This window comes from Cervus canadensis, chromosome 22 (assembly GCF_019320065.1).
Source record: "Cervus canadensis isolate Bull #8, Minnesota chromosome 22, ASM1932006v1, whole genome shotgun sequence".
Taxonomy (NCBI): Eukaryota; Metazoa; Chordata; class Mammalia; order Artiodactyla; family Cervidae; genus Cervus; species Cervus canadensis.
The window spans coordinates 11,290,062-11,573,039 of NC_057407.1; the positions used below are offsets into that span (position 1 = coordinate 11,290,062).

General features: G+C 46.2%; 11 protein-coding genes and 1 pseudogene across 23 annotated transcripts; 7 read left to right on the forward strand and 5 right to left on the reverse strand.

Moving 5' to 3' along the window:
* Nucleotides 1–17,400: 17,400 nt before the first annotated feature.
* Nucleotides 17,401–107,679, forward strand: RAD54L2 (RAD54 like 2). The gene is made up of 22 exons (XM_043441909.1): nucleotides 17,401–17,615; nucleotides 54,421–54,616; nucleotides 78,724–78,925; nucleotides 79,875–80,014; nucleotides 80,491–80,607; nucleotides 80,934–81,160; nucleotides 81,951–82,133; nucleotides 82,273–82,406; nucleotides 83,866–84,062; nucleotides 85,119–85,461; nucleotides 86,176–86,353; nucleotides 87,480–87,731; nucleotides 87,947–88,065; nucleotides 89,312–89,430; nucleotides 91,629–91,728; nucleotides 92,455–92,660; nucleotides 93,067–93,239; nucleotides 93,736–93,932; nucleotides 96,254–96,453; nucleotides 97,992–98,081; nucleotides 100,321–100,413; nucleotides 101,854–107,679. Exons 2-22 carry the CDS (start codon nucleotides 54,475–54,477, stop codon nucleotides 102,846–102,848), a joined length of 4,407 nt encoding a protein of 1,468 aa, XP_043297844.1. The 5' UTR covers nucleotides 17,401–17,615; nucleotides 54,421–54,474; the 3' UTR covers nucleotides 102,849–107,679.
* A 2,518-nt stretch (nucleotides 107,680–110,197) lies between these two features.
* TEX264 (testis expressed 264, ER-phagy receptor) lies at nucleotides 110,198–140,447 on the forward strand. 6 transcript variants are annotated; one of them, XM_043441910.1, is made up of 6 exons: nucleotides 110,198–110,281; nucleotides 111,258–111,330; nucleotides 113,477–113,768; nucleotides 123,507–123,728; nucleotides 136,296–136,464; nucleotides 139,857–140,447. In XM_043441910.1, exons 3-6 carry the CDS (start codon nucleotides 113,511–113,513, stop codon nucleotides 140,147–140,149), a joined length of 942 nt encoding a protein of 313 aa, XP_043297845.1. In that variant the 5' UTR covers nucleotides 110,198–110,281; nucleotides 111,258–111,330; nucleotides 113,477–113,510; the 3' UTR covers nucleotides 140,150–140,447. The 6 variants fall into 6 exon arrangements, with proteins under 6 accessions (XP_043297845.1, XP_043297848.1, XP_043297846.1 ...); XM_043441913.1 differs by lacking the exon at nucleotides 110,198–110,281 and adding an exon at nucleotides 110,288–110,683; XM_043441911.1 differs by lacking the exon at nucleotides 110,198–110,281 and adding an exon at nucleotides 110,288–110,670.
* Nucleotides 140,448–143,059: 2,612 nt separating this feature from the next.
* GRM2 (glutamate metabotropic receptor 2) lies at nucleotides 143,060–154,010 on the forward strand. Its single transcript, XM_043443442.1, has 6 exons — nucleotides 143,060–143,168; nucleotides 144,883–145,465; nucleotides 147,925–148,762; nucleotides 150,246–151,321; nucleotides 153,001–153,181; nucleotides 153,406–154,010. Exons 2-6 carry the CDS (start codon nucleotides 145,016–145,018, stop codon nucleotides 153,477–153,479), a joined length of 2,619 nt encoding a protein of 872 aa, XP_043299377.1. The 5' UTR covers nucleotides 143,060–143,168; nucleotides 144,883–145,015; the 3' UTR covers nucleotides 153,480–154,010.
* A 33,404-nt stretch (nucleotides 154,011–187,414) lies between these two features.
* Nucleotides 187,415–188,081, reverse strand: IQCF6 (IQ motif containing F6). Of its 3 annotated transcripts, none has more exons than XM_043443320.1 (2): nucleotides 188,054–188,081; nucleotides 187,415–187,842 (listed from the first exon to the last, which is right to left on the reverse strand). In XM_043443320.1, exons 1-2 carry the CDS (start codon nucleotides 188,066–188,068, stop codon nucleotides 187,474–187,476), a joined length of 384 nt encoding a protein of 127 aa, XP_043299255.1. In that variant the 5' UTR covers nucleotides 188,069–188,081; the 3' UTR covers nucleotides 187,415–187,473. The 3 variants fall into 3 exon arrangements, with proteins under 3 accessions (XP_043299255.1, XP_043299254.1, XP_043299256.1); XM_043443319.1 differs by having other exon boundaries at nucleotides 187,997–188,081; XM_043443321.1 differs by lacking the exon at nucleotides 188,054–188,081 and adding an exon at nucleotides 187,953–187,970 and having other exon boundaries at nucleotides 187,474–187,848.
* A 13,731-nt stretch (nucleotides 188,082–201,812) lies between these two features.
* LOC122425026 (40S ribosomal protein S29-like) lies at nucleotides 201,813–202,073 on the reverse strand. The gene has a single exon (XM_043443322.1). The coding sequence runs from the start codon at nucleotides 202,042–202,044 to the stop codon at nucleotides 201,874–201,876; it is 171 nt and encodes a 56-aa protein (XP_043299257.1). The 5' UTR covers nucleotides 202,045–202,073; the 3' UTR covers nucleotides 201,813–201,873.
* A 7,593-nt stretch (nucleotides 202,074–209,666) lies between these two features.
* On the forward strand, nucleotides 209,667–222,401 carry IQCF3 (IQ motif containing F3). 2 transcript variants are annotated; one of them, XM_043443317.1, is made up of 3 exons: nucleotides 209,667–209,830; nucleotides 210,017–210,112; nucleotides 213,589–214,069. In XM_043443317.1, exons 1-3 carry the CDS (start codon nucleotides 209,813–209,815, stop codon nucleotides 214,054–214,056), a joined length of 582 nt encoding a protein of 193 aa, XP_043299252.1. In that variant the 5' UTR covers nucleotides 209,667–209,812; the 3' UTR covers nucleotides 214,057–214,069. The 2 variants fall into 2 exon arrangements, with proteins under 2 accessions (XP_043299252.1, XP_043299253.1); XM_043443318.1 differs by lacking the exons at nucleotides 209,667–209,830; nucleotides 210,017–210,112; nucleotides 213,589–214,069 and adding exons at nucleotides 220,705–220,770; nucleotides 220,937–220,984; nucleotides 221,946–222,401.
* A 15,577-nt stretch (nucleotides 222,402–237,978) lies between these two features.
* On the forward strand, nucleotides 237,979–239,022 carry LOC122424371 (annotated as a pseudogene).
* Nucleotides 239,023–241,729: 2,707 nt separating this feature from the next.
* On the forward strand, nucleotides 241,730–243,241 carry IQCF2 (IQ motif containing F2). Its single transcript, XM_043443323.1, has 3 exons — nucleotides 241,730–241,773; nucleotides 241,952–242,038; nucleotides 242,797–243,241. The coding sequence occupies exons 1-3, from the start codon at nucleotides 241,756–241,758 to the stop codon at nucleotides 243,178–243,180; spliced, it is 489 nt and encodes a 162-aa protein (XP_043299258.1). The 5' UTR covers nucleotides 241,730–241,755; the 3' UTR covers nucleotides 243,181–243,241.
* A 7,530-nt stretch (nucleotides 243,242–250,771) lies between these two features.
* LOC122424845 (IQ domain-containing protein F5) lies at nucleotides 250,772–252,673 on the reverse strand. The gene is made up of 2 exons (XM_043443076.1): nucleotides 252,613–252,673; nucleotides 250,772–251,229 (listed from the first exon to the last, which is right to left on the reverse strand). Exons 1-2 carry the CDS (start codon nucleotides 252,614–252,616, stop codon nucleotides 250,784–250,786), a joined length of 450 nt encoding a protein of 149 aa, XP_043299011.1. The 5' UTR covers nucleotides 252,617–252,673; the 3' UTR covers nucleotides 250,772–250,783.
* A 5,354-nt stretch (nucleotides 252,674–258,027) lies between these two features.
* On the reverse strand, nucleotides 258,028–261,512 carry LOC122424695 (IQ domain-containing protein F1). Its single transcript, XM_043442780.1, has 4 exons — nucleotides 261,213–261,512; nucleotides 260,637–260,733; nucleotides 260,334–260,450; nucleotides 258,028–258,474 (listed from the first exon to the last, which is right to left on the reverse strand). The coding sequence occupies exons 2-4, from the start codon at nucleotides 260,637–260,639 to the stop codon at nucleotides 258,028–258,030; spliced, it is 567 nt and encodes a 188-aa protein (XP_043298715.1). The 5' UTR covers nucleotides 260,640–260,733; nucleotides 261,213–261,512.
* A 4,405-nt stretch (nucleotides 261,513–265,917) lies between these two features.
* RRP9 (ribosomal RNA processing 9, U3 small nucleolar RNA binding protein) lies at nucleotides 265,918–274,191 on the reverse strand. The gene is made up of 15 exons (XM_043443180.1): nucleotides 273,998–274,191; nucleotides 273,644–273,726; nucleotides 270,465–270,574; nucleotides 270,020–270,087; nucleotides 269,896–269,937; nucleotides 269,128–269,254; nucleotides 268,404–268,528; nucleotides 268,230–268,322; nucleotides 267,724–267,824; nucleotides 267,505–267,639; nucleotides 267,361–267,423; nucleotides 267,004–267,149; nucleotides 266,843–266,922; nucleotides 266,178–266,251; nucleotides 265,918–266,084 (listed from the first exon to the last, which is right to left on the reverse strand). Exons 1-15 carry the CDS (start codon nucleotides 274,082–274,084, stop codon nucleotides 265,991–265,993), a joined length of 1,428 nt encoding a protein of 475 aa, XP_043299115.1. The 5' UTR covers nucleotides 274,085–274,191; the 3' UTR covers nucleotides 265,918–265,990.
* A 337-nt stretch (nucleotides 274,192–274,528) lies between these two features.
* On the forward strand, nucleotides 274,529–282,156 carry PARP3 (poly(ADP-ribose) polymerase family member 3). 5 transcript variants are annotated; one of them, XM_043442785.1, is made up of 11 exons: nucleotides 274,529–274,663; nucleotides 275,547–275,736; nucleotides 276,100–276,225; nucleotides 276,447–276,635; nucleotides 276,795–276,927; nucleotides 277,014–277,240; nucleotides 277,469–277,618; nucleotides 277,826–277,912; nucleotides 278,160–278,337; nucleotides 279,517–279,672; nucleotides 280,107–282,156. In XM_043442785.1, the coding sequence occupies exons 2-11, from the start codon at nucleotides 275,554–275,556 to the stop codon at nucleotides 280,274–280,276; spliced, it is 1,599 nt and encodes a 532-aa protein (XP_043298720.1). In that variant the 5' UTR covers nucleotides 274,529–274,663; nucleotides 275,547–275,553; the 3' UTR covers nucleotides 280,277–282,156. The 5 variants fall into 5 exon arrangements, with proteins under 5 accessions (XP_043298720.1, XP_043298717.1, XP_043298718.1 ...); XM_043442782.1 differs by having other exon boundaries at nucleotides 274,633–274,663; nucleotides 275,552–275,736; XM_043442783.1 differs by lacking the exon at nucleotides 274,529–274,663 and adding an exon at nucleotides 274,753–274,906.
* Nucleotides 282,157–282,978: the final 822 nt, after the last annotated feature.

Consider the following 282,978-nt stretch of genomic DNA (forward strand, 5'->3'; position numbering starts at 1 on the left):
TGTGAGGACTAGGCTGCAAAGGAGGGAAGAGAAATTGAAGGGAACCACAGGAAGAACCCCAAATCAGATTTCCCTTGGCCTCCTTAGACCTGCAAGTGCATCTCCCTCCTGCTGCTCACTTATTTGCTGAGTGTTTCATTGATTCATTGAGCATCATGTGCTGGGCAGGAAACGGGGTTCTGCCTGATGTTCATAGGCTCCTAGGAGAGACAGCCACACAAACAGCTGTACAACATAACAAAGGCTGCAGTGAATGTGTCTGGGACCCCCAAAGGCTGCCTGAGGGGTCAGAGAATCCAGGACAGTTGGCATATAGCTATTGAAAGACCAAATTTATGTTTGTGCTTAGTCGCTCAGTCATGTCAGACTTTTTGCGACCCTTTGGACTGTAGCCCCACCAGGCTCAATAGGATTTTTTCCAAGTCCACAGGATTTTTCAGGCAAGAATACTGGAGTAGGTTGCCATTTCCTTCTCCAGGAGATCTTCCTGACCCAGGGATCAAACATGCATCTCCTGTGTCTGCTGCATTGCAGGCAGATTCTTTACCCACTGAGCCATCGAGAAAACCCAAGTTTATGTTGCTTAACTCCCAAATATACTTACTAAGCAAATTAATCCTTTTTATAGGAAAAAGATGGTACTTTGCTCTTAAACAGTATTGAGTTCCCCAATGTTGTGTTTGTAAGCTCCACATCCAACTATAGAACGTTGTTTCTGGATCCTAGTGACTCTTAGCTTTTTTTTTCCATTTAGAATTGTAATAAAGTACAACATGAAACTGACCATCTTAGCCATTTTAAGGGTACGGTTCAGTGGCATTAAATACATTCATAATGTATAACCATCACCACCGTCTGTCTCCATAATCTTAAGTCTTTTCATCTTGTAAAACTGCAACTCTGTACACATTAAACAAAGCTTCCCTGGTGGCTCAATCGGTAAAGAATCTCTCTGCAATGCAGGAGACCTGGGTTCAATCCCTGTGTCAGGAAGATCCCCTGGAGAAGGAATTGGCAACCCACTCCAGTACTCTTGCCTGGAGAATTCCATAGACAGAGGCACCTAGCAGACTACAGTTATGGGTTCGCAAAGAGGCGGACACGACTGAGCGACTTTCACTTCACTTCACTTCATCCCATTCTCTACTCCCCCCAGCTCCGGGAAACCACTGTTCTACTTTCTGTTCCATGAATTTGACTACTGCAGATGCTTCATGGAAGTGGAATCACACAGTGTTTGTCTTCCTGTGACTGGCTTATTTCATTGGTGTAATGTCCTCAAGGTTCATTCACACTATAACATATGTCAGAATTTCCTTTGTAAAGTTGAATATATTCCATTGTATATTTATATCATATTTTTGTTTATCTGTTTTATCTGTTGATGGACACTTGGTTTGCTTCCACATTTTAGCTATTGTGAATAATGCTGCTACGAACATGGGTATGTAAATATCTGCTTTCTGTTCTTTTGGGTACATACTCAGCAGTGGAATTGCTGGATCATATGATAATTCCATTTAAAATTCTTTGAGCAACTGCCATGCTGTTTTCCATAGCAGCCGTACCATTTTACATTCCCACCAACGGCATTCAAAGATTGAAATTTCTGCACATCCTTGCCAGTGCTTGTTATTCTTGTTTATTTCATTGCTACCACATAGAAATACACAATTGCGTATCCAGTTTGTAATTTTCTGAATTCATTTATTACTTCTGACAGTTTCTTGTGTGGAATCTTTAGTGTTTTATACACATAAGGGCCTACCATCTGCAAACAGAGATTATTTTACTTCTTCCTTTCCAACTTGGATGCCTTTATTTCTTTTTCTTGCCTAATTGCTCTGGTTATCAATTTCAGTTCTGAAATGGCAAAAGCAGGCATCATTGCCCTGTTCCTGATGTTAGAAGAAAAGCCTTCAGATTTTCACCATTGAGTATGATTTTTGCTATGGGTTTTGCGTTTATGTTTTTTTATTATGTTGAAGTAGTTTCCATCTGTTCCTAGTTTGCTGAGTGTTTTTATTTTTAATAATTTTATTGATTTGTTTATTGGCTGTACTGGGTCTTCGTTGCTGCGTGGGCTTTTCTCTAGTTGCAGCGAGCAGGGGCTACTCTCTAATTGCAGCCCAGGCTTCTCGTAGCGGTGGCTTTTCTTGTTGCTGAGCACAGGCTCCAGGGAGTGCAGCCTTCAGTAGCTGTGACTCTTGGGCTCAGTGGTTGTGATGCACAGGCTTAGTTGCTCCTCGGCATGTGTGTCTCCCCAGATCAGGGATTGAACCCGCGTCTCCTGCGTTGGCAGGCGGATTCTTTACCACTGAGCCACCAGGGAAGCCCTGTTGAGCGTTTTAATCATGAAAAGATGTTGAATTTCGTTGAATGCCCTTTCTGCAACAATTGAGATGATCATGTGTTTTTCCCCCTTCATTCCGTTCATGTGGTATGTTACATCGATCCATTTTAGAATGATGAAACACCTTGCATTTCAGGAAGAAATCACACTTGGTTGTGATATATAATCCTCTTAATAGGCTGCTAAATTTAGTTTGCTAGTATTTTGTTGAGGATTTTTATATCAGTAGTCATTTGGGATAGTGGTATGCAGTTTCCTTATAGTGTCTGTATCTGGATTTGCTATCAGGGCCTCATAGAATGAGTTAGCAAGTGTTCCACCTTTTCAATTTTTTGGAAAAGTTTAAGAAGGATTGGTATTAGGTCTTCTTTAAATGTTTGGTAGAATTCACAAGTGAAGCCATCAGGGCCAGGGCTTTTCTTTGTTGGAGACTTTTGATGACTGATTCAATATCCTTACTAGTTATAGGTCTATTCAGATTTTCCATTTCTTATTTCGTCTTGGTAGGTTTTGTGTTTCTAAGGAACTTATCCATCGCATTTAGGTTATCCAAGTTGGCATACAATTATTCATAGTAATTTACTCTGAAAATCTTTTGTATTTCTGTGAAATTGGTAGTAATATTCCCACTTTCATTTCTCATTTTAGTGATTAGAATCTTCTTTTTTTTCCATGGTCAGTGTAGCTAAAGGTTTGTCAGTTTTATTGATCTCTCATAGAACCAACTTTCAGTTTTATTGACTTTCTCTGTTTTTCTGTTCTTTACTTATTTTCTAGGCCCTTACTTTGCTATGGGTCCTCTCCCCAGAAAACTGCCAACACACACCAAAGACTGCATGCACATTCAGTCTCCACAGATCCCTGAAACCCAAGGATCTCCATTTGTAAATTTTGGTGCTAAAGGTCTTAAAATTCCATTGGTCCCTGGAAGATTAAACTGGGTGAAGGGGAAGGCACGAGAAAAGTGAAGGGACCAGCACTGACAACTCATCAGGTGTCCCATCAGTGAGAGCCTCTTGTACTTTATTATGATTGGGTTGAGACCTGAGTATCTGCATTTCTCAAAAACTCCTGAGTGAAGCCAGGCTGTTTGTTCTGGTCACGTCTGCCCCTCTCTAGCTCTGCTTCTCAGGTAAGTTCCCCTCAGCACAAAAGGCATCCTCGGGTAGGCAGATGTCACCCTGCTTCCTCCCTTCTCTTAGCCCCATTTTCAGTTGCCCAGCCCCAACAGAGCCACTTTCTAAACATCTCTGGCTCCGTTTGTCCCCTTTGTGACCCGCACTTGAGTTTAGTTCACCAACGTCCCATGCTTGGACCATTGTCCAAGGTCCCCTTACCCCCAGGTGTGATTCTCCACCACCACCTTTGATGCAATTTCAAAGACAAGTTGTCTTAAACTTGTAATGTGACTTACCAGAGCCTGTGTGACGCTAGCCCTGTTCACATCCCCAGACTTGTTTCTTTGCCTCTTACTCATGCAGTTCCCACCTCTTGGCCTTTACCTATCCTGTTTCCCCTACTCAGAATCCTCTTACCCATTTTTTCACTGAACTCCCACTCCTGCTCCTGACCAGGCTTGCCTGTTCCTTCCCTCCTTTCACTCCAATCTAGGCTGAGAGACTGCCTGGCCAATCCTGTCTGAATTAGAGCTGTTGTGATGATAGCCAAAGCCTCTGATGCTCTTTTAAGCAAAACAAGGACCTGATTATTAGGAGAGAAGGGAGGGGAGTATTTTTTGGACTCCACAGGATGGGACCCTGATTCTTTCTTCCCTTTCTCCTTTGGGACTCTAAGCTCAGTGCTCTTTGACTGGTCACTTCTGCATCTTTGAAACTTGACTCCAAATTTAGGGGGTCACAAAGTCCAATTGGTCTGTCTGTAATTAGGTATTCTCCCTGGGCCAATCAACTACTGCTAGGGAACCGAAAGCCTGCGAACCTGCTCTACAAGCCTCGCTCCTGAGTGGGTAGGCACTATTGGAAAGGAGAGGAAGAGCTAAGTAGACCTTAAAAGTGTCTCCTGCCACCCTTAGGGTATTGACCCTGTGTTTCCCTCTTGTTGTGGAACTGCCTTCTAATGGGCTGCCTCCCCAAGTGGACACAATCTCTTAGGACAGATGCCAAGTTGTATGTCTACGGGGCCAAAACAGAATGTGCCCAATAAATATTTGTGGAATGAAGTGCCAAGAAAGCCCAAAGAAAGCGCTGGCCTTCAGGTTCACGGAGGCATCTCAGAGGAGATGACATTTGGGCCAGGCATGAAGCATAAGTGAGAGCAGACGATTAGCGAGAGGGAATGGTGGCCCTGAGGCCTGAACTGGTCCAGCCACACACCACTGAGCACCCAGTGATGAGCAATATATTGAGTGATGTTGTGAGAGTAGGGTTAGGCCTAGAAACGAGTGAAAAGTAGCTGAAGGAAAGATTAGAATTCTGAAGTGTTTGAACCAAATGTTTCCCCTTCTCGAGCTCCTGCTGCGAGTTGGTTCTCATAGGAGTTAAGACTGTATTATAATTATGTTTGTGTGCCTGTATCCTCTAGGAGCCTCCGGGCCTGTGTGCTTTTCATCTTTCTATAACAAATCTCCAGGGTTTTTTTTTCCCCTAGGGTTTTTTTTTTTTTAATGAAACTGAATACCCTCATGATAAATGGGGGCTGTGGACAACTCTAATATTCTATTCAGTACATACTCATGCAGCCCAGTCATGTGCTAGACTTTGAGGCTACTGAGATGGGCCAGACTGGTCCCATCTGCAAGAGTCAGACACAATCCCAGTAGGAATGAGGTTGGTCCTATAACCAAGATAGTTACAAAAGTGCAGCTGAGTCTGGGGAATCCCAGCCAATCTCACATCTTAGTGAATAAGAGCTTAGAAGTCCTCTAGAAGGAGATGGTGGAATTGATCTAAAACAGTAAAGATGTTAGCCAGATTTTCCCTGAATTAAATAAACCTGAACATACATTTGGCACTTTCAAAGACTGTTGATAGCTATCCGTCCATTTCTTTCTCACCATTGCAAGCATGTTATTCCCATTTTACAAATAAAGAGCCCATCCCAGGGAGGTGAAGCGATTTGTCATACAGCATGTAAGAGGAGCTGCCTCTGCCAGTCTACCTCTGTCCCTGAAGAAGGACCCCTCACTGCCTGGAGGGAGTTTCAGCTCCTCCCAGACTCTCCCAACAAGTTCTCTCCAGACCTTGGAGTCTGTGAGTGGGAACCATTCTTCCTCCTTGACTCAGAAAAACGTGTATTGATCATCTGCTATGTAGAAGACATCATCCTTAGCCCTTTGTTGTAACATGCTCTCAGAAAAGCACCAGCATAACAGTCAACTACCTCTAGTGCATGATTTCATTCATATGAGATATTCAGAACAGGCAAATTCATGGAGACAGAACACAGATTGGCGGTTGCCAGGAGCTGATGGAGGTAGGGGGCGGGGCACAATGGGGAATAAATATCTCTGGATTAGTAAATACTTTGCTCATTGTGTAGCATGACAATGTATATACATTCTTAGATTGGGTTCAGATTCGAACTCCATCAATTACCAGCTGTGTAACTCAACCTCTCTGAGCTTTGGTTTCTTTTAAACTGAAGTAAAATTCCTGTAACATATAATTAACCATTTTCAGTGAACAACTCAAAAAGAATGTATGTATATGTGTGTAACCAAGTCACTTTGCTGTACACAGAAATTAATACAACATTGTAAGTCAACTATACTTCAATAATACTTTGGCCACCTGATGCAAACAGCCAACTCTTTGCATTAGAAAAGACCCTGATGCTGTGAAAGATTGAGGGCAGAAGGGGAAGGGGGCAACAGAGGATGAGATGATTGAATGGCATCACCAACTCAATGGACATGAGTTTGAGCAAACTCTGGGAGATAGTGAAGGACAGGGAAGTCTGGCATGCTGCAGTTCATTGGGTCACAAAGAGTCAGACATGACTTAGTAACTGAACAACAACAACGCTTCAATAAATAAAATGAACAACTCAGTTGCATTTAGAATATTCACGTTATGAAATCACATATCTAATTTCAAAACATTTTAATTGCCCCCAAATGAAACCTCATACCCATTAAATACTTATTCTCCATTGTCTCCCCCTTCCTCACCACTTCCTTCAGCTCTTGGCAACCCCCAGTCTGTTTTCTGTCTCTATGGATTTGCCTATTCTGAATATTTCACATAAATGGAATCATGCAGTATGTGACCTTTTGTGTCTGGCTTCTTTCACTTAGCATATTGTTTTCAATATGTTCCTATATGTTGTAGTTCAGTTCAGTCACTCTGTAGTATGTATCAGTATTTCATTCCTTGTTATGGGTAAATACCATTTCATTCTGTAGATATGACACATTTTTTTAGTCCATTTATCTGTTGATGAACACTTTACCTTTTGGGTATTGTGAATAATGCTACAGTAAATATTGGCATACAAGTATCTGTTTGAGTCCCTTTTTCAGTTATTTTGGGTATATACCTAGAAGTGGTCATGTATGGATGTGAGAGTTGAACTATAAAGAAAGCTGAGCGCCAAAGAATTGATGCTTTTGAACTGTGTTGGAGAAGACCCTTGAGAGTTCCTTGGACTGCAAGGAGATCCAACCAGTCCATCCTAAACGAGATCAGTGCTGGGTGTTCTTTGGAAGGACTGATGTTGAAGCTAAAACTCCATTACTTTGGCCACCTGATGCAAAGAGCTGACTCATTGGAAAAGACCCTGATGCTGGGAAAGATTGAGGGCAGGAGGAGAAGGGGACGACAGAGGATGAGATGGTTGGATGGCATCACCGACTCAATGGACATGGGTTTGGGTAGACTCCGGCAGTTGGTGATGGACAGGGAGGCCTGGCGTGCTGCTGTTCATGAGGTTGCAAAGAGTTGGACACGACTGGGCGACTGAACTGAATGGGTATAAAGTGGTGTATCATTGTGGTGGTTTTGATTTGCATTTTCCAAATGATTAATTAAGCATCTATTAAAATATTTATAGGCTATTTGTATATCTTCTTTGGAAAAATGTCTATTCAATTTCTTTGCCTATTTTTGAATTGGCTTGCTTGGTTTATTTACTTAATTTTTTTTTTAATTTTAGCAATTCTTTATATGTATTCTAGACATCAATTCCTTATCAGATATATGATTTGCAAATCTTTTTTAATTCCATGGGTTGCCTTTTCACTTTGTTGAGAGTGGCTTTTGATGCACGATGGTTTTCATGAAGTCCAATTTGTCTGTTTTTTTCTTCTGTTGTCTGTTCCTCTTATGGTGTCACATTCAAGAAATCATTGCCAAATCCAATGTCCTGAAGCTTTTCTCCTTTGTTTTCTTCTAAGAGTTTTAAGGTTTTAGATTTTACAATAGGTCTTTGATCCACTTTGAGTTAATTTTTGTATGTAGTGTAAGGTAAGGATGTATTTTTATTCCTTTGTGTGTGGATATCAATTTCTCAGTGTTGTCTGTTGAAAAGGCTGTCCTTTCCCCACTGAATGATCTTGACATCCTGTCAAAAATCATTTGATTATATATGTAAGGGTGTGTTTCTTTTTTTCTAAATTAATTTATTTATTTTACTTCACAATATTGTATTGGTTTTGCCATATATTAACTTGAATCCACCATGAGTGTACATGTATTCCCCATCCTGAAACCCCCTTACACCTCCCTCCCCATCCCATCCCTCTGGGGGATCCCAGTGCACCAGCCGCAAGCACCCTGTCTCATGCATCAAATCTGGACTGGCAATTCGTTTCACATGTGATATTTTACATGTTTCAATGCCATTCTCCCATATCATCCCACCCTCATCCTCTCCCACAGAGTCCAAAAGCCTGTTCAATACATCTGTGTCTCTTTTGCTGTCCCGTATACAGGGTTATCGTTACCTTCTTTCTAAATTCCGTATATATGCATTAGTATACTGTATTGGTGTTTTTCTTTCTGGCTTACTTCACTCTGTATAATAGGCTCCAGTTTCATACACCTCATTAGAACTGATTCAAATGTATTCTTTTTAACAACCGAGTAATATTCCATTGTGTATATGTACCACAGCTTCCTTATCCGTTCATCTGCTGATGGGCATCTAGGTTGCTTCCATGTCCTGGCTATTATAAACAGTGCTGCGATGAACATTGGGGTGCATGTGTCTCTTTCAGATCTGGTTTCCTCAGTGTGTATGACCAGAAGTGGGATTGCTGGGTCATATGGCAGTTCTATTTCCAGTTTTTTAAGGAATCTCCACACTGTTCTCCATAGTGGCTGTACTAGTTTGCATTCCCACCAACAGTGTAAGAGGTTCCCTTTTCTCCACAGCCTCTCCAGCATTTATTGCTTGTAGACTTTTGGATAGCAGCCATTCTGACTGGCATGAGATGGTGCCTCATTGTGGTTTTGATTTGCATTTCTCTGATAATGAGTGATGTTGAGCATCTTTTCATGTGTTTGTTAGCCATCTATATGTCTTCTTTGGAGAAATGTCTATTTAGTTCTTTGACCCACTTTTTGATTGGGTCTTTTATTTTTCTGGAATTGAGCTGCAGGAGTTGCTTATATATTTTTGAGATTAATTATTTGTCCATTGCTTTATTTGCCATTATTTTCTCCCATTCTGAAGGCTGTCTTTTCACCTTGCTTAATAGTTTCCTTTGTCGTGCAGAAACTTTTAATTTTAATTAGGTCCCATTTATTTATTTTTGTTTTTATTTCCAATATTCTGGGAGGTGGGTCATAGAGGATCCTGCTGTGGTTTATGTCAGAGAGTGTTTTGCCTGTGTTTTCCTCTAGGAGTTTAATAGTTTCTGGTCTTACATTTAGATCTTTAATCCATTTTGAGTTTATTTTTGTGTATGGTGTTAGAAAGTGTTCTAGTTTCATTCTTTTACAAGTGGTTGACCAGTTTTCCCAGCACCACTTGTTAAAGAGATTGTCTTTTCTCCATTGTATATTCTTGCCTCCTTTGTCAAAGATAAGGTGTCCACAGATGCATGGATTTATCTCCGGGAAGGGTTTGTTTCTGAACTCGATTCTATTCTGTGACTGTCTTTATGCCAGTACCATGCTGTTTTGATTACTATAGCTTTGTGTAGTAAGTTTTGAAATCAGGACATTTTGAAATCAGCTTTATTTGTTTTCAGGTTGATTTTAGCTACTTGGGGTCTCTTGAGACTAAATATGAACTTTGTGAATGGATTTTTCTATTTCTGCAAAGATGTTGGAAGTTGATAGGGATTGCATTAAATTTGAATATTGCTTTGGATAGTATTGTCAATCCATGAGGGCTTCCCCAGTGGCTCAGCAGTAAAGAATCTACCTGCAAAGCAGGAGACTCGGGTTTGATCCCTGGGTCAGAAAGATCCCACTGGAGGAGGGCATGGCAACCCACTCCAGTATTCTTGCCTGGAGAATCCCATGGACAGAGGAGCCTGGCAAGCTACAGTTCATTGGGTTGTAAAGAGTCAGATATGACCGCAGCAACTGAGCATGCATGCACGCATGACAATCCATGAACACAGTGTCTTTCCACTTATATCTTCTCTAACTTCTTTTAGCAACATTTTCCAGTTTTTTTTGGTGTGTGTATACTAGTCTTTTCTCTCTTTGGTTAAGTTTATTTCCAAGTATGTTATTCTTTTTGATGCTAGTATAAATAAAATTTTTTTAAATTTCCTTTTCATGTTGTTCAGTGTTAGTGTATGAATACATAACTGATCTTTTGTATGTGGGTTTTGTATCCTGCAGCTTTGCTGAATTCATTTATTAGTTATAACTCTTTGGGGTGTAAACTTTATAGAGTTTTATGTATATAAGATCATGTCATCTGTGAACAGAAATAATTTTACTTATTTTTCAGTTTGGATGACTTTTCTTTCTTTTTACCGGAGAGAATGGAATTATTCTCTGTAGAAGTTTTTAAAAGTATCTGTTTCTATGACATCTGTCTATTGACTTGGCAGTGTACATGGTCCTTTACCAAGTACTACAGTAATCTCTGCTACTTCCCTAGAAATCTATCAACACTACCTTTCTTATCTTCCCAGGACCAGCCCTGGGAAGATTATGAAATGCGGGAGCAGAGCTACAGGCTACTTTTCCACTCTCCATGGCAGTCATCTGGAGGGTCTTACCCCAACCTATGCTACTCCTGAGCTCTGGTCCTTCTGCCTGGAATTGTCCTTCCTGGAGCCTTCACATGCTTCTCTGTATCATTCCTGACATTCAGATTTCAGCTCACAGGTCACCTCATCAGGGTGGTCTTACCCAATTCCTCCCTCTCCTGACACCCTCTCTCCCATGTAGGTCGCTGGTTTTATGTTCTTTTCAGCACTGATTAGAATTTTTAAAATTTATTTATTTGTTGACTGGCTGCACTGGGTCTTTGTTGCTGCCCTGAGCGCAAGCTTTCTCTAGTTGCGGTGAGAGGGGGTTTCTCTTGCTATGAAGCACGGGCTGTCGGTGCAGGGACTAAATAGTTGCAGCATTCAGGCTCCGTAGTTGCAGTTCCTGGACTTAGTTGCCCCATGACATGTGGGATCTTCTTCCTGGACCAGGGAATGAACTGTTTCCCCTGCACTGGCAGGTGGATTCTTAACCAGTGGACCACGAGGAAAGCCCCAGCACTTACTAGAATTTTAAATTATTTTGTAATATTTGGCTCCCCTGTTTAGAAGGTAAGCTACGTTATGGCAGAGGCCTGTATTCTCTTATTCAGTGCCAGATTAGCATCTGAAATACAGTTTGGGGACAACAAATGTCTGAACAGCCGCATGGTACAGGTTTTTATTAGTTTCACTTTACAGATCAGAATATGCCAAGCTCAACTTTGAGTGTAGTTCTTCATTCACTTCAGTGCATGATTATAAGAGTGGCCTGTACTCAAATTCCACCCCTTTCTTATGTCCCAGCTTCAGTCTTTCCATCTTTGAAGTGGGGAGATACTGTACATACCCCAAAATGTTGATATGAGGATCAAATGCATTAATAGCTGTAAAATGCTTACACTTAGGGTTGGCACATCTTATTGCTATTCCCCAGCATCCAGCACGGTGCTGGTACCAGGTAGGTACCCAGTTAAATAATTGCTGAATGGGGAATTTTATGGTGCAGCAGTTTTGCCAAGTCTTCAATAAACATTGGAGTGGATTTTTTTTTCAAGCATCCTAGACATTATAATGTAGTATAAGAGAAGCCACATATAAGGGAAAAGTTTTTTAAAAATCTCAATAGGCTGGCTGTTGAAGAAAGAGAAACAACTATCACCTTGGAACCTGGTTCAGAATGATCATGTGTTTGGCATCCAGAAGTGGGAGTGGGTTGGAAATGTGGCTGGTGGGAAAGGACTGAGCTGGCTTTCACGGAAAGAAGAGGTAAAACAGGTGAAAGGAAGAGGGTGTTTCTCCAGGTGTGAATTCACAGTGATAAAGGCCTCGTTCTAGTTTTTTATTACAAGTCACTGTTAATCCCAGCAGGAAGACCCCAGATTTTTCAACCTAACTTGAAGGCAGAGCAATCAATAGGCAGCTATGTGAATCCCACTCTAGAGATTCCCCCTTCCTCCCTAATATAACCTATTTTCTTATAGGTGAATTGGGGGGGCAGGCACGTAACATGATCACCAAAGGTGGCTGTAAGGGCATAACATCATCCAACTTGTCAGGGAAGCTCCCAGAGGGCAAGGAAGTAGTGATGTCACAGAAGAGCAATGGGAATCTTCGGGGAGAGAATGAGAGGGGGTTCCATCACCAGGGGAGCCAGCCCTGACCCTTGCTGCTCAACCTCAGCGACAGAGGAGGCAAGTAAGTGTGGGTGTCTTTTTTTTTTTTGGCTGTGCTGGGTGTCAGTTGTGGCATCTAGAATCTTTAGTTGCAGCATGCGAACTCTTAGCTATGGCATGTGGGATCCAGTTCCCCAACCAGGGCTCCAACCCTTGCCCCCTGTGTTGGGAACATACAGTCCCAGGGACTGGACCACCAGGGAAGTCCCAGTGTGGGTGTCTTTGATGCTTATATATTAGGTCTTTTGGGAGAGGGGAGGGAGATAATAAGACTTCTTTCTCAAGTTTCTGCCCCACTTCCCTGGTCCCTTTTTCCTCTGTTTGGTCATTTTTAGGGCTCTCACCTAAACCTACTTCAACACTTGAGACCAAATCTGCTTTATTTATCACACAGGGAGTCTAAGCTAAGAAGCCAACTGGGGAAAATGTAAGGCATGGATCAGGGAGGGGTTGAAATGGTGATGTGACCTTGGGATTCAGAGAAAACTGAACCAGCTTTTGAGACATCTTTTAACCCTTTAAGATCATAGTGTGAAGTCTCCTTACTTGAGTGAGCGGAGAACCTCCAGAGGTTTTGAGCATGCTGCTTTCTGCTTAGAAGCTTGCTATTTTCAGGTGGTTACGAAAATGTCTTTAGGCAGATGAGCCTTTTCCTTCTAGAGGATAATCTAAACGGAAATTCATGTGTATATATGTATGACACAGTGACAAAATTTAATTTAGGTTCATGTAACTGATATCAGATCCTTTCTGGAAAGTCTCTTCAGACAAGGGAGAAGGGTATCAAGGTAAAATTTCCTGAGTCTCAGAAACCAAGGGGTGAGGCGAGAATAGAAAATTTGAGGCCATGCGACAGCTATGATACTTTTGGAGCACCTTCTGCAGATCTAAATTCCCAACAGTAGTTTGGGAACATGAACTCCCAGGTCGGTAGGTGCCCAATATGCTACTGGAGATCAGTGGAGAAATAACTCCAGAAAGAATAAAGAGACAGAGTCAAAGCAAAAACAACACCCAGTTGTGAATGTGACTGGTGATGGAAGCAAGGTCCAATGCTGTAAAGAGCAATATTGCATAGGAACCTGGAATGTTAGGTCCATGAATCAAGGCAAATTGGAAGTGGTCAAACAGGAGATGGCAAGAATGAACGTCGACATTTTAGGAATCAGCGAACTAAAATGGACTGGAATGGGTGAATTTAACTCAGATGACCATTATATCTACTACTGTGGGCAAGAATCCCTTAGAAGAAATGGAGTAGCCATCATAGTCAACAAGAGTCCAAAATGCAGTACTTGGGTGCAATCTCAGAAAAAACAGAATGATCTCTGTTCATTTCCAAGGCAAACTATTCAATGTCACAGTAATCCAAGTCTATGCCCCGACCAGTAATGCTGAAGAAGCTGAAGTTGAACAGTTCTGTGAAGACCTACAAGGCCTTCTAGAACTAACACCCAACAGATGTCCTTTTCATCATAGGGGACTGGAATGCAAAAGTAGGAAGTCAAGAAACACCTGGAGTAACAGGCAAATTTGGCCTTAGAGTAAAGAATGAAGCAAAGGCTAATAATGTTCTGCCAAGAGAACACACTGGTCATAGGAAACACCCTCTTCCAACAACACAAGAGAAGACTCTACACATGGACTTCACCAGATGGTCAGCACCGAAATCAGATTGATTATATTCTTTGCAACCGAAGATGGAGAAGCTCTATACAGTCAGCAAAAACAAGACCAGGAGCTGACTGTGGCTCAGATCATGAACTCCTTATTGCCAAATTCAGACTTAAATTGAAGAATGTAGGGAAAACCACTAGATCATTCAAAGTGAAAGTGAAGTCGCTCAGTCGTGTCCGACTCTTTGCGACCCCATGGACTGTAGCCTACTAGGCTCCTCCCTCCATGGGATTCTCCGGGCAAGAGTACTGGAGTGGGTTGCCATTTCCTTCTCCAGGGGATCTTCCCAACTCAGGGATCGAACCTGGATCTCCCGCATTCCAGGCAGACACTTTAACATCTGAGCCACCAGGGAAGCTTCTAGATAATTCAGATATGACCTAAATCAAATCCCTAACGATTATACAGTGGAAGTGAGGAATAGATTTAAGGGACTAGATCTGATAGACAGAGTGCCTGAAGAACTATGGTTGGAGGTTCGTGACATTGTACAGGAGACAGAGAGCAAGACCATCCCCAAGAGAAAGAAAGGCAAAAAAGCAAAATGGCTGTCTGAGGAGGGCTTACAAATAGCTGTGAAAAGAAGAGATACAAAAAGCAAAGGAGAAAGGGAAAGATATAAGCATCTGAATGCAGAGTTCCAAAGAATAGCAAGGAGAGATAAGAAAGACTTCCTCAGTGATCAGTGCAAAGAAATAGAGGAAAACAATAGAATGGGAAAGACTAGAGATCTCATCAAGAAAATTAGAGATACCAAGGGAACATTTCATGCAAAGATGGGCACAATAAAGGACAGAAATGGTATGGACCTAACAGAAGCAGAAGATATTAAGAAGAGGTGGCAAGAATACACAGAAGAACTGTACAAAAAAGATCTTCATGACCCAGATAATCACGGTGTGATCACTGACCTAGAGCCAGCCATCCTGAAATGTGAAGTCAAGTGAGCCTTAGGAAGCATCACTATGAACAAAGCTAGTGGAGGTGATGGAATTCCAATTGAGCTATTTCAAATCCTAAAAGATGATGCCGTGAAAGTGCTGCACTCAATATGCCAGCAAATTTGGAAAAGAGCAGTGGCCATAGGACTGGAAAAGGTCAGTTTTCATTCCAATCCCAAAGAAAGGCAATGCCAGAGAATGCTCAGACTACCGCACAATTTTACTCATCTCACACACTAGCAAAGTAATGCTCAAAATTCTCCAAGCAAGGCTTCAACAATACATGAACCATAAACTTCCAGATGTTCAAGCTGGATTTAGAAAAGGCAGAGGAACCAAGATCAAATTGCCAACATCCGCTGGATCATCGAAAAAGCAAGGGAGTTCCAGAAAAACATCTATTTCTGCTTTATTGACTATGTCAAAGCTTTTGACTGTGTGGGTCACAATAAACTGTGGAAAATTCTGAAAGAGATAGGAATACCAGACCACCTGACCTGCCTCTTGAGAAATCTGTGTGCAGGTCAGGAAGCAACAGTTAGAACTGGACATGGAACAACAGACTGGTTCCAAATAGGAAAAGGAGTACATCAAGGCTGTGTATTGTCACCCTGCTTACTTAACTTATATGCAGAGCACATCATGAGAAATGCTGGGCTGGAGGAAGCACAAGCTGGAATCAAGATTGCCAGAAGAAGTATCAATAACCTTAGATATGCAGGTAGCACCACCCTTATGGCAGAAAGTGAAGAAGGACCAAAGAGCCTCTTGATGAAAGTGAAAGAGGAGAGTGAAAATGTTGGCTTAAAGCTCAACATTCAGAAAACCAAGATCATGGCATCTGGTCCCATCACTTCATGGCAAATAGATGGAGAAACAGTGGGAACGGTGTCAGACTTTATTTTTTGGGGCTCCAAAATCACCGCAGATGGTAACTGCAGCCATGAAATTAAATTAAGACGCTTGCTCCTTGGAAGAAAAGTTATGACCAACCTAGACAGCATATTGAAAAGCAGAGACGTTACTTTGCCAACAAAGGTCCGTCTAGTCAAGGCTATGGTTTTTCCAGTAGTCATGTATGGATGTGAGAGTTGGACTATAAAGAAAGTTGAGGGCCAAAGAATTGATACTTTTGAACTATGGTGTTGGTGAGGACTCTTGAGAGTCCCTTGGACTTACAAGGAGATCCAACCAGTCAATCCTAAAGAAAATCAGTCCTGAATATTCATTGGAAGGACTGATGTTGAAGCTGAAACTCCAATACTTTGGCCACCTGATGCGAAGAGCTGACACATTTGAAAAGGCCCTGATGCTGGGAAAGATTGAAGGTGGGAGGAGAAGGGGAAGACAGGATGAAATGGTTGGATGGCATCACCGACTCAATGGACATGAGTTTGAGTAAACTCCGGGAGTTGTTTTTTTACAGGGAGGCCTGGCATGTTGCAGTCCATGGGCTTGTAAAGAATCAGACACGACTGAGTGACTGAACTGAACTCAACTGTCTTAATTTGCTCCAAAATTAACTGATTTCTAGAGGTGTGAATGGACTTCCAGGGCTTCCCTGGTGGCTCAGTTGTAAAGAATCTGCCTGCCAAGCAGGAGATAGGGGTTGGATCCCTGAGTCAGGAAGATCCCCTGGAGGAGGAAATGGCTACTCACTCCAGTGTTCCTGTCTGGGAAATCTCATGGACAGAGGAGTCTGGCAGTCTAGAGTCCAAGGTGTTACAAAAGAGTCAGACACGATTTAGCGACTAAACAACAGAGGTGTGAAGGCCTAGAAGAAAAGGGAAGAGGGAAGGAGAAGGGATTTTTTTAATTGTGTTGATTTTATGCGGAAAGCAAAGCCCACTTTCTGAATTTTTTCATCATTTCGTCAATATTCATTTCTTTCTTTTTTTTTTTTTTTTAATATTCATTTCTTGAAAGAGGGAGAAGGAAGGGAACCTGGGCCTGCTGTGCAGCTGACACAATTCACTCTTCCCCTTAAATGGAGCCCACATGGCAATAATTCCCAACTTGAGGGAAGAGAACCTGAATCTTTAACTTCCCTCTCCGGTTCAGTGATCAGGAAAGCCCTTTCTTGTCTCCGCTTTTTTTCCAGCTTCAGTCAACAGGAAACCGGTCGGGAGGGGGAAAAACCTAGTTATATGGTGCACATCAATTTCAAGAGTCCTTGAGATCTGCGCCCAAGCTCTGTAGGAGGCGATAGCAGTAGTAACAATCATCATTGGCAGCGTCAGCAACGACCGAGACCCAATGTTGAGTCGCACATCTCCGCGCCAGGCACTTGCAACATTTCATATAGTCCTAACAAACCTCCAAGGTTATCCCCAAGCGAAAAAGGAGGAGGAACCGAGACTCACTAGAATCACTGACTTTCCAACGTGCCTCTCTGATGGCTAGCGGGGTGCAAACTCATTCTGTTGGACCCACCACTAAAATCATTCTCAGGTTTCCGGTCTGGGATTCCCGTGCTTCATTCACTCCTGAAAAAGTTAGCACAGATGGCTCTGTAGAGGAAGGAGTCGCAATCCATCGGGCGCGAGGGAACAGCGGCCTCCGACAGGCTCTCAGCGGAACTTTCCTGTCCGCGGCGCGTGTTCCCGTCCGGGCGGCCGGGCGCGCGGGCCGGGAGGGGGAAGCTTTCTGGCGCGGACCGCCAGCGGAGGCTGAGAGCGCCGCCGCCGGAGAAGACCGACGCTTAGCCGGAGCCAGCCCGCGGCGCCCGGGCCTGGCCGGCTGCCTCCCTCCATCCCCGCTGCCACTGCCGCAGGCACTGCCAAGGCGGGCGCAGCGGAGCGCTCGGCCCCTCGGCCCTACCCGGCCCGGCGCGGCCGCGAGCCGCGGCGCGGGAGGTGAGTGCGGTTGCCGGCCCCCGACTCCCTGCTCGGGCCGCCAGGACCCGCAACAATGGGGGCCGAGTGGAGAGGCGGCCCGGGCCCCTGGCGCTCAGCGGCCTGGGGCAGCAAGCCGGTCCTGGTGGCCCAGGCCTTGGGGCGCTGGATCCCACCTGGGAAACTCCGGTGGCTGGAGGCTTGGCGGGGGTCTTGGCCTCCACCTGAGGCCTTATTGGCTTGGTATTTAGGACTTTTGTACCCGGGAAAGGGAGTCGTAGGGACACGGAGACTTAACTGTAGTGGCGTGCGCTCTTAGCGCCTGATGCAGACGGCCTGGAGGCTGGCCACAGCGGGTGGGTTGGGGGGAGGGTGCATTTGGAATTCTAGGGGGCCTCAGTGTGCCTTCCTGGTCCGTAAGGCGAATCGAGATGCGTCTCTCCTTGCCCTCCTCCCCACCCGCTCTGGTCCGTGAACTTGGCAGGCCGGGATCTGGCTGAGGAGAAAAGGGTATTGAGTATTTAGCTTCCCTGAGGTAACCGGTCATTAGTTCCTGGAAAGGCAAGGAGCTCAGCTGGGCACAGGGGAGTTGAGCGAAGAGATGGATTCTCCAGGGCCCAGCATCCCAAAGTTGAGTGATTCTCAGATAGAGAACTTGTCACAAGAGTGTCACAGTGAGTCGTGTTGGCTACCTTGGCGTTAGGGGGAAGCCGGAGTTGTGAACTGGAGAGTATAGAGGAGGGTTGGTAGGCTGCTGAGGTTGGAGAATTGGCTTTTTGTGGGCAGTGGTGGTGGCAGCCTGTGAGATAAACAAGGGACCTTTGCAGAGTGGGCTTCCTGATAGAGAGTGACCTCTTTCTGCGGGGGAGGGGTGACTCAGATCTATTAGAATTCCTGCCACTTGCTAGTGGATGTGACTGAGTGTGTTGGTGGCTGGGCAGTGAGGTAGATGGGGCTGGAAGGGGGCGTCTGGGGGCTGAATTGAGTTTGTTCCTGAATAGAAGTGTGGACCATTCCTTTTTACTGCGAGTCAGAATGGTAGCTGTCATTAACCGTGTTTTAAGTAAAAAATTTCTTTGTGGTATTTGGACCCAAAGCATTCCTCTGTTCATTTTTTTTCCTTCTTTGTTTTTGAATTGTAACTCATGCTTTCTTTTCAACACTGTGGCTGTTGTTTATGATGATAGACAAACAGCATAATATATGTAAATTTTAGGGATTTTCACTCCACTTTTTCTAAATGTAAATTAAGAGCCTCTTTTCACTGACTTGTGTGTCATTGTTTAACGTGTGCAACTCTAGAAAGGGATGTGAAAACTCTTAACAGTTTGTCGAAAGTTCATTTTATCCCTAAATCCATGAAACTTCATTTTCTCCTACTGCCATGAAGTCATTACATTAAATCTGCTAAATCTTAGTGACTGTTATTTCAACTCTCCCAGGACATTATCTTCACTAGAAGTGTTGTCTGTCTGGTCTGTACACTGTGTCTCAAGTGTTTCATTGAAAGGCAATATGCAAATTCCGAGTAGCTGAGGCCTGCATCTATTCCATGCACCAGAGTTCTCTATGGAATATTCTCAAAAGTTGGTGTGTTGTCTGTAGGTGAGATATCAAACCTCGTGTGGGAAAAAAAGAAGTGTCAGAGTCATTGTACTTTCAGAGTTTATTTAGTGTTAGGAGCTGTATTGCCTCTTTGGAGTATACTAGAGTATAAATTTTCATATGAGATGTGAGGTAATTCTATTTGTAGTTTGCTGGTGGTTCTGAGGATTTTTTTTCCCTTAATGTTTAAAAAATCATGTATTTCCCTTGAACTATTCTTTTTCTCTTTTTTAAGTTTTCTCTTGTAAGTAGCTCATTCTTCCATAAACAAATATCTATTGAATTATGCCAGGCCCTGTGTTGGGCACCTCCACCATGGTGATGTTATTCTCGTTTTAATAATAGTAATTCATATTTTAGAAGGGGTTATAGGTCTGTGAAGGAAGAAATGATTCACGCATTCAAGCTTTTAATCTGTAAAAGCATTGAGTACAGTTTTTATGAAGTATTGATTCTGACTACTGACAATTGATTATCTTTATATATTTCCATGGGAGAAGTTCACAATGGTATGGGATTGTTTAGGATTATTTTATTTATATACACCTGTTAACCTGAAATATGCCTGTAGACAAACCACCAGGTAAACATTTTGTTGCTGTGTGTATCTTGATGGGCTGTGATTTACAAATACTGTATGTGTGCCTAGGTTCCTTAGGAAGCCATCACACTTTCCTTCCCACTGTGGTTTTGAGAGTGTGAAGGTGTTGCTTATTGCCTTTGTCTGGTTCACTGTATATATAGACTGGGAGTGCCTGCTGATGGTGGGAGTGCTGTCTCCTAAAACAGGAGGAATAAAATTGAGGTAAGGCTCAGCTTATTTGCTATTCCTTGCCTCTTAATTTTTACTTCATAAATTATGTTTGAAAGCTTTTTTGCTGTAATTGTTAATCTCCATTCTGATCTAGTTAAATGAAAGTCTGTCCTTTGCTCTCCTCTCTGTCTTGCTGCATACGTATTTTGGCCAAAAATAAAAGAAGAGATTTAAAATCAAGGCATGTGGATAATAAATTCTTTGAAATATGTCTCACTTTCCATCTGGAATAGTCACTTGATCAAATCAAATAAGAACTGTTTTATTTGTTGCTTTGGAGGTAAACTGCTGAAAAATGTTTTTGACTACCTCTTAGTCAGATGGATCACCTCAGAGACTCTTGGAAAGAAGACTTAGAGCGTTTGATTTCTTTGGAAAAATTCTGAGGTGTCTAGGACGATGGAAAGAGCATGGTCTTTGGAGTCATTCCATCTGTACCCCTTGCTTGCTTTTTAACCTGGGTAAGCTTTAACCTCTTTGTGCCTTGTTTTTTAATTTTTTTTCAGTCTGTGAAATGGGGCTGAATAAAATAAAATAACCTTTCCAGGCTTTAATGAGGACTGGAGATGAGGGCCTAGTGCTTCATGGGTGGGCAGTGTTTGCTGTGGGCAGTAGTTAGTATCTGTCCCCATGTACGGGATACTCTTCTCAGTAGTATTAGTCCTGGGAGAGTGGCTGGGCGCTATACGTGGTTGCGAGGTTCAGTTTCCTTGTGTAGTGAGGAAGGCAATCTTCTGTCTACACCTGTTGGCACCCTGATCAGGTGAGAGAATTGTTGAGTCCACACTATAAAGTCCAAGGTCATTCCTGGCACTGGTAGGTTTTTTTCCTGGCAGTTTGTATGGAGAAGCCTGGAGGTAACTGTTTGGCATGTCCTTGTTTTGGGAACTGTGGGCATTCCCAGTGACAGAGTGCTGGGATATGCTAAGTAGCAACATGTTCTGTGTGGCCCCTGATCGAGGTATTTCTCTAGCTTTCTTCTGTTGGCATCAGATACCTGACTTTGGTCTTTTTGCCTGGAAGGGTCTGGATGCTGGAGAAATTTGTCCAATTTGGGCTAGTTTGATAGAATCTAGCACTCTGTTCAGAAATGTTTTTGATGAACAGAAGGTTCACAGGCTTTGTTATAGAATTGTCCAGTTTTATTTTTTCCCTGTGAGAGGAGAAAAAAAAAAAAGTTGAGAGAAAAATAAGAATGAGCCAGACAGAAATGATTCAAAATAACTGGCCCTAAATCTCTTCCAGTCTTTCTTCATCAAATCCCCCTCCATTCAGAGTCTTTAACTCCAGTTAAAAGTAAATAATATGCCTCTGGCCTTGAATACACGAATATGTAGATCCTGGTATGTCTCTACTTCAGCATCTCGCAAGGACCTTGGTGCCCTGGCCTCTTTGGTGTCTTACTCTGCAGTCCGTCTTCTTCCACAATTCCTCTGTCACTATAGGTTCCGGTCATAGAGAGCTCCTTGAAGGTCCCAGGATTCTCAGGCTATTCCTCTTACTAATTTTCCCTCCCATTCTAGTGCTTGTTTGACCCTTAGGCTTAAATTTACTAGGAATGCAGGCCCCACCATCACTTAAAGCCCTTCCTTGATTCTTTCCAGATTAAGGTGGATGCTTTTCCTTTGTATGGCCATTACAATCTGTGAAAGCTTCTTTCATAACTGGTGTACTGTTAACTTTGGGTATTTTTGTGTATTTTCTGTGCCTACTACTGGAGGGCAGGACCTGGTTTTGTTTGACTTTACATCCCAGTACCTAACCATTCCTGTTACGGAAGTAGCTACTCAGTAAATGTTCAGTGAACAAATGAATGACCTCTGCATGTGAAGTGTCATGAAATTATTCCTTGTGAAGCTGGTGATGTGATGAGAGTTCCAGTTTCATGGGTGCACCTGATCCTGGCTGAAGCAGTGCTGCTGCCTTTGTATTTCCAGGTTGCTAAAAGCAGTGCTTTATTTTGCTTTGAAAATGTGTTGCTTATTCTGAACGTAAATGATTTTGATGCTGGGGAGCTATCACCTTCTCTCTTTGGGTCTTGCCAAAAGTTTCCTTTGGAAGAGAATGTGATAGTTCTTTAGTTTATCCAGATCTTCCATTGGCCATTTACTATTATGAGCACTTTGTCCTAAGGTGGGAAGAGCAGTGACTAGTTTGGGCTGCAATGTATCCATACAACTATTTCCAGCCTGGGAGTGAGTGATGGATGTAACAGCAGGATGTTGTGACTTTTGTCAGCTGACAGACTTTTTGAAGATCCAGCTGAGCTCAGTATCGTCATATTCAGGATATAACATCGTTTGCCCAAATTTTACTGAAGAATTTGAACTCAGTGATTATGAAATTAGCTGTTGCAGTTTTTTTGTTCAGCCTCCCACTGTACTAACACTGAAACTGATATATTAGTTCTTTGTTAGGAAGCTCTGTTGTTCTGAATTACTAACCTGGAAGTAATGGAATTGTGCCAATTCATTTAGTCACCCTCTTGGCTCTTCTTAGTGGTAAAATAACTTGAGAATATACTATCTAAATTACTTTAATTTCCATGGTTGATCAGACCACTTAGGAATCCCACTGGCCAGGTGTAAGGAACTTTATTGAAGCCTACGTAATGCAGTTATTCTTTCATGTAGGTGACATAACAGACTACAGAAAAGGAAAGCATGACAAGTAACTGTAGTTAGATTAAAGATAAAAATTGACATGAGATAAAAAGGAAAGCTGAGACAAAGCATAAGGCACTTTAAATGTGGCAAGCAACTGTTAAATTGAAGAAATTTGTGAGCAGTGTTGAAATCTTGAGAAGAAAATTGTTATGGGTGAAAAGCAATAAAACTATGAACAGTTTCATCCAAATAGGCACATTGAAGGTACTCGCACCCTTTTATGGTTTTATAGCACCATTGATGAAAGTGGTAAATAGGTAGAATTGAAAAATGTTTCCTTTACTATGATAAATATATAGCTTGTGTATGTCGGAGAAGGCAATGGCACCCCACTCCAGTACTCTTGCCTGGAAAATCCCATGGACGGAGGAGCCTGGTAGACTGCAGTCCATGGGGTCAGTACAAGTTGGACACGACTGAGCGACTTCACTTTCACTTTTCACTTTCATGCATTGGAGAGGGAAGTGGCAACCCACTCCAGTGTTCTTGCCTGGAGAATCCCAGGGATGGTGGAGCCTGGTGGGCTGCCGTCTATGGGGTCGCACAGAGTCGGCCACGACTGAAGCGACTTAGCAGCAGCAGCAGCAGCAGCTTGTGTATGTATGGTGTTGTAATTTATAAAACACAGGTGAAGTGGCTTGCTTTCTAGTGCACAAAGCCAGTAAGAAGAAAAGCTGGAGCTTCATGCCAGGTTTTCTAAGCTTAGGGCCCTTCTTATCATGCTCAGGGGATACTGTTAGGGCTTCAGTTAGGGTTGACAGTCCCCCCTTACTCCAGGCTTCTGGCCAGTAGAGGATACACAGTCCACCCAGGGCGTGGAGCCTCTGCTCTGTTAACGGCAGCCTAGTGACTCTGGAAGAGCTGGGTGCTGGGGGAGAGGGGGAGCCCAGAAGGAGCTCCTGCCTTCCTCACAGATCCTTTAGGGGTTATGAGAAACACCCAGAACCAGGCGGAGATGGTTTTGCACTTAAGACCCAGTGAATCAAATCGGGATCTTCCTGCTAACGGGAGGATGTGTAGAAACTGGAAGAAGAATGAAAGTTTGGAGAAGAGTCCTTTAGGTGTAATTCCGGATTGAGCTTAGTGCCCTCCCATCCCACCGTCTCTGCTCCCCTCCCCCGTCTCTCCGGCTTTCTCCTCTCTGCTGTTTCACCCGCCTCCCACCTTACTGTGGATGCTGGCTTGCCGTGGTCCACAGTTTCCGTGCTGCCCTGCCCAGATCTGAGAACATGCCTGAACCTTTGCACTCCGCCTGCTCTGCCAGTTGCCAGCCCTGAATTCTCTCCCCGGGCTTCTTTGGCGGCCCCTCGGCTGCCCAGCGTTTCTGGGCTGCATTGCTTGTCAGCAGCTCCCGCTGCCTCACTGACTTGCGCTGTCTCTGCCCCTGCAGGTGCTGTCCTCTGCGTTCACAGGTCCGGTTCCCACCGCGGCAGCCTGCACAGGTCCCGAGGCTCGTTCCCTCAGGCCCTAGACCTGCTCTCGTCTCCCTCCTTGACCTGTGACCTCACCTTACGGCGCTCTGATTCCCTGCCCACCCCCCCCTTCCTTTCAAATCCTTAACTTTTTCCCTGATTATGCAGGTAAATATATGGGTACAGTTAAAATTTAGGTATTTTTAAATAAGGAAAGGAACCCTTAATCCCGTATCTCAGTGTTAAGTACTCTCATGAATTTGGTTTCTATTTATCCACACTTTTTTCCACTGTGTATATGCTGATATCTCCAGGAAGATCCCCTGGAGAAGGAAATGGCAGCCCATTCCAGTATTCTTGCCTGGAGAATCCCATGGACAGAGGAGCCTGGCAGGCTACAGTCCATGGGGTTGCAAGAGTCGGACACGACTGAGCAACAAAACCACCACCACCATATGCTGATACGGACATATTTGTGCTTCTGTAAATGTGTGACATAAAATAATTCCTTTTTTACGGAAATGGAATCACAATATACCTACTTTTTTATAGTTTGCTTATTCATTTAATGCATTTTTTCTTGTGCATTTTCCTTTGTGTCTGACACATATCTGTTGTATCTTTTAATAGTTTATAGTATTATATATTTTTATCAGTTTTCCTAGTCCCCTGGTGATAGCCATTTGTTTCCTCCTCTTTGAAGTAACATCCTTGAAGTACATCTTCCTATACCTCTTCGTGTGCACTGTGTACATTTTTCTGTGCTCTGTGTACTTCTTGGGATAAATTCCTGCAACTGGAAAAATTCCTAACAAGTCAAAACTTAATGATTGTTTATGATTTTACTAGATATTATCACATAACTTTTGAAAGATTATATCAGTTTATCTTTCTCCTCTAACAGGGAGCATTATAAACAATCTTAATCTTTGACAGTTGAATCCTAGATAACGCACTTTTATTTATATTTCCTTATTGAAGGAGGATGAGCATCTTTTCATGTTTTTGTTTCATATATAGATTGATTGGTTAATTAATTAATTGCTCACTTGTCTTCTTTCTAGCATCTTCCTGTCCTCCCTCTTTCCCCTGTTTGTTTTTACCTACTACAAGGTAGAACCAAAGTAGTTTGGCCTTTCATGCTATCCTAGCCCTCTCCTTATCCTTGGGCATTCTATCTAAGATGCAGTTTTTTGTTTTTTTGTTTTTTCATTTATTTTTATTAGTTGGAGGCTAATTACTTTACAATATTGTAGTGGTTTTTGCCATACATTGACATGAATCAGCCATGGATTTATGTGTGTTCCCCATCCTGAACCCGCCTCCCACCTCCCTCCCCATCCCATCCCTCTGGGTCATCCCAGTGCACCAGCCCTGAGCACTTGTCTCATGCATCCAACCTGGATTGGCGATCTGTTTAAGATGCAGTTTTATAGCCATTTCCTCACTTCTTACTTTAGCTAAACCTCTTAATCCTTTGCGATCTGGCTTCTGGTCCTGTTTTTCTCCTGAATACCAACTCTGAGTGAATTCCTTGTTACCCAGACAAAGATTTTTTTTCTTGATGTTTGTTGTTCTTTATTTTGACTGATTTCCCTTTGCAGGGAGGGAAGCTGTGTGTAAGTGAACTTTTTATTATGGAAAATTTGAAACATACACAGCAGCAGGGAGTCTAGTATAACGAATTCCATGTAGCCGTCACTCATTTTCAGTCATGATTAATATTTCCCCAATTTTTTCTTTCAATTGTCTTTCCCACTTCTTTTTTTTTCCCCCTGATGTTGGCATATTTCAAAGCTAATCTCAGGCTTTGTCATGACATGAATGCATATCTCTGTTGAGAACATTTTATTTCTTAAACATCATCACCTTGCCATTTTCTTTTTTTTTTTTTTTTAAATTATTTCTTACTTTTCTTTTCAGCTGTGCTGGGTCTTCATGTGGACTTTACTGCATGTGGCCTTTCTCTGGTTGTGGCAAAGCGGGGGCTGCTCTTCTCTGCAGTGCACAGACTTACTGAGGTGGCTTGTCTTCTTGCAGAACCCGGGCTCTAGGTGCCCAGGCTTCAGTAGTTGTGGTGCCTGGGCTTAGTTGCTCTGAAACATGTGGGGCCTTCCCAGACCAGGAATCAAACCTGTGTCTCTGCATTGGCACGCAGATTCTTAGCCACAGGACAACCAGGGAAGTCCACCTTGCCATTTTCTATCCTTAATAATGAGGACTTGATATTTAATCCTAGTTCTGATACTGACTATTTAACTTGGACAATTTGTTTTTTCAAGTTTTTATTGGAGTATAGTTGCTTTACAATATTGTATTAGTTTCTGCTGTACTGCAAAGTGAATCAGCCATCCATAAATGTTTCTCTCTTTCTGAATTTCCTTCCCATTTAGGTCACCAGAGAGCCCTGAGTAGCGTTCCCTGTGCAGGGCAGTAGGCTCTCGTTAGTAGCTATGTTATACACAGTAGTGTATGTATTTCTATCCCATCTCCCAGTTCATCCCATCACCCCCTCCCTGCTTGTAGCTGTATGTGCCTTCTCTACATTTGTGTCTCTGTTTTGGCTTTGGAGATAAGTTTCATATGTATCACTTTTCTAGACTCCACATACAATCAATATTATATGATATTTTTCTCTCTTTGATTATGTCATTCTGTGTGACAGTCTCTAGGTCCATCCGCCCACATCTCTACAGATGGCACAAATTTGTTCCTTTTTATGGCTGAATAATAATCCCATGTGTGTGTGTATATATATACCACATCTTTATCCATTCCTCTGCTGATGGACACTTAGGTTGCTTCTGTGACCGGGCTACTGTAAATAGTACTGTAGGGAACATTGGGGTGCATGTATCTTTTTTGAATTATAGTTTTCTCCAGATATGTGCCCGGTAGTGGAATTGCTGGGTCATATGGTAGTTCTATTTTCAGCTTTTTAAGGAACCTCTATACTGTTCTCCACAATGGCTGTATCAGTTTACCTTCCCACCAACAGTGCAGAAGGTTTCTCTTTTCTCCACCTCCTCTCCAGCATTTATTGCTTGTAGATTTTTTGATGATGGCCATTTTGATTGCTGTGAGGTGATACCTCATTGTAGTTCCAGTTTGCGTTTCTCTAATAATTAGTGATATTGAGCGTGTTTTCTTGTGTTTATTGGCCATCTCTATGTCTTTGGAGAAATGACTGTTTAGGTCTTCTGCCCATTTTTTGATTGGGTGGTTTGTTTTTTTTAAATTAAGCTGTGTGAGCTGTTTATGTATTTTGGAGATTAATCCCTTGTCAGTTGCTTCATATGCAAATATTTTCTGCCATTCTCAGGGCTGTTTTTCTGTCTTGTTTATGTTTTCTTTGCTGTGCAAAAGCTTTTAAGTTCAATTAGGTCCCATTTGTTTGTGTTTGTTTTTATTTTCATCCTAACCCAGGTTTGTTGGTTTTCCTCTTCTATTCCCTCTGTGGTCTGACCCTCAGATATCTCTTTCACTCCCACAACTTCAGGCTGTCCAGGTGACTCAGTTGTGTAACCCTGGTTTCTTTACCAAACAACAAACCCACATTTCCTCCTGGCTTTTGGACATGTCTTTCCGGTCGCGTGGGTGAGTGTTCAGTGCCCTGGACGGAGTCTGCCCGCCAGAGCTGCCCTCAGTGTTGCCGCTCGCCCCACGGCTTGGGCAGTTTAGTCGCCTCTCTTGATCTTGGTGTCCTCAGTCAGGATGGTAGGGCTGGGTTAGAGTCTGAAGTCCTGTGCAACTTTATCATCAGCTGTGAGAAGGTGCTTTCAGAAATGTCTTGCTCAGCATATGTGGGACCATATGCATCATTCTGCTCCCCAAACAAGTTTCTGGCTTTTTCCGCCTGGCCTTTCTCAGAAAATCCATGCTTTATCCTATGACTTTTCCCTTGCATTTGTCCTCAACATGGGGCCAGTTATCTTGTGGCTAGTTCTTCAGTTAATCCTGACTTCTGCCTCTTCCTGGAACATACCTTGAGCCCTTTTCAGCTTTGTATCTGTATTCACATTGTTTCCTTTGGCTGTCCTATTCAAGTTGTTTCCTCTACCTATGTTGTGGCCAGTTAAATTTCTGACCATCTTTCTACTAAGTTCAGGTACCAGCTTCACCTGCACTGGAGGTGAGTTCTCCCTCTTTCGGCTCCCATGACTGACAGCGTCTCAGTGGCATTTCACACTGTGCTGGGTGCTTCAGGTATTCGTGTGTACAAGTTTTTCTTGCTTTCTTGTGTAATCTCCTTGAGTATAGGCACCACATTTACACACTGTAATTTTGCATCCTACAGTGTCTTGGCACGATTCTTTGTACTAGTAGTTATTGCAGTTAATTCCAGTCTTGAAAGTCAAAGAATCCTCTGTTTTCCTGTCCTGTCTCAGAGTTGGAAAGATTCTCCAACTTCTGGGCAATACAGTTTAGCTTCTCCAAAGTACAGCTGGTCATACTACATTGTTGTTGTCATTGTCTTTAGTTGCTGAATTGTGTCCGACTCTTTGCGACTCTGTGGCCACTGGTGTCCTCTGTCCATGGGATTTCCCATGGGGGAGTCGGTTGCTCTTTCCTTCTCAGGGGGTCTTCCTGACCCAGGGATCAAACCCGCATCCCCTGCTTGGCAGATGGATTCTTTCCCGCTGGAGCCACTGCGGAAGCCCGCATACTGCATGCTCTCATGGAGTAGCTAAAGGTAGTCATCAGCCTTGATTGGAAGCTAATGTACCATATGCTGGGCAGTGTGCTTGTTAATGTGTTTTTTCACTTTAAAAAATTCTTATACATGTACTGTTATTCTTCTCATTTCATAGATAAAGGCACCTAGATCTAGAGAAATTAAGTAGCTTCTTTAGCATCCCTTAGATAGAAAGTGGCAGTGCTGGGACTCTGACCCAAGCCATCTCATCCCGGAGATGTGATGTATTCTGAACTGGTGTACTGTTCTTTTGTCCGAAGCGCGTTTACTGCCAGTTGGCCCTTACATGTTTTATGTTTATTTTCTAGCACTTATCAAATGTCTTGCATGGTTTTTTTGTTCATTTCTTCCCAGCCACCCAAACCAGCTATCCCTCTATTGTTCTTTCTGATTTTGGTGAAGAGTATGCCAGACTTCAAGCCTCAGAGTCACACGTAATTTTTCCCTTTCCTTCCTGTGAGTTCTCCCTAGTAATGCCTTATCTCTGTTTCATCCTTTCTGGCTTCTTTCTTCTTCACCCAGGCCCTCCAGGTCCAGTCCTGGATTATAATGACTGACCTTCCTTCCTTCCTTCTCTCATTTTTGTATAGTCCTTCTGAAAGGATTGCCTGTCACCCATCTCTCTCCAGGTAAAAATCTGTTTTTCCTGTAGAGGAGGGTTCCTAAAAGCCAGTTTTCAAGCTGTGTCACAGTCAACTGTGGGACCTCTTTTCAAGCATATAAAGTCCTCACTGTAATACTATGAAGCCAGTACTGTTGTTTGCAGTTTACAGATGAGAAAACAGAGGCTCAATGAGATTGTCACTCTCACAAGATCACTGCTGTTGGGGGTCTGTGTATTTTTAACAAACTCCCCAGATTCTGTTGCCCTTGTGGTTTTAGAAAAAACCAGGCAGCCTTCAACCCCTTTTTGGAATGCTTCCCCTACATCTTGTGTTTCTCTGTGGTTCCCCCTCCATCTAATGGATCTGACATTCTGTAGATTTTAATCTTGACCATGCCCACCTTGCTGATGTCTTTCCTGATAGCATCCTCCTGGACTGGTTCTTTCCCTGTCTCTCTGACTCACTGTGCAGACTCCTTTTCAACACTCCCTCATGGTTTGACCTATCCTTGACTTGCTTTCTCCCACGTCATACACTCCCTGAGTATCATCCAAATTTGAGGCCTCAGCTACCTGAATGTGACAGGAACACCCAAATCTGTATCTGTGACCCCAGCCCATTTTCCGGCTGTTTCTGACATTTCACCATTAACACTGATAGCTGCTCCATCGTTTGAGCTGGAACCCTGGATCAAGGACCAGAGCTTGGAGTTAGAAGTCTAGGTTGGAACTGCACTCTCCCACTCTCTCGATAGTATCACAGACTCAGTGGACATGAATTTGAGCAAATTCTGGGAGATGGTGGCTGACAGAAGAACCTGCGTGCTGCAGTCCATGAGGTCACAAAGAGCTGACATGACTCAACGACTCAACAACAACAACTGCTCTCCAGCTGGGTATATTTGGGGCAGGTCACTTAACCTCTGTAAAACTTAGATTCCTTATCTGGAAAGTGGGAATAACATTGCTTTTTTCATGGTGTCATTGTGAAGATTCAGTGAGAGAATGTAGAAAAAACCAATCATTTGATCGCAATCTGTGGAGTCCTTCCCGTGTCTATCAAGTACCGTGATGAATGCTAGGAGATAGTGGTGAGCAAGGCCGCCCTCACGGGGCTCCACTTGGCTACTGCGGTCTTACTGGTTTTGCCTCCTTAGTCTCTAATATTCCCTCTCTTCTCCTTTCATTTTGCCACTACCTTAGTTCAGGGTCTCATCACCTTTTGTCCAGATTGTTGTAACCGTTTCCTACTTAATCTCCTTGCCTCCACATAGCTACCAGTGTTCTTTTTAAATTGGGAATTCAAATGACACTTCCCTGCTTGAGTTCCTTTAATGGGGCTCCCACTGGGGGCACACGAGTCTCCCACACTGTAGGGAGAATTGCATGGAGGTAGATACTGAGTCCACTTCTGAGCTCAACAGAGAAGGGCTCAATGGCATAATAGTTATGTCTGCCAGAGGTGCAGACAGCAAAGTGGTGCCAAGTGCCACATATTTGCCAATCCTTATATAGGACAAGGTTCAGACTCTAAACAAGGTCCTCAGGACACTGCTGGATCAAGATCTGGCCTACTTCTCATCTCTTGCAATTTCCTTATGAGCTCTCCAACTGCTAGTCCTGCAGAACTGTACTCCTGCATGTGTCGTTCCCCCTCTCTGAACGACTTCATCAGTCTTCTTAAGGAAAGCTCTGTTTGTCCTTTGATGTTCAGATCTGTTGCCTCCTCTGGGAAGTCTTCACCACCCTTTCTCAGCAAAATCATTTCCTTCTCTCCCCTATAGAGCCTTTTCCTCCCTCCTTCCCTCCTTCCTTCCTGCCTCCTCTCCCCCTCCTTCCTTCCTCCCTTCCTCCTCCCCCCCTTGCTCCCTCCTTTCCTTCCTTCTTCCTTAATATAATTCACATATTGTAAATTTCCACCATTTTTAAGTGTTTAATTCAGTGATTTTTTTTTACATCACAGGATTATGCACCTATCACTACTATATAATTCCAGAACATTTCTTTTCTACAGAAAGAAACTTGTACTCATTCAGCAGTCACTCCCTCTTCTCCCTCTCCCTATCCCCTGGTAACAGCTAATCTATTTTCTGTTTCAGTGGTTTTGCCTATTCTAGGCATTTCAGATACATGGGCTCATACAATATATGGCCTTCTGTGACTGGTTTGTTTCACTTAGCAGAGTGTTTTCAAAGTTTGCCCATGTTAGTACTTCATTCCCTTTTATTGCTTGATAATATTCCACTCTATGGATATGCTGTATGCATTTTATCTATCTAGTCATCAGTTGTTGGAAGAAAAGCTTTGGTCATACATTGTACTTTGGCTTCCCTAGTGGCTCGGGCAGTAAAGAATCCACCTGCAGTGCAGGAGACCTGGGTTCAATCCCTGGGCCAGGAAGATCCCCTGGAGAAGGCAACGACAAGCCACTCTAATATTCTTGCCTGGAGAATCCCATGGACAGAGGAGCCTGGTGGGCTGCAGTCCGTGGGGTTGCAAAGAGTCGGACACAACTGAGTAGCACTTTCACTTTCTTTCACGCTCATGGTGAGTGTTACATGTCTGTGTCAACTGACTGGACGATTCCTGAGGGCTCCAGTCATCACTCTGTGACCAGGTTCTCTCATCTCTGGAGCTTCAGTACCTGCCAGAACTGGCCAGTAGTAGATGCTTAATGATGAGTCATTTTATCTCCTTTTCCAGAAAACTTAGAAACATTTTCTGCCTTTTCAGCACTTCTCAGATCCAAGTCATGATTCCTGTATGGAGTGTCTTCTCCCCTCCTCACTTACCTAAGTCAGCCTTGCTTCTGGGGTTGTCTCAAGGTCTGCTTCCTCCAGGAAGCCTTCTAACAGCATCTGAACCTCAGTGTGTTGCTTTCTTCTCTGAACTCTGGTATATTTGGGATCGCTGTCGTTCATCAGGCTCTTAAAAATGTACCCCTCCCTGTCTTACCTTAATTAAGTAGGCTGACACTAAGCCCAACAACACTTGCTGCTACTGCTAAGCCAACAACACTTAGGATTCCCTTTTTGCACTCCCAGTACAGAGGTGCTCTAATTAATGTAATGAAATTATGTCTAACGTTTTACCTTGCTTAAATTCAGCCATACACTTTACAAAAGGAAAACAAAGAGAAAGTAACGAATAATGGTTTAAATAATGGGATAATTTATACTCACCATTTTACTCAGTGAGTGAGTACCCAAAGGCAGTGGATGCAGTCAGTGTTGTTACAGTTAAAATGATTGACAAAACCTATAAATGTAAAGAATTCTTGATCACTGTTGAGGTGGTGTATTGCTGAGTTCGAAGTATTCAGTAGTAGGGCGGCAGGGAGGAAGAATTGAGCACCGATGCAGAATTGGTGAACTGGTTCAGGCAGCAAAATACATGAAGGGTTAATTTCTGAATATTATACTTTTTTGGAAATATTTTTGGTGTATACATCTATAGAAATAGACTTCCCTGGTGGCCATATGGTATAGAATCTGCCTGCAGTGGAGGAGGACCCAGGTTTGATCCCTGGGTGAAGAATATCCCCTGGAGAAGGGAATGGCTACCCTCTTCAGTATTCTTGCCTGGAGAATTCCATGGACAGAGGAGCCTGGTGAGCTACAGTCCATGGGGTTGCAAAGAGTCAGACACGACTAAGCAACTAACACTTTCACTTTCTCTGGAAATACATACAGAAGACTATTCATATGGTATTTTTGTGGACAATCGAAAAGGCCTTTCAAGGATGATTCTAACTATGGATGATCTTTTTCACATGCTGCTTTAGGCCCTCATGTGAACCCTAGCGAAGATGGGATCTCTGTAGTAGATAGCTGGTGAACTGTGGTTGGCAGTGTGAGGGCTTGCCCTGTTGGTCACTGGATGTGGCTACCGATAGGAGCAGTCACAGCCTGAAAATACAGTGCTGCTCAGGATGAGGGTGAGGCCAAACGACTTATTCACTGAAGACTTTGTAGAGAGAGAATACATGTACAAAGATGCTGGTCTTACAGTTATAAAGTCATATATCTATTTATTGTAAAACAAAAGAATAAAGAAGAAAATAATAGCTTTTTGGTAAAACTGTCACCCAGAGATAAAAATGTTTAATAACCTTTTGGTGCTTTTCCTTCTTGTCTTTTTTTTTTCTATGCATATATATACTTGCAAATGTGTAATTCTGTTTTTAAAACTGGGATCTAAGCGTTTATTAATTTTTTCCCACTTTTTATACAACATTATATTGTTTAGATGGTCTAGAAAATCTGCCTCTGAAATTTGCTGTGCTGTATCTATTGTATGTTCTCAGAAAGACTTTTCCTCTGCTAGGTCGGAAGATCTTGGGCAGAGCCACGTATTGATGTATTGATAGGTTTGCTTATGAGCTTCACCAGGACTGTCTTGCAAGCTCTGGTGAGGGCAAGCTAGAATTCGCCAATTGACCCGCGCTCTCAGTGCAGATTCCTCTGTCAGAGACTTGTGACCTGATCTCATCTGTCAGCTGCCCCTGTTAGACTTGCCCTTCTTCTAATGACTGCAGTAGATGTTTCAGATTGTTTATAAACTATTTTTTTTTTTGAATGTTTAGAGGAAGGCCTGTGGCGTTTTTTGTTATTGTTATCAAAACCATGTGCTGTGGCAGCATCTTAATGAACAATTCCGTGTCAAGGGCATTTTGGCAAGTTTTTCTCCTTTGAAGATTCTCTTCTCTTCATATTCCATAAGTGAAAGTAGCAAGTAATACCTTGTGACATGTACAATCAATACAGTTCTTATAAGAAACCAAATCTGTAAAACAGTTGGAGCATCAGTAAATTAGCCTGTTGAAGTAGAAACTTACTCTTTTGTATTTAATGTGTTTGAATTTTGTTTCCAATGATAGTCTTCCTTCCCCAGTTTGTGTCTCTCCAGCTGCCTAACCTCTCATAAGGGATCTTGAATCTTAAATGTGAACAGATTATTTAGTTTGTCCTGCTAACGTAAAGCTTATCTTTGGCATAACAGGGAGAAAATCTGTGTTTCAGATAACTTTTCATTTAGTCACTTTGGTGTCTTGGTAAGTTTTGCCTCACCTGCCTGCTCCAGAACTGGTACATTCTAGAGTCTTCCTTGGTTCCCTTCTTGAGCTATGAGTTGGCCTTTTGCTGTGGTTTATTCTGGCTGTCTCCATGTCTTTCCTTCCCTACTATTGTATCCACTCATTGTTTGTGGACTTGGTTTATCCAGTTTTGTCTAGGAGGAATGCCTGTTTTCTGGGCTTGGGGCCAAGTTTTTTTTACTTAACTTTCAGGTAAAACTACAGCATCCCAGCTGCTGTTTCCAGAGTTGAGCTCTCTGAAACCAGTTTTATTTGTTTGGAGACCAGACAGCACATTTTATGGTGGAAGATGTTGCACACATTTTGGAAAATAAAAATAGGCTGTCCCCAAATGGACCATTGGTTGCCTGTATGAGAACCAGCACACTGATGTGTACTGTACAGTCTCAGCTACCAAGGCTTCCAGGTGGGCTGGAGCTGAGAGAAGGCTGTAGTGTTTTCATGAGCAACACTGGAAAAGAAGCTGCACATCTGCATAGGATTTGTGTTGAGTTACTGAGTCCTTGTCATGTTGCTGGGTTGCATGTTGCATGAATGCTTCCAGCACTTGAAGTGTAGGTGTCATTACCCCAAATGAGGGAAAAGTAAATAATTCGCTCCAGTCTGTCTGACGTCTAAGAGTTCCCTCTCCTTGATAGCAGTGCGGACAGTAAAAGCGAGGCTGTGTTGTAGCATCTGGTCTCCAGTCAGGCTGGTGTCCGAGGGGGAGGCGACGGCAGCACCTTAGGCCCTGTTAGGGAAACCTGGAAGAGAAGTCTCACATGTCTTTTACTCTTTCATTGGGGCTTGAAGAACACGACCCTACTGGCCCTTTACCTCCTGAGAGTTCTCAAATCTGGTCTTTGTTTTTTGTTTGTTTGTTTTTTTTTAACTGGCTATTTCCCATCTCTTCATATTCCATTTCTTCTAGCAAATATTTCTTCCAGGCCATGTTTTGAGTGCTTACACTGTACTAAAAACTGAACTGTGTAACTTCACAGTATACTTTACATTTATATTCTTTCACCACCTTTTTCTTTTAATAATCCTTGAAGGTAGGCAGTGCCTCCATTTTAGTTTGGAATCTATGGCCCCGAGAGATGACTTGCCTAGGGTCACACTGAAAAATGAGTGGGATTTCAATTTGAAACTGCATATTCCTATGACTTTTTTTTTTTTTTTTTTAACCTATGCTTTTATATTCTATGGTGCAGAGTGATGTTTATAGTACACAGAGCTGGTCATCTTATTTTGGTCTTCTTGTGGGATAATACCCAGTCTCAACATAGTCAGGGTCTTCAGTGATCTTGATCCTGTTGCTTTTCCGAGTTGAGTTTTTACTCTTCCCCCATACTTCCTGCTTTATGCTCCAGTAATGCAGTCTTCTTGGATTTGTTTGATTTCACATCTGCTTTTGTCTCTCACTTATTGTTCATACAGTTCCCTGTCTTTGAACTCTTCCCTGCTCTTCTCTATTTATCTCCAGCCTCCACGCCCCTCCACGCCCCTCCACGCCCCACTCTGTGTATGCTTCAGCCATGTCTGCTTCTTTGCAACCCTATGGACCGTAGCCCACCAGGCTCCTCTGTCCATGGGATTCTTCAGGCAAGAATGCTGGAGTGGGTTGCCATGCCTTCCTCCAAGGGATCTTCCTGACCTAGGGATTGAATCCACATGGTTGGCAGGTGGTTCTTTACCACTAATGCCACCTGGAAAGCCCTACCTGCCCCACATTACCTAACTCTGTCCAAATCTTTCTTCAGAACTCACTTTGGGCCTCATTCCTCTTAATGCTTGATCTGTCCTGACCTGTGTTTACTCCTTATCTTTGTGTCCCCAGTAGATGATAGTTGTTTAATATGTTTTGGTTGAGCTGAGTAGAATTTTGGAAAGTATCGCTGTCCAGAAAAAGATGTTCAGAGGCCACCAAAGCTTCTTGTTGAGCTGTTTTGTCAACTTTAATAACTTAGTTAAGGGTCAATTTCTGACATGAGGAATGTAACTTATTATTAAAAACAGAGGCTAAAAAACAAAACAAAACAGAGCCTAAAAGGTTTTTCTGAATTTTGACATTTGGATGTATTAGAACTATCTTTGTGGAACCATCTTTTCTCTCCTTTTTAAATTGGACCTCCATTGCTATTCACTGTTTGTTAACTAGTACCCTGACTAGGAGGCTGAATCTTTAGATAATGGACTTGATTTCATATGGTGTATGCACTTTGCAACTATTGGTTCTCAGTCATCATCACTTCTCTTCTTTCTCTGAAGCTTTATAGAACAGCCTGATTCTAGATTTCAGAGCCTCTTTATGTCAGGGTACAGAGAATGTGCATCTTAGTAAAAGAACGTCTTGGTTTCTAAGTCATGGTTTTTGCATATCTCCACCCCCTACCCCCTTGTGTTTATCAGAAATCAATAGTCAGCAGTTTGAATGTAGAATACCATAGTTTTTGCTTCATCATTTTGCTGAGAAGACTTTATTGCTTTTAAGCTCTTTTCTATGCATAAGCATTCAGCAGTATCCTTAGTGAATTTTAACTGATTGTTAAGTCTGCTGATAAAGAAACTACTGACTTTCCCTGATACTGGCAAAGGCCCAGGTGTGGGAGGATTAGTTACTCGGCTTGGTAGAATATCAGCTTGTCCTCTACAGAGATGATCCCTTTTTCTTCACTGAGGTTCCTCTCACGTAATTCTCTAAATATGCTTTTGTTATTTTCAAATCTTCCTTAAGAGTCAATTGCTTCCTGTTGTTTAGAGGCAGCCCAGAGGAAACAACTTTTGAAAAGCAAAACTGACTAATCGATTCACCTACTGATGGGCTTTTTGGGGTTTGTGAGCTGGTTATAGCATCTTTATCCCAGTGTTAATGTGTTGTGTACATACAAGCCTTCTGAAGTGTTTGAAACTGCTGCCAGATCCTGGTAAGAACTCAGGAAATCCACAAATGAGGAGTAGCTTCCCCAAAGCAGTGAAGCAGTCTGTCTGTCTGCCTTACACAGGGCACAGACAGATGCCCACTGTGGGCCACAGTTAGCAGAATGTGGTAGATTTGGGGTCCTCCTTTCGATGTAACTGAGAGTGTGAGATTTGTTACCTAGGATGCCTAATCAAATACAGAGTGAGGAGTTAGAAATAGATGGAGTAGAGCGGAAGTGTAAGAGATGCTCTTGCAGTCCGCCCTTTCCTTTAACCCTGTAAAGAAGAGGCAATTTAATAATATTAGGGTTCAGTAAAGCTAGATATATATGGCTTCTTGGGTAAACCAGATATAACCTGTTGAAGAAACTAGCCCAGATATGATGTTATAAAGAAGGGGGAAAAAAGAGTTAAAAGGGAGCAGTCACAGCTTTGTGGAGCATGTAGTGCATGTTATTTGTATGTTTATAATAGGATGCTGTTAGGAAACATGAGGGCCGTGTGTCTGATCCCTTTTTACAAGTCCTAACAAAGGAAGCTGTATTTCTTCCCATTTTGTTGATGATAATGGAGGGTATGGGACACCTGAAGGCAGTGCCCAGAGAGGAAAAAAAAGAGGACTTTTCCTCCTGTCCAGCATAGTCTCAGATGCTTTGGGAAGTCCACATAACTTGCCAGGAGTGAGCTTCATGAACACGTATAAAGGTTGTGCTTCTCAGGCTCAGGTTCTCCTCTGTTGAGGTTCAGACCTTTTGTCTGTAGGATTGCTTAACACCCAGTGCCCATGGCCCCCACTTCTTTTGTTTTTGAGGAGAAGAGGCTTTGAGGCAACAGTACTGTCAGTTTTCTGGGCAGGTGACTGGCCTACCCCAGGAATGGTCCCCCTGTCTGTCAGGCTGTGGAGCAGAGGGGAGCCTTAGTCCTTCTGTTAAATCCCTGCATGGGTGTTCTCCCTTCACAGTGCAGGTAGAGCTTTAGGAATCTGACCCTCTTGACTCTTGCTTTTGTGAGTAGTCCCTCCTCTGTACTTTTGAATTATGAGCTCATCTTCCATAAGGCTTTATCTTGGTGGTCCTGGTTGAGGTATATCCAAGAGATGTTTTCCATTTACTTCTAGGCAAAGCAGAAGCATCCCTTGCTTGGGACCACTTTAGTTTTGGTTAATTTCTTGGACCATGTAAGTAAGTAAGTAAGTAAGTATGTATGTATTTCAACCTCAAACTGGTTTGAGGGTAGGCTTCTAGTTACAGACTCCCATTGGATATCTTTTTTTCTCCCTCCAGCCTAAATTGACACAAGATTTTGTGTTGTCTTCTGTGTTGGTGGTTAGATTCCGCCCCCCCCCCCCGCCCCCCACCCCAGACCACTCTTTCATGAGAGTATGTATAGAGGTCTCAGTCCCTTCTTTTCAGCTTCTTTGAGCCCAGGGTATTATCTCTGTGTCTCCTTGCTCCCCCTACCCCCCCTACAAGATCGGTACCCTCCTCTTCACCTAGGACTGCTGTAGTGAGAGATCTCATGATTTCTTGTGGTTTCAGGTTGCCTCTCATTGTTGGTTCTTGGGGGTTTCTCTTACTTGTTTTGTGGGAATAGTTGTGCATGTAGAATGGATGCTGATTATAATTTTCTCCATATTTCTAGATGTTTCACAGTGAGAAAATTGCAGGATCTCCCCCACTGCCAAGGGGCCAAGCAGGATGTCCTTGTCCAACTTGGTAGATGTACTTTGCTCATTGTGTTGCACTCTTATTGGTTTCCACCAGATGGTTTCTAGGGCTGTTGACCTGAAATCTTCCTCTGGTGCAGTCCTGCACTCGAGACTCTGGTATACCCAGTAGTCAAGCACTCACTCTCAGTTAATCATTTCTTTTTTCAGATAATTTTATGGGCTTTAGCTGCAAAAGTAGAATCAGCAGGGAAGCTATAAAATGGCACACTTAGTCTTGGTTTGTGTTCTTTCTGAAATTTGAAATGGCGTGCATTTCATAGTTCTTGATCAAGATAACAGCAGCACTAATGGTATTTAAAACTGCGTAGGTTCTTTCCATCCTTCTTTGTGAGTGGCGTCTTTTAGAAGCCAAGTTCAAAATGTATAATTATTTTTAAAAATGTCAACATTTTATTTACTCTAAAGACTAAAATACAGCTTGTATTAATTTAATACTAGTATCAGGTCAAAAATCTAACTAGAGGCCTGCGTACTTTGTCAGATCCACACTGGTACAGAAATAATGACATGGACTTCACTAAGAGCAGAACTATCTTAAACGGGGACTTTTGAATGTGAAGAGGCCCACCTATCAGAAGTGTTTGTTATGGAAGCCAGTGTTTTTATTTTTAGTTAATGGAGAGATGATGAGGAGAGTGTGGAAATGGCTGTGATGTAGGGTGTTCAGTACTTTTCTCTGTTAGCATGGCCAAGTGGCAGCCTCTAACCCTGGGTTTAGAATGTTCTGCAGATGAGCCATTGACTTAGCTGGGCCTTTTGTTCAGCCTCACTGTTATGTAACAATGAGTTGCACTCCTTTTTCTTGTGTTTTGTGGTGAGCAGGAGAGAGGATTAGCTCACTATCCGGTCATTTTTCTGTTAATCACCCCCTTCTCTTTCGGGGGCATTTTCATTTTGGCTGCAGTGTGGGGGCAATGTCCACTTGAGAATAGGTCACAAGAATATTTAATGACCACTTGTTGACTGAGTGACCAGAAGATTGGAACTTTATTCACCTTCTTTCCCAAATGCAGGCCTGGAAACCCTGTCCTTGAGATTTGGCAGTTGGCTCTAGGTGTTCCACTTTTATTCTTGTCTCTCAGTCACCTAGATTGTTCTCGGATGGTGGTGGCCGGCATTCTTCACTCTCGGTCACCTAGATTGTTCTTGAATGGTGGTGGCCAACTATTGTAAGTTGGCAGTTGGCATAGTGAGTGCTGATGAGGCGGAAGTTTGAGGTTTAATTCCAGAGTTCAGCCTCACCCTGGTTTGAGAGAAGCCATGCTGCCCAGACTGTACTGTTAACTGGACGAGGGTAATGAGTGTCCTTGGGTGCTCGATGTGTTTAGGGCAGATGTTTAACCTAATTAGGGGAGAAAAATGTATCGTAAATTTCTTGATGGGACAATAATGTCATTATTCATTTTTGTATTAGGGACGTGATTTTAAATTATGATTAGGTTTGATTAGGTATTTGTTATTTATTCAAATGCTACAGACATCTTTGATGTCCAGCAATGACATTTTTGTTGTTTCTGTTTTGGATTCTTATGGCTTCTTGCTCTACATCTAAATTTACCTTTTAGAGGCATGTATTTATATCACCCCCACTGTGCCTGGCACAGTGTCTTTATCATAGGAGATGCCTAAGCTTTGGCCTGAATGAATTGCTAGCCCTTCTGCTTTTCCCTTTGACCATTCTATCTCCAAATAACTATCGGTCACTTTTTCCTTTTAAATATTTCTTTAAGCTTTTATTTCATTTCAGCCTTTGCCCTTCATCCCCACTATCATGACAATATCTCCTCGCCATAATGTCACTGTGTGAATTATTTTGTTCTCTTCATTATATCACCTCTCATTTGGTAGATTGAAGTTTGGTCTTGTCTCCATGGAATAGCATCTTTATCTGAAGAGTGACCGGAGGCACACGACAGGCATGTGCACTCACACAGGTCAGCTTCCAGTCTCTGACACATGGCCCTTCTTCCCAATGGTTAGTATCCATTGGTTTCTGCTTACAGAAGGGAGGTTTTCCTGTGGGTTCTCTTGTTATTTGCAAAATCTATAGCCTGAATCTGCCCAGACTGCATGTGCTTTTCCCCAGAGACATTATCAGTTCAGTTCAGTTCAGTCACTCAGTCGTGTGTGACTCTTTGCGACCCCATGAATTGCAGCACGCCAGGCCTCCCTGTCCATCACCAACTCTCAGAGTCTACCCAAACCCATGTCCATCGAGTCGGTGATGCCATCCAGCCATCTCATCCTCTGTCGTCCCCTTCTCCTCCTGCCCCCAATCCTTCCCAGCATTAGAGTCTTTTCCAATTGAGTCACCTCTTCGCATAAGGTGGCCAAAGTATTGGAGTTTCAGCTTCAACATCAGTCCTTCCAATGAACACCCAGCACTGATCTCCTTTAGGATGGACTGGTTGGATCTCCTTGCAGTCCAAGGGACTCTCAAGAGTCTTCTCCAACACCACAGTTCAAAAGCATCAATTCTTCTTCACAGTCCAACTCTCACATTCATACATGACTACTGGGAAAACCATAGCCTTGACTAGACGGACCTTTGTTGGCAAAGTAGTTAGAAGAAGCCTTTTTCCTACTTTACTGTACTGGCTTTAGGTCAGATGCACGCTTTCTTTCCCACTTACCTTTGCTAATATTTGGATGTCACTGGTTTCTGCGGTGTTTATGTCCAGTGTTAGACTAGAGACGAGACTTACAGTGCAAATTTATTTAGGTTATCTGTGATTCAGTGGTGTGAATCTTAAACTACATATATTTACAGTGTTGTAGAGAGAGGGAGGGTGTGTGTGTCTGTGTCTGTGTGTCTGTGTGTGTAAGAGCCTAAGAACTGGGCACATAACCTTAGCCATAAAGTACCAGTGAAACACGTAATTCAGATTGATTACATAAGTCTCCTTAGAAATAGTTCTGAACTGGGCCACCTCTACACATAGAGGAAGGGCAAGCTGGCGCATCCAGTTTCTCCCTGCCTGTGGGGTGCTGTTTGTTTATGCCATTGATTAGCCCTAGAGCCTTCCAGGGGGAACCCAAGTGAGATTTGCCTCAGAGATAGTTCCAGTTGTTGGCTAGGCTCAGGGGAAGAGGGAGCGATGCCTGCCCCCCAGCGAGAGGACATACTGTCTGTTCCTGAGGATCCTAGGGGGCTAATTAGTCTTTTTAACCCTAAGTTATTGTGTCTTAAAGGAAAGGAAGTTTGTTACTAATTTTCTAAGGAGAATAGTTAGCTAGGTAATCTTGTCAAATCTGTACTTTGAAATAAGATATTTTTGTATTTGTTAAGTGTTTAAATCTGGAGAACCAGGAATAGACGATTTTATTCTCTTCCTTATTAACTGTCTTTTAAAAGGTTATTTGTTTAGTTTTACCCCTAAATGCTTGATTGTATATTTCCTAAAGACACTTTCTTCTGTAACCACAAAACAGTCCTCACAGTCAGGAAATAAAATACTGATACACTACTGTTATCTAATCCATAGTCCATATTCAGTTGCATCAACTATTGTTCTCAATACTGGCTCTTATAGCTATTTTCTTCCCCAGGTCCAAGACCTAATCCAGGATCCCATGTTGCATGCAGTCTTCTTTAATCTGAGACAGTCCTTAGAGAATTATTTTACATATATGGTGAGATGTACACCGTTAGTCCTAGGATGCTCTCAGTTCTCACATTCCGATCCCGACTTCCCCGTGCACCCTAGAGAAAGGTGGTACCACCTTCAGAGTAAAGGGATTGTGTTTGAGTGCAACTCTTTAGTGTAATTCAATTCTTCCACATTTTCATAGCTGCTGACAGGTTTGGTTGTCTAAGTGGGTATGTTGGCCAAGGGAGGGAGACAGGTGATGATTAGACTCTGTATGTATTTTTGTTTATTTTTCTGTGTGCTTAGTCACTCAGTCGTGTCCAACTTTTTGCGACCCCATGGACTGTAGCCCACCAGGCTCCTCTACCCATGAGGATTCTCCCAGCAAGAATACTGGAGTGGATTGCCATGCCCTCCTGCAGGGGATCTTCCCAACCTAGGGATCGAACCCAGGTCTCCCACATTGCAGGTGGATTCTTCGCCGTCTAAGCTACCAGGGAAGCCCTTATTTTTCTATGCGTATTTTAAATTGCTTAGGTCATTAAATGATCCTCCTTGGTTCCACTCAGTTTTTCCTGATTCTCAGAATCAGTTTTTATTATTCAGTGAAAATGCGGAATGTGGTGTTGATAACAGGTTTGGTTTTATCTATGGTTCTTTTTTTCCTTTGTTCTTTGAGGGGTGAACTCACTATGGATTCCCGTTTACAAATTCGTGTATCATGTAATTACTAATCTAAGTCAACTGGGAAAGTGACATTTAGTTGTTTAAAGATACAGGTTACCTATTGCATTGCAGTAAATGCCACACTTTATTTTTGCACGTGGAAAGTCAAGAAATAATGCATTTTTAAATTTTCTGTTGCTCTTTGCAGATATAAGTTCTTGTGATTTGTCACTTACAAGTCTTTGTGACCCTGAGATGTTTCCCAGCACCAATAACCACTCTCTGATTCATTCTCTGGATCCCAGCTTGGTGTTCAGCAGTTCAGTTTCCATGCTAACTACTCAGAGTTAGTGCAGACTCTACAGGTTGAGGACGCAGTCCCACAGAACTGAGCCTGCTTCACATACCGGTCACAAGTCCTTGACTGACTGACTATAAGTCAGAGGTTCCTATGAGCCCCTCTTTAGGTTCAAAAATTTGCAAGAATGATTCATAACTCAAGAATATACACATGTTTACTGGCTTATTGTAAAGGGTACAACTCAAGAAGAGCTGAACGGAAGCGAAGCGTAGGGCAAGGTGTGGGGGGCGTGTTCCCGTGCTTCAGTGCCCTTTCGAGGTGTCGCCCTTCCCGCCTCGATGTGTTCACTGACCCAGAGGCCCTCTGGCTGTCAGTGTTCAGGGGCTTTTATAGAATTTCATCTCCAGCTCCCTGCCCCCATCTTGGAGTTTGGTGGGTAAGGCTGAAAGTTCCTTCTGGTCGTTTGGTCTTACTGCTGGCCAGTCCCATCCTGAGGCTTTCTAGGGATCCCACTCTAGAAATTCACTTACCTAAATTCAGGTCTGGTCAAAAGGGGCTCGGTATGAATAACAAAAGACACTCCTGTCTTTTTTGGGTTTTGGGAGCTCTGTGCTGGGAACCTGGGGCAAAGACCAAACGTAGTTTTGTATTGTCGCATAGACACCATAAGGTGTCTACCCCTGACTAGTATTACCATTCATTTTAGAACTGTGAGAAGTGGAACCAGAAGAGTTTACCTATGTCATTATGGAGCTAAGTGCACAGAGTGCCCATGTCACTGACAAAGCCAAAGTGGAAAAACTTGAGTAGCTGTAGAAATACAGTTTGTGAGTACATACCGCAAAATAATAGTCATGCATTAGAAATTTTATTTATAGTAGATACCAATGTAGGGAAAACCACAGTATACAGCCTGTATATGAGATAGGTATAACTTTTTAAAAATAAATGATTATTGAAAATCTAAAGTGATCAGCATCAATTCAGAAAATTAGTGGCTATATTATGGAAGGATTCAGGTAAGGGTCCCTGCTGTAGTCTTATTTGTAAAAGCTCTGATTTGTTGAAATGCTGCTTGGATAGAGCTTTTCAGGATTGTGTCTGGTGGGTAGATTGACTAGATACAGAGATGTCTTTACCAGAATTCATGCTGAATGTTTGCAGGCCTGTGAAGGGTGAATGAACCATCCCTCCCTCTGTACAGCTTATGCTTGTCTGGGTTTGAAGCCCCCAGACTGAGCTCTGTGGCTTTGTGATAGATTTCTTAGAAAGGGAAGAGTCTTAGGAGAGGGAGGGGTCTCAGAGGGCTCAGGGAAGAGGCTGGTGAGAGGAGTGGGGTCAGTTGCGGTGGGACATCAAGCATGATTTGGCTTCTCTCCAAGCCTCTTCAGTCTCACCATCCAGTAGATAAACCTCACTTGCTTTTAGGTTGATCTGAACTGGGCTGGCTTAGGCTCCAGGGAGCCTAGGGTAAGTGGGCCATCCATGCCCCTGCCAAGTTGGTCCTTATCTCTGAAATCCCTGTTTTAAGTTAGAGCTATGTGGAAAGAGATAACAGGGCTCACGAGTTGAATGGTAACATATTTAGCCAGAATTGCATTTATTCTTGCCTCATCCCCTGCATTTAGAGATCCAGGGATCTTTTTTTTTTTTTTTTTACCACCCTCAGATTACACAGATCTGATGTTTTAACATATGTGGAGTGCGTGTGTGTGAGAGAGGGACTCTTTTCAGAACCCACACTTCTCTGGGGAGCAGTGTCTGTGTCACACAGGCTTCTCATAGCCAAATCTGTCATCCCTATTTTAGCTCCTGTCTTCCCAGTTCAATTGTTTATTCTCTTTCTCTTTCTCTCTCTCCCCCTCCCTTCCCCCTTCCCTCCTTTCACCACCCCCTCCTTTTTTTTCAGCTGACTCCATGGAGAATGAAATGAATCTTTCATTTGCTCCCCTCAGCAGTGGCCTTCTAGGGCTTAACTCCTACTTATTCAAAACTCCTGGGACTGACTCTTGCAGGGATGTGCTTCTCAGTAACTTCTTGGATGAAGGGCATAAGCCAAGGGGGATTTACGAGGAGGGCAGTGTACCTCAGCCCTTGGCTGTTTTAAAGGGAGTGTGGATAGCAGAGATTCAGTGGTAAAAGTGAAAATTTGACTTTGCAAATGTAGTATTGGTCTTCCCTGGTGGCTCAGCTGTAAAGAATCCGCCTGCTATGCAGGAGACTTGTAGGAGACACAGGTTTGATCCCTGGGTCAGGAACATCCTCATGAGTAGGAAATGGCAGCCCACTCCTGAAGTCTTACCTGAGATATCCTATGGACAGAGGAGCCTGGTGAGCTGCAGTCCGTGGGGCCGCAAACAGTCAGACACAATGAAGTGACTAAGCAACAATGTAGTATTAACTTCAGTTACTGAGGAAATTTGCCCCTTAATGATTAATTATATTTATAAAGTAACCTGTCTGTATAATTTTTATATATCAGATTAATTTTTGTTTTTTATTTAAATATTATGGAAGATTTATAATGTTCATGTAATGTGGTTCTCTGCATGTTATGTTTTTCCTTAAAGCCAGTTTTTCTCTTTGTGATACCTGAAAACGTGGGGGAGAAGACCACGTTTAGAATAGCAGGTATTAGAATAGCAGGTCTCAAACTTTTTGCTCTTAGGATCCTTTTATACTCTTAAAAATTATTAAAGACCTCAGAGTGCTTTACTGGTCAATATTTGTTGTATTAGAAACTAAAGCTGAGAAATAAAATGTATTAATTCATTCTAAAATAATACAATAATTATATATTAACATAAATAACCTTTTAAATGAAAAATAGCTATTTTCCAAAACAAATTAGAAGAGTAGAATTGTTTAACATGTTCAAAAATTTGAAAATGTCTGGTTGAATCAAGACAGCTGGGTTCTCAGATCTGGTTCTGCATTTGTTCTGTTGCGACTTACTGTTTTGTTGTTGACTTTTTATATTATTGAAGTACATGAAGAATGTAGTTAGAAAAGACAGGAGTGTTTTAACATCCTTTTCATATAATTGTGGGTATTTGTTAGTATTATACCAAAACTCTGGTAGTTTCTTCAAGGTTAATTGTTACAGAGAGCTTGAAACCGTATCAAGAAACTTTTTGTGTTGTTTTCATTGAAATCCATTGGTCTGTCTTGCACTTTGAATGGCTGTTTAACCCATGCAGGAATTTGACTTTGTTAAAGGGTCTCGAGGACCCTCAGGGGTTCCAGGACCACCCTTTAAGAACTGCTGTCATAGAATTTGGAAGGGGTCTTAAAGATGAATCAGGCCCATCTCTCTTCTCTCTGGAGTAAGAGGGTTTGTGGAAGACGCTCTGGGAGGATAACGCAGTGCGTTGCCGGCGAGCTGAGGCTGGCCTTCAGGCCTCTTCACACGCGGCTCCAGCGCCTCTGTCATGCTTGGGGCTGGCCTCACTTGCATTGCCTTTTGGGAGAGTTGTCTCCTGTGGCCCGGTTCCTTGGAGGCCTGGGTGTGTTTGTTCATCTTTCTTTCTTTCTTTTGTCTTAATTGCTGAAAGTCTCATTTGAGTTCCAAAAAACATATTTCGATCTCTGTCAGTTTAGCTTCTGTGACTGCTTATGTGTATTAAATATGTTTTAAAGTAACTGAAAGATAAGCAAAAGACATTTGGGCTGCATGGAATTTTGAAGTACACGTTAGATTTTCATCTTGCACAGGAAAGGTGTTTTGAAATAACTTTAAAGATCCACAGTCGATCTCTCACAGCAGATTGAAGAATCTTGTAATAGATATCCAGAAAGTTCTATATGTGAACTGAACTCTCTTCTCCTCTTCTTTGATTCTTTGACTAATAGGTTTCTTTGAAGGGCTGTTGCTTCAAGTTTTGGGCTGAATGTTTGCTTGCTCTGAAAACTTCCCTCCCCTTGTATGTTAGCATAAATGCATGGTTTTGTTTATATTCTTAATGGAGAAAAGATGTGAGTGGCACTTGCTGTTAAATTGCTTTGAGAGCACTTGAGGAAATTTAATATTACCCAAGGTCACCAAAATTAATGAGGATATGGCAGTTGGGAATGGATTATTTTATTCAAAGGCAAGATCAGGATGCTGCTGAGGACCACTAAGATGTCTCTGGAATTTCACCAGCTACCTGGTGAAGCCGTGTGTGTTTGCAGTTTTCAGTGTGAACTCTCCAGGCATGGTCAGCTTTGTGAACAAAGGCTGTGAGTGTGTGTGTGTATGTTTATTTCCTTCTGTGTATCTCCCCGCCAAGGGTGTGTCTGAGGGCTGTGCCCACATGATTAATTCCACTGATTCTTGGTCAGGCAGCACTTTACAGACAGGTGTCTTTGTCTTTGAATTTAGCAGGGCAGAAAACCCTCTTCCTTCACTCTCAAGGTTGCTGAGAGAGGCTCACTGGGATTGACTGTGTGTTTCTTCATAATTAGAGCCTCTTTTTAGCAAACCCAGTATGATGTTGTTCAGTCACTCAGTCATGTCCGACTCTCTGTGACCCCATAGACTGCAGCACGCCAGGCTTCCCTGTCCTTCACTATCTCCTGGAGTTTGCTCAGACTCATGTCCATTGAGTCAGTGATGTCATCCAACCATCTCATCCTCTGCTGCCTTCTTCTTTTGCCTTCAGTCTTTCCAGCATCAGGGTCTTTTCCAGTGAGTCAGTTCTTCACATCAGGTGGCCAAAGTATTGAAGCTTCATCTTCAACATCATTCTGTCCAGTGAATATTCAGGGTTGATATGTTTTAGGTTTGACTGGTTTGATCTCCTTGATGTCCAAGGGACTTTCAGGAGTCTTCTCCAACCCACAGTTTGAAAGCAAACCCAATATATTAAACTATAAAGGTTAACATATTATTTAGGGATTGAATATTTACCTATCAGAGTGGTTCTGTTGGGAGTTCCTTTAAATAGCTCGTTCTCCAGTTTCATTAAAATAGAATTTGATTCCCAGAGTTTGCTTGTAGGAATAACAGGTCATTTTTAAGGTGCAGCAACACCCAAGTCACCCTCCTAGTATGTCTGTGTCTTAGAAGCAGAGCTCCTCTTCACTGAAGATTGAAGCAGTGTGTCTCATGGGATGAGGAGCAAATGGGGAAATGCATTTTTTTCCTTATCAATTTTTTTTATCATGTCTATATTCCACTGTATTTATGTACCACAGCTTCTTTATCCATTCATCTGTCGATGGTCATCTAGGTTGCTTCTATGGTCTAGCTATTGTAAATAGTGCTGCAGTGAACATTGGGGAACATGTGTCTTTTTCAGTTTTGGTTTCCTCAGGGTATATGCCTAGTAGTGGGATTGCTGGGTCATATGGTGGTTTTATTCCTAGTTTTTTAAGGAATATCCATACCATCTTCCATAGTGGCTGTATCAATTTACATCCCCTACCGGCAATGCAAGAAGGTTCCCTTTTCTCCACACCCTCTCCCGCATTTATTGTTTGTAGACTTTTTGATGATCACCTTTCTAACTGGTGTGAGGTGGTATCTCATGGTAGTTTTGATTTGCATTTCTCTGATAATGAGCAATGTTGAGCACTTTTTCATGTGTTTGTTAGCCATCTGTACGTCTTCTTTGGAGAAATGTCTTTTTAGGTCTTTTTCCCACTTTTGCTTGGATTGTTTGTTTTTCTGGTATTGAGTTGTATGAGCTGCTTATATATTTTGGAAATTAATTCTTTGTCAGTTGTTTCACTTGGTATTATTTTCTCCCATTCTGAGGGTTGTCTTTTCACCTTGTTTGTAGTTTCCTTTGCTGTACAAAAGCTTTTAAGTTTAACTAGATCCCACTTATTTATTTTTGTTTTTATTTCCATTACTCTAAGAGGTGGGTCATAGAAGATCTTGATTTGATTTATGTTGAGTGTTCTGCCTATGTTTTCCTCAAGAGTCTTATAGTTTCTGGTCTTACATTTAGGTCTTTAATCCATTTTGAGTTTATCTTTGTGTATGACATTAGGAAGTGTTCTAATTTCATTCTTTTGCACATAGCTTTCCAGTTTTCCTAGCGCCACATATTGAAGAGGCTATCTTTGCCCCATTGTAAACTCTTGCCTCCTTTGTCAAAAATAAGGTACCCATAGGTGTGTGGGTGTATCTTGCCTATCTTGTTCCATTGGTCTGTATTTCTGTTTTTATGCCAGTACCATGCTGTCTTGATGACTGTAGCTTTGTAGTATAGTCTGAGGTCAGGAAGGTTGATTCCTCCAGCTCCATTCTTCTTTCTCAAGACTTCTTTGGCTATTTGGGGTCTTTTGTGTTTCTATATGAATTGTGAAATTTTTTATTCTGAAAAAATGAAAGTGAGTCTTCCCTGGTGGCTCAGAGGGTAAAGCATCTGCCTGCAATACAGGAGACCTTGGTTCGATCCCTGGGTCGGGAAGATCCCCTGGAGAAGGAAATGGCAACCCACTCCAGTATTCTTGCCTGGAGAATCCCATGAATGGAAGAGCCTGCTAGGCTATAGTCCACAGGGTCTCAAAGAGTTGGACACGGCTGAGCGACTTTACTTTCACTTTTCACTTGTGCATTGAATCTGTAGATTACATTTGGTAGTATAGTCATTTTCACAATATTGATTTTCCTGCCCAGGAACATGGACTCTCTCTCGATCTGTTTATGTCGTCTTTGATTTCTTTCATCAATGTCTTATAATTTTTCATATACAGGTCTTTTGTCTCCTTAGGTAGGTTTATTCCTGGATATTTTATTCTTTTTGTTGCATTGGTGAATGGGATTGATTCCTTAATTTCTCTTCGTGGTTTTTCATTGTTAGTATATAGGAATGCAGTGATTTCTGTGTATTGACCTTGTATCCCATAACTTTGCTAAATTCACTGATTAGCTCTAGTAATTTTCTGATAGTTTCTTTTGGGTTTTTGATGTATAGTATCATGTCATCTGCAAACAGAGTTTTACTTTTTCTTTTCCAATTTGGAATTCCTTTTATTTCTTTTTCTTCTCTAGTTGCCATAGCTAGGACTTCCAAAACTATGTTGAATAATAGTGGTGATAATGGACACCCTTGTCTTGTTCCTGAAGTTAGAGGGAATGCTCTTAGTTTTTCACCATTGAGAATAATGTTTTCTGTGGGCTGATCATATATGGCCTTTACTATGTTAAGGTAGGTTCCTTCTGTGCCCATTTTTTGAAGCATTTTTATCACAAATGGGTGTTGAATTTTGTTGAAGGCTTTTTCTGCATCTGTTGAGATCATGTGTTTATTTTTCAATTTGTTAATATGGTGTATCACAGTGATTGATTTGTGTATATTGAAGAATCCTTGCATCCCTGAAATAAACCTGACATGATCATGGTATATGAGCTTTTTAATGTGTTGTTGAATTCTGTTTGCTAGAATTTTGTTGAGGATTTTTGCATCTATATTCATCAGTGATACTGGCCTGTAATTTTCTTTTTTGTGTGTTGTCTTTGCCTAGTTTTGGTATCAGGGTGATTGTGGCCTTGTAGAATGAGTTTGGAATTGTTTGGAAGGCAGATTCTTAACCACAGGCCCAGGCCCACCAGGAAAGTGCCCAAGAGCTAATTTTTAAAATCAGAGCTGCCTTCTCTGTGTTCTGAAAGGCTATGCCACATGGAAGTGTGCGTGTCGGGGCGGAGCCCCTTAGAGACAAAGTGCAGTTGACTGTGCTGCTGCCTGCAGGATCAGCTTTTCCTCTGCCATTTTCCCTTTGTTGCTTTTTTGAAGGTGCTCAGTAACAGCCAAACCTGCCCCTTAAGTAGTTAGTGTGGCTCTGAAGAGCTGAGAAAAGACTTCACTGTGTTGTCTTTGTAAAGAAATTTAGTGGCCTGTAGAAGGGAGGGAAAGAGAAAAACCAAATTTGGTGGGACTTAAGAAAGCCATTACTTTCCAGTTTCTTCTCTGACATGGGCATCTGATGGCCTGGGTACTATTTTAAAAGTGTCCTCTTTTTTAAAACAGTTTTGAGAAGGGGGCTGGACCAATGTCTTTCATAGTCTTAAAAACATATGTGGTGGTTGAATGTTTAATTGATGTTTGCTGCTTGTCTGTCAGGAGCTTGGGGCTGAGGTGGTTTTAAAGATGTTTGTTAACTGTGGGTTTGCAGGAAGCTTTTCATTGTTATTGCTTAACCTCTAAGTGATTGTCATTTTTCCATCACCACACAGTTTCTTTTGTAAAATGCCAGAAATTCAGATTACCTAAAGGTACTTGCTAATTAAAAATTGTTCTCTAAAAGCCACTCCATGATCAGCCAGACACACTGTAAGCAAAACAAGTTGCCTCACGCCGTGTAGAGTGAACTAGGGGTGTATGCTGATTGTGAGCGTGCGCTTCCGAACAGAGCAGTTGCTGATGAATTATCATTATACTGATATTCAGAAATAGATTTCACTTCTAAACCTGCTGATATTTAATTGGTTTACTACTTCCTTTTTCAAACCTAATGAACTAAAGCATAGGTTTCCCTCAGAGACTTGGAATTTGCCTTGTCAGTGAATGGTAGCTCAGCATTAGTTATATTAATGTGTATTTGTGGGTCACTTTTCTTCCCTGTACTTTAATGCCCTTTGTGAATGTTTTTGCAAGTGTGTTATTAATGCAAAAATTTGAATTCTATTACTAAACCATCCACAGCTGCTCTTTGCTTTTGTTGTCTTCGGAGGCTAAGTATGTGACCGGTCAGGATGCACACACTCATTATTCCTGTGCTTTTTAACTGAGCAGTCTTAAATTCTGGTTTTCCAAAATTCTAAAGGATCCAGTTTGCTTTGTTTTGTTTCTGTTTCTATTCGGGGGAGCATAAAAGTTCTGTTTCAAATTGTGTCTGAACTTTAAGAGATTCCAGGTCTAGAATAGTATTTGTGTTGAATAATTAAGATATTTGTGTTTCTTTTTTTTTTTTAATTTTGGGAAATGGGAGGAATTTTAGGATGACCCGATTCTGGATGTGGTTGTCTACAGCTGTTTGTCTTATGAAAACTTATTTATCTTGTGCCCTTCTTCCCCACATGTTGTTATAAAAAATTTGAAATGTACCAAAAACTGGAAAGAACTGGTGAGTCTTCACATTAATATTTTGCTGTATTTGCTGTATCACAAAACAGCTAGCTTTCTCTTTATCCTGTTTCTCTTCTTTTCACTCAAGAAGAAAGGACTTTTGCTAATAGTGAAATGGAGAGAGAGAGGTGGACAAACATGCACAGTGCCTGACACATACTAAATATAATAGAACAAACAGATTGGCATGACAGAGTGAATGTGAATAGGAATGATTTGAATAGGACATGCTTCTAGCTCTAGGATACAAAGAAACCGCTCCCAGCTAAATCCCTGCCACTAGGGGCTTACTGTTGGGTCAGGAGGTGAGAAACCAAAGAAGGCAAACACTTTGCCAAGTAACTCATATGAAGCCTTCAGTGAAGGTCAGCCTGGTCAGCATGGCTACTGGAGTTCAGAAGAGGGAACATGATCCCTGAGGACTGGAGCAGTGGACAAAGGCTTCTTGGAAGAAATGGAGCTGGAACTGGGCCACGAACTAGGGCAGAGCCCAAGAGCTGAACTGTGGGCGCCAGGCCTTCTGAGGCTTCCTACCTCCTCGGGAAGGGACAGTGTGATGAGCAGTCAGTTACCCGTAAGCACTGTATTTAGGTGGTGGGAGAATGGACCATCTTCCTTGTAGTGCTCCAAGATAGGGCCTACTCATTCCCTGAGCACTCCCAGTTACTCCAGGACCTCACCTTTGCTGCTCATTCTGCCTGGACACAGTCCCTGCAGATGTCTGTCCGGCTCTCTGTTTCTTCTGGTCTCTGCTCAGTGAGAACTTTCCTATCCCCGTTCCCTGCCACACTATATAAAATAACAGCTGCTTCTGGCACACACCACCTTCTGACATAGTTTTCTCTCCTTTGTACTGTGTCCCCAAAGCCTGAGTGCTTGCGATTATATACACATGTATATGTATCTACAGAGATGTAAAGAGTAGGTGCTCAGTTCAGTTCAGCTCAGTCGCTCAGTTCGTGTCTGACTCTTTGCGACCCCATGGACTGCAGCACGCCAGGCCTCCCTGTCCATCACCAACTCCCAGAGTTTACTCAAACTCATGTCTATTGAGTTGGTGATGCCATCCAACCATCTCATCCTCTGTCATCCCCATCTCCTGCTCTCAATCTTTCCCAGCATCAGGGTCTTTTCAAATGAGTCAGCTTTTTACATCAGGTGGCCAAAGTTTTGGAGTTTCAGCTTCAGCATCAGTCCTTCCAGTGAACATTCAGAACTGATTTCCTTTAGGATGGACTGGTTGGATCTCCTTGCAGTCCAAGGGACTCTCAAAAGTGTTCTACAACGCCACAGTTCAAAAGCATCAATTCTTCGGTGCTCAGCTTTCTTTATAGTCCAACTCTCACATCCATACATGACTACTGGAAAAACCGTAGCCTTGACTTGAGTTGGTGCTCAGGAAGCAGTTAATGCATGAAGGAATGAACCAGTGGAGATTCTGAAGTGTATAGGGTGTTTGGACAAGAAAGTACCTTACAGGGACCAGACAAGCAGGTAAGAGAGGCTTGAGCCGGGCAGAGTCACCACAGTGTGTCTCAGGGCCAGCGTCCTGTGGGGAAGGTTGAGGTTTTAGGTATGCTTAGCTCCCTACCTAACCAGGGTATTCATCCTTGACATTTTCTCTTTGAAAAATGTGTGTTTCTAAGTGAAACCTTTGGTGATTCTGCTGCCTCTTGTCCTCCTCCCAGGACCCCTGCAGTGGACCATGAGACGGTAATGTCCACTGAGGACCTCTGGGAGCCATGTCAGACGAATCCGCCTCAGGGAGCGACCCAGACCTGGACCCAGACGTGGAGCTGGAGGATGCGGAAGAGGAGGAGGAGGAGGAGGCGGAGGTGGCAGTGGAGGAGCATGGCAGGGATGACGGGGAAGACCTGCTGGATGGTGAGTGCCTCTCGTGAGCGACAGAGGTTGCTTCCCTTTTCTCCGTTAAAATTTTTGCTGAGACAGCTTGGTGTTTGCAGTTGGATTTCTCAGGTCATCCATCGTGAGAAGGCAGAGTCTGAAAAACAGCGACAATGAACCCATATGCTCTTCCCCAGGAAATGAATTGTTCCTCTACATAAGCTTCACTGTGGTGCTGGAGGGACCTTTAGCCCTCACCTCGTCTTTGGCCATGTGCACACATAGGTCCCCACATTTGAGAGTGGAGCGTACTTGTTCAAGTCGTGGAGGGAGTCAGTGGCAGAGTTCCTGTGGTGAGACTTTGTGGTCTGGTGACCACAGACCCATCAGGGGATAACTGTGAGTTACCTGTGAATTTCCTCAGTTATATTCACAATTCTGCTTCTGTGAACATGAGGACGTTATTTGGGGAGAGGTTCCTAGATGGGTTCACAACTCAGAGAGCTTACCCTGTCTCCTGCAGTGCTGGTCTGCCTCTCAGCCACTTCAGGCAACTATAAATTGCTCCAGTGGGGAGAGAACTGCCCCTGTGTAGCTGCTAGACCCCTGCTGGACTCCTCTTTGGTTTGCTTGGCTCACCCTTTCTTTATTCCCAACTTGTTGAAGTGGCATTAGACTTTTTCTTTCATCATTAGTCTAGTGTTAGGTCATCTGACCAGCTTCTCAATTAATTCTAGCCTTTCATGGCACAGGAGTTAGTTGTTTGTAAGCTTCCTGTTATCCTAGGAATAAAATTTGCCTTTTTATAACACAGCAGTATTCATTTATAACACACCAGAAATTGCACTAGATTGTCATTCCTTGGACCTGCTGGAGCCTGGTGAAGATGCACTCCTGTCATTCTCCAGATTCCAGGGGAATAAACATCTTTCCTTTTTCTTTGTTGATGTTAATGTCTTTAGTTCTCACTCATCCTAACAACTGCCATATGGTTCAGGGATCAATTTTCTGTCACGTAAACTGTTGAGAAGTCTCTGCCCCATTTCCAGTTTACTTATGGCAGGCAAATTACCATTTTACTCCCTGCCCTCACCCGGACAGCATCTTTTGCTATCCACTGCTAGCCTGTTCCATTCGAGTCTCCTCACCACTAGTTTTATAGTTCCTGTCCATAAAGTAGTATGAGGAGAAATAACCGAAGATAGTGATGTATGGGTATACCATTAGACTGTTTTGCTTGCCTCTCATGGTTCTTAAGATGGCATTAGAATCCCTAGGTATCTGCATCACTTTTTGCTTTTATATCATTTGGTTTCTCAAAATTATGTTTTCAGGCACCTCTAGAACTCTCATCAGGTTTAGACTGGGTTTTAGATACTGCCAGTGAGTATAATGGATATATACACACTGTTTTCCCTCTTGGCTTCTTGGATTCCTTTTCTCCTGGTCAGATTCTTAATTATTTAAAAATTGTATGGTATGAATTTGAGGACTTTACTATTATTTATTTAAAAGTGGCAAGAATTTAATTGTGATTTGTCTCATAATAATGTACTTATACATATACATAATACATATACATAATACATAATTACTTATAATAATGTACTGTAATTGGAGTTTTTAAAAAAGAAAATGTATTTCTTGATGAAATAACTTTTTAAAATTTTGAAATGATTTCTTTTTATTGCTTATGAATTTCAGAGTGAGTAAGAAAAAGTTTCCATAGGTACTGTCTCCTTCTTTGGCCCCATTAGGGTATCTCACTTCTTGGAATTTGATTCAAGCACAGTTTTTTTTTTTTAACTTTTTGTTTTGTATTGGTGTATAGCCGATTAACCCGATTAACGATGTAATAGTTTCAGGTCAACATGGAAGGAACCCAGCCATACATACACATGTATCCATTTTCCCCCAAACCCCTCTCCCATCCAGGCTGCCACATACAATTGAGCAGAGTTCCTTGCAAGCACCATTTTTACTTTTCAATGTAGTGTTAGAACACTACAACCCTACCCTCCCACCCCCCACCCCTGCTCCCCGGAAATAAAAATGATACTTCTGCTACTTGTGACATCTCTGCCACTGTTTCAGTTCTTACAGCTTTTCTGGTCTTCTCATCTTGAACACTCTGTGCAGTTGTGCTAAAACATCCAAGACCTGCCTATTTTCTTCAGTCTTGCCTTTGCTTCCTTGGCTTGCTGGTTATCCTGCAGTTCTAATGGGCAGAGCAGCCAGTGATTCTAAAATTAGGAATAGCTATGAATAGTCTAGTCTTAGCTGGTGTAGTGTGATGTGGCCCTTTTGTTTTCTTAGAACAGTTTTTCTCAACCTGGGTTGATTTTACCTCCCGGGGGACAGTTTACAGTCTGAAGACATTTTTGGCTGTCACGACTCCTGGGGGTGGGGGAGGAATGCTCCTGGCATATGTGGGTAGAAGTAAGCTGTCCTGCTGACGGCCCTGCACTGCATAGAACAGCTCCCTGCCACACTGTTATCTGGCCCCAGACGTCAACAGTGCTGCAGCTGAGATACCCTTTCAGAAAGGAAACTGTTACTACAGCCCTTTCTATTTGAAGTGTTTCACTTTGACAGTACTTCCTTATAGTTTACACAAACATCTGAACTATCCTACTAACCTTTTCAAAGAACTGCCTTCTGGCTTTGGTGATCCTCTATATTATGTTTGTTTTCTTTGTAATTTCTATTTTGGAATATTCTCCTACATCTTTGGGATTTATTTTGCATTACTTTCAAGCTTCTTAAGATTATGCTTAGCTCATTTCAGCATTTTTTTCCTAGTAGCACTTAAAACTAAATTTCTAAGTACTACTTTAGATCCATCCCCTCAGAAGCATTTTGAAATGTTTTGTCTTATTGGTTATTTTAGTAATCCTGTGTGTTAAGTAGGGTGGGTGCATTTTACAGATGAGAAAACTGAGGCTCAGAAAGGCATTGTGCCTTGCTCAATGTAATTAGTAAGAAAATGGCAAAGCTGGGCCTTTGGTTTCCAAGGTGGTGTGCCTGTTTCAAACCCATGCTGCTTCTGAGACCATAGATTCATATAATTCCCTGCCTGTGATGTGTTGGCTTTCTTTCTTAATGAGTGCTTTGAGGGAGGAAGTTGGTGATATTGTTGATCAGAGATGAGAGGACAATTAGAAATAATGGCATGAATAAAGGGAAAGCATGGCATGTGGTAGAGAATGATGAGCTCTCTTACTTGGTGTAGCACTGAGCACTTTAGGAGGATGACCGGAGTAAGACTGGGGTCATGACCTGTGGTCAGATCATGAAGGAATCTAGATTTGTTTTAGAGGCAACATGGAACTGATGGAGGTTTTTACTGAGGGAGCATTCATTAGACCTTTTATTTTAGGAATGTTATTCCAGCAGTATACAACAGAGATGGTCTGCAGATCAAGAAAACCAGTTAGGTCTATGATGGAGCTTTATGGGAAGGGTCAGTGAGGGTTTGAACTTTTGAGTCAGTTGATCTGCACCTGAGGAATACAAAGTCAGATTTGTTGCAGTGGGATTTATATGACTTGGTGACTTATTGGTTATGTGGGGCAGATTGAAGATGGACTAAGTAAAGCCTGGGAGGATTATGAAACCTTTGCAAAGATGGAAGGAACAGAATAGTGAGTGAATGGGGGAGTTAAGAGATATTTTTAGCTTTGCTACATTTAAGTTGGAGCATTGTCTACCCCTTGATACTGACCTACCAAAGCTGACTCGTGAGACATTAGTCTGAGAACTGGCTGTGATAGAACATGGTGGCTTTGGCTATTGGGGAACAGCTTCATGATTTTGTCTTCAAAAAAGTGGGGAAGAAGATAGTGCTTTCTGTTCACAACAGGTGAGGGGACCTGTGGCATGTTGTGAGACGTTTTGGATTGGCGTGTCATTCCTGTTTTTCTTTTCTATATTCTTTTAGAATGATGGGGAAAGTTAGAGGTCAGCTCTTTTGGGGGTCTGTCATTATTAGAGGCAGAGGTTCAAAACCCGCTCTGTCTGGAAGTTGGCTTTCCTTGTACAATGGTTTTTCTGGCTCAGTATTTTCTTCTAGCTGAGCGTGAGCTCTAATCTCTTGATCCAGATAAGGTGCTTAGAAATATTTAGATGAAGGAAACTCCTAGAATTATCTGGCCTTTACCAAAAGAGATTTGTTTTCAGTTACTACTTAATGTGTGTTGCATTTGATGTGAGAGTGTGGCGTGAGTGATACATGATACATTTTCATTTACCTGTGTTTTGCTGGTTGATTTGCTGGTTCATTTGTCTTTCTCAATGTCACTCTACCCTTTAAGCCTACAGTAGATTCTTCCTTTCATATACTTGACAACTGTAGGTAATAGAGCATCTAGACCAAGGAATAGTTCCAAGGGTCTGTCTGTGCAAATGGTAAAAATCCTAACCTCATTTCCCCTAAGTAGTTTCTTATCTCCTTGCAGTAGGGAGACAGGGAGAAAAATAGCAGGAAACCTGGGCCTAAATGTACAGTAAAGGTTGGGGGGTGGGGGAGATTCTTAGAATTTAATATGTTCATTTAGTAAGAACTTCATGTATTTCTCATTGATATTCATCTGGATTCAATTCTTGGTTTCCCTCCAAATTTTCAGTTGTTCTCCAGGTGTACAACAATCTTAGTTAATAATGAGATTCCCCTCCCCCACCAGTCCATTTAGGTTACCCTTATTCTTATGGAATATTTATTACAAGGAAAAACCAGATGTCCCATTTCTTTTCCTCCGGTACTTTTTTGCTTCATTAGTTGTGCTGGTTTCTCTGCTATTTTCTCAGTTTTCTGGTAGGAGAACTGGGACCTCCACCACCCTTTTCTTCTGAGAGCCCTCTGCTCATCCAAGCTGTTTGGCCTGTGAACAACCTTGTTCAGCTAAGACAAGAGTAGGATTTTTTTTAATAGGAATTTCATTGTAAAACCCAAGGCCCAGTCAAAAACTACAGACTTAAACCATTTACTGGCTATTCTAGGAATGATTGCTTACCAAGGAGTTTTATTTCCAGACTTGGTTCCTTAGGTTGTGGAAGGAATGCTAGGAGTTTGTGGAGCTTCACTATAAACATGACAGACCTTGCTGGAGTGTCAGTTTTATTGGGAAGTTAGTGGAGGAGTGTCAGGGCTTGGGGGTTCAGTACTTTGGTATGGATTGAAAAAAATTTTTTTATATAATGAAAATCTGGGCATAGAAATCAGTATTCACATGAAGTTTTAAGATAAAATTAGATTTTCTTCAAATAAATTTGAGAGTGGAGTTTGAATGCTTTGGATGGTGCCCTAAGGTATAAGAACATTTTCTGTGGGAATTCAGGACTCCTCAGCAGAAAACTTGGAGAAGTCCTAGTTTATTTAAGTGAGTCAGGATCTGGATACAGACTGATTTGATGGGCACATCTCTTTGGAACATAGGCCTTTTTTTTTTTTTTCCCCATTTCATTCTATTCTTGTCTATTTTACATGGCGTATCAGGATACTAGTTTCCTCGAACAGCAGCTAGATGTGTGACATGCTTAGTGCCTTCTGGAACCTGCTTCATAGCCATCTTATTGACAGAAAGCTAGCCTCCCAGATGTCAACTTTGACCCCCTTCACCTTGCACCACAGGGTAAGGAAAACTGATCTCCTTCTCAACCCCTGCGTCTCTTAGTCTCCTGCAGGGAGTTTGACTTGTGCTGTTTCTCTCACCCCCTTCTATTTGTCCTCTTTGCTTGCAGTATAAAGAATCAGGGGTAAAGTATCCTAGGCACAGGGCCAGGGCAAAGGCCCTGGGGTGGGAACAACTCTGCTTGTTTAGACTCAGGAAAGTGGAGGCTTTGGTGGCTAGAGGACAGAGAGCAAAGGGCAGAGTGGTCTGGGGTGAGCTAGGTAGGGGCTTGAGCATGTAAGGCCAGTGGTGGTGGTTCGAGATATACCTGGAACCCTGGGTTTATTTGCTTGAGTACTGACAGCTGCTATTTCAGACTCACGCTGTGAATCCCAAGCATGTCAGTAATCACCAGCAGTCTGCAGGCAGAGTCTTGCAGCTGGAAGTGAAAGAAGTGTAGGGAACCTCGAGAGTTTTAAACTAAGATCAGAGTGGGCGGCTTTTGTGTCATGAAGAATGGCACTTGGGAGGAAGATTCGCAGCAATCTAACGGGAATCCTAGCCAATGTTTTCTCCCTCCCGTGGAAGCCCCCAGGGCCCTTCACAAGGAGCATAGGTTATGGAGGTTGTAGTTTTCACTGTTTATTATGGCCTTTCTGTCACATTAGACATCCCTATTTTGAGCCTAGATTTCTTTCTCTTCTAAGAATAGTTTTAAGTAAATGTTATGAACCCTGTGATTGTCTCATATCCTAGATCCTTCTTCAAAGAGTGTGTCTGGAGTTGGATAATATTTCAAAATCTGTGATGCCCAACTGCTTGTTGACTTTACTGTTTAACAATAAATTTCTGATTATTAGTAATATGAACCTATTAATTAAATTTTGGAAATTTAGGACATTATAAAGAATATAAAAATCACACACAATTCTATCAGCCAGAGATAGTAAGAATATTGATATCTTATTTTTCAGTTATTTTTCTCTTCAGATGTATATTTCTACAAAGCTGGAATCCCATTGCATTTTTTTTTTTTTGCATGTGCCATTCAAAATTTTTCAAAACCAGAATTGTTTCATAATTCCATGGCATTTCATTTTTACTTTTCTAAGTTTTTATTTTAAAAAATAAAAGTAAAAAGATCAGTTGTTACCAGAGGTTTGAAGGCGAGGAGGGATGAATCTGTGGAGCACGGAGGATTTTTCGGGCAGTAAAACTGCTCTGTATGGTCTACCATGGTGGATACATGTCATTACACATTTGTCCAACATCAAGAGTGAACCCTAATGTAAACTGTGGCCTCTGGGTGACACGGATGTGTCAGTATAGGTTCATTGTAGCAGAGGTACTACTGTGTTGGGGAGGATTAGTAATGAGGGAGGCTTATGTGTGGGGCCTTATTCTGTGAGATGGGAGCCATTGCAGGGTTTGAACAGAGGAATGATCACTGGTTGATGTGTAGGGAACAGACTGTTACAGAGATGAGGGCAACATCAGGGAGACCAGTTAGGAAGATATTGCAAAATTCAAGGCAGGAAGGATGATGGCTTGGTGGAGTTGGTAGAAGTAGTTGGATTCTGGGTATGTTTTGAAGATGGAGTCAAGAGAATTGGTTAATGAAATAGATATAGACTGTGTCAGAGTAAGAGGGGAGCTAGGGATGGATTCCAAGTTTTTATTGAACTAGTTGAAGATGCCATTTTCTAAGGTTAGGAAGATCAGGGGCAAGGCACAGATTGAGGACAGACAGGAGTTTGGTTTTGGAGAAACATGTTAAGTTTGACATGTCTTATGCCTCCAAGTTGAAATGTCCACAGGTCAGTTAGACTATTGAGTTGAAATTCAGAGGAGAACTCTATGTTGGATATTAAAAAAAAAAAGTGGGGCATATCTGTATATGAATGGTACCTAAATCACAGGAAAGGATAAGATTATTTCAGGAATAAGAGAAATGATCTGAGCAACTAAGCACTTGACAACAGAAGTGGGGAGGAAATGAGGATGATTGAGAAGAGAAGACTGAAAAGAAATGGCCACTGAAGTAGTAGAAGACCCAAGAGAAAATGTTATGGGATCCAGATAGAAAAAAAAAAATCATTTCAAGGAGGAAGTGATCAATTGTGTTAGATAAGGCAACCAATGGTCCTAGTAGTATGAGGACTAAGAATTGACATTGGATTTAGCATTGTGGGGGTCCTTGTGCCCTAATAATCAATTTCAGTGCAGTGATAGGGGCTCAGACCAGAACAGGAGGAGAACGGGTTTTATCTTTTAAACTTACTTTTTGCCAGTGGGTCTGATCAGGTTGGGAAGGAGAAACTGATGGTGCAGGAGAGACAGGTGGCAGTCCATACTGGCTAAAGCCAAGCTGTCATTGTGGTCTTGGGAAGCCTTTGCCGCAGCACTCTAGTGTGTGATAGAGAGGAGCACCCCACCAGGCAAAGCAGTCTTCATCTACACCTCTGTGATCCTGGGAAAGTCCTTGCTGAGCCTTTAGGTTCTCTTCCAAAAAATGAAAAGTTTGCAACCTGAATTCTAGATCTGTTGTTCTCTTATTCTGGATGAAGACGGGGAAGGGAAGGCATGTTTTTAGGAACAAAGAGGAATCACTGAAATAGAGAAAAGGGCTGTGCATCAGCCTATGGGAGCAGTTAGACCATGCAACTGAGTGCACCAAAACAGACAAGACAGTGTTAATAGAACATTCTATTGCATTTCAGCGTTTTGTTCTCAACATAGATGACGAGCAGCATTCCTTAAATTACAGATTCAAGCCAGATCTTTTTTTTTTTTTTTTAGCTGCAGTACATGACTTGTGGGATTTTAGTTCCCAGATCAGGGGTCAAACCTGCACCCCCTGCAGTGGAAACACCAAGTCCCAACCACTGGACCGCCAGGGAAGTCCCTCAAGCTAGATCTTTGTATTCTGTATTTCTATCTTCCTTTTCTTCCCCAGAAGCGTGTCACTTTTGTCGGAGAAGACTTGGATATCTGTTGTTGGACTGATTTTTCAGCATAGCTTGTGTCAGTATTTAGATGACCTCCGTGTTAGAAATGAAGCAGTGCTGATTTTGGTACTTGTTGCTGTCCTTCCTTTCTGTGTGCTAGGCTTAGGGACACAAAGGGGCAGAGAGCTTGAGCGTGCTGGGGGCGGGGCTGTTTTGTAAACCTGCATTAGGAAAACATGTCAGACCTTGACCCTGTTGTTCAGAGTGATTTTGTAGGGCCTTTAACATTCCTTCCCCTCAATCCAAGGGCTTGGGGGAGGGGGGGCGGTATCTGATTGTGGTTTTAATTTGCATTTTCCTAATTACTTCAGGTGTTGAGCTCTTTTCCACATGCTTACGATCATTTTCACTTTTGTAAAGTGCCTGAACCCATGTTTTCTACCATTTTTCTTTCTTTCACAAATTTCTTAGTTGGTTTATAGGAATTTTTTATATCTGGTTGTCTTTTTGATATATACACATGACACACCTTCCCCGTTTATATTGCCTGGTTTTTCACTCTCTTAGTTGTGTATTTTTTGCAGTCTTATAATCTTTTTTAAATTGTATTTTTGATCTGTAGATGCTTTAATTTTAATGAAGTCAAATTTATCATTTTTTCCCCTTTTTGTTTTGTGCTTTGTATAAGAAATAGTTGTCTGCCCCAAGGTCATGAAGATATTCTCCTGTTGTCTTCTAGACGTTTCATGTTTACCGTCACCTTTAAGTCTCGGATACATCTGGAATTGATTTCTGTGTGGTATGAGTTAGAGCCACGCTTCATTCACCCCATCCCCCACCAATATGGTTAATTGATCTACTCTGCATTAGAGTTTTGTGTTATTCTTTGTTGTAAATCAAGGCACAGTACATATGTGACTCCTTCTGAACTCTGTTTTCTTCTTTTATAACTTTAAGGGGAATGGGAGTACAGGGGGAATTGTGCAGGGTGGTGGCTAAGAGCAGGGACTCTGGAGCCAGATCAGCCACCTGAGTTCAAACTAATAGCTTTGTGAAGGAAGTTTTTTTTCATCTGTACAATGGGAAGATTTGTAGTATCTTGTATTTACCATTTTGAGGACTGAATGAGTAATATTGGTAACATGAATAAATCTAGCCAAAAGATAAGAAGCATTGCAGGTAGGCTGGGCCCCAGTGCTTCTGGGAGCAGAGCTAGTGACCAGCACCGTTTTAGATGGACTTGGGTATGACGGGACATGGGGTGGGGTGCATATCTAGCAGACTCACCACAGACCTGTGCTGGAACTACAGTTATTCCCCAGTTACCGTGCCTGCCCCGACTTCAGAGTTACCCAGTAACCCTCTGGAAGAGAAGGTTTTTCAGTATTTTTTTAATCATCTCGTGAAGTGTTCAAATAATCTTTGGTCCAGTTTAGAATACAGAAGCAGAACGTGCCAGGCTTAAATGAAGTTCCCTGAGCAGCTTACCAAGAGAGACAGCGGCAGCTATTAACTTTCTCTCTGCAGCTATGTTGACAGACACTATAGCTTAGCAGTTGGGCACATGCTGAAATAAAAAGGAAGAAACCTAGAGGGGGCCTTCTGGAGGCTAACCTTTAAGTGGGGACCCAAAAGAGGCTATGGGTTAGAAAGAAGTAAGTCATTAGAATCTAACACAAAACTGTTAGATGAAGAGGTGGGGAAAGAGGGACACAGCCTCAGCCAAGGCCTGAGATCTCGAGAGCACTGTACTTTTGAGGCTAGAGGGTAGGCAGTGGAGGGTGTGTGGGTACAGGTGTTGGAGGAAGCACTTGGTGGTCAGAAGGAAGGCTGGATGCTAGCAATCAGGGAAGACCTTAAGTGTTTTAGACTATATCCTGTGGGTAGAAGGGACAGCTTTAAGGTATTTTAGGAGATCCTGGGTGGGTGGAGACTGTAACATGGTCAGATTCAGAAAGCTCTCTTTTTGTCGTGTGTATGGAAGTGGGAGTAATCAGAGGCAGGGAGACCCTTTGGAGTCTGGTGTCAGAATCCAGACCAGGGAGTACAACGGTATGGAGGGAAGCCAAGTGGGATATTTAGGTAACTTCTTTAGGCACAGAATTTGTGTTTGAAGATGAGGAGAGGAGAGGTTTTATCATCAACAGTGATCATATATGGTAGAGATCTATAGAGTCTTTCCCCTGTGGAGTGAAAGGTCCTGGGAGAGCCACTGCTGAGTGCTCCTCCAGATTAGAGATGTTGTACTTATGTTCCAGCTGGTCTTTTAATCAGGAAGCAAAGATTCAGTGTGCTACCAGATAGATGCATATTGTCTTTGCATTTTCTGTGACCCTAAGGAAATTTTTTTTTTTTTTAAGATTTATCTTATTTTTAATGTGGTCAGAAAGTGCTTTATCTGTCTTTGTCTGAGTTGACTCTCCAGCCTTTTGCATTCATAGGGTTAACATTTAAAGTTTAAGTTAATGAGACAGTCCAGGAGGTCAGTGACATGCAAAATAGTTTATTATTTTGCCAAGGCATGAGTTTAAATGCTGCTCTCTGGGGTGTGGGAACTGATAGTTGAACCCTGACCTCCACAGCATCCGCTCCTCAACCTACCTTGTATTCTGCTCTCAAATCAGAAATTGTTATCATTATTAAGAGTCTGATGGGAATCGTTTAACTGTTTCAATTATATGTGAATGCGTTTTGTGGAGGAAATTCTGTGCTGGAGCAGCATTCTCTAGTTTTGGGAGTTTGTAAAGGTACCTTACTTCTCTCTTGCCTGCTCTGCTTTCCCAGCATGATGTCTGATGCTCTGCTTGTGGAAGACCAGCCCTTTCTCAGCTACTGAATCCTTCTGGGAAATGTGTGTGTGTGTGTGTGTGTGTCCAGCCCTTTCTCAGCTACTGAATCCTTCTGGGAAATGTGTGTGTGTGTGTGCTGTTGTGGTGTGTGTGGTGTATCTGGGAAGTGTTGTGTTGTAGTGTGTCCCAGCCCTTTCTCAGCTATGAAAATCCTTCAGGGAAATGTGTGGTGTGTGTGTGTGTGTGTTTGTTGTGTTGTGTTGTGTGTCCAGCCCTTTTCAGCTACTGATCCTTCCTGGAAATGTGTGTGGTGTGTATGTGTGTGTGTGTGTGTGTGTGGTGTGTGTTGTGTCCAGGGCCCTTCCTCAGCTACTGAAATCCTTTGGAAACGTGTGTGTGTGGGTGTGTGTGTGTGTCCAGCCTTTCTCAAGCTTACTGAATCCTTTCGGGAAATGTGTGGTGTGTTGTGTGTGTGTGTGGTGTGTGTGTGTTATCTGGGAAGTGTGTGTGTGTGTGTGTTGTGTCCAGCCTTTCTCAGCTACTGAATCCTTCTGGGAAACTATGTGGTGGGTGTGTGTGTGGTGTGTGTAGTGTCCAAGCCCTTTCTCACTAACTTGAATCCTCCTGGGAAAATGTGTGTGTGTGTGTGGGTGTTGGTGTGTGTGTGTGTGTGTGTCCAGCCCTTTCTCAGCTACTGAATCCTTCTGGGAAATGTGTGTGTGTGTGTGTGTGTGTGTGTGTGTGTATCTGGGAAGTGTGTGTGTGTGTGTGTCCAGCCCTTTCTCAGCTACTGAATCCTTCTGGGAAATGTGTGTGTGTGTGTGTGTGTGTGTGTGTGTGTGTGTGTGTGTGTCCAGCCCTTTCTCAGCTACTGAATCCTTCTGGGAAATGTGTGTGTGTGTGTGTGTGTGTGTGTGTGTGTGTGTGTGTGTGTCCAGCCCTTTCTCAGCTACTGAATCCTTCTGGGAAATGTGTGTGTGTGTGTGTGTGTGTGTGTGTGTCCAGCCCTTTCTCAGCTACTGAATCCTTCTGGGAAGTGTGTGTGTGTGTGTGTTGGTCATGCCTCAGTACTTCAAAGCATTCATCAGTAGAATGAAAAAATAAACTGAGTTATATGGATTTCACGCCCCCGCCTTTCCACTGTACTCTCACAGGGGAAGCTTTTGTTTGTTCATAGGACCAGTTTTACTGTCTTCTACTGTCTTGGACTTAACAGATACAACAGTAACAGATTTCAGAAGATGATCACCTTAGTGTGTATACCTATGTCCTCTCTCAAATAAAAGTAGCAGAATTTGAGCTGGTGTTACACTTTGCCCATTCCCTCTTAAAAGGAACAGCAGGTATGCCCTGTTTTCCTCTTGTTTGTTGTGGATACTCTTATAGGGGGCCCTAGTGGAGTTTGCACATATAGGAAGATTTGCGTGTTGTTCTGTGCTTCCGTCACCATTCTAAATGGATTTCCAGGAGGAGAATGCGGGGCTTTACCTGCCTGAACTCCAGAGGGAAGGGCTGCAGTCCCCCGAAGTTGCAGGCAGGCTTGTTCTCTTCATTCCTCTCCCTAAATCCTCACTTTGTGGGTGCGAGGTCCTGTTAACTCTCGGCCCTCAGGTTCACTGGAGATGCCAGGAGATTGTCTGCTAGCTTCCCTGAGAGAGACTGCCAGTTGGAGCCCTCCAGAAGAGCAGGGAGCCTGGCTGGCATGGACTGACATGGTTCTTGAACCAACTCTAGCCCTGACACCTATCAAGCAGTTGCAGCATACAGATCCACTTTACTCCCCCATAGTGCTGAATGCAGGTGCAGAAAGGACTGGCCGTTTAGTGATTCTTAAGTTTCCAGGAGTAATTTGCTTGAGTCTTTAATTCTCTTCTTATTTTTCCTGTTTGGATTGCTCATACTTTGGGAAACAAGAAAAAAAAAAAAAAATTATTGCCTCTGTTTTCCCATTTATATCCCTAGCCAATTTCTTTCTTTTTTTTTTTTTTAGACAGAGATGTAGTTGATTTACAATATTATGTTAGTTTCAGGTATATAACATAGTGACTCAAAAATTTTATAGATTGTACTCCATTTATAGTTACAAAACATTGCCTATACTCCCTGTTCTGTACCATATATGTTTGTAGCTTATTTATTTTATACATAGTGACTGGCACCTCCTAATTCCCTACCCCTATCTTGCCCCCCTGCCCCTTCTCTCTCCCCACTAGTAACCACTGGTTTGTTTTCTGTATCTGTGAGTTTCTTTTTTGTTAAATTACTAGTTTGTTTTATTTTTTAGATTCCACATAGTAGTGATAACATACAGTATTAGTCTTTCTCTGTCTGACTTATTTCACTAAGCTTGATACCCTCCGGTCCATGCATGTTGTTGCAAATGGCAGAATTTCATTCTCTTCTTAATGCCTATCCCATTTCTTTTTTTAATTGTTACTAGAGAGTTGAGAGACTCTTGGAGAAAGAGTGACTAGCCTGTTGTCTCTTGAGGCCTTTGGCAGAGTCTGGAAGGAAGGGCTGTCTCCTCAGGAAGCTGGCTGCAGGCTGCCGGCCGCCACAGTCACCAGGTGCCTCGGGTGGTGTGTGGCTCCTCAAGAACGGCAGCCATTTCCAGACAGGAGTTGGCTCTCTCTCCACCTTCTGTTCCTCGGGCAGCAGCAGAGTTTCCCTTCTTAATGTGTGACAGTGGCTGGGTGTGGGGTTGCTGGTGGAATTCTGGGGGATGGAAGGAATGGGGGAAGTCAAGCTGAGTACGTAATTCAGCATTCGTGTTTGGCATAAAGCCATAGAACGTTAGTGGATGTTTTCTTGGAATATGGAATAATGAAGTTGAGTGAGTGCAGAAAGCCAGGGAATAGTTCAAGAGTCAGCTCAGATTTCTGAAGTAATGATGCCAGTTTTGACTGTGGTAATGATGCTTTTCATGTTTAAATGTTTGTGTAAGTATTCTGGATATACTGATTCTTTACTATTTATGTCGTTAATAGCATCTGGTCTGTGACTTATCTCAGTGTTGCTCACAGTGCTCTTTGTTGTTAAAAAAAAATTCTGTAATTTTATTGTAGTTTATTGTAATTTTAAGCAGTCTTTCATATTGTTTGATCGTCTTTTATTTCATGAGTGTAAAAGTGAGAAGACATAGGAGAGGCAAATTTTAAAGATCAGAATGTGGTTTCCATCAGCATCCTTGGGTTTAATTTAGATTTTTAAAATTTGGTTTTGTGAAATTATTCTAGACATTACCTTGTCTGTAAGATATTTAGTAAAGCCGAATATTCACTTTATGTTTTCTCATTAGCTCTCTATATCTTATTCAGAAACTAAACTAGAATTCTTCATGGTTTTCACCTTAGTCTTCTCTCTGCCTTTGCTCAGAAGTACCTGCTTTGTGACCGATTTGCTGAGAATTTGGTAATTCTTGCCTGTGGTTGCAGAGATGGCCTAAAATTTTCATCATCATGCTGAGTAGAGTCAAAATCAAATCTGTCAGCAGCACAGAGCTAGAATTTCAGATGGGTTGGAAAGAGGTGTCATTGTGCTTACAAATAACTGTTTCTTCAGTGATTTGACTTTATGCTAAAAGCAGTGGTTCTCCACAGGGAGTGATTTAGCCTTCTAGGAGACAGTTGGCAATGTTCTGTGGTTGTCACAACTGGGAAGGTGCTACTAGAATCTAGTGGATGGAGGTGGTGGGAATGCTGCTGAGCATTCTAACAATGCACAAGAGAGCCTCCAACAACAAAGGATTATCTATCCCCAGATGTCCACAGTGCTGAGACTGAGAACTGCTGTGCAGTCTTGGTATCTTTTACAACGATGAGCAGTTGTCCTCTTCCCCTATGAGAGCCCAGTGGAAAGACTGGCCATTTCTTTTCTTCATGCCTTAGGTTGTCTCTCATGAGGGAGTGAGAGTGATATTGGTCCTCTTGATCTCAGATGTCACTTTAAAAGATGTTTAATTTGGAATCCTCTAGTTGCTTTTAGCTTCAATGCTGTGAAGATTTATTTCTTCCCAAGGAGCAACTAGGATGAGAATTTTTTTTCCCCCTTAAACTGGCTTCCATGATTATTTTAAAAGTGAATCACATATTGGTGTGTGTTTTTAACTTTTTAACGTTTATTGGCAAATATATTGTCTTTTCTTGACATTTATTGAGTCAGGGAAAGCTTAGTCTATAGAGAACTTCAATGTGTGCTCGTAAATGATGATGTATTGACAATATGGGACATAAACATACTGAATAGGAACTAATGTACTTCAGTGGATTTTTTATTCATGTGTATTTTCCTCTAGTAGTTTTTTTTTTTTTTTTTTTTTAAATAAAAACAGGCTCATTTAAAAAAATTCAGCATACGTTTATTGAGCATCTGTTGGGCAGCTGGCATTTTTATTAGGCTTGAAGGATACATTGGAGAATGAGATGGACAGAATTAATCCCTGCCTTCAAGGAGCAACAGTCTAAAAGGGGAGACAGGTTAAGTGTTGAATGGTTACTAACTTCAGATCTGGGTAAGAATCTTGTAAACAATAAAAAAAGGGAATAAGCCCCAGGGGTAGGCAGGAAGGGTCTGTTTTAGCCAGTGTGGTGGTTGTGGCGATGGTGGCTCTCTGACGAGGTAGCATTTATGCTTCAAAGAATCAACTTTTGGTTTTGCTTTTGCTCTTAAAGTATGTTTTCCTCTGTTCTTCCTGCTACGTTCCTTTAGTCATTATGAATACAGGGCTAGTCTTGTTTCATCTGTTGCTGCCTATCTTGGGTTTTTTGGAAGTATTAGTTCCTCAGTGATCAATGCAAAGAAATAGAGGAAAATAATAGAATAGGAAAGACTAGAGATCTCTTCAAGAAAATTAGAGATACCAAAGGAATATTTCATGGAAAGATGGGCACAATAAAGGACAGAAATGGTATGGACCTAACAGAAGCAGAAGATGCTAAGACGAGGTGGCAAGAATACACAGAAGAACTGTACAAAAAAGATCTTCACGATCCAAATAATCACAATGGTGTGATCACTCACCTAGAGCCAGACATCCTGGAATGCGAAGTCAAGTTGGTCTTAGGAAGCATTACTACGATCAAAGCTAGTGGAGGTGATGAAATTCCAACTGAGCTAATTTCAAGTCCTAAAAGATGATGCTGTGAAACTGAAAGTGCTGCACTCAACAGGCCAGCAAATTTGGAAAACTCAGCAGTGGCCACAGGACTGGAAAAGGTCAGTTTTCATTCCAGTCCCTAAGAAAGGCAATGCCAAAGAATGCTCAAACTGCTGCACAGTTGCACTCATCTCACACGCTAGCAAAGTAATGCTCAAAATTCTCCAAGCCAGGCTGCAACAGTATTGAACTGAACTTTCAGATGTTCAAGCTGGATTTAGAAAAGGCAGAGGAACCAGAGATCAAATTGCCACATCCGTTGTATCATTGAAAAAGCAAGAGGGTTCCAGAAAAACATCTACTTCTGCTTTATTGACTATGCTAAAGCCTTTGACTGTGTGCATCACAACAAACTGTGGAAAAATCTTCAAGAGATGGAAATACCAGACCACCTGACCTGTCTCCTGAGAAATCTGGATGCAGGTCAGGAAGCAACAGTTAGAACTGGACATGGAACAACAGACTGGTTCCAAATCAGGAAAGGAGTATGTCAAGGCTGTATATTGTCTCTCTGCTTATTTAACTTATATGCAGAGTATATCATGAGAAATGCTGGGCTGGAGGAAGCACAAGCTGGAATCAAGATTGCCGGGAGAAATATCAGTGACCTCAGATATGCAGATGACACCACCCTTATGGCAGAAAGTGAAGAAGAACTAAAGAGCCTCTTGATGAAAGTGAAAGAGGACAGTGAAAAAGTTGACTTAAAGCTCAACATTCAGAAAACTAAGATCCATCTGGCCCCATGACCTCATGGTAAATAGATGGGGAAACAGTGGAAACAGTGACAGACTTTATTTTGGGGGCTCCAAAATCACTGCAGGTGGTGACTGCAGCCATGAAATTAAAAGACACTTGCTCCTGGAAGAAAAGTTATGACCAACCTAAACAGCATATTAAAAAGCAGATACATTACCTTGCCAGCAAAGGTCTATCTAGTCAAAGCTATGGTTTTTCCAGTAGTCATGTATGGATGTGAGAGTTGGACTATAAAGAAAGCTGAGCGCCAAAGAATTGATGCTTTTGAACTGTGGTGTTGCAGCAGACTCTTGAGAGTCCCTTGGACTGCAAGGAGATCCAACCAGTCCATCCTAAAGGAAGTCAGTCCTGAATATTCATTGGAAGGACTGATGTTGAAGCTGAAACTCCAATACTTTGGCCACCTGATGCGAAGAGCTGACACATTTGAAAAGACCCTGATGCTGGGAGAGATTGAAGGCATGAGGAGAGGGGGACAACAGAGGATGAGATGGTTGGATGGCATCACCAACTCAATGGACATGAGTTTGAGTAAACTCCTGGAGTTGGTGATGGACAGGGAGGCCTGGCGTGCTGCAGTCCATGGGGTTACAAAGAGTTAGAGCGACTGAACTGAACTGAACTGAAGTTCCTTAACACTGTAAGATTTTATCTATAGAAGATTTTATCTATAAGATAAATAAATAAAAGTAAATAAAAATAAATATTTATCAATAAAATAAAAATTTATTTACTTATAAAATAAATCTATTAAAGATTTTATCTATAAAAACTTCAGAGTATATTTAATCTGTTCTCTAACATATGAAGTCCCTAAGATATGACCTACCTCTTTTGGGTTTTTTTTCCCTTGCAGTTTATTGATGGAAGAAAAGGACTCACTTGTTCTGTACTTTTGCACATTTCTAGACTTTGCTGATTGCATCCATATGGTCTTGTTTATCAAGTTTAACATAGTCCTTTGTTCCCTGTATTTTTGCAAACTAGGAATGCGATATCTAGGTGTTTTCAGATTCAGGTTCAGTGTTTGGACACACATACATCATAGGTCGTGTTGTATATATATCCTTCCACATCATGTCAGGAGGTATGTGGTAAGACTTGGAATCCACTGATCTTTCTTTATACAGATAAGATTGAGGCAAAAGAAGAAATGGAATAGCTGGAGAAAAGGCCCTGGAAGTGTTTGTGCCTTACCCCTTATGAGTGAAATGTAGGGTTTTTTGGTTTTTTTTCCCCCCAAAGCTACTCATTTGTCTATCATATTTGTTATGGTGGGGTTTATAGCTCATTCCTGAGAGGCTTATGTAAATGTTTGTTGGTGTTTGTATAACTTTAGTGATTACTGCTCACAGCTGGCTTGCATGAGGGAGAAAGTTCAGAGGTATTTGTCACCAGATCTGATTCCATGAGCCTGAGCTTGGGTGGTAATAGTCACTGACGTTTAAACCACTGAAGACACTAATTTTCCTTTGTCAAAGCACATGCTTCTACTTTGTTGACTCTAATCTTTTTTCCTCAGTGACTTTTAGTGGATTATATTTTAGAATTTTGGGGTGAGCTATTCTTTGAAAGTGAAATTAATGGTTTTGGGTAGGTTGTAAATTCACACGGTTCAATATTTAGAAGGTACAAAAGAGCACAGTGAAAAGTTATATTTTGACTCAGGGAAAATCAATTTTATTAATTTTGAAATAACAGTTTTATTATTAAAATTAGTTCAAGATGTAGTGTATATCAGGGGTCTCCAACCTCCAGGATCTAATGCCTGATAATCTGAGTTAGAGCTGATAAATAATAGAAATTAAGTGCACAATAAATGTAATATGCTTGGATCATCCAGAAACTATCTCCCCTCCAACTTGGTCAATGGGGAAATTGTCTTGCACGAAGCTGGTCTCTGGTGCCAAAAAGGTTGGGGACCACTGGTATGTGTTAAAATGCTGTATAGAAACCAGAAGCTTCACAGCAAGTGTTGTGAAGCAGTCACGAAACAGTTGTAAAACACTGACTTCCATGACCACAGACTTTAAATACTAGCACATCCGGGCACATCTGTAAACTAAAGCCGCTTTAACAAGCAAACAGTAGTTGTTGAACACAGAAGCTGAGGATTCATTCAAAGAACGGTAGGTGGTGAGAAACTGACTCAGACCTGTGTCCTGTGTATAAAGGAAAGGGGAAACCTGTGTCTGAACTCTTTATTCATGAAAATTGTATCCACTGTGTTTGATCATTTGAAAATTGCTACTGTGCTTGGCTACACTCAACCCATGCCAGACAGAAATTCACAGCCAGGCCTCACAGGTTGGAATGTTAGGTAGTAAATTTGTGACATTCAAAGGCTATCCAGTTTGTTCTTCCCCCTCCCAGGGACAGCCCACTCTGCAAGGCAGAAACCAGAAGAAATAAATACAATAGTTGGCAACAAGTTTGCACTACCCAGCATATGAAGTTCAGACCCTTTGCCTGCCCACTCTGCTCTGTCTCTATCCTGCCTCCTCTCTAACCTTGCCTCCAGCTGTTCCTCTAAGTGGTTACTCAACAAATTTGCTTGTGAAATAGAAACAAAAACAAAAGGCCTTAAGGCCAGGAGACCATCAAAGGTCATTATCTAACCAGGTCAGAGGGCCCAGCAAAGCACTAACTTGGAGTGTGCCAACCCAGCCCTGAGTGGAAATTGGTGTGTAGGTCAAGCTACAGTGTTGGTGGAATGCCACTCCTGCTGCGGTTTTGCTTAATTCACTTTAGCCAGTGTTGAACTGCATGTACTTTCCTAACCATTCCACCTTGTTAGAGTCTCTATTCCTCTTGCTTATGCTCCTTTGTCTAGAATGTTCTTTTCTTCCTTTACTAGCTGGTGCTTATCCATTCTGTTAGATTAAACCTAGGTCTCACTTTTCCCGAGGAAGTGCCCCCATTAACCACTGATAGGCAGGGCTGGATTAGGTGTCCTTTCCTCAGGTGTTACTGCTATAAAGCGCTCCACTGTATAGGTATGTACATGTTTCCTCATGAGGACCGCTCCATTGTGCCTTGGCACAGGGCCTGGTACATAGCAGATACTCAGATTTATGTTGGGTTAAATTAAAAGCGAGGGTCAGGAGAGGCAACAGTGTCTGGTTTGTGGCAGTGTCAAGTGGAAAGATTTAGAATATGGGGTGTGTGTTTTGTAAGAAATACTCATTTTCTAACACAAAATGCACTTTGCATATGTCAGTTCTACTTCTCCTTTTCCTTTCTTATTTCTGATGTTTGATTAGGATGTATAATTGAAGTTTGAGGTCTCCACACAAATACATGCTGCTACCCAGCTTGACTGACCAAGCCCAGAGCTCTGTGTGCTCCCAGACTGTTGAATGTGATTGTAGGAGTATGAAGATCCATGGAGTTCAGCAGACTAGTAAAGAATAATATTTTCCATGAGAGAACTATTTACATCTTCATTTTACAAATGTGAACTATGGCTCAGAGAAGTTGACCTCATGAGCGCAGAGCTAATAAGTGACAGAGCCAAGATTTACCACCAGGGTTGCCTGACTACAAAGTTCATCCTTTTAACTGTCTGCTCCTGTTTTTCTACTTATTTTCTGTATACCCATAGGCAAGTTTTTTTTTTTTTTTTTAGGCAAGTCTTTTTAACTTTTTAGTGCTTCAATGTATCATATTTAGAATGGGGGGGCAGGACTAGAATGAGGGGAGCAAAATTCACCTTGTAGAATTATTGTAGGAAAGAAAGAAGAGAAGAAATCAAACCCATTCTTTGTACCTGGACTAATGGTAGTCATAGTAAAAGTAGCAGCGGTTTTATATGGTGTTTACGGCATGCCAGGCATTGTCCTAGCACTTTATTTAGGCCACCTCATATAATCATCGCCACAATCCTCTGAGGTTGAGGAATAACACTACAGTTATTATCCCCTTTTTATAACTGAGGAACACAAAGGTTTTAATAAGGGTCAGAGCTTGTGTTTACAGCCCAGGAGTCCGGCTTCAGTGTCCATACTGAGCCCATTTGCTCTCTTATCTCTTAGGAAACATTAGTTTCCAACTCCATGCTGTTCTGGAGTTGGCATCAACATGAAAGAGACCATAAGGAACCCAGAATGGTATCAGAGTGGCCAGGGGCTACATCAGGCCGGGTAAGGTGAGCAGTAGCAGTATCTGGGACAGTCATGATTCTCTTACTCAAATCACTGACTGCTGGGATGGCCCTTTGGTATTCTTTGGTGGTTAAGTTCATAGGATGATGACCCATGCTATGTCTTTTTTCAGTTTGAGGGCATCCACTTCCTGGTTTACTCATTGAGGTATATGACATCCCTGGCCTCTCTTTACCAAAGTCTGCAGGGTTAAATGTTTCTTCTTGAGTCCATACTGATATATATTTTTTTAATGTTGAATATATAAATGAGGGAGAAGGGACAAATCTCCCTTACAGAAAAATTCCAGATAATAAATGTGGAAGGAAAGACGGAAATAGAAAACCACTGTTAGAACACCACTGTAATGATTGCTCTAGGTAGAATCCACTGATGAATGTTAAAATTAGTGGATGAAACTTTTGAAGATATTTGTGTTCTCAAAGTATCCCCCCACCCCAAACATGTGTCTGTGTATGTTTATGGTTTTTGTTTGAACTCTGTTCTTTTTTTTTTTTCTTTTTGTATATGGTTTTAACATATGTCCAGAAATCCTTTGATGCCCTTCCGTCCAGGAAATGGAGTGTAATTTTCTTCCCCCTGGATGTAGGCCGGGCTTAGTGATTGGCCTCTTATGAATAAAGTATGGGAGGGGGAAAATACTAACTTTACAGTGGAGAAGTCCAGTAAACACCACTTCAAGGTTAATGTCACCAGGAATAACTCATGTTGATATCATTACCCTGATCAGACGTGATGAGAAGAGTACTTCATCTGTGTGATATTCTTTCCTAAAAGTCATAACCCCCAAACTAATAAGAAAAATTGAAATCTGGGGACAGTCTACAAAGCCACCTGACCAGTATTCTTCAAAAATGTTTCAAGGTCAGGAGCTCCCTGGTAGTCCAGTTGTTAGGATTCTGCGCTTTCACTGCTGGGGCCTGGGTTCGATCCCTGGTTGGGAAACTAAGATCCCACAAGCCACATGATGTGGGCAGAAAAGAGAAAATCAAGTTCATGAATGCGGGGAGCCGGCCTGCTCAAGGCCCAAAAAGGCCCTGGGAAAGGCCTTGAAAGAGGCCATTCCCTGTCCCGCCACCCCATGATAAAATAGTAAAACATTTGCCGGGTCTCCTTTGTTCTTCCTTGAGAAAAACGTAGTAGTGACCTTCACTTAGTAGTTTATTTTGGGAATGCCAAAAACAAGATGTAAGCTTCTGCAATCACTTAAGACAAAGAATTGTATTGATGTGACAAACACCAGATGGCATTTTTTATGGACTATGTTTTCTGCTTGTACTAGTATAAAGGTAGCTGTTTTACTCAATAAAGTTGCTGACTTGCCTAAAGAGCATTCAGCCCTCTCGACCCCATCCTTTACTTTCAGCTTCTTTTCCTCAGGCTTCCGTGCTGCTGCGGTCGGGACTTGTTCACATTGCCGGCTGGTCCCGGCACATGAAAGGCCAGAATAGGCTGCCACAGTTAGGGGAGACTGAAAAGACATTGAAAGCTAAATGCAATGTGGTATCTATCCTAGATGGGATCCTATTGTAGCAGAAAAAGGACATCAGTGGAAAACTGGTAGATCCAAAATAACAAACAGAAACAATCCCACCAAAAGGCCAGACTTCCTGAGTCCTTGCTGCCTGAGAGCCAAGTGGCATGGACTGGAGCACCCAAGTTTCAGCACTTCTGCTCTTGTTCTGAACCCTTCTTACCTTTGGGAGAGACCTTTTGATTGTGTAGAGGTTGTATCTGGGAGGCTCTGGCAGGTGTAGGGACAGGTCTGAGTGACTGCAGGACCTGCCCATCCCACAAACAGAATGCAGCTCAGCCGATGAGGAGAGGGGTGTGCACAGAGACCCTCCCACCCCAACCCCAGTTCTTGCTGGTGGTCGGTACCACAGATGACATTCCCTCTGCCAGGAATTTCTTCCCACTTGGCCCCCATCCTGAAGGCAATAATATACCATTAGACGTTCTGTTCATCTTTTAAGTTCTCACTTACATTTTACCTTCCATATAATTCCTTGTGTGATTATCCTATGAAATAGTACCTTTCATATTCCTGTGACCCTAACATAATTATTCTTGGCTTAGCTAATTACTTCTGGCTCAAATATGGTACCTTCAACTTTGAGTTGCTCTGCCCCTCCTGTGGCAATGGTATTTAGCACACCTTGCCTTTTAATGTCTAGAAGACAAACTCCTGGAAGGGAAGGAACCTTATAAATATTCCTTGAAGCATCTAGGACAGTACCTGCCATGTTGTGAACTCTCATTAAATGGGTGGCGAATTGAATGAACACGTTAAGGCACTGAAGGGAGGAATGGTCTCCCTGTTGGCCAGATGAGACTTGCTTAGAGTCATACAAGTGAGTGTGAGCTGTGTTTGAAACTCAATGTCCCTTTCTGGTGGTTTGAGGCCCTGACACTTCCTCACTCTGAACATAGTGCTAAATTACACCAAGAGTGATGGCTCACATTTGTTGTGAGCCTACTCTGGGCCAGGCTTGGTTTTAAGCATGTCCTTTATTTAGTCCTCACAACAGCTCTGAAGTGTGGAAATTACTATCCTCATTTTATAGATAAGTCCATTGAGGTTCAGAGAAATGTAACTCGCTTTCTTAGCTCACCCACTAATAAGTTGCTGAACTGAGATCTGACCCTAGCATGTCTGGCATCAGCCCACTTTTCCTCCAGTGAAATTGATCCCTGGCACCTCTTTCCATTTGTCTCTTTAGACCCATCCCTGGAAGACATGTGTGGTACTGAGTGTGCCCAGCTGGGAGAAGATGGGCAGCAGCCACCGCGGTGCACTTCAACTACCTCATCTCAGTCTGAGCCTGCAGAGCAGCTTAGGCGCCACCAAGGCAAGAGCCTTGCCTCTGAGGACCCCAAAAAGAAGAGAGCTCAGAAACCCTCCCACATGAGAAGAAACATACGGTGAGCTATGCTCTGGGAGAGAGGAGAAGGGAAGGAGTAGAAATACTACCTTCATTTGAAGGCTGTTGGTAGTTTACCAAGTTCTGTTTACCTGTTCTGTTTATCAAGGAGAAAAATGTAGGCTATGTGCCCCAATTAATAGTGAAGCTGCAACTCAGGACCACTGGGTCTGGACTATCTGAGGATGCAGAGGGGATGCAGGTGGCACCCGAGCACTGCTGGGGATGCCCCACCCCTGGAGGGCAGGGGAGCATCCACAGGATGCTCTGGTTGAGTCTGTTACTTCCTTCATTTTTTTTTCTTATGTTTCCAAATACGAGGAGATAAAAGAGTTTGATTTCTTGTCTTCTCAGAACTCAACATCAGTTGGAAGAGGATTGTCTAGTCCAAACCAAGGCTTCTTCTTTAACCTAAAAGATCAGCAGATGTGAACTTCATGTCCAAATCCCCAGCAGTCCTTTTTTCTACCCATGACAGTTTTCCTTTTGAAAGAAGATAAAGGATATTTTTCTCCTTTTACCCTCATTTTTTTATAAACAGAATGAGAACTTGGAAATATACTCTGAGTTTGGGAAATAAGGATGCAAAATCATCCACAATCCTGTTTCCCCATGTATCAACTCTGTCTTTTGTACTGCTTTCCAGCTGTGTGGATCACATATTACTCTATTTCACTCTTGATTTATTAGGTACCAAGATGAGTCAGTGGGGTGATGTGTCAGAACGTTAAATAAAATGAAAAACATACTAGCCCAGAAGCACCTGAGCCTTGAAGTCCTATTTATGTGTCTGGTTTTTTTTTTGTTTTTTTTTAACCTTACCTGCTGCATGGGTGTAGTGGTACTGATGTGGCTTCTCCTCCCAGCAGTGATGATTTCCCTCTTTAGCTTGACATTACCTTACCCAACCACAAGTGAACTGAAGCGCTCGCTCTTATTTTAATGTTTAGAAAGCTGCTCCGGGAGGATCAGTTGGAGCCAGTTACCAAAGCAGCACAACAGGAAGAATTGGAAAGAAGGAAACGCCTGGAGCAGCAGAGAAAGGATTACGCAGCCCCCATTCCCACCGTCCCCCTTGAGTTATTTCCCGGTAAGTCGTGGAGGGGGCAGGAGGGGCCCTGCGCCCAGGGGAGGAGAGACCCTCGGTGCGCACAGTGTCAAGGACAGAACTGGAATCAGATGGTGGCCTCTCAGGAATCCTTTCAGTCCATTCATTTTCTAAGAAGCATACGAGCAGAAGGATCTCGTTTGAAAAGTTAAGATGGATAAAAATGTACTTCCTCAAATTGATATTTAGATTTTCCCCCATAACTCTGGATCTTAACGTACCAAAGGATTAGGACATTTTCTAGTGGTCAGGTGAGTGCTAGAAGTAAGAGCCGGTAGAGAAAACGGAATTTGGGAAGAGGGTTGCGGTTTTTAAGATGTCCTCTACTTGTCTCCTCAGGGGATGGTCCCCCTAAGAACAACACAGGAAGAGGAGGGCAAATTATTTTGGAAAATATGTTTCAGCTAAATGTGGTCTTGACATTCTCTTCCATCTCCCCACCCCCGCCTCCACCCCAGAGGAAATTGTCTTAAGAGCAAGCGATGGTCCCCAACTGCCTCCTCGGGTCTTGACCCAGGAAGTCATTTGTTTGGACAGTAGCAGTGGCAGCGAGGACGAAAAAAGCAGTCGAGATGGTAAGACTGAGCCAGAGGTGCCCCTCCTTCCTCCCGACCCAGTGTTCACCCTGAGAGATTGGCTTTACCTCCAAATAGAAAAGAGTTCCGTCCTTCCTCATTCCGTTTAGGGTCTGACCGTGACAGATTTCCCTGAGTCTCCTTGGTAAATATAAGTTTTTCCCTTGTTTTAACTTGAAGCTGAAAGAGAGAAAAATTAAAAATCAAAATTTTTATGAATGGTAACAAGTTCTAACATTGTTTCCATGCTCCCTTACCTTAAGTTGCAGTGAATTATATCTGCTCCCTGAGTCCTTGTTTTCATTTTACTTTGTTGGCTGTCTCAGAGGTGATTGAACTGAGCTCTGGAGAGGAGGATACTCTGCACATTGTGGACAGCAGTGAGTCTGTCAGTGAGGAGGATGAGGAAGAGGAGAAGGGTGGCACCCATGTGAATGACGTCTTAAATCAGCGTGATGCTCTGGGCCGGGTCCTTGTCAACCTGAACCACCCTCCGGAGGAGGAGAATGTCTTCCTGGCCCCTCAGTTGGCACGGGCGGTGAAACCTCATCAGGTGCAGTAAATCTGGATTCTCCTGTCTGTCTCCTTTCAGCTTCCTTCTGTGGACATCACCTGCTGGCGGTTGTTAGCATCACAGCCTGTGAAGTACTTGTTTGGTACCATGAGCAGCTACTGATTGATTCTTCCTCCTAGATGTTGATGCTTTAGGATTTCTGATGGGTGGGAAGGGACAAGCCTGAGACATGCCCTGTCATGTAAAAGGTGCTAATGTCTTGGGTTAATAATTTTGAGCCACCTCCTGTGAGATGACTGATCAAGATACTCTCTGAAGAGTAGTGCCTTGGTGGGAACTTGTGGCTCCAGGAGAGGTGTGAGACTCAGAAGTCTGAGAGACTTTCTGATAGGAGAGCTCAGAGCAGTTTGTGTTGACCCAGAACCAGAAGTAGGACCAGTGAATAAAAACTCCAGGAAGGCAGAGGTTGACTCAGCAGAAGAACTCTAACAGTAAGAGCTGCTCCTCATGGAATGGGCTGCCTTGAAGTAAGCAACCAAGGGCAGCCAGACTCAGACTGAGTGAAAGACCCAGGCAGGAGTTTGGCAGTCAGGATTCTTGCCCCAGATGGGGTGCTATACTAGGTCAATGCTTTTCTCTGTTTTCTCCAAGAAGAATGTCACCCGTCAGTAAACAAGCCAGGGTTCTGGGAAACTTCTGTAGCCACTCACACCAGCTGTCTGGTCTAATGTCTGCTCATTTACTTAACTTTGACTAGTTCCAAAGAAAGTAAACTAGACCCTTGGTCTTTGCCAGCCAAAGATATTTGTCTGTGTTTGTTCCCTGTCAGATTGGTGGGATCCGATTCCTCTATGATAACCTGGTTGAGTCCCTGGAGAGATTTAAGACCAGTAGTGGCTTTGGCTGTATCCTCGCCCACAGCATGGGTCTGGGGAAGACTTTGCAAGTGATCTCCTTCGTCGACGTTCTCTTCCGCCACACGCCAGCCAAAACTGTCCTTGCCATTGTGCCGGTGAGTGTTGGGGCGGGCACCACTTGCTCACCCTTCTGCAGAGCTCTGGGGTGATGCCTTACTGGCACTAAAAAGCCTGATAGGCTCAGCTCCGAGCTTCTTCCCTAAAACACCCTTTTTGGACTTAACTTTCTGACAGGTTAATACTCTTCAGAACTGGCTGGCAGAGTTCAACATGTGGCTCCCAGCTCCTGAAGCCCTTCCAGCTGACAATAAGCCTGAAGAAGTCCAGCCTCGGTTCTTTAAAGTTCACATCTTGAATGATGAGCACAAGTAGGTGGCCTGCCCTCCCTCTGCCCTTTTCCTTTGAGACTTTTTCCCAGGGTCTGGAGTCAAGGCAGTCAGTCTATCAGGGTATGTGCCTTGTCCTCCCAGATTCCTTCTGGTTTCTTGATGTATCCCCCTCTCTCTTCTTGCTACTCATTTTTTCTCTTCCTAGGTTTTCAGTAGTCAGAGTTACGTAGCACAGAAATTTTTGTATTCTGCTCGAAGATGTTTTTATATCCTGAAAAATCTGTGTGCATGGTCACATTTTCCCATGCGTATACAGTTCAACATGATAGCATGAAACTTTCCATCTTCTATCTTTTCACCTTTTACATTCATCTTTTATTAGAAAACTAACCATCAGTCTCCTCTTATAAGCACTAATCTATATTTGACCCTTAACGGTACAACTTCCAAGCTTTAAAAGATGCAAACCATTTTTTTGTTTGTTTGTTTTGGATCTAAATATAGTGATTTATATTTCCATTCCGTAAATTCAGCCTGCTTTTGGGAAATTTAAACCTGTATCCTAATCCTGATCCAAACCAGCTATCCATGCCACCCTTTCCCCTTGTTGATATGGATAACTGAGAAAGTAGACTTTCTTTTCTGCGGAGGTCACCTTTTGTGATGTTTGGTCACACACATGAAAATGAAGAAACTGTGGGTGGCTCCATAGGTCACTGATCACCTGCTCTTTTCTAGATTTCAGGACTGTCAGTCCACGTGCGGTTAATGAAATAGAACCAGAGCTCAATTGTTCAGGAGGAGAGGGATGTGCTGAGTGGCATCTGGTCTCAGCTATTCTTTTTCCTTTATTGTGTGTCCTTGGCTCTTCATTCACCAGGGCCTGGGCAGGTGAAATGCAGAATGTTGCCCTTGCTTTTACTACTTTGTATTTATTATGATTGTAACTTGCAATTCTCCCTCAAATGTAGTATTATAGTCATGCATGTACACTTTGGCCATCTGATGCAAAGAACCGACCCACTGGAAGAGACCCTAATGCTGGGGAAAATGGAAGGCAGAAGGAGAAGGGAGTGGCAGAGGATGAGATGATTGGATGGCATCACTGACTCAGTGGACGTGAATTTGAGCAAACTTTGGGAGAAAGTGGAGGACAGAGAAGCCTGGTGTGCTGTAGTCGATGGAGTCTCAGAGTCAGGCACAACTTGGTGTCTGAACAACAATGTGTACATCTAAGGGGGCTGTCACTTTTACTTGCTACATTGAATTTCTGGTTTTTGCTATTTAACCATCACCAGCGACCTAGTCTGTCCTCAGTGCAGTTAGTATGTCTATGATGGCGGGAAAGTCCTTGGGCAGCTGGCCAGCCCTGTGATGCTGCCGCATGAAATCTGTGGCGATACGGACCTGACTGTACACCAGCACAGCTTTGACTGTGAGGAGTTCTTCCTGCAGAGCCGGGGAAGCAATGATGTGTTCTTTCTGTTCACTCTTGCAGGACAATGGCAGCTCGCGCCAAAGTGATGGCTGATTGGGTGTCAGAGGGAGGGGTGCTGCTGATGGGGTATGAAATGTACAGGCTCCTCACCCTGAAGAAATCCTTTGCCACAGGTAGACCGAAGAAAGCCAAGAAACGTTCTCACCCGGTCATCATTGATCTGGATGAGGAAGACCGACAGCAGGAGTTTCGAAGAGGTGGGTGGCCTCTCTGGGGATATTCTAGGGGGTGACTTGGGGAAAAGAAGTAGTGTCTGCTCTCGTACCTAATCACACGGGGAGCATTACTGATGAGTCGTGTGGTCATGAACCAGAAATCCTGGTCCCTGAGGTAGGACTGGCTCTGGCCAGTGGCTCTTGGAAGGTCCTGCTTTCTCTGCAGACAGTGGAATTCTGTGTCGGCCAGGCCACAGACTGGCTTGGGCAAGACTCCCCTATGTCTTCACAGAACGATTCGAAGAGCAGCTGCTCCCTTTACCGCTTCCCAGAATGTTCTGAGACAGCATTAAGACAATATATTTAAATTACTAATACACAGAGTAGTAGTAGTATTGTTTGTGTGAATTTATAAAAGAAGAATTTATCACAGTTTTATTTTTGGTGAAAGCCATTCTTCTCATAGTTCTAGCTCTCTTCTCTTGTTTGAGGGGCCTTGGCCTATTTGGGGGGAAAAATGTATTTTTAAGGTTCAGAGGCTGTCTCGTTTCATAGATCTCTTCATCTATGAGATACTGTTTTCTCTGCTTCTGTGGCTGACTTTGACATTTAGCAATGAGTGGCAAGGAACTCCAAGAAGACCTTGTCCTTTAGTTACTCCCACCAGCCAGCTCTCAGGTGGCGCCAAGACAGTGATGAGAGCCTGTGGAAGTGTCTGGGTTATTCCTATCAGAATCATCCATATGCATTTTTAACCCTTTAGACTAGTACTCTGAAAGTCATGCCGTCTGCTACCTAATTGGTGTAAGCCCTAGAAATGCAACTCAGTTTTATTCTTAGCCTAAAGCGAAAAGAAAATAAGGAAAGGAAAGAGGGAAAAGGGATATTTACTGCAAGAGTCAGTAGGCCAGGGTCATGTGTCACCCCAGATGCACAGGAACTGGAATGGCCGGCTCCCTTTCACCACTGGGGGCTGACTCTTGCTTTCCTGCTTCCTTCATTTCTTCTGTCTCCTCCAGGGTGCACCCCTCCTTCTCATATTCTTGACTAAGAGCAAGCCCTCTCACCCTCTTACTCCGGATCCTCTTCCCTCCCTAGAGTTTGAGAAGGCCTTATGCCGCCCTGGCCCTGATGTGGTGATCTGTGACGAAGGACACCGCATCAAAAACTGCCAGGCCAGCACCTCCCAGGCCCTGAAGAACATTCGCTCCCGCCGCCGGGTGGTGCTGACCGGGTACCCCCTGCAGAACAACCTCATCGAGTACTGGTGCATGGTGGACTTCGTGCGCCCTGACTTCCTCGGCACCCGGCAGGAGTTCAGCAACATGTTTGAGCGCCCCATCCTGAACGGACAGTGTATTGACAGCACACCTCAGGACGTCCGCCTCATGCGCTACCGGAGCCACGTCCTGCACAGCCTCCTGGAGGGCTTCGTGCAGAGGTGAGCCATCCTCGGATTTTCCCAATCTCTGGAGAGTCCTGGTGGAACAGACCCCCCTCGAGGCTTTCCTGAAGGGGGAAGGTGGTTATGGTGGGAGGACCCCTTGCTCGTAGGGCAGTAGTAAACCTCTGCTTTTACTGAGTAGCTTTTCCTGAGCAGGTAATAGATGGTGGATATCCAGTAGCTCAGTCTCTGAAAGTCTGGCCCAGAAATGCATCTCTCAGAAGTTAATCTGTGAAGTTCCTAGGGATATCTGCCTTAGTTGCTGAGAGAAGCAAGAGACAGCTACCATGCCAAGAACTTGAGTGAAAGAGTAAAATGGTTTTCAGGGGAAAGACCTCACCAGTTTCAGCATCTTGGAAGATGAAGCTTTGGCCAGCCTGAAGCATTCCCTTGCTTTTCTGTGTGAAGACGGTGTGTGTGGAGAAAGCTTAGAGAAGCAGCCCTAGATCAGGTTAAGAACCTGGAGTTCCCCGAGTCTCTGTCTCTCATTCAGTCACCCGGAACAGGTCACTCTGCCTCTTTGCTTTAGTTTTTATCCTCAAAAGAAGTTTCTTGCTGCTGGTTGCTGAGCCAGTCCTCATTATTACAAGGCTGTTGTGACTGCTGAGGTCCTAAAGAAGGATGTGTGGCGCCAATGCAGGATTCTGTTGTTATCCTGCACTGACACCTCCTGGCCACACTGCCTTTCAATTCTGCTCTGTACCTTTGTAGGAGGGGCCACACTGTGCTGAAGATTCACCTCCCCGCCAAGGAAGAAAATGTGATCCTGGTGCGGCTCTCTCAGATTCAGCGAGATTTGTACACACAGTTCATGGACCGCTTCCGGGACTGTGGTAGCAGCGGCTGGCTGGGGCTAAACCCTCTCAAGGCTTTCTGTGTGTGCTGCAAGGTGTGTTGAGGCCTCAGGGAATACTAAGATACAGACTAAGGATGCTCATGGTCCCAAGGGAATCCTTGATAAAGGAAGAAGTCCACTGCACTGAGGGCTCTGAGGCACAGCAGTTCCCTGGAGTGCAGCTCGTAGACTATAATGTAAATGGTGCCCCTTGAAGTTGTGCAGCTGCACAGCTTCTTACACCAAACTGGAGAAATCAATCCCTTTCTCACTGATTTTTTTTTCAACTGAGACATGGAGTGATTGGAGGAACATTGTGGGACAGAGTTTTTGACTGCTAGCATAATCAGGATTCAAGAAATGTATAGCTTAGACACGCACGTTATTAGGCATACCTTCCATTTGATTCTGTGTTTAATCAGGTTGAGATCTATTTCATTCTGATAATTCTTGAGATGGTTTGGGGACAGCAAAGCCTAAGTATCTTTAGCACTGGGCCAACCCTAGCTTGTCTTTGACCTGGCTAGATGCTCTTAGTTGCCTCACGAGGGATCTGTTTCTTTAACAGCTCTCAACTAACCTCGTTGGATATTATTCCCACTGCTCTAATAAGTCAGCTGAAGGTGTATGTCTGGGGACAGATGACTTTCACAATATTTGCTAGATCAGGGCCAGGAAGCTAAAGCAGACGTGGTCTGTGAGGGTGCTTTGGTTGCTGGTGTACCCTTCTCACACACCCCCCAACACAAACCCCTTTCCTCAGGAATTCTCAATTCCTGCCAAGAATGTCCCTGAAATGATTTGTAGTTGATCATCATCTTAAGTTAGAAACATTTTTTCATAGGAGAGATTGGTCTTGTTTCATAGTTTCATACAGTTTCACATGGTGAAACAGGAATGTTCTTGTTTAAGTAAGAATGACAGCCTTTTTGGTCATGTACCAAACATACTGGCATGCCTCCTGGTGTGAATTCTCCCATTCATGTATCATGGAAATCAGAGTTGGTTAGTGAAAATGTGCACGCTTTTTGACTGTGATGGGGTTGGGGAGACTTTAATTTTGGGTGTGACAGTGGGTGCTGTGGGAGGTGTGTGTGGGCAAGTGCCTATTGCCAGACTCTGTGGGACACCCTTAGATTTTCTCTGCACTGTGCTACCTCCCGTTTAACTTGAACCTCAGATCTGGAATCACCCCGACGTGCTGTATGAAGCCCTTCAGAAGGAGAACCTGGCCAATGAGCAAGACCTGGACGTGGAAGAGCTTGGTTCAGCGGGAACTAGTGCCCGCTGCCCGTCACAGGGAACAAAAGGCAAGGTGGAGGACAGCGCCCTGGCCTCCTCAATGGGAGAGGCAACCAACAGCAAGTTCCTCCAAGGGGTCGGCTTCAACCCTTTCCAGGAGCGAGGCAACAACATTGTCACATATGAATGGGTGAGTCAGGCAGATCCATCAACCTCTGCCGTAAGGGGATGGCAGAGAGCCTTCATGGGGAGAGGGTGGGGCATGCACAGTGCACTGTCCGCTAAGGTCTATGCAGGGACCTGTTCAGGTTGCCCGTGAGCTACTACTGCCTTTGAGGGTGAGAATTGTATTTCTAGTAGTCTGGCTACGGCCTGCTCCAAGCTGCCTCATTTCCTCTCCTATAGGCCAAGGACCTTTTGACTAATTACCAAACTGGTGTCTTGGAGAACTCTCCCAAGATGGTACTGCTTTTCCACCTGATTGAGGAAAGTGTGAAGCTTGGAGACAAGATCCTTGTGTTCAGGTAGGAAAAGAAATTCCCTAGTGTGTGTCTTTGGTAAAGACTGACGCAGCCCCTGTAGCCTGAGACTGTCCGGGATTGCGCCAGCCCCGTTTTATGTCCATGTCTCTGCAGCCAGGGCTGCTTGTACTTTGTTTCTCAGAGTTTCTTTTTTTATCCAATGCAGTCTCTGCAGAGAACAACTTGAGGCCTTAGGTTACCATGTTGGAGATCACGGTCTAATCCTTCAAATTGTGACCCAGGCCAAATCTGGCCTGTTTTTGTATAGCTTGAGAGCTAGTTTTTACATTTCAAAAGAATTTTTTTGTGTGTTTTTTTTTAAAGAATCATATGCAGGGACTTCCCTGGTGGTCCAGTGTTAGGACTTTGTTCTTCCACTGCAGGGGTCATGGGTTCGATCCTGGTTGAGGAACTAAGATCATAGGAGCTGCGCAGTGTAGCAAAAAAAATTTTTTTTAGTTAAAAATTTAAAAATTAAAAAAAAGAAACATATGTAGCACAGACTGTGTATAGTCTATGAAGCCTAAAAATATTTACCTTTTGGGCCTTTACAGAAAACATTTGCTGACCTCTGGTCAAATCTGCTTCTATATCCCCAGCCTCCCCCTACCTTTTTTTAAAAGCTTTGTATATAAGGCCAAATAAATGGTGTTATTTATTCCCAGTTTTGAGAGAGCTCTGAGTCCCATCAAGGCCTCACTTCTCAGAGAAAAGGTGTAAAGTAGATTGCTTCTCCTTTGTTCCAGCTAGATCATGCTCCAGTGAGAGCTAAGTGGCAGGAGCCTGGCTTAGGAGTCTCAGAGTGGGGGTTCCCATGTGTGACATACTCTGACAAGAAAGCAGGGATTCTAAGTTTGGGAAAGCCTAGTGTCCTGCTGCTTTTATGGTCTGGCTTTCTGCTTAACTTGGAAACAGCTAAATGATCTGTCTCCTTAGTAAAATCCTAATGTTGCCTGTGGCCTATAATTAGATCTCATGTATATTCATACAGTGTTGGTTTTTAATGCTGATGCTACGTGTTACTCTGCACCAAGCTAAATCTCAGGATTTTTTCCATCAAGGAAGTAATAGGTTAGAGAATTTTTTGGTGGGGTGGTAGTGATAAGTGTGTGGATGATTGTTCTCCCTCATGAGCTCGGGTGATTGTGGGTAGTTGGATGCGTGAGCTCTCACTCTCAGAGGGGAGCCTACTGGGGAACAAGATTCCCTCGGGTTTGGGAACCTTCTGAACCAAATGTGTCCCTTTCAGCCAGAGCCTTTCCACCTTGGCTCTAATCGAGGAGTTCCTAGGGAAGCGAGAAGTACCCTGTCTACCTGGTGCTGAGGGCCAAGGAATACAGAAGTGGGTTCGAAACGTCAGCTACTTCCGTGAGTTCATTGCTGCTTTGTTTGCGGAGCCTTGGCAAGGTCTGCCTAAGGGTTTCTTCTCCTTGTCTCCTCTCTCCTCCTCCTTCCTCCATTCTCCATCACATGCACAGGAAGGTCTGTGATTTATCTAGGGAGCAGAGAGATACTAAAAGCAAGCTGCCGTGTATGAGGCACTGCACTAGGCTGGGGAGCCTAGGCCAGGTACGAGGAGGGCAGAGATGTTGAAGGCGGACGCCCTGCCATCACCCTGCCATGCAAGAACAGATTTAAGGTAGCACTGACTGATGGCCCTCACCGGAGTTCTACAGTGGACAGAATCGACATGGTGAGGATGCTTGGAGAGGCTTCCTGGAGGAGGTGGAACTTGCACTCAACTTGCAAAGATGGAGAGAAATTGAATATACAGAGCTGCTGTGGCCTAAAGATCCTCCTAGGCCACACGAGAACAGTGAACACAAGCCTAGATCATGTATTCTCACTGGGGGAGAAGGTGTCCCTAACAGGGTGAAATTTGGGTCACGAGGGGACAAAAAAATGGGAACTTTTAGAATTATAAAACATAAATATGCATATAATGAGTTAATTATATATAGTATACAGTATATCTGTGGTATGAAACTTTAATGGAGGGCATGGTGAATGGAGAAAAAAATGTTTAAAGGCTCCTTAATGGGGTGGTAAAGAAAAAAAAAGTTGAAAATTACTGACTTCGGGCACTTACTGACCGGATATTGACATTTGGGCCAGTGGTGGCTCAGACGGTAAAGCGTCTGCCTACAATGCGGGAGACCTGGGTTTGATCCTTGGGTCGGGAAGATCTCCTGGAGAAGGAAATGGCAAGCCACTCCAGTACTCTTGCCTGGAAAATTCCATGGATGGAGGAGCCTGGTAGGCTACAGTCCATGGGGTCTCAAAGAGTCGGACGCGACAGAGCGACTTCAATGTCAATGTCAGTTGTTACAGAGGCCTGCCTTTGGCATTATGGAGTGTTAGCAGCATCTCCTATTTCCTCTCACTAGATGGCAGTAGCATCCATGCAGTTATAACAGCCCACCTTCTCTAGACATTGCCAGATGTTCCCTGTGGGGGAGCAGGGTGGGGAAATCCCTTTTGTTGAGAAGCCCTGGCCTAAAGGAAAGATTGAGAGAAATGGAGGGTCAGGGGATGGTGAGGAGACTCCAGCCAGCCTAGATCCGTGTGTTGATTGTAGGCTTGTCCCATGATGAATCATTGCTGACCTGCGCTTGGAAATTGTGGGAACTCAGGTTGAAAGCCAGGTTGAGGTGTTGAGCCTCTAATACCAGGCAGTTAATACCAGCCTTCCTACATCAGTAGTAATTCAGTTCTCCATGTAGTATTTCATGCCCTTAGCTTTGCTGCCTTCTCTGCTTTCCTCCAAGTGACAAATGTAACCCCTCCTCCCTTATTCCTGTTTCTTAACTGAAGCCTACTTTTTCTCTTTCTTGTGAGCATCCCTCCTTTCATTCCAGTGTCCCATCCCATTGCTCCAGATCATCTGGGTTTTTTTTTTTTTTTTTTTTTTTTTTTTTTTTTTTTTTTTTCAGTGGGTTTTGTCATACATTGACATGAATCAGCAATAGATTTACACGTATTCCCCATCCCGATCCCCCCTCCCACCTCCCTCTCCGAAAGATAAAGAACATTACAGCATACTAACACATATATATGGAATTTAGAAAGATGGTAACGACAACCCTATATGCAAAACAGAAAAAGAGACACAGAAGTACAGAACAGACTTTTGTTTTTTTTTTAATGTCTCCTTCAAGCAACTCCTTAGCCTTAGGAGTTTATTAACTGTGGATTCCTGCCTGGTGAAGGAACATCATCCTTCCTTATCAAAACATAAAACCCTTGGTCCTTTTGTACTCACAGGACTGAGGCAGAGCAGTTACCTTAAACCAATTCTTACCAGGCTTCCTTAACTAGGGTGATTCTTATGCACTCTGAAATCTAGGAACCTTGGCCTTAGATTTGACCCAAGGTACTAAAGGGAGAAACACAGTTTATAGATGCCTGGGTCTCATGGTAGGTGCCCACGGAATGTCCAGAGCATGGAATCTGAGCACTGTAGTGTTTGTTATCTTGTTTTGCTTTAAAAATCCATTTGCCCGTTGATTTTTCTGTGTATCCCTGTCCTCATCTGTCCATTTCTTGTTTGTTTCCTTCTGTCCTAGGGCTAGATGGTAGCACCCCTGCCTTTGAGAGGGAGCGGCTCATTAATCAGTTCAATGATCCCAGCAACCTCACCACCTGGCTGTTCCTTCTCTCCACAAGGTGAGTGGATCCTGAAATGGGGAAGTCAGAGGGCTGCATTCAGGGCATTTGGCCACACGGGCCTGAACCCCAAAGGCTTATCCAAGTTCTGTCAGAAGAGATAGAGATCTCAGATTTGTGACTTGTTTTTGAGGTGAGAGGAGGGGGGCCCCAAAGGAAATTTTGTTTGAAGGGCAATAGTGATAGTGTCATGAATTTCTCTGAGACTTTCATTCACAGTGGTCATAATTAGCTTTTCTCTCAGGACTGTTCTGAGGCTTAGATGATGTGATGAATGTGAAAGTGCTTTAATAAGTACAAAGTGCAGTGTAACTATAAAAGACTGATGGCATTATTTGTCTCATGCCAAGCAGCTTGAAGGCTGTGCTGCCTTCTGCATCAGAATGCCCTTGATAGGATATAAACCAGTCATTCTCCCAAGCTGTTAGACCAAACACATCAGAAACATTGGTACACAGACACTTCCCCTGGCTCAGTAACATCACTTCTCACTCATCACAGGAGGGTGGGAGAGTGGATTTTCTTTCTGAGCTGGTAGGCACTTCTGTGTTGGACTTTCAGGGCACTGTTTCAGTGCCTGAGGAAGGTACTGTTCTTTAGCAGAATCCTCTAATATGTTCTGCTTAGGATAAAGAGGATGATATTCAGGTAGGAGTCACAGGGGGTAAAACCTATCTGAGAACTATCTTTAATCACTTTCTATGTTTATTGGCTTGTGTTTTAAAGGGCTGGGTGTTTGGGCGTGAATCTGATCGGTGCCAACCGAGTGGTGGTGTTCGACGCTTCCTGGAACCCTTGCCATGATGCTCAGGCTGTGTGTCGGGTATACCGTTATGGCCAGAAAAAGCCCTGTCACATCTATCGCCTTGTGGCTGATTTCACCCTTGAAAAGAAGATCTATGACCGTCAGATTTCGAAGCAGGGCATGTCAGGTGGGCCATCTTTCAGGCTCAGAAGAGGCACATTTATACAGACTACCATTCTAATTGTATCAAAGGAGGGGAGGAGAGGGGCAGGATGAGGAAACACAAGCAGGCTTTCGATTTCTGATGCAAATAATTGCTTATGAGGACAGTTAGCTCAAATTGTTGAAGATGGATTTAACGATAAGAGCTGAGCCTGGTTATGCAGATATCTCTTAAGATATTTCTGTTTCATGAGAGTCTCAGACCTGCTCTTTGACTTTTAGGTATGGGGTGGCCTGTGGTGTTTTAGATATTAGTAACAGTTATGCCACCCACCATGTCTCTTCTCTCTGCCAGTCTTTGGAGCAGTGCTTTTGTGGTCTCCTTTGCCGAGAACTGACTTCCTCTATGTCTTCTCCCTTTTCCCTTCTAGATCGGGTGGTGGATGATCTCAATCCAATGCTGAATTTTACTCGAAAGGAGGTGGAGAACCTACTGCACTTCGTGGAGAAGGAGCCAGCTCCCCAAACATCCTTGAACATTAAGGGGATCAAGGAGCCAGTCCTACAACTTGCCTGTCTGAAATACCCTCACCTCATCACCAAGGTGGGACCCTGGTGCACGTGTCCCAGTACTGCACTCTCTGCTGAGGGAGGCTTGTCTGATTCCTTCATCCACAATTTTATTTTGTGCAGATTAATTTAGCTGGTTCTTTTCCTTGCCCCAGACAGTCCCCCTCCCCTCTCCCCATCACCTATCCTACCTTGTCTCATCCTAGCAGTGTGAACTCAGCCATGAGGATAATTTGGCCATGGTGAGTTTTCCTAGCCAAAAGAAGTTCTGAAAATGTAGTCTGGTGATTCTCTGAACCCTCCCCTTCTTTTGAAGGCAGACGTAGGTTGTCTAAAGCTGGTGCCAGGTTAGAGTTGAGAATTTATGCTTTTGACAGAAAGAGTTAATGTGCCTGTGAGTCTGAGAGCAGGCACTTTGCTAAGTACTGTAGACAGCCAGCTCTTCCTTGGTTTCAAAGTGAGGCTTTTTGTATATCATTCATATTGGTACAAAGACTGGTAATTAAATTAACATCCTCCTGTGTCCCCAGGAGCCTTTTGAGCATGAGTCATTGCTCCTTAACCGAAAGGATCACAAGCTGACCAAGGCTGAGAAAAAAGCAGCAAAGAAGAGCTACGAGGAGGACAAACGAACATCGGTCCCCTATACCCGCCCATCATATGCACAGTATTACCCGGCCAGCGACCAGAGCCTGACCAGCATCCCCGCCTTCAGTCAGAGAAACTGGTGAGTCACTGAAAAGGGAGGAAGGTCTGCTGTTGGGCCAGGCCCAGACCTCTCAGCTGGTTCCTTTTGTAAATAAAAGGAGGCCTACAACTTGCTCTTAGGCTGCCTTGAACGGACAGGTTCTGCTCTTGGATGAGGTGCTGCAGTTCTGCAGCCCTAGTGTTTTAAGTGGTTCTGGCTGGAACAGTGAGCTGCTGGTCCTGTGACTCAGGAGAGTCCTTCTGGCCCCCCGGGGAGGCACAGCTTCCCCTAACACAGACTCCCAGGCCTCCCACACAGCCACCTGCTATCTGCAGCGCCTTGGTCCTACCCCTCATTTCGCAGTGAAGTTCAAGAGTGAAGGCCAGGTCTTCTATGGGTCTTGAGTCATACTCAAGGAATTCCAGTGCTCTTAATGGGATCTCATTCTGTGTCTGTGCCTTATTCCTGAGCAAAAAGATCTTTTTCTTGAGTACAGTTTCCAAAACTGTTAGGATAGGAACAGCATGGAAGCCAATTGCTAAGTGGGGACAGAGGCTCTTTGTAGGAAATTATAGAATAGTTATCAGTACCTTTTTTTTTTCCTTCTCAGTAGAAGACAGAGTACTTCATAGCCTTTATCACATCAGCTTCCTACTTGCTTGGTTTGCATTTTTACATTGTTTGATTATCTTGAGTTAAAGATACTAGTAATTATTTTAAGAGGGATAGATTTTAGAATTTTTTCTTTTGAATGTTCCATGTTTAATAAAAAAAAAAAGCTTGCCAAATGAGCTTCTAAAAGAACTGAATGAAGCCATGTAAGATTTTATATGACTAAACTTTGGTGATAAAATTTGCTAATTTTTATGTGTAAGATGCTTCAGAGTAGAAAACTACTATCTTTTCAAAGATTTCAGACTTTATTTCTGTGTCATTTTTCAAGATACTGTTGCCGCTCACATTCTCCTCTCTTGTCCTCTACCCGTTTTCTTTCTCTTTTCTGGGCTTTTCCTTGTAACAACAGGAATGGACTAAGTCTGAACCCAGTGGGAGAAAAACCATATGCAGGCAAGGTGTGACAAATGGGCTGGGCTGTAAGGAGATGTCAGCTCCTTTTCTAGCCCAACTGCAGCCCTGGAGAGGGCATCAGCCTCTCACAGCATTTGATCCTGCTGATTCCTTATTCCATCTGGGTACATGTGAGGAGGCCTTCCCACCCAAATGCCTAGCCTTAGCCTCTGCAGATTAGCCTTGGCCTTGGGCTAGATTCCTGAGTCCCGCTGATATCTGAGTTGGGCCCCAGACCCCAGTGAGGGTGCTGTGCTCTCTGGCCTATCTCGGCCATCCACAGGGCCCCAGGGGTTGCCCAAAGGCAGCCTGAGAGCAGTGATTGAGCACTTCTGGAGGCCTACTCCAGCCGCAGTGTGGCATAAAAGTGTGTTCTTTCATGTGCCAGTTTTCAGTCAGATGAGGAAGAACTTATACCAGTCCCAGAGGGTCTCTTTCCCAGAACTAAAGACCACAGACTTTAGAAAGCTCAGAGACAGGGACTTAATTTCAGAACCCTTAAATGAGTAGCTTCCTCAAGGTACCAACATCCAGCTGAAAGGAAGGTAAAGCATGAGGAATGCGTTTTGGCATGTTGGTGGTAAAAGATGCACTGCCAGGGCTCAGGCTGGCCACAGCCGTGTGCCACTTAGAAGCGTGACTTCTGTGCAGCGTTTCTCCTGCTTCTGCTTTTGTGGTGGCTGTGACTGTAGGGCCGTTTTGGGGACTGGCCCCAGAGCCCGTTGAAAAGGAATGCAGAGGAGAGAGGTGTCTGCCTTACTTACCGAAACTTGAGGATTCAGAGGGTAATGATGGTTAATGTTGGACAGATGGTCTCAAGGTCACCAGCACATGTGATGTCATGTGGCCTTTTTTTCTTGGTGAGTAGGAAAATTCCACCCATTTGTCCCCATTTGTCTTGAAGTTAGCATGCACCATGCACCCGTGTGCCCCTCATCCCCCACCATGACTCTTTGCCTCTTCCTGACTTCTAAGGACAAATTCCTGATGTATGTAGACAGTCAGTCCCAATTCTAGAGGAGCAGATGTCACCTCACATTTCCAAAAAGACATTATTCCACTGACATCTGATTCTTCTTAGACACCGAGAGGCTTTATCCCTCGCTGTGTCTGTCTCTGCTCTGTCTCTAGTCTCCTTTTTAATTGACCATACCCTGCGGCTTCTTTTGATCCTTCTGTCAGCAGCTCTCTGGCTATAGAATGGGGAAGTCTGGAGAGGCTCAGCAGTCTTGCAGAAAGGTAAGTAAGGGCTGTTTTGCCAAACTCTTAGTGTGCTTGTCTTTCTCTCCTAGGCAGCCAACCCTGAAGAGTGATGAGAAGCCCGTGGCCAGTGTTCGTCCTGTACAGTCCACCCCGATCCCCATGATGCCACGGCATGTCCCGCTGGGAGGCAGTGTAAGCTCTGCCTCCAGCACAAACCCAGCTATGAACTTCCCGATCAACTACCTGCAGCGTGCAGGAGTCCTTGTGCAGAAGGTGGTCACCACAACAGGTTGGGAGCTCCTGAGTTCTCTTCGAGGGGTGCTGTCCCTTTTAAAATTCCTTTGTTCAGGTTCTTTACCTACTGAGCTATGAGGAAAGTCCAAGAAAGTGAAGTCACTCAGTTGTTTCCGACTCTTTGCAACCCCATGGACTGTAGCCTGCCAGGCTCCTTCATCCCTGGGACTTTCCAGGCAAGAATACTGGAGTGGGTTGCCATTTCCTTCTCTAGTGGATCATCCCAACCCAGAGATGGAACCCAGGTCTCCCACATTGCAGGCAGACTCTTTACCATCTGAGCCACCAGGGAATCCCTCTGTTCATTCAGGAAGTATTGATTAAACAATGTCTGCATTCTAGGCAATACTACATTGGCACTCTAAGTAGAAGTAGAGAAGGCAGCAGTCCCTAATCATGAAGAATATTTATTCTAATAAAATATCTTAAGAGTAGCAACACAGAACTGGGTTTTATTGAATGTGGTGGGTGGGATGGACACTGAACACTAGAGATTGTGGGAATGTCACTGGACATAGGGTTGGTCTTCAGAGTGAGGTGTCAGTGTGTTGAGTCCTGCCCGACTTGTCAGGTCAGCTGGGTATGAAGGACAGCTCTCAACGTCCTTAGTTAAAGACCTTGTTTTGTTCTTTGTAAGTTTAATGTGGATCGAGCATGAGGGGCCAGCGGTCAGAGGTGGGCAGCGCATTCATCCCCACAGTTGATTCTGTGGTTCAGAGTAACTGGGAAGGAAAGCACCTCATGATGTTGTTTTTCATCTTGTTATCTAGAAATATTCATGACAATTCATTTTAATGAAAATATCTTAATTGGTTTTTTTGAGTGTGAAAATTAAAAGATATTCATAGTTGAAAAAAACTTCTTTGGAAACAAGTTAAAAACAAAGATAGAGCCTCTCGGGACTTCCTGAGCGGTCCAGTGGTTAAGACTCTGTGCTTGTACTGTAGTGGGTACCGGTTTAATCCCTGGTTGGGGTACTAAGATCCCACATGCCATGTGGCACGGCCAAAAAAAAAAAAGGGAGAGACAGCCTCTCATAATCCTACGTCTCTGCTGATTCTTTTTTTTTTTTTTCTGCTGATTCTTGAAAATACTCTTCATTCTTTAGTTAGGTGAGGAGTAATATCAGCAAGGAAGATGTGTGGCCTCTTGGAGCCTAAAGTGATAGGAGCAGATACATGCAAATTGCTTAGGGAGGAGAAAGAAAATAGAAATAACCATTTGAATGGAAACGTTTTTTTTTTTAACTGAAACTTTCTAAACCAAAAACTCTATGATTTTTAAATTAAAGCAAGGAAAATTGATGAGAAGGACGATCAGGTTTCTGAAAAGTGTTTTGTTTTCAAGTATTCTTTGTTGAGGCAGTTGTGAGCAGCCCTGCTTGCTTCCCCTTCCTTGGTTCTGACCTCTGCTCCACTGGGATGCTTTAGGAAAACCCTTGAGGATCAGGGGGTGGATGCGAACTTGGCCTTTTCTCCCCCTTCTTCAGTCAGGCCCTATGTAATCTAAATCTGAGGTCTGTGTCTTCACTAGATATTGTTATTCCTGGGCTCAACAGCTCCACAGATGTACAGGCAAGAATTAATGCTGGCGAGAGCATCCACATCATCCGTGGGACGAAAGGTGAGCACCTGCCTGAGGAGCCTCTCCCGTCTCTTTGGTTGAGAGTGGTGGGCTGGCCAGCAGAATCAGGACACATGGCTTGAGCTGGAGCAGGGATAGGAGTCATCCTATAAGAGTGGGGGAATGTGGGGGAAACCTGAGAAAATGACATTTCTAGGAGCTTAGCCGGTTTGGGGTGGGCTCAAAGGATAGCTGTCAGTGGCTTAAAAGAAAGGCGTTGTGGTCCCTGCCTTCCTGTATTTTGCCATCTTCTTTATGGAGACTCTCAGAGTGGGTCTGGATAGACACATTGTTCTGTGTTGGTCTCAACCTGTCAATAGTATCGGCTAGGAATGCCTGAGACAGCCGTCTGGTCCTGTACTACTTGTGGCCATCCCCACATACCTTTCCTCAGAGCCAGTGTTGTGACTGGACCAGCCCTTGTTTTTCTTATTACGATGGCAGGATGCACCTCAGCTACAACCATCAGGCAACTTTGGAAACACAAGGCTTATTACTCACAGGTCCTCTAGGGCACACAGCATACTCCAGGGCCACACAGGAAGGTGGTAGGTAGAGAGTCAATGTGTGGGCTTGGGTCTCTGTCTTATTAGGGTCCAAAAGTGGCTAGGGTTTCACAGGTTCACTCTTTATTGGTGAATTTAAAACTTAAAAGTGGGAATTGGTGTGTGGGAAGGGAAAGGCGAGAATCACTCAAGGATTACTTACCTAGGTTACCCCAGGCTTTCTAATAAGGAACTTTTCAAGGGTGAGAGCAGCCAGGTGCCTTATCTCGTAGTTTAGCTAGTGCTGTGCCTGACAGCTGGCAGTTTGTTATCCAAGATGGATGTCTTTGAAATGGATGTCTTGGCAATCAAAAGCTTAATGTCTGGCAGTTACACTGCACATGGGGTGGCCAAAATTAGAGGGAATGAGCTATGGAATAGGTTATAAGCAAACACATATATCACTGTGCTGTCTTACCTACTTGACTAGAATGAGGTAGACATCTCCAACGAGGAAATGTAGTGGGTGGGTGAATTAGTATACCCTGGGTTACATGACAGAATTTTTGAGTGTGGTCATTTGAAAAGTCTGCTGCCTCTGGGCTCGTGAAGTTCTCCAGATGGGATTTCTGGAGAAATCTGGGCTGGTGTCAGAACACAGTTGAAGCCTATATTTCATGTCACCTTGTGGTCTATGATGCTCCTTGAGGGTCTTTGTTTAGTAAGGAGATTTTGCCCTAGTCTCTGTTGGGTTAAAGCACCCTTAGTTTCAGGAAAAAGATGCTGTGAAATACATGATACCCAGAGAAGGTCGTCCACAGTCCACTTACTGGGTTCTTCCTAGCCTAGAGCTGAGAGGAGGGGGTGGTATGCAGACTGTGGCCCAAAGGCCAGATCTTGCCTGCATGCTGTTACTGTACTTATGAGCTAAGAATGGGTTTTATATCTTCAGTCATTTTCAGTTAGTTGGAAAAAAAATCAAAGAGTATTTATTCTGTGACATGTAAAGTATATGAAATTCACATATCAGTGTCCATAAAGGTCTTTGGAGCACCGCCATGCCCGGCTGCCATGCTGTAGCAGCCGAGTTGAGTAGTTGCAACAGAGCCCTTTTGGCTCACAAAGCCAAAGATATTTACCAACTGATGCTTTAAGAAAAAAATTTGCTGACCTCTGGCCAAGAGGCAGCCCTGGCACCAAGAACTAGATCAGAAGACATGCCCAAGACCAAGGGAAGGTTGACTAGTGCCACGTGGGAATAGAATGCCCATCTTGATTTATTCCTACCAAGGGAGGGCGGTTATTGAGGCAGTGAGGCTGCTTCCTCCCCAATCAAGAGGAGGACCTAGACTGGAGGACCTGGGCCAGAACAGAGGGAGCCAACTTACTGTCTTTCACAGCACCCAGTTAATTTCCTTCATTGCATTTACCCTTTCCTGATATTTTCTAGTATAACTGTGTGTCTCCCCGTCCAGAGTCAAGCTCCATGAGACAGGGCCCTTTTCTGTCTTGTATACTTCAGTATCTGGAACAGTGTCTGGTGTATGTTAGTCACACAGTCAGTGTTTGTGGAGTAAATGAGTAATATTGGGTCCACAGCTCAGTCATCCAACTCCTCACTTCAGGGATTTTGAGAGAGAGTGTGAAACCACTTTCATAGCTCTTTCTGAGCCCACAGTGGCTAAGCCTGGAGTTCCCAGGGCTGGCTATATTGCATATCTGCTCCTCATGGTCTTCCTCATGCTTCTCCTTAGGGACATACATCCGTACCAGTGATGGGCGAATCTTTGCTGTCCGGGCGACTGGCAAACCAAAGGCCCCTGAAGATGGTCGGATGGCTGCCTCAGGTATAGTGGCTTCTACTTTCCATTGACCTATGTGGCATTTTTGACAGGTTGGTTTTGTTAACTATTTTTTGAGTAGATAATGTATACGTGGTTCACAATTCAAAGATTTCCAAAAGGAGTAAAGGGAGAAGTTTGTCTTCCTTTATACTCCCAGCCATCTGTTGCTCCTTCCTGGAAGTGCTTATTCCTGTTTTTTGTTTTTTTCTCAAGAGATACTCTATACATATACATGGTACAGGGATATGTATGTGCACATGTGTGTATATTAAAACAATATATGGTATATACATACTATATATGTATGTAACTTTGTATTTTGAAAACAAATGCTACACTTACTATAATATACTGTTTGTTCTTTTCTTCACTCACTGGTGCATCTCATTGCTTGTTCCTTATCCTTCCTTGAGATGTTCCTCGGTGAAGGTTTACACAAGATGCAGTTAGATGGGTATAACACGGTGCATTACTGGGTTCCCTGTTCCTGGACCTTTAGATTGTTGTACTCCTCCATTACACTTCTGGTTCACAGTCACATGGGTGTATCTATAGGAAAAATTCCTAGAAATCGGATTGCCAGGTCAAAGAGTATACATGTGGTACATGAACAACATTAGGAACTCTTGCAAAAGTCCCCTCTAACTAGGGGAGTGGCTCCCACTTATCCTCCCACCGTGCGGTGTGAGACGAGACTGCTCTTGCTTTCAGCTTTTATCATGGAAATTGTCAAGACACCAGACAAGCTGAAGAACAGAACCATAAGCACCCATGTACCCTGCAGCTCGATCCGGTGGCTGATACCTTTTTCAGAAACTTTTTCCTTTCTCTCCTTTCCTATTATTTGAACTATTTGTAAGTTGAAGACATCATGTCATTTCACCCCTAAATATTTCAGTACACATTTGCTGAGATTAAGGTATACTCCTCCTAATCACAGCACCATAATCACACTAAAAAAAAGTTTAACAATTCTGTAATATTATCTACCACTCTTGCCGGTTTAGATTTAGTTGTACCAGTCATCTTTCATGGCCATGGATTTTGTTTTGTTTTTAACCAGGATAGACTGCTTTTTAAACTTCCTTTTCCTCTTTTTTCCCATCATGGGCACTGACCATCTTTGTCCCCAGAAAGTGTCTGACTGAAAGGATGATCTGGCATTTCATATCCATTATTTCATAGGATTCACCTTGGTGGAGTTTTACAGGGAACTGAGGTACAGCGAGGTTACAAGTCTTTACTTGGATGGACTTATTTCCTAGATCGAAAGACTTCTTTCTTTGTGACTGGGAAAAGTTGACTAAGTGATGTTGTTTGCACATGAAACTATTTGAATTTTGAGAACCACAGGACAGGGTTTTTCCCCAGTGGACTTTTGTCTTATCCCCTCCATCCCTCCCTGGCCATTCTGGTTCTCAGTCACCTGCATTTTGTCCCCAGGTTCCCAGGGGCCTTCTCTCGAGTCTACAAGCAATGGCAGACACAGTGCCTCATCACCTAAAGCCCCCGACCCCGAGGGGCTGGCCCGGCCCGTCTCTCCAGACAGCCCGGAGATCATCAGCGAGCTCCAGCAGTACGCGGATGTGGCTGCTGCCCGAGAGTCCCGCCAGAGCTCCCCAAGCTCCAGTGCCGCCCTGCCTGGCCCCCCGGCTCCACTTGTGGACGGCAGTGCTGTTCCTGGGACAGCCCTCGGGACTGAGCCTCGACACGGGGGTCATTGCCTCAATAGTTCCCTCCTGGTGACCGGCCAGCCCTGTGGTGATAGGCACCCAGTGTTGGACTTACGGGGCCACAAGCGCAAGTTGGCCACCCCACCTGCTGCCCAGGAGTCAGCCCGCCGGCGGTCCAGGAAGGGCCATCTGCCAGCTCCCGTGCAGCCGTATGAACACGGGTATCCAGTTTCTGGCGGGTTTGCCGTGCCACCCGTCTCCTTAAACCATAACCTCACCCCCCCCTTCACCTCCCAGGCTGGGGAGAACTCCCTGTTCATGGGCAGTACCCCCTCCTACTACCAGCTGTCCAATTTGCTGGCAGATGCCCGCCTGGTGTTCCCAGTGACTACTGACCCTCTGGTGCCGGCAGGCCCCGTCAGTTCCTCTTCCACGGCTACCTCAGTCACTGCCAGCAACCCCTCCTTCATGCTCAACCCCTCTGTAACAGGGATACTCCCCAGCTACTCACTCCCATTCTCACAGCCACTCCTGTCCGAGCCAAGGATGTTCGCGCCTTTTCCTTCCCCTGTCTTGCCCAGCAACCTTTCACGGGGCATGTCTGTCTACCCCGGCTACATATCCCCACACGCAGGCTACCCAGCCGGTGGCCTCCTCCGGTCCCAGGTGCCTCCATTTGACTCTCATGAGGTTGCTGAGGTGGGGTTCAGCTCCAATGATGATGAGGATAAGGATGATGATGTAATAGAGGTCACTGGGAAATAGCTGGGGATCCCCTCTCCACCTCACTCGGGGCCCCCAGCAGGTCACCCACCCAGACGGAAGGCAGCAATCTGGGGTTTCTGAGAATAGGGCCCTTGGCAAGAGGGGAAAGGAAGAGGACAAAGAAGGGTGGTTGACCATAGGTGGCAGGGCTCTGTTGCTGTTTTAACAAAAGAGGCAAAAAAAAAAAAAAATTCCAACAGAGCAGCAATAGTGGGAAATCAGGGACCTAAAACAGGAATGGAGGGGCAGGGCAGCCTGCCTCTCTTCCTGCCTGCCTTGCTTATGCTGTCTGCTTGCTTGCTTGCCCGTCTGAGGGTAGAAGCTCACATCCCATTTCTGTCTTTGGGAACATTCTCTCCCGAGAGAGCTGCCTTACTGGGTGACTTAGCTTGGTCTGGAGAGGGGAGGGGAGGGAGGGAGGGAAAGAGACGAAGGGTGGGCAGACTGAGATTCCATGCAGAGTGGGGTCTTTTTAGGGGATGGGAAAGAAGCAGACCAGGTGTGTGTGCGTGTGTACGTGTGTGTGTATGTGTGTGTATATGTACTTACATGTATGTAACAGCAGGGGTGCAGGTGGGCGGGGAGGGAGGGAGGGAGGGAGGGACTAAGGGGGAAACTAAGAAATGAATTTATCTTTTATAAAATGGAAATCAGAGCATGGTGGTTCATGGCAACTATTACTATGAACATCAGGGTGAGCCCAGGAGAAGAGCCATGGGAACCACAAGTTTCCTTCTAGTTGGGTAAAGACCAGGCCCAGCTAACCCAAGTCCCCTGTTGTCAGAGCCACACTTGATTCAAGACTGGGGGGAGATTATCAGAGAAAATGGGCATTACCAATCTCTCTTTCCCCAGCAGCTTTCTCTGAGCAAGATCTCCCTTTCTGGCGCTTGAGAGTTGTCAGTGTGCCGAGGCTGGGAGGGAGAAGCACTGCAGAGTATGAGCGGGAGGTCATGGAGTTGTGGCCAGAAAAGACATTCTTCACGAAGATGGAACCGAGCCCCCAGCTGCCCGTCCTGGTGGCCTTTCTTGGCCTTTCCTTTCCTTCCCCATTAGAGAGCTCCATGTTAATTTATTTCTTATGGGCAATTATTTATTATTTGGACTTTTCATGTGTCTTGGTTCTTTTTTGGGGGGGGGGGGTGGGAGGGGAGGTTAGGGTAAGGAGGGTAGATGTTGGGAAGGGAAAGTTTAAGATGTCTAAGACCCCACAGCTGCTGGTTAGTAAATCCCCAGCGGATGGCGAATTGACCAAGGAAAGAGAGTTAGCCTTGATCAAGGTCTACACTAAGCAACTATGTTTTCAGCAAATGGCCTCTCAGGAAGTTCGGGGAATCCTGTGACTGGGTATTAGCGATGATGCGACTCATTACATGGTGATTGAAACTTAGGATCATGGAGTTTGCAATTAGGAAGTAAGTGACCCCAAATTCGGAGCTGTGTCCTCTTGGGATTACCTTAGAGGCAGGCTCTACGCTGAATAGTGAAGCTGGGTGTAGGTGGCTGCTGGGTTGACAGAACAGACAGTTGAGCTCATGTCAGAAAATGTCTTGGCTTCCTCAGCCTATCGTGATCAGTGTGGGCCCTGGTGTCTGCTACCTCCATCCTCTTTGAAGGAACGTGGAGGAGCCCTTCCTCTGTAGAAGCCTTAAATCATCATAACACATCGGTCATTCTGAGTCTCCCCTTATCACCAGTGCTGGAGGCTGAGGGGTATGTAGTTTTTAAGCATAAGTACTGTCTTCCTTTTGGCTTTTCCGCCCCTACTGCTGAGACCTTGCTGGGTAGTTCTTTAGGGAAAACAAGCCCTGTCTGGCTTCAGAGCTTTACCACCTCCCCATCGGTCCCTCCTCACTGGCCGGGCAGCTGCCGTGCCTGCCTCTTCTGAGCCCTGGAGGCAGCTTAGCGGGGTCACCCGTAGTAGTAGCTGCTTCTGCAGTTCTTCTGAGCAGCCCATTTCCATTGTTGGGGGGGTCTTAGCACACTCCGGGGTATTATCCCCAAGAAGAGACAAGGAGATGGCTGGTGCGTGTGCGTGTGTGTGTGTGTGTGTGTGTGTGTGTGTGTGTGTATATGTATGTGTGCGCGCACTGTTCAGTTACACCAAAAGTGGAACTTAAGGAGCTTGCTTTCTCTGTTCTCATAAGCACCCTGTCAGACACTTAATTCTCCTCTTCATAGAAGCCTTAGACCTACAATTTAGCTATGCAAATTATTTTAATAATTTTAAAACAGCAGTTCCAACAGTGCTTTCTCGGATGCATCCCAAGAATGAATGGTGAAGGGGCTGAGTTGGAGTGGGCTCTCCAGCTGAGGCTGGTGCAGAGGGAGTACGCTAGCCTGAATCTCTGATTTGCGGGGAACACTCACCACCTGGGCTACAAATGATGCCTCTAAGGCCCCAGAGCACTGGGATCCCAGAGATTGTGTGTGTGTGTTTGGGGAGGGAGGGGTATTTCTGTGTTCGCCTCTAGGAAATCACAGCAGCAGGCTCTGAGAATCCAGAAACTATCCCAGCGAGGAACTGAAATCAGTCCCTGGAGGGATGGGCTTTTGAAGGTACTGGGAAGCAAACGGGTGTTCTCGGCGCCATTACAAGCCTGCCCTCTTCCCAGTGGTACTAGGGGCTGAGTCTTGCTTCACCTCAGGAAAGACCATAGTTTTGGGAGGCTGTCCTGTGTAGACAAGGTTTTCTTTGATATGTGCAGCTTACAGTGTATAAGAGAGTAGGGCTAGGATCATGGGAAATTAGAGTGCTTCTGGTTCCATGGTTTTCCTTTTTTTTTTTTAAATGAACGTGAAAACACTTCTCTGACATTTCTGCTGTCTCTGTGTGCAGGTAGGCAGGCGTGCATGCACACCAAATATGAACATATGTGTGAGGGAAGCAGCTGTCTCAGAACCTAAGAACGATGTTTTACTGTTTCTTTGATGAGAAACAACTTGGTGGTGATGTCCACCCACCATTCTGGCTTGAGTAAGAGAAGGATGGTAAGAGGGAGGGCAGGAGATCAGGGTTAGCCATCTTCCCTCACTGCTGTCTTCCATAGAATGTTTTCAAGGGCCTCAAGCCCCATCTGTCTGGTTTAGCCTAAATCCTCAATCTAGGGGGTATAGTACTATGTAATGATTCAGAATTACCACTTGTAGTAATGTTTGATTTTCTGTCTCAGTATTTTTGTAGATAAAAATTCAGCAGAGACAGATTAGCCATTGAAGTGAGAAAGTAAGTGAACCATGTTGGATCCAGATCATTTTCGAATTAGATATCTGCAGAGTTCTCACTGCCTCAAGTTATGCTTCTCAAGCATCTGTCTTAAGCATCTTCTGACTTCAGGATATCTCTGGTCCTTAGAACTCTATTTCCTAGGAACTAGTGTGTAGAATCTCTATATACTTGTGATTCACAACTAAATATGAACATTTCCCACTCCAGGACATGAAGCAAGTAGCTGGGGTAACATTTTGCTAATAGGTTGAAACACTCAACCAAGCTTTTAACAGTCTGGGTGGGACTGTCACTCCCACAGCAGTCAGAGCAAGGCACTCTTACCTGTGCATGCCTGGCATCGCTCTGAATTGAGTCCTCATCCCTTGGGGGAAGGTCGTCTGGGGCTTTACATTCCTGTTTCTGTGTTTCTGTTCATAACCTCCTTGTGCTTCCCAGTCCCCTGTGATTCTACAGGAGCCCAGTGTCTCCTCTCTGAGCAGTGGCCTCCTGTGCACCCAGCTCAGTGACTCTCCTTGCACCAAAACTCCTGAGAGGAGAACTCCCACCCTAGCAGACTTTCTGGCCCTCGGCAGACTGTTCCCAAGAAAGAAATCTGCACCTCGTGGTCTGTCTGAGAAGGTTATGCTCTCCAGTCACTCACCTGCAGACTCTCCCTCTGACTCTTCTGCCCTGTATATTCCACTGTGACCCCTTCGCGTGTGTTCTGTGCCACTGGCTTGGCTCTAGTCCTTTTATGAATACCCGAGTCTTAACAATGAACTTGCTGAGCAGGCAGAGTCCAACTTCTCTGCGCTTCGGGGACTTGGTCTCCTTGCCTCTCTCAGAGGTCTGTTTGCTATCATAATCTAGTGTGTTGGGGAGAGGTAGCTAGACAGGCTGTAGTGATGGGGCCGGGGGAGATTTGAGTACTCTGTTACCACTATTGGGATAATATTCAGAAGAGGGGACCTCATACTGTGACCTAACCTAGGGCCCTCCCCTGGAAGAGAGCTCAGTCCAGGTTGTGTGTGTGTGTGTGTGTGTGTGTGGCAGTGTGTGTGTGCGCACACGTGCTTATGTGCACATGGGTGTAAACTGACTTATCTGGTTGTGTTACTCAGGGTGGGCTGGGGACTCACCGGAAGAATCCCCTCAGCCTTCCCGACTGTGTTTTTCCTGTACCCTCTCCAGAGGGGTCGGGGAAGGGGGTCCAGGGTGGGTTGAGGGGGTCGCAATGGATAACCACTAAGGCCACACTGCTGCCAGGGGGAGTCAGGGGGAGATGAGGTGGCCCCAGGGACCTGGCACCTGGCTTTGGTTTTCCGTCTTCTTTCCTCAGGACGCCCCCTGAGGCCTGGGACCTGCGCCTGGCTTTGAGGAGCATCTGTAGCTGAGTGCTCTAGCTGCTGGTGTGATCACGGGCTTCCCTCCTCTCTCAGCAGGGCAGGTGCTCCTGCCCTAGAGACTGGGCAACTGGCTGTTTCTATGACGTATTTATTTTTACTTGTGTTTCATGTCACTTTTTTTAAAAAAAAAAAGCAAACAGAACAATTGTAAGTCAGTATAACTGCCTATCAGTTTTCTTTATTTCTCTTTTTGTAAAATAAAATGTAAACTGAAGAAGGCAGTGTTGTTTAATCAAGGAATTGTCTGAACAGCTCTGTGGCTGGGTGATGGTGTAAGGGATATAACTTAGAGCAGCGTGGATGCTGAGACAGCACCTCTGGGGGTGGGAACAGATGGCTGGCAGGCTCTTTTTATGCTGTGGAGTTCACTACACTTTTTCTGCCTTGGCTCACCTGAAGAAGACTGCATTTCCTGGCTCTGGAGGAAATAGCAAAGCTGACTCCGAGTGGCTTGAGGCTAGCTGGTCCCTCAGTCATGGCAAGTCCTGCAGGGGTAGCCCTAACTAGCCTGTGAGTGGCCAGGGATTGGCCTTCAGAGGGTGGGAGATGGCTGGTGGCAGGGTTTGGAGAGCATCTTACATTGCATGTGCATTCTCCATTTGTCATCTGAATTAGAGGATCTAATCACCGCTTCGAAGAGAACTAACCTGAAGAGGTAGAAGAAGGAGGGGGCTGTCTATGCTTTGTTTCCTGTTTGGTGAAACACTGTCTGGAATTTACTAAGGGAGAGTTAAAGAGCTTCTGTGGACAGGGAAGGCAAGAGGAGACAAAGGCCAAGTCTGGGCTCCTGAGAGAATACAGGCCATTGGGAGACAGGACGGACTGGAGCATGGGTGAGGGAGATGATCCCAGAGGCTAGGTGATCAGCTCTGCTCAGACATGCTACCAGGGGTAGTGGAGAGTGCCTGGACTACTGTCTCCTGGTGGCGAGGAGAGGTCTTGCAGGAATCCTACCAAGGGCAGAGCTGGCTTTGTTGAGAGCAGCCTGCAGTGAAGCCTGGTAGGCTGATGGCCTGCAGCCCCAGTCACAGGCTAACTCTGCTCACCACAGAGGCGCTGAGGCTCCTAAGACACATCCTGAACTCTGACATGGAGCTCTGGAGTTCCCCTACCACGCTAAAGGAAGTGAACAGAGAGGATGAGATGAAAGGGCCTCTCCAGACAATGGTTTCCTGGGAGAAGTTCATCAGCTTCTGAGAAGCAGAACTGACCATGCAGAGGCTGTCTGTGTCTGAGGCAGTAGCCCGCCCTTCCTGGTCTCACAGGAAATGCTTTCATGTCCATTTGCCTCGGGGCACCCAGAGGGTTTGATCATCTACCTAATATCCATCAATAGACCAGAACTGCCACAATCCTGCCAGCCCAGCCCCGAGCGCCTCTGAGAAGTCAGCTACCCATTCTGGTTAGCCCAGAGCCCTGTAGATAAGGTTCAGTCTTCCCTGCCGGTGGACAGAATAGTGTGAAGTAGAAGGAAAAAAAAACCAGCTACAAGTGCCTCTGTGTCAGTCTGCCCTTTGCTAGTATAGTGGGATCCCCTCCAAAAATAATTCACTTCCCAAACCAATCCTCTGTGTGAGGAGCACCAAAGTAGCTCTTGACCCTGCCTGTCATGTAGACAAGCTTATGAGCAGAGCTGTCCCCTGCCCTATCCCCTCCACTGCAGGACTGGGCCTCTCAGGAGGGTGAGGTTTTATCTTTGGGGCTCTGGAAGAATGCTTTGTTGTTTTTGTAGTTCCTCAAAGATACCAGCTGAAGATTGAAGCTGTCCTCAAGGAACTTAGAGTTGGCTTGGGGTTTGGCGCAGTGGTAAAGAATCCGTCTGCCAATACAGGAGATACGAGTTCAATCCTTGAGTGGGGAAAAATCCCCTAGAGTAGGAAATGGCAACCGGCTCCAGTATTCTTGCCAGGAAGATTCCGTGGACAGAGGAGCTTGGAAGGCTACAGTCCAATGGGGTCGCAAAGAGTACCACACGACTGAGCACGCACACTGTATGTGTGTGGGTGTGTATAATACATAACTTAGAAGGGCAGACTGGCCTCCCCCATCCACCTCTAGGCTACTGAAGGAGGAACCCGGAAGGCAGGGCCTTGATTTTGTTCATTTAGTATCCGCAGCCCCTAGAACTGTACTAGCAGGAAGCGATGCCCAATAAATGTTGGATGGAAGAATGATCACCTCTGTGCTCCGTTTGGCAGGGTGAAGCGGGGCAGAGGAGGGGAGAGGTAGACGCTGAGTGTTGGAGGTAGCTGCTATCTGCGCTGTCCGAGATGGGATCCCGCTTCCTCCCTGAGCTTCAGCTGTAAAATGAGAGCAAGTGGCCCTGCCTTGCTTGGTTCCCAGGTCTGTCGGAAAGCCTCAGTGAGGCAAAGCGACAGTACCTAGGGTGATACCAAGGCCAGAGTTGTACTGCCGCGCTGCACTTCCCAATCTCTTCAAAGGATCCTCTCCGGTGCAGCCGTTTGGGACCCCAGACTGCCTCTCTACTCCCCCCTCATGTCGTGGCTTTCTCGACAGTCCAGAAGTCAAGAGACTGTTTCTAAGTCACCGTCGACCTGCAGCCCAGAAGCTTGTGGGAGGCAGGAAGGTAGAGGGTGGCATTGGCCCCTGACCGCTCAGCCTTACAGGCGTACGTCTGTTGCCATGGACACGGGGCGGGGCAGGCCCCCGCCCTTTGGGCCCCGCGCGCACGCGCCCACGGCCATGGCCACGTCCTGCCGCGAGAGGGGGCGGAGCGAGCGTGCGCGGCGGGCGCGCGCAGGCTCCAAGACCAAGCCGCGTGCGCGGATTGGCGTCGGCGGCTGGTGGCCGCTGAGGTGAGGGCCAGGTCTGGGAGGTGTCCTCGCCGGGGCGGCTCTACACGCGCCAGAGGCCTGGAACCTCCGTGCGCCTGGGCGCGACCTCAGGGCCACCCGCGTCCCCACCGTGACCCCGGCCCAACCGCTCTTTGCATCTCGTCACTCCCACAGCTCGTCCCGGCTGCATCCAAGGGCCCGAACGCGACCTTGGACCACTCTACTATCTCGGGCCACCCTCTGCCTCGGCCACCGGTGCACGGCACGCCCGGAGACTAGGGACTCCGGGGCGGGCGAAGGGGTGGGTGTGGGCGGCGGGGTCCGACAGCTGGACCAGAGCCGCACGTAAACTCCGCCCTTGTCTCCTGAGGCCGCGCCACACAGCGGTGGCTGCAAACTTTAACTTCCTTGTAAGTTGCAGAGGTGCGTGGGACCCCTAGAGGTCGTGGCTGAAAAGGAAAGGGCTGGTTACCTAGGCGAGGCGAGGGTGAGCAGGGGGTGGACCCCGTGATTGTAGAGTGGAGGCAGCCTCTCCTCCCCTCGCAGGCCCCTCTGATTCCCAAATCTTCCCGCGCCCGGCGGGCGCTGAAAGTTTTGCCTGTGGCTGGCCCTTTAAGGGCGGGCCAGCCGCCGCGGCGCACGTGAGCGGCCTCAGGAAGCCGGCGCGGGGCCGCCCTCCCAGAGAAACCGAGAGGGGTCACAAGCCTGCCCAGGGTCAGCAGCGGGGGTTGGCTTAGGGCCAGGCGCGGTGGATGGACCCCTCCAGGAAGAGGACGCTCCAAGTACAGAGGTTTATAACCAGAAGTCTAGTGAAGAGCTGACATTTTTCAGGCGGAATCTGGCTTCTGATTTCCCTAAGGGGTCTGAGGACGTGGTGGAGGTACACCATATCTTCTGGGGAGGACAGTTCTTGTCGAGGCCCCTGTGGGCGTTCCCTGATGAGAGATCAGTCAGGGAAGGGCTCCTGGCTTAGTGGTTATTTTCTTTCTGCCCTCAGCCCTGGAGCACTTGGAGCTTTGGCCCCTGCCGCGCTGGATGCCATGAGTTGCTAAAGTGAGCCGGCTTTAGAGGTGAGCTTCCCCAGCCCTTCTTCCCTTTCTCTTACCCTGCTTCCTTCCCGTGCTGCCCAGAGCTCAGCGGGTCCCCAGGTACATTCCCTGCCTCTTTTGAGCAGTTTAGGAAGTGAGAGGAAGAGAAGGGTTCCAGGAACTAAGCTCCTTTGAGGAGAGAGGAAGTGTGCAGAGAGAGCAAGGACCAGAGGGCTGATCACTCCCAAGACAAGTGGGAGACTTAGATACTGAGAGCTTCCAGCTAAGAGCCTTGGGTTCAGAGATGTCCAACATAGATTAAATTCTTGGGCTTTTCTGGAAGTCCTGTTCCCAGGGAGGAGAGAAGTGGAAGTGGGGAAGTTGGACTACCTGGATTCTCACTGCCTACATTTTGTCCAGGCAGTTCTGTTTAGTACCTTTGTGACTTTGGTCAAATCTCTTAATCTCCAACCACTTGTTTTCTGATCCATACCCATCTGGTTTTGAGGATTAATGAAGTAGCTGTGTTTCAATATTTAGACAGTGCCTTATCATCATCAAAGAAATCAGGTGTGAAACTAAGTGAAGGCAAGTTGAGGAAGACAAAGAATGCATCCAAAAGTGCAACTGTAGGGTAGGAACAAGGGTGGGTGAAAAGACCATTGTGATACAACGCAAGGTCATGATGCCAAAGGTTTAGAAGTGTATTGCCCATGTCTGTGAGACAAATACTCTGTGCAAATTGACTGCAAAGACAGCTCTTCAGAAAAAAAGTTTTGAGACCCAGAACCCACAGGGAATAAATTATTCCATACAGCTAAGTTTTCCATAGAACTGAAGTGTTGATTTTCTGCTCCTGAACCATATAAATAGTCTTCTCTGTGGTGTGTTCCACACCCCCCCACCCTGGGTGATGCAGGTCAAGCCCTCTTAAGAGAGTTAGTCTTCTGGCCCCAAGTTGCATGGAGGCCTGGGCAGTCTGTCTGGAATGGCTCATACACCAGCCTATGGGCTGTGTCCCTCAGCCTGCTCTTAGATATCTTCTCTGCTTTTTTTTTTCCTCCCCTAAAACGAGTATCTTTATTGCTTATACCATGCAGATAGCAAATAGGAGAAACAGGGAAAGTCCAGTGAGGAAGAGGGAGAATTGTCAGATAAATGACATACACAGAAAGGAAAAGACACCCTCTAGCAAACCTACATGATGCCTTTCTGTGAACTATCTAGTACGTGAGGTCAGTGGGGGAGAGCTGAATCCCCAAAATGAAATTCCGAACATCCAGAGATGTTGGGGAGAAGGGAAGGAAGGGGGAGGGGTGAAGCAGCCATTGGACCCCTGTTTGGGCTCCTGCCTGGCCAGCATCCCTCCCCCATGGGAGGCACCACTCCCTGTTGTGTCTCCACTTCTAGCAGTCTTTCTTCCTCTGCCTCTTCCTTGCTGATCTGTGGACTGGAAAATTGGGATGAAGCTTGTTAGCCTGGGGAGCTCAGCAAGTTCAGGAAGCATAGTGCTGGACTTTGCTCGGGCTGCTCAGGCCCTCTTTAGCCTGGCCTCTCCTTTGGTTCTGGATGGATGAGCTTGTTGGATAGCAGTATTTCTTGGGCCAGTTGTGTTTAGTCAAAGAGACTTTCCTATGTGAGCCCCTTCCTGTGGCACATTTTCTCTGCCTGAGGTTTCATTCCTCATGGTTTCCCTGTTTTTAATAAGAGGGCCCTGTGCTTGCCCCTCCTCCTTCAGGCAGTGGCTCACAGGTTTGGGAGGCTGGGCAGGCAGTGCAGGGAAAAGGCTGGCGGGCAGGCTGATGTCGGCCCATCAGGGGTGGCTGATCAGGGCTGAAGTACGATCAGCTGCCCCTGATGGACCAGACATATGTCCCCTGCTGACTCACTCCTGTGCCTCTTCGTGACTCAGCTTCCCCAGGTGTGACCACGACTGCCAGCTGACAGAGTTGCTCGGAGAGCCTCCATAGTTGTGATTAAGAAATAAAGAGGCTTGTGGCTTCAGTCATCCTTTGTAGCTCCCTTCTAGGTCACTGTGTGTGTAAACACCTCCGGCTCCTCCCCCTCCCCCTCCCGGGTCAGAGCACCCAAGGCAGGGCTGAGGTTGGGCCACAGCTGGCTGGCGGGCAGGCGGGCACATTGGTCAGAGCAGGCTACCAACCTCCTCTCCCTTCTGTCTCCTTTGCAGCTGCCTTGGGGTGTGGCGTGGGGGGCACAGAGCCATGTCGGACCTGCTCCTCCTGGGCCTGATTGGGGGCCTGACTCTGCTGCTGCTGCTGACGCTGCTGGCCTTTGCTGCGTACTCAGGGCTGCTGGCTGGGGTGACAGTGAGTGCTGGCTCACCCCCCATCCGCAACGTCACCGTGGCCTACAAGTTCCACGTGGGCCCCTACGGTGAGACTGGGCCGCTTTTCACGGAGAGCTGCAGTGTCTCCCCCAAGCTCCGCTCCATTGCTGTCTACTATGACAACCCCCACACGGTAAGGAGCCTCCTGTGCCCTGGCTGGGGTTCCACCCACTGGACAGATATGGGGCAGGGCTTGTTGGGCTCGGGGTGTTTTGGTTTCTGAGGAAGGGGCGGGGAAATGATAGAGCTGGCTATGTAGACCACCTCCTCTCTGGCCTTGAAGCTCCTTCCAGATTTAGTCTGGACTTCTGCTCCAGGCATCCATATACTGGTTTTCTACTTGTCCAGGTCTAGTTTCCCTGTCTTGTGGCTCCCACGAACTTCTGAGTGCCACTGTGAATCCCTAGGCTCTGCTGGGGCTTTGCTCTGTTGCTTCCTCTTCTGGCCTTCTTTCATTCCCATTTGAAGCCAGCACTCTAAAGCCAGGCCATTCAGATGCTGCCCTTTCTTTGGGATTGTATCTTGTTTCTTTGGGGGCTTCCCTGGTGGCTCAGATGGTAAAGAATCTGCCTGCAATGCAGGAGACCCGGGTTCAATCCCTGGGTTGGGAAAATCCCCTGGAGAAGGGAATGGCTACTCACTCCAGTATTCTTGCCTGGAGAATTCCATGGACAGAGGAGCCTGGTGGGCTACAGGCCATGGGATAGCAAAGAGCTGGACACAATCGACTAACACAAACACAAACACACACACACACACACACACACACGTTTCTTTGCCTTCCCTCTTTCAGCTCTTCTACTGAAAGAAAATAAAATCTTATAGTCATTATGATAGTCCCTTGCCCAGGGACAAGGTATTTCTTTGGACGTCAAGCTGCCTAGTTTTGAGAGGGGTTTGGGGGCAACTGGAGCCTGGTGAGCTGTCCGGGATGCTGGGGTGAGAGACTGACCTGGCATCACGGGCACCCCGTGGGTGTCTGGCTGTACTTACAGCCTGTGGTGAGTCAGGGCTCACCAATGTGGCCTCCTGCCATGCCGTGGGGTGGTGCTGCCTACTGCTGCATGGGCTGGCAGCTCTGCCTAGGTTCTCCAGCCTCCAGCTCTGAGTCTTGGCAAACCAGGTGTTGGGAATCCCCAGCTCTGGTTTCCTTGCCTGGAGAGCTCAAGTGAGCAAGGCCTATAGCCTCCACACTGCGTGCTGAGCGGGCCTCACTGGGGTGCTCAGTTGAAACAAGGATATCCTGACTCCCTCTCTGTGCCAGGTTCTGCTTGACACCTGCACTCTGGAGATGAACAGACCTGGCCCTGCCCTCAGGAAACTTTGTGGGGTTGGCAAGTCAGCCCTATAAAAATGAATGAATGTCTAGCAAGACACTGTACTGTGTTCAATGTTCATGGAACTTTGAGCTGTGGATTTGCCTCAAGTCTACCATGGAGGCTCAGAGAGGAGGTCTGCCATGAGTATAATTTTACTTTACTGGGAAGGGCCTTCTGGCTAAGGGAACTGCAGAGCACAGGCCTGCAGACGTAGGATGACAGAGGAAGTGTGGCAAGTGAACACGTGGTGGGTGGAGAGCGATGTAGAAGGATTGGCTGGGCCAGGCAGTGGGAGGAACAGCGGGTTGGGAGGACAGGTAAGGCACAGTTTTGCCACCTTTTTGATTTAGGAAGCTAAGTAGATGGCAAGGGGAGGAGACGAGGCAGGGGGCCGTGGAGACTGGGCTGAGTCGGGGTGAGAGGTGACGGGGCCTGGTTGAGGGATGAGTAGACGTGGCAGTTCTGAGGTCACGTGACTGGAGTTGGCACCGAGAGTCGAGAACACTGAGACCCAAGAGGGCTGGGGTAGGCTTTGGGCTGTGGGAATCCTAGACCAGACGCCGGACCCCCACCCTTGCCCGCTTCTGTTGTCTAAGTCCCTGTCTCTCCGCTACCCTCCCCTGGTCCCTGCCCCTCCTCCCGCATCTGACCCAGTTGGAACCCTCTGCAGGAACTCAGTAGGAGGGACAAGGGTCCTTGCAGTGTCTCTTTCCTTATCAGCATGTCCTGTTTCAGAAGCCGTATGTTACCTCTTGGATTGGAGGTGTTAATTCCAGAATGGGAGAGGGCCGTGGTCCCTTTGGGTCATTGCCGAAGGCTGGCTCAGGGAAGAGTGAGGTAGAAGAATCCTGGCATGGGGCACGCTCCCCAAGGCCTCCTAACCCAGCCAACTCCAGGAAGCCCACCATACAGCTCTCCTGGGGATGTGATGGACTCTCTGGGCTGGGTCTTGATTTCCAGGCTTGGCTAGGCACATCCTGACTTGGGTACCAGTCTGAGGGCCCGTGGCCTGAGAGCACAGCCTTGAGGTTAGCAGTCCTAGATTCTGATTCTGTCTCACCACTGTCCTGTTGTGTGATTTGGGGCATACCACATAACCTGTCTGAACCCCCATTTCCTCATCTGCAGAGTAATGTTAAAAATACCTGCTTTTAGGTCACCTGGCAAGGGTTAAATCAAGTGACATAGGTGAGGCATTCCCTAGTAGCTCAGCTGGTAAAGAATCTGCCTGCAATGCAGGAGACCTGGGTTTGATGCCTGGTTTAGGAAGATCCCCTGGAGGAGGGCATGGCTACCCACTCCAGTATTCTTGCCTGGAGAATTCCATGGACAGAGGAGCCTGGCTGGTTACAGTCCCTGGGATCACAAAGAGTCAGACACAACCGGGTGACTTAAGCACAGCACAGCCCAGGACCTTGAGGTGCTATGGTTGAGGATCAGAAATTGTAGCAACAAAAAATGGGTGGAAAAAACACTCATGCTAATTAAGTGTGATGAGGATTGTTAGGCTGGGCACTCATAACCCAGGCCTAGGCCCTAGCCCTGGCTGTGACCATCGGGTTGGCATAGAGAATGAACACATAGTCATAGTGGCCCCTCTGATCCTGTCTTTCCCAGTCCTGGGTCACTCGGGAAGTAACCTGTGTCCGCATTCAGAACTGAGTCACACCCTGACACCTGGGATAGCTCACCTGCCTGGCAGAGATCCTAGAAGGTTCAGGGAACCCTGGGCCCCCAGGATTCATGTTCTCATGGCTACCACAGACTGATTGGTCCATGAGAACTGAGGCTTCTGGGTCCATACTGCTGATACCATAGGGGAGGAGACTAACGACCAGTTAGCAAATGCTGCAGTACTGTCTTACCAAGTTTACTTATGCTTTTTTATTTGCATTTAACAAATATTTGAGCATCTGGTCTGGCCACTCTCTCCTGGGCACTGGTGCACAGTGGGGACCAAGGGATGCAGCCCTCAGGCCCTCTCCATGGGCGCGAGGGGTGTCAGGGAACCTAAAGGACAGGCCTCTTCTGGTCCTGGGGAGGGCCGAGATGCGAAGCTTTCTGCTCCCTGGCTGCCTCCCCCAGCCCAGCGGTGTCCAGCATGGGGCCCTGCATGCTGTGATTCACAGGAGGAAGAGACAGGATGTGGCTGAGCTGTGGAGTGTCCCATCCCCACTCCGCCCTCCCCAGCACAGCCCAGCACAACACAACAGGAGCCAGAACCTGGCTTCTCTGAGTGTGGGAGGGAGTGAGGCTATTTCAGGCTCTGTGAGTGGGGCCGTGAATGACCAGGTGAGGGGTGGCCACCCCCATGAAGTGTGGACTGACAGCTCCCAGCCACGCCCCTTCCAGGTCTCAGCTGGACAGAGGGAGGTTGGTTCCTCAGAAAGGCCTGGTGAGGCTCCCCTGGTCTGGCTCAGGGCCCAGGAAGTAACACACGAAAGGGCACCAACAAGGCAAGATTGTGGCATTGCTCTGGACACTTTCACGTGAGATGCTGCTTGAGTGTGTATATTCTGGAGAGACATGTCTATGTTTGGGTGTCAGTCAGCTGGCCAGCCCTATATCTTAGAGTTCTATATGGGAGGAGCCTATAGATCTGGGCTTGTGATTCTTGTGGTGCCGGAGGAATCATTCTGTTTTCCATCCCTGAGGGCCTTGGTGGCACGCGCACACACACACACACACACACACACACACACAGAGTTCTGTCTTGCTCTCTCGCTCCTACTTGGACAATGATTTTCGCTTCCCCTTCTAGGCCTGGTCCCTCTGGGAGCCTTGGTTGTTGGCAAGGCGCTGGAGAGGACCCTGCACACCTCGTTTGATCCTGACCAGTTCTGACCTGTGAACAAGCCCTAGTGATTGGGCTGCTGTCACCGTGCCTGTGGGCCTGTCCCGTCTGACAGCCTGGCCCTCCTCCTCCTGCCCCACCCTCTGCTGCTGCCGACTCTGCTGCTATTTGGGGCTTAAGTAACCTGCCTGCCCGCCCTTGTGGGGAGCTTGGCTGAGGCAAGTGGGGTGTGGCAGCCTGTTCAGCTTACCTGATCAAGGCCTAGGAGGGGGTGCTTGCTTCAGGCATGGAGGGGGTGGGGGAGGGGACTGGTGGTGGTTGGGTTCTACCTTTAGTTAGCTGCTTGTTGTTTAGTCGCTCAGTTGTGTCCGACTCTGTGAGGCCATGGACTGTATCCCACTAGGCTCCTCTGTCCATGGGATTCTCCAGGCAAGAATACTGGAACGGGTTGCCATTTCCTTCTCCAGGGAATCTTCCCAATCCAGGGATTGAACCTGCATCTCCTGCGTTGGCAGGCAGGTTCGTTATGGATAAGCCACCAGGGAAGCCCCTTTATAAGCTGAACCACACTGAAGTTTCTCTCTTCCACTAGTCCTTTGAGAGTCAGCCTGGGGGTCACCAGATCTGCAGGGGCTGAGTAAGAGTTTTCTGATGTTGGCCTGTGCCGTACTTTCTCTTCAGTGTATGTGGGGATGGGGTCCCCTGCTCTCCCTGGAGGCACTGAGGTCCCATGGAGCCTGAGAAGGGTGGGGTGAGGGAGTAGGATTTCCTAGGATTGCACCCTCAGAACAGGCAAGGGGGATGTGGACTGAGCTGATGCCTCCTGAAGGCCCAGACCATCATCTACCCAGCTATCCCGTGGCAATAGTTCTGTCACGTGGAATCCAGGTCTTTGCTCATAGCAGGTTGACTGTAGGCAGCTGTAGAAAGGTGAGACTCACTGCCCAGCAGAGCTGGCCTTGGGAAGGAGAAGGGGTGAGGAATGGAGGGAAGGGCTTTGGACTTACCCTTCAGGGTTGGAATCAAGGCTCCATTGCTTACCTGCGTGTGACTGAGCAAGTCCCATGGTCTTTCTGAGAATCTCTGCTTCAGGATTTTAGTGTTTTGGGGGACTAGATAAGACCAAATACCCAGCTCCTATTAGGTGCTTAGCCATCTTGGCATATGCACACCCACCCACATATGCACCTCTGAGGGCCTTATGCCATGAAGACTTGATGCTTTTAGGTACTCTGCTTGCCTGTGGCCTAGCCTTGTGCAGGTGTCCTGGGCCATGCGAGGAGGTGCAGTGTGGGGAGAAACCATTGTGCAGGCCGTTCCGCCCTGTGCTCAGTCACTGAGTCGTCTCTTTGTGACTACTCTTTGTGACCCCATGGACTGTAACCACCAGACTCCTCTGTCCATGGCATTTCCCAGGCAAGAATAATGGAGTGAGGTGCCATTTCCTACTCCAGGGTATCTTCCTGACCCAAGGATTGAACCCACATGTCTTCCATCTCCTGTAGACGCAGGCAGATTCTTTACCCCTGTTGCCGCTTGGGAAACCCCAGGCCATTCCTCGGCAGGGCCTATTTCTTGGGCTCCCCAGTGGCTGTGGATTGTATGTGGCATGGCTCTGGAGTCAGTCTGCCTGGGTTTGAACCCTGATGCCAACATTGCCTTGCTGGATTCCCTTTGCTGAACTCCCTGGGTCTCAGGGATATAATGAGCAGATGCCTAGAAGGCAGCAACTGAGGCCAGTGGTGAGCACCTTGTCAGATGCCAGCTGACATCCTTAGGATTATGCTTGGGGGTGAAAATAGAAAATCCCTGAAAGACTTCCAGGTGGGAGCTCCCAGCAGCCCCTGGAGCCCCCTCTGAAGGGTGGCATCCTGCTGACTTCCCTCCCCTCAAGCCTGAAGTGTGGGTCATGTGCTCTGACCTGGTTGTCTGTGTCACCCATTTCCTTCCTAGTGCCAGTTCCACCGTGCCTTTGGGCCTGAGCTCCTCAGGGAGGTTGGATCTGGGGGCTTGTTGTGTTGACCTGCAACACGCAGGAGGGTATGAGCCCACCATTCACCCTCTAGAAATGGATAGGTGTGACTGATCTCTTCTACAGGGGGTACCGGTGCAAGTGAAGGGCCTTGCCCCACTGCTCCCGCTCACTTGGGCAGCTCTGGGCTGCGTGGGCTGGCCAGGAAGGAGTCTAGGCAGCCTTCTGGGCCTGGGACTGGTGGACAGTGCAGCTGTCCGTCAGCTTATACAGGCTGCGGACATGAGGAGGGCCATTTCTGTTGATCCTGATGGCTGGGTTTGGTCTGAGCTAGCTGAAACCATTTTTTCTTCCTGGATCCTGACATTTATTGATCTTGTCCAGTTTCCAGATTCATTGAGGTCCTGGCCAGGCAGGGACCATCTCTTCACTGACGTCATACAGCAGGGTACTGCAAGGCCTTTCCAGAAGGGGCAGTGGGCCCAGATTGTACTCGAAAGCTACAGGCTCCAAGCCCTCTTCTCACTGGGCTAGGGCTCAGGAGGCCTCACAGCCTGAAGGAGGTACTCTGGGATCTCTTTCCTAGCAGTTGTGCTCTGAGGGCAGATTCTGCATGGGCCCCTCACTTACCCAAGTTGGTGGTGGGTCTGTCCACCACCCTGTCTCCCTGGTATGGTTCCTTGCTGATGCTAGTTCTGAGCACTAGCTCTTGTTCTGAGCTTAGCTATCCAAATGATCGATATGGGGAGGAAAGGGAGAAGGCCTTTAGACCTGGAAGGCCCAGGCTGCCCTCCGAAGGTCAGGCCCAATAAGGACACTGCATTGAACCACAGAGGGTGGGATTTCCAGCCATCAGGACACTCCTCCTTTTTGGACCCTTGACAACCTCAGTGAGCCATTCCCCTGAGCTGGGCTGGACTGTCCTGGGAGCCCAGGAAAGCCTTCTCCTGCTCTGAGACCAATCTTGCCACTGCCCAGCTGGTCTTAGTACCTGTCCCATCTCTTCCTTGCCGGTGCCTGATTTGGCTGGCTCCCAACTCCTCTTGGTATGCGGCTGCTCAGCAGGTGGTGGGCGTGCTGGGTAACCTCCTAGGCTGCCCCTTAGCCCCTCGGACAGGGGAGGGGCAAGAAGTGTTCTCACATGTAGAATTGAAAAGGTGCTCAGGCAGGAAAGCAGCACTTGTGCCCAGGATTTCAGGAGCTCTGTCTCCTTATTGGCTGCCTCCCTCCCCCATGACAAGAGCTCCTCCTTTATCAATGTGGAGGGAGCAGAGGTTTGCTCATGATACAGAGCCCGTATGTGCATGTGTGTGCGTGTAGGCATACCTGACCTGTCGCTGAAGAACTTTCCTTCTGCCTAGAGGTCTGGAGTGGTGGGGAGAGAGAGAGGCCACCAGTTACAGGCAGCACAAGACCTGTTCCCTCCAGTGGGCATTTGGGGATCAGAGAGGAGGGACTGGCTAGCGAGGAGCGGCAGAAGCTTTCAGAGGAGGGTTGAGCTGAATCTTGAAGAATGGGGGAGTTTCCCAGGCAGAAGGGACTCAGAAATAGGGTTAGGAGGACATTCCAGGCAGAGGAAGTAGCCTACGCAAAGGGAGGAAGCATGGGAGGATGTGGCATGTTTGGCAAGCTGCAAATAGTTCCATGTGGGCATGTGTGGGGGTGTGGTGGGAGAGGAGGCTGGCAAGGCTGGCTGGCCAGAGCCTGGATTTGTCTCTCCCTCTGCCACTCAGATGCTTAGTGGGCGCCTGCCCACCTGGGTTTCAGCCCCTACTCAGGGCTAGGGATGCAGAGAAGGAGTGCTCGGTGAGTGTGTGGACAGAGCCAGGCAGTGTGTACACAACACACTGAGTGTGGACCGCTCTGAGACAGCCTCGCATGCGGGCCTCAGGAGTTTCATCTTAGATAGAGGTGAATTGGGAGGATCCATTGAGAGGTGCTAAGCAGGATGATCACAGTATCCTGGTGCCTTTGGGGGGCTGAGGAGGATTGGAGCTGGAGCCACTGAGGTAATCAAGACCGTGGGGCCCAAACCCAGGTAGGCCAGGGGCTGGAGAGGGGACTGTCGGTTGGCCTTCCATCCATTTCTCTGTTTAGCCTGTGGTAGATGTCTCTTGTGTATAGCATAGGTCACTAGGTTAGGAACATGAAGATGGGCTTCCGCATAGGCCCTGTCCTTTGGGCCTATCAGCCTGAGACCTGCCCTCTGGAGCCACCTGGTGTTCTGGCCATCCTCAAGTCTTGGGTGTGAGTGGGGTAGTTGCACCATCTAGAGACAAGAGGTGGTATTGCAGCCGTCTCCACTCTGGGGAGAGTGGGAGAAGCATCGGGTTGAGAGAAGTGGCAGTGCTGCGAGGTTGACTTGATGCAGGTAACAGTTTACAGCACGGGGCTGCTGTCGAGCCACCCTGAGAAGGCTGTCCAAGAGGGTGTTTGGGCCTGAAGGATGGGCAGGGAGGAGCTACATGTTCAGAGGTTTGGGTAAGTGGGCATTCTAGGCCAGTGGTTACCTCTTGTTTGGCCTATGTCATAGCTACTAATAACTGACAAGTATGGAGCACTTGTCATGTGGACCATGACAAGTGTCGGACCATGCTAAGGCCTCCTGGGAAGTGTCTCATTTAATACGGTTCTGTAAGTTGTTATCTAGGCAGTAGGCTTCAGGAAACTAAGGGACTCACCCAGAACACAGGACTCGAGATTCACACGCGGGCCTCCCTCTCTCCAGAAGCTGTGGTCCTGACCACTGTCCCATACTGCCTGCCACCAAAGCCCTGAGCTATGCCTAACAACATAGGATTCAAGGGGACCAAGCTACAGAGAGTTGGGGTGACCCCCAGGGACTATGCAGAGGTGGGAATTGGTGTCCATTTCAGGCAAAGTGACACTCCAAGGTCAGGGCTGATTTGGCCAGAATAGAAAGGTAGGGCTGGGCTGAGGATCCCTTAGGGGACTGTTGACTGGGCTTGGAAAGGGCCATGGGAGGGCAGAGACAGGTAAACATGACTGCACGGTACTGGGATGGCAGGCTGAGGAGAGGAGAAAGTGCAGGTAGAAGGAGTTTAAACGGAGGGGTTAGTGGGCCCTGAGGAGGGCCTTCAGATGGAGGGAAACCCGGGACAGAGAGCCCTAGGTCTGTGATAAGTCTCTCGGGTTTAGGAGCAGATACCCCGGGGGCTGGTGCAGATTCAGGCGGCAGGAGGTAGGACACACCGGGGCCCATGGATGCCAGGAGGAAAAGCAAGTGCTGGGCTTTGCAGGCCTGGAGTCAACCCTAGGAAGTCTCAGAGCCTGGGAGCCCTTATCTGGCTGCAGTTTGTGGGAGCCAGGGGAGGGAGGGGAGCAGAGTGCGGTGAGGTGTAGGTATTAGGGGCCCAGAGAGATTTGGAGGGAACCAGCATTCTCAGCCAAGAAGGGGCTTGGGAAGAGGGGCAGGGTTTAGGGAGGGGCATGGGTTGGAGCAGAGGTACAGAGGCCCTGGTGATGGGGGCCAGCCCTGCCTGAGACCCTGGGGCCGAGGATCTCACTCTGCTTTCTGACCAGCACTTATGTGGCCTCTTTGCCGCCAGCAGGGGCCTGCCCTGGGCAGTGGAGGATGGATGAGACAGGATGCCACAGGCCTGGGTTTCAGCAGGAAAACTGTCAACTTCATTGTGGCGTCTGGGCTGTGTGGCTTGTTGGAGCTGGTAGTTCCCCCAGGCCCCAGCTGGCCCAGAAGCCAGGAAGCAAGAGGCTTGTGGGCCTCCTTCCTTCGCCAGCCCTGACACCCCTGCTCTGCCTCCCCAGGTGCCCCCTGAAAAGTGCCGCTGTGCAGTGGGCAGCATTCTGAGTGAAGGTGAGGAGTCACCCTCCTCTGAGCTCATCCGACTCTATCAGAAATTTGGCTTCAAGGTGTTCTCCTTCCCGGCGCCCAGCCATGTGGTGACGGCCACCTTCCCCTACACCACCCCCCTGTCCATCTGGCTGGCTTCCCGCCGGGTCCATCCTGCCCTGGATGCCTACATCAAGGTGAGACACAAGTCTGGTTGTGTGTGTGTGTGTGTGTGTGTGTGTGTCTGGTGTGTGTGTGTGTGTGTGTGTGTGTGTGTGTACATGTACAGCCAGTCCTTTGAGTGGGAGCTGGGAGGCCTGCCTCGCCTGGGGGGAAAGGTGGTTTGGGGAGGGTGGCATCTCATGGAGCAGGTGCCTGTGGAGCTAGGAAGATGGGCAGAGGCTACTGACATTTCTTCTATACACCCAAGACCTTGTGGGCCCCAAGCATCTCCCAGGAGCATGGGGAATTTGTTCAGAAATCCAGCCTTGTCCTTTAAGCTCTGACTTGGACCGGAGACATCCTTAGTGTTCAGCTCCCACTCCAGGCCCACCCTGCCCCATCCTGCTGGAGGCTTGCAGACCAAGGACCCTGAGACAGACTTTCCCTTCTGTAAATTCCTCCTCCTCCTCTTCTAAAACATTTGGAAACTTGGGTGCTAGGGAAATGACCCCAATTTGGGCTTGGAAGTGATGGCTTATTCATCCATTCGCCTTGTATTTGTCGAATGTCTACGCCAGGTGCTATGCTGGACGTGGTGTGAGATCCTGGTGTGTGAAATAGGTGTTTACAGTGAGGCGGTGGAGATAGGTGATAGCGTCAGACAAAAATGGGATGTGCACTAGGAAAGAAGAGGGTGAGAAAAGGCGGGGAACCAAGTGAACAGAGTGGTCAGGTATGGCCTCTTGGAGGAGGCAACGTCTCAGGCAAAAATCCTAGAAGAGCCCTTGGAGGGGTGGTAAGAATGTTCTCAGCAGAGCGAGGGTGAAGAGCATGGGTTTGCTGTAAAGACAGTGGGAAGTCTGTGCAGCGTTCCAGCCGGGATCTGGGTTGTGGCTCATGGGGGCCGGGTGGAGGTGCTGAGAAGCTGTTACGAGTCCTGCGGTGCACGGTGGCAGCTCGGGCTGGGGCAGGGCTGCGGAGGTGCAGACAAGGTGTGGATGTGCAGTCTGTTTTGGAGGTGGAACTGTCGACTTTGTGGGTGGGTTGGATCCGGGGGCAGAGGAGTGGGAGAGTCACGCCGCGGTCCCCTCTGGCCAGGGTGGGTGGGTGAGCGTGTAGGGTGCTCTCCGCTGACGTAAGAAAGGCGGAGGGAGGAGGTGAGGGGCTCTGTGGGCTCTGTCGCGGGGGGGTCTGTCTCGGGGACAGCCCAGCCAGGGTGTGGGGTCAGCAGTGATGTGTGGAATGTGGGGTTCACAGAGGGTTGGGCTGGCGGATATGTGTGGTGACATGCGCCTGTTGACAGTAGTTGCCCCGGAGGACGGCCGCAGCAGCAGGGGCTGTGCAGGGGGCGTGGCCCGCGTGGCCGGGGTCAGGGAACAGGAGATCAGAGCTAACAGGAATGTGAACCTGGCGGTTTTGGAAGAACCTGGTTCTCCAAAGCATCTTGGGAAATGAGACAGGGCCTTGGCAATGGGCGTGGGAGCCCAGACACGTCCTGGTGAAGGAGGTGTGAGAGTCTGTGTCGGGGCTGGGGAACGGAAGGATGGGGCCCCAGGTCGCCAGCTGTGGCCGTGGTGGGCAAGGGTGGGGAGAGGAGAACCAGGAGGGCTGCCGTGGTGGGGAAGGGGCGTGGGGAGGATGGAGGAGGATTGCTTTTGTGTGCTGGAGGGTGCCAGCCAGAAGGGCACAGGGGGCGGGGTGAGGAGACCTGGGGGAGCTGGCGGGTGGTGAGGGCAGGAAGGCCGGCAGCGTTTGTCCTACTCAGCGTTTGTCCCCAGGAGGGGCTGGTGTGTGGCGTTCTCCGGTCCTGTCTGCGTCGTCCTCAGATTCAAGGGCCAGTCTGGGGGAGCACCCCTGGGAGGAGACTTTGTGGGCTCCAGACCTCAGAACAGGACGTGTGGCCTGTGGTGCGGTGGCGAGCCACTCAGCCACCAACGCCTTTTCTTGGCTTCGGGGGTTTATTTTTAGACACCTTTGTCCAAATTTCCCGGCCCCTGACAGCTTCACAAGTTGCCTGGTTTTGACGTCACCTCTTTGATGAAAGCCCTTCCTCCTACCACCTCCTCCCTAGGAGCCTGTCAGCAGAGCTCCGGGCTCGATTTTCCTGGGGCTGAGCCTGCAGCAGGGGGGGTGCCATCCTCTCTCCTGCCTGGGATGCCGAAGCCACAGGTGCAGGGCAGTGCAAGGGGCTCCTCAGGGATGTCTGTGAGGCCTGCTGTGTGGGCTGGGCCACCCGCTCGGGGAGAGCGAGACGCGGGGCTGCCCCACGGTGGAGGCGCAGCCCAGCTGCTCTGCTGGTTTCTGGGGGTGGGGGTCACCTCTGCCCCCGGGTTCAGCCTGATCTTTCATCCTGGGGAACAAAGCCAGGTGAAAGACGAGGAAGGGGCAGGTTCTCTTTGCTGGTCTCCGCCTGCAGTGGCCAGGGGTTGGCCCTGTGACTCTCAGCCTGGGTGACTGCAGAGAATGTAAGGCTCACCCTCACACCTCTCCTCGTCCCCCTGACCCCCAGGGACCAGAGAAGAGAGGATGCTGAAAAGACTCTGGGCACTTCCAACTCTCCCAACCCTGACAGCCAGCTGCCTTTAACTGTGTGTGTGTCTCTGTGTGCATACACATTACATACATGTGCACATGTCTTCTTTCCCCACCTCGCTGGCTTCTCTCTGGAGGAGGCTGGGTCTGCTGCGAAGTTGCTTCAAACACAGTGACAGCAGCCGGTCGGCTTTCTATTTCGGGAGGGGTGAGGGAAGCAGCAGCCAGAGGAGGCAGGCTCACCTGCTTCCCCAGAGGCTGGGGCGAGGGCTGAAGGTGTGTGATCTCAGAGTCTCAGATGGGGCGTGGAGAGCAGCTGCCGTCCTGGCAGCCGGAGAGGTGTCTGAGCTGGGGACAGGATTGGTCCCGTGGAACAGCAAGGTCCTAGGGGTCTCTGTGAGGAACCCCGAGAGAAGCACTTGTCAGGCCTCTGTGGGGGCTCTGGAAGGACGGCTGGGTCCCAGCCCTGTGGTCTGTGGGGCGGCCCCTGGCTCTCCGGCCAGGCTTTCCTATCTTGGCAGTCTGGCAGGCTGTAGGGCTAGACTGCCTTCCTCCACGTGAACCACTGGGCTCCAGGCTAGGCACTCTGGGACAGCATGTGTGTGAGGGGTCCCTTGGGGGAACACGCCCCAGCTTTGTCAGGCCAGTCCTCTGCAGTCCAGAGAATTAGTAAGCCTCCAGGGCAGGAGGAGACCCTGCCCTGAGCCTAGGAGGGGGGTTCTCGGTCAGCTGAAGGAGGGAACTGAGCTCCCTTGAAATTCTAAGGCTACAGAAGAGGTGGGCCCAGGATGTCAGCCCAGAGCAACAGACAAAGGTCTCAAAATTCACCTCTAGGTGGGACCAGTCTTAATGAGTGTCCAGGAAATGCTTGGGGCACACGAAACAGACCAGAGCAGAGCCGGAGGCCCAGGGTCCCTGTGTGGGATGGTGTGTGAGGTCACTGAGACTTGGCTCCTGTCTGTCTGTGTCTGGAGAGGAGATCATTGGGAATGTCAGACTGCCCAGCAGAGGCCCCTGTGCCTGACTTCCTTGCAACAGGATGTATGATCTTTTCCACAAACCCCCTTCCCCAGGTCTCTGCTTTCCCCGAGTTTTCAAGAGAGGGTCCTTTTGAAGTCTGGACATCTCTTGAATTTAGGGAGACACAGAGCATTGTCTGTGGAGGCTGCTTGGCTGGGAAATGGCAGGTAGGCCCTGGAGGTCAGATAGTGGATCTCTCTGCATCGAATTGGAGAAGGGTGACAGGCAGAGCAGGGTAGTTCCCCCAGTGGGGGAACCTTGGTGGTAGAGTCCTGGGATAGCCAGGTGGACAGGGTTATCCTGCCAGGGACAGCTGTGAGCAGGGACCCCAGACCTCAGTTCTCGAGCTGTTCTGGGGTCAGGAGCCTTGGTGCTGTGCTCTGGTGCCCCCATGGCTGGCAGCCAGGGGTAGGGGCTGCACTCAGACCTTCACCTGCTTCAGCCGGGGTAGCTCTGCCTCTGGGTTTGACACATCAGATGACCTCCTGAGCTTTTGTTCAGAGGAGGATGTTTGAGACTTGCCTGGTTTGAAAACCTCCATCTGCATCGTTGGGCAGCTGCACCCTCCGTCCCTGGCTGACCACACGCCCGTCCTAGATCCTGAGGATGCCGCTGCAGTTGCTGTGTGGGTGGAGCTAGGAGGCGCCAGGGCTCACCCCTTGTGCAGGTGGGGCCAGAAGGGTTCCCGGAAGAGGACTTTGGAGGGAGCTGGAAGCTGGACCTGGAGGACGCCCTGGGGAGGGTCAAGGTGGCGATCTCCCCGGAAGGGCTGTGCTTAAACTCCCAAGTGGTGGGTGAGAGGCTGGCAGTGTCCAGGGAAGGCCAGCTGAAAGCTGAGAAGTGGGGGCCTCCGTGGGGTGCCTGCAGAGGTGGTCAGCCTGCTGGGCTGTGGGCACGGAGGCAGCTTCCAGCAGCGTGGTCAGAATCTTGGTCCCATCCAGTGGCTCCAGATCTCCTGTGTGTGTTTTCCCTCGACCTGCCCAGGTGACTTTGAGGGAGTCAGTGATGGGGGTGGTTTGAGTCCCTGCTGAGGCCAGAATACCAATAGGATGCAGGGTAATACTGGCGGTGGGAATCCAAGTGAGGAAGCCCCCGTAGGATATGACATTTGGGGTCCTCTCTTTCCCTGCCCATCACCTTTGCTGAGCTAATGTGGGAGGGTTTCCGAGCCTTACTTTCAGTAGGAAAAGCCCTGCTGGTATCTCAGCTCAGTCACTTACTCCACACTTATTCACTGAGCCCTCCTTTGTGTGGCGTTGTGTGGACCATGGGGGAACCAGCTGGGAAGCAGGCATAGGATCCTAGTCAAAGCCAGCGTCCCCATTGTTTTACCAGCAAGGACACTGAGGACAGGGAAGTGGAGGTTACTCAAGGTCAGGGCTGGAAGCAGTGGCCGAGTCTCCCCTGGACAGAGAGTCGCTGATGGCTGCATGTCTCTTGTCACTCTGCCCTGTCCATGATTGGGGCTGGGCCCAAGAGGCTGAGGAGTCGTCACAGACTTGGGTTGTGCTGGGAGTGGTACCCAGAGTGGGCCTGGGATAGCAGCCCGGTGGCCTCACACCCACTCAACCCTCTGTCTCCAGCCCTAATGGGCAGAGTAAGGCGCTGAGGCTGTCAATTTAGGAGCCTGCTGGGGGAGCCAGAAGCAGGGGTGGAACGAGCCTGGCTGCCCATTTGCCCAGCAGGGACTCATTAAGGGAGACCTTGGCAGCTGTTCTGGGCACAGGAAGCAGCTGCTGCCGTGCCCCTTGGGGCCGCATGTCCTCACCCTCAGTGAGGTGGAGATGTCTCCATTCCCAGGCTTCCCTAACCGGGGCCCCGGGGCCAGCTCACCTGCCAGTGCTGCTGCCACCTGCTCATTGGCCTGCCCCCGCTCAGAACCACCAGGACAGGGGCTGAGGGATAAGCCCCCGAACGCTCTCCTCCCACCGTCTCTCCCAGCCACGAGGCTTAGCCGTGGCGCGGGGTGGGGAGGGGAGAGGTGGATTCACTGGGAAAGGCAAAGCAGCATTGGGAGTAGAGGATGGAATTTGGGCTGAGCCTTGAAGGATGGGTAGCATTCTCTAGGTAGGAGGGCAGATCGGGCAGAGGCAGTGACGGGGCATGGCTTGTGTATCCACTGTGGCTGGGGTGCAGGGGAGGAGCAAGAATTTGGGCCCAAGAGATAAGGCTGCATCCTGCAGGGTTTAGGGAGCCACGAATGGTATGTGAGCAGATGAGTGACAGCTTCTGGGCTGGCTTTGGAACAAGACTTGAGCACTGGGAGAAGGAGAGGAAGAGTCAGAGGCTGCAGTCGGACTCTCAGTACCCACAGTTTAGCAGAGAGTAGCAGGGACTCCATTCCCAGGTTCCCCTAAGCCAGGAGGAGACCCCCACCCCCACCCACACACACACACCGGGGCTTGGCTTCCCTATTGCCCCTGGATGCTGAGATGTAGGGAAGCCCACGCAGGAGGCTGAGGCTCTCCCCTCTGCCCGGGCCCTGTTCCTCAGCCTCTCTGGCTTCACCCCTCCCCACTGCCCTACCCCAGGAATGAAAGCACAATGCCAGCCTTTGCTGGGGCGGGCGTGGGAGCCACTGCTCTCGAAATACCAGCTTGGATATGGTAGCTTGGCAGCCCTGCAGGACCCTGGGGGCTGAGGCTTGTCTGGATGGTGCTGTAGGCTTGGGCCGTCACCAATCCCAGGAGAGCAGTCTTCCCCAGGCAGATGGGCTTTTCCCAGGGAAGAATTCTTCTACTCTTCTCCAGAGAACTTGGGATTCCAGGAACAAGGAAGGAGGAGAGATTCCAAGGAGGGAGGTCCCTCCACAGCAGTACAGTTCTGCCTTTTAGTGGAGCCCTCAGACTAGGGGAGACTGCCTGTTTGGATATGCAGACAGGAAACCTAAGGCTCCAGAAAGAAGGTCTTCCCTGAGTGGTGAATGGAGGTACCAGTCGGAGATGAGAAATTCAGGGCCTTCTCCTCCTCCCCTAACTTCTCCCTTTCTTCCCCACTTCTCTGTCCCCAGTGGCCCACCTGTCCTTCCCTCTGGCACTTGCTGATTGCTCTTGGCTCCCAGGTGCCTGACTTCATGGCTCCATCTGCACCAAGCAGCCTTCCCGCTGGTAGATAATCAATCAGCAACATTTTCATTGGCTCATAAGCCGAACGGGCTCAAAGTCCTTGACTGCACAGATGCTGCAAACAGCGGCGGGATCTCGGAGAGGGGTTGGCTGTGGAGCCTGCCACGGCAACAGTGTCATCTAGGAGGCTGTGGCTCCCTTTCTAGATTTGGAAAGGAGAGTGGTAGGACCCCAGGTCTGAACCCCCAAGCTGCCCGTGGGGGTCCTCACCCCCACAACTCCTCAGCCGTCTGCTCCTGTTCCACAAGGGCCCAGAAGGCCAGAGCAGGGCTGAGCTGGGATTCAGTATTGGCCATGTGGACCCTGGGGAAAGGCTGAGCATGGCTGGGGGTCAAGGCCTTCCCAGTCGACCCAGGTATTAGGTGTCTAAGGGCCTGTGCCCCCCTGTGCCCCCATGCCTGCCTAGAGGGAACCACCCTCCCCGGCTTCTCCATGCCCCAGCCACCCTAGTCTCCACTGCTGCTGAGGCCCCCCTCCTGGGCTGCCCAGGAAGCCAGGGCCTGGGTGTGCAGGGATATGAGCAGAGGTGTAAATTGCATGGCAAGCTGCCGGCTCTGAGGTGAAAATGAAAAGTTTTCAGGCAGCGGCGGCAGCAGGCACAGCAGGCTGGGGTGCCAGGCACAGCGCCCCGCTCTCCCTCACACCTTCCCCTGTCTGCAGTCTTCCCCAGACTCCCACCCCTCCAGGCCTGGGCTCCTATGCCTTCCCCTGTCATTGGGGGTGGGGCGGCCCTTTCAGCCCTCGGTGAGACCCGACCCCAAGAGGACCTTCATCTCTTGCCTCTGTTTTATCTTCTAACTAGCTGGCGAGTGCATAGACAAACGAGCTGTGCTTTTGTTAATTTTGTGAACTTAATATTTGTAGTAGTTTCTCCATTGATTCTTCTTCAGTTTTTCAGGTACACAATTGTCCTATCTTTAAGTAATAGGGTTTTTACTCATCTTTTCCAGTTCCTCACTTATTTTGAGATCATCTATTCTAGTCTCTCTTATTTTACAGTTGGGCAGATTGAGACCCAGGCATCTTTGGTGGCTCAGCAATAAAGAATCCACCTGCAATTCAGGAGACAAGGGTTTGATCCTTGGGTCGGGAAGATCCCCTGGAGAAGGAAATGGCAACCCACTCCAGTATTCTTGCCTGGAAAATCCCATGGACAGAGGAGCCTGGTGGCCTTCAGTCCATGGGGTCACAAAAACTAAACAATAAAGACTGAGACCGAGGGAGAACCCACCCATTTGTCAGTAGCCAGACCAAGGCTCTGGGCTCCCACTTGGAGCTCTTTCTGCCACTTGGTGCCTGCTCTGACCTGTTCCTCCCGGCAGCCCCATTTCATTCCTTTTCTCCTTTGCCTGTCATTTGCAGAGCTTTGAGCCCTCCTGCTCCAAGGAGGGAGGGGACTCACCAGCCCTTCTGATGGCTCCCCTGTCAGCACTGCAGGGTCCCCAAAGTGTCTCCTGCTGTCACCTCCTGCCCTAGACAGGTTTAGGTTCTGGGCCAGAGGTGGTTGGAAGGCCCACTGGGGATGAGAAGGATCCAGGGAGAGGGAAGTTGACAGAAGTTCCCGGGCAGAATAATAACAATGTGCCACATTCCAGCCGCAGCCCCTGCTGCGCCTCCCCCATCACTTTGCACAGACCGGCTGCCTAAGGGGCCTCCAGGGTCTGAGCCCCCACTTGCAGGGACTGCTGTGTGCAGGCGGGTGCACGTCAGTGTCTGTGTAATTAAAAATGAGCACGCCTGACTTCACCCAGTGAAGAGATGCCACCACCTCGGGTGGGATACAACAGCTGTTTGCTGGCTGTGTGGCTGCCCAGCTGTCCAGACCGGCATGGACAGACAGGTCGGACTGGGCCGCTCAGAGTGAACAGGAAGACCCGGGGCCCCTCACCCCCGTGAGACGGGAGGTGGAGGGCTGTGATGGGGTGGAGGTGGACAGAGCAGCCCTCCCTCCTTTCTGGGCCTAGGGCTCCTCTAGCGGATGTATGACCCGTGGCTCTGTCCTTTAGGGGATCTGAGGCTGCTTAGCTCTGAGCAGACCCAGGCTCTGGCATCCAGGTTTGGGACCCATCCTGTCTCCCCAGCTCCTGGCCTGACCTTTTCTGCATCCCTCCCCACCCCTAGCCCAGGCCAGGGCACAGGTTGATGGTCTGAGATGGGAACACAAATGAGGGTGATCCCAGTCCTCTCTTTCCTCCCTCCTCCCCTCCCCTCAGTAAGAGCCTTCAGGGAGGTGGTGTGGGTCCTGGGGGGAAGCCTTGGCCTGGCATGCGGGTCTCGTTCTTTTGCAGGATCCCTGAGCTGCACCCACCCAGGTTGTGGGCTCAGCCTGAGGTGAGGAGGGAGTCTGTGGAGTGTTCCCAAGGTGGCTGAGACAGTGGCCCCACAGTAACCTTTGCACGCTGCTCCTTCCCTTGTCAACCGGCATTCCCTGGGGGTGTGATGTTGGTGCAGGCAAGGAGTGGGGAGTGCTGATGCCCGAGGTCTCCTGGAAATCTCTGCGTTATGGGTGCTGTCCCAAGTCCCCCTCCGGTTGTTTGTGGAAGGCCCGGGTGGGAGGGAGGCCTCGGAGATGTGTCTGAGGGACTGGAATGCTAAATCCAGTCTCTAGCCATTCCTGGTGGCACCTTGGCATGAATAGTTGACTTCTTCCTGTTAGGTGAGGAGAATTGTAGACACCTCAGTCTCTCCCACCTGGGAGCAAGGCTTTATGATCCCCTTGAGTCTGTGTGGGAGCGAGTTGCCCTGGGTAGTGGCCTCATCACATAACCAGTGGCTTCAGGGGCCAGAGCAGGTTCCCCTGTCCTGGCGAGGCTTTCTCAAGCCTCTGACTATCTGGGCTGTGGGAGGGGGTGTGCCCAGGGCTGGGAAGACTCCAGGCCCATCCAAGCCCCTCCCTCTAGCAGCACCAACCCAGGGTGGCATTGGCCTCGTGTCCTTGGCAGTCAGCTCTCCAAGGGCTCCCTGGTGGGGCCGGCTGACGGAGAGGCAGCTGGCCTTGCCTTCCTCTGATGATTTTCCAGTGTTCACCAGGTCATCACCATGCTGCTGGTGCAGCAAGGACCTGAGAGCTGGCCCCTGGCTCTCCTCTCGTCCCTCAGAAACTGTCCCTGTCTGGGCGGGAAAGGGCTTGTTCTCTCTGCCTGATCACTTAGGGACAGGGCATATGGCCTGTCCTGCCCGCACCCTCCATCCCGGACTCATTGTTGGTCAGTGGGCAGAGCTTGGAAAGGGGTCTCAGGGAGAGGCCACTGGGCAGTTAGAAGCCCTCCACCTGCTTCTGGGCCTGGGCTGGAAGTTTGTGCCTTTGCCTTCTTCCTGCCCCTTCTCTGCTCTGATCCTGAATTTTGACAGGATCCGGCATGTGTTAAAATGATTTAAGGCTGAGCTGTCAGTGAGATTTTAATTAGCTCCATGCCTCTCTCCAGCAGGGAGGGCCAGGGTCCCCCCACCCCCAGGTGGCAGGAGTAGGAATGGGCTGGGTGTGGTATGAGGCTGCCCCTCCAGGGGCCTGGGGACAGGCTTGGGCAGCTGGCACTCTGTGTGGGATGCTGTGAGGAGGGAACACTGGGCAGGGAAGGAAGGGCCGGCTAGCCCCAGGCCAGTTTTCTCTCCCTCCTCTGTCTCCCCTGTTCCTCTGTTCTCCCGGATGGCTTTGAGATGAAGGCGACGGCAAGGATGGAGGATGCAGTTTCCATGGCAACAGGGCTGTCCACAGCCAGGCGACTTCAGAGCCGGGCTCTCCGGAGGAGGCAGATGCGCAGAACAGCCACAGAGCTGCCTCCCGCCTGCCAATGAGGGGGCTGGCAGAGCAGGTGGCAAGGGTGGCTGCTTGGTGCTACCCCCCCTGATGCCTAGTCTCAAGGAGAGGGCGGAAGGGGCACTGATCCCTCTCATCATCCCTGTCACTTCCAGAAGGAAAGCTCTGCAGGTGGCTTGAGTGTTTGTGAGGGCTGTCCCTAGAATTTCTGGGTGCCCACAGCCTCAGTTCCTGCAAGCATCCCCCAAAGCCAGCTGTCTCCAGCCCTTGAGACTTGGGCCTCCAGGTAGTCTGCTGCTCTGATGGCCACTTGGCAGCTTCCTTTTGGACCCTTTGAATGCCCAGAGCATGGCATGTTGGTGAAGGCCATGCCCTGACTGGGTTTGGGGGGCCCTTTTTTTCCTTTAGCTCCCAAGGCATGACCTGGACCTTCTCCAGGGAGCCTCCCTGACCCTGGCCTTGGTGATGTGACCCAGTACACTGAGGGGTTCAGGTTTGGCACATGCTCGCCCCCAAGTACTGGCATTAGAGGGGCCCCAGAGCCTGGTAGCTCCTTATTCCTGATGCTGTGTTCTTTTTCACCCTCCTCCTGAAGACCAGGGCTGGGGCGGCTGTGTGGGTGGGTAGAAAAGCAGAGATAGCCACTCGTGTGTTTGGAGATGGGAAGAGCTGGGGCCATGGACTTGTGAGATGACCCAAAGAACACTCAGGTTAGCAAAAAGATCAGACCCAAACTGTTAAAAATAATGACTTACTTTCACTGCTCTCGGACGCATCAGGGCCAGGGTAGCCTACTCTGTTGGAGCGCACAGAGACTTGGGATGAAAGGCCTTGTCCGGGTCTTCCGTGGAGTCACAGGCTGAGCTCCAGCTAGACCCTGGGCTAGGACATCCACCCCCACATGGCCTCCAGCCAGCTGCTGAGGGCCCTGGCTGGATAAATCTACCTTCCTTCTCTCTCCCGGGGGCTCATTTTTACCTGTTTCCACTTGCTTCAATTGAAGGGGGTTCCTCAAGCCTCAGCTTGGCCAGGCAGGCTGACAAGTGGAGTCCTGGAGAGGCTTCTCCCCACCAGGCAGTAAGTCTCTCATTACCGCTAAGTGGAAGGCTCATTTCAGAGCTCATGGTGAGAGCCGGGCGGGTGCTATAAATAGCCGTGTTGTGAAGGTTGGCGGGTGAGCAGTGACAGGGCAGGGGCCTGGCGTCATCTCAGTGGGTAATTGAGCTCTGTTGCAGGGAGGGGGGCGGCTGAGGAGCAGGGTGCACTGACCCCTGTTCTGGTTTGTCTGCCTGTGTCAGGGCATCTCTCTCATGTGTCCACGCCACTTCCACATGCGCGGGGGGCTGCGGAGCCCTGGGTTCCGTGTCCAGACAGAAGGGAGTGGACTGCCTGTCTCCACTTAGGGCCTATAAGCTAGTATTTCAGCCCAATGTGGTGTCGTGGAGTGTCCAGTATTAGATCCGCTTGTCCTGTCTGTCCCTCCAGCCTAGGGTCTGCCACCTCCACTGAAATTCTGGACCCAGGTCTGAGAAGGGGTGGGAACCAGCCATGTCTGATAGTCTCAGAGGTTGGGATAGACCTAAAGATGCAGGGAGATGGGAGTAGGAGAGGGGTTTAGCTGGCCTGGAACCCCTATCCAGGCTTTGTCAGTAACATGCCTGCAAGGGCAAGGACTAGAGACCTGAGAGTCAGTCCCTGGCCTCCTCTAACATTGGCGGGTAAGACAGCCTTAACCAGGGCAGAGAGGAGGTCAGGTCCAGGGATGGCAAGTCTGACAGGTAAGACCTTGGCTTAGGTGCCTGGGGCCACAGATTTTGGGGCCCCGTCCTAGGGAAGTCTGGGGTGCTCAGCTTCAAGGCTCTGTGAGACAGTGCTTTCTGGAACAGCCTTTGGTACCAGGATTAGCAGTGCCAGGCTCCTGGGTCCTTCCAGCACCTGTCTAGGACTCCCAGGTCGTTAGAGTACTGCCCCCTGGGGTGTGGCCCCCTGTCCACAGGATGCTGTGTGGGTGCCTCCCTCAGCAGAGATTTGGAACTTGGGGGAGATTGGGGCGGGAGGAGCCAGCCCCCTGGGAGGGAGTAAACAGTGAAGAGTTTCTGGGGCCACTTGGGGACGCATGGGTCAGAGGCCCTGGAAGGCTCATTCTGCCTTTTGTGCTCTCCAACAAGGAGCGGAAGTTGTGTGCCCACCCGCGGCTGGAGATCTACCAGCAAGACCAGATCTATTTCATGTGCCCCCTGGCACGGCAGGGAGACTTCTATGTGCCTGAGGTGAAGGAGACAGAGCGGAAGAGCCGGGGGCCTGCAGAGGCCAGCGACGCCCCGGTGGATGGCACAGGTACAGGGTCGGGGGTGAGGGCGGGGTCTCACCTGGAGCCCCCCTCCCGGCCGTGTGGGCCTGGTGAAGGGGCCTCCGCCCAGGCCGTGTGGCACTGTCGGTGTCCAGACCTAGGCTTGACAGAGGTGGAAGAAGGGACCCACCTCCCCACGCGCAGGGTTGCCTGTCCCTAGACACAGAGATCCATGTAGGCGTGGCTTCACACACATTACCCTGGCAGTGCAGATGGAGATCCTGCCCAGGATTCCCTTCACCTTCAGATGCAGCAGAGCTACCCTTGGAAGCTCAGGTCACAGACAGCTGGATGCTCATGGCGGGGTGGGGGTAATTGCTGAGGCTACTCAGGAAGGGCATTGCTTGGGTCGGGCTCATTAGAAGTGAGATTGACACTGGATCTGGAAGGTAAGGAGGGGAACACGGTGTCCCTCTGGTCTGGGCCTCGACCAGAGCCAGCTGCTCTCTCCCTTTCAAAGAGGAGCCAGAGAGCATGCAGAGGGGAGACAGGAGGTAAGTACCCTGCCCCTTCCATCAGAGCCAGCCTTCCTACCCCAGGTCCAGGCTACCAAGTTGCTTACGTGCTCTCAGCCTACCCCTGGGCTGTCCCCAGGAGGCCAGGGGACCTGCTGGTAACATCCCAAGTGGTCTAGAGGGTCTCAGCCTCGGCCATGCTGGAGGAGCCTTGTGGGAATCTGGCAGTCCATGACCTGTGGGAGTGGCATAAGACCAGGAGGAGTGTGACTGCCTTCTTCACCTCCTGCTTTAGGAGGCTCCCTCTGTCCATCCAGTCTTCAACAGCCAAGGTCACCCTGAGAGACATGTGTTGGCGGGAGCGGGGGGCGGGTATCGGGAGGCAGTCTTCACTCCCTAGGGGCCATGTCCAACACAGTTAACTTCATCTGCCACTTAATTACCTCCGTGGGGCACTGCTCCCACCCGCCTGGTAGCGCCTGGCAGACACTCTTCAGCGCCCCTACTGTGGGCCCAGGACGTGGCACAAGGTCAGCAGACCCTGGCAGTCCCCAGGGCAGGAAGGGGAGCACCCTGACCTTCCTTCAACCTCCCTCTGCTGCCTGCACCCGCCTCCTTGGCCCACCCACCCAGCTCCCCTTCCAAACACTGCCTGCCAGGGGTGTTAAAGGACTTCTTGGCACTCGCTCCAGCTGGCTGCAGCCTCGCTCCCACGCCCCCGGCTTCTCGGCCTGTCCTCCCTACCAGCCTGCCTGCCCATTCCCTGGAGTTGGGGAACAGAGGGTCTGCCCGCCTCTGACAGGGTCTGCCCTGCACCTGGGGCGGACTCTGGGTGTCCGCCTTCCAGGGGCATGCCACTTGCTCTGCGGTGTGCGGTGGGCGCCTGGCTGCCCAAGACTTGGCCTGTCCCTTTCCGCCTCCCTGCTGTGGCCCCCGCTCGGGCTCAGAGGTGAAAGGGGTGATTAACTGCCTTCTGCCTGTTATTACATTGATGTATTATTTAGCTCCAGGGAGGCGATGAATATTTGATCTCCTTGCACTGGCTGTGGGCAGTGGAGGAGAGAGGGGCTGAGGTGTGGTGGCAGCTTCATTCTCTGCCTCAGCAGCCTGGGGGGCTTGGGTGCTGCCCTGCCTGGTCTGACCTGTCCTGCCCGGAGACACAGGCCCAGGACTCAGACTTGCTCCTGCACAGACCCTGAGGAGCTGGAGGGCTGCCCCTTCCCTGCCTTGCACTCCTTAGTTAGGGTGTCCACACGTGCCTGGGGGCTGTTCTCCCCTGGCAGGCTGGCCTGAAGGGGCAGCCCTGGGCTCCTCCTCTGATCACCCCTAGCGGAGGGGCTGGGAGAGGGAGGAGGCAGGCAGCTGGCAAGCAGGCAGGTCCCCACACCTGGGTCCCTAGAGAGCCGTTGGCTATGTGGGCAGGTTGAACTTAATTGGGCCAGGGAGAAATCATCCCCCTCTTTTGCTCTGCTCAGGCCTGCAGCCTCTGGGGCACCAGTCATCATTTAAGGAGAGATAGAGGGACTGCCATCCTGCCCCAGGGCCAGAGACAACCACCCACAACTCAGGGAGCTGTCCGGGCTCACTCTTGAATGCCTCCACCCTAGGAACCAGGACTGAGGCCCCAGCAGGACGAGGGCCCTGGGCTAGCAACCTGGCCGTTGCAGGGCTCACCTCACCCCTGCAGTAGGGCCCAGGGTCATCTGGGGGCCGAGGAGGGTTAGGAAGCAGACCCCCTACACATACCCACCCTGATCCCCAGCTGAGGCTCAGTGAAAGTTCCAGGCCAAGTCCAAATGCCAAGCAGTCCGCAGCTGCACCGGGCTTGGGGCTCCATCACCATGGAGACAGGATCTGGGGAAGCTGGCCCACCCCTCACCTTCTGTGATGTTTGACTGCTGCCCCCTCCCTTTCCCACTGGAAGGGAGGCATGTCCACCTTCTGTCGGTCTGGATTCCTACACACAGGGGGCCTGAGCTCTCTGCCTCTCCTTGCCGCCCCCAGCCATTGTTGGTGCCTCTGATCTGAGGAGATGAATTGAGAGGCTGCTCCAGAAGAGGGCAGATGAACCTAGCCTGGAGAATATATTGGGGATGGGCGGAGCAGGCTAGGGTGGATCTCGGGGCTCCCCAGCAGGTAGCAGAGTGCTCCCATGGTCCCCTCCTGCTGCTTTGGGGCTCAGGAGCCACTAGGAGTTGGGGATGGGTAAGGGCTCCTCTGGGGTGACCCAGGCATAGAGGAAGAAAATCCTTAAAATGCTTCATCCCCACACCGTCCTCCCCTACAATTGGTTGTTGAGAATTTCTCAGGACTTCTCCATCCCACTCCTGCCCTGGCATTCTCCTCAAGTTTTGGGGCTCAGTGTGGGCCAGAAGCAGGGACATGGCTGCCACTCGGGGAGCCCTGCGTGTGGGGAGGGGCACAGGAGAGCAGGCCTCCTCGTCCCTTCCCCTGTGCTCAGGCCTTCTGGGCAGCGTTCTGGCCTTGGACAAACCCCTCTCTAAGCCTGAAATGGGAAGTGGAGGAGGGGACTCTACTGGAGTCTTTGTTCTACCCTCAGCTCCTCAGGTCAGGGCTGAAGGGTCTTTAATGGGTTGTTGGGGGCCCAGGGGGCAGCAGGCTTTGTGGGAGTTCAAGGAACTGAGGCTAATTCAGGGCAGGGAGAGGAGTGTACAGCAGGCTGACCTCCTCCCCCTCCCCCACTACCCCACCCGGCCCCTGTTCCCTCACTCTGCCCTGTCAGTGGACCACCAGGCAGGGCAGAGGGCAGAGGGCAGCAGGAACGAGCCTCCGGAGCCTGGGGCAGCTTTATTATTCATGAGCATCCTGTGCAGGCTGAGTAGCTGTTGCTGGTCGGAGAGCCTCAGTCCTCTCCCTGGAGGGGGGGGTCCCAGCTAACCTGAGCCCCCCTCTTCCCGCTCCAGGTGCTGACACGATGAGCGACACGAGTTCTGTAAGCCTGGAGCTGGGTCCTGGCAGCCGGGAAACTTCAGCGGCCACACTGTCCCCCGGGGTGAGCAGCCGCGGCTGGGACGATGGCGACACCCGCAGCGAGCACAGCTACAGCGAGTCGGGTGCCAGCGGCTCATCTTTCGAGGAGCTTGACCTGGAGGGCGAGGGAGCCCTGGGGGAGCCAAGGCTCAGCCCTGAGACTGAGCCCCTGGGGGCTCCCAAGTGGCCCCGGGAGCCCAGTACCCCAGAGAAGGGCGAGGAGTAACCGCGGCCTGCACCTCCCTATGGCACCGCTGCCAAGGAACTGAGCGTCTCTGCAGTCCTCCTCTTCCTCCACCTCCTGGTCTCCGGCCGGGGCCAGGGCTCTTGTGCAGCCCTGACTTCTTCTGCCCCGGTCCTCCGGCCAAGCCTTCTCCTCACTGTCCTCTCGGCCCCCAGAGCCAGAGGACCCAGGACTGTTATCTGCACCCAGCCCCTGGGGCTGCCACCCCTGTTACATCTTTTTCAGATTCACGTTGAGCTTCCAGGACCCAGAATAAAAACAAATGATTTTCTTGGTTTCACCTGGATTTGTGCTGTAGGTTTGTCTGTTCCCCCTTAGGGAGTCCTGTGCAGATAGGCCCGGAGTGGGCAGAGCACCCCCGGCCTGAGAAGAGGAAGGTACCCTGGTACCTGGGCTGGGCTGGGGTAGGGGAATTGGAGGCCCTTTAGCCCTGCTCTGGGTAGCTCTCCTTGACAGCTGCTCCTCCATTGCAGCAGCCCCAGGGGCTCCCCCAGGCTTCAGGAGAGCAGGCCAGGCGGGACAAGGGGTGTGAAAGCTGAACCTCGGGTGCCCTCTGGGGCTCAAGGGTGGGGAGCTCGCCACCCGCCTTTGCCTGCCACAGAGGGGCGCCTCTGTGTCCGTAGCTCAGGTGCTGACCCTGGTATCTGCCCAGCCGGTGAGGACATCCCTGTTGTGCCTGCCACTGCCTGTGTGCAGGCACACACACATGCTTTTGGTGTTTTATGTGTAACCACGGATGGGTCAGGTGACGGTGGTCCTGGGCGCGGCTGTCTTTGTGTGGATGGCGGTGTGACTGCACATGCGGCTGTGCTCAGCGTCCGACTGTAGTTGTATTACAGGGGAGAGAACCTGGCTGTCTGCAACCATCACTCTGGCGGCTTGTCTGTATACAGCTATGTGTGTATGTGTATGGGGGTGTGTCCAAGTGGAAAGCTGTGTTTCTCTGTCCATGTATAAAGCTGTAGTAGGTCTCTGCAGCTGTGTCCATGACTAGCCCTATGTGTGGACATGTCCCTGTGTACAGCTGTGCATCCACATGTGAGCTGTGTCTGTGTGTACAGTTGTGTGTTTGCGTGTAACGCTGTGTGTGCAGCCATGTGCACATGTACAACTCTTCATGTAAGGCTGGGTGTGTGCACGCATGTGCATAGCTGGGTGTGTAACTGCATGTCCATGTGCTGCAGCAGGGCCGTGCGGCTCACTGGCTGCAGGCTACACACTGGGCCACCCGGGCTTGTGCTATGTTTAAGGCCCGATGTCTTTGGTGTGGCTGCCTTGGTGGGTGGGCTGGGGTTGCTGTGCCGTCCTCTCACCTCTGCAACCCGCTGCTGTCAACCCCTCTGCTCCAGGGACTCCATCGCTGACCGACCCCAGGGAGCAGCTGCGCTGAGACAGCCGGAGAGGGTGAGAGCAGCGGGAAGTGAAGACAGCGTGTCTATCTCCGAGGCCTTGTCTGACAGCTCTGCACCCTTATCCTGCTGCCACCTTGCCTCCCATTAGCGATGGAGTTTGTGTTTGTTTGGGTTTGATGTGTTGGTCTGTTGCACAGCTGTGTGCTTTCCAGAGCAGTGGGGCATTGGGCTTCTGTGTCCAGGGAAAAAGCCCGTCCTTTCTCGGTGAGAATCCCCCGAGCCCACTTGTAGCTGTGTGTACCAGAGGCACCTGGGTGTGGTGTGTGCTCACAGGCCTGCATCCGATCTGGCCTTGCCTCTCCCGACACCTGTGGAGGAAAGGGCAGCGCCTGGGGAACACGTGTAGAGAGACCCCATGCTGCTTGCACATGGTAGTAGTTAGTGTGTGTGCAGAGTGGCTCTGGGGCTACATCTCGGTGCAGCACCTACCCCTTCCCAAATCCTTCAGTATAGTCTGGCGATGCTGATTACCCCCCAGCCCCTACTCAGGGGCATCCTTTCTCACTCTGCTGCAGGAGGGAACAAGACTCAAGAACATCTCAGAGCTGTCCTCCCTCTGTGTGGGCTCCAGCTCCTGCCCCCTCCTACACAGCCACCAGTTTCAGGAGCCTCTTCCCCAGCTCCCTCCCCTCCCAGATCCCCCTGCTGGCTCCAGCCTGCCCCTCAGTGTTGACCCTAAGTCCCTGGGCCTGCAACCCCACCCCCAACCCAAGCCTGGTATCTCTTTGCCATTAATGCCCTTTACACATGAGAGTTGAGATTCGTGGAGGGGTCAGGGGAGGTCAGGGTTGGGAGGGTGTGGGGGGTATAGTAGCTTTAAAGGTCATCTGCAGGAAGGAAGAGAAGGTTCCAGCTTCCTCTGACCCTTTCCCCCCTCCCCCGACCCCTTCTCGCTCCATCTCTTCCTTCTAGTGACTCAGGCCCCAGCTCTTGGTCAGGGCTGAAGACATGCCCCCCCCCCCCCCCAGCCCTGGCATGTGGACCGGAACCCAGTATGGGAGTGGGTAGGGAGAACGGACGTGAGGACAGGGAGGCAGCAGACTAAGCCCTTCCCCTGGCTCCCACGTGCCCCATTACCTATCCCCCAGGGGCACCCCACAACCCTAGAGCCAGCCTTCCCGCTCCCACAGATGGAAACCCACACCACTGTGCGCACCCCACTGGGCCCAGTGACCTTCCCAGCCGCGTGCCTCACGCTCGCTGGCCTTCTGGGACTCAGTCTGACTTGGGGCGGAGGGGACCCGAGGCACCTGCTCTAGCAGAGGGCAGGAGAGCCCGAGGATTCAGCACCACGCGGCGGACAGCGTCGGGCCGGTGCTCCAGAAGAGCAGGGGAGTGTTGCAGGCGTCTGGAGGGAGGCGGAGGCCGCGTTGGGCGCGGGAGATCGGGAGTGGGGAGGGACGGAGGCGGGGTTGGGGGCGGGCTGGGGCCGGGGGCGGGGCGGGCCGCGATTGAAAGCGGCCGGCCGAGCGGGCGGGCAGAGCGCAGAGCTGCCGAGCCAGCGAGCGAGCGAGTCAGCGGGAGCTGGAACCCCGTGCCCCAGGCTCGCTCCGCTCGGTTTTTCTCCACGCCAGAGCGGGGCGCGCAAGGTAGGGTAAGCCGGGTGCTGCTGCGGCCGCCACCGACCGTATCGATCCTGACCCCGAGTCCTGGGGTCCCTCGGGCCCTCGAGTTCCGGGGCGCCCCGGGGCAGGGACTGGCCAGGGCATCCAGACAGCGCTAGTCAGAAGCTCGGGAAGCGGGAAGGCAGCCCCAGGCGTCCCGCCTTTCTTCCCCAAAGATCGCACGCCCTGCATCTCGCTCCCTCGTTCCTCCTATCCCTCCGTCCTTTGGTCAGTCTTTCTGTCTGTGCCTCTGTCTGTCTCAGCCTCTCAGGCTCCATCTCCCCAAATTTTGTGGCCCAGGCTCTCAGGCTGCCCTGCTTCCGAGGTTCTCCCTCCCCTTCAAGGGTCTGTCCCTGATGGAGCGTTGGTCCCAGCCACCCCTGTGGGAGGATTGTGGTTGACTCGTTTGGACTCAGCTCCCACTGGGTCTGTGCCCCGGTCTGTGTTGGTCTTCATGCTTACCTCTCTTCCCTGTTTGCTTGAGCTGTTTCTTTCTGGGGATGCACAGGACCGCAGTTCCCCTGCCCTGGCCCCAGCAGGAAATTAACCCTGGGGTGCTGAGGGGGCCAAGTGAAGAGCCCCTGTCTCTGTGGCCAGGACATGGGGTCCTTGAACTAGTTCTGCCCTGCTTCAGGCTCAGTTTCCCTCGCCTAGCCTTCCTGAGCCCGTGCAATTGTGAGAGCCCGTGTGGCATGGGTGTCCAGGCGGGCAGCTGGGGCACAAATGATGGGGTGCAGAGTGGAAGAGGGAAGCAGGAGTCTCTGAGGGCCAGGTTGAGCAGGGCCCTGAGGCCAAGGATGGGGAGATTGGAGGTAGTGACTTTCTCTGCTTGGTTGTGAATTGCAGAGAAAAGGAAGGCAAAAAGTCTCAAATGACAGTAGCAACCCACTCCAGTGTTCTTGCCTGGAGAATCCCAGAGACGGAGGAGCCGGGTGGGCTGACGCCTATGGGGTCGCACAGAGTCGGACACGACTGAAGTGACTTAGCAGCAAGGTGTCCAAAAGTCTCACCCTGAACCCTGTTCTGAGATTTTGACCAGATGGGCTGCCCGCCACCCCTGACATACACACACACTCACATCTACTTTCCCTGTTGACCTTAGGACCTGTGGCCACTTCAGTGTCCCTCCCTGGGGCCAGCCTCTCTACCTCGCTGTCTAACTTTCAAGACCTAGAGTCTCTATTTACTTCCTCAGTCAGGAGGAGAGACTGGGAACCTTGGGTACTCATTTGAGTTTCCCTGGAGTTCGAGACTACCATTTAGAGCTTCTTCCTTCCCTCTTCCCTGGTGGGTTCTCAGTCCTCAATGGCTCCTCTCTGGAAACCCAAGGATGGGGACTGGACCCTCAAGTTTGTAACTGTGACCTTCTGCTGCAAAGATGTTGACTTTGGGGCCCCGGGAGGTTTGTGCAGGGTGTTGGATATTCTTCTGGGTCTAATGTTTCTACCCTGTGTAGTTCCTCCACCTATGCTAAATTTGGGATGAGCACAGAGCCCATCTCCAACCCCAGATCCAGACAGGGCTGAGGGACAGGCCAAGGGGTGTCCCAGGAGCTTCTCATCCTAGTAAGGGTACCGCCTCTCCCTGGCTCCTCAGTCCCTGGGAAAGAAGTTTGGGGGAAGCAGAGTCAGAAGGGCTAGCCACTCTCAGGTTCCACTTCTCCCTACCTGTTTATCTGTCTGTCTCTCTCTCTCTGCAGGAGCTGGGTCCCTCCTCATCCTCTTCCTGTCTGTCCTTTCCTGGTCTATTTCCACCTCTCTTTGCTTTTGCTGCTTCTGCCCTCCTCCCCTGGAGGCCCAGGTCTGCCGGACCCATCCATCCCCTCTGGGGCCATGGGATCACTGCTTGGGTTCCTGGCTCTGCTGCTGCTGTGGGGCGCCGTGGCTGAAGGCCCAGCCAAGAAGGTGCTGACCCTGGAGGGGGACCTGGTTCTGGGTGGGCTGTTTCCGGTACATCAGAAGGGTGGCCCAGCAGAGGAGTGTGGTCCTGTCAATGAACATCGCGGCATCCAGCGTCTGGAGGCCATGCTTTTTGCGCTGGATCGTATCAACCGTGACCCGAGCCTGCTCCCAGGAGTGCGCCTGGGTGCGCACATACTCGACAGTTGCTCCAAGGACACACATGCTCTGGAGCAGGCACTTGACTTTGTGCGGGCGTCACTCAGCCGGGGCGCCGACGGCTCACGCCACGTTTGCCCTGACGGCTCTTATGCCACTCATGGCGATGCTCCCACTGCCATCACCGGTGTCATCGGCGGCTCCTACAGCGACGTCTCCATCCAGGTACACGGGGGCTGTGGAAATGGAGGCTGGGCAGGGAAGCCAGAGAGGGCGGGTACCTGGAATTCCAGCTGAGTGGGGACTCTGGGTTACTATGCACTGGAAAAGGACTAGAGGCTTTCTTTGAGTAGCTTTTTACAGAAGTCTAAGAGAGTGCCCCGGTGGGAAAATGGGGCTCAAGTTTTAGAGATTATGCAAGGAAAACATCCCACTCCCAAGACACACACACACACATCTGATGTTAAACAGCCCTAAGAAGCTTAATAGCCAGGCCTTTTGTGTCAGAACTCTAGTTTTGAATCCTGGTTTTCCCACTCACTGTGTGACTCTGGGCATTATTTCTCTTCTGTACCTCACTTTCATCCTTATAAAATGGGACTCATGATGCTTACCACTCTTAGGGGTGTGGTGGTAACTTAATGAGGTAACACATGCAAAGCGTGAATCAAGGGGGCTGGCAGATCATAAGGGTGTAATCAATATTAGCTGCTGCTGTTATTAAGCCACTTTATAGATGAGGAAACTGAGGCTTGGAGAGAGGCAGGCCACAAGTCCGGTTGCTCACAAAGTGGAGACATGAACCTGGCTGTCAGCCTAGGACCTCAGTGACTGTCAGATCATCTCTCCGTGTATTGGAAAGGGGGAGACAGAAGCCAAGAGCAACCCAGAGAAGAGAAACAGGGGAGGGGGTGCCCCAAAAGGAAGAGAAGCAGGATGTTTGTGGAGGTGAGGAGGAGGGTACCCCAGAATCTTTCAGCAAGTGCAGGATGACCAGGTGGGGGACGGGGGAGAGGGACCAAGGCCCTCCCTCCTGTTCTTCCCACAGGGGGTCGGCAGAGGGCACAACTGATGGCCTTTGGCACACCTGGCTGCTGGGGCCCAGGGGGATCCTCCTTGTCCTTTACTGGGTTCCACCTCTTGCCTGTACCCTTACCTGTCTGGTGCCAGCCTAGGCTGCTGGAAGCTGAGGCCAGAGCTGAGATTGGTGTTGGGAGTTGCAAGGAGGGCCTCGTCTGGGGGCCTCAGCTGCCTCGAGGAGGCCAGCAGAGGGCATTGCCATCAGAAACCAGGCTGAGCCCCCTGACCCAGAATGCTTATTTAGGACAGAGGAAGCAGGAGTCTGAACTATGGAGGCAGCTTCTGGCCTGGGGTGGGGAGGGAGGCCTGCTCACACCCCTATTGCAGGGAATGAATTACCGGTTCTGCTAGGCCTGCTACTGGATGGGGCCAGTGGTAGCTTGGACAGGTGTGGCTGCACCAGCACCTCCATCTGTAGCCTGGGCTGGGGACAGGGATGGGGAGGCAGCCTCCCATTGTTGATGTCTTCAGGGGCCTCTGGGGTTCTTTCCCAGCACACCCTCTGCACAATTCTTTTAAGGGCCCCTTGTATTTACCTCCAGCTCAGTTACCTCTGCCTCACCCCAAGCTGCCTGCCTCCCACAGCAGGGCCCACAGCTCAGCGTCCATCTGCTTTTTCCTTGTCTGGGTCAAAACAAGGCTCAGTCCTTTATCCTGCGGCTGCACCTGTCTGGAATGGTTCATCCACATTCCTGCCCCTCTCTCGTGCTGAAATCCCTATCATCTTCCAGGCACTGTGGCCTCATGTACATCATTATTCTTGACCTGCTCAGCAACCTTGGAAGGCAGGAATGAGAAACTGAGGTTCAGGGAGGTTTGCTAACTTGCCCAGGGACGCAGAGTCAGACAGTACAGGGAAGGAACTGAGATTGTCCGAGTAAACATCTATGTCCCAGAAGCAAATAGAGGACCTGACTCCCTCTTTTGGAACCTGGGCCACCCCCTGCTCTCACCCACCATGCCACCAGGTTCTTGGCTGGACCCCACTCTTAGGGGCATATCCCAGGGATCTGAGGCTGAGAGACTGGCTGCCAGGTAGGCAGGAAGCCTTGTTAATTTCAGGCTCAGGCATCCAATAGAGATCCACTCTTGGGCTCTCAGGGCTATGGAGCCCTCAAATCTTAGTCTTCCTTCTTCAGGGAGCCTTCTCCTTCTCTTTCCATCATCCCAGCAGCGTTGACTCTGGGGTAGAGAGCTTAAGACCCCTGAGCATCCCAGAGGTCATGCAGTGCCTCGTCCCTGTGCAGCCAACGGCCAACCTATCTCCACCCAGGACTTAGGTTTTTCCTTAGCTCTCTCTTTTTGCTACAGCTGTTCATCTGAAGGGAGACGGGGGGGGGTTTGAGTGTGGCTCAGGACCCTGGTGCCCTGGCCCTAGGTCTTTCTGAGCCCTTAGGAAGGGACAGAAAACTTGCTGTCCCCAGGGAGAAGACACATCAAGACGATGTAGGTCTTTGGAGAGAGGGAGACATCATAGATGACCACATGGGCACTTGATCCCAAAGTCTGATAGCTGGGTTGAGGGGCACAGCTGTCTCCAGCATTTGACTTGGTCTCTATCTCTGCCCTCTCGACCACCCCCATCCATGCCCGCCCCACTGCAGGTGGCCAACCTCCTGCGGCTATTTCAGATCCCTCAGATCAGCTATGCCTCTACCAGTGCCAAGCTGAGTGATAAGTCCCGCTATGACTACTTTGCCCGCACAGTGCCTCCCGACTTCTTCCAAGCCAAAGCCATGGCTGAGATTCTCCGCTTCTTCAACTGGACCTATGTATCCACCGTGGCATCCGAGGGTGACTATGGTGAGACAGGCATCGAAGCCTTTGAACTAGAGGCCCGCGCCCGCAACATCTGCGTGGCCACCTCGGAGAAGGTGGGCCGCGCCATGAGCCGCGCAGCCTTCGAGGGCGTGGTGCGAGCCCTGCTGCAGAAGCCCAGTGCCCGCGTGGCTGTCCTGTTCACCCGCTCCGAGGACGCCCGTGAGCTCCTCGCTGCCACCCAGCGCCTCAATGCCAGCTTTACCTGGGTGGCTAGCGATGGCTGGGGGGCCCTGGAGAGTGTGGTGGCAGGCAGCGAGGGTGCTGCTGAAGGCGCCATCACCATAGAGCTGGCTTCCTACCCCATCAGCGACTTTGCCTCCTACTTCCAGAGCCTGGACCCATGGAACAACAGCCGGAACCCCTGGTTCCGTGAGTTCTGGGAGCAGAGGTTCCACTGCAGCTTCCGACAGCAAGACTGTGCAGCTCACTCCTTGCGGGCCGTGCCCTTTGAGCAAGAGTCCAAGATCATGTTTGTGGTCAATGCGGTGTATGCCATGGCCCATGCCCTGCACAACATGCATCGCGCCCTCTGCCCCAACACCACCCACCTCTGTGATGCAATGCGGCCTGTCAACGGGCGCCGCCTCTACAAGGACTTCGTGCTCAATGTCAAGTTCGATGGTAATGGTGCCGGCCAGGTCCACCAAGCTGCTGTCTCTCGGAGGGTGAGAGGGAGCAGGCCCTCAGGTTCTAGCACATGGCTAGGAAAATACAGCCCACCACAAGTCAGGGATTTACCCAAGGGGCTGGTGTCAGAGTTGGGACAAGGCCAGCCAGGCAGGGAAGACTCCAACAGGAGCCAGGCCTGAGGTGCCACTTCCTGACATCCTTCCAGAGGGTAGACATCTGGCCTGGCTCTGCACTGTAAGGGTCTCTGCTTCCTGCTTGGGCCTTGCCTTCTATCTCCTGCCTCTTATCATGCAGGGAGTAGAGATCGGGAGACCTCAAGCCCATTGTCAGGCAGCAGGATATCAGAGAGAGTGAGAATAAAGGTGCATCAGGATGACCCTGTATTTTTCAGGAAAATTTCTATTCCTAATCTTGCTTTTCCACTCAAGGTGGCCACAGTCTCTTCAAACCAAAATTATCTTAATAGAAGTTCCAGCTTCAAGAAAAATAAATGCCACAGAGTCATCTCTGTGCTTCAGAAAGAATGACTGCAGGAGCAGTGAGAGAGGGTGCCAGAGCTTGGAGCTCTGGATCAGGATCAAGAAGAGTAGCAATTCCTATAAGATTGACATTCAGAGTTATGGGAGAGTCAGGCTGGGGGTTACTGCTGCATTTGGGTCTGATTGGGTTGACATTAGAACAAGGCTAAATTTAGCCCTCTGGGCTAAGTGGAATTTATAGTAGGGCTCAAGTTGGATTTTGAAGACTTCGAGGACTGGGTAGAAAGAGGAGAGGCTGTGGGGGACCTGCCTTTGACTCCAGGCAGCACCATTCACCTTGGGGTCTTAAGCATATCATCTGCTAACTTGAATACCATGTGTCACTGGGACCTGGGATGATGGGGTCCCTGCCTTCTCAGCCTGGTTGGGCGATGTGAGGATCACAGGGGGATGGGGGTGGGGAGTGGAGTGACTTGTGAGCTGCCTGCCAAGCACATCTAGAAGGAATCCTCCAGGTGACCACTGAGGTTGGGATTCACTTATACAGCAATCAGTGTTAGGACTGGTGGGGGGCTGGAGATATCACTGATGGGATTAAGTAGGACCAGGACTAGACCTAAGGTCAAGTTTAGCTTTTGGGGGTCTCCATGTTAAGTTTGGAGAAAGGGCTGTGGTGTGTTTTGGGATACCATTGGGGTCTGGGTTGGAAGGTCTAAGACTGGGTTTTGGGAGTCATGGTTGGGTTGGTGTGGGCATTAGGTTTGTGGAGATGCCTGAACTTTAAGCCTGGGGTTCTGTTTGGGGCTTGGGCTTGGGGTCTGTTATTTATTTAGGCCTCTCATTTAGAAAAATAGCTGGTTAGGCAGGCTTTAGTGCTGGGGCGAGGATCAGAAGGACAAGGGACTTCAGCTCTGGGGTTTGGGTTCCATGTTAGGGCTGAGGTCACATCAGGATGAACCAATCCAACCCTCTCTTCCTTCCCTCCCCGACCCCAGCCCCCTTCCGCCCAGCTGACACCCACAGCGAGGTCCGCTTCGACCGCTTTGGGGACGGTATTGGTCGCTACAACATCTTCACCTACCTGCGGGCAGGCGGTGGGCGCTATCGCTACCAGAAGGTGGGCTATTGGGCAGAAGGCCTGACCCTGGACACCAGCCTCATCCCGTGGGCCTCACCCTCAGCCGGTCCCCTGCCCGCCTCTCGCTGCAGTGAGCCCTGCCTCCAGAATGAGGTGAAGAGCGTGCAGCCGGGGGAGGTCTGCTGCTGGCTCTGCATTCCCTGCCAGCCCTACGAGTACCGACTGGATGAGTTCACCTGCGCCGACTGTGGCCTGGGCTACTGGCCCAATGCCAGCCTCACTGGCTGCTTCGAGCTGCCCCAGGAATACATCCGCTGGGGTGATGCCTGGGCCGTGGGACCTGTCACCATCGCCTGCCTAGGCGCCCTGGCCACCCTGTTTGTCCTGGGTGTCTTTGTGAGGCACAACGCCACCCCTGTGGTCAAGGCCTCGGGCCGAGAGCTCTGCTACATCCTGCTGGGCGGCGTCTTCCTCTGCTACTGCATGACCTTCGTCTTCATTGCCAAGCCATCCACAGCAGTGTGCACCTTACGGCGCCTCGGTTTGGGCACTGCCTTCTCCGTCTGCTACTCAGCCCTGCTCACCAAGACCAACCGCATTGCGCGCATCTTCGGTGGGGCCCGGGAGGGAGCCCAGCGGCCGCGCTTCATCAGCCCTGCCTCGCAGGTGGCCATCTGCCTGGCCCTTATCTCAGGCCAGCTGCTCATCGTGGCCACCTGGCTGGTGGTGGAGGCCCCGGGCACAGGCAAGGAGACAGCCCCTGAGCGGCGGGAGGTAGTGACATTGCGCTGCAACCACCGCGATGCAAGCATGCTGGGCTCGCTGGCCTACAATGTGCTCCTCATTGCACTCTGCACGCTCTATGCCTTCAAGACCCGCAAGTGCCCCGAAAACTTCAATGAGGCCAAGTTCATCGGCTTTACCATGTACACCACCTGCATTATCTGGCTGGCCTTCCTGCCCATCTTCTATGTCACCTCCAGTGACTACCGGGTGAGCGACCTGCTCCAGGGCAGGCTGAGGTGGGTGGGGGGCGGCAGAGCAGGACAGGGGACCTTCTGATTCCTGGTACCTCCCTCATTGAGTCTTCTGATAACTCTGAGGCTCCAACAGGTTAAATGCTCACCCAGGAGCTCACAGCTTATGGTGGCCCAATTGGGACTGGACTCCAGGGCAAGTGGGAAGGCTGAGTGGGGCCTAGAAGGAGTCCTGGAACTGAACTCTGCAGTGCAGTCAGGCTGGAATAGGTAGGGTGGAGGTGGGGAGGACAGTCAATATGGAAACTGATTGGAACAGAGGGTCTGCACTGCCCTCCCCACTGCCCTCTGCCTTGAGTTTCAGTGGGGGGTATACATGATGGAAAGGTAGGCAGAGGTGAGAAGGAGGCAGGAATGAGAATGGCAGGGCGGGGCTGTGGAGCCAGCAGCCCCGAAGAGTGTGATGCTCTGATGCCCCTCGGAGCTGGGCAGTGTGACGGGGCACCCCCGGAGCTGTGTGACTCTGGGGTTGAGAGATGAAACCAGGGGATTCAGGAAAGGTGAAGCAAGGAGCGGGAGGTGATCTGGGATGTAGAGCTTGGGAAGATCAAAGCAGGTGAAAACTGTACCCCAGTTGGTGACTTCCAAGCAAAATTCCAACTGGCACTGAATGCTCCATGGGTCTGCTCAGCTTCAAGGGACAATGGCTGGTTCAGATGGGGTGCTCAGGGAAGGCTTTTCCGAGGAGGTGACAGGTGAGCGGCGTTCTTAACAATAAGAGGATAGTCTTCAGTGGTCCTCATGACTGTGTAGTAAATTCCATGACTCTCTCCATTTTACAGATGAAGAAATGGAGACTCAGGGAGGTTCAATCCCTTCCCTTAGGTCACTCAGCATGGGAGTATAGAGTAGGGTCTGAGCTGACAATCTTAACAATTAAAGGAGCAGGAAAATCGAGGCAACAGCCCCTGCAAAGGCCCCCTCCCTCAGGACAGAGGTATGGTGGGCAGGGCCAGGGCCAGGGCCAGCTGGGCTTGGCTGCTCAAGCGAGCGCCTGCTGGGCCACCTGCCTGGGCGGTGGAGGATGAGCTGGGGAGGGAATCTGCTCTGACTCAACCTGTATTTGCATATCATTTGCACTTGCATGCCAGTCATAAGTGGCTAAGGACTCAGCTGGGAGGTACACACACCAACCCCAAACACGAGTGCACACACACGTATCCCTACATTCACACACATGTGCATATACCTGCACACCTGGCATGCATCCACATCTACCCACCTACACACATCCGTACACATGCATCCTACAGTTTCACACACAACTGCCTACTCTCACCATCCCCTACACACACACCCGCATACAGATACACATGCGACTACATGCCAGCACTCCATGCCTGCACCCCCCACACAGACACATGTCTGCACACACACTCCCATGCATACATGCACCTTGCATGTTCACCCTAACCCCACAGCTAGAACTTTGGTCTTCCTGGAAGACGGTGCACTGAGGCTGATGCTGGGACTGTGCCCAACCTTCCTAAAAATTCTCTGGGACTTGGCAAATGGACCAAGGCCCAGGGCTGGATGCTTATGGTCCCCACTGCTGGGACCCCACCACTTGGGCAGGGTTCCCGGGGCCAGGTCCAGGCCTTGGGACAGACTCATCCTTGACCTCTCCCACTGCAGGTGCAGACCACCACCATGTGCGTGTCGGTAAGTCTCAGTGGCTCTGTGGTGCTCGGCTGTCTGTTTGCACCCAAGCTGCACATCATCCTGTTTCAGCCGCAAAAGAACGTGGTCAGCCACCGCACGCCCACCAGCCGCTTCGGCAGCGCAGCTGCCAGAGCCAGCTCCAGCCTCGGCCAAGGTCAGCGTCCATCTATGATAAGCCCCTGCCCCAACTCTCAGCATGGGGGCCACTTCCTGGGTTACTGAGATTCTTTGGCTGGGGGTGGAGTGCCCCCCAGATGAGGCTGAACAGGAGCGGGGTGGGAGGGGGTGGTGAGCTACTTTCCGCAGTCCTGCCTCACTGATGCCCACTGACTGAAGGGACCTCAAGACTAGCCCCAACCTCCAGTTTCCTCTTCCTAGGGTCTGGCTCCCAGTTTGTCCCCACTGTTTGCAACGGCCGCGAGGTGGTGGACTCAACAACATCGTCGCTTTGAGGATCCCCACACTCCTTCCCTGACATGGCTGCTCCCCAGAGCCTGGTGCAGACCCGTGTCCAGGGCCAGGAGGAAGATGACTGGAGCACTGCAATAATGCCAACCCCGTGCCCACCCCCAGTGCCACTCACCACCCTACTTACTCCAACCCTTTAGAGTCAGAAGCTGGGATCCCTGGCCTGGGAGCCTCAATAATGACCACCAACTGCCCTTGTAGCTATGTCCCCTCCTTGCCAGGCCCAGGACTTGAAAGGGAGCAAGCCAGGGCCCACTCTGCCCTGGAATAGAGTGGCTGAGGACTGCAGGCCCCAATCCCCAATCAGTAAAGGTGCTTCCAGCCCTACCCCTCCCTCCTTCTAGGGCCTTTTAAATTTTTTATATAACTTATTTTGGGATGGGGAGGGGGGTTAAAATGGGGACTGTCCCTCCTCCTGCACAGTAGTTTGTCCTGTGGTTTATTTTGTATTATCTGTAAATGAAGTGTCTTTATTAAAAAAAAAAAAAAGAAAATCACACTTTGCCTCTGATCCAGGGAGGTCCTTTCATCCCCGCCCCAGCCTCTAAGTCTTCATTTTGCTAGAATTTGTTCACTCTGCCCTGTGCCGGTTGTGCTAGGAGGTCTGAGTCCTGCCTGATGGAGAGACAGAAAATAAATAAGTCATCCTTCCTTGAAAGGAGCTGCTACAGACTGGCCAAGGCACCACTGGGGTGAGGATAGGAGGTTTAAATGGATACAAGCTCATCTGGCTGTCTAGGGCAGAACCTGGGCGGTGTGAGTGATGCAGCAGGAGAGGCAGCTGACTGTGACCCTTGCTCCTGCCTAGCATTTGAGGAGTCTTTGATCAGTGCAGAGCCAGGCTGGACATCTGAGGTGGAGGGAGGCAAGAGGAGGCTTGAGCATCGCGAGGAAGGAGGAGGTGGGGCAGCGAGGGGAGTTGGAGAGGCCATCTGCTGTTAGTCCGATGAGAGGAGGAAGAAGAGGCCTTCCTCTCTCCCTGAAGGAACTCGCTCAGCTGTTGGATGGTGGAGCCCAGGATCCTCGGGCAGCCCCCGAGATTGCAGTCTGGAATTTACCAGCAGGGGGCGCTGAGGCACAGGCTCAGCCGCACTGCGCAGGCAAGTAACCGCTGCCCTCCTGTGGCCTAGGGGACTGTGGGCGCCCGACTACCACAGGAGCCGAGGAACCTCTTTGGGGGAAGCCCCAGAGTGAGGTATCTCAGAGGGACAAAGTCCTGCACTGGGAGACGGGCGGGCCAAGGACATTTGTTATTTTTAAGTGAATTCATTTGCATCTATAGACTAGTGAGGCTGTGGGCTAACAATTTAACTTTGGGCTAACAATTTAAGAAATGAAAACAGAAAACTGAAAAAAGAAAATTGTAGGCTTTCCCTCTCGAGCTAATATTTGGGGTGTAGGGATGCCAAATAAAATACAGAGTGCCCAGTCATGTTTGAATGTTAAGTAAACAATGAAAGCTTTTTCTTTTTTGGTGTGAGTATATCCCATATTTGGGGTATACTTATACTAAAAATTTTAATGTTTATCTGACATTCAAATTTAACCGGGCGTCCTGTATTTTCGGGCTTCCCCAGTGGCTCAGCGGTAAAGAATCTGTCAGCAATAAAGGAGGAGTAGAAGACTCGAGTTCGATTTCTGGGTCGGGAAGATCCCTGGAGGAAGGAATGGTAACTCACTCCAATATTCTTGCCTGGAGAATCCCATGGACCGAGGAGTCTGGTGGGTTACAGTCCATGGGGTCGCAAAGAGTCGGACATGACTTAGCGACTAAACAATAACAAACATGGTTCACAGCTAAAAAGGTACAACGGGTAGTCAGTGAAGAATCTCCTTCTATCCCTGCTACCCATCCAGAGAGAAGGGCCCAGAGGCTGGGGGTGGGGAAGAATGGCAGGAGGCGAGTGAAGAATTCCTAAAGTCGGTGCTCAAGTCTGTGGGCCACATCCCTTTCCTTCCCCGGGCCCCTCCTCCGTTCCCTCCCTTCGCATCCCCACGCCACGATAGCTGTGGTAGGCGGAGAATCTCACCTCAGCCCTCCTCCCTTAGACCAGCCAACACCAGGACTCCGCTCAGGGAGGGGACATGACGGGGCGAGGTGGAGGCACCGTGTCTGCTCTTAGGGGGACCGAGGCCCCGGCGTCCCTTCGAGGACCCTTCCAATCGGGCAACCCTGGAGAGACACCGGCGCGGCAGCAAATGAGGGTTACCGCGGGGGCGTGGATCCCGGGGGCGTGGCCCCCGAGAGAGAGGGACTCAGTCCCGCCCCCGCCGCGTCGCCATAGGGCGAGGCTGGGTAGGGGCGGGGCCGGCTGCTGGCCGCTGTGGCAGACCGCAGAGGGGGCGGGCTGAACTCCGCCACCGAGCGCGACTGTGCGAGAAGGTGCGAAGGTGCGACAGGCCGCGCAGCGAACGTTAGCGGCCAGGATGACACGGCGCGGAACCTCCCGGCTCACGACACCCAGACGGCTTGTGGCGCCAGAGGGCTCTCGAAGGGACCGCGGCAAGGCCACAGCGCGAAGTCTCTCACAGTCCGTTTAAGTAAGGCTGCATTTTGTATTTCCACACAGTTGAACGTCCTGGCGGCTAATTAAATGGTGAATAAGGCAAATCCTGAGGGAGAGCTCCTCTGGTTGCGGTCTCACAGGTAGCCTGTGAGAATGGTTGGCAGCTTTTTTCTGACGTACCTTGCAACAGTGAGAAGTGCAGGAGCGACCGGAGACGTTGAAAAGTATCTGACAGAGCTCTTTCCCCCTATTTCCAGCGGAGTGAGGCGTGAAAGGAAGAGTAAGCTTGGGATGAAGAGAGACTAGTTGAAGCCTAAGGGCAGCTTTAAATAAGTCCGTCAGCGAAGCTGTGGGGAAGGGGAGGTGTTACACTCTTAACTGTGTGCCTGAAATTTTCCTGTTTTTCTCTAGTCCGCCTCATGACCCAGTCACCCGCTGGAGGGAGGTGTGTTTGTGTTTAATGGAGGGAATTTTAAATTTTTATGTATTTTTGACCACACTGGGTCTTGGTTGTTGCGCTGGCTCTTTCTAATTGCGGGTAGCGGGGGCTACTCTTCGTTGCAGTGCACGAAGGGGTACTGGGCTGATGGCGGTAGCTTCTCTTGTTGGGAAGCACAGGCTTTGGGGCGCGCGGGCTTCAGTAGTTGCGGCTCCCGGGCTTCGTTGCACGGCGGTACGTGGAATCTTCCCAGATCAGGAATCGAACACCTGTCTCTTGCATTGGCAGGTGGATTTTTTAAAAATTATTTATTATTATTATTGGCTGTGGTTGGTTTTTGTTGCTGCGCGGGTTTCTCTAGTTGCGCCAGAGGCGAGCAGAGGCTACTGTGCTTTGAGGGCATGCAGGATTCTCAGTGCGGTGGCTTCTTGTTGCGAACAACAGGCTCTAGACTCGGGGGTTTAGTTGCTCCGCGGCATGTGGGATTTTCCCGGACCGGGGATGGAATCCGTGTCCCCTATATTGGCAGGGAGATTCTTAACCACTGGACCACCAGGAAAGTCCTGGAGGGAAATTTCTTGTGGTAAACTGTTGGTAGCCGTCAGCCTGTCTGGGTGGACCTGGTTCTCTGTCAAAAAGGGGCTTGGGTGAGGGTGGTTCAAGCCACTCTGCTCGCTGCTCCTCCTGGCCCAGAGTGGGGGCAGTGAACCCTCCGCCGAGGCAGATCCTTGAGGGAATATGGCAACCCAAGAAGTTAGTGATGTATTGATAGCAGAGGTGTTGGGGACCAAAAGTAGAGCTGAGGGACTGACACAGAGCCTGGAAGAAGATTCAAGCTCTTCCACTGGCCAAATTGTGTCAGGAAGTTTGCCGCAGAGCTCCTTTCTGGTCAGAGCTCTCTGTCCATTCCTCCGCCTTCACTGTGGCTGCTTTCACTCCCGCTCCTGGGGGCGGGGTTCGTGAGAAATAGCGGGGAAAGGAAGGGACGCTCAGGGTCTGAAAAAAAAATGTGCCCACCCCAGCCTCCTGCAGAAAAAGGGAAGGAGCCTACTATTCCCACCCTTGTGGGCCAGCGATGGCATTTTCTCAGTCTAGGGAAGAGGGGCTAGAACTGGGGAAAGCAGGGGAAGGAGAAAAGGGGGTGGGGTGTTAAAGGGAGTGGTAAGAGAGGGAGACGAGAAATAGAGGCAACTTGGGGTTGGGGAAGGCGGGAGGAGCAAGAGGAAGAAAGTAAACATGGACGCTTTAAAACTGAGGACTCTTGCCAAGATGTCAGGGTGTTTTTGTTTGTTTGTTTTGGTTTTTGTTTTAAAGAAAAATCGCTTTATTCTTTCTGTGAAAAAAATTCTCATAAACAATTTAAGCAGAAAAGTACAAAATAAAAATATTGCCTCGTTTCATCACTCAAATATAACCATCATTGACATTTCTTTTACAGCATCCTAAACATATTTCCATGCATTTTTACAGATTGAATGCAGATAGAAATACTTTCATAAAAATGGGATTGTGCCATATGTTTATTATTATTTTTTTTACTTAAGATTTAATTTTACTTGATTCTAATTGAAGAAAGTGAATGTGAAGTGAATCTGAATAAACTCTGAACTTCACATACATTTCTTCACCTCTAAAGATATTTTTCGCTTGAAAGATCTCTGTATGTTTAAGAAAAGAGACAGTGACATTTAGAGGTGAATATTCCTTTAGTCTCAGGGATTGAAGGACAGTTTGACCTGTGGTCAACCTTCTTGCAACATGAACAAGAGGAGGATGAGCAAGAGGAGGATGACCTTTCTGAGGCACACTGCATCTGGTCCGAGGGTTGCTGATTGTCTAACCTGTCATTGGTGCGTTGCCAATGCAAGGATGGGTGCAAGGCAGACGGACACAGGTGCTATGGGGCTGTTGAGGTATTTCAGAGAAGGGAGCCCAGACACTGTAGCTTTTCTGTGCTTGTGTCTGTACTCACGTTGGTTTCCATCCCTCAGGGATGGTGGTATGAGAGACTCTGTCTGGGTCTCATGAACCTTGGGACACTGAGCTCCCTGTCCTGGATCATTTCTCCAAGTGAAACAAATTTGATGCTGGGACAGCCTCTTGTGTCTTGTGAGTTTGATTCACAAAATCTGAAACTCACCCTGGCGGTCTTGCAGCATTATGCTTTTTTTTTTTTTATTAACCATATTCTCATTTTAGACTATGTTGATTAATTAATTCCTTGTTGAGAAATTGAGAACATTTCTCATTAATTAGTAATTTTATACTGCATTAAAATGAAATTACAGCATTGATTAGTAGTTTTTCCCTGTCAGATTTCATCAGTTTCATTATGTTTAAATTCTGTTTGGTGGCTCAGTAGTAAAGAATCTGCCTGCCAATTCAGGAGACACAGTTCAGGGTCTGATCCCTGGCTTGGGAAGATTCCCTGGAAAGGAAATGGAAACCCAGTCTGGTATACTTGCCTGGAGAATGCTATGGACAGAGGATCTTGGAGGGCTACAGTTCATGGGGTCGCAAAAGAGTCAAACATGATTTAGCGACTAAACAACAACCGAACAAACTTACTTAGTCATCTAATAGTCATTCCAAATTTTGAACCAGTCTGTTGTTCCATGTCCAGTTCTAACTGTTGCTTCTTGACCTGCATACAGATTTCTCAGGAGGCAGGTTAGGTGGTCTGGTATTCCCATCTCTAAGATTTTCCACAGTTTGTTGTGATCCACACAGTCAAAGGCTTTCTTTGATTAAATAAGTAGATATTTTTTGGAACTCTCTTGCTTTCTCGATGATCCAACAGAGGTTGGCAATTTGTCTGTCAAACCTTCTCTGCCTTTTCTAAATCCAGCTTGAACATCTGCAAGTTCACAGTTCACATACTGTTGAAGCCTTACTTGGAGAATTTTGAGCATTACTTTACTAGTGTGTGAGATGAGTGCAATTGTGCAGTAGTTTGAACATTCTTTGGAATTGCCCTTCTTTGGGATTGGAATGAAAACTGACCTTTTCCAGTCCTGTGGCCACTGCTGAGTTTTCCAGATTTGTTGGCATATTGAGTACAGCACTTTCACAGCATTATCTTTGAGGATTTGAAATAGCTCAACTGGTCCACTTGACTTCGCATTCCAAGATGTCTGGCTATAGGTAGGTGATCACACCATCGTGGTTATCTGGGTTGTGAAGATCTTTTTTGTATAGTTCTTCTGTGTATTCTTGCCACCTCTTCTTAATATCTTCTGCTTTTGTTGGGTCCATACTATTTCTGTCCTTTATTGAGCCCCTCTTTGCATGAAATGTTCCCTTGATATCTCTAATTTTCTTGAAGAGATCTCTAGTCTTTCACATTCTATTGTTTTCCTCTATTTCTTTGCACTGATCGCTGAGGAAGGCTTTCTTATCTCTCCTTGCTATTCTTTGGAACTCTGCATTCAAATGGGTATATCTTTCTTTTTCTCCTTTGCCTTTCACTTCTCTTCTTTTCTCAGCTATTTGTAAGGCCTCCTCAGACAACCATTTTGCCTTTCTGAATTTCTTTTTTTGGGGGATGGTCTTAATCACTGCCTCCTGTACAATGTCACAAACCTCCGTCCATAGTTCTTCAGACACTCTTGTCTATCAGATCTAATCCCTGGAGTTTATTTGTCACTTCCACTGTATAATCATAAGGGATTTGATTTAGGTCATACCTGAATGATCTAGTGGTTTTCCCTCCCTTCTTCAATTTAAGTCTGAATTTGGCAATAAGGAGTTCATGATCTGAGCCACAGTCAGCTCCTGGTCTTGTTTTTGCTGACTGTATAGAGCTTCTCCATCTTTGGCTACAAAGAATATAATCAATCTGATTTCGGTATTGACCATCTGGTGATGTCCATGTGTAGAGTCTTCCCTTGTGCTGTTGGAAGAGGGCGTTTGCTATGACCAGTGCGTTCTCTTGGCAAAACTCTTTGTTAGCCTCTGCCCAGCTTCATTTTGTACTCCAAGGCCAAATTTGCCTGTTACTCCAGGTGTCTCTTGACTTCCTACTTTTGCATTCCAGTCCCCTATGATGAAAAGGACATCTTTTTTGGGTGTTAGTTCTAGAAGGTCTTGTAGGTCTTCATAGAACCATTCAACTTCAGCTTCTTCAGCATTATTGATTAGGACATAGACTTGGATTACTGTGATATTGAATGGTTTTCCTTGGAAACAAACTGAGATCATTCTGTCGTTTTTGAGATTGCACCCAAGTACTGCATTTTGGATTCTTTTGTTGACTATAAGGGCTACTCCATTTCTTCTAAGGGATTCTTACCCACAGTAGTAGATATAATGGTCATCTAAGTTAAATTTGCCCATTCCAGTCCATTTTATCTCCTGTTTGACCTCCTGTTCCAGTCCAGGCCATCTCCTGTTTGACCACTTCCAATTTTCCTTGATTCATAGACCTGACATTCCAGGTTCCTATGCAATATTGTTCTTTACAGAATTGGACTTTACTTCCATCACCAGTCACATCAACAACTGAGCATTGTTTTGCTTTGGGTCTGTCTCTTAATTCTTTCTGGAGTTATTTCTCCACTCTTCCAGTAGCATGTTGGGCACCTACTGACCTGGGGAGTTCATCTTTCAGTGTCATATCTTTTTGCCTTTTCATACTGTTCATGGGGTTCTCAAGGCAAGAATACTGAAGTGGTTTGCCATTCCTTTCTCCAGTGGACCACATTTTGTCAGAACTCTCCACCATGACCCATCCGTCTTGGTGGCCCTACACAGCATGGCTCATAGTTCATTGAGTTAGACAAGGCTGTGGTCCATGTGATCAGTTTGATTAGTTTTCTGTGATTGTGGTTTTCATTCTGTCTGCCCTCTGATGGATAAGGATAAGAGGCTTATGGAAACTTCCTGATGGGAGAGACTGACTGTGGGGGAAACTGGGTCTTGTTCTGATTGGTGGGGCTATGCTCAGTAAGTGTTTAATCCAGTTTTCTGTTGATGTGTGGGTCTGTGTTCCCTCCCTGTTGTTTGACCTGAGACCAAACTATGGTGGAGGTAATGAAGAAAATGGGAAAGGAGTAGACCAAGGCTGAATATTGTCACCCTGCTTATTTAACTTATATGCAGAGTATATCATTCAAAATGCTGGGCTGGATGAAGCACAAGCTGGAGCCAAGATTGTCAGGAGAAATATCAGTAACCTCAGATATGCAGATGACACCACCCTTATGACAGAAAGTGAAGAAGAATTAAAGAGCCTCTTGATGAAAGTGAAAGAGGAGAGTGAAAAAGTTGGCTTAAGGCTCAACATTCAGAAAACTAAGATCATGGCATCTGGTCCCATCACTTCATGGCAAATAGATGGAGAAACAATGGAAATGGTGACTGACTTTATTTTGGGGGGCTCCAAAATCACTGCAGATGGTGACTGCAGCCATGAAATTAAAAGATGCTTGCTCCTTGGAAGAAAAGCTATGACCAACCTAGACAGCATATTAAAAAGCAGAGACATTACTTTGCCAACAAAGGTCCATTTTGTCAAAGCTATGGTTTTTCCAGGAGTCATGTATGGATGTGAGAGTTGGGTGTATTCTTTCTATCTTGAGTTGTTTGAGTTTTTGTATATTTTGGATATTAACCCCTTATCAGATAGATCATTTGCAGTTATATCTTCTGCAATTCAGTAATTATTCAGTAAACTTCTGCAATTCAGTAAACTATTTTGTTAATAGTTTCCTTTACTGTGCAAAAGCTTTTTAGTTTGATATAGTCCTATTGGTTTATTTTTGCTTTTGTTTCCCTTGCCTGAGGAGACACATCCAAAAAAATTATTATCAAGGCCAATGTCAAAAAACTTACAGTTTATGTTTTCTTCTAGAAGTTTTATGGTTTTAGGTCTTAAATTTAAGCTTTTTATTTTTTTAATCCATTTATTTTTATTTTTTATTGAAGTATAGTTGACATACCATATTATATTTGGTTTTTAAATGCATTTTGAATTTATTTTTGTACATGATATAAGAAAGTAGTCTGGTTTGATTCTTTTGCATGCAGCTGTCCAGTTTTACCAACACTATTTATTGAAGAGGCTGTCTTTTTCCCATTGTATATTCTTGCCTCCTTTGTCAGAGCTTAATTGCCCATATAATCATTAATATAATGAACCCATATACATGTGGATTCATTTGTGGACTCTCTATTCTGTTCCATTGATCAGTGTGTCTTGTTTTTACACCAGTGCATATTGTTTTGATGACTGTAGCTTTGTAATATAGTTTGAAATCAGGGGGTGTGATACCTTCAGTTCTGTTGTTCCTTATCAAGATTGTTTTGGTTATTTGGGGACTTTTGTATTTTATTAAAATTTTCAGAATTATTTATTCTAGATCTGTGAAGAATGCTATTGGTGTACTGATAGAGATTGCACTGAATTTGTAGATTGCTTTGGATAGTATGGTCATTTTAACAGTGTTAATTCTTCTAATCCATGAACATGATACATCTTTCTCTCAGTTTATGTCATCTTCAGTTTCTTTCATCAGCCTCTTAAAGTTTTCCGAATACAGATCTTTCACCTCCTTAAATTTATTCCTAGGTATTATATTTCTTTTGATGTGATTGTAAATGGAATTATTTTATTAATTTCTTTTGCTGATAGTTTGTTCTAACTGTATATAAATGCAGTAGACTTCTGGGCTGGGAAGCTCAATGCAGGGCTCAGATCACTCACTCCTTGGACAGAACCTCAGCAATTAGAATTGTTCTTCTGTTTGTGGATCTCCCATCTGGGGATATGGGTCTTGACTCTACCACATCTCTCCCCTTCCTACTCCTTGTGGTTCCTTCTTTATATCTTTAGTTGTAGATCTTTTCTGCTAGTCTTCTGACTTTTCTTATCAATAGTTTCTTTATAGAGTTGTGATTTCGGTATACCCATGAGCTCAGGGTCTTCCTACTCACCATGTTGACCATACTATCTAGGAAAGATTTCAGATCTTAGGTTTTATTAGTTTACTTTGCCAAATTTTAATAGAAATTCTTCTTAATAAAAAAACTCCCTTGCTTCCAATGATTATATCCCTCTTTTTATTATGAAAAATTATATGTAAAAAGTAGAATACCTCAGTGGACCCATTAGCTACCTTTTAGAATTATCAGTTTCTGCCTAGTATTTTTTCATATTTACTCCCATTCTCTTCCGCCCTGTCCTTCCAGAATTTTAAAAATGTAAACCAGGAGTGTTCTTGTCCTTTTAATGTAAACAATAAACAGCATTTATTATTTATTGTGTTCAAGAATATCATATATGTTATTATACATATTGTGCATAGGTTATTTCATTTTATCCAATACCTATATTAAGTAGATTTTATTAATATACCCATTATACAGACATAAAATAAATTTTTATTGAAAAATGCACACAATTCATAGAAGTAAATCTCAAATCTTTTTACAAAGTGAACATACCTTAGGATGTTTTCCTCTTGGCTTTTTTGCTTGAATAAAAGGTTGACTGATTTAAATATTTTGAAGTCATATTTCCTAGTTTTTACCTAATGTCCTTTTTCTGTTCTAGGACCTCATCCAGGACACTACATTATATTTAGTTGTTGAGTCCCCTTAGGCTTTTGGAGGAGGTCATCCAGAGAGCATAATGCTGGTTGATCCTTGAGTTGGACTCAGGAAATCAGAGGCTCCTTATCCCCTCCTTGTCTTTGGAATGTATGTCTGCCTGCCATTCCCATAGTGGGAGCTGTTTCAAGGATGCAGCCTCGACAGAGTAATGTGTTGTTGAGAACATCTGTGTGGTACATGACCAAATCCCATTAAGGCCTCTACATAAACTTTTAAGATTCTGGTCAGTGTGTGCAGAGATCTACTTGTCTGCAGCTGCCCAAAGTGAACCTTGAAAGTAAGTTCCCTTGCTTATTAAATATGCCACCTACTAATCTGGAGTGATCTCCCTCTTTCTTCTGTCTCTCCTTGCCTTCCATGTACAGGGCCAATTTGTGAACCAACAAGCTCCTCTAAATTAAAAGAAAATTTATTTATCTTTTTTCTCCAGTTTTATTGAGATATAACTGACACACATCACTATGTAAGTTTACAGTGTACATCATAACGGCTTCATTTACGTATATTGTGAAATAATTATTGTAGTAAGTTTATTTAACATCCATCATCTCATAGCTTCCTAGCTGGTGCTAGCAGTAAAGAACTTGACTGCCAATGCAGGAGCACCAGGTTTGATCCCTGGGTTGGGAAGTTCCCCTGGAGAAGGAAATGGCAACCCACTCCAGTATTCTTGCATGGAGAATCATCTCATATAGATACAATAAAAAGAAAAATTTAAGGAAAAAAAAAACTTTTCCTTGTAATGAGAACTATTAGAATCTACTCTCTTCACAACTTCTATGTGTATCACACAGCACTGTCAACTGTAGTCATCATGTTATGTCCCTCTTCATTGTTGTTGTTTAGTCACTAAGTTATGTCCGACTCTTTTGTGATCCCATGGACACAGCCCACCAGGCTATTCTGTCCATGGGATTTCCCAGACAAGAATACTGGGGTGGGTTGCCATTTCTTCCTCCAGGTTATATCCCTGTTGCTGCTGCTGCTAAGTCACTTCAGTCGTGTCCTACTCTTTGTGACCCCATAGACGGCAGCCTACCAGGCTCTGCCGTCCCTGGGATTCTCCAGGCAAGAACACTGGAGTGGGCTGCCATTTCCTTCTCCAATGCGTGAAAGTGAAGTCACTCAGTCGTGTCTGACTCTTCGCGACCCCATGGACTGCAGCCCACCAGGCTCCTCTGCCCATGGGATTTTCCAGGCAGGAATACTGGAGTGGGGTGCCATTGCCTTCTCCAGTTATATCCCTAGTACTTACTTATTTTATAACTGGAAGTTTGTACCTTTTGACCACCTTCCTCATGGTCCACAGTCCTTCCTTCAGAACTTGGTAGACATTTCTTTACTGTCTTCTAGCTTTGAATGTTGCTGTAGAAAACTCTGATGCCTGTGTGATTTTAAAACAAATATTGAGAAGTATTTTACATATTTAAAATGCATAGATTTTTAAGGGTACAAGTCTGTGAATTTTGACAAATGTGTACACCCATGTAAACATCACTCAAATCTAGATTTCCCATTACTCGTGAAAGTTCCCTGAGGCCCCTTTTCCAGCCCATTCCCACTTCCTCCTAGAGACAACTGTTCTGATTTCGATCATTATAGATGATTTTTTGCCTGTAACGGAACTTTCTAAGATGGAACCATACCATATATGTTCTTGTGTCTGATTTTTTTTTTCTCATTCCGTTTACCATCGTGTTATTCATGTTGTGAGAATCAGGTCTTTGTTCCTTTTTACTGCCGAATAGTATTCCATTGTACAAATACACCATAATTTGGTTATCCATTCTCCTGTTGATGTATATTTTAGATTGTGTCCAGTTTTTAAAGATATATGTATATATATGTATATGTATGTATACACACACACTGAACACTTCTGGGCAAGACTTTTTGTGGACGTAAGTTTTCACTTCTTTCTAGTAAATGCCTAAAAGGTTGAGTCATGGGGTCAGTGTTTGTTTGTTTGTTTAAAATCTTTATTAAAAATTCCAAATTTTTTCTCAAGTAATTGTATCATTTTGCAGCTATATATGAGGACTCCAGATACTCCATCTCTTTATCACCTGTCAGTCCTTTAACTCACACGCTCATGCATGTGTGTGTGTGTGTGGTTATCTTACTGTGGTTTTAATTTGTATTTCTCTGGTTATTAATTATAATAAATATCTCATGTACTTTTTGACTATTCATAGATCTTTTTGAAGTATTTTTTCAGGCCTTCTGCCCATTTTTATTGGGTTATCTTTTAATATTGATATGTTTGAATCAGGATACATATTCAGGATGAGTCCTTTATCAGATAAATGTATTGTGAATCCTTTCCCTACTCTGTAGCTTTGCTTTTAATCATCTTGTTCTATTAATGAACAAAGACTTAAATTTGGCTGAAGTACAGTTTATCAGTTTTTTTAATGCTTAGTGCTTTTTATGTCCTGTTCAGAAATTCTATGCTTGCTTGAAGTTTGTGAAATTTTGCCCTATTTTTTTATCCATACTATTTTTTTTTAGTGAGGTAAAATTTTTTTTTTAGTGAGGTGAAAAGATCCTGATGCTGGGAAAGATTGAGGGCAGGAGGAGAAGGGGACAACAGAGGATGAGATGGTTGGATGACATCACTGACTCCATGGATATGAGTTTGTGTAGACTCCAGGAGTTGATGATAGGACAGGGAGGCCTGGCGTGCTGCGATTAATGGGATTGCAAAGAGTCAGACACGACTGAGCAACTGAACTGACTGAGGTAGAATTAACATAACATAAAGTAATTTTAAAGTGAACAATCCAGTGACATTTGGTAAACTCACAGTTTTGAACAACCAATACCTCTATCTAGTTCCAAAACATTTTCATCACCTCCAAAAAAACTTTGTGTTATTAAACAGTTACTCCCCGTTCCTCCTTTCTCCAGCCCCTCACAAAACCATCTGTCAGTCTACTTTCTATCTCTATTGATTTAGTTATCCTGGATGTTCCATAAAAATGGAATCATGCAATGTGTGACTTTGTATGTCTGGCTTCTTTGACTTAGCATAATGTGTTTTGTGTTCATCTGTGTTTTATTAGTACCTCATTTTCTTGGTTGAATGATATTTCATTGTATGTATACACTACATTTTGCTTATCCATTCATCCACTGATGAACATGGATGAATGCTTATCCATTCATCCTCTGATGAACATCCACTGTATCCATTCATCTCTCAGTGGAGATTTAGGTTTCCATGACTTGGCTATTGTAAACAGTGCTGCTGTGAGTAGTTTCCACCTTTTATTTATTGCACATAGTGCTGCTATAAACAGTCATGTATGAATATTTAATTGAGTATCTATTCTCAATTCTTACAGGACATCTTTTCATGTGTTTGTTAGTCATTTACATAACTTCTTTAGAGAAATGTCTATTCAAGTCCTTTGCCCATTTTAAAATTGGCTTCTTTGCATATTTGTTGTTGAGTTATAAGAGTCCTTCATTATATTTTGAATACTAGACCCTTATCAGATATATGATTTGCAAGTATTTTCTCCTATTTTGTAGGTTGTCTTTTTTCTTTCTTTTCTTTCTACCCTCCTCCTGGCTCCCTACCCCTCCCCCCCCACCCCCTTGCATGCAGCGTGGGGGATCTTAGTTCCCTGACCCTGACCATGGATCAAACCCACACCCCCTGCAGTGAAAGTCTTAATCACTGGACCACCAGGGAAGTTCCAGTCTTTATCTTTCTTAACAATGTCCTTTGGTGCACAGAAGTTTGTTTTTTAATTTTAATGAATTTATCTTTTTTGTTTTGTTACTCATGCTTTTGGTGTCATATTTAAGAATCCATTTGCCAAATTCAAGCTCATAAAGATGTATCCCATTGTATTCTTATACGAATTTTATGGTTTTACAGGTTCTACTGCCTGTGGGATAGCGTGGATTGCATGCCCTCCCCTTTAAGTGGATGTAGGAGGTGGTTTGGGGACTGACAGATCCAACCAGCACCCCATGGAGAAGGGGCAGGGTTGTTCAAAGCAAGAGGCGGTGGGCATACACATTGCATTTCACCCAATGACTGCCCAGCATCCATGTAAACCTTCTTTTCCCCACATGTGCCCTCTCAAAAATGCTCTTGCTACTTGATAGAGGTGGTGGTTGCAAAACGTTGGGACTGTATTGTACTAAATGGCGCTGAATTGTACATTTTGAAATGGTTAATGTTATGTGAATTTCACCTCAATAAAAAGATATTAAAAAAAGAATCTTATGGGTTTACCTTTTATATTTAGGTCATTGATCCATTTTAATTTTTATGTACGCTGGTAGGAATCCAACTTCTTTTTTTGCATATGGATATGTAGGTATCCCAGTACTGTGTCTGTTCTTATGCCAGCACCACACTGCTTTTTTTTTTAATTGACGTATAGTAAATTTACAATGTCATACCAATCTCTGCTGTACAGCAAAGTGACTCAGTTAGACAGATACAGACATTCATGTTCTTTTCCATGATGGTTTATCATAGGATATTGAGTATGATTCCCAGTGGTATACAGTAGGACCTTGTTGTTTATCCATCCTATATATAATAGTTTACATCTGCTAATCCACCACTCCCAGTCTTTCCCTCCCCCACCCCCTTCCCCTTGGCAACCACAAGTCTGTTCTCTATGTCTGTGAGTCTGTTTCTGTTCTGTAGATAGGTTCATTGGTGCCATATTTTAGGTCCCACATCTAGGTGATATCATATGGTATTTGTCTTTTTCTTTCTTTCAGTCAGTATGATCATCTCTGGTTGCATCCATGATGCTGCAAATGGCATTATTTCATTCTTTTTTATAGCTGAGTAGTATCCCATTGTATATATGTACCACATCATCTGTATCCATTCATCTGTCAGTGGACATTTAGGTTGTCTCCATGACTTGGCTATTGTGAACAGTGCTGCTGTGAACATAGGGGTACATGTATCTCTGAATTTTAGTTTTGTCTGGGACCAGGAGTGGGATTGCTGTATCGTATGGTAATTCTGTTTTTAGTTTTCTGAGGAACTTCCATGTTGTTTTCTATAGTGGCTGCACCAGCTTACATTCCTGCCAACAGTATAGGAGGGTTCCTTTTTCTATAGACCCTCTCCAGCATTTGTAGAGTTTTTGATGATGGCCATTCTGACTGGTGTGAGGCGGTACTTCGTTGTAGTTTTGATTGCATTTCTCTAATAATTAGCGATGCTGAGCATCCTTTCATGTGCCTACTGGCCATCTATATGTCTTCTTTGGAGAAATGTCTATTAAGGTCTTTGCCCATTTTTCAATTGGGTTGTTTGTTTTGTTGTTGTTGAGCTGTTTGAATATTTTGGAGATTAATTCCTTTTCTGTTTCATCATTTGCAAGTATCTTCTTCCATTCCATAGGCTGTCTTTTCTTCCTTCCTTCCTTTCTTATATATGGTTTCTTTTGCTGTTCACATGCTTATAAGTTTTATTAGATCCCATTTGTTTATTTTTGTTTTTATTTCTATTGCCTTGGGAGACTGATCTAAGAAAACATTGGTATGATTTATGTCAGAGAATGTTTTGCCTATGCTTTCTTCTAGGAGTTTTATGGTGTCATGTCTTATGTTTAAGTCTTTAAGCCATTATGAGTTCATTTTTGTGCATGATAGTACTGCATTGTTTTTATTATGGTAGTTTTTTTAGTAAATTTTGAAATTAGAAAATGTCAGTCCTCCAAATTTGTTCCTATTTTTTCAAGATTGTTTTGACTCTTCAAGATTCATAGCAATTCCATAGTAATTTGAAGATCTGCTTTTTCATTTCTGTAAATAAGATCATTGAAATTTTGATAGGAATTGCACTGGATTTGTAGACCACTTTGTGGAGTACAGTTGTCCCTAGTATCTGTGGAGATTGGTTCCAGGACTTCCCTTATATACCAAAATTTACAGATACTCAAGTCCTTTATATAAAATGGCAAAGTGTAGTGGATGTATAGTGTATTCATAGATATAGCCTTCATATCCGTGGATGTGGAATCTGTGGATAGAGAGGGCCAACTGTATTGCTATCATAACAAAAATTATTAAGTCCTTAAATCCATGAACACAAGATGTTTTCTCATTTGCTTCAGTTCAGTTTAGTTCAGTTGCTCAGTCATGTCCAGCTCTTTGCAACCCCATGAATCGCAGCACGCCAGGCCTCATTTGCTTAGGTCTTCTGTAATTTCTTTCAGCAATGTTTTTTAGTTTCCGTGTACAAGTCTTTCACCTTCTTGAGTTAATTTATTCATAGATGTATTATTCTTTTTGATAGTATTGTAAATTGTAGAATTGTTTTCTTAATTTCCTTTCAGATTGTTCATTGCTGATACATAACACAGCTATGTGTGTGTTGTTTTGTATCCACAACTTTGCTGAATTCATTTATTAGTTCTAATAGTTAAAACAATTATTTTGGAGCTTTTTTTTTTGGCCTCATTGCACGGCATGCCATATCTTAGTTCCCTGACCAGGGATTGAACCTGTGCCCCCTGAAGCAGAGCGTGGAGTCCTAACCACTGGATCACCAGGGAAGTCCCTATTTGAAATGTTCTATAGATAGGATAATGTCATTTGTGAACAGAGATAACTTTACTCTTTCCTTTCCAATATGGATGCTTTTCTTTTTTCTTATCTAATTGTTGGTTAGAATTTCAGTTCAGTGTTGAAAAACAGTGAAGTGGGCCTTCTTGTCTTGTTCTTAATCTTGGGAGGAAAATGCTGTCAGTCTTTTACCTTTGAGTATGATGTTAGCTGGGATTTTTTCATAAGTACTTTCTACCATGTTGAGGATCTTCCATTTTTTTGTTTTCTGAGTGTATTTATCCAGAAAGGGTGTTGGATTTTGTCAAAGTTTTTGCTGCATGGAGGGGATCATGTGAATTTCCTTCCTTTGTTCTGTTAATGTGCTTTATTACTTTAGATGATTTTGTATGTTGAATGTTAAGTCCCGGGGAAAATTTCCACTTGATCACAGGATGCAGTCCTTTTATCTTGCTGTAGGATCTGCTTTATTAATATTTTGTTGTTACCTGAATAGTAACCCTTTTCTCCTGAGGGCACATCACTTAGTTTTTTGAGTTTTGGCTTCTTGTTCTTTCTACTTTTTGTACGTTAGATCTGGAGGAGACCGTATGAGTTTTGGAAATTTCCTTGTGCCAACCTTAATAATTTCAGGTCACATTCCCCTCTCTATACTCCACCCAGGTAGTGACCTTCCAACTCTTTTATGGCTAACCCTACCAGTCCCCGCCCAAGGCTTGTGGCTTCCTATATGCTGCCATCTCTTCAGCCAGAAGACTTTGGGCCTTTCTTATCCTTTCCCCTTATCCTTTCTCCTTTCTTGATCCTCACCCCTTTACTCTTATTCTGTTACCATATATTTCTAGTCCAGGTCTTCCATATACAACTCCTTCTAATCCCTAGCCTTGTCCTTCTCTCCTACTCCTTGTTCAGACTTTGCTGATTCTTCTTTCTACCATTCTCCATCTTTCATTCAGAAACAACCCCTCCCCCAAGTCTGGAAAGGGGAGGGTGAGAGGGAGCGAGAGAACAGTGTTGAGCTCTGGCTATCGAAGACTCTGGATCCAACAAAAAGGCCAGATTCTCTGCCCTGGGATAATAAGCGTTCATATAAATAAAGAAAGGGGGAAAAAAAAAAAGAAAGTGAAAGAGGAGAGTGGAAAAGTTGGCTTAAAGCTTACCATTCAGAAAACTGAGATCATGGCGTCTGGTCCCATCACTTCATGGGAAATAGCTGGGGAAATAGTGGAAACAGTGTCAGACTTTATTTTTGGGGGGCTCCAAAATCACTGCAGATGGTGATTGCAGCCATGAAATTAAAAGACACTTACTCCTTGGAAGGAAAGCTATGACTAACCTAGATAGCATATTGAAAAGCAGAGACATTACTTTGCCAACAAAGGTCCGTCTAGTCAAGGCTATGGTTTTTCCAGTGGTCATGTATGGATGTGAGAGTTGGACTGTGAAGAAAGCCGAGTGCCAAAAAATTGATGCTTTTGAACTGTGGTGTTGGAGAAGATTCTTGAGAGTCCCTTGCACTGCAAGGAGATCCAACCAGTCCATCCTACAGGAGATAAGTCCTGGGTGTTCGTTGGAAGGACTGATGCTGAAGCTGAAACTTCAATACTTTGGCCACCTGATGCGAAGAGCTGACTCATTGGAAAAGACCCTGATGCTGGGAGGCACTGGGGGCAGGAGGAGAAGGGGACGACAGAGGATGAGATGGCTGGATGGCATCACCGACTTGATGAACATGAGTTTGAGTAAACTCTGTGAGTTGGTGATGGACAGGGAGTCCTGGTGTGCTGCGATTCATGGGGTCACAAAGAGTTGGACATGACTGAGTGTCGGACAAGACTGAGCGACTGAACTGAACTGAACTGATCAAGTACTCCCCCTAGGATGTCCACATTGTATCTGATCGCTAAGTCTCACAAATGGTTTACTGTATTATGTTACATTGTGCTCAATACTTAGTAGACATCCCATAATGATTGAATCACATGGTTGAATTATTTGTTGTATTGGACCAACTAAAGTGTGCTAATTTGCTTCCTGGATGCCAAGTCAAAAAAAAAAAAAAAGAATTAAGATTCTATTTATTCCTATGGAACTTCCATGTATCTTTTGCTTCTGTGCTAATAAGTACACTTTTGCTTCTGTGCTAATAAGTACACTTATTCCTGCTGCCATAGGATTGTGTCTCCGATGTCTTCAATCTAACATATTGGCCACTTTTCTGTTACTATTACATAGATGAGTAGAAGATGTGGTGTTTTATTCCTTGTGGCTTCCTATCCTATCTCAGGATTTAAGAAGGCACATGATAGCCCAAATCTTGTGGAAACCACCAGAGTAGATCTGGCCATGGCTCTGGATGACAGCCAACACTCATATGGTTGCTGAGAGTCGTGTCACTGGTAGGAGGGAGGGAGAGGTGAGTTAAAAGATCATAGTCATAAACTGTGACATAAGGGGTCTTATACCTACCACATGGTGTGTCTTCTGTAACAAGTGCCATGGAGTAGGTTGTGACTTCTGTTCACTCCACATCTATCAGAGACAGAGCAGAGCTGAGGATGAAAATATAGGGTCTCTGAGTCCTACCCACACCGTGGTCCTCTTCTTTTGTAGCCCATCTATAATCCTTCCCTGTTATTAGCTATAATACTTAGAAGAGCAGGGATATTGGTGCCACATATCTTCACTCAGGCCTCGTCTGTCTCTTGTCCTGGGTTTCTTAACTTACATTCAGTTCTTCCTCCTTCTATTGCTACCAAACACCCTCTAAGTCTGTGTCCTCATATTTGCACATTAAATTAATGACTTTTATTTTCTGGATTTTGTACACTTCTGTGTTGTACAAACTGTCTAATCACTGGCATCCCCTGGTTTAGTGATTCCCTGGGACTCATGGGATTCCACATATACATGTAATTGTGACTAAGATTTATTCCAGTAAAATGATATAGGTACAATCACCTAAGGAAAAAGACAAAACAGGTACAGAGTAGAGGAAATCAGATCTAAGTTTCTAAGAGTACTCTTCTATTAGAGCCATACAGGAAGTGCTTTATTCCTCCAACAATGACTTATGACAACATAGATGCCAGGGAGGATAACTTGAGTCTAGAAGCATAGGGTTTTTATTGGGGTTCATTCACATGGGGGCTTCCCTTTTGGCTCAGATGGTAAAGAATCTGCCTGCAATGCAGGAGACTTGGGTTCAGTCCCCAGGTTGGGGTGACCCCCCGGAGAAGGAAATGGTAACCCACTCCAGTATTCTTGCCTGGAGAATTCTATGGACAGAGGAGCCAGGCAGACTACAAACCACAGGGTCGCAGAGTTGGACGCAACTGAGCAACTAACACTTTCAATCACATAGGCACCCTCTGATGGCTTCTACCAAAATTCCAGTCTCATAAGGAAAGCAGCATAAACTACATTGCTTGTACAGTTTAGTTGCAGTAAATGACCTTATCAGTTAGGGAATTGTGGAATTCTCAAAATCCAGATTCCTTGTCACCAGTGAATAGCTGACTTTTCAAGCATGTCTCCCTAAGGAAGCTTTCTCAAGCTTAACTCTGTTCTGCACAACTGAGAGTAAACAGGATAGCCGCATAGGGGATATGTCAAACTTAATGTGTTCATGTAGCATATATCCCAAGACTTTGGGTTATTAGTCCCCTTGATACTGTAGCAAGACCTAAGACCTACTGTCAGATTCTACTTGCTTGTTTAATCACTTATGGATGGCACTTCATTGCTTTCCAGAAGTGAAACCATACCAAGATCATATGTAACTCAGCTCATTCAGGTGGAGGGACAAGTCTGCAAAGATTTCCTTGCTGACCATGTTCTCCTGGACTTTATGTGCTCAACATAAAGGTGGCATTACATCATGGCTGTGATGAAATAGTCATTATGTCTTCCATTAGTTTCAAGGAATGTCACAAAAGCTAGCATGCATGATGAGAGACCATTGCAAGGATTGGGGAGAGGATCCTAGGGATCCCTAGGAATATAGGTCATAGGGATCAAAGTGTTGGAATTGTAGAAAGACTGTAGAATCATAGAACTAGATGGGATACTTCTTCAGAACTCAGAACTTTGTGAACCTGAGCTCTTCGGCTCCTGTGAGTTTCTCTACTTCTGTTACCTTCTCCTTCTGTCAGCTAACTAGTGTCCTTGTCTGCTTTCTATGGGTCTTCTCTATTTAGTAACTTTAGTTTCCTCAGAATGTTCATGTTCTGCTCCCTATCTGACAGAATCTAAGACACGTGAAAGCTCAGCATATGTTCAATGATTCACTCCATATTTACTCTCAGATTCTAACTCACGGGAGTCTGACTGATCCAGATCATCCTTGTTGAGCAGAGATTTTTTTCATCCCATGCCATCTTGTAATGGATCAGGTTTTAATGGGCTCTGATTGACATGAAAAATATATAGCACAGAATACAGATGCTGTGGGATATTTCTCTCTGCATGATCTATTGACCAAGATATATCTATTAAAACTGATTACAGATCTGACCAAATTGGGTTTGAAAATGGTGTCCATTAGGGTATTAGGTTTCCAGCAACCTATTGGCGTATGAATCCTGATCAATCTCCACGCTTTTAAAATTTAAACAATTTAAAATGGTTAACACATGTTAAAATGAAAACAATTTAAAATGTTGAATAAAATTTAAAAACTATATTTTAAAAGCACTGATAGTATGATAAGATGGAAAATAATACTGAAACTAATAATACTGAAAATAATGCAGATAATAATAATATAAATACTGAAAATAATACAGAGATCAAATTGCCAACATCTGTTGGATCATAGAAAAAGTAAGAGAGTTCCGGAAAAACATCTACTTCTGCTTTATTGACCACCCCAAAGCCTTTGACTGTGTGGATCACAACAAACTATGACAGACTTTATTTTCCTGGGCTCCAAAATCACTATGGATGGTGACTGCAGCCATGAAATTAAAAGACCCTTGTTCCTTGGAAGAAAAGCTATGACCAGACTAAACAGCATATTAAAAAGCAGAGACATTACTTTACCAACAAAGTTCTGTCTAGTCAAAGCTATGGTTTTTCTAGTCGTCATGCATGGATGTGAGAGTTGGACTATAAAGAAAGCTGAGCACCGAAGAATTGATGCTTTTGAACTGTGGTGTTGGAGAAGACTCTTGAAAGTCCCTTACACTGCAAGGAGATCAAACCAGTTAATCCTCAAGGAAATCAGTCCTGAATATTCATTGGAAGGACTGAGGCTGAAGCTGAAACGCCGGTACTTTGGCCACCTGATATGAAGAACTGACTCATTTGAAAAGACCCTGATGCTGGGAAAGATTGACAACAGAGGATGAGATGGTTGGATGGCATCACCAACTCGATGGACGTGAGTTTGAGCATGTTCTGGGAGTTGATGATGGACAGAGAAGCCTGGTGTCCTGCAGTCCATGAGGTTGCAAAGAGTTGGACACAACTGAACTGAACTGAATACTGAAACTCAAAACCAAATAAAAATGGGAATTCATAAAGGTAACGAGTTGTAAAGTTGCCTTTTTGTCTTGAGGATATTTGCCAAACCATGTGAGTTTGAGCTCTGGTTGTCATAGCATTATAGGGATCAGGGAACAAGAAGACATGCCCAAAGTGGGAAGTCAAACAGGAGATCTTCTCCATGTATGTATTAAATAAATATTACCCCTCCAACCCTTGACCATGGCAGAGAACATTTCTTGAGAGACTTTTTTTGGGGGACTGTATAGAAGAAGAAAAGTAGCTCCTGAGGATTTATAACCAGAGACATCCCTCTTACAGCTTTTCAGCCAGAATTCACACGACCTAGATTACTCAAAAACATGTAAGCTGAGATTTTATTTTGCAGTCCTTCTAGACTAATTGCCTGCCCAAGTATCTGAGAGAAGCTACAAAATCCTCTCTGTAGGAACCTATGTTTATCCCAGAAATCAAGAAATTCTCACAGGCAAAGTGAGCAGCTTGCATTATTAATACTAATAATAAAAAAAAACCTACTAAATACACAAGGAAAGAAGGCACCATGAGAGTAAGAATTAGCAGGAATGGATCTGCAAAGACCTAAGATATTGATATAGTCAAGCCCAGAAATAAACTGTTGCAATATTTTGAAATAAGTGAAAGACAAATATAAAAAATTCATCAAGAGGGGCTTCCGGGGTGGCTCAGTGGTAAAGAATCCACCTGCCAATACAGGAGGCACAGGTTCAGTCGCTGACCAGGGAAGATCCCACATGCTGCGGAGCATCTAAGCACATGTGCCACAACTATTGAGCCTGTGCTCTAGAGCCTGGGAGCCATAGCTACTGAGCTGACATGCTGCAACTACTGAAGTCTGTGCACTCTAGAGCCTGTGCCCTGCAACAAAAGAAACCACTGCAATGAGAAGCCTGTTCGCCACAAATAGAGGAAAGCCCATGCAGCAACAAAGACCCAGCACAGCCAAAAATAAAATTCATCAGGAAAAAGGCAATTATACATAATAAGCAAATTTAGAAACAAACCAAGTAAAACTTAACTGAAATACAAAAAATACAATAACTGGAATAAAAAAAATGATAGTATTTATGGTTTCCAGTCCATCATGTGAGGACTTTAGAAGTCTTCACTCCATCCTAGCAAGTGAAAAACTAAATAAACTAAAAAATCAAAAAGACTTCTTATTCTGTCAGAGAAGTGAGGTCACAGGGCAAGTAATTGGAGCTACAGATAGGTGGGTACAGGGAATTACAACTTATCAAAGCAGAAACCTCCATAGGAACCAGTGTGAGGACAGGAAAACCTAAACTATAATTGAGGAATTGCCGAAGGTTCAACATGGACAAGCAAGAGAGAGAAAAACATCACGGGGCTAGCCGTCGTGGGGCCCTCACATTTTGTGAGTTTAATCTCCAAAAGTTCTACCAGGTCCTCGCTGTGAATATCAGAGAAATACACCCTTGTGCTTTTTACAAGGGGAGAGGAAATAAATTATTTTTAAGTATGCAAGAGCATTCTGTTTTCTTAACAAGGCTTGCCCTTGGGAGAAAGTTTTTACCCAAGCTTAACCTGCTGGCGTTATATCACAATCTAACCTACAAGACCAAAGAGCAGTACTCAATTATAGTTGTCTCTGCCTACCACATGTGGGAAGAAAAATACACAACTCCAGTTCCTCCAGCCAATCTGTTCCATGCAAGGAAGAAAAAAACTGAAAAGCATTGGTGAACTTTACAGTCCAGGGGTACAGCATCATCACAAGACTGGGACATAACCACCAAACTATACAATGCTTCGCCTCCCTCCACAACTTACCACTACATTACTAAAGGTTTATTTACCACGATTCCTTTTACCCAGTACCTCACATCTATCTTTGAGCAAAAAAATTACAAGTCATACTAAAAGGCAAAAAAAAACTAACAAAAAATAACCAAAGAGGCAAACAGTTTGAAGAGACTAAATAAGGATCAGAACCAGAAAAAGATATGGCAAGAATGCTGAAATGATCAGACCAAGAATTTTAGCGAATATATTATTAATATGCTATTGGCTTTAATGAGGAAAGTGAACAACATTCAAGAACAGATGGATAATGTAAACAAAGAAATAGAATCTAACAATAAAGAGATTCTACAGATTAAAAAAATTGTAACAGAAATGAAGAATGTCATTGATGGATTCATTGGTAGACAGGACATGGTTAAGAAAAGTGTCTCTGAGCTTAGAATATGACAATAGACTTCCCAAACTAAAAGGCAAAGAGAAAAAGCCTGGGGAAAAAAACAATAGAAAATTCAAGAATGGTGGAACAACCACAAAAGATTTAAGATACACATGATGGGAATGCCAGAAGGAGAAGGAACATAAACCATATTTGAAGCGTAATGTCTGATAATTGCCCTCAAACTAATGTGAAATGCTGCATTAATGTCATCATTACAGATACCATAGTCATTAAAAGCACAATAAAGGAATACTTTGAACAACTCTGTGCTCCCAAATTTGAACCTAGATGAAGCAAACTAATTCCTTAAAAGACACAATCTTCCGAAATACACAGAGGAAGAAATTGATTATCTGGTAGGTCCATATCTATTGAACTGAGTCAATAATTAATAACTTTCTAAAATATAAAGTACCAGGCTCAAATGGGTTCACTTGTGAATTCTACCAAACTTTTAAAAAAGAAATTATATCAATACTCTATAGTTTCTTCAGATAGAAACAGAATACTTCCTAACTCATTCTATGAAACCACCATTACCCTAACACCAAAGCCAAAGACATTACGAGAAATGAAAACTGTAGACCAACATTTCTCCCCAACATAGATGTAAAAATCCTCAACAAAATATTAGCAAAACAAAACTCACTATGTATAAAAAGAATTATACCACAACTAAATGGAATGTATTTCAGCTATGTCAGGCTGGTTCAAATTTTAAAATCAGTTAATGTAATTCATAACTTCTACAGACTAAGGAAAAAAATCACATGATCATATCAAGATATAGAAAAATAGTTTAACAAAATCCAACTTCCATAATGAAGAATTCTGAGCAAATAAAAATAGAGGGGAGCTTCTTCAACTAGATAAAGAAGAGCTACAAAAGAACACAGCTAACATCACGCTTAAAGCTTTTCTGCTGAGATCAGGACCAAAATCATTGCTTACAACACCGTTAGCTAATGCAATAAGATGAAGAAGGGAAAGTAAAAGTATACAAACTGGGAAGAAAGAAATAAAACCACTTTTGTTCTCAGATGACACAATCATCTATGTAGAATATCTGAAAGAATAAGTAACAAAAGTTCCTGGAACGAAGTGATTATAGGAAGGTTGAAGAATACAAAATTAATGTGCGAAAGTCAATTGCTTGCCTGCATAAAACCAATAAAAAGGGGGGATTTGACATTAAAAAAAACCTTATCATTTATTACACAGTGTCCTTCAAAGTGAGATACTTGGTATAAATCTAACCAAATACATATAAAATCTATATGAGGAAAATTATAAAGCCCTGATAAAGTATAAAATAAGAACTAAATAAGTGGAGAGATATTCACTATATAAATAGAAAGACACAACGTTGTCAAGATGTTAGCTCTTCTCAACTTGAACTACAGATTCAACACAGTTCCAAACAAAATCCTGGAAAGTTGTTTTGTGGATAACCACAAGTTGATTTTAAGTTGGTATGGAGAGTCAGAAGACCCAAAATAGCCAAAATAATACTGTTTTTATTCTTTTATCTGTCAGTGGAAACTTTGGTTGTTCTGATGTCTTGGTTGTTGTGAGTAATGCTCTGATGAATATGGGAGTGCAGATGTCTCTCTGAGATAGTGATTTTATTTCCTTCTCAAGTATATCTGAAAGTGGGATTGCTGGATCATGTGGTAGTTCTATTTTTCATTTTTTGAGAAAATTCCATACTTTTTTCCCCTGTAGCTGTACCAAGGTTACATTCCCACTGAGTGCACAAGAATTCACTTTTTTTCCATATATCCTCACCAACACTTGTTATTTCTTATCTTTTTGATAATAGGCATTCTAATAGATTTGAGGTGGTATCTCACTGTGGTTTTGATTTGCATTTCCCTGATGACTAGTGATGTTGAGCACCTTTTCATGTATCTGTTGGCCATCTGTATATATTCTTTGAAAAAATGTCTGTCAAGTCCTTCGTCCATTTTTAAATTGGACTGTTTGGTTTTTATGCTGTTGAGTTGTGTGAGATCCTTATATGTTTTTATTCTTTGGATCCTTACTATAGTTTATTTTCTTTACATTTTACTAGTAATTTTTTAAAAATGATAATGAATGCTTACTTTTGATCATAATGATTTTTTTCTTCTTTTAATCAATCAGTTAACATGATGGAGTTTTTCAGTGTTGAATCATTGTTGGTTTCCTGGGGAAATCCCTGTTTTGTCATTATGTATATACATTTAAATCTTGATGCTTGAGGAATTCCCTGGTGGTCCAGTGGTTAGGACTCTGCTTTCACTGGGTAGGGCTGGGATTTAGTCCTTGGTCAGGGAACTAAGATCCCCCCACAAGACACACAGCAAGGCCAAAAATGAAAACACAAATAAACAAAAATTAATGTTTATAATTTGCTAATACTCTATTTAAGGTTTATATTTATTTTAATTTTTATATTTTATATTTATTAGGTATATATTACATTTATATTTATTATAGATGGTGATCTTAATTTATCTGTCTTATAATATGCCAGTCTGGGTTATTTTTTTTTAGTTTTTTCAACTTTATTAAAATGTAATTGACAAACAGATTTATACACTTTGATAATTTTATATATAAATACATTATGAAAGGATTCTCCCATCTAGTTAATTAATATATTATATATATATATTTATATGTAGTAAGAACATTTAAGTTCTACTTTCTCAGCAAATTTCAATTATGTAATACAGTGTTATCAACTATAGTCACCATGTTAATACATTAGATCCTCAGAATACTTGTCTGGTTTTGATAACAATGCAATGCCAGCGTCATAAAGACAGTTGGGTAACTTTCTGTTCTTTCTCTATTTTGGAATGGTTTATATTACGATATTACTTGGAATGATCAACTATGATATTTTGCAGAATTTCAGGTGTCAAGACTGCTCATTGCCCTCAAAACTCATTTTGTGCTTTAAATGTAGGAGGATGAACTCTGTATTCTTTCATTCTATCAATACTTCTTTTTTTTTTTTTTTTGCACCTCACTTGCAGGATCTTAGTCCCCTAATGAGGGATTAAACCTGTGCCCCCTGCAGTGGGGAGAGGGTAACAGGTAGGAAGGCCAGGTGTCTCCAAACGGAGGAAACAGGCAGCAAGTGCCAGACATTTTTCTCTCTCTTAAGCGGCAGGAGGAAACAAACCAGCGATATGTTTTTCCTTCTCTATACAAATTTAAAAGGAGGTTTCTCTTAAAATGCTGTGTTGCCATGACACCTGGTTTCACCTGAAGCTAACTACTCTCAAACCTTGGGTTAATCAATACATTTCTTTTTCTTATGGAAATGTTGTCTTAAGCCATGTTAATGTACCCCAGACTCTATCTTCACGTTGGTTCCACCAAACGGCCTAACTTACTTACTCAGATATTGTTCCCTAATCTATGTAAAGGAAACTATTTGTTGGTAATCTGCCCTTCTACAAGATTCAAGTCAATCGTTTTATGGCCAGGGATGAATTATCTGGTGCCATTCTAAATTTTATGACATTCCTTTCTTTTCATTAACAGACTGTGAGTGACTATATAACATATAGCTAAAGACTAGGAGGGGGGTACTCTTTTGCCCCCTTCTGATGCCTATGTCAGAAGCTTTCTCTATCTCCTTTATACTTTAATAAAGTTTAATAAAACTTTATTACACAAAAGCTCTGAGCGATCCAGCCTCGTCTCTGGCCCCGGTTGAATTCATCTCCTCCGGAGGCCAAGAATCCCGGCGTCTTATCGTTCAGCAACAACCTTTCAGTGGAAGCATAAAGTCCTAACCACTGGACCACCATGGAATTTCCTATTAGGACTTTCTCACACCAGAGCCACAAGTCTCATGGAGGAAGCACTTGGGAGAATGGGCCCATGTCTTAGAGTCAGATGCCTGCGTTTGAGTTCTTGTCACTCATCCTTTTGCCCCGTGAGCATTTGTTCTTCAGCTTCCTTCTTCCTGCTTCATCTGGTACCTCTTTCCTCTTTCCTTTTTCCAGAGTTGTGGTCCTATATCCTCTGATGGCCCTTGTTTCACTCTGTTCAGAATTGTGAGCTTTTTGTGTAAAGTTAATTCGTTTTTCATTTTCCTTAGATCTTAGAAGAGAGAAGGGTAAATGTGTTTTAAAACAGCTAAATGTTCTTTTCTGCTCTATCTTTTTCTGTTGTTTTAATTTCAATGTCCAGCTTTCTTTTATTTTAGATGTGCCCATTATAAAGCAACATATAATTGGCTATATTTAAAAACCTAATGTGAGATTTCTGTTAATATTAGTAGATAAATTTTACCCATTTCTATTTAATACAGACTTATTCCCATCTTTGGGTTTTCTATCCTGCTTTCTTATTAATTTTTTCCATTCTGTTGAATTGGTCAAGATCTTTTCTTCCTATTTTTTCTATAATGCTTTAGGAGCTGTGCCTGAGGCTGGTTGTCACCACCACCCAATCTACTCTCTCTTCTGTCTCATAAATGGCACCATGACAAGGGGCACATTGATTTCTTCACCAACATTCTTATTCCTTCTCCTTTCAGGCATGTTGGAAGATTGCATTGTCCTTCTCCTTGAAGTTAGACACAGCTGCATGGGTGTTGAGCCAATAAAATGGAGCAGAAATGAAATAAGACACTTCTAAGTGGAAGAACGCCAAGGCTAGTACTTGTCTCTCCAGCCCTTCCTGCCCCTACTTGGATGAGTGTAATCCCAGGAGTTCATATCCACGTGGAGGTGGTGTAAGCCTGAAACAGCCTGGAGGGCTGAGCAAGCACAGGGAGAGACAACCATGGAGAATTGCCTGGAGATCAGCAGATTTGTGTGAGTGAGAAATACATTTCAGTTAAGCCATTGAGATTTGAAAGTTTGCATTAGAGCAGAATCTAGCCTCTCTGAATACACTTGGTGACAGTGTGTCCTTGTAGCAGGGAAGGTCTGGTAACAGTTCTGGCTAGTGAAATATAAGTGGAGGAGGCTGGGTGAGTGAGCCTTCTGGGAAAGGCCTTTAAAAGAAATGAATGGCATAAATGTTTCCCTCTTTGCTCTTCATCTACTCTCCTGAAACGCCAACGTGATGGCTGAAATTCTAGGAATCATCCTAGAGTAAGAGGACTAGTCCCATCCCAGGAGTGCAATGTGGAAACAGAGAAGATAGAACCTCTTGATATTATGCAGCTGCTGTACCTTGGCCTTCCCATTCCTGGGCTTTATTTATGGGAGAAGAAAACAAACTTTTATTTTGTTTAAGCTGCTGGTTTTCAGGTTTCTGTTCCTAAGAGCCCAATACAATTCCTAACTATTATGGAAGTTATTTAAGTAATTTTCATCCTTCTATTATTTATACTAAAGTTATTTTTTAATGTTTTTATTGTGGAAATGTTCAAACATATCTCAGAATGAGACAGAATTGTCATCATTCCAACAGCAATTACCAATTCATAGTCAAACATCTTTCATTGATACCTCCCACTTTCCCCTCCTGGGTTGGATCTTGCAGGTGGTTCTGCCTGCTCTTGTGGAAACCATGCTTTCAGCCCACTCCCAATAGATAATCCTACTAAGTCCTCCACCCACAGACCTAAATTCACCTTCTGATACCCATGGTCCCTGTCTTGGCCTTGGGTGGTAAGGTCTCCACAGTCTGTGGCTTCTTGTCTCCGTCCTAGGCCCCTTTGTGATATCTTGCCTCTCCCATCTTGGGCTTTTACAGAAGTAAAAGCCTAGAATCCTAACCACTAGGCCACCAGGGAACTCTCCCTTCTTTGGCGTGTACTACTTTTGCCTCTGAACCACGCAGGCTCCCCTGTGTCTCCTGGGATAACCTGAGAGGAGGGGCCGAGGGCAGGATCTGGCTGTAGGCTGCAGCAGTACCTCAGCCCCTTCACACTCCTCTATCTCAGGGCTCTGAATGGACTTTTGTCTCTTCCTGTATGGCTGGAACTTTCTCTGTGGGCCCTGTGTTCCACCTCCTTTCACTGTCAAAATCTATCACCCTCTTTAAGGATATACTCTATCCTGAGTTCTTTGTTCTGAACGGTTGATATGAAAGCCCAGCTTGGGAGTGCCCAGAAAACAAATTTTGTTCTCAACTCAGTCCAGCCCTTCTACATCTTAAGTGCTTATTTCCAGACTACTAATTTTTGGCGGACCTGGACAAACTTGAGTTTTAGAAACAAAGCTGAACAAAGGCTAAGCAGCATCCACCTGGCAAAATGGGAGTGGTGGGATAGTGGTCAGAACCAGTGTCCTCCTGTAATGTGTGTGAATGTGTGTGAGTGATCAGGGGGATGTTGGTCGGCCCACTCAAGCTGCTGGGCATGCATGGCAGTGGCTGTGGCATGTCATTTTGGGTTTGGCATGTGGGACAGAGAAAGATGAAAATTCAGGATGGAGACCCTGGAGTGATGGGATCAGAACTGAGCTTGGTGATGCATCAGGTAAGGGGCTGGAGAGCATGGAGTGGGCATTCTGGGGCAAAGAGACTAGATGTAACGTGGGGGTCCTTTTCCAGGGCAGGAGGGGACTGGTAGGGGATGGGCTTTCACTTACTGAACTACCTTCTTAGAGGCCCAGGAGGCTAGACCAGTCTGAGGGTCAGTAGATTTCTTTGTTGATCAGGCCTGGGTCACATATCTCTTGGGGCCACCATGTCACCTGAGGAAGGCATGTGTGTGAGGATACCAAGTCCCCCAAAATGCTCTTAGGCCCACACCTGCCCCTTAGCTGCAAGCATGCTCCTTCCATCCCCACTTGTGTTGTTTCAGTGTATTGTCAGGAAGAGTTCTTATGCAGCTCAGTTCTTAGTGATGGTGGAAAAGAGAAGAGAGGGTCTATGAGGTTCTGAGAGGTCTATCTGTAAGAAGTCCCACCTGTGGTCTCATCCTTGCTAAGGAGGGAAAGGTGGTTCCACCAATCTAGGCAGCTAGCCACAGACCTTGCTGCTAAAAGAGCTTCTCTCCTGACTCCTTTTCTATGCTTCATTCCTCTCCTTGGAGCTCTCTGATGCCCAACACCTACAGGGTTAGACCATCCCTGGCTTCTCAAGACCCCTGATCTTTGAAGGGACTCTTGCAGTGGTGGTTAAGACTTTGGATGAAACTTGACCTTCTTGGACTGCCCCACAGTCTCCATTACTGACCCCTGTGTGGGGCCATCTTCCTGGGATCCTGTCTACCTGGGACTAGAGGCCTAGCCTACTTTCCCCAATAGCCTCTCCCCATCTCAGACCCCAGCTGTCTGGAGGTGCTGGACCTTCCTGCTTCCAAAGGTTTTTGACCCAGGGTAGCTCTGCCTCTAGATCCCTGTTTTTCTTTGTATGCTTAGCTCATCAGAGAGCAGAAAATCTTGATTTCCTTGAGCCCACTGAGTGTAAACCTGGGAATTCTACATGACCATCTGCAGATGGGACCATGCGAGCTGAGTAAGGGACTGTAACCTGGGCTGGAAAGGACTTAATTCATCAGTTTTCACATTGTGGATGCATACTGAATTTCAGTGCCCAGGCAACTTCCCAGCCCAGATAAAGCAGAATCTCTGGGTGAGCCTAGGCATCAGGGCATTCCAGTATCTTAGGGGATTCCAGTGCCCATTGTAGACTGTAAATCAGAGAGTTAAACTCTTGCTATCATAGATTTGAAACACCTCTCACTGCAGGGGTGAATGCCTCACGGGCTAAATCATGCAGAATTCCTGCCATGTTGTTTGTAGACCTAACTAGTTTCCTACCACTCACCACTGCCAGTAGAGGAGGAGAAAGCTGTGTTGAAGCGCCTAAAAAGGGTGGAAGAGTGAGGAACCTAGCTGCATCATTGCCACTTGCAGCTATTGGAGATGATAGATACTGGACTGAACCCTGAATCCTCACATCTGTCACAGCTGTTCTAGGGACATCCTGCCCTGAATCCCAAACACACACACACACATACACAATGAGCCCTGGGGTGAGGGAGAACCTTACCCAGCTGTAAGGCCAATGAAAACCTCTGGCTTCTGTACACCTCCCCAGCTGGTCCTCCCATCCCTGTGCTGGCCAAATCCTGGGGAGGGTCATGGACCTCAGACTCCTGGGATGCAGGTTCAGACAAGTATCACACCTGATATAGGGTGAGAGTGAGGGACTTGGGCATGTTTGACAAAGCAGAGACTGAGAGAGCATATTCAGAGATGATTGAGACATAAATGCCAAGAGATAATAAGAGCCTCAGCAAAGCATAGACACCTCAGCACCCACTCACGGCAGGCTCAGCAGAGGGTGTGGTAGTTTGTGAGAGGGTTGCGGGAGAGAGGGAATCTTGAGGGAAGGGCAGCTCAGCTGCTTCTGAGGATGTGATAAGGTTTAGAAGCTGTATCCCCAAGCTAATGACCTCTGATGGCAGAGGGATAGCCCTCCTGCCTGTTCACCCCTATTCTTCCTCTGCTTGTTAATCCACTCCAATCCCCAGGCTCTCTCCCCCCACACCAACTCCATGCTTGGTTCTCCAGGAAGTGGCCAGCACAGGGCGGGGTTGCGGGGTTGCGGGGTGGGGGCCGTGTCTCTTAGCCCCTGGGGAGGGAGGCAGCAGGCACAGCTGCAGCCTCTCTGCTCCTGCCCCGGCCTCCCCCAGGGGCTGGCTTTAGCTGGCTGTTCCCCTTGAGGCATAGCGCCTGTCCTGCTGCTGCTCAGCTGGGGGTACCCTGTCCTCCTGGCTCTCTGCCAAGCTCTGTGCCCGCCCTGAGGGCCCTGCCAATCAGAAGCCTGTGGAATCCTGCCCTTCCCAGCTGGCTCTGACTGCAGCCAGTCCTAATCTGAATGGAAATTGCCTGGCAGGGGCTGCAGAGGAGTAAAGCCCAGTGCCTACCCAAATTGTGGTGGGAGCTGGGATCAGGCTGGCTCAAGTGTCAGAGCTGGCCCTGAGCCCTGAGCTTTCTTTTGGGTACAAGATTGGTCAGGTTTACTTTAGGAGCAAGGGCTAGTGTGAGTTGTCCTGGGACAGGCTTTAGACTATGCCAGGAAATCATTTTTTTGGAGGGTGGAAGGCAGGAAAATAAGGGGCTGATCCCTCTTCTGTGGGTCTGATTTCCAACGGGCACGACCATGGTCAGTAAATGTCTTTATTGGAAGAGAGATCCAGTCTCCTTGGCTCTACCAGCACCCTAGGTCATGAGGATTTCGATGTCGAGCTCTAGCCGGCTGGCCCTGACCTCATAGCGGCCCCGGATCAGGCCTCGGGTTTGGCTGGCATGCCAGCGCCAGTGAGACTGGATGATGCAGGCCGCTTGGCGTGCCTGGAGAAACCGTCTGCGGGCCTGCCACATGCGAACCTGTGCCTGCACCTTCACCACTGCCCATTCCTGGCAGGCGTAGAGTCTTAGTGCCAGGCGCCGTCTTTGCTCCAGCATCTTGGCCTGCATCGACCTCCACCAGCACTGGATGACCCAGGCCCTGAGTGCTGCATGCAGTAACGTCCGGCGTACCATGTTGCCACGCCACCATGACTGAATCTTTATGGCTGCCTTCTCTAACTGATTGGGGGAAGGAAGAACATGGAGATGCTCAGTGGGGTACCCTCCCATTCCTAACCCCACCTCTGGTGCTGGGAGGAAAGGGGGCCTGGCCCAGGTAGCCCTGGCCTCTTATTTCTGGGCCCCATCCATCTTATTTCCAAACCCTACTCACCTTTAGACACTGCTCATTATCCTCTGGACAGATCCCTTCTGTATGAGCCTCACTCACATTTTGTGTGTCCATGGCCCTGGTCTTTAGAGTCCACTCATCTATCAGTTAGGCCACCCTAGTCTGTAGCCCCGCCCTCAACTGTTAGGCACCCTATCACTAGACTCCGCCCACCTGCACACAAGTTTCCCCTCATTAGGCCTATTCATCCACATTTCACCCACATCTCTTTCTCCTTTTGTTTGTATCTTCTTATGGATTGACCAGCCACCTTATTTATTGATACCCATAACTTTAAGTGGGCTGTCATTATTTCTTGCTTTCAGTTTATTTCTCAGACTCAGCTGGTGCCTTAAACCTTGCTCTTTCTACAGCTTCTAGCCACTTATTTCTGATCCTGCTGGTGTCAGTGGAGAGAAAGATTCATTCAACTTTCCTTCAAGTAAGGGTTTACACACACATACTCATTACCAGTGTGGGTTTCTGGAAGCCTAAGTGTCAGGGTCTTTGGGAGGGACCTGAGCAGTGTGTTCATGGGCTAGTATGTGTTTTGTTAAATTTGTGGAAGCAAGATATTTTATCTGCAATTGGAGAGGGCTTCTGTCGCCCCTTCTCTGACCCCCTTTGTCACCCTCTTCTTGTCAGGTGCCATGGAATGGCTGCAGTTTCTTTTGGAATGTGACTAAGGGGAAGCTGAGTTGGGATATACTTAGTATGGGTTAATGTGATAGATTTATGTGGTCCCAGTCACCCCTGGGAATAGGTAAATTCTTGTTAGACATTCTGCTAGCAATGACTTCCAGGAGTTTTCCTACCTGTTACAACACCCATTCACCTGTGTCATGGTTTGATATGGGGACAGAAGTGCAGCTATGGTGATGTGGACACTCCCTGCAGTGCCTGGCACCAGAAGTGTAGGTACAGTGGAGGAAAAGCAAGATTTGAAAAGTTTGAAGACAAAAACTGGTCCACAGAAAATTCTTACTGTTTTTAGACACGTAAAATCCTAAGTAGTAGATTCTGTTTTCATTGATGCTTGATTAAAATTGAAGTTCTGTCTTGTCAGAAATATAATACTTGACAATGCAGTGAAACAGTTATAAATATTACAAGCTTTTTTTTTCTGTTTTAGTATCAATTCTGTAAAATAGAGTTTATCAGAATTCCAGAATCGATGCTTTTGAACTGTGGTGTTGGAGACTCTTGAGAGTCCCTTGGACAGCACAGAGATTCAGCCAGTCCATTCTGAAGGAAATCAGTCCTGAATATTCATTGGAAGGACTGTTGCTGAAGCTGAAACTCCAATGCTTTGGCCACCTGATGCGAAGAGCTGACTCATTTGAAAAGACCCTGATGCTGGGAAAGATTGAAGGCGGAAGGAGAAGAGGACGACAGAGGATGAGATGGTTGGATGGCATCACTGACTCAATGGACATAAGTTTGAGTAAACTCTGGGAATTGGTGATGGACAGGGAGGCCTGGCATGCTGCAGTCCATGGGTTTCAAAGAGTCGGACATGACTGACTGACCGAACTGAACAGTGATTACAGGAACCAACCAGAACTTCTATGAATGGTGTACATGCTGGCATGAAAAATCCTGTTTTACGCATCTTGAAAGGCAATAATGTTTCTATAGAAAATCATATGAAAAATCATCATATGAAGAAGTAATAAAAGACTATACAGCAAAAAATGTAGGAAAAATACCACAGAGGTAGGACACTTAATTAATATATATGTTGTTACATTTGTGATCTCTGCCACCTCTTTTATATGTGTCATTTGTTGTCTTGACTTGTCCTAAATATTCACTGGCCTGATTTTAAGTCTATAATTTTGTATTCTTTTTCTTAAAGTAGGCCTTCCAATTTATAAAAACTTTAGTTCCCACAAAACCTGGGTCTGCCCTGCTGTGCTGTAAGAATGCAACTCTGTGGCCAGGGCTCATGGGAGCTCACATGAGTTTCTAGAATTCAGAGTTAGGACTGAAACTGCAGAAACAGATGATGCAGAGCTGCTGTGCGTCCTTTGGGATTTGAAAGGCCATTCTGGCTCTAGTTTTAACATGCATGATATTCCTCATTTTTCTACATGAGCCACATACTGTGGCTTCTGTTTATGTGTATTTGAGGCCTCGTACCATCACTTCTACTAATTGCCATGGCACTGTCCATCAGCGTGTCTTACAGATTCTGGCCCTATTTTCAAGCAAGCAACTTCTTTAGGTCACATTAAAAGTCCTCGAGAGCGGACCCTGTTGCCTCCATTAATGTCTGTCAATCTGAGTGAGTGGAACGCTGGTATCGGCCATCTCTAAGGCCTGCGTCATTGCATTGAACCATCGGTCCTGGTGTCAGGCATCTACTTCCAGTCCAATATGCTGGATTCTGAAGGGATCACTTATAAAGGGGCTGTGGTTGTGGCCAACACTCAGGCTCAGTCTATGCAGGTCAGACTGCCAACACTAGACCTCACTGTTCCTTGGGGATCTCTCCCCTACCCACCTCTGGCCTGGCTGTTTATTGCCAGAATGTCTTGGCTTTGTCTCCTTAGAAGTCTCTGGAAAAACCTGTCAGCCTCTTTTACGTTCACGCTTTTGTAGTTATTCACAAAGTGGCAGCGTATGAGGCCGAAGCCAGGAAGATGCACTCCCTGAGTCCTATCCTACTAAGTGTTCACAGACCACATTCCTTGGTCTCTATTTCCTCACTGCTCCCTTCTCCAGATTCTGCCTTCTTTTCTCCCCTGGGTTATAAATACAGTATGTCTGTTTCTAAAATACAGAAAAATGCAGACATATAAAGCAGAAAGTGAATTTCCTTTAAATTTACTCCCAGAGATAGTCTTTCAGACCTTATGCCATGCACAGACTTAAATTTGATATTAAGAATAATTAATTTTTTATTGAAGTATAGTTGATTTACAATGCTCTATTAGTTTTTGGTATATAGCAAATTGAGTTTTATCCATACATATATATGGACTCTCAGATTCTTTTCCATTATAGTTTAAATAATTTATTTTTAATCCATACATTTACGAACAAATTTCTGCCTTATATTATTACTGCTGCTAGTTTGGAGAGTATCCTGGACAATTAGCTATGAATTTATGGACATAGAACATCCATGTACCTTAAGAAATAGAAAACTGTTTTATGTGTTTCTGTGTATCTTTTTTAAGTAATTGAGGTAAAACCCATATAACATAAATTGACCATTTTAACCATTTTAAAGTTTATGATTCAGTTGCTTTTAGTGCATTTGCAGTGTTTTACAACCCAAGAATACTAGATTGGGTAGCCTATCCCTTCTCCAGTGGATCTTCCCAACCCAGGAATTGAACTGGGGTCTCCTACCTTGCAGGCGGATTCTTCACCAACTGAGCTACCAGGGAAGCCTCTATGCAACCATCACTACTATCCAAGTCCAGTTTCTAATTTCATCTAATTTTAATTCTAATTTCATCATCCCCAAAAGAAACCCTGTACCCATTAAGTAGTTACTTCCCTTTATCTTTCCCTAACCCCACACTCTGGCAACCAGTAATCTGCTTATAGTCTCTTAAGGATTTGCCTCCCATGGACATTTCATATAAATAGAATCATATACTATATGGCCTTTTGTGTCTGGGGTTCTTTCACTTAGCATGTTTTTTCAGGGTTCCATGTAGAATGTATCAGTACTTCATTCTTTTTTATGGCTAAATAATATCCCATTGTATAGATAAATTTTGTCTATACGTAAGTTAACAGGGATTTGAATTGTTTTCACTCTTTGGTGATTGTGAACAATACTATTATGAGCATTTGGTGGATTTTGTAGGATTTTCTCTATGTAAGATCATGTAATCTGCAAATAGAGATAGTTTTACTTGTTCCTTTCCACTTTGGATGAATTTTAGTTCTCTTTCTTACTTAATTGCCGTGACTAAAACTTTAAAGGTCAACATTCAGAAAACTAAGATCATGGCATCCGGTCCCATCACTTCATGGCAAATAGATGGGGAAACAGTGGAAACAGTGGCTGACTTTATTTTTTTGGGCTCCAAAATCCCTGCAGATGGTGACTGCAGCCATGAAATTAAAAGACGCTTACTCCTTGGAAGGAAAGTTATGACCAACCTAGACAGCATATTGAAAAGCAGAGACATTACTTTGTCAATAAAGGTCCGTCTAGTCAAGGCTATGGTTTTTCCAGTGGTCATGTATGGATGTGAGAGTTGGATTATAAAGAAAGCTGAGCACCGAAGAACTGATGCTTCTGAACTGTGGTGTTGGAGAAGACTCTTGAGAGTCCCTTGGACTGCAAGAAGATCCAACCAGTCCATCCTAAAGGAGATCAGTCCTGAGTGTTCATTGGAAGGACTTATGTTGAAGCTGAAACTCCAATACTTTGGCCACCTGATGTGAAGAGCTGACTCATTGGAAAAGACCCCGATACTGGGAAAGATTGAGGGCAGGAGGAGAAGAGGATGACAGAGGATGAGATGGTTGGATGGCATCACTGACTCAAAGGATATGGGTTTGGGTGGACTCCAGGATTTGGTGATGGTCAGGGAGGCCTGGTGTGCTGCGGTTCATGGGGTTGCAAAGAGTTGGACACGACTGAGTGACTGAACTGAACTGAAAACTTTTCAGTACAGTGTTGAGTAGCAGTGGTGAGAGAAGGTATCTTTGTTTTATTCCTCATCTTAGAGGAAAAAACTTTCAGTCTTTCACTATTAAGTATGATATTAACTGTAGTTTTTTCATAGCTGCCCTTGATTGGTTTGAGAAGTTCCCTTCTATTCCTAGTTTATTGAATGGTTTCCTTTTTAATCACAAAAAGATGTTAGATTTTGTAAAATTCTTTTTCTCTATCAGTTGAGATAATCCTATGACTTTTCCCCCTTTATTCTATTAATATGGTATATTACTACATTGGTCTTGGTATATTGAACCTGCCTTGAATTCTTGGGGTTAATCCTATTAGGTCATGATGTGTAACCCTATCAGTATGCTTTTAGATTTTATTTCCTAGTATTTTGCTGAAGATTTTTACATCTGTACTCATAATTGGTATTGGTCTTTTGTTTTATTTTAGTGTCTTTGTCTGGCTTTGGTGTCATAGTGATGCTGACCTCAAAGAATGAGTTAGGAAGTTTCCTTTTCTTCTGTTTTTGGAAAGAATGTTAGAAGAATTGGTGTCAGTTCTTTCATGTTTTATAAAATGCACCAATGAAGTGAACCAGCCCTGGGCTTTCTTTATTGGAAGTTTTGGATTACTTACTCATTTCTTTTCTTGTTATACATCTGTTCAGACCTTCTTCAGTCAGTTTGGGTAGTTTGTATTTCTAGGCATGTGTTCTAGGTTATCTTATTTGTTGGCATACAATTATTCATAGTATTCTCTTCTGATTCTTTTTTATTTTATAAGGTCACTAGTTGCTCTTGGTTTTAATAATTTGAGTTTATTGTTGTTACTCAAGAACTCCAATACAGTGTTCAAAAGGATTTGAGGGGAGCGATACCACTTTTCTCTCTGACTTTAACACTTTTTGTGCTTTACCACCAATAAGAGTATTGGTGGGAGGTTTCTCTTAGCTAAACTTTTCAAATTAATTATGTTTCTTCCTATTCTAATATGCTCATGGTTTTAGGCTTTATTTTTAAGATTATATTTTATTATTTCCAGTTTTATTGAGAAATTATCTATGCATCAGTGTAAAAGTTTAAGTCATACTGCATGATGGTTTGATTTACATATATTGTGAAATGATTACCACAGCTAACATCCATCTTCTCATATAGATAAAATAAGAATTTTTCTCCCTGTGATGAGAACTCTTAGGATTTATTCTCTTAACAACTTTACTATATATCATAGAGTGATAACTATAGTCATCATGTTGTATACCACATCTCTAGTACTTAATCATCTGGTAAGTGAAGTTTGTACCTTTTGATCACCTTCCTCCAATTCCTCCTCCCCCCTCTCTGCCTCTGGTAACCACAAGTCTGATCTCTTTTTCAATGAGTTTTTTTTTTTTTTTTTTTTTTTAGTAAGGATTCCACTTATAAGTGTGATCATACAGTATTTGTCTTTCTCTGAAAATATTTTATTTTCTAGAGCAGTTTTAGGTTCACAGCAAAATTCAGCAGAAGGTACAGGGAATTCCCATTTACTTCCTGGACCTACGCATGTATAACCTCCTCCATTGTCAACATTGTTCACCAAAATGGTGCATTTATTACAACTGATGAACCTACACTGACACCCAAAATTTATAGTTTACATTAGAGTTCACTCTTCTTGTGGGCTTCCCTGGTGGCTTAGCTGGTAAAGAATCTGCCTGCAATGTGAGAGACCCGGGTTTGATTCCTGGGTTGGGATGATTCCCCTGGAGAAGGGAACGGCTACCTACTCCAGTATTCTGGCCTGGAGAATTCCATGGACTTCATAGTCCATGGGGTCGCAAAGAGTTGGACACGACTGAGCAATTTTCACATTTCACTTTTCTTCTTCTTGTCCATTCCAGGGATATAGGTAAATGTGTAATGAATGACATGTATCCACCATTATAGTATCATACAGAGTATTTTTACTGCCCTAAAAATCCTCTGTGCTTCACATATTTATCCTTCTCTCCTCCAACCCCAGGCAACCAGTGGTCTTTTTGCCATTTCCATAGTTTTGGCTTTTCTAGAATGTCATATAGTTGGAATCATACAATATGTGGCCTTTTCAGATTGGCTTCTTTCACATGGTAATGTGCATTTATTGAGCCACCATGTCTTTTCATGGCTTGATAGCTCTTTTTTTTAACATTAGTTAATATTCCATTATCTAGGTGTTCACAGTTTATCTACTTATTCACCTACTGAAAGACATCTTGATTGCTTCCAAGTTTTGGCAATTATGAATAAATACGCTGTAATCATCTGTGTGCAGATTTTTGTGGGAACATAAATTTCTAACTCCTTCGGATATATATCAAGGAACAAGTTTGCTGGATCATATGGGAAGAGTGTGCTTATTTTTGTAAGAGACTACTGAACTGTCTTTCAAGTTGGCTGTAACAGTTTGTATTCCCAGTCACTAGCAGTTAATGAGAGTTCCTGTTGTTTCATATTCCCACTAACATTTGGTGTTACCAATGTTCTGGATTTTGGCGATTCTGGTATGTGTTGTAGTGGTTTCTCATTGTTTTTTAATTTGCATGTTTCTGATGATGTATGGTGTGATGCATGTTTTCATGTGCTTATTTGCTGTTTGTATATCTTCTTTGGTGAGGTGTCTGGAAAGGTTTTTGGCCCATTTTTAAGCTAAGTTGTTTGCTAATTTTTTTTTAATGAAGAATTTTATTAAATGTTTTTCTTTTTATAACTATAGAGAGAATTAAATGGTTTTCTTCTTATATCTGTTAACAATGTGAATTACATCAATAGATTTTTTTTTTTTTACTGTGGAAATTTCCTCACAGTGGTGGGCCTTGGCCATATTTAAGACTACCTGGCATCTGAGCCCTGTCTTTGGGGACTACCTGTCTTATCTGTCTTTGTGGAAGACAGCTTGCCTCTAATTATAGAGATGTAAATGCCAGTTTCTTGCTTTTCCAGCTTCCCTGGCTGCTGGGCAGACATACGACGGGTTTGGCCAGTCAAATGTACCCACAGGGTTTTTCAACTTGCAGTTTGGGATGCGGAGAACGAAGAGAGCGTCCTTTGTGCCTGTGGTGGAATCTTCATCAGGCTAGTTCTAGGGTGTGGTGTTTTCTGTGGTGTTGGATATGTAGCTTTTCTTTGCTCTATTTGCTTCTCTCTCTCTCTCTCTTTTTTTCTTTCTTTGGCCACACAGTGGGATTTTAGTTCTCCAACCAGAATCAAACCCCAGCTCTCAGCAATGAGAGCATGGAGTCCTAACCACTGGACTGCCAGGGAATTACCTGCTGTTTGTTTGTGAGACTGCCCTTCATGCTTCTTGAAAATCTGGTGAGTGAATAAATATTGTTTCAGTACTTTTATTTTCTGCTTAAATAAATATGAATCAGCTTGTATTGTCTATATTTAAGAAAATGATAAATACACTTGCATTCATGAGATAAATTCTACTCATTTAAGTATTATTTGAAATTATCATTGGATTCAGCTTGTTAATATTTGCATGTGGGTTCACAAGCCAGATTGGCTTATATAGTTTTCTCTTCCTATGCTTACCTAACCTGATTTTGATGTCAAATGGATGCTGACTTCTGGGAGTATTTCTGAAGAAAAAATTCCCAGAGTAGAGCTGCTGGATCAAGGGGTTTGTGCATTTTTCATTTTGATGGATTTTATCAAATTGATACTCAAAGAGGTTTTGCCAATTTACATTCTAACCAACAACATATAATACTGCCTGTTTCTCTTTACTCTTAGGAGCTTGAAGGACCTGTCATTAACAGTTAACCTTTTATTTTTTTTAATGTGTGAATTAAGCATCTTTGCATATGTTCAGAATCTTTTCCCGCCCGCTGTTTCTTTTTTCTGAACTGCTGGTTTTTCTTATTTGGGCAAAGTTCTGGTTTAACCTTTTGCCCTGCAGTGATCTTCTGGTCTGGAAGCTTAGTTCTCTCTGATGTTGATTTTAATGGGTGCTAAAACTGGAAACGACCCTCACTGGGAGGGAAGTTGGCATTGTTGTTTCTGCCTCCTAACTCAACACACTTTTCAGTTGTATCCACCACTTATGCAAAGATTTTATTGGCTTAAAAAGACTATATTTCCTAGTGACAGTCAACTATTCTACAAACAAATCAGGTATTGCATTTTAATATTTTAATAAATAGATCCTAAACCAATACAATTTTGGCAGGGGGAGGAGAGGATAAGTAAGTGAAAAGTAGGTGAAGAAATTTTATTTCCAAAACTTTAAGTATTAAGCTCTAAGAATTTTTATGAGGGAACCCCTTTCCTTTTCACAACCAAATCACATGAAGAAAAACCTTTCAAAGTATGCATTCTAAAAGTAGTTTCCATGGCGTTTTATTTTGGCTGATGAGCTCCCTCTGGAGGCAGGAAAATTATCAGCACCAGAGTTTCTTTTGGTTCCACTAATAGACTGTTATGACAACCCTAGACAGTGTTTTAAAAAGCAGAGACATTATTTTGCCAACAAAGGTCCATATAGTCAAAGCTATGGTTTTTCTGGTAGTCAAGTATGGATGTGAGAGTTGGACCATAAAGAAGGCTGAACGCCAAAGAATTGATGCTTTTGAACTGTGGTGTTGGAGAAGACTCCTGAGAGTCCCTTAGACTGCAAGGAGATCCAACCAGTCAGTCCTTAAGAAAATCAATCCTGAATATTCATTGGAAGGACCGATGCTGAAGCTGGAGCTCCAATACTTTGGCCACCTGATGTGAAGAGCTGACTCATTAGAAAAGACCCTGATGCTGGGAAAATTGAAGGCAGGAGGAGAAGGAGATGCCAGAGGATGAGATGGTTGGATGGCATCACCAACTCAATGGATGTGAGTTTGAGCAAGCTCTGAGATGGTGAAGGACAGGGAAGTCTGGCATGCTGCAGTCCACGGGGTCACAAAAAGTCAGACGTGACTGAGTGACTGAACAAGCAACAATATACTGTTATGCATGTGTGCATGCTAAGTCGCCTCAGTTGTGTCTGACTTTTTGCGACCCTATGGACTGTAGCCCACCAAGCTCCTCTGTCCATGTAATTCTCCAGGCAAGAATACTGGAGTGGGTTGCCATGCCCTCCTCCAGGGGAATCTTCCCAACCCAGGGATGAAACCCTAGTCTCTTATTCTCCTTCATTGGCAGGAGTTCTTTATCACTAGTGCCGTGTGGGAAGTCCCCCAAATACTGTTATAACAGTATTAAATTAATTCGGCAAGGTGGCAGGCTACAAAATTGAAGACAAAAATCAGTTGCTAACAATGAACAATCCTAAAAGAAAATTATCCCTGAAAATCCATTTACAATAGCATCAAAAAAATTAAAATACTTAGGAACAAATTTAACTAAGAAAGTGAGAGACTCATACAATGAAAACTATAGAGCATTGCTGAAAATAACTAAAGAAAATATAAACAAATAGAAATATACTTTGTTAATGTATCAAAAGACTTAGCAAGATGTCAGTACTATCCAAAATAATCTATAGATTCAGTGCAATCCCTATCAAAATCCTGATGACATTTTTTTGCAGAAATAGAAAAGTCTAACCTAAAATTCATATGTAATCTCAGAAACCCTGAATATCCAAAAAAAATCTTGAAAAAAAAAATTAAGCTTAAAGGGCCTACACTTTGTAGTCTCGGAACTTACTACAACATTACAGTAATCAAAATAGTATGGTACTGGCATGAAGACCGACGAAATAGAAAAGAGAGCTCAGAAATAAACCCTTACATATGTATTCAAATTATTTTTTACAAGAATGCCAAGACCACCCAATGGGGGAAAGGACGGTGCTTTAAACAACTGGTATGGAGAAAACCAGATATCTACATGCATACGTGTGAAATTGTACCCATATCCAACACCATATAAAAAATAAAGTGGATCAGAGTTCTAAAACTCTTAGAGTGAAAGAGGTAAAAAATTGTACAACGTTGGATTTGGCAATGATTTCTTGGATGTGACACTGAAGGCACAGGCAACAAAGAAAAAAGACAAACTGGACTGCAGGAAAATTTAAAATTTTTATGCGTCAAAAGACACTGTTGACAGAGCAAAGAGGCAATCCATGGAATGAGAAAAAATATTTGAAATCACTTATCTGGTAAGAAATTAAAATCCAGAACACATAGAAGCTTTTAAATCTCAACAACAACAAAACCCAATTTAAAATGAACAAAGGACTTGAATAGACATTTGTCCAAAGGAGATAATGCAAATGACCAATAAGTACAGGTAAAAATGCTCAACATTTCTGATCATTAAGGAAATGCAAGTCAAAATTACAATGAGATACCACCTCACATCTGTTTGGATAGATACTATTTTTTTTTTCCTAAATGGAAAATAACAAATGGAGATGAGAATGTGGAGAAACTGGAACTGTTGTACCCTGTTGGTGGGAATGTAAGGTGGTATAGCTGCTGTATAAAAAAAAATTAAAGATGGAATTACGATGTGGCAGTTCCATTCCAGAGTTTTGAAGAATATTTGTTTATGTGTGTTTATAGCAGCATTTTTCACAACAGCTAAAATATCAAAGCACCCATGTGTCCATCAGTGGATAAATGAATAAGCAAAATGTGGTATATACATACAATGGAATATTATTTAGCCTTAAAACAGAAGGTAATTCTGACTTATGCCACAATGTAGATGAAACTTGAGGACATTATGCTAACTGAAGTAAGTCAGTCACAAAACAGCAAATACTGAATGACTTCACTTTATAGAAGGTATTTGGAGCAGTTAAAATCATAGAGATACTGGAGTAGTTAAAAGTCATAAAGAAAGACAAATTCTACATAATAGAATTGTGGTTACCTGGGGCTGGAGGTGGAGGAATGGGTGGTTATTGTTTAATGGGTATCAAGTTTCAATTTTACAAGAAGAAAAGAGTTATGTACAGGAATGGTGGTGACAGTGTACAGCATTGTTGTTATTCAGTCTCTAAGTTGTGTCTGACTCTTTGCCACCCCATGGACTGCAGCACACCAGGCTTCCCTGGACTTCACTATCTCCCGGAGTCTGCTCAAACTTATGTCCATTGAGTCAGTGATGCCATCCAACCATCTCATCCTCTGTCACCCTCTTCTCCTCTTACCCTCTGTCTTTCCCAGCATCAAGGTCTTTTCCAGTGAGTCAGCTCTTCATATCAGGTGGCCAAAGTATTGGAGCTTCAGCTTCAGCATCAGATCTTCCAATGAATATTCAGGGTTGATTTCCTTTAGGATTGACAGGTTTGATCTCCTTGCTGTCCAAGGGTGAACATATATAATACCACTGAACTGTACACTTAAAATGGTTAAGTGGTAAATTTTGTATTATTTGTATCTTATGACAATAAAAAAGTAAATGGTGACTAGAATTAAAGCTGAAAAAGTTGAAGCACTTAAGGGAAGCAGAAAATAGATGGGTGTTCCATATAAATAAGAGAAATCTAGATTGTTGATGTCACAAGTGTTCAGTGTTCTGGACACGATTAAAAAAATAAAAAGGTGAACTCAACATTGGTATCTTATTCACTATTCTGGTTAGTGGTAGAGGTGGTGGGAAGTATGGTGAAGAGGTAGTTGAAAAGTCAACAAGGTGATTTTTTTTTTTCTTTTGCCGAATTCCATGGCATGTGGTATCTTAGTTCCCTGACCAGGAATCAAACCTGTGCCTCCTGAAGTGGAAACACAGATTCTTAATCAGTGGACCATCAGGGAAGTCCCAACAAGTTGATTTTTTGAGCAGAATTTTTGACAGTTTCTTTGTGAAGAGGCACAGAATTTGCAGACCAGGACTGCCACGAATGAGGGCATCCTGGTAAATACCCAGTGTTTCATGTTGGAAGCCAAGAGGACTTAGATACCAGGAGAAAAGTGAATTCAAAATAGACTAGCATTTCCAATGATGAAAAGTCAGTTTCACATCATCTCAGAAACTGGTTTAAGGAAACCCAGGATTTCTAATGCTCCAGTCACCTACCAGAGCAAATGTAAATCATCTCTGAAGAAAGAGATTTTCTTTTTGAAAATTTTTCTTATACAGCATCCATCACTCAATAAAAAATAGCCAAACTCAAGGCCAAAAAAAAAAAAAGCTTGAAAACAAGAGAAATAACTGACAGGAGAATTAGACTCACAAGTGGAGACGAATAATGAAGGTACACGTACAAAGTTTTAAAATAAATTCTTAATGTGTTAATGAAAACAAGACAAAATGAGAATTCAGCAGAAAACTGAAACTTATTTTAAAAGTGTCAAGTGGCGAATTTTAGAACAGAAAAGCACAACAACCAACTAGAAAATTCAATGGGTGAGTTTAACAAGATTACACAAAGATCAAGAGAGAATTAATGAACAGAAAAATCAAGAGAAAATACATACATTGAAGCACAGTTCAGTTCACTTCAGTCACTCAGTCGTGTCCTACTCTTTGCAACCCCATGAACTGCAGCACGCCAGGCCTCCCTGTCCATCACCAACTCCCGGAGTCCACCCAAACCCATGTCCATTGAGTCGGTGATGCCATCCAACCATCTATCCTCTGTCATCCCCTTCTCCTCCTGCCCTCAGTCTTTCCCAGCATCAGGGTCTTTTCCAATGAGTCAGCTCTTCACATCAGGTGGCCAAAGTATTGGAGTTTCAGCTTCAACATAAGTCCTTCCAGTGAACACCCAGGACTGATCTCCTTTAGGATGGACTGGTTGGATCTTCTTGCAGTCCAAGGGACTCTCAAGAGTCTTCTCCAACACCACAGTTCAGAAGCATCAATTCTTCGGTGCTCAGCTTTCTTTATAATCCAACTCTCACATCCATACATGACCACTGGAAAAACCATAGCCTTGACTAGACAGACCTTTGTTGACAAAGTAATGTCTCTGCTTTTCAATATGCTGTCTAGGTTGGTCATAACTTTCCTTCCAAGGAGTAAGCGTCTTTTAATTTCATGGCTGCAGTCACCATCTGCAGGGATTTTGGAGCCCAAAAAAATAAAGTCAGCCACTGTTTCCACTGTTTCCCCATCTATTTGCCATGAAGTGATGGGACCGGATGCCATGATCTTAGTTTTCTGAATATTGAGCTTTAAGCCAACTTTTTCACTCTCCTCTTTCACTTTCTTTCTTTCTTTTTTTTTTTTTAAGTTTTGAAAACTTTTATTTTATATACAAAGAGCTAGTATTATTTCTGTCTAGGGGTGATGTGCTGGATGAGCCATCTAAGGAAGTTCAGTTAGTCCAACTTAATGAAGCCGATGTCCTTCGCATACTGGCGGAAACACTGGCGGCACATATTGAGGCCGTATTTCCGGATCAGACCGTGCCAGTTTGAGCAGACCCGGCAAGAGCGAGAACCCTGGCCGAATTTTCTCGGATGGCTCCAGTAGAGCTGCTGGTGACCCATGTTGCTTTCTCGGTTGCAACAAGGTAAAAGGCTCCTCTTTCACTTTCATCAAGAGACTCTTTAGTTCTTCTTCACTTCTTGCCATAAGGGTGGTGTCATCTGCATATCTGAGGTTATTGATATTTCTCCCAGCAATCTTGATTCCAGCTTGTGCTTCCTCCAGCCCAGCGTTTCTCATGATGTACTCTGCATATAAGTTAAATAAGCAGGGTGACAATATACAGCCTTGATGTACTCCCTTTCGTATTTGGAACCAGTCTGTTGTTCCATGTCCAGTTCTAACTGTTGCTTCCTGACCTGCATACAGGTTTCTCAAGAGGTAGGTCAGGTGGTCTGGTATTTCCATCTGTTTCAGAATCTTCCACAGTTTGTTGTGATCCACACAGTCAAAGGCTTTGGCATAGTCAATAAAGCAGAAGTAATTGTTTTTCTGGAGCACTTGCTTTTTTGATAATCCAGCAGATGTTGGCAATTTGATCTCTGGTTCCTCTGCCTTTTCTAAATCCAGCTTGAACATCTAGAAGTTCACAGTTTCACATACTGTTGAAACCTGGCTTGCAGAATTTTGAGCATTACTTTACTAGCATGTGAGATGAGTGCAATTGTGTGGTAGTTTGAGCATTCTTTGGCATTGCCTTTCTTTGGGATTGGAATGAAAACTGACCTTTTTCAGTCCTGTGGCCACTGCTGAGTTTTCCAAATTTGCTGACATATTGACTGCAGCACTTTCACAGCATCATCTTAGGACGTGAAATAGCTCAGCTGGTATTCCATCACCTCCACTAGCTTTGTTCCTAGTGATGCTTCCTAAGGCCCACATGACTTTGGATTCCAGGATGTCTGGCTCTAGGTGAGTGATCACACCATTGTGATTATCTGGGTCATGAAGATCTTTTCTGTATAGTTCTTCTGTGTATTCTTGCCACCTCTTAATATCTTCTGCTTCTGTTAGGTCCATACCATTTCTGTCCTTTATTGAGCCCATCTTTGCATGAAATATTCCCTTGGTATCTCTGATTTTCTTGAAGAGATCTCTAGTCTTTCCTATTATATCATTTTCCTCTATTTCTTTGCACTGATCCCTGAGGAAGGCTTTCTTATCTCTCCTTGCTATTCTTTGGAACTCTGCAATCAAATGGGAATATCTTTCCTTTTCTCCTTTGCTTTTCGCATCCCTTCTTTTCACAGCTATTTGTAAGGCCTCCTCAGACAGCCATTTTGCTTTTTTGCATTTCTTTTTCTTGGGGATGGTCTTGATTTCTGTTTCCTGTACAATGTCATGAACCTCTGTCCATAGTTCATCAGGCACTCTGTCTATCAGATCTAGTCCCTTAAATCTATTTCTCACTTCCACTGTATAATCATAAGGAAATTCTTAGTCACTGGCTAAAATCTGCTTCAGTTTTTTTACCCCAAACCTCAAGGAAACATGACCACAAAGCAAACTCAGAAAATGTCCGTAAGAAAATGGATTAAAATCCTATTTGAGCACAGGTTCAGACCTTCCTCTCCCACCTCAAATTCCTGGGAATAATGGAAAAAGCATACATTTTTTTAAGGCATACCTTTTTAAGAAACATCTAATAGTACCTTGGGAATTTCCTGGTAGCTCAATCAGGTTCAGGAGACCCAGGTTCAATCCCTGGTTTAGGAAGATCCCCTGGAGAAAGATATGGCAACCCACTACTGTATTCTTGCCTGGAAAATCCCATGGCCAGAGGAGCCTGGCGGGCTACAGTCCATGGGGTCACAAGAGTTGGACACGACTTAGCAACTAAACCAATAGTACCTTAAAAAAAATAGAGGTCTTCAGTGGACAGAAATTATATGGATACTTTAAAGAACAGAGGCAAATATGAAAAGACTTAAAGAAAATGAACCAAAGCTCTAAAAAAGATTTCATATATAAGTGGAGAATGGCCCTCCAGTTCCTGCAAGGTAGAGCTTGTGCAGGGGGCAGCAGAGGCTGTGCATTATCGTAGGAACTAGTTGGAATATGTCTGTAGTAGGAGCAGCCAACTTTCCTGCTGCGACATGCAGTTGGCAAGATAGGACCTGTCTTCAGGGAGGAACTGACTGGCCTGGGAAGAAGAGGCAGGGCCTGGTACCATGTAACATTCTTGTACAAGAAGACTCCTTGTGAAGTAATTAGCCTCCAACTAATAAAAAAAAAAAAAAAAGAAGACTCCTTCCCAGGAGTCTTCCCACTTACATTTCACCCAGACGGTTTATCCCACATCTCCCATGTAATCTGTGGAATCAGGGACTATCACTCATCAGTAAGTTAAACGAAATCTCAAAGATGAACACCCAGCCAGGAATCATCAAGCTTTCAGGGAGACCAACAGCATGAAAAAACCTCCCTAAGCCCAACAAGCAGAAACACAGTAACTAAAGGGAAGATTTAAGACAGTTTAAAGGAACTAAGTTAATGTATACATTAGTATAAAAAATATATAATTACACTTTTTTTGCCACACCACATGGAATATGGGATCTTAAGTTCCCCAACCAGGGATTGAACCCGAGCCACCAGGAAAGTTCAATGTTCATATTTTTGACAGGAGAAGACCACTCAGCCTTAAAAAAGGAACAACACATTATATTAAAGAGCCACTTATGGATCTTGGAGAGGAACAATGTAGCTATCAAAATTACAACCTGAGGGATGGGTGGTGGCCAAGAAAGCAGAAACAGAAAACCTTGAATTCACCTCCTACTACAGGCACACCAGAATTACAAGTAGTTACAGAGAAACCATCTATGATAATGACCTGAAGAGTAGTAGAAAATATTTTCCACAATAAAGACATAAAGGGGAAACCACAACAAAATGGGCAGGGGGCCAGAAATGCAATATAGTCAGGACAAACCCTTGGGAAGGTGACCCACAAATGGAAGGAATAAGCACAACTGCAGAAGTCCTCCCCAAGGACTGAGGGATCTGAGACTCTGCAGCCCAGGGATCCTGCACTGGGAAGATGAACCTCCAGAACATCTGGCTTTGAAAACCAGAGGGGCTTATTTTTAGAAGAGCCAGAGGGCTATAGGAAACAAACTTAACTCTGAAAGGGTGAGTGCAAAATCTCAAAAGATTCCAAGTCCAGGTACAGAAGCGGTAGCTTGAAAAGAGCTTGGGTCAGACCCACTTACTCATCTTGGAAACCCTCCTGGAGGGGCAGAATGCAACTGGGGATCTTCTTGTCGATAGAGGTGCTGACAGCAGCCATTTGGGGAAGCTCTTTCAACTATGATAATAACTTGCAATGGTAAGCACCATTTTGGAGTCTTTTCTCTAGCCTGTTAACACCGGGGACCCAGCCTCCTCAGACCATTTAGATAGCCACAGTTAGAATTTCAACAAAGAGAAAATATAGAGAAGAACCAAATGGAGCTGATGACAAAATGACTAAATGAAAAAATGCACTAGAGGTTGTCCAAATATGAAAAAAGAATTTTAAAAAACGAGGATGGTCTCTTGCCACCGCCCCCGATCTCCCACACCCTTGCCGGCCCTGCCTTTTCTTATGTCGCTTCTCCCTGCTGCCACGGCCGAGGCTTAGCGCTCAGCCCGGAGCCAGGCCTACCCATTCCGCGTGGGCACTACCTCCTTTGGCTCGGGAGGAAGCTAGGACCAAGCGCGTCAGGCCGTCACTCCTCCGGCCCTGGAGCTCCTGGGCTGGGGGTGCTGGCCGACCCTCCTGCGCAGTCCTTTCCCGAGGACACTTGTGAGTTAGCGGGTTTCAGAGAGGGAAGCCTCGGTGTAGGCCCGTTTGGGGGGCGCGGGGCGGGGCGCCGCGGCGCGCCGGAAACTTTTTAGAAAACTAGTGTTTCGTGTGGGAGGTTCCGGCGGTATCTCCTCAATTTCCCAGAGGTTTGGGCGGCCCCCGGACTGCTGACTTGCTGAAGAATCTTAGGAACTGTGACGTTCTTCACTCATTTGTCTTCCTCGCGTCCCGTCCTCAAGTCTAGGACCAAACGAGGAAGAGTGTCTCGGGACTCTGCATGGGGTTTCAAAGGGTGGTGAAGAGCTAAGGTAAATATCTGGATTAATACTTTGAAACTTAAGACTTTTCACTGAGTGGTTGTGAAATTGCCTCAGTTCTTCGAGTTACAAGAAAATGCACAGGTCAGGACTCTATCCGATTGTTGTTTACATCCTGTGTTTTGTTTTTGCCCCCTTCACCCTTTGTGGATAGGCTCTTCAACTCTGTAGGCCAGACCACGAAGGGGTTCATGTGTCTCCCAACTTCTGAATCGTCCACGTTCCCTGCCTTGTTTGATTCTCTCTCACCTCTTTGTCTAAACAGTTGTTTATTTATATTGGTATACCAATAAGGGGAACAAAAAAAAGATTAAAAAAAAAAAAGAAAGAAAAAAAAAAAAAACGAGGATACTTTAAGAGACCTCCAGGGGCTTCCTTGGTGCTCAGTGGTAAGGAATCGGCCTGCTGTTGCAGGAGATGTGGGTCTGGTCCCTGGTGGAGCATCCCACAGGCTGCAGAGCAGCTAAGCCCGTGTGCTACAACTGTTGAGCCTGTGCTCCAAAACCAGGAGCCCAACTGCCCTCAAGCCCATGCTCTGCAACAAGAGAAGCCACCACACTGAGAAGCCCTCGCACTGCAATTAGAGAGTAGTCCCCACTCTCCACAACCAGAGAAAAGCCCCCCCGCCCCCCGCCAAAGCAATAAAGACCCAGCACAGCCAAAATTAAATAGATTATTTTTTAAAATGAATGAACACAGCCTAAGAGACCTCAGGGAAAACATTAAACGCACCAACAGTCGCATTATAGGGGTCCTAGGAGAAAAGAGAGAGAAAGGACCTGAGAAAATATTTGAAGAGATAATAGCTGAAAACTTCCCTAATGTGGGAATTAAAAGACAATGGAAAAAAATTTTGAAAGAACAAGGGAAAAAACAACAAATAACATACAAAGGAACTTCTGTATGGTTATCCGCTGACTTCTCAGCAGAAACTGCAAGCCAGAAGAGAGTGGCATAATATATTTAGAGTAATGAAAGGGAAGAACCTACAACTAAGAATACTCTACCAAGCAAGGCTCCATTCAAATTTGACAGAAAAATCAAAAGCTTTATAGACCAGGAAAAGCTAAGAGAATTCAGTACCACCAAACCAGCTTTTCAACAAATGCTAAAGGAACTCCTCTAGGCAAGAAAGAAATCAGCAGTTTAAAACAACCTTGTGTGTATATACATTGCTATATCAAAACCTCAAAAACCTCTACTGTACTCTTGAAGGGCTGTTTATATGCAGGAGTGTCCCTGCATGGCTTGTTTGAATTTTTTTTTTTTTTGGCAGAGGGCTAGTTGTTGTTTTTTTTTTTCATTTATTTTTATTAGTTGGAGGCTAATTACTTTACAATATTGTAGTGGTTTTTGCCATACATTGACATGAATCAGCCATGGATTTACATGTGTTCCCCATCCCGATCCCCCTTCCCGCTTCCCTCCCCATCCCATCCCTCTGGGTCTTCCCAGTGCACCAGCCCTGACCACTTGTCTCATGCATCCAACCTGGGCTGGTGATCTGTTTCACCCTTGATAGTATACTTGTTTCAATGCTATTCTCTCAGAACATCCCACCCTCGCCTTCTCCCAGAGTCCAAAAGTCTGTTCTGTACATCTGTGTCTCTTTTTCTGTTTTGCATATAGGGTTATCATTACCATCTTTTTAAATTCCATATATATGTGTTAGTATACTGTACTGGTGTTTATCTTTCTGGCTTACTTCACTCTGTATAATGGGCTCCAGTTTCATCCATCTCATTAGAACTGATCCAAAAGAATTCTTTTTAATTGCTGAGTAATATTCCATTGTGTGTATGTACCATAGCTCCTTTATCCATTCGTCTGCTGATGGGCATCTAGGTTGCTTCCATGTCCTGGCAATTATAAACAGTGCTGCGATGAACACTGGGGTGCAAACCCTTCAGGATGGAGAGGGCTAGTTTCGGTTTGGATGCTTACGGTCTCTCCTCAGTGTGTGCTGGCCATTATCCCCTGTGGTAGGAGTGGTCAGCCACCTCTGCCAAGGGACCTGAGACCAGGAGCCAACCACTGCCCCGCCTTCCTGGAAGCATGCATGTGGGCTATGTACCTGCACATCCCCTGTCAGCACTGATGGTCTATGTGAGTTTCTCTCTGCTTTGCTCTCTGCAAACCTGTTGCCACCCTCTCCCCTGAGGCTCCAAAGCTCCTCTGTCATGGCTGATCCCCCTGCTAGTAAGGGGGACTTACTGGTTTTTGAAAATCTTTCTGCTTTCACAACCCCCTCCCAAGGGTACAGATCCTATCTAGATTCCTTTCTCTTTTCTTCTTTTTTCTTTTGTCCGATGCAGTTATGTGGAGATTTTCTTGCCCTTTTTGAGGTCTGAGGTCTTCTGTCAGTGTTTAGTAGATGTTCTATAAGAGTTGTTCCACATGTAGATGTATTTTTGATGTATCTGTGGGGAGAAGGTGAACTCTATATCCTACTCTTCCGCCATCTTGATCTTTCCCCTTAAGCACTTCTTAATAGATGATTTGGGTAAGTTTTCACAATTCTGTATTCCCCAGTAAGCACCACTGAGAATAAGACAGAGCACATTTTTCTTTGTTTTTGTGTGTGTGTATGTGTGTGTTGTTTGCAAGCAATACATCTTATAACTCTACTCTAGGTATAATCTTTATTTGGAATCATTTCACCTACAGTTTAAGTTTGCTTATTTTAAAATTTTGAATAAATGGATCATCCTGTAAATAGTTTATGTCTGGCTTCTTTCATTTAGCATGTTTTTGAGACTCACCTATGTTATTGTGTGTTTCAGCGATTTGTTCACTTTTAACACTGTGTATTTCATTATATAAATAAACTAAAGTTGCTTTCTCTAGTCAGTTTTGGTAAACATTTAAGTTGTTTCCAATTTTGACCTATTTGAATAAACTTGCTATGAACATTCTTGCACAAATCTTTTGTAGACAACATGTTTTCATTTTTCTTGTGTAAATACCTGGGAGTGGAATTGCTGAGTTATAGAGTGGAGATATGTTTAAATATATTAGAAACTGCCAAACCATTTTCCATAGTATTTATAGTGTTTTATACATAACCACCAACAGTATATAAGAGATTCAACTACTGTACATTCTCATCAATATTTGATTGTCACTGTTTTTCACTTTAGCCATTCTCTAGAGTGTCTAAAAAATATCTCATTATGGTTCTAAATTTATTTCCATCATGAATAATGATACTGGGCATCATTTCATGTGCGTCTTAGCCATAGTACATCTCCTTTTATAAAACACTTAAGATTTTGCTCCAGACTCATTCTTTCTGTATGTTATTTGCTTCCATTGTTTGAACTGAAATCCATGCAATTGAACTCCCTATTGATGAATATTTAAGTTTTCTCAAATGTATGTTTTTATCAACAGGCATGAAATGATGAACTTTGTACAGCTTTGTGCACCAATGGGCCAATATTTTCAGTATCCTGCCATTTTAGCCAAATTTTGGCCATTTATAGCATTAAAAATGGATAGAACTTACATGTTTTCACAAAAAGGGCTCAATGGTTGGGAACCATTCTGATGCCTGAGTCATAGGTGCCCTTATGACATCATTTCTGTCTTCCCTTCCTTCTTCCTGCCTGAGATGTGGCTGGAAGAGTACAGACCTGAGAGCAATGGAACCATCTAACTCCTAACTATGGGAAATTTAAGGGATCACAGACCTGAGAGATTTGGACCATCTATTTCCAAGTCATGGGCATTCGATGTTGTGTAAGAGAGAGAGCCAATCTCCCCAAAGTTGCAGGCAGGGAAAGGTGGATTTCACAGTTGTTAAGGATACCAGTCCTACTTGTAGGGTCTCTGGGCAAGGCAAGAGGTTGAGCATGTGGTAGACTCAGAACCGAATTTACAGAGAGCAACCTACTCTTATCTTTCCCCTCTAAACTCTGATTACAGAAGGATGGCCACGTTTGTCAAATTTTAATAGAAGACGTTGATGAAACCACATTACTACATGAAAAGCAGAAGAAAAAGGAGAAAAAAAAACCAGAGGTAGGCCAATAGAGGTTCTCAAAGTTGAAGGGGACCCAAACCTGCAATGTGTCTAACTAAAGTCACCCAGTGGTAACAGTTGTCTTTCTCTGTGGCCCATAGCATGGGATGATCAGGGAATTTGTCACCCTTGTGGCTCAGCTGATAAAGAATCTGCCTGTGATGCGGGAAATCTGGATTTGATCCCTGGGTTGGGAAGATCTCCTGGAGAAGGGAAAGGCTACCCATTCCAGTATTCTGGCCTGGAGAATTCCATGGATTGAATAGTCCATGGGGTCGCAAAGAGTCAGACACGACTGAGCAACTTTCACTTTCATTCTCACGTCCATACATTACTACTGGAAAAAGCATAAATTTGATTAGAAGGACCTTTGTTGGCAAAGTAATGTCTCTGCTTTTTAATATGCTGTCTAGATCAGTCATAGCTTTTCTTTGGAGTAAGTGTCTTCTAATTTCATGGCTACAGTCACCATCTGCAGTGATTTTGGAGCCCAAGAAAATTAAGTCTGTTTCCATTGTTTCCCCATCTATTTGCCATGAAGTGATGGGACCGGATGACATGATCTTATGGGACTGGATGACATGATCTTAGTTTTCTGAAGGTTGAATTTTAAGCCAGCTTTTTCACTCTCCTCTTTCATTTTCATCAAGAGGCTCTTCAGTTCCTCTTCGCCTTCTGTCATAAGGGTGGTGTCATCTGCATATCTGAGGTTATTGATATTTTCCTGGCAATCCTGATTCCAGCTTATGCTTCATCCAGCCCAGCATTTCTCATGATGTACTCTGCATGGAAGTTAAATAGCAGGGTGACAATATACAGCCTTCATGTACTCCTTTCGTGTACAATGAAAGTGAAAGTTGCTCAATTTGAAACCAGTCCATTGTTCATGTCTGATTCTAGCAGTTGCTTCTTGATCTGCATAAAAATTTCTCAGGAGGCAGGCAAGGTGATCTGGTATTCCCCATCACAACATTCCACAGTTTGTTGTGATCCACACAGTCAAAGGCTTTGGCATAGTCAGTAAAGCAGAAGTAATTGTTTTCTGGGATTCTCTTGCTTTTTCTATGATCAGACAGATGTTGGCAATTTGATCTCTGGTTCCTCAGCCTTTTCTAAATCCAGCTTGAACATCTGAAAGTTCTCGGTTTCACATACTGTTGAAACCTGGCTTGCAGAATTTTGAGCATTACTTTGCTAGTGTGTGAGATGAGTGCAATTGTGCAGTAGTTTGAACATTCTTTGGCATTGCCCTTCTTTGGGATTAGAATGAAAACTGACCTTTTTCAGTCCTGTGGCCACTGCTGAGTTTTCCAAATTTGCTGACATATTGACTGCAGCACTTTCATAGCATCATCTTTTAGGACTTGAAATAGCTCAGCTGGTATTCCATCACCTCCACTAGCTTTGTTCATAGTGATGCTTCCTAAGGCCCACCTGACTTTGGATTCCAGGATGTCTGGCTCTAGGTGAGTGATCACACCATCGTGATTATCTGGGTCATGAAGATCTTTTCTGTATAGTTCTGTGTATTCTTGCCACCTCTTCTTACTATCTTCTGCTTCTGTTAGGTCCATACCATTTCTGTCCTTTTTTGAGCCCATCTTTGCATGAAATGTTCTCTTGGTATCTCTAATTTTCTTGAAAAGATCTCTAGTCTTTCCCATTCTATTGTTCTCTATTTCTTTGCATTGATCGCTGAGGAAGGCTTTCTTATCTCTCCTTGCTATTCTTTGGAACTCTGCAATCAAATGGGAATATCTTTCCTTTTCTCCTTTGCTTTTCGCGTCCCTTCTTTTCACAGCTATTTGTAAGGCCTCCTCACAAAGCCATTTTGCCTTTTTGCATTTCTTTCTTGATGATGGTCTTGATCACTGCCTCCTATACAATGTCACGAACCTCCATCCATAGTTCTTCAGGCACTTTTGTCTATCCGATCTAATCCCTGGAATCTATTTCTCACTTCCACTGTATAATCATAAGGGATTTGATTTAGGTCATACCTGAATGGTCTAGTGATTTTCCCTATTTTCTTCAATTTAAGTCTGAATTTGGCAATAAGGAGTTCACGATCTGAGCCACAGTCAGCTCCCGGTCTTGTTTTTGCTGACTGTATAGAGCTTCTCCATCTTTGGCTGCAAAGAATATAATCAATCTGATTTCTGTATTGACCATCTCGTGATGTCCATGTGTAGAGTCTTCTCATGTGCTGTTGGGAGAGGGTGTTTGCTATGACCAGTGCTTTTTCTTGGAAAAATTCTGTTAGCCTTTGCCCTGCTTCATTTTGTGCTCCAAGGTCAAGCTTGCCTTTTACTCCAGGTATCTCTTGACTTCCTACTTTTGCATTCCAGTCCCCTATGATGAAAAGGACATCTTTTTTGGGTGTTAGTTCTGGAAGGTCTTGTAGGTCATCATATAACCATTCAACTTCAGCTTCATCGGCATTAGTGGTTGAGGCCACTAACCCAACTAGAGGTTGGATTACCATGATATTGAATGGTTTGCCTTGGAAACGAACAGAGATCATTCTGTCGTTTTTGAGATTGCACCCAAGTACTGCATTTTGGACTCTTGTTGACTATGAGGGCTACTCCATTTCTTCTAAGGGATTCTTGCCCACAATAGATATAATGGTCATCTGAATTAAATTCGCACATTCCAGTCCATTTTAGTTCACTGATTCCTTTAATGTCAATGTTCACCCTTGCCATCTCCTGTTTGATCACTTCCAATTTTCTTTGATTCATGGACCAAACATTCTAGGTTCCTATGCAATATTGTTCTTTACAGCATCAGACTTTACTTTCATCACCAGTCACATCCACAACTGGGTGTTAGAAACCCAAGTCTAGAATTGTGTGGGAGTGTCTGTGTGTTTACATGAGTGCATATATATGAGTTAACTGAAGTTCAAGATGTGAGAACCAAAAGAAGTGAAAGTGAGAAATAAATGAGCAGGGCTCCAAACTATGTGGGACAGCAAATGTCTAATTCCATGATTTGACAGAGAAACCAGCAGGTTGTGCATTGGAGCTGGTGTCAGCCATGAAAGGAGAGCAAAGGATGCCCCTTCTCCAGCCTGTGGATGTGATCTGAAGGGAAGTGATATGCTTCCCAGGTAGGTATCAGGCCCAGGGTGCAACAGAATAACCCATTGACCCATAGATCATGGTGTTCTTGTTCTAGACTGGCCAAACAAGCCCAAGGAACCAGGTGACAGCTAGGGCAGGTGCGCCCCCAAGCAACATATGAGGACTGTGAGACTCCCATGTTCAGCTGTGATGTGTCTGTTAAACCAAGAGTGGTGGAGACAGGGTGTCTCTCTGGTCTTCTGGCTCCAGCCAGTGGCCTGCTCAGTGCTCAGGAACTACTGAGGAATTGACCCTTGTTGACAAAGTATCAAGACCCCTTCCTAGCTCATGCCAGGGCTGAGGTGGGTTGGTAACATTTTCTGAGTGTCCCTTCTTTTTCCTTGTAGCCGCCACCCCCAGTGGAAAAGCCAAAACCACCCCCAAAGGTGGTTACAAACAATGAGCTACAAGCAATAAAAATCCAGGCCTGGTGGCGGGGCACCCTGGTGCGTAGGACGCTACTGCATGCGGCTCTCAGAGCATGTATCATTCAATACTGGTGGAAACAGAAGCTGGCAGAGCTGCTGGAGAAGAAACGACGGGCTATGCTGCAGTATTATGCTCGGGAAAAATGGGCAGTGGTCAGGCTACAGTCCTGGGTTCGCATGTGGCGCGTCCGGCTTCGTTACTGCCGTTTGCTCCATGCCGTCCGCATCATCCAAGTGTACTGGCGCTGGCATAATTGTCATACCCGTGGCTTCTTTAGGGGCAGCTATGAACTCACAGCAAGACAGCTAGGACTTGAGCTTGAGATCTTTCTGGGATCACACATCTGTCGGATTACGGACTGCATCCCCTTCCCAATAAAGAACTGATCAGGTCGGGTCCAACACTGTGTCACAAGGTCTCTGTCAGACAAGCTTCAGGAGGTCCTGTCTCAGTGAAGGGTCAAAGTAAATGATGGCAGATATTGGGCATCTCACAGGTCAGCTCTGAGGTTATCTGGGGTCCCATTTGAAGGAGGATTCTAAGAGCCCAGGGCTGGATGGGTGGGGTCTGTGATTAATTAGCAGTGGCTGCCATGAGTAGAAGAGATGGGGTTGCAGGGCTTCCAAGTCAGCCAGCTCCAGGGAAACTCCTTCATAGTGTGGTCTATAGTTTTCTGTTTTCATTTTGTCAGTGGTTTCCTTTGCTGTGCAAAAGCTTGTAGATGATTAGGTCCCTTTTGTTTATTTTTGCTTTTACTTCTGTTGCCTTAGGAGACTGACTGAAGAAAACCTTGATATGATTTATGTTGGAGAATATTTTGCCTATATTCCATTCTAGGAGTTTTATGGTGTCTTGTCTTATATTTAAGTCTTGAAGCCATTTGTAGGGTTTTTTTTGTGTGTAGGTGTGAGGGTGTATTCTAACTTCATTAATTTACATGGGGCTGTACAACTTCCCAACAGTACTTGCTGAAGAGACTGTCTTTTCCCCATCATGTATTCTCACCTCCTTTGTTGAAGATTAATTGACCATAGGTGATTGATTGATCATGGGCTATCTGTTTGGTTCTCTTGATCCATAAGTCTGTTTTTGTGCCAATACCATGTTGTTTGGATTACTGTAGCTTTGTAGTATTTTCTGAAGTCTGGCAGGGTTATGCTTCCTGCTTTGTTCTTTTTCCTCAGGATTTCTTTGGCAGTCCTCAGTCTTTTATGGTTCCATATAAATTTTAGGATTATATGTTCCAGTTCTGTGAAAAATTACATGGGTAAGTTAAATCTGAGCTTCCCTGGTGGCTTAGTTCAGTAAAAATCCATTAAATCTGTGGTTTGCTTTGGGTAGCATGGCCATTTTAGCAGTGTTATTTCTGTCAATCCAAGAGCATTTCCATTCAATTTAGACCAATTCCCAAAGTCCCCCCCACCCCCACCCCCCGCTCACCCGCCTGGGGACAACAGAAGCCCACACAGCCTAGCCTTGGCCATCTCACTCTCTCAATACCTTCCCTGGTGGCTCTGTTAATATCAACTAAACCCAGCACCTTCCCATCTCAGTGCTTTGCTCTTGTTGCCTCATCTAGAATTTGAATGGTCTGAGTGTGAATCTAATCATGGATTGGTCACCTGAGAGCCAGATGTGAAATTTTATCCTTTGCCTAGTTCAGCTAGTCAGCAGAACAAAGCCATAGGCAATCATCATTCATTCCTGAAACAACTGCATGAGGAATAAATGAACTTGTCAGGTCCTTCTCTTGCCCTCTACTCCACTTAGGCAAAGCATGTGTATGTCAGCCTTCACTCAAGAATAACCTCTGAGCTCTACCTCCTAAAGATAGTGGGTCATCTTACCATGAAGAGATCCTTTTATGTATGCTGGATCTACAGGAAATTGGGCAGTGTTTTTCAAACTTTACCAATGGTCCCAATGACATGGAGAGTCTCATTAAAGCAGATTGTTGGGCCCAACCCATCATACCCCCATATCACTGGGGTAGAGTTTAACTATGTGGTGGCTGTAAATGAAAGCAGAACTAAAGTAATGGTGGTTTAAACAAAAAGAGGTTTAAGTTTACAAACAGGTGTTCCAAGCCTGGTACAGTACCCACAAGGTAAGAAATCTTTTCCCCTTACAATCTGTTACTATGCTATGTATGAGAGGCTCTATGGCCTCTCATCCCAAGGTCACTTCATGATCCAAAATGGCAGCTTCAAGATCAATAATTAGATCTGCAATCTAGCCAGTAAAGATGAAAAAGAAGGAGAAAGGCATGCTACTTCTCTTTAAGGGCATATCCTTGAATTTACATATGCTGCTTTTGTGCACAGCTCAGAAGGATATAAAAGAAGATCTAGATAAATAGGAAAAATAATCATTGATAATATGACTTTGAGTTGTAAAGTTGTCAATTATCTCTAAGTTAATCTGTAAATTAACCTCAGTTCCAATAAAAATCTCATTAGAAGTTTTGGGGAAATTACCAAACTGAGGCAAAAGTATCATTTTAAAGAATAAATAAATATCCACAGAAAAAGAGACTGGAAAAATGATCAGTCACATAAAATACATTATAAACTTGTAATAATAACATACTGTGAAGTTGACGCACCAGCTGTTAAGAGTCTAAGGTGAGGATTAAACATTTATTTAAGGATTTGTAGAATTTCCCCTTCATGCCATTCCCCTCCTTCATGTGTATCATTTGGTGATAGCCCCTCTTCCGCCCTAGCAGGAGAGGGTTTTATTTTCTGGATAATTTAAAGCAAAGAACATCCAAACTCAAGGATTTCACACATTGCTGAAGGCAGAGGTGAAGTGCCATACTAACATGGAGGGATTGATTGGAAGTGTGTAGGCTGAATAGTGAAACCTCAAGCCCTCTGTGCCAACTCAGCTACCTAAAGGCCTGCAGTCAACTTTGATTTCCTACCCTCTGACTCAAAGTTTGTGATTCTTCTCTGGGGAATCAGTCCATTATTGTTGCTTGAATAGCAAACTGCCACAAGCCTCAGTTGAATGCAACAGTAAAGCATATTGACCTAGGCTGCATTCAACTGGGGTGGTTTGACTGGGGAAGCTCTGCTCCACATTTCTCATCCTTCTCCTCATACCAGCAAGCTAACTAGGCATTTTCTTGTCTTGGCAATGGCAAAAATATGAAATGGCAAACATTAATGGGCAAAACCTTTCAAAGCCAAAGTCAAACTTTCATGTCATGCTGCCCTTATTCTACTGGCCAAAGCAAGTCACATAGCCAGACCTAACACACAGGAGGACGGATTCCATTCCCTTATGCAAAGAAACTTCAAAGTCCCATAGCAAAAGGTGTGAATATAAGGCCTCTAAAGCAATCTACCACAGTTTCCAAAGGATAAAACAAATGAGTACTGATGTTTGAAATGAAACCCAACTCTGCCTTTTTAGCCCTTACTGCATGGCATCCTAAGCCCCACCATGGACACTGAGTAGCATTCTCCTGTTATACATAAATAGGCAACTTAACATAAATCATTGATATTTTCATAAAGCTGCTTACATGAAAGACTAAGACAAAAAAACAGGAAAAAGGGCTTCAAAGAAATAGAGCCAATACTGGGAACAGAAGAAAAAGGTTAAAAAAAAACCCAAGCAAAAAAAAAAAAAAAAACCCAAGCTAACAACTATAACTAATTTTCTAGGCTAATAAGAGATGATAAATCAGTGAAATAAAATGATATGCCAGCCTTCAGAATGGGAGAAAATAATAGCAAATAAAGCAACTGACAATTAATCTCCAAACTATACAAGTAGTTCATGCAGCTCAATACCATAAAAATAAATGACCCAGTCAAAAAATGGACCAAAGAACTAAACAGACATTTCTCCAAAGAAGACATACAGATGACTAACAAACATATGAAAAGATGCTCAACATCACTCATTATCAGAGAAATGCAAATCAAAACCACAACAAGGTACCATCTCACGCTGGTCAGAATGGCTTCCATCAAAAAGTCTACAAACAATAAATGCTGGAGAGGGTGTGGAGAAAAGTAAACCTTCTTACACTGTTGGTGGGAATGCAAACTAGTACAGCCACTATGGAGAACAGTGTGGAAATTCCTTTAAAAACCGGAAATAGAACTGCCATAAGACCCAGCAATCCCACTGCTGGGCATGACACCAAGGAAGCCATAACTGAAAGAGACACATGTACCCCAATGTTCTTTGCAGCACTGTTTACAATAGCTAGGACATGGAAGCAATCTAGGTGTCCATTGGCAGACGAATGGATAAGGAAGTTGTGGTACATATACTTAATGGAATATTACTCAGCTATAAAAAAGAATGCATTTGAGTCAGTTCTAATGAGATGGATGAAACTGGAGCCTGTTATACAGAGTGAAGCAAGCCAGAGAGAGAAACACCAATATAGTATATTAATGCATATATATGGAATTTAGAAAGATGGGAACAACGACCCTATATGCAAGACAGCAAAAGAGACACAAATGTAAAGAACAGACTTTGGGACCATGTGGAAGAAGGTGAGAGTGGGACGATATGAGAGAGAAGCATTGAAACATGTATATTATCGTATGTAAAACAGATGACCAGTGCAAGTTCAATGCATGAAGCAGAGCACAAAGCTGGTGCTCTGGGACAACCCAGAGGGATGGGGTAGAGAGGGAGGTGGCAGGGGTTCAGGATGGTGGGACACATGTATACCCATGGCTGACTCATGTCGATGTATGGCAAAAACCACCACAATGTTGCAAAGTAATTAGCCTCCAATTAAAATTAATTAATTTTAAAAAATGGTGTGCCATTTAAAGAATATTCAGAGAACAGGAAAGAGCTCCTGAAAGTTGAGTCTTAAAAAAATGGAAAAAATCTTCTCAAAAGTAACACAGAAAAGACAGAGTTTAAAGATAATGTAGAAAATATTGAAAAATTAGAGGATGGCTCTATGATCTGACTAATACGATTTGTATAAGTATTAAAAGCTAGTGGCCAGTGAGAAGGCCCTGGCCTGTCAGCTTTGTAGAAGGTGAATTTCCATGAAGAAATTTCCACAGAAAGTAGTGAAACAAGTAAAATGTTTATTAGAAGGACAAAGTACAAGTGAATAGAATCACATAGGCGGGCTCAGAAAGAGTCCTATCCTCATGGTAGTTTGAATCACTTATATGGGGCATCTCTTACAGGTTTCTTCTAGCCAGTCATCTTGCTCTTGCCTGGCTCTGAGTCTATTTGGTTTAACTTAGGGTCCTCCCATGTATGTGCGTGCATCTCTTAGCCAAGATGGATTCTAGTGAAGAGGCCAAGGATAGGTTGATATCATCTACTATGGGGTGGCGCCTCCTCCCTTTCTGGCCCCCAAGAAGCCTTTCTGCTCATGTGTAGTCAGAAAGATCTCTTTGACCTCTAGAATAAGAAATATGTGGTCTCTTTATCTTTTGTCTAGGCAGGGCTCAGCTCCTCTCTTGGCTCCTGCTATTATCTTCATCTTGGGAGTATCTCTCCACAGGGGACAAACTTCAGCTGCTCAGCCTGGAGCCCACCTATCTCCTGCCTCAAGTTCACACAGCCAGAAAGAATCTATATCAAGACTGGAACCCAGATACTTACCCTTGAGTCACACCATGTCTCAGAGAAGTCTCACAGACTGTCTCACACAAGTCTCTAGTCAAGAGAAATGCAAAGTAAAACAGCAAGGCGACACCACTTTGCATTTTCAGTTTAAGGAAAATTAATAATTGACAGAAGTTAGATCGGATCTGCCACTGTGGAGAGCAGTTTGTAAGGATTTTGTGGTGTGGAGGAGCCACCTGTTTTATGACTCAGCAAGCTAACCTGTGTGTGACCCTGGAGAATGCCTCCCACAGCTGCAGAGTGATAGGAAGATGCTCCTTGCAGCATTGTCTGTTGTAGAGACTCCTTGGAGGTCACCTAGAAATTAATTCAGAGGATAAAAACAGATTATTCTGGGTCATGAGTACATATAGAGTCACTGTCATCAAGTTATATATATATAAACATTTTCATAATAAAAAGAGTTTCTATGAAGCTGCGTGGGAAGAGAAAGGGAATCAAGAGTGTACTTCATGGTATGGCTGTCAGTAGCACTCTCTTGTCATGATAAAGTAAACACTAAGTCATGATCGGACCTAAGTTGCAAATAACCTCATAGGGAAAATGAGAGGAAAATGTGGGGTTGTTTGGAATGGGGCAGAAAAACTAAATCATCTTCTTTGGTGGAAAGTTGATAGATAATACTTTGAAATGAAGAGGCCATGTCAGCCTGTTAACTGAGATCTGGAGAGAGAGAGTGTGACCATGGCTGGGAAGTGACTGTGGAGACAGTCAGAAAACTGTGGCTTTTGAAGCAAGCCTGAATGCCTAATTAACTTTAAATGACCACTGCCACTACAGGAGGAGTCTGAGATATTGCCTGTCTCCTAGGTAATGATCATTTGGGAAATCCCTCCTGCCCACTATATTTCAGACAGGATGAAAGGGCTTCTTTTGTTATAAGGAATATAACATTGGCCTGCTGAATGCAACTCAACAGCTATAGAAGGACAGCAGCTGGAAAGAGGGAGCAGAAATTGACTGAGGTGCATCCATCCCAAACCTTCCTTGGCCCCTTCTGCTCGCCATCCATACCCACACTCTTCCCCATTAGAGGAGGGACTTTCTCACCTGTTGAAGAAGGGCACCATTGCACAGAAAATGGGAGGGTGTGGAGAGCAGCCTGAGCCTATGCACCTTCCTCTGCATTATGTGAGCTGCTCTGCTCAGTAGCTGAGGACAGGATGATTTTGTGGGTGGACCAAACCAGAGATCATTCTTGGGACAAGACACACTCTCAGGGGATGTGGTTCTACCAAAGACCCTGGTGCATCCCTAGCAGGAGGGAAATGCAGGTGTTTCCACTTTATCCAACAAGTTTGAGCCTGGAGAAGGCAACATGGTCCTTGGGTCATAGTTGCCCTTGTGACATCATGGCTATCTCCTCATCTACCATCCTTCCTGCCTCTGCCAAGACCAATGGAGCAGCGACCAGAGAGGGATATGAACACCTCAACCACTGCCCCAAAACCATGGGCAGTAAATGCTGTGTAAGACTTAGACACTCCCTTCCCCAAGAGTGGGGAGTTGCCCCATGGCCAAGGGAAGCACTAGATGACTTCAAGGACCCTGGAAAAGAACAGGGAGCTGGAGCTTTGAGAACTTTGCACAGAGACTGATCCTCACTCATGCTTTCTTCCTGTGTTCTGATTGCAGAAGCCTGAACCAGATAATGATGATCTAGAGAAAGAGAGGAAAAGGAAGGTAGGTGGGGCCCAGGAGCATGCGGGAACCTCAGACCATTGGCCTTCTGACTCCAGGGTCCCTGAAAGTAAAGGCTTCATCTCTAGTCTCACAGGAATCAGCTCAGTGGTGCCTTCCTGTCCTGGTATATTCCCTCCATATTCTGGGTGAGGGAGGGAGAGAGACAGTAGAGAAGCGAGGAATCAGGATACTGACAGGCCACATGGAAGGTGAGACACACCTCAGTGAAAACTAGAGAGCTGGAGAAAGGGCATGCTGGGCCTAGAAGGATATGAGAGTGATTGAGAGATAGTGAAAGTGTTAGTTGCTCAGCTGTATTCGACTCTTTGCAACCCCATGGACTGTAGCCCTCAGTCTCCTCTGTCTATGGGATTATCCAGGTAAGAATACTGGAGTGGATTGCCATTCCATTCTCCAGGGGATCTTCCCAACACAGGAATCCAAGCCAGTCTCCCGCATTTCAGGCAGATTCTTTGCCATCTGAGCCACCAGGAAAGAGTAGTGGAAGTCAAAAGAAATGAGGTGGAGGAAGCTACGAGGGGGCTGTGATGGTGTAAGGCATCAGGAGGTAGCATCACAGGCTGGAATCTGGGCTGAAATGCAAGCTATAAGTTCAGAGTTTAATCCTCATGAGGACCCTTTGGTTCCTCACATCCATGTCTGGTCTTCTGGATCAGAAAGTGTTTCCACTGATTCCATGAACCTGTGAAGACCACAGGGCAAGCATCTCCTCATTTTATACAGACAAAGACACTGTGACTCAGAGGGTAAGCAGATGTGTTTGTGGGCATAGACAAGACAGAGGTAGAGCCAGAACCCCACCCAAGGTTCCTGGGCCCTGAGATCCACCAGGGAAAAGGCTGATTGTTCAAAGAGACAATCAGAGGTCCTTTGTGGCAGACACGACAGCTGTGGTTGATGGTGAAAAATTCACTAGGAGTCTTCTGCTTTGCTTGGTTAGTTGCTTCTTGCAAAACAACGCCAGATAGCAAGGATGAAGGCGGCTGGGAAGATCCAGGCCTGGTGGCGTGGAACCCTGGTGCGTAGGACCCTGCTGTCAGCCGCCCTCAGGGCCTGGATGATTCAGTACTGGTGGAAAACAGTCCTGTGGAGGAAGTTGAATATGCGACGGCAGATCTCATTGAAGATCTACATAATCCAGGAGCAGGCAGCAGTCAAGCTCCAGTCCTGGGTTCGCATGTGGCAGTGCCATCAACGTTACTGCCAAGTGTGCAACGCTGTATGCATACTACAGGCTCCAAAGAGCTGCTTCACCTTTCAGACCAGTGATGTTTCACAGGCACAATATGGAGGTGCTTTCAACCAGCCAGAGTTCCATATTGAAATCCTATCAATCTAAGAGAATACTATAGGGTGGAGAACTGGCTCCACCACCCCAATAAATGTCTGACCAGGTTTTGTGTGTTTCAGTGACTGTCTCAGGATGGGGACCCCAAAGATTCAGGCCCGGCCCTCTTCTACTCAGGGAATACTTCAATATAGGTATCTCCCCCTCCTGCCCCAACTCCTGCCCCTCAGTGCCTATGGCCCCTGTTTGGACCCACAGTAGCCATGTGCCACTGTATCCAAATCAGAAACTGCTGCCTGAGGGTGACCTCATATATGCAGAGCCAGATGTCCCATTCCACATCTCCATCATCAGTCTTGTCTCCTAAACTCGCAATTGGGAGGCATTGGGCTTTGTATTTCTGAAGACTCTGGGTACCTCCTCATATGAGAGTGAAGGCATGCTACACACTCAGCCTGCCACTGGGACCCAGCGAGGATTGCACCCGTTGGCTATGTGTTTGGCAAGCCCCAGACAGAAGTCAGGCACTTGGCTGGCTGTCCTGGGAACAGAGCAGCCCAGAGAAACCACAGGAGGCTGGCCTGAGTGATGACTGGACACAAGGTTTTGCAAGCTTCATGCTAATTTAGGTTCTATTTTCTTTTTTAAAAATTAATTTATTTGGCTGTGTTAGGTCTTAGTTGCAGCACATTATGGGGTCTTTGTTGTATCTGGATGCTATTTTCTTTGGGAAATAGCAGATACCATGATCTTAAGGAATCTTAGTACTGCCTCCACCCTCCCCCATCATTGCAAGCTTCTCAAGGGTGCTAAACACAAATAAGGCTCCCACTGATATCAAACACCTCCACTCTATGTATGAAACCATTCTTTGTGACTTCAACATTGACTGGATGATGCCCCCATGCTTCTTGCCTCTCACCTCCTGTGATTTTGACTTCCACCCTAGCTTAGTCATTCATTCCTGTGATTGCACTGAAGACCATTGTTTCACAGACTGTCTATGGGGAAGGACCATTTTTTAAAAATGTTCAATCCATCATAGGCCAATTATTTTGAAAAACAAGCAAATTTTGATGAAAATAAATGGAAAAGCATATAGAATACAAGGCTTGTTTGTAATTATTAGAACATACATAAAATTACTATTTCAAATAGTTTTCAGTTCAGTTCAGTTCAGTCACTCAGTTGTGTCCAACACTTTGCGACCCCATGAACCGCAGCACGCCAGGCCTCCCTGTCCAACACCAACTCCTGGATTTCACCCAAACCCATGTCCATTGAGTCGGTGATGCCATCCAACCATCTCATGCTCTGTCATCCCCTTCTCCTCCTGTCCTCAATCTTTCCCAGCATCACGGTCTTTTCAAATGAGTCAGCTCTTCACATCAGGTGGCCAAAGTATTGGAGTTTCAGTTTCAGCATCAGTCCTTCCAATGAACACCCAGGACTGATCTCCTTTAGGATGGACTGGTTGGATCTCCTTGCAGTCCAAGGGACTCTCAAGAGTCTTCTCCAACACCACAGTTCAAAAGCATCAATTCTTCTGCACTAAGCTTTCTTTATAGTCCAACTCTCACATCCATACATGACCACTGGAAAAACCATAGCCTTGACCAGATGGACCTTTGTTGACAAAGTAATGTCTCTGCTTTTCAATATGCTATCTAGGTTGGTCATAACTATCCTTCCAAGGAGTAAGCGTCTTTTAATTTCATGGCTACAGTCACCATCTGCAGTGATTTTGGAGCCCCCAAAAATAAAGTCTGACACTCTTTCCACTGTCTCCCCATCTATTTCCCATGAGGTCATGGGACCAGATGCCATGATTTTAGTTTTCTGAATGTTGTTTTTAAGCCAACTTTTTCACTCTCCTCTTTCACTTTCATCAAGAGGCTTTTTAGTTCCTCTTCACTTTCTGCCATAAGGGTGGTTTCATCTGCATATCTGAGGTTATTGATATTTCTCCCGGCAATCTTGATTCCAGCTTGTGCTTCCTCCAGCCCAGCGTTTCTCATGATGTACTCTGCATAGAAGTTAAATAAGCAGGGTGACAATACACAGCCTTGATATACTCCCTTTCCTATTTGGAACCAGTCTGTTGTTCCATGTCCAATTCTAACTGTTGCTTCCTGACCTGCATACAGGTTTCTCAAGAGGCAGGTCAGCTGGTCTGGTATTTCCATCTCTTTCAGAATCTTCCACAGTTTGTTGTGATCCATACAGTTGAAGGCTTTGGCGTAGTCAATAAAGCAGAAATAGATGTTTTTTGGAACTCTTTTGCTGTTTTGATGATCCAGCAGATGTTGGCAATTAGATCTCTGGTTCCTCTGCCTTTTCTACAACCAGCTTGAACATCTGAATGTTCACATTTCACGTATTGCTGAAGCCTGGCTTGGAGAATTTTGAACATTACTTTACAAGCGTGTGAGATGAGTGCAATTGTGTGGTAGTTTGAGCATTCTTTGGCATTGCCTTTCTTTGGGATTGGAATGAAAACTGACCTTTTCCAGTCCTGTGGCCACTGCTGAGTTTTCCAAATTTGCTGACATACTGACTGCAGCACTTTCACAGCATCATCTTTCAGGATTTGAAATAGCTCAACTGGAATTCCATCACTTCCACTAGCTTTGTTCCTAGTGATGCTTTCTAAGGCCCACTTGACTTCACATTCCAGGATGTCTGGCTCCAGGTGAGTGATCACACCACTTGTGTGATCCACCAGATTGTGATTATCTGGGTCGTGAAGATCTTTTTTGTACAGTTCTTCTATGTATTCTTGCCACCTCTTCTTAATATCTTCTGCTTCTGTTAGGTCTATACCATTTCTGTCCTTTATTGAGCCCATCTTTGCATGAAATATTCCCTTGGTATCTCTAATTTTCTTGAAGAGATCTCTAGTTTTTCCCATTCTGTTGTTTTCCTCTATTTCTTTGCACTGATCGCTGAGGAAGGCTTTCTTATCTCTCCTTGCTATTCTTTGGAACTCTGCAATCAAATGGGAATATCTTTCCTTTTCTCCTTTGCTTTTTGCTTCTCTTCTTTTCACAGCTATTTGTAAGGCCTCCTCACAAAGCCATTTTGCCTTTTTGCATTTCTTTTCCATGGGGATGGTCTTGATCCCTGTATCCTGTACAATGTCACGAACCTTCATCCATAGTTCATCAGGCTCTCTCTCTATCAGATCTAGTCCCTTAAATCTATTTCTCACTTCCACTGTATATTCATAAGGGATTTGATTTAGGTCATACCTGAATGGTCTAGTGGTTATCCCTACTCTCTTCAGTTTAAGTCTGAATTTGGCAATAAGGAGTTCATGATCTGAGCCACAGTCAGCTCCAGGTCTTGTTTTTGCTGACTATATAGAGCTTCTGTATCTTTGGCTGCAAATAATATAATCAATCTGATTTCGGTGTTGGCCATCTGGTGATGTCCATGTGTAGAGTCTTCTCTTGTGCTGTTGGAAGAGGGCGTTTGCTATGACCAGTGCGTTCTCTTGGCAAAACTATTAACCTTTGCCCTGCTTCATTCCGTACTCCAAGGCCAAATTTGCCTGTTACTCCAGGTGTTTCTTGACTTCCTACTTTTGCATTCCAGTCCCCTATGATGAAAAGGACATCTTTTTTGTGTGTTAGTTCTAAAAGGTCTTGTAGGTCTTCATAGAACCTTTCAACTTCGGCTTCTTCAGCGTTACTGGTTGGGGCATAGGCTTGGATTACCGTGATGTTTAATGGTTTGCCTTGGAAACGAACAGAGATCATTCTGTCGTTTTTGAGATTGCATCCAAGTACTGCATTTCGGACTCTTTTGTTGACTATGATGGCTACTCCATTTCTTCTAAGGGATTCCTGCCCACAGTAGTAGATATAATGGTCATCTGAGTTAAATTCACCCATTCCAGTCCATTTTAGTTCGCTGATTCCTAGAATGTCGACATTCACTCTTGCCGTCTCCTGTTCGACCACTTCCAATTTGCCTTGATTCATGGACCTAACATTCCAGGTTCCTATGCAATATTGCTCTTTACAGCATCAGACCTTGCTTCTAACACCAGTCCCATCCACCACTGGGTATTGTTTTTGCTTTGGCTCCATCCCTTCATTCTTTCTGGAGTTATTTCTCCACTGATCTCCAGTAGCATATTGGACACCTACTGACCTGGGGAGTTTCTCTTTCAGTATCCTCTCATTTTGCCTTCTCATACTGCTCATGGGGTTCTCAAGGCAAGAATACTGAGGTGGTTTGCCATTCCCTTCTCCAGTGGACCACATTCTGTCACACCTCTCCACCATGACCCTATCGTCATGGGTGGCCCCACACGGCGTGGCTTAGTTTCATTGAGTTAGGCAAGGCTGTGGTCCTGTGATCAAGTTGGCTAGTTTTCTATGATTATGGTTTTAGTGTGTCTGCCTTCTGATGCCCTCTCGAAACACCTACCGTCTTACTTGGGTTTCTCTTACCTTGGACATGGGGTATCTCTTCACGGCTGCTCCAGCAAAGCACAGCCGCTGCTCCTTACCTTGGACGAGGGGTATCTTCTCACGGCCACCCCTCCTGACCTTGGACGTGGAGTAGCTCCTCTCGGCCCTCCTACGCCCGGGCAGCAGCCGCTCCTTGGAGGTGGGGTAGCTCCTCTCAGGCGGGGCCCCTGACCTCCGGGGTGAGGTAGTTCCTCTCGGCCTCTGCCCCTGACCTCCTGCGTGTGGTAGCTCCTCTCGGCCGGCCGCCGCCCCTTACCTCAGACGTGGGGAAGCTCCTCTCGGCCGCTGCTCCTGCGCTGTCGCAGCCTGGCGCTCTTGGTCGCTACCCCTGACCTTGGGCAAGGGGTAGCTCCTCACTGCTGCACTTCTGTGCGGTCCGTCTTTTAAAAAAATTCTATTGGAGTATACATGATTTGTTGTTGTTGTTCAGTTGCTCAGTCATATCTGACTCTTTGCAAGCCCATGGACTGCAGCACACCAGGCTTCCCTGTCCTTCATCTCCCAGAGTTTGTTCAAACTCATGTCCATTGAGTCAGTGATGCCATTCCAACCATCTCATCCTCTGTCATCCCCTTCTTGTGCCTTTTGTCTTTCCCAACATCAGGGTCTTTTCCAATGAGCCAGCTGTTCGCATCAGGTGGCCAAAGTATTGGAGTTTCAGCTTCAGCATCAGTCCTTCCATGAATATTCAGGACTGATTTTCTTTAGGATGGACTGGTTGGATCTATTTGCAGTCCAAAGGACTCTCAAGAGTCTTCACCAACACCACAGTTCAAAGCATCAGTTCTTTGGTGCTCAGCCTTCTTTATGGTCCAGCTCTCAACATCCATACATTACTACTGGAAAAACCATAGCTTTGACTAGACAGACCTTTCATGGAAAAGTAATGTCTCTGCTTTTTAACATGCTGACTAGGTTTGTCATAGCTTTTCTTCCCAGGAGCAAACGTCTTTAAATTTTGCGGCTGCAGTCACCATCCACAGTGATTTTGGAGCCCCCAAAAATAAAGTCTGTCACTGTTTCCACTGTTTCCCCATCTATTTGCCATGAAGTGATGGGACCAGATGCCATGATCTTAGTTTTCTGAATGTTGAGTTTTAAGCCAACTTTTTCACTCTCCTCTTTCACCTTCATCAAGAGGCTCTTTAGTTCCTCTTTGCTTTCTGCCATAAGGGTGGTATCATCTTCATATCTGAGGTTATTGATATTTCTCCCAGCAGTCTTGATTCCAGCTTGTGCTTCATCCTACCTGGATTTCATGTGATGTACTCTGCATAGAAGTTAAATAAGCAGGGTGACAATATACAGACTTTATGTACTCCTTTCCCAATTTTGAACCAGTCTATTGTTCCATGTCTAGTTCTAACTGTTGCTTCTTACATACAGGTTTCTTAGGAGGCAGGTAAAGTGGTCTGGTATTCCCATCTCTTTAAAAATTTTCCACAGTTTGTTGTGATCCACACAGTTGAAGCCTTTAGCTAGTCAGTGAAGCAGAAGTAGGTGTTCTTGCTAGAATTCTCTTGCTTTTTTGATGATCCAATGGATGTTGGCAATTTGATCCCTGGTTTCTCTGCCTTTTCTAAATCCAGTTTGTACACCTGGAAGTTCACAGTTCAAGTACTGTTGAAGCTTAGCTTGGAGGATTTTGAGCATGACCTTGCTAGCATGTGAAATGAGTGATATTGTGAGGTAGTTTGAACATTCTTTGGCATTGCCCTTTTTTGGGATTGGAATGAAAACTGGACCTTTTCCAGTCCTGTGGCCACCACTGAGTTTTCCAAATTTGCTGGCATATTGAGTGAAGCACTTTCACAGCATCATCTTTGAGGATTTGAAATAGCTCATCTGGAATTCCATCACCTCCACTAGCTTTGGCCCTACACAGCATGGCTCATGGTTTCACTGAGTAGACAAGGCTGTGATCCATGTGATCAGTTTGGTTAGTTTTCTGTGATTATGGTTTTCATTCTGTCTGCCCTCTGACAGATCATACTTGATTTACAATGTTGTAATAGTTTCTGCTGTGCAGCAAGGTGAATCAGTTGTACATATACATATATCCACTCTTTTTAGATTCTTTTCACATATAGGTCATTATAGAATATTGAACAGAGTTCTCTGTGCTATACAGTAGGTTCATCTGTTTAATATATACTAATGTGTGTATGTCAAACCTGATCTAATTTATCCCTCCCCCTGTTACCCTTTGGTAAACACATGTTTGTTTTCTACATCTGTGACTCTATTTTGGTTTTGTAAATAGGTTATAATCTTGCTTCCTGACCTGAAGATTTTACATTATTTCCTGTCTCTTCAAATGGTCAGTTCTCCCTCTTTTCTTCTTAACCTCAAACGATGATATTACCACACACTTAATGGAGGACACAGCAGCAGACTGGAACCCATCTTGCTATCATCTCATCCTCCATCTCAACATCATTTGCACCACACTTTTTGCCTTCGTTGAGTTGAAATGAACTCTTTGCCCTATCTGAGGCTACCCCCTCCACTTTGCTCTTCTTGTATTCTTTTTTTATCTTTTCTTCACTGTTACCTCTTACCTTTGCTATGATGTCATCCTGTAATTTCATTTCTCTGAATCAGTTTCCACCTTTTCACCAACTCATTCCCATCAGCCTACAAACTATCCCCCATAATTAAAAAGTCCATGCTTGACTATCTCCTATTCCAGGTTTTACATCTTCTCAAAGCAAAATATGTTGTCACTGCCTCCCCTTCTATTGTTCCCATTCTCTCCTAAACTCACTCCAATTGTGCTTTCCATTCCCCCAACTCCGTAGAAACAATACTCATCAAAAGTACTCAATGAGAGAGACTGTTGGCAAAAATGACCAAAATTAGGGACTTCCCTGGTGGTCCAGTTGCTAAGAATCTGCACTTCCACTGCAGGGGACACAAGTTCAATCCCTGGTTAGGGAACTAAGATCCCACATACCACATGGTGCTACCAAAAAAAAAAAAAAAAAATTACCTTCCTTGACCGTTCACCCAGTCTGCTTGATTCAGAGGAATTCTCTCTGAATACTCACTTTTACTTTCCTCCATTAATTCCCTTCCACATCAGTCCACCATAAAATGCTGTTGGCTCCATCTCTGAAATACAACAGTATCTGCAATATAAGAGATGAATGAAGATTAGAAAAACTAGATCTCTCACACATTGCTCATGGAAATATAAAATGGAGTAACTGCTGTGGAAAACAGTTTTGTAGTCTCTCAGAAAGTTAATTATGGAATTATGAATAACCCAGCACCTAGATATATAGCCAAGAGAACTGAAAACATATGTTCAAATGAAAGCTTCTACAAAATTTTGTGGTTAGATAATAGCTAAAAACTTGAAAACAACCCAAATGGGTGAATGACTAAATAAATCATAGTACCTTCATACAATGGTATACTGCACAACAATATAAGTGAACAACTGCTACATACAATTGTATGGACCTCAAGGGAAAGTACAGACCTGACATTGATAGAACCATCTGCCTTCCAACTATGGGGAAATCTAAGGGATTGCAGACCTGAGGGGTTTGAACCAATATTCCCAAGTCATGGGCATTCGATGTTGTATAAGTGAGAGAGTCAAGCCTACCCAAAGTTGCAGGCAGGGGAAGGTGAATTTCCACAGTTGTTAAGGATTCAAATCCTATATCTGGGGTCTCTGGGCAAGGCAGGAGGTGGAGCATGTGGTGGACTCAGCATAGAATTTAGAGAGAGCAACCTACCCTTATCTTTCCCCTTTTAACTCTGATTACAGGAAAATGTTGACAAAACTGCATTATTGAACATGAAAGTAAAAAAGGAAAAGACAGAAAAATCTCCAACTTCACCCTCTAAACCAAAAGTAAGTCAACAGAGCCCCTCATAGTTGAGGGGGACCCCAACCTGAAATGTGTCTGAAGTCACCCAGGAGTGACAGTTGTCTTCTCTGTGGCCCATAGCATGGGATGATCAGCGAATTTGTCACCAAAGCAAAGTCTATTTGTGAGTGAAAGATAGTGCTAGGGATTATTGCTCAGGAACAACAGTCATAAACTGAGAGTGTCCCAGTCCAACCAAGATGAGTGGTTGTCCTGTCCAGAGTTGGAATGAATAGAAATTGACTCATCCTTGGTTGTCCTTTTGTCCTAGTTCCTTCTAGATCTGAAAAGGTGGGTGACTGAGACATGGAGGTTTGGATTACTAGGAGAAGAAACCCTGCAAAGTGGGAACCCCAGGCTATGCCAAGTTGGGGAGTGGGGTGGTAAGGGCTGTGTTTGGGGGATACATAGTCAACTGTAGGGAAACCCAAGTCTAGAATTGTGTGGGAGTGTGTGTGTGTTTACATGAGTGCATATATATGTGTTAACTGACATTCCAAGATGTGAGAACCAAAAGAAGTGGAAGTGAGGAATAAATGAGCAAGGCTCCAAACTGTGTAGGACAGGCAAACATCTAATCCCGTGATTTGACAGAGAAGCCAGTAGGTTGTGCATTGGAGCTGGTGTCAGGCATGAAAGGAGAGTAAAGGGTGCCCCTTCTTCAGCCTGTGGATGAGGTCTGAAGGGAAGTGATATGCCCAGGTGCAACAGAATAACCCTTTGACTCAGATTGTGGTGTTCTTGCTCTAGACTGGCCAAACAAGCCCAAGGAACCAGGTGATAGCTAGGGCAGGTGTGCTCCAAGCAACATATGAGGACTGTGAGACTCCAAGTTCAGCTGTGATATGTCTGTTAATCAGGAGTGGCAGAGATGGGGAACTTGTCTGGTCTTCTGGCTCCAGCCAGTGGCCTGCTCAGTGCTCAGGAACTATTGAGGAATTGACCATTGTTGATAAAGTATCAGGACCCCTTCCTGGCTCATGCCAGAGCTGAGGTGGGTTGGAAACATTTTCTGAGTGTCCCTTCTTTTTCCTTGCAGGCCCTCCCTAAAAAGGAAGGTGAAGAGCAGAAAACTATAAAGATCCAGGCCTGGTGGCGGGGAACCCTGGTGCACAGGATACTACTGCATGCAGCACTCAGAGCATGTATCATTCAGTACTGGTGGAGACAGAGGCTGAAAGGGCTATTGGAAAAGAAGCGATCATCTGTGCTAGAGAATTATACTCGGGAAAAATGGGCGGTGATCAAGCTACAGTCCTGGGTTCACATGTGGCACGCCCGTCTTTGTTACTGCCGTTTGCTCCAAGCTGCCCGCATCATCCAAATCTACTGGCGCTGGCGTAATTGCCAGGCCCATGGCTTTTTCCGGGGCCGTTATGACCTCACAGCAAGCCATTTAGGACTTGAGCTTGACATCTTTCTGGGATCACACATCTGTTGGGATCACACATCTGTCGGATTACGGACTTCATCCCTTTCCCAGTAAAGAACTGATCAGGTTGGCTCCAACACTCTGTCACAAGGCCTCTGTCAGACAAGCTTCAGTTCAGTTCAGTTCAGTTTAGTTGCTCAGTTGTGTCCAACTCTTTGTGACCCCATGGACTGCAGCACACCGGGCCTCCTTGTCCATCACTGACTCCTGGAGTTTACTCAAACTCATGTCCATTGAGTTGGTGATGCCATCCAACCATCTCATCCTCTGTCATCCCCTTCTCCTCCTGCCTTCAATCATTCCCAGCATCAGGGTCTTTTCAAATGAGTCAGCCCTTCGCATCAGGTGGCCAAAGTATTGGAGTTTCAGCTTCAGCATCAGTCCTTCCAATGAATATTCAGGACTGATTTCCTTTAGGATGGACTGGTTGGATCTCCTTGCAGTCCAAGGGACTCTCAAGAGTCTTCTTCAATACCACAGTTCAAAAGCATCAATTCTTTGGCACTCAGCCTTCTTTATGGTCCAGCTCTCACATCCATACAAGACTACTGGAAAAACCATAGCTTTGACTAGACAGACCTTTGTTGGTAAAGTAATGTCTCTGCTTTTTAATATGCTGTCTAGGTTGGTCATAACTCTCTTTCCAAGGAGCAAGCAAACTTTTCTTCCAATTTCATGGCTGCAGTCACCATCTGCAGAGATTTTGGAGCCCCCCAAAATAAAGTCTGTCACTGTTTCCACTGTTTCCCCATCTATTTACCATGAAGTGATGGGACCAGATGCCATGATCTTAGTTTTCTGAATGTTGAGTTTTAAGCCAACTTTTTCACTCTCCTCTTTCATCAAGAGGCTCTTTAGTTCTTCTTTGCTTTCTGCCATAAGGGTGGTGTCATCTGCATATCTGAGGTTATTGATATTTCTCCCAGCAATTTTGATTCCAGCTTTTGGAACTGGTCTAAATTAAATGGGAATGCTCCTGGGTTAGAAGAATTAACAGTTAAAATGGTCATGCTACCCAAAGCAATCTGCAGATTTAACACAATCCCTATCAAATTATTCATGACATTTATCACAAAACTGAAACAAAAAATCCTAAAATTTATATGGAACCCGGAAAGACCCAGAATTGGCAAAGCAATCCTGAGGAAAAAGAACAAAGCAGGAGACATGACCCTTCCAGACTTCAGACAATACTACAAAGCTACAGTAATTAAAACAACATGGGACAAAAAACAGACCTATAGATCAATGGGACAGAATGGAGAACCCAAAAATAAACCCATACACCAATGGTCAATTAATCTTCAACAGGGGCTTCCCCGATAGTCCAGTGGTTAAAAATCCACCCTGAAATTCAGGGGACAGTGGTTTGAGCCCTGGTCTCCACATGTTACAGAGCAACGAAGCCTGTGTACCACAACTACTGAGTCTGTGCTCTACAGCCCAGGAGCCACCATACTGTAGCCTGTGTGCCTAGACCCGAGCTCCACAGTAAGAGAGACAACCACAATGAGAAGTCTGCACACCACAACCAGAGAGTAGACCCCGCTCGGTACAACTAGAGAAGGCCCTTGCACAACAAAGACCCAGCGCAGCTAAAAATAAAATAAATTTTTAAAAAAATCTTCAACAAAGGAGGCAAGAACATATAATGGGGAAAAGACATCTATTCAGCAAGTGGTGTTGGGAAAATTGGAGAACCCCATGTAAATCAATGGTTATGACAGGGTAACAGGTAGGAAGGCAAGAAGTCCCCAATTGGCAGTAGGAAATTAACTGCAAGTGGCAGACATTTTTTCCTTCTCCACAAAAAATTAAAATAGACATCTGGTTCTGCCTTGAGTTAACCAATGTGTTTTTTTTTATGGAAATGTTTTCTTAAGCTTTGTTAATGTAACTATGTATTTGCTTAGGAATCTGACTGCTGAATGCCGAAGAATTGATGCTTTTGAACTGTGGTGTTGGAGAAGAATCTGAGAGCCTGTTGAACTGCAAAGGGATCCAACCAGTCCGTCCTAAAGGAAGTCAGTCCTGAATATTCATTGGAAGAACTGATGCTGAAGCTGAAACTCCAATACTTTGGCCACCTGATGCAAAGAGCTGGCTCATTGGAAAAGACCCTAATGCTGGTAAAGATTGAAGGCGGGAGGAGAAGGGGATGACAGAGGATGAGATGGTATGGGTGGCATCACCAACTCAATGGACATGAGTTTGAGTAAACTCCAGGAGTTGGTGATGGATAGGGAACCCTGGCGTGCTGGGGTTCATGGGGTCACAGAGTCGGACATGACTGAGCGACTGAACTGAACTGAACTGCCTTTCTTCAAGATGGTTTCTTCAAAATGACATGCCTCGTGCCATCCTATCTCAGAAATGCATATTGTGGAGAGAGGACCTGGTGAAACTCCCTCGGCCTTGAGGTGCCTCTCTTATCTGATTAATAAGCTTGCTAACAGACATAAAACATGTTGCTAAAAACTAGCAAGGAGGCACTCTTTCTGCCCCCTTCTAATGTCTATGTCAGAAGCTTTCTCTATCTCTCTTATATTTTAATAAAATTCTGTTACACCAAAAGCTCCAGTGGTCAAGCCTGTTCTCTAACCCTGGATTGAAGTCCTCTCCTCCAGAGGTCATGAATCCCAGAATGGCACATGGCTGGCAGCAGAAAACTTTCAGTTAGAACACATCCTCACACCATACACAAAAATAAACTCCAAATGGCTTAAAGACTTAAATATAAGACAAGTCACCATAAAACTCCTAGAATGGAACATAGGCAAAATATTCTCTGATATACATTGTACTATATATTATTAGGTCAGTCTCCTAAGGCAACAGAAATAAAAATCAAAAATAAACAAATGGGACCTAATCAACTTACAAGCTTTTGCACAGCAAAGGAAACCATTGACAAAAACACAAAACTATAGACCACACTATGAAGGAGTTTCCCTGGAGTTGGCTGACCTGGCAGCCCTGCAGCCCCTTCTCTCCTACTCACAGGAGGCATTGCTAATCAACCACAGGCCATACCCATCCAGCACCTGGCTCTTAGAACCCTCCTTCATATGAGACTCCAGATAACCTCAGAGCTGACCTGTGAGGTGCCCAATATCTGCCTCACAATCCAGATAATCACAATGGTGTGATCACTCACCTAGAACCAGACATCCTGGAATGCGAAGTCAAGTGGGCCTTAGGAATCATCACTATGAACAAAGCTAGTGGAGGTGATGGAATTCCAGTTGAGCTATTTCAAATCCTAAAAGATGATGCTGTGAAAGTGCTGCACTCAATATGCCAGCAAACTTGGAAAACTCAGCAGTGGCCACAGGACTGGAAAAGGTCAGTTTTCATTCCAATCCCAAAGAGAGGCAATGCCAAAGAATGTTCAACTACCCCACAATTGCACTCATCTCACACGCTAGTAAAGTAATGCTCAAAATTCTCCAAGCCACGCTTCAACAGTACATGAACTATGAACTTCCAGGTGTTCAAGCTGGTTTTAGAAAATGCAGAGGAACCAGAGATCAAATTGCCACCATCCATTGGATCATCAAAAAAGCAAGAGACTTCCAGAAAAACATCTATTTCTGCTTTATTGACTAGGCCAAAGCCTTTGACTGTGTGGATCACAACAAACTGAGGAAAATTCTTCAAGAGATGGGAATACCAGACCGCCTGACCTGCCTCTGGAGAAATCTGTACACAGGTCAGAAAGTAACAGTTAGAACATGGAACAACAGACTGGTTCCAAATAGGGAAAGAAGTAAGTCAAGGCTGTGTATTGTCACCGTGCTTATTTAACTTATGTGCAGAGTACATCATGAGAAACGCTGGGCTGGATGAAGCACAAGCTGGAATCAAGATTACCAGGAGAGATACCAATAACCTCAGATATGCAGATGAGATACCACCCTTATGGCAGAAAGCGAAGAACCAAAGAGCCTCTTGATGAAAGAGGAGAGTGAAAAAGTTGGCTTAAAACTCAACATTCAGAAAACTAAAATCATGGCATCTAGTCTCATCACTTCATGGCAAATAGATGGGGAAACAGTGGAAACAGTGGCTGACTTTATTTTTTGGGCTCCAAAATCACTGCAGATGGTGACTGCAGCCATGAGATTAAAAGATGCACTTGCTCCTTGGAAGAAAAGTTATGACAACCTAGACAACATATTAAAAGGCAAAGACATTACTTTACCAACAAAGGTCCATCTGGTCAAAGCTATGGTTTTTCCAGTAGTCATGTATGGATGTGAAAGCTGGACCATAAAGAAGGCTGAGTGCCAAGAATTGATGCTTTTGAACTGTGGTGTTGGAGAAGACTCTTGAGAGTCCCTTGGACTGCAAGGAGATCCAACCAGTCCATCCTAAAGGAAATCAGTCCTGAATATTCATTGGAAGGACTGATGCTGAAGCTGATACTCCAATACTTTGGCCACCTGATGTGAAGGGCTGACTCATTGAAAAGACCCTGATGCTGGGAAAGATTGAAGGCAGGAGGAGAAGGGGATGACAGAGGATGAGATGGTTAGATGGCATCACTGACTCAATGGACATGAGTCTGAGTAAACTCCGGGAGTTGGTGATGGACAGGGAAGCCTGGCGTGCTGCAGTCCATGGGGTTGCAAAGAGTTGGACACAACTGAGCAACTAAACTGAACTGAACTGAATTCCAAAAGTCCCCCCACCTGCCTTGGGCTACATAAGCCTGCACAGCATGGCCTTTCCCGCCTCACTCTCTTAGTGCCCTTCCTGGTGGCTCTGCTAATATCAAATAAACCCAGTAGGCCCCCATCTCAGTGCTTTTCTCTTGTTGCCTCATCTAGAATTTGAATGATCTGACCAAAGACCAATCATGGATTGGTCCCCTGAGAGCCAGAAGTGGAGTGTTATGATTTGCCTAGTTCAACTAATCAGCAGGAGGAAGCCATAGGCAATCATCAACCATTCATGAAACAGCTGCATGAGGAATAGATGAACTGGTCAGGTCCTTCTCTTGCCCTCTACTCTACTTAGGCAAAGCATGTGTCTGTCAGCCTTCACTCAAGAATAACCTCTGAGCTCTACCTTGTAAAGAAAGTGGGTCGTCTTACCGTGAAGAGATCCTATCATGGGTCTACAGGGAAATTGTCAGGGCAGTATTTTTCATATTTCTTCAATGGTCCCAATGATGTGGAAGGTTTAATTAAAGCAGATTGTGGACCCCACCCATCATTTCTGGTTCAGTATATCATGTTCCCAAGAATGAGTATTTCTAACAAATTTCCAAGTGATACTGTGGCAACTTATCTAGGGAACACCACTACAGTAGAAAAATCTACAATTCTTACCCTTCTGAATGGGAAAGGTCAGTTTCTGCCTCCTATGAGTCTTCTCCTATGTGTCTCCTTTACTGCTCATAAAAAGTGCTTTATATTTGACACACTTGGAGAACCTTATTTCTGGCCTTTCCATTCTCAAGAAAAGGGGTTTAAACTAAAAATTCCATGTTTTAAGCCTGCACTGATCTTTTTGATGAACAGCCTCATCATTAGTCCATCCAGGAGCTCTCCCAGAGTTACCACATTAGAACAAAGGACACTTCTAACACCCAGGAAATCATAAGAATTTCAGGAACTCTGTGTTAAAATCTAGTTCAAAGACCAAATATTAAAACAAAAGATACTCCTCGTGCTCTTATCACTTAAGAAATTACGAGAGTGCTTCCTAGGACTCTCTAGGCTTCTTCCACTTCTCTGTGGTTCTTCTTGTTTCTCCACTCATGCTATTCCTCTTCCCCTCTGCCTCCTGTATTTAACAAGCTCTCCTGAGGCCTAGGCCTCTCCCTAGGCCTCCAAGTGTTGGGGGAAAACCGTGTCAGCCACATTGGCAAGATCAAAGCCATGTTCATTTCCAGTGCAAAGATCATGAAGCCCAATGGTGAGAAGCTGGACAAGTTCCAGTCTGAAATCTTCTACACCCTCCTGGAGTTGGAGATGAACTCAGACCTGAAAACCCAGCTGTGGGAGTTGAACATCACAGATGCCAAGGCCACTGAAGTTAGTGTTGGTCAAAAAGCTCTTTTAATCTTTGTTCTTATTCCTCAAGTGAAATATTTCCAAAAATTCCAGGTCTGGCTATTGCGTGACTTGGAGAAGTTCAGCGGGAAATACATCATCTGTTGCTCAGAGGAGAATTCTGCCTAAGACAACTCGAAAAAGCCATACCAAAAAATAAGCAAAAGCATCCCAGGAGCTGCAGTCTGACAACCGTGTATGATGTGATCCTGGAAGATTTGGTTTGCCCAAGTGAGATTACAGGCAAGAGAATCTGCAAGAAACTGAATGGCAGCTTGCTCACAGAGGTTCATTTGGATAAAACACAGCAGAACAATGTGGAACACAAAGTTGAAACATTTTCTGGTATCTGTAAGAAACTCATGGGTGAACTCCCCAATGGTTCAGTGGTTAGGAATTTGCCTGCCAATGGGTTCGATCCCTGGCCTGGGAAGATTCCACATGCCATGGGGCAACTAAGCCTATGTGCCACAACTACTGAGCCTGAATGCTCTAAAGCCCATGAACCATAACTACTGAAGCTCACACGCTATAGAGCCTGCAAACCACAAATACTGAGTCCACATGTTATAACTACTGAAGCCTGCTCACTCTAGAGTCAGCATGCCATCTCTATTTATTATAATAAATAAATACATTTTTGAGCAGCTGATTTTTAAAATATTTATTTGTTTGTTTATTTCTGGCTGCACTGGGTCTTCATCACTGCTTGCAGGCTTTCTCTACTTGTGGCGAGCAAGGGCTAGTCTCTAGTTGTGGTGCATGGGCTTCTTATTGCCATTGCTTCTCTTGTTGTGGAGCCCACACTCTAGGGCACAAGCTTGGGCTCTCGGGCACACAGGATCAGCAGTTGCAGCTTTCAGGCTCTAGAGGGCAGACTCAATGGTTGTGGCACATGGGCTTTGTTGCCCTGTGGCATGTGGAATCTTCCTGGACCAGGGATCAAATCCATGTCCCCTACACTGGCAGGTGAATTCTTAACCACTGGACACCAGGGAAATCCCAGCAAAGCAAACCTGAGAAAGAAAAGTGAAGCTGGAGGAATCAGGCTTCCTGACTTCGGACATACTACAAAGTTACAGTAATCAAAACAACATGGTACTGGCACAAAAACAGAAGTATAGATCAATGGAACAAGATAGAAAGTTCGGAGATAAACCATCACTCCTGTGGTCACATAATCTATGACAAAGGAGGCAAGAATATACAATGAAGAAAAAGAGTCCCTTCAATAAATGGTGCTGGGAAAACTGGACAACTGCATGTAAAAGAATGAAACTACAACACTCCCTAACACCATACACAAAAATAAACTCAAAATATGTTAAAGACCTAAATGTAAAGCTGGACACTATAAAGATCTTAGAGGAAAACATAGAATGCTCCTTGACATGATTTGCAGGAAGATTTTTTTTATTCATTTCCTATAGTGATGAAAATAAAAATAAAAATGAGGTCTAATTAAACTTAAAATCTTTTGTACAGCAAAGGAAACCATAAACAAAACAAAAAGACAACCTTCAGAATGTAAGAAAATATTTACAAGCAAAGCAACTGACAAGGGATTACTTTCCAAAACATACAAACAGCTCATGGAGCTTAATATCAAAAAACAAACAGCCCATACTCAGCCGTTAAAAAGAATTCATTTGAATTAGTTCTAATGAGATGGATGAAACTGGAGCCCATTATACAGAGTGAAGTAAGCCAGAAAGATAAAGAACATTACAGCATACTAACACATATATATGGAATTTAGAAAGATGGTAACGATAACCCTATATGCAAAACAGAAAAAGAGACACAGATGTACAGAACAGAATTTTGGACTCTGTGGGAGAAGGCAAGGGTGGGATGTTTCAAAGAACAGCATGTATATTATCTATGGTGAAACAGATCACCAGCCCAGGTGGGATGCATGAGACAAGTGCTCGGGCCTGGTGCACTGGGAAGACCCAGAGGAATCGGGTGGAGAGGGAGGTGGGAGGGGGGATCGGGATGGGGAATACGTGTAACTCTATGGCTGATTCATATCAATGTATGACAAAACCCACTGAAATGTTGTGAAGTATTAGCCTCCAACTAAAAAAAAAAAAAAAAAAAAGCCCAATCAAAAACTGAGCAGAAAATTTACAAAAGACATTTCACCAAAGAAGACACACAGATGGCCAAAAAGCACATGAAAAAATGCTCAGTATCATTAATTGTTAAAGAAATGCAAATCAAAACTACAATGAGGTATCACTTCATACCTTCAGAATGGCCTTCATCAAAAAATCTACAAACAATAAATGCTGGCAAGGGTGTGAAGAAAAGGGAACTCTCTTGCACTGTTGTTGGGAATGTAATTTGATACAGCCACTGTGGAGAACAGTATGGAGGTTCCTTAAAAAACTGAAAATAGAACTACCATATGACCCAGCAATCCCACTCCTAGGCATGTACTCGGAGAAAACTTTAATTCAAGAAGATACACACACCCCAATGTTCCCTGAAGCACTGTTTACAGTAGCCAGGAGATGGAGCAACTTAAGTGTCCATCAACAGAGGAATGGGTAAAAAGAAGGTATCATATGTTTATACAATGGACTATTACTCAGCCAGAAAAAAAGAACAAAATAACACCATTTGTGGCAACATGGATAGACCTGGAGACTGTCATATTAAGTGAAGTAAGTCAGACACAGAAAGACAAATATCATATGATATCACTTACATGTGAAATCTTTTTTTAAAAAAGGTACAAATTAACTTATTTACAAAATAGAAGTAGAGTCATGGATGTAGAAAACAAACTTATGGTTATGAGGCAATGAGGGGAGGATAAAGTGAGAGTCTGGCACTGACATATATACTCTGTGTGTGTGCTCAGTCCCTTCAGTCCTGTCTGACTCTTTGCGACCCCGTGGACTGTAGCCCACCAGGCTTCTCTGTCCATGGGATTTTGCAGGCAAGAATACTAGAGTGGGTTGCTGTGTCCTCCTCCAGGGGATCTTCCCAACCCAGGGGTCGAACCCGCCTCTCTTAAGTCTCCTGCATTGGCAGGCAGATTCTTCACCACCGAGTCACCAGGGAAGCTCCAATTTGAAAGACGTCACCTTCAAAATCTACCTTGCACCACTCATTTTTGTTTTCTATTTAATTAATTTTAAATTGTTGCTTTTATTCTACTGCTTTCTAGATCCATCTCGTCTCTGTTTATAGTTTTCTATGGTGCGCTGAGGTACTAAAACCTGAATCCAGAGAAGACAGGAAGTGCTAAGTCTGAGGAGACACAAGAGAGCTGAATGGAGCTATACTGCCATGGTCCCTCTTGCCCTCCTGTGTGACTAGTTTTAAGAGAGGATGTGGATGGGCCTCACTAGTGGGATGGTACACAAATGCCCTCTTTCCACTCTGAGCTCTGATACGTTTCTGACAGAAGGGAAGTGGACAGGTAATACAAGTTCCCATGGATCTTGTTTCTGAGGAAGACTCAACCTATGTGCAGATATCCTAATCCTCATGTCATAAAGCAATTGTTAACTCAGGGCTTTCCCCCTCAAATGACTCGTGCCAGACCTTGGGAAGTAGATAAACGAAGGAACCATCAAGAGACAAGCCATGGGGGTTCGATTTTGTGTAAGAGACGCATTCAGATCCTCTAAGCAGGCTTGAGGGTGGGTGGGACTCACCCAAGACTTTATGGGTTTGGGAAAAATCAGGGATGCTGAGGCAGTAGGTAGCTTTTGTGCAGAGCCATAGAGAGAAACAGTAGTTTTCACCCTCCCATTCATTTCCCATTTATTTCTGATGACAGAAAGATGGCCATTTCATTCAAATTGTCATTGAGGATTCCGAAGAAATAACTATGATGAAGATGAAAGAGCGGAAGAAGAAAAGAGAGGTAGGTAAAATCTCTGTATAATGTATAGATATCCAGGACATTTATGTCAGTGTCATGAGGACGTGGAATTGTACCTCTTAGGCCACAATTATCTTAGAGTTTAAGATAGTCAGGAGTCAACTCAACATTGGCTCTTTTTCCCTCCACTCCCTTCTCAGCATGAACTCTCTGGGTCTGGGTTTGACTGTGACATGACGAGTGAATGGAGAAAAGGAAAGCCATCAAGAAACACATGAGCTGGGAGATGAGAATGTGAAGACCCTGGATTAGAAAGAATGTTCTCAATATGTAGAAGCTGGGAGTAGAATATATGATGAGGATGTTAAAAATCAACCACCATATTGAAATACACTTTTGTGGCAGAAAGCAATCAATCAATAGGACTAGAATTAGCAGAGAATACCACGCAAAAGCATTATGAAACCAAACCTCCAAAACCCAATAAGCACTGATGGGTTAGAATATGACTAACAAAGGCCCTCATACCCCTCATGCTTGCTTCTAGTTACTAACGGTTTTCCCCTTGATCCATGCCCCTGAGAGGTAGTCAGGAGGAGGATGCTGTGACTCTGAGGGTAAGGTGATGTGTCCTTATTGGCAGAGAAGAACTCAGCACCTAGGGCCTCTTGATCAGTGTCCTGCTATCTCCCCTGAACTCTCCAAAGTAGGGATATTAAGAGAACCAGGCCCTTTCCAGAAATATCCTACAAGTTGGTGTGCAGGCAGTTCTCTGAGTGGTCTCTCTTATCTCTGCCTAGAAAAGTAAAAAAGACAGAGTAGGAGCAGCCAAGAAGATCCAGGCCTGGTGGCGTGGCACCCTGGTGCGCCGGACATTGTTGCATGCAGCCCTGAGGACTTGGATGATTCAGTGCTGGTGGAGACTGACAATGGACAGGCTGCTGCAGAAGAAGCGGAGGGCAGCCCTGATTGCCTATGCCTACAGAGAGAGGGCAGTGGTCAAGCTCCAGTCTCTGGTCCGCATGTGGCGCATCCACTGGCGATACTGCCAGGTGCTCAATGCCATCTATGTCATCCAGTACCACTGGCAATGCCACAACTGCCAGGCCTGTGCCCTCCTCCGGGGCCACTGCGTGGTCACAGCCACGCACCTGCAGTTTCACATTGAGATCATTAACCCCTAGGAAATGGCTAGACGGGGCACTGTGTCTCCTGTCCCATAGTAAAGGTCTAACCTGACATAAAGTATGTCTCGTGGTTTCCCTTCTGCTAATGGAAATGTTAGGACTTGAGTCATGCTGCCTTCTCTTCTCCCTGGGAAAGAACTTCAGTGAGGTTCTCCCTTTGTGCCCACAAACCCTGTTCTGGACTGACAGTTCTATATGCCATGTACTTAGTTGTCAAAACAGAAACTGAGGTCCTAGTCTACCTATATATATAACAGAGTCAGAAGTCCCAGCTCCCATTCCCAACCCCATTCCTTTCTTCTCACTGGGAATCTGAGAGTGAGGTAAGCTGCATCTTCCTGAAGACTCTGGGTACCTTTGCACGTGAGAACAGACACTGAGGCTTTTCTCTGTCCTCCTGGGGTTAGTGGGGGGGTCTCAGATGCCTTAGACAAGGTGTCTTTGCCAATCACCTTGTGAAAAGGCCAACATGTGGCTGACTCTTCTGGGAGGAGAGTAGTGCAGCCCCAGGTGAAGGACAGGCCAGCCTTAGTGTAGATGAGACTGGGCATGCTGATGAGCAGCTGATGACCCTGGGGACTGGTAGAAAACAGTTCATGACACTTCAACTCCGTCTTCACAATTCCCTTACCAGAACTCCTCTCCCTGAGGGCTGTACAGCAAACAGGGCTCCAGTGATTTTACCCCCATCCCTACTCTTGTCTCCATTCTCACTGCCATGGTCGTACTAATCCAGTGCTACTCAATAGAAATTTCTGTGATGGATGGAAATGTTCTGTATCAGTGCTGTTCAGCGTGGGAGCCACGAGCCACACATGGTTGTGAAAGACTTGAAATGTGCCGGGTGCGATTAAAGGATTGAGTTTTAAAATTTTTTTAATTAATTAAAGCTTAAATAACCACATATGGTAGTGGCTATTCCATTGAATAGTGTGGCTCTAGACCTTACCATTACCAATAATTGTACTGCTGCCCAAATTGCTTTTTCATTCCATTCTTTTTTATTTTATTCTCTTCTTCCAGTTCACCTTTCAAATATCACTAATAGAATGTTTCTTCAGATGTGATAAGATCTTCCAAGCCATTTACTCTGCCATTTTTTTTATAGCCATCACCCCTGACAAGCCCTTGTATCTGTCTTTATCCAGTTCAGATTCTATATTTAATTACTGTAATCTCTCCCCCGAACACCTTGACTTCCTTTGACCCTATCTCTGCAAAGCTGTGTGGAATGAACTTAATCATCTACCTGCTTTGTGCCTGCAGAGGAGGAGCATGACACTCAGCTCACATTCAACCATGACGCGTGGTCCCAGTTCATGTTCATGACTGCAGACCTCCACTGGACCGAGTTCCCAGTAAATTTCTCTGGTGTGTTTGCATTTCTTTTTTTCTGACTTGAATAATTCATAGTACCTCCTCTCCAAATGCCCAATTCTACTTCTCCCCTTGAACTCCAAAATGATGGTATATGTTACCACATACTTAACTGATGAAATGGAGACAGACTGGACCCCCATCTTCCTACCACCTTATTCTCCATCCCATCTCTGGACCACACTTGCTGCCTTCCCTCCAGTTGAAATAAATGAAGGGTCTTTGATCCCATCAAAAGCTAACCCCTCCACTATCCTGCTGCCATCTCGAGGTGTTTGATCCTGCATTCATAACCCTATTGTCCAAAGTATCAATGTCTACCTCTTCCATCTTTTAAAAATGCCATCTTAATTTCTTTCCAGTTCTCTGTTTCTCCTAATAGCAAAACATGCCATCACTGTTTCCATTTCTGTTCACAGTATTTTCTCTTCAACCCATTCCAATCAGGTTTATGCCCCTCTCACTTCACTGAGACTGCACTGATCAATATCACCGACATTCCAGCTGACCAAATCCAATGGTCATTTCTCTGTCCTTATGCATTCTCTCTACATCAGGCTACAGAGTTAGCTACTCCATTCTTGTTAAAATAATTTCTAAAGGCAAACAATAAAAACCATACCACTCAACCCATAAGTACTTTAATATATGTCTTTAATAGGAGAACTTTGTAAAAAATATAACATCAGTATTATCATATCTTTCAACAGTCACAATAATTCCTTGATAGAATATATATGTACCCAATAACTGAGCTTCTAGATACATAAAGTAGGATTCTTCTGTACCCCTTTGTGCTTGCCTACTACTGTCCACCAGACTCTAGTAACCACTGATCTGTACTCTGTACCTATTGTTTTCCCTTTTCCAGGACATCATAAAAGGAATATTTTGTAGCCTTTTGAGTCTGGCTTCCTTTCATTTGGGCTTCCCTGGTGGCTCAGAGGTTAAAGCGCCTGCCTGCAATGTGGGAGACCTGGGTTCGATCCCTGGGTCGGGAAGATTCCCTGGAGAAGGAAATGGCAACCCACTCCGGTATTCTTGCCTGGAGAATCCCATGGACAGAGGAACCTGGTGGGCTACAGTCCATGGGGTCGCAAAGAGTCGGATATGACTGAGCGACTTCTCTTCACTTCCTTTCATTTAGCATAATGTGTCTGAGACTTCTCTCTGGTATTGTGTGTACTCATTTCTTTTAATTTCTGAGTGGCATTCCATTTTAAGAATGTTATCAGAAGTTTTTACCAGTTGAAGGATTTGGGGTTTTTTCCAGTTTGAGTGGTTGCAAATTAATCTGCTATACATATTTGGTTTTGTGTGTGTGTAAACTTAAGTTTTGCACTCTATTTGGCTAAAAACCTAGGAGTGAGAGCTTCCATTTCTACAAGATGGTGTAACTCATTTTTTCCCTTTTCCTCTCCTCTGAATACAAACTAAATACTTTGGAAATAATTCAACAGACAGTCATAAAAGGACTCTGAAATGTGGAGAGATGGCAGGTTATCTAGAAATCTCAAGATTTTTGAAAGTGCACCTTGATAAATTCCCTGGGTTTTGTTTTTTCTGCCATGCATCTCAGACTGGACATCAGATATGTCTGCAACCTAGTATCAACAACAGGCATAGGGAAAGCAAAACAAAACAAAGTGAAAAGCATGCTCCCTCTGGTCAAAATAAGAGACGCCCAGCAGAGACTCAGCTGGGAGATCCATATCTAGTGGCAACAGCAGATTGAATTGCTTACAGAAGTGACTCCATTACCCATATAAGCCAACCCATCCCATGCCCTACACTCACTGGTAGCAGTAGGCATAATCTGCTCACAGCAACAGTGGAACCCAGGCTTATCCACCCCCACCACACCCCATATCTGCTAGCAGTAATGATGCAGTCTGTCCTCAGCAGCTGTAACAGCACAACCCACTGCATTTCTCATCTGCTAACAGAAGCAGGCTTGATCTGCCCACAACAGTAACAGCAGAACCTGAGTAGGCTGACGCATCTCCCACCACAAACTAGATGGGAAGGGGGAGTGGGGTCCCCCTGTACCCCTGCTCCAAAAGGCCTAGAATCTCCTCACTTTCCACTCAGTGGCAGACCCAGCAGCACCGGACCCAGCAGCCCCTGGCTGTCCGTCCAGCCACAGAAGATCCAGAACAGGAGCCTTCTGGCCCTCTACCCAACAGCAAAGTGCAGTCCAATAGGCCCTTCTCTCATCCAGTAGCCCCAACAGAGACAGAGTAGGAAACCCGTTTGGCGTCAGCTGGTCAGAGAACAAGCCAGGGTTATTGCTCTCTACTTCAGAAGTCCAACATCCTAAACCCTCCATCTGGTGACAAGAAGGAACCTAGGAAAATGCCTTCCACCTTGGAGGTGGCATCAGAAGGGATCCAGTGGAACCAAAAGAATAAAGCAGATCAGAACTGCATTGAAGGAACCCAGAAAAGAAAGTTCTCATTAGAAATAGGGTCCACAAAAGTAGGCCAGCATCTACATGCTAAACCTAAACCGAGTGCTGCCTTCTAGAACAGAAGATTTTAATAGCATCAAGAGCCTCTTAATATAATATCCAAAATGCCCATCATACAGTAGAAAATCACTCACCATACCAAGAAACAGTAGAAGTATGATGTTAGATATAGATTTCCTTTTTATCAAGTTAAGGTAGTTCCCTGTATTCCTAACTCACTAAGAATTTCCTTTTTATCATGAATAGGTGTTGGATTTTGTCAAATGGTTTTTCTGACAATATTAAATAGTCATATGATTTCTCTTCTTTGGCCTGTTGATATGGTGGATCAATTAATTTTTGAATGTTTAAAGTAGCCTTGGGACTTCCCTGGTGGTCCAATGGTTAAGAATCTGCCTTCCAGTGCAGGGGACACGGATTTGATCCCTGGTCAGGGAATCAAGATCCTACATGCTAGGGGACATCTAAGCCTGCCACACTGCAGCCGCTAAGCCTGTACCACAACCACGGAGCCCATGCACTCTGGAGCCCGCACCGCAGCTATAGAGAAAAGCCAACATGCCACAACTAGAGAGAAGCCCTTGTGCCACAATAAAGAACCCACGTGCTGCACTGAAAGATCCCACATGCCACAGCTAAGACCCAGTGCAGCCTAATTAATCAACTAATTATTTAAGAAGCCTCCATCACTCTCTAAAAATAATAAATAAAAGCGAAGAAGCTTTGCTTACCTGATATAAATTTCTACTTGGTCCTGGTGCATAATTTCTTTCGTACATTTTTGGGTTTGATCCGCTAACATTTTGTTGTGGATTTTTACTTCTATGTGCCACTAGCAATGTACAAGGATTCCCTCATCTCCACACCCTCATCAACACTTACCATTTACGTTTTTGATAATAGCCATTCTAACAAGTATGAGGTTATAGTTCACGTGGTTTTGATTTGCATTTCCATTATTAGTGGTGTTGAGTACTTTTTCATCTGCTAGCCATTTGTATGTCTTCTTTGGAAAGATGTCTAATCAGGTCACTGGCCATTTTTAAATCAGGTTTACTTCTGTTGTTTGTTTTTGCTTTTCTTCACTATTGGGTTATTTGAGTTCCTTGTATATTTTAGCCATTAACCCCTTATCAGACACAAATTTTACAAATATTTTCTCTTTTTCTGTAAGGTGCTTTTTCATATTACTGATTGTTTCCTTTGCTGTGCAGAAGCTTTTTAATTTGCTGTGTCTCACTTGGGTTTATTTTTGCTTTTGTTGCCTGTGCTTTTGATGTCACAAAAAAAAAAAAATTGCCAAGACCAATGTCAAGCAACTTTTCCCTTCTTTTCTTCTAAAGGGGTTTTGTGGTTTTAGGTCTTACACCTAAGTCTTTGATCCACTTTGAGTTGCTTGCATGTGATGTATAAGAGTGGTTCGATTTCATTCTTTTGCATGTGGATATCCAGTTTTCCCACCATTTACTGAAAAAGACAATTCTTTATCAATAATATTTTCTTGGCACCCTTGTCAAATATTACTTTACCATACATATACGTATGTGTTCATTACTGGACTCTCAATTCTGTCCCATTGGTTTATGTGTCTGTTTTTTTTTTCCCCAATACGATGCTGCTCTGATTATTATGGCTTTGTAATATAATTTGTAATCAGGAAGTGTGATGCCTCCAAATTTGTTCTTTTTTCTCAACAATACTTTGACTGGTTCAAGGTCTTTTATGGTTATATGCAAATTGTAGGATCATTTTTTTCTATTTATGTGAAAAATGCCATTGTAATTATGATAGGGACTGATCTGAGTCTATTGATTGCTTTGTGTGGTAAGGATATTTTAACAATATTAACTCTTCTGAGCCCTGAACATGGACTATCTTTTATTTATATCTTCTTCTATTCCATTAGTTTTCAATATATAGATCTTTTACCTCCTTGGTTAAATGTATTCCTAGATATTTTATTGCCTTTGATACAGTTGTAAATGAGACTTAATTTCTTTTACAGATAGGTTATTTTTAGTATATAGAAATGCAACCGATTTTTGTACATTGATTTTTGTATCCTGCAACTTTACTGAATTTGTTTATTAGTTCAGTTTACTGGTAGAGTCTTTAGGGTCTAGTTGAAGGCATAATTCCAGAAACTTGGACAGTAAATTGTGGCTAATTTTGGTTAATTTCAGCTCTTATCATGGTACAGGCTATCCATCCCTGACCCCCTGACCCCCAAGACTATAGCAGGCAGCCGTAAATGAGTTCTAGAGAAATGTATACAAAGCTTACAGAATCCAAGGTGAGCAATAAAGAGTCTGTGCTTCAATATTGGGGATCTGTGCTCAGATTGCTGATGGCTGCTTGTTATCACAGAGGTACAGAAACAGAGGCAGGGGCCACTGTTTCAAGTCCCACAGACAAGTGTTGCAACACGCTTACTCTCCACCTGAAGTGACTTCCAGGGGATTTAAAGAGAACCTTTTCTTCCTCCTCCTCCTTTCCTTTTTTCCCTTTTTGGAAGCCAGACACTTAAGGACTAGGACACTTAAAAGCAACCACATATAAGGGAGAATTTTAAAAGTTACCATGTATGCCCAGGGAAATGTGCAGGCCCAGAAAAATCCAAAGATGACCTTAAGTTTACACCTTATTTTGATCCTCATCACAGAGACTCCCTACAACAAACCAACAAGAACAGCAAAATCAGGGAAAGAGTGAAAATCTGACCTCTAGAAGAACCACATTGTGAGATTTAAATGTCCAACCTTTTTTTTAACATTAATTTCATGTATTTATTTGGTGCACTGGGTCTTAGCTGTGGCATGCAAACTCTTAGTTGTGGCATGTGGGATCTAGTTTCCTAACCAGGGATTGAGTCCAGGCTCCCTGCTTTGGGAGCATGTAGTCTTAGCCACCAGGCCATCAAGGAAGTTCCCTCAACTGTCCAATCTGCAACAAGAACAACAACAACAAAAAAAAAAAACAAACAAACTACAAGGCATACAAAGAAAGGGAAAATTATGGCCCATTCAAAGGGAAAAAGTAAATCAACAGAAACAGTCCCTGAGAAAGGCAAGAGGGTAGCATTAATATAAAAACACTCTAAACAACTGAAACTTTAAGACCTTATGCTAAGTGAGAAAATCACAAAAGGACAAATATTGTATGATTCCACTCATACAAGGCATTTAGAGTAATCGAATTCATAGAGACAAAAAAGTAGAATGGTGGTTGCCAGAAGTTGTGGGTACAGAGTTTCAACTTTGCAGATAAAGTTCTGGAGACAGTTGTGATAGTTGTACAACAGTGTGAATATGCTTAATGTTACTGAGCTCTTTACTCAAAAATGGTTAAAATGGGAAACTTTATGTTGTATATATTTACCACCATTTTTAAATAGTAGTTTTTAAAGACTTTGGGGAAAAGAGCAAAAGATGACACAGGCCTCCATGTTGCACGATTACGTTGAGGCACCATTTACATAGACCACACACTGAAGGAGCCTCCCTGGAGCTGGCTGACTTGGCAGCCCTGCAACCTCAACTCTCCTAGCCATGGCAGCAGACATTGCTAATCAACACAGACCCCACTCATCCAGCACCAGACTCTTAAAATCCTCTACACCGAGCCCCAGGCAACCCCTGTCACTCTTCCTCAGAGCTGATTTATGAGATGTCAAGTATTTGCCATCCTTAGCCTAATGACCTTCTTGAGGTATGTCTGACAAAAGAGCTGGGGACACAGATATAGCAGACCTGGTCATTCCTTTATTGGAAGTGGTATGCATTGTTGTACTCTACAAGCTTGTGAACCCAAAGAGATTTCAAGTTGAAGATTCAGTTGGTTTTCTTTGAGGTCGTAATGGCCCTGAATGAAACCACGGGTATGACAACTGTGCCAGCGCCAATAGACCTGGATGATGCGGACAGCATGGAGCAAGCGTAAATAACGAAGGCGTATGCACCACATGCGGACCCAGGATTGTAGCTTGACCACTGCCCATTCTTGCCTTGCGAAGGCGTCTAGGGCCACCCGTCGCCTGCTCTCCATCAGCAGCACCAGTTTCTGTTTCCACCAGCACTGAATGATCCATGCTCTGAGAGCCGCGTGCAGCAGCGTCCGGCGCACCAGAGTGCCCCGCCACCAGGCCTGAATGGAAACAATCGCCTTGTTTTCTTCAGTTATCACAATTCTTACTTTGGGGCCTTAAAAGAGAAAACAGGGGACACTTAAGAAACTCATACGTTTTGGCCCTAAGTTGTGGCAGGAAGAGGCCTATTTCTCTGACGTTCAGGAGATCTGTTGTGAGCAGCAGCTGCACCTCGAGATCAACTAGGTGTCCTGCTTCTGCCACTCTCCGGTTAATGGACATGGGTACCTCATCTTGTCCTCTGGGCCTCAGGGTCTCTTATCTGTAAAATGGAGGTACACCTGCACTTGCAACCTCGCCTAGTTTTGCATGAACCTGGTTGATCATCTACAGCAGGAACACCCTGATCTAAAAGTGAAAGAGATAGGCATTTCACCTGGAGCTGACCACCTACTTGAGAGCCATGACTCTTCCCTTCAGTCACCTCTCATCTGCTGGAAGACTGGCATTTTTGCTCTCCCTGCCACTCACCTCTGACGTCAGGTTAAACCTGCCTGCTGCCTCCCTCTGCCTCACCAAAATGTTAAAAGATCCCTGCACTTCACACACTTTAAGCTCTTAACACCAGTTAACACATGCATCATTACAAAGATACATGTGCATATGTGCATGCACACACACACCCCAGTCTTCCTGCACCTCGGCCTTTGCATTGCCCCAACACAATCCTCACTTTGAGTCTCTCAACCCTGTGAGGCCTGGATTCACACACTTTGCCCTCCTCCTTAGTGCACACCTTGGCTATACTCTCACCCTAAGGAAGAAATAGGGGGAAAAGACAGCCAAGGAGGAGTCAACGCCTCTCCATTTCCTACTCTGTGTGGTGGCCATTCGTCCCAGTTTGCCTAGCATATCCTGGGTCTATGCCTGTTGCCCTGGTGTGATGTTGCTAAGTGCCCCTTTCACTCCCTGAAGCATCTGTCTTTGGAAAATAAATTACATGGCCACAGACCTTTGAGTCACTCCACTGGGCCACAAGGGCCAGAGATAACACAAGTCAAGGCTCTCCCCAACACAATATCCCAGATCCATCTACCCAGGGAGGGGTGGGAGGGCAGTGGCAGGGGTCTGGGTAGGGTGTTGGAAGTGGAATCCCTTGCTCTCCTCTCCTTTGCTCCTTCAAGCTGTGTTCTATCGATGAGACTTCTTCATAACCTGTGATTATAATGTGGAAGGTTTGCTGTCCTGATCAGAGTTTAGAGAGAAAAACGTGAAAGTAAGGGTGCTCTCCCCACCAGTAGATGCCAAGTCACCCACACACGAGGCTTCCTGGACTTTCCTAGGATCTCAGACATGAGAAGGGATCCCATCCTGAGGGAACTATGGGAGATGTACCCAGCTCCAGAAAGCTTGGGTAGATCTACCTCATAAGACATTAAATGCCCATTGTTTGGGTTGGATAGTCAAACCCCATTAGGTCTTAACTCTACTAAATTACCCATGGTTAAGGGCTAGATGTTCCCATCGCTTTCAGGTCTGCTGTCCAGCCAGTGCTCTGGCCGGAAGAGATGGAGGAAAGGGGAGAGCATGATGTCATAAGGGCACCTATGACTCAGGCACCAGAATGACTCCCAACGGCTGAGCCCCTTCTAAGGAAAACTTAAGAACCTGTCCTTTCTTTCCTACCTAAATGAACACAGTTCTGGTTACAAAGAAGAACACCTCAAATACTGACCCACTGACGCAAAGGTATATAACGTTGCTCATTAAAGCCTGCCTGGTATTCGTTAAGAGGGTTTCAGTTCATTTATTTTTAAATTTTATTTTATTGATGTAATTGATTTATAATGCTGTGTTAATTTCTGCTACACAGCAAAGTGGTTCAGTTATATATAATATATATACATTCTTTTAAATATTCTTTTCCATTATGGATCATCATAGGATATAATATATAGTTCCCTGTGCTACACAGTAGGACCTTGTTTATCCATGCTATACATAATAGTTTGTATCTGCTAATCCCAAGCTCCCAATCCATCTCCCCACTCTTCCTCCTCTCTGGTAACCACAAGTTTTTATCTATGTGAGTCTGTTTCTGTTCCATAGATAAGTTCACTTGTGTCATATTTTAGATTCTGCATGTAAGTATCATATGGTATTTGTCTTTCTCTTTTTGACTTACTTCACTGAGTATGATAGAATTCAATTCATTTATTTTAATGGTTATTTTTGTTTGTTTGGCTGCGCCGCATGGTAGCTGTCGCATTTAGGATCTTTGATCTTCATTGCAGCATTCAGGATCTTTTAACTGTGGCGCGTGGGATCTGGTTCCCTGACCAGGGGTGGAACCGGGCCCCTTGCTTTGGGAGTGTGAAGTCTAAGCCAGTGGACCACCAGGGCAGTCCTGATTTCAATTCGTTTAAACAATGGTATATCAAATAACAGTTAGAAGCAACGAGTGTGCTCTCTATGTACTGATACAGAAGAGTATACAAGATTTAGCAAGATTAGCAAGTTCATCAAATCAAAATGAATGAAATAATAGCATAGATTTATACACGTATCTTGTAAAGGTATTATTTTAAAAGGTGGTAGAAATTAGGAAGATATCCACAAAAATTAACAATGATCATCTCTGATGAGCATATCAGAGTTGGGGGAAGTAAACTGCCTTGCTGTGGCTAAGCTTCCTATGTCTCACCCATCCGTAAGTCTCCTGGTTATCAGGTCCCTGGGAAAGCAAGAACCGCACAGGCCAGAAAGCCCCTCAGACCCCTAGGACCAGCCAGGACCCACATCTCAGGCTCAAGTGGCCTCAAGCACTCTTCTATCATCTTCTTTTTTCCCTGAGGACCTCAAGGTCGCAGTGAGGAGATGGGGGGTCGGTCAGACACTGCACAAGCAGGGCCCCACTGTCTGTTGCTGGCCTCTGAAGACCCACTTGGCTCTAGTGAGGCCCTGGTCCCCTCAGGGTCACAGCCCCAGGGGTCACTGAGAAGTGCATGGCAGTATGAAGAGGGGGTGTGGAGGATGTCGGTGTGGGGCTGGGGGAGAGCAGTTGAAGAGAAGAGGAGGAGGCCATTGAAGGCTGAAAGGGAGCGTCGGTGTGAAGTTAACAAATGGGAGAGTGGAAAGAACAAGAGTAAATTGGAGAACGGGGAAACAGTGGAGTACAACGCATGGGACAGTGAGGGTACAGGAAGCATCTGTTTGAAGATAAAGGTGTTGGCCAGGCCCCTGGGAGACCCACATCAGTTTAATGCCCCCATTAGTCTGCCTCCATAGTCTAGCCCCTAGTCACCACTGTCCCTGATGACATTCACCCCACTTCACAGATGAGGAAACTGAGGTGCAGAGACCTTACAACTGATTAGGGAAGAGGCCAGGGACTGGGGTGTTGGTGGATGTGGTGACCCTAGAAGCAAGGAGGGTGTTGGGGTTTTGAATGCCACCAGGACCTGCTCAGGCTCAAGCCAGTGGGCAGGGAGGAGCCTCCTCAGGGGCTGAGGAGCAGAGGGGTAACATCATCCAAGGGGAGTTTTTGCAGGTGTGCTGGCTTGATCATGATGAGGGTACATCTCCTGGGGCTGGAGTAAGGGACATAGCACAGGAAACAAAACACAAGCACCCCTCAGGACCACTGTGGGTGACCCACAGAAGTACCAGCATTCTGGGGTCTCTCCCCATTCTCCTACCCTATCCCCACCATTCTCTGCCACCTCTACCACAGTTTCCTCCTAAAGGTTCTCAGTAGATCCCTTCCGGGAGGGGCGGAAAGAAATAAGGAGGAGTCAATGAATGTCAGTGGGATCAGCCCCTTGAATATACTCCTAGCCACAGAGCCTGAAGGAGGAAAGCAGGTCAGCAATTCAACTCTTCTCACAGAAGACATGAGACGTGGGTTTGATCCCTGGGTCAGGAAGGTCCCCTGGAGGAGGGCATGGCAACCCACCCCAGTATTCTTGCCTCCAGAATCCCATGAACAGCAGAGCCTGGAGGGCTACAGTCCATGGGGTTGCAAAGAGCCAGACAAGGACTGAAGTGACTCAGCATGCACATTCGCACTCCTAATGTAATTATTGGTAGTAGTTTCGTGTATATACCTTTTCCCTTCTTTTTAAAAAATTTTGTAATTTTATATATTTATGGCTGTGCTGGGTCTTCATTGCTGTGTGGGTTTTTCGTTAGTTGCGGTGGCTTCTCATTTCGGAGCACAGGCTCTAGCGCACTTGGGCTTCAGTAGTTGTGCTGTAAGGGCTCTGTAGTTGCAACTCACGGGGTCTAGAGCACCGTTACAGTAGGTGTGGTGCACGAGCCTAGTTGTTCCATAGCATGTGGAATCTTCCCGGACCACAGATCGAACCCATGTCTTCTGCACTGGCAAGCGGATTCTTTACCACTGAGCTACCAGGGAAGCCCCAAACATTTGCAATTGATTTTGATGGTAGGGAACCTTTGGTGTTCTTAATTGGGCTAAACATGATTCCCCTCCCACTCTGACTGCCAGTTTTTAAGGTGTGTAATTGTAACTTTCTTTCCTTATTCTTTTGCTAAGGCTAAATTTTTATGCTACCTGACATTCACACTCAAAGATGAGGATTATTAGCCCCACTTCACAGCTCAGGGAACTGGGGCTCAGATAGGAAAAATGACATATCCATGGCCACACAGCGGAGAGTGGGGAAGCCATGTCGGTGTGACTTAGCTCGGTTTGATTCCAAAGTCCTTGCTCTTAACTCTGAGTCACTGAACACAAGAGAGAAAGGGAAATGAGGGGAGAGGGGACAGAAATCCTTCAGAGCAAGAGAGAGAGAGACCAGAACCTGAGTGAGACACAGGGGCAGGACACAGAGGGACAAAAATTAGGAAAGGCACAGCTCAAACCCCAGTGCAAGACAGAGAGCTGGAGCAGGAGACCTCTGGGAAATGTGAGCTGAGGGACCCACTTGCCAGGGCAGAGGAGATGGAGCCAGGATGGAGGTAGGGCTTCTGAGCTTGCAGCTTGGATGGGGAATAACCCAAGACCTCAGACCACCTCTCTCTGCAGGAAACCTTGAAACAGCGTGCCTAGATGGGCAGAAGGACAGCCTAAGCTTGACCTCTTAATTGGCCCTTTATCAATACTTAGGCCCCAGTCTAACCCCAGGTAGCAGCTTGTCACACGAAGGGACTGTCAGAGGACCAGTTCTTGCAGAAACTGGGGGAGAGGATGAGGGAGACCCAACTTCTGCCTTCTCAGCTCTGGGTCTGTAATCACCTAGGGGCTGACACTCATCAGAAGGTTCAGCTAGAAGTGGAATGCCTTCTTTCCCCACCCCCAACCCCAAGCCTGTGGAGCCTCCCACATCAGTAAGGTCTGGAAGAGAATGAGTCTAAGCCTCCATTCAGGGTCAGAGAGTGAGGGACAGAGTTTGAGGTAGGAACGAGGACAGGGGCCATGCACTCTATTTTCAGTTTGGGGTTCAGATTCTAATTTGGAGGCCAAATGTGAAGTTACAGCCCCTAAAGTGAGCAGGGAGCTATTGGAAGGGGTCGTTGAAAAGACATACTGCTGCTCACACACAAGATAGACCTGGGCAATTGGATCCCCGTCACCCTCTCCCTTTCCTTGGAAGAAAAGCTGTGGTCAACCCAGATAGCATATTAAAAAGCAGAGACATTACTTTGCCAACAAAGATCTGTCTAGTCAAAGCTATGGTTTTTCCAGTAGTCATGTATGGATGTGAAGCTGAGTGCCAAAGAATTGATGCTTTTGAACTGTGGTGTTGGAGAAGACTCTTGAGAGTCCCTTGGACTGCGAGGAGATTAAACTACTCAATAATCCTCAAGGAAATCAGTCCTGAATATTCATTGGAAAGACTGATACTGAAGCTGACACTCCAGTACTTTGGCCACCTGATGCGAAAAACTGACTCATTGGAAACGACCCTGATGCTGGGAAATATTGAAGACAGGAGGAGAAGGGGACGACAGAGGATGAGATGGTTGGATGGCATCAGTGACTCGATGGACATGCATTTGAGCAAGCTCCGGGAGTTGGTGATGGACAGGGAAGCCTGACGTGCTGCAGTCCATGGGGTCGCAAAGAGTTGGACACAACTGAGTGACTGAACTGAACTGAACGCTGCCTCCATTGTCCTTGAAGTGTATGATCTACCCACCATTCCCACAGTGAGAGGCATTTTCAAGAATGTAGCCTTGAGAGTAATGTGTTATTGAGACTATCTGGATGGTATATGTGGCTGAACCCCATTAAGGCTTCTATATAAACTTTCAAAATGCTGGCAAGCAAGTGCAGAACAGAGATCTACTTGTCTGTGGCTGCCCAAGACAAGCCTTGTAAATAAGTTCCCTTGCTTACTAAACCTGCCACCTACTGAACTGAGGTAGTCTGCCTCTTCTGTCTTTTCTCGCCCTCCATTTACAGGGGGTGGGATGGGGGGGGGCGCAGTTTATGAAACAACAGGAGCCAGGATCAAGACCTTGGGGTGGGTGGGCTCCCCTCAGTCATGAGGATGGAAGATCATGCCCGGAGCAAATAGACTGGGGTGAGTGAGTTCCTGGCAAATGTGCTGCTGTGTGGGGCCACCCCTGCCCCAGGCTTCCATTATACCCAGCCTTGGGGAGAGGCACCATTTCCATTGAACAAACATGAGTGGGACTCTCTGAGTTGGCGACATGGCAGATCTGTACTCCCAACTTCCCTGCCTGTGTCAGACATTGCTAATCAATCACAAATCTCTGCTCAGTCTGGACTAGGGCTCAGAATCCTCTTCCTCAGAAAACCTCAGCGCCTCAGACAACCTGTGCCAATTCCTCAGAGCTAGCATGTGAGATGCTAACCATTTGCCACCCTTGGCCCTGACATCCTGGAGTTTATCAAGCAGAGAGGGGCTGGGTAAAGACCACTTCACTGCTTTATTGGAAGGGGAATACACTCCGTCACAATGCAAGGCCCTGAGCCCAGCAAGATCTCGAGTTCGAGATGTAGCTGGTTGGCCGTGACTCTGTAGTAGCCCTTGATGAAACCCCGGGAAGTGCAGGAGTGGCACCTCCAGTAGGCCTGGATGATGCGGGCAGCACTGAGCAGACGGCAGTACCGCCGACGGATGCGCCACATGCGGACCCAGGACTGCAGCCTGACTGCTGCCCACTCCTTCCGTGTAAAGTTCTCCAGAGCTGCCCGCCGCCTGTTTTCTTGCAGCCGCGTCAGCTTGACCCTCCACCAGCTCTGAATGATCCACACTCTGAGCGCCGCGTGCAGTAGCGTCCTGCGCACCAGGGTGCCCCGCCACCAGGCCTGAATCATTACTGCTTCTGGATCACTGACTGGACGCTTATTTTGGGGTTTTGTGACCTAACGAGAAAAAAAAAAGGAGACATTGAGAGGATATTCCCCACCCACTTCAGCCCCAGGATGTGCCACGAAGGGTCCCTGATACCCTATGAGCAATCACTCCTCCTCTGAACCTCGGGAGCACTGTGCAAGATGCTGGCTGGACCCACAGGCCAAGTAGGTGTCCTTTCTCGTTCCCCTCTGGTTAATGGGCATGGACACATCATATCGACCTCTGAATCTCAGAGCACCCATCTATAAAACGTGAGTATATGTGTCCTGGTTAACCTGTATTTTTTAAAATTGATTAATTTTAATTGGAGGCTAATTACTTTACAATATTGCAGTGGTTTTTGCCATACCTTGACATGAAACAGCCGTGGGTGTACATGTGTTCCGCATCCTGAACCCCCCTCTCACCTCCCTCCCCATCCCATCCCCCAGGGTCATCCCAGTGCACCAGCCCTGAGCACCCTGTCTCATGCATCGAACCTGGGCTGGTGATCTGTTTCACATATGATAATATACATATTTCAATGCTATTCTCTCAAATCATCCCACCCTCGCCTTCTCTCACAGAGTCCAAAAGACTGTTCTTTACATCTGTGTCTCTTTTGCTGTCTCGCATATAGGGTCATTATTACCATCTTTCTAAATTCCATACATATGCATTAGTATACTGTATTGGTGTTTTTCTTTCTGACTTGCTTCACTCTGTATAATAGGCTCCAGTTTCATCCACCTCATAAGAACTGATTCGAATGCATTGTTTTCAACGGTTGAGTAATATTCCATCGTGTGTATATACCACAGCTTTCTTATCCATTCGTCTGCTGATGGACATCTAGGCTGCTTTCATGTCCTGGCTATTGTAAACAGTGCTGCGATGAACACTGGGGTACACGTGACTGTTTCCATTATGGTTTCCTTGGTGTGTATACCCAGCAGTGGGATTGCTGGGTCATATGGCAGTTCTAATTCCAGTTTTTTAAGGAATCTCCACACTGTTCTCCATAGTGGCTGTACTAGTTTGCATTCCCACCAACAGTGTAAGAGGGTTCCCTTTTCTCCACCCCCTCTCCAGCATTTATTCTTTGTAGACTTTTGGATAGCAGCCATTCTGACTGGCATGAGATGGTACCTCATTGTGGTTTTGATTTGCATTTCTCTGATAATGAGTGATGTTTAGCATTTTTCCATGTGTTTGTTCTGGCTACCCAGTATTACATGGGTCAAGTTGGCCAACCTTAGGCCAGAATTCCATGATCAGAGTGTTATCAAAGTCCACCTGAGACTGCCCACCCTAACCAGGATCTGTGACTCTTCCCTTCAGACCCCACACACCTACGGAAGAAATGACTTCCTCTGCTATCCTGCCCTTTCATCCTTGGTTCCAGCTCCAATTCACAACCTGCTCTCTTCCTCTGCAATGTCATAGTGTTTAAAGTTTCCCCCATCCCATAAAATACTGCCTCTCATCTCTTCCTCATCTTCACTTCTCTTGACTTTCAAACTTTAAATGTTAATCAGCAAGCAAATATACATGCACACATGCTCAAACACACACACACACACCATTGATTAAACCCAGCTTCTAAATAGAATATTTGCCATTCCATTCCATAAACACAACTCCCACATTTGCACTCCCAGCCCCATGTCATCTGGGTGAGGGGATTATACTGCTCGTGATCTCTTATCAGCATCATCCACTCCCTTTGTTGCTGCTTTGTTCTCTTATTTAACCTTTTTTAAAAAATGGGAAAGGGGGACAGACAAGAAAGAGTTTATTCCTGTTCTTGGCTCTGGAACATACCAAAGACATTAGCCACAATATTAGGACATAAAGCCCGGAGAATCCAAGTCAGGGCTCCTCTTACCTCTGCCTTCTGTGACGTCGGCGATGGGTTTGAGGGTACACTTTTCTCCATCAACCCCTTATTCTCCTGAGGTTCATTTTTAGTGTTTTCATCAACTGTCTTAGGCTGGTCTGTCTCCTGCAATCAGCAGATAGAGGAAAGGCAAGAGTGAGGCTGCTCTCCCTCTCTCTCCAGTAAGCAAGCCACACATCCCTAGTATACACGGCTTCCCAGAGTAGTCAGAAGTTAGGGGGAGTTCTCTCACCCTGAGATTCACGGGGACATCCCCAAAATGCCTAGTGTGTCAGTCTCTGTCTTACTCACCATTGGTTCCACATGGATTGGGTGTAGATGGTTCAAATCCCCTCAGGTCTGTGTTCCTCTAGTCATGGCATGGGAGAAAAGAGTCAGGGTGGCAGACCTGTGATGTCATAAGGGCAGTTATGACTCAAGGACCAGCATGGCTCCCAAGAGTTAAGCCCCCTCTAAAGAAGAGGCAACAGTGCTATCCGTTCTCTTCTGCTGGAAACGGCCAAAAGCAAGACACTGGAAAGAGTGGCCCATTGATATAAAGATGTATAAAGATAGTCATTGGTGACATCCCCAGTTGGTAAAATCGGGCATTGATCTAATGGTTTATAGTCCATTTATACTACAGCCTATAACATAACTGTTGAAAAATAATTAATTTTATCTATATGTGCTGTTGAGAAAGTGTATCCAAGATGTATTTGTAAGTGAAAAAAGCTGAACCTCGTTATGATCCCATTAGATGAGATATAAAACCATCATTGGATGGGATGGTAAAAAAACCATCAAGGTGTATAATTATACATATATGCTATCAATGCAGATAAAGAGAGAGAAAGGTATGTACACCAAACTGCTACCAATGATTACCTTAGGAGAGAAGAGTTGAATTGCTGATCCATTCACACAATACGGGAGAACTCTGTGAGGCCCCAAGGACCAGCAGACCTGCTTTCCTTTCTCCTCAGGCTCTGGGGCTGGAAGCATATTCAGGCGGTCGATCCCATTAACACCCTCACAGACCCCTTCCTTTCTTCTCTTCTTTCCGCTCTTCCCTGAAGAGGTCTCCTTAGGACTTCTGGTAGAGGTGGAGAAGAATGGTAGAGAAGATGGGGGCTGGAGAAGGAAGCTCACCCCCATCACGCTCGCCCCAGGCCCCGTTCTTGAACAGTGTCCCCCTTCTGCTCCTCTGCCCCTGGGGCAGCTCCTCCCTGCCCACTGGATTGAGTCTGAGTCAGTCCTGGTGGCCTTCAAAGCACCAGTATCCTCCCTGCCCCTAGGGTCACCGCATTCACCAGCACCCCATGCCCTGACCTCCCTCCTGCTTGAGTCTCCCTCCACCCTGGGACTCAGCCCCCTTGTTTGCCGGGGCTCCATGCGTGCACTCATGCCTGTGTCCTTAGAGTGCAGGGACTTTAATTTCTCCCCTCCTCAGATGCTCACGGATCCAGCTATGAGGAGCATGTGTTTAGTGACCATTCGTTTATCTCCTTTTATGAAGTATTGGTTTAAGTCTTTATTCCACTTTTATTGGGTTGTTTGTCTTCATTACTGAGTTGTAGAAGTTCTTATACTCTGGATATGAGGCCTTTGTCAGATACATGTATTGTAAATGTTCTTCTCCCCAGCCTGTGACTTTTTAAGTGCTGTCTTTTGATGAACAGATGGTTTTAATTTGGATGAAGTCTGGTTCTATCAGTATTTTATACTGAGTGCTTTCTCTGCCCTAAGAAATCTTTGTCAACTCCAGGGTCACAAAATATTTCTCATGGGTTTTCTTCTAGAAGCTTTATATCAGCTTTGCTTTAGTTTTTGTTTAGGTCTATGATCCATCTTGAATTAATTTATTTTGGGCTATGATGTTAGATAGGGGTCAAGTTTTCTGTTCCATTGAAAAATACATTTCCTAAAAAAAAAAAGAAAAATACATTTCCTTTCTTCATTGACTTAGCTTGGTACATAAAAAAATCAATAGACTGTGTAAATGTGAGTCTATTTCTGGCTTCTCTATTCTGTATCATTGATCTGTTTGTCTCTTCTTACATTCTTCTTACCTGTCCTGATTACTGTAATTTTATAGTTTTTCAAGACAATAAAGTCTTGAAATTAGATAATGTATCTCCTTCAACTTTGCAATTTGGTATCAAGAATTTCACAACTTCTCATACAGTTGATTTCTATATACTGTAACCCTTGAATCTTTCAATTTCAGGTATGCTTTTAATTTTTATTAACAGCTTTGTTAGAATGTATAAAAATGCAGATGCTATACAATTCATCTCCTTAAAGTACATGGTTCAGTGGTTTTAATTTTTTTAATGTTTCGGCTGTGATGAGTCTTACTTATGGCACACGGGGACTCTGTTGTGGCGTGGGGTATTCTCTCTAGTTGTGCTCACCAGCTGGGTAGTTGTGTGTGGGCTCGGTTGCCCTGCTGCATGTGGGATCTTTGTTCCCCGACCAGGGATCAGACCCACATCCTCTGATTGGAAGGTGGGTTCTTTTTTTTTTTTAATGTTTCACATACTTATTACTGAGCAAACGGATCCCTAGTGAGCAAACGCCCACAGCCAAACATTCCGTTTCTCCCATAAAATACTCGTGAGTCGCTCAGACAGTGGTGATGTTCTCATTGCCGTGAGTCCCTTAAGATGCACTTGAACTTGACACAGCATAAATGCTTGCCACTTCACATGTGAGACTCCTTACATCCCCAGCTTGGATCTTCTCCCGCGTCCTCTCTTGGAGCTTTGCCTGATTTTATTACCAGTTTTCATTCGAATCCACTAGGGAATGGGATGATTGTTTTTGTTTCCTGGCCAGAAATCGCCTGATCCTGCCAGTCTTGTGAGAAGGCATAGCGAGGAGCAAATTCAACCGAACATAAGATAGGATGGCAGAGAAAAGACCGAAAGGCAGATTCTTAACCACTGGATCACCAGGGAAGTCTGTATTTGATGGTTTTTTAGTATATTCACAGATGCATGCACACAATAACATGAGTATCTTGCATGTTTGCTAAATTTCCTTATTCCTGTATTTTTTTTTTGGAGGGGGGTAGACTGGGGGGTGCCTGTAGGCCAGTTGGGGGATCTGGAGGTGAGGCATCCTCAGGGACATGGGCAGGCTTCCTGATGGAACCTGTGGTTAGTGGGATCCGTATCCTTTGATATGTTTTAAGCCCTACCTGCTGTTCTCTCAGCCCCTCCCCACCCTTCGGTCAAGCTGCTCACGTGTTTTAGGAATGAGAAACGCACACCTCAGTGACCCTGGGGCTGTGATCTGAGGAAGTCCCAGGGCCTCATGATGACCAGGCGGGTCTGCAGAGGACAGAAATAGGCAGAGCCAGGAAGGGCCCCACCCAGTATCTTTCGCCTGGTTCAGAGCTACAAACAGAGCCAAGAGTTTCTCCAGTGGCTCACTTCACCCTCACCTGTGGTCTTGAGTCCGTCAGGGGTGGAAGACAGGAGAGCTCTTGAGCCCATTGGAGGGGGAGCTGGGAAGCACAGTGCAGCTCCCCTGAGTCACATGGCTTTGTATTTGTTATAAAACAGAGCAGTGAGCTCACTGCCTGCTCAGCTTCTCTGCAACTACTGGACACTGCAGAATGAAGTCTTGATCCTCCTCCTTGATCCTGCTTTCCCCACTTGGTCTTCCTCATCTTCATAAATGTCACCACTGCCTACTATGTTGCCACCTTCTTCTCATTGCACAATCAACACATCAACAAGATTTGTTGACTTCTCCAAACACATCCCAAACAGCTCTGTCTCCCTGTTCCTGCCGCTGGGCCCTCTCACACCTCCATCACCTCTTACCTGCTATTACTATAGCTTCCTAAGTGGCCACCCTTCTTCCCCCAAACCTCTACTAATTAATTCTCCACACAGCAGCGAGTTGTTTTGTCTTTACTGCCAACCAGCTCATTTTACGTTTTTGCTTTCAACCCTCTCATGGCTTCCCATTGCCTGGAAGGAAGGGAGCGAGGGAGAAAGGGAGGGAGAGCCCAACTACAGTCTCAGCTGACCAAGGCCAAGAATAGAAGCCATAGGAGGGATTATTTTCAGTTTAAATTCCAAGGGCATTTATTTTTGTTCCCCCTGGGAATGTGCTAATGGAAAAGGGGTTTGTGGATTAAGGGGTATCTCCATATTACTTGCAATATTGTTCAGGAGGTGTGTATCCCATCGTTGAGCTCAATTTAAGGCGGGGACATAGGGAGTGAATTCTAGTAACATCCTCTGACCCATAACAAGATTTTCAGGGATTTGGTCTGAACCTGACCCTTCAGGCCCCAAGAGAATGAAGGGAGCAGCTCTGTCCAAGGGCGAGGCCTGGGGGGACCAGAGGGGGTAGGGGGGAGTCACTGCCGCTTGAGAACCACAGGCTCAGCTGTTGGACTCAAGGCATTAAAGCCAAGGTATGGGCAGAATCCTTAATTCTCACTTTCCACTGATTTTCCACTGAGGAGAGGCAGCTTCACCGCACTGCTACCTCTCCAGTCAAGCCTCTCCATCTCCTCTTTACTCCACCCCACAGCAAGAGCTGAATTATCCAGTGAAATCAGGAGAATGAACATTCCTTTGACATGCTTACCTGGCAGGGGCATTGCTCACAGGAGTCATGCAGCCTGGCTGTCATTGGGACCAAGGGCAGAGCTATTCCCACCTCTGACCCTTGTCCCCAAGCAGTGAGCAATGCAGGGTCCCACCTCCACCCGACTCCCACCCCAAGGGCAGTCTGGCTCCTAAAGCTTCCTGACCTGACCTGGGTGGGGCAGATCAGCCTGACTTGTAGGAATATGTCCATGATGATCTGTTGGGACAACAGTTGCTTTTAATTTTTATTTATTTATTTTTGGTGTGCCGAGTCTTCATTACTGTGCGGGCTTTTCTCTAGTTGTGCCAAGCAGGGACTGCCCTCTAGTTGCGGTGCTCAGGCTCTTCATTGCATTGGCTTCTCTCGCTGTGGAGCACAGGCTCTTGGGTGAGCAGGCTCCAGTAGTTGCGGTTCCCAGACTCTAGAGCACAGGCTCAATAGCTGTGTTGCACAAGCTGGAGAAGGAAATGGCAACCCACTCCAGTATTCCTGCCTGGAGAATCCCATGGACAGAGGAGCCTGGCAGGCCACGGTCCACGGGGTCGCAGAGAGTCGGACGCGACTGAACCGACTAAGCACGCAAGCATGCACAGGCTTAGCTGCTCTGCAGCATGTGGGATCTTCCCGGACCAGGGATTGAACCCCGTCTCTTGCAACTGGCAGCGGATTCTTTACCACTGAGCCACCAGGGAAGCCCCCTGATTGTCTTTCTTTCAGTCCTCAGACCCCACAGCCAGCCCTTTACAGACACTGGACAGCCACAGCTTCTTGGCTGAGGGGTCAGTAGCTTCTGACCCCAATGAGCCCAGAGCAGGGGGTGGGAAGCTGGCCTAGTGAGGTCACAGAGGACACTCATGGTCCAGGAGCCAGAAGCCAGCTAAGGGCCCCATCCCCAAATTCCCTGGAAAGGCTAAAGCCCCTAGGCCTTAGTAAGCCATCTCTGCCCTCCCCACCCAAGAAGCTGGAGGAGACAAGGCCCAAAAGAGGAGACTTTTAATACAAAGAAAGCGGGGATGACCCGGGGAGAACTTAAATAAAGGGGATGGGTGTCAGGAGCCAGCAGCCGGGGGCCTGGGGGCCCTGCGGAGAGGGATGATGCAGACAGAATTCCGGGCCTCTTTGATCCGCCACCACCGGCCAAGCCTGTGGGAGGGAGGGATGCCGCTGAGGCCAGGCCCAGCGCCCCGCAGTGTCCACCTTTGTTCCCACCCTCGCCCCCCAAGGCGAGCCTCATACCTGTGCTCCTGCCCCACCCCAGCCACCAGGAAGTCCCCAGCACTGGAGAACTTGAGGCTGTTGATAAAGCCCACCTGAGAAGAGGGAAGGACAACACAGTGAGATATGAGAAGAGACCCTCCACCATAGCCCCGGCATCACAGTTAAAGGTCCACCCTGCTCTGCGCTCTGCCGCCTCACCTGGGCCTCAGCCTCCACATCTGTGAGATGGGGAAAGGAGATTACAGGCCTTGCAGAGAGTTTGTGGGGATTAGGGAGACAGTGTGCACCAAGTATGGCCTGGCTCCTGGCTCAGGAGACTCCATGACCAAGCCCTGAACTGCCACTCTGCCCTAGGCTGCCCCAAGTCCACACGCTAGCCTGGCATTCAGCCCAGCACCAGTCATGCAGAGCCCATCACAGGGCCAGGCCCTCTGTGCTCTGCGCACTTCCCTGCCTTGTACCCCAGCACCCAGGACAGGGCCTGGGGCTCCTTTGGGAGGGGAGTGGAGGCAGAGAAGGGAGAGGAAGAAGGGAGAGTTTCTGCAGGCCCTGTATTAGGAGCTGGAGCTACGAAGAGAAGTCACAGCTGGCCCTGCCCTGAGGAACCACCCTTCTGTCAGGAAAAGACTGGTAAGAGGCTTTGGAAAGTGGTAAAGACAGGCTGGTATTCATGCCCCACTCACCAGGGGGATGTCATAGAGAAGGTCAAGCTGCCGGAAGCCCTCTCCACATTGCCAGAGCCGCACAGAATTATTGTGGGAGCCTGGGAGACAGGGAGACAGTGAGCAACCTCCTCAGCAGCCCACCCTGGGATACCCTCCTCTCTGCCCCATAGGGCACCCACCTGTGGCCACAAGGTCTGTGTTGAGCAGGGCTGCCACTGCCGACACCCAGAAGGGCTGCTCCAAGCCCGGCTCCCCCCGCAGCCCATGGGCCTCACGCTGCAGGGCAAGTGGCCGCTTCTTGGAGAGGCCCCACAGGGCCACGGAACTGTGGACAGGGAGCAGGGTCAGTGAGAGCTTAGGGACAGGGCAGAGGGCCACACGGCAGGAAGGGACCGAGTGCGCACCTGCCACACAGAGCAGACAGGTGCGCTCTCTGCCTCAACGTCCCCACCTATGCAAAGGGGGCTACTCCAGCTCCCGACCAAGGGGATTTTCTATGCGGCAAGCCCGGGGCAGGGGCAGGAAGCAGCTCTTACCCGTCGTCTGCGCCCGACACCATATGCTCCTCGTTGATGAGCTGGATGCTGTCGATGGAGCCCCTGAAAAAGGAGCCGTGAGGGGCATGGCCCAGCCTCACCCCCAGCCCATGCTGCCCCCCACGCTGGGCACAGCCGGCCTACTGGTGGCCATAGAAGACAAGCTGGGACTCCTCTGGGATCTTCCACACACGCACGGTCCCGTCCCGGCCCCCGGCGGTCACACAGCACTCCCTGCTCAGAGCATCTAGTGCAGCCACAGCGTCCTGGTGCCCGAAGCTGGAGCAGGGGACAGACGGAGGATGAGGTCACCCGTGAACCTGAACACACGCGTGTGCATGCCCTCTCCCTGGGCACACTCACAGCGTCTCCACGTAGGAGTTCTCCGCCACATTCCACACCTTCACAGAGCGGTCATGGGACGTGCTGTAGAGCTGGTGGGTGCCTCTGCGGAACGCCAGCCCCTGGGGGTTCATGGAAAGAGGGAAGAAGGGGACCTGGGCTACAGCAGGCGAGACAGAGGTCAGGTCCAGGGACAACGTCCTGAAAAGCACGTCCTATGGCACAGGGAGCCAGCCCTCCTCGAGAGCACTCTGTGGGGCTCTATGTGGAGCCAGAGGTACAGTCACTTGCCCTTGTCAAGCAAGTACAGACTCCTCGGAGGCCTCCTTCTCCCTAGGCAAGCTCGACTCAATCTCCCCCAGCTCTTCCCCATTGCTTCCCCCTGTTTCTGTCCTATACACTAAAGTGCAGGCTCTATGAGGGTGAGGACCGTCTGCGTCAGTCACGCCATTCCCTGGAGCCCAGCACCAAGCCTGGCCCACTCCGGTGCTTGAGAAATGTCCGCTAAAGGAGGCCCAGCTCCTTACCGACACAGCGTCCCGGTGTCCTGTGAAGGTGTACAGGTGCTGGCAGCTCTGGGCCTCCCAAATGAGAATGAGTTTGCTGCGGTCGCCTGAAGCCTATGGGGACAAGGACAATGGCCAGAGGCACCCACCGTGTGCCCACACCTCTCACCCACCCCCGGGCCAACACAGCCTTACCAAGTACTTGCCATCAGAAGAGATGGCCATGCAGAGGACATGGGTGCTGTGGCCGGGGGGCTGCCCCTCGGCACCCTTCTTGGCTCGAGGGATCACATGAAGTTTCCGTCCACTCTCCACGCTCCCTGGCACCAAGGGGAAGACAGATGCTACTAGGACTGGGGTAGGCATCTGGCAGCCCCCTTCAAGGGCCCCATGGGACCGTGGAAAAAGTCCTGGCCTCAGGTCAGAAGATCTGGCTCAGCCACTGTGAGCCCCTGGACAAGTCACCCCAGTTTCCTCATCTGTTAAGTGATGCCAGTAATCCCAAAGGGCAGCCAGGAAGCCCGGAAGAGAAGGAACAGGAAAGTGCTTGGGACTGATGGGGCGAGCTCTTTCTGTTACTACTGTGGATGGAGGAGGCCAGCCCTCAGCGGCCAAAGGCCAGGAACCCAGGAGGACCAGGAACTCAATCCCAGGGCTCTGCAGAACCTCAGCATCATCTAGTCCAACCCCACCCCACAGCATCAATTCCATCATCCCGCCTCCCCTCCATCTCCGATGACAGTCACAGGGAGCTCACAAAGCCCCATTCCTGGGCAGACACTTCCACCGTCACCCAGAAAACACCTCTCAGGGAGCAAACCTGCCTCCAGAAGCTTTCCCCATCAGGCCTCCCTCCTCCCCAGACCAGCCCTCCCAGATCATCCCTTGGGGCTGCACCCCCACCTAGGCACTCACTCACACTTAATAATGGTGCAGTCTTTGGCAGCAGAAAAGATGGCCAGGTCGTCAGGGGTGACAACCAAACACGTGATAGACAGCTGGTGGCCCCGTAAAATTCGAATGTCAGCCGGGTCTGGGGCCTGGATCTAGGCAGGCAGGGGCTGGGTCACTGCGACTGGGGGCAGGAAGGCCCCCGTACACACGCGCACACACACACACACACACACACACACACACACAGAGACTGGGGCCTGGATCTAGGCAGGCAGGGGCTGGGTCACTGCGACTGGGGTCAGGAAGGCCCCCGTACACACACACACACACACACACGGGCCTGGATCTAGGCAGATGCGACTGGGGGCAGGAAGGCCCCACACACACAACACACACACACACACACACACACACCGGGGCCTGGATCTAGGCAGGCAGGGGCTGGGTCACTGCGACTGGGGGCAGGAAGGCCCCCGTACACACACACACACACACACACACTGGGCAGGAAGGCCCCCGTACACACACACACACACACACACACACACACACGCCACCCTTTCCCACCACACACACACACACACACACACACACACACACACACGCCACCCTTTCCCACCACACTGCCAAGAAGGAAAGCCAAGCCCAAGGTGGCAAGGACTGACCCTGTCTGGCCAGGTGCCCACTGCGTTCCACAGCAGAGACCGCACAGCCTGAGTCCCCAGCTGGGCCATCTGCCCACCGACCCCGGTGATTCCCTCCAATCTGACACCAAAGTACCCTGTCCACTCACCTCCTTTGCCACTGACTTCTGCAGCCTGCCCCTCTGCTCGAGCTGCATGGAGAGGAGAGGAATGAGATCCCAGAAGCAGACCAATCCCATCCCTTCCCTCCCACCCCTCTCCCTCCACACTTACCACATCCTCCTTCAGCCTCCCTGCCACCTGGTCCTCCTCAAATTCACGGGCCTCGGCCTTCTCCTCCTCTGCGTAGGACAGAGGAGCCCAAGTAAACCCAGGCCAAGACCTCACTTTTCCCTTCCCATCCCAACCTGCCGCCTCAGTCCTAGGCCCTGAACACTTGGGCTGTGTCCCATGGAAGTTCAGGCCACCTTGAGCAAAGGCGGGGGGGAGGGCAGGGAGGGCTGGATGATCTCCTCCTGCCCACCCTCTAGCTTTGCTTATCAGATCAGTCTAAAGCCCCACGAAGCCTGGCCCGCCCGAGGAGTTCCATTAGAGCTCGCGGCCACCCTCCCATAGGGCAGCCAGCACCTGCAGCCCCGGCTGCCCAGCAGGCACCTGCATCAGTCACCCACCAGGGGGCACAGGCCATGCCCCTCACCTGCCCAGCCCACAGGCTCACCTTGCTGCCTGAGCTGCTCAAGGTAGACCTTGGCCAAGCGCAGCTTCTTCTCCTGTGCGGTCTCCTCCAGCTCCTCTTCCTCCTCCTCCTCAGTCCTCCTGGGAGCTAGACTGTGGGCAGGAGCAGGCTGCGTTTGAGGAGGTTCAGCCCACTCCTCTGGCCACTAGGACTCTGCCTCCTCACTGCTTTCCCTGCCACTTGACCACCTCCATCCCTGCCAGCCCTCATGGCCAGTGAGCATACACACAGAAAACTGAAAAAAGACATGACTTACCAAACTGAAAGGGCCCATCCAGGGACCAACATAAGGGTGAAAATAGACCCCAAACCCAAAGACATAACTGTGAAATCACTCAACTCTGGAGGGAAAGAGAAGGTTCTATAGGTCCAAGAAAAATCAGATCATGTTCAAAGGGTCAAGAATCAAAATGACTCCAGACATCCCTCAACACCAGCCCTGAGAGCAGGAAACAAAGGAGCTGCACACACAAGATTCGGAGTAAAATGTTAACCACTGGAATGGCATGCCAAATGAAACCATCAATGATGAACGAAGATATTTTCAGGTGTACGAGGTGCCAGAGAATTGGTCCCTTCTCCTCCTCTTAAGGATGGAGGGTGTGCTTCCCGAACGAGAAGAGTGACCTAAGAATGGGGAAGGTGTGAAAGTGTTAGCTGCTCAGTCATGTTTGACTCTTTGCAACCTCATGGACTGTAGCCCACCAGGCTCCTCTGTTCACATAATTCTCCGTGAATACTGAGAGTGGGTTGCCATTCCCTTCTGAAGGGAATGCCGAAGTGGGTTGGGAATACTGAAAAAGACTAAAGTAGGCTGCCATTCCCTTCTCCAGGGGAGCTTTCCGACCCAGGGATAGAACCTAGGTCTCCTGCATCACAGGCTGATTCTTTACTCTCTGAGCCAGGCACGGGAGACATGAAACAGAAGATCCAACGTGGAAAGCAGAAAAGGTAGATCTCAAAACAAGAACCACCCCCAGACACAAGGGAGCTGCCAACCCAGATCTGACGTGAGGAACCAAGAGGCAGACACACTGGGACTATCATCGCCCCATCCTCACTGCTGAAGCACCATCCTCTACCCTGAGGATGGGATTCCAGGTGAAGCTTGACTGGGTCTGGCTTGATCTTGAGAAGATCTTGATTTCCCCTCCACACCCCTCACTTAAGATGAGTCCTATGCTGACTTGCTCCTTGGAGCTGGAGGTAAGTCATGGGAACTCAGAAGCAGAAAACCTAGGGCCGCCTGTTCCCTCTGATCACATGCCTGCAGCTATCTAGTCCCTGTCAGGCACCCCGACCATTTCCAAGACTCGTCCATGACCTTGCCCACAGCTTCCCCAGAAGGGACATTGGAAATTCTCAAGGAAGCCAAGGCCTCGTGCTCTTGAGACCAGTTAGTACCCAGCGCCCAGCAAGTCTTCAGCCGACAGAGCTGGTGCTGCCCTTCTCTCATACAACCAAGGTCTACACGTCTACTCAGTTTACCCAAAGGAATAAATCTTTGTTTAGGGTTCACACATAGGAGATGGAACTCCAAAGAAAATCAAGAGAAGCATACACCATTATAATTCCACTCATATAACATTCTGGAAAAGGTAAAATTCTAGGGACAGCGGTTACCAGAGGGGAGAGAGAAAGAGGAACTGACTACAAAGGAGCCAGGGGTAATTTTGGAGGGTGGTAAAACCCTTCTATATCTTCATAGTGGTGCCAGTTTATATGAGTCTGTTACAACTCACAGAAAGGTACACTAAGAAACAAATATCACTGTATGTAAATTACATCTGAATCAGAAAAGGAAAAAAAAAAAGGAGATAAAGAAAAAGGAAGGAAACCAAAGAAATTATTAACTCAGGTCAGGAATGGCAGTTGGGTCTTCTACGTTTCTGCACAGGTCTAGTTCTGGTGGGTGCACAGAGGTCTATCATTTCATCATTACTGTCTATGGTACAATTACATTTCATGAACTCTTCTGTAGCTAATAAATTTCACAACACATTTTAAAAATATTTAAAAGTGCTTCACACGGGGCCTGGCACACACCCGCCATAACCTCAGGACTACAAAAAGTAAAGAAACTCCTGCGAGCAGGTTAAAACCAACATGTACTCAATATTGACAGGCAGAATTTCTAAAGCCAACTTTAAAAACATAATAATTTAACATTTCAATTTATTTAGTTTTTGGCTGCAGTAGGTCTTTGTTGCTGTGCGTGGGCTTTTTCTAGGTGTGACACGTGGGGACTGTTCTCTAGCTGTGGTGCATGAGCTTCTCACTGTGGTGACTTCTCTGAAGAGCACAGCCTCTAGGTCGTGTGGGCTCAGTAGTTGTGGCACACAGTCTTAGTTGCCCTGTGGCATGTGGAATCTTCCCAGACCAGGGATTGAACCCATACTGGCAGGTGGATTCTTAGCCACTGGACCACCGGGGAAGTCCTCTTAAAGCCAACTGTTAAGGAAGGCACCAGGATTTCCTGGTGTGACAGCTTCCATTCCACAAGGTCAGGCCTGACACCTTGCTAGCCCACTTTGAACTCCGCAGTATGTTTCACCCCCACCACATGCAGAATGAAGGAGGTACACAAAGCCCTTCACAATCTGGATGCATGCACCACCTGCCCTTCCACCCTCTCCATCTTCCATTTAGCCCATTTAACCCCTAGACTTTTCTCTGATCCCTGAATGCCTTCCCTACCTCTCCATAGGAAGCCCTCCTGATCTCTCCAAGCCTTATTTAAACTCCCCTTCTCTGTTCCCACAACACACAGCTCTAAGATACGCCTCCCATCACAACACACAGTCTTCACCTGCCTGCTCATCTCTGTTCTCAAAACAATGAAACTAGTGCCTGGCACTCTCAGTAACTGAAATTGTGACGAACTAGCAAGCATTTCTTATATCCTCCCCTTGCCTGGAGTTCAGCTCCCTGTCACGAGCCAGGAAGGTTCAGCAGGTCTCCCATTGGGACTGGGGGTCCGCCCCACACAGAGACCCTGCAGAGAAGGAAATGACAGTTCTCAGGGTCAGAAAGTGGAGGAAAGAGTCAAGACCTGAGATCCTGGGTTCTGGCCCAGTTCTAGCACCCCTTCAACTGAGGATTCCTTCCATACACCATGGGTCCCAGGGTTCCTTTCCACTAGGTGGAAAAAAAGAGCTCACCTCTCACTCTCCGAGTCGCTCGAGATCTCCTCATTCATCTTGCCGCCACCCTTGGACTTGCCCTTGTCCCCAAAGGAGTCGCCCTGGGAATTATAGAATACATTTTTTGTCAGGGGTCCCAACCACTCGGGCTCTGACCAAGAGTCCCTTAGGGTCCCTCGAGAGCCACTGGGAAAGGCGGTGGCCCCTGGCTAAAGTGAAAGCCTTTTCAGGATTTGACGCACAGAGAAAGGGACGAAGCTGACTCCAAACCGGGTCCCGGGGGTGAGGGGACCGGGGCCGGGACCCCCGGATGGGATTAGGGTGGTCCCAATAGGCGGGATAGAGCCCCGCCTGCCAAAGAGCCATGCTCACCTTTCGCCGCCGCTTGCCGGCCCCCGCACCAGCCCCAGCCCCTGAGGCCGGCTTTCCCCTCTTACGAGCCGCCCCTGTCGCCGACATGCTGCCCACGGTGCGTGTTGCAGTCAGCCGCTGGAGACCTCACGTGGCGGCTAAACCCGGCAGTCCCACCAGACTCCCCGCTGGGATAGGCTCCCACCACTCTGTAGGTCCCGCCTCCCACAGCTCTATTGGGTCCTTGGATAGGTTCTGTCACGCCCCCAAGCGCCCATAGGGTAAATGCTTGTGGCCCCGCCTCCTAAAGTTCCTATAGGCTCCCGCGCCCCGGCTCGGAAGGTAAAGGAAGCAAGCCTTTTTCCGGCGCTTCCGGCCAACGACTGTGGCGCATGCGCCCCGCCGCTGACTGACGTCTGAAGAGGGGTCGGACTCCGACGCCTTCTCTGTGTTTGCGCCCCTTGGACGCTGGGGGGCGTCAGAGATGCAGGGTTCCTTTACATGGACCGTGACTCCTCCCGGTCAGGGGCGGGGGCCTGGGTGAGAGTCTGACTCCCTAGTAACCGGGGGAGAGGGAGCCAGGCAGTCCCTGGGAGAGGAAGGCAATGCCTGCACCTGCGGCCAAGGTCACTTGACAAACCGGTGGACACGTATTGCATGCCTCAGGCAAGATGTGCAGCGCTAAGGGTGCGTCAGTCCCCTGGGCTTTGGCTGTGTCCAGATCAAGTGTCCACCCATCCATGGGACAGGCTGCCCCTCCTCGGCCTGCCCAGCCTCTGACTCACCAGACTGGTGACCAAATAACTGGAAATCTACCCACACCCAGTTCATCCCTGCTCCCCTAAGGCTTACAGAGGGTTGTTAGAATTGACTGCCTAGGAGGTACTGACCGGGTGCCCACCACTTCTCCCAGGTCCCTGCTTCTCTTAGGTGAGTGCCCTATGGCCCTGCCCACAGCCCTCCACAGGGCAGGGCAGGGCCGGGTGGGTGTGACTGGCTTTTGCCCTCCGGCAGTTCAGTGCCACTGGTCTAGGACCCAGACTGGCATCCCAGAAGTCTTGAGTCTGCTGGGAAGTTTCTGTGCTACTGGGTCCCAAGCTCTGGAGGGACAGAGCTGGCCTCATGAGTGCTGCCCCCAGGAGCCACTGCCCACTCTCCTCCATAGCTGGGGTGACTCAGCCCAGCAGCCATGCCAGGTCCAAGTCAGCTGAGAGGGGGGAGGGACAGAGAGTGCTCTGCCAGGAGGAGTCCAGAAGTGGGAGGGGGGAGATTTTCCTTTCACTTTCCCTTCCACCTCAGTATACACAGGAGAGCTAGAGAGGGTGGAGAGCCCCTCTTCCTCAATCAAACTGGGAAGACGGTACAGAGGCCAGGCCTGGTCCCAGTGACTAGAGAAAGGGGTGTATCTGGGGTGCAGAGATCTGGTTTTGGTCAGGGACCAGGGGAGGGGGCGGAAATGGAGGCAGAGGGAGGTTGCCAAAGGCAAACTCAGGGTGGGGCAAGTTGGTGCTGTGCCAGCCAGGTCAGGTACAAAGGCCGTGGAGGTCTGAGGGACTCCTCTGTGCCACAGAACAGCCATGGCTCCAAAGCGCAAGCTCCAAGTGCAGCATGAGGGTCCTGAGAAGAAGAAGGGGCGACAGGGGGCAGAAGAGGAGGACAGTTTCCGTTCCACTGCTGAGGCCCTCAAGGCTGCGCCCACAGAGAAGTGCATAGCCCAAGTGGACCCCTCATGTCCACTCAGCGGCAACCCTGGAACCCAGGTAAGCTGTAGTCCCCAGCCAGTCCCGATGCCTGCTCCCTCCTGGGTACAAGGACACTCAGACCTGCTCCCCACCCCCTTGGCTCTGGCCAGGTGGTTCCAGGCTGCTGTGTTCTCCTGAGACCCCAGAGGTCAGGCAGGGCTATAGCCCATCAGATCCAGGCAGGTCACGTCTGCTCTTCAGACTACAGGGCAAGCCCCTGAGCTTCTCAGGCTTTCCCCTACCACATTTAAGGCAGGGTTCCCGGACAGGGCCTCCTCTGACGCCCCAGTGCAGTCTGATTCCTGGCAGCGTCCAGCCAGGCACCCCAGGGGTGGCCTGAGCCAGCCTGCCCTCCCTGCACTGCACCCCGTCTGGCCACAGGTGCATGAAGACTACGACTGTACCCTGAACCAAACCAACATTGGGAACAACAACAACAAGTTCTACATCATACAGCTGCTGGAAGAAGGTGACTGCTTCTTCTGCTGGAACCGCTGGGGACGCGTGGTGAGTGCCACCCACCCATCCTGTGCCCACCTCCTCCCCACCTCTCCCTGCTCGGTGCATGCCTGCTGCCCCCAAGGGTCCCCACAGCTTACTCAGGCCAAAAGGCCACAGCCGCTAACTGTGGCCCTGCCCCACCTCTGACGCCCAGGGGCACTTGGCACAGGCTGGCACAACAGAGGCCGGCAAGCATTTATGGCGGGCACTGTGGCTGTCGCTTTCAGGGAGAGGTGGGCCAGTCCAAGCTCAGCCGCTTCGTGTCACTGGAGGATGCGAAGAAGGACTTTGAGAAGAAATTTCGGGACAAGACCAAGAACAGCTGGGCAGAGCGGGATCACTTTGTGGCCCACCCCGGCAAGTATACACTTATCGAAGTGCAGAGAGAGGACGAGGCCCAGGAAGTCGTGGTGAAGGTGAAGTGGTCAGGGAGGGAGGGTGGGCCTGGGCCGAGGGAGGGGACCACTACTGCCTGGCTGTGCACCCAGGACAGGCCTCGCTCTCTAGCCTCGACCTGCTCTGGCTGCAAGTGCCCAGCCCAGCTGCTCCTGCCCATATGCGTCCTCTACCCCTAGGTGGATGGAGGCCCAGTGAGGGCCGTGGTTCAGCAGGTACGGCCCTGCTCCTTGGATGCAGCCACGCAGAAGCTCATCACCAACATCTTCAGCAAGGACATGTTTCAGAATGCCATGGCCCTCATGAACCTGGGTGAGGAGTGGGGGGCAGGCAGGGTAACAGGAGCCTGGGGGTGGCAAGGCTGCGAGGCAGTCTCCTCACTCTCCCCATCCCCCCAGATGTGAAGAAGATGCCACTGGGGAAGTTGAGCAAGCAGCAGATCGCCCAGGGGTTCGAGGCCTTGGAGGCAGTGGAGGCGGCCCTGAAAGCCCCCGCAGACGGTGGGCACAGCCTAGAGGAACTGTCCTCCCACTTCTACACTGTAATTCCCCACAACTTCGGCCGCAGCCGACCCCCACCCATCAACTCCCCTGAGCTTCTGCAGGCCAAGAAGGACATGTTGCTGGTGAGGGCTGGCAGGTTACAAAGCAGACAGACGGGGCAAGAGATATGGGGGGCAGAGAGATGGACTGTGACGAGCAGGCCGAAGGACAGAGGAGGGGAAGGCCAGGCAGATAGATGGGGTGCGGCTGAATAGGTAAGACACACAGGTGGGGCAGCCATGGTCCTAGTCAGGTGGGAGGGCAAGGGAGGCTCAAGGGGACAGCCAGGCTGCCAATGCCCATCACCTTAGGTGCTGGTGGACATCGAGCTGGCACAGACCCTGCAGGCAGCCCCCGAGGAGATAAAGAAAGTGGAGGAGGTGCCACACCCACTGGACCGAGATTACCAGTTCCTCAAGTGCCAGCTCCAGCTGCTAGACCCAGAGATGCCTGAGTACAAGGTGGGCCGGGCCCCGCAGAGGAGCCGAGCTAGCAGTGGGCACTGTTCCTCTGCCTGTCTGCCCTCCAGGTGCCCAGAGGGGTCCCTCGCCCTGGGCCTTCTCTCGCTGTGTCTCCAGGCCCTGAGGAGAGCCCTGGGACTGGGGGACAAGAGGAGGTTGGTCCACATGTCTCTTGCTCTTGACACCCAACTTCTGCTGTCCCTGCAGGTGATACATGCCTACTTAAAACAGACTAGCAACAGCTTCAGGCCCCCTGCTCTTCAACACGTTTGGAAAGTGGACCGAGAAGGGGAGGTGAGGGAGAGTCCCCCCATTACCACTACCTTCTCCCTGAGAGAGATGGCCTTGGCTTACCCACTCCTTAGGGAGTAGGCTGAGCCACTCTGACCAGTTTCCACCAGGCCTAGGTCTTGTGCATGTGTGCATGAGTATGTGACTGGCTGGGGGGGCCCTTGGCCTTGGTTATCTCCTCTGATAGCAGACAGAAGCACCTGAGCTTGGGGGGCATGACTCTCCTGCTTCCCACCTCCCCCCACCCCAGGGAGATCGGTTCCAGGTCCACGCCAAGCTGGGTAATCGGAAGCTACTGTGGCATGGCACCAACGTGGCCGTGGTGGCTGCCATCCTCACCAGCGGGCTCCGCATTATGCCACATTCTGGAGGCCGTGTTGGCAAGGGCATCTACTTCGCCTCAGAGAACCGCAAGTCGGCTGGCTATGGTGAGGTGTCCCTCAGGGCCAAGTCCTGAGTGGGCATGTCGACACTGAGGAGCACGGGGCCAATTGCTTGTCCAATTGGTGGTGGACCCAGGAGAGGATCTCTTGGATGCTTACTGACTCGAGAGCTCAGTGGGGAATCCTGGCAGTTGGGGGACTCAGGAGGCATCTGGTGGTCAGGACAGCTTCCTGGGATGGGGTGGCGATGTGGATAGGATGAAGGTGCCAACCTGACCTGGGGAGGGGGTCGGTGAAAGAGGAGCCTTTGAGGTAAAGTAGCCCAGGGGTGGCACGAAGCTGGGAGGCTGCAGCAGGTCAGCATCTCTGAGCACAGCCTGATAACAAAGCTTAGAGAAAATGCCTGGTGTGGATGGGGGGCTTGGGGCCCAGGACGATCAAAGGAACCTCTTCAGAGAAAGATGGGGAGTACAGTTGAACATGGCTGGAGCCACAGGGAGGGTGGCTAAGGTCAGAGGCTGCTGGGAGGCTGTGTTCCCATCCAGGCCAACTATGATGGGCGCCCACTCCAGGGCAGTGGATGGAGGAGGAGAGAAGCCAGGAGAGGAGTATGTGAGAGGTGGGATGGGCAGTGTATGGGATAGGGTGGAGGGTGTCTCTGATGACCCCCAAGTTTCTGTCCAGAGGTGTCCTCACTGAGCTGATCTCCCTATACTGGCTCCTCGGTCCCGGTTGACTGCATTATTGGAGACCACCACCTGCCCCCACTCAGGAGAATAAGGTCGGAGGAGTCATCTAAGAACAGATGGGGCTGAAGGTTGCTCAAGGCCTGGGAGCCCACTAGGAGGGCAGAAGAGCCTAAGAAGGAGAGGAGGGTGGCCTCAGGACATCTTTGTAAGAGGATCCCAGGATAGAGGGTGAAGGAGGCCAGTGGCAAAATCAGCAGAGCAGGCTAGAAGAGCCCCTGCCCCAGATATGGTCACTGAAAGGCCATTACTGACCTTGGTGAGGGTGGCAGAGGCCTGGCCTCTGAGCTGAGAGGAGAAAAGAGGCAGGAAGGGACAAGGAGCCTGGAGAAATGGTAGGAGGAAGGATGGAAGAAGGATGAGCACTTTTCTGGGCCTGGGCAGCAAAGCCAAAGGAGATAACAATGCAGCAGAGAGGGGCCCAGGGAGTCAGGCAGAGGGCCAGTCTGCCTACCCTGAGCCTTCCTGTGTCCCCCAGTTACTGGCATGTCCTGCGGGGCCCATCACATTGGCTACATGTTCCTGGGTGAGGTGGCACTGGGCAGAGAGTACCACATCACCGTCGACGAGCCCAGCTTGAAGCAGCCACCCTCTGGCTTTGACAGTGTCATTGCCCGTGGCCACACAGAGCCTGGTGAGTCTCAGGAAGCTGGGCAGGCCTAAGGATAGAGGTGAGGCTGAGATGAAGCAGGATGCTTTCAGGGAGAAGGTGAGCAGGAAAGGGACTGTGAAGAAGGACAAGAAGAAGCCGGCTTCCTCACTGTAGTCCTTCACTTTGTCATTCAACATACGCTCACTGGTTCAACAGATCATTCCTGGGCACCCAGGAGGGCTTCAAAGAAGAGGTGTCATTGACTGAGCGTGGAAAAATGAGCAAGCATTTTCCAGGCAGAGAAATGGGGGAGGAGATTCTAGGCAGAAGGCCCACCCTGTGCAGCAGTTTGGAGGTTGGCTGGGGGGAACGAGTGGGCACTCCCTATGATAGAAGAGCATAGGGGGTAGGACTAACTGGTAAAGCCAAGGACCAGTGGCCCTTGGGTCACCCATGGCCTTTGCTGTGCCCTGCAGATCCAACCCAGGACACTGAGCTGGAGCTAGATGGCCAGCGAGTAGTGGTGCCCCAGGGCCAGCCCATGCCCTGCCCAGAGTTCAGAAGCTCCAGCTTTTCCCAGAGCGAATATCTCATCTACCAGGAGAGCCAGTGCCGCCTGCGCTACCTGCTAGAGATTCACCTCTGAGCTGTCCACCCAACCCTCCCGCCCCCTGCCAGGAGCCCGACCATCATCCTCAATCCCATATCCACTTCCTGCTCTCACATCTCCCTCCTGTGTTCCAGTGATCCCCTCTCTGTTGGTTCTGGCATGGCTGTGGCCTCAGTCTCACCTCCTAAGGTGATGGGTGTGATGGACTGCAACATGAATGCAGCAGCCTATTCAAGGCTGTGTAGTTAGAGGGGCACAAACTGAAAGTGGGTGGGTCCCACATCCACCCAGGCCATCCACTCTGACCTAACTGTCCATCCAAGAGAGGTGAGATGATGGATTTCCCTGGCGGTCCAGTGGTTAAGACTCTGCTTTCACTGCAGGGTGCACAGGTTCGACCCCTGGTTGGGGAACTAAGATCCCACAAGATTAGTGGCAAAAAATAAATGAATAAACAAGAGAGGTAGACTGCACATCAGGCATGCACAGGCAAGTTTATTAAACATTGTATTGGCGTACTCCCTGGCCTCTGCTTGTCTGTGCCATAGCTGCACCAGGCCTGGGCCTCCTTGCTCTCCAGGGCAACTCACCACACCGCACAGCATTTCCAGCCCCACTCCAGGGAGTGACCACTCACACTCACATAGTCATACACACACTCCCACCCACTGTGGTCACAGTCTATGTTGGTCCTTGCAACAACTGTCCTCCTCTGATCATTGAGCCTCTGAAAGGGACCCTTCCCATCCACTCAGAGCTGTTAGTCATGTGGGGACCCATCTGGTGATTTCTTCAGTCCAGACACAGCCAGGCAAATCAAGCATTTCCCGTGTCTTGCCACCAAACACCCATGTGTGTCTTTTATCTATTATAAATGAGTTGAGAATATTTGTGAGGGGTTCAACTCTGCTGTCATGAAAGGAATGGTAATTATCAACCCAGGTTACTCTGTCCACAAACGAGAGGAGCAGACCCTAGACAGCAGGTCAGGATCCAGTGCTTGGTCATACCCTGCATTTTGTTGTCATTCTCTTTGATTTCCTTTAATCTGAAACCATTTTTGAGCCTTTTCTTTTCCCTCCATAACTTTTGACACTCTTGACACTCCTAAAGAGTACAGGTCAGTTGTTTTATAGACTCTCTCAGTTCATGTTTGTCTGATATTTTGCAATAATTAGATTCAGGCATTGCAGTTTGGCAGGAACATTACGTGAATGACATGTCCTTGGTGTACTATATCAGGAGGGACATATCCCATCCTTGGTGATGTAACTTTGATTGCTCAAAGTCGTGTCCACCAGGTTGTTCCACTAGGAAGTTATCATTTCCTCCATTTGTAATTGATCAGTAATCTGTGGGGAAATATTTTGAGGTGTAAATGTCCCATTCCTTATCAACTTTCACCTACTAGCTTTTACATTTAGTGACGATTTTTACCTGAAATTGGTGACTTTAATGAATTTTTGCTAAGATGGTTGCAAATTTTTATCTAATTCCATCATTTCTTCTATGTTTATTAGTAACAGTCACCTTTCTTTCCTTATTATCAGTATGGACCTGTGGGTTCCGATTATATTCAGTGGGTTCCAATCCATTATGGTTACTGTTTTGATCCTCAAATTGTCCCTGCTTTGGCCAGCAGAAGGTCCTTCAGGCTAACTCCTGTGTCTACACTATTTTGTGAGCACTTCCTTATGTTCTGGTTATTACATGATGTTCCAGGCTCATCTTGTACAAACCTAGAATCAGCCATTTCTCCACAGGGGTTCCCCAGAGCAGGGGATGATATTGAGAATCCAATATCTGGGCAGAGGTATGCTCCTTGGAACTGCGTGTCATTGCTTTTAAGTCCTGGTAGCAAAGAGGACTAGGAAATATGTACATGTAAATAAACACATCTCTCTCTGTTTCTCCAATTCCAATGTGTCCTTCCATTCTTCCCCAAATCTATAATTATACTCCCTTCCCCTATAGTCAGAACCTTGGTTCACATCAACCTCAAATCATTTACTTATTTGCTTAATCCCACACAAAAGCAGTTTCAGAATTGCTGTACCCATAACCATTGTGAAAAACAAACTTGCTAAGTAGAGTTCAAGATTTTATCAAACCTATTCAAGCTAACTTTTTTGTCTTTAGACTGAAGTTCAATGGTCAAAGCAACAATTTGAACACAGGTTCCAATATTACTTGGATTAGTTATTTATTTCCCTTCATCGTGGTGGTTATTCATTTGAAATGCAGGTACGTTCATTTGTTTCTAAATATATTCACTTTTAGGGGGCTTTCTCATCTTTGTTTATTTTTATTTTTTTCAACACACAGACCATTAATATGGTCCTCCAAAATCCAGTCTGTCCAAATCTGTGCTCAGAAGAGTGTTCTTCTCCTAGCCCTCTCACTCCAGGCTCCATGCCCACCAACCTACTGTAGTTTCTGGTTTATCCTCCCTGCATTCCTTTTTGGGAAAAAAAAAAAAAAGATGATAAACTACAAAATGTTTTCACTGTTAATTTAGTTGAACGATTTTGGAGGGAGAATGCACTCCCCAACCCACCATAGTCCCCATCCCTGCCTATTGCCTTCCCCAGGCACCTGTTCTCATCTGCTTTCCCATCTGGTCCTGCTGAGTCCTCCCTAGGCCCTACAGGCCTAACTGGGCAGTGGGAAAGCCAATGCCCTCTCCTTCCTCTGAACCAGGACCTCAGATTCACCGCCTAGAGGCAAATACCCACATC

Coding starts and splice junctions, on each gene's coding strand:
- RAD54L2 (XM_043441909.1), top strand. CDS start 54,475: ATGTCAGACGAATCCGCCTCAGGGAGCGACCCAGACCTGGACCCAGAC. Junction 82,134..82,272: donor CTGTCCTTGCCATTGTGCCG/GTGAGTGTTGGG, acceptor ACTTTCTGACAG/GTTAATACTCTTCAGAACTG. Junction 92,661..93,066: donor TTCGAAGCAGGGCATGTCAG/GTGGGCCATCTT, acceptor TTTCCCTTCTAG/ATCGGGTGGTGGATGATCTC.
- TEX264 (XM_043441910.1), top strand. CDS start 113,511: ATGTCGGACCTGCTCCTCCTGGGCCTGATTGGGGGCCTGACTCTGCTG. Junction 123,729..136,295: donor CCCTGGATGCCTACATCAAG/GTGAGACACAAG, acceptor CTCTCCAACAAG/GAGCGGAAGTTGTGTGCCCA. Junction 136,465..139,856: donor CGCCCCGGTGGATGGCACAG/GTACAGGGTCGG, acceptor TTCCCGCTCCAG/GTGCTGACACGATGAGCGAC.
- GRM2 (XM_043443442.1), top strand. CDS start 145,016: ATGGGATCACTGCTTGGGTTCCTGGCTCTGCTGCTGCTGTGGGGCGCC. Junction 148,763..150,245: donor GCTCAATGTCAAGTTCGATG/GTAATGGTGCCG, acceptor CCCCGACCCCAG/CCCCCTTCCGCCCAGCTGAC. Junction 151,322..153,000: donor TCACCTCCAGTGACTACCGG/GTGAGCGACCTG, acceptor CTCCCACTGCAG/GTGCAGACCACCACCATGTG.
- IQCF6 (XM_043443319.1), bottom strand. CDS start 188,068: ATGGACACACAAAATGTGAGTGAGGCTCATACAGAAGGGATCTGTCCA. Junction 187,843..187,996: donor ATAATGAGCAGTGTCTAAAG/GTGAGTAGGGTT, acceptor TCCCCCAATCAG/TTAGAGAAGGCAGCCATAAA.
- LOC122425026 (XM_043443322.1), bottom strand. CDS start 202,044: ATGGGTCACCAGCAGCTCTACTGGAGCCATCCGAGAAAATTCGGCCAG.
- IQCF3 (XM_043443317.1), top strand. Junction 210,113..213,588: donor AGGAGAAAAAAAAACCAGAG/GTAGGCCAATAG, acceptor TTTTCCTTGTAG/CCGCCACCCCCAGTGGAAAA.
- IQCF2 (XM_043443323.1), top strand. Junction 242,039..242,796: donor AGCGGAAGAAGAAAAGAGAG/GTAGGTAAAATC, acceptor ATCTCTGCCTAG/AAAAGTAAAAAAGACAGAGT.
- LOC122424695 (XM_043442780.1), bottom strand. Junction 258,475..260,333: donor CGACGTCACAGAAGGCAGAG/GTAAGAGGAGCC, acceptor TTTTCTCGTTAG/GTCACAAAACCCCAAAATAA.
- RRP9 (XM_043443180.1), bottom strand. CDS start 274,084: ATGTCGGCGACAGGGGCGGCTCGTAAGAGGGGAAAGCCGGCCTCAGGG. Junction 266,923..267,003: donor CACAGACCTTGTGGCCACAG/GTGGGTGCCCTA, acceptor CCTGTCTCCCAG/GCTCCCACAATAATTCTGTG. Junction 266,085..266,177: donor GGGGTGGGGCAGGAGCACAG/GTATGAGGCTCG, acceptor TCCCTCCCACAG/GCTTGGCCGGTGGTGGCGGA.
- PARP3 (XM_043442782.1), top strand. Junction 276,636..276,794: donor CCCAGGAAGTCGTGGTGAAG/GTGAAGTGGTCA, acceptor CTCTACCCCTAG/GTGGATGGAGGCCCAGTGAG. Junction 277,913..278,159: donor AAGTGGACCGAGAAGGGGAG/GTGAGGGAGAGT, acceptor CCCCCACCCCAG/GGAGATCGGTTCCAGGTCCA.